The sequence below is a fragment of the Crinia signifera genome, chromosome 1 (genome assembly GCF_055691185.1).
Source record: "Crinia signifera chromosome 1, ASM5569118v1, whole genome shotgun sequence".
NCBI classification, from domain to species: domain Eukaryota; kingdom Metazoa; phylum Chordata; class Amphibia; order Anura; family Myobatrachidae; genus Crinia; species Crinia signifera.
Window position 1 is genome coordinate 93,762,062 of NC_139217.1, and position 288,358 is coordinate 94,050,419.

A 288,358-nucleotide genomic window follows, 5' to 3' on the forward strand; every position below is an offset into this window, starting at 1 on the left:
AAATTGATGCCGAAACCTCACTGTTCCTAAAAAAACTGTAATTTGGACTTTAGCAATGTTAGATTAAACAGATTGATATCAATTAAATTAGTTAAAATCCACAGAGCACAAACAGACTTTGTTAAAAACAGACACTCAGTGCATAATATACGCACTCTGATTGTGGCTATTACACAAACGCAAATGACAAAAACGCCTTAATCCTGAGTTGTGACGCGGACAAAGTGTTTGATAGAGTCTCCTGTGTCACGACCACCATCTCAGCTACCCTGGCTCCCTGTGCTGTCCCGGTCCTACAGACCTCTGACATGCTACCCTCTGTCTTGGCGCTCACCTCCGCTGCTGATGCCCATGCTGGCTGTCTGCGTTCCGACACTCTGTCACCACCAGGTGACAGCTGTGGTGTGCAGTCTCCTGCTGTGCGGGCTCTGAGTGGCGTGGGTCATGGGCCGCCATAATGGTGTCCGTATCATGTTAGGCCTCTGGCTAGGAAGCGCCGGCTGCAGCGCCTCCGCGTATATTCTCCGCCAGCTGGTTTCTGTCGCCGCATCTGGTGGCGGCCATCTTCTTGGTTGCTACAGCCTATGCTGCGTGGCTCCAAAGTGTGAGGTCACATGCGCAGCCAATCACCGCTCAGCTCTACCCTTAAAGTCTGAGTAGCCGGGCCAGACCAGCAGTCAGTACAATGATGTCTACCCACTAACATTATTGGTCACCCCTGGCTATTGCTGTAGTATCCACTACAGCTCTCCTTCGCATCCTGGTGAAAGTCTTCGCTGATCTCCCTGCTGATCGTCCACTGCTCCACCATATCATCACGGAACCCTCTCCCGCCTATTAGGATAGGACAAGGTTAACCCCCCCAAAGGGTGTCATCTTCTTCCTTCATTCCTGACGGTTATTATCCATGGTCGCATCCCTGATCCTGCAGCTATGATCTCACTCAGCACAGATTCAACTGGACTTCATCATCCAATCCTTCATCCAATCCTTCATCCAACCATCCAATTCTTCATCCAATCATCCAATCTTTTTTTCAATCATCCAATCCTGCAATCATTCAACTTCCCAATCATCTTCAAGCTCTCCAATAAGTATTGTTTATTATGGTCTTCTTTCAGTTTATCAATATCTACAGTTATTCTTTATGCCATCATTCCTATCTTGTACCGCAGTATCTTTATTAAAAAAGGTTTAATTTTATCCAATTGCTTCACTCCAATCTGTCGTTCATGCCCTACATTAAAGCACCCAGCCTCCGTTACACTCCAGCGTGTGCTTCACGAAACGTGACATCCTGGTCCCATCTAAACTGAATTTTTAATTATCAAAAATGTGGTTTTGAATTTACACACATATTTAATACGTTATACAAAGACCCCAAAGCATTTCTCACAATAAACTCACTCAACTTCCCACAATTTACATTAAATAGAGGAACGAGGCAGGGGTGCCCGCTTTCCCCACTTTTATTCAACCTAGCGTTGGACCCATACTATGCCACTTCAACACAATGGACTGGAATTAAATTAGGAGCGGCGGAAATTCAATTTTCAGCGTTTGCAGGCGAACTACTACTCTATATGTCAAACCCTAAGCAGGCTATCCTCCCCTTCTAACAGTACTAGACAGGTTAGAACATATAAGGGAAAAACAACCGTGCTAATGGTAAAAACATTATAACTAGGAAAATTATTGCTCTCCCATTTCACTGCAAACAGCAGAAGCTCCTTTTATTCAAACACAGGCAGAGGTAGACCATTAGATCTATTAGATTGACCCTATTTTAATACTACTGTATTCTTGCAGTCTCTCACTATATTTATTCACATTGCAAAGGCCCTTTGGCAGAATCCTGTCATCTCACTGTAGAATACTGTAGTTCCAGCAATATACCAGTCAATGTGGAGACCTTCCACTTCCTTGACTGATAAATGACCAGCAACATTGAAAAATCAGTGTGCGAACCATGGCAGCTGCACCTGCACGGTTGCACATTCTGCAAACAGGTTTCATTTGGAGATCAACTTTTTAGGGATGGATCCATGTGTAAAGCTGTGCACACACAGGGCGATTTTAAGCACATATACAGTAGCTGGCAATATGGTCACTGAGCGACCATATTGCCAGTGATTTGAATGCGCTGTGGGCGATAAATCGCTGGGTGCACGCTCCCGTGTTCAGCTGCTAATGGTCGCTGGTTCCCCGGCAGAGTCTCCTTTTCAGTGGCGGAACTCGTGAGTGGTTGGCCCAGGTGCAAAAATATCATTTAGGCCTCCCACCTACAGTCCAACTTAAGTTCACAATAAGCCTCACAGCAGTGGTTGGCAGCAGTGGGCCCCTTAGTCCTTATGGGCCCCGGTGCAATGCACCTGCTGCACCAATGGTAGTTCCGCCTCTGCTCCTTTTTATCAGCGTCAGCAGATCCCTGGTCACTGATGAAAACAGGACAGTGAGCATTATATTGCACCGTGTGTACACAGCTTACGTTTGTTTCCAGACAAAATTCACTGAATGATCCTGATTTGCTCACCAAGGAAAACCCTACACCAGTGGTTCCAAATCCCGGTCCTCAAGTACACCCAACAGTTCACGTTTTCCAGGTCACCTGTGGATTTTTAAAATGTGACAGTTGGTGCTCAGCCATTTTCCGGAGGGCCGGTCCAAATTCCCAACTGGCTGTGCCGCGGACCGTGCTATTAGGTCCGGTGCAGGCGTCATCCTATGCGTCTATGCTGTGACCGCATAGGATGACGTCACCCGACTCCTGCACCAGCGAGGACCTGGAGCTGCCTGGGACAAGGAGACCCTGCTGGGTGGCCATGGGGTGGTGGGACTCGGCATCGGTAAGTAGCGCGAGCACCCAACCCCCCCCCAGGCAGTAGCGCAAGCATCCGCAACCCCCCCCACGGATAGTAGTGTGAGCACCTGCACCAATGCCCCCCCCCCGGTTATCTTTACCAATCCGCCCCCCTGGCTTGAGATACAAACGAGACAGTGCTAAAAGCACTAGAACAGAGAGCGACCACCCCAGGTGGGAATGAGGAACTGCACTGGTTTCAAAAGGTGTTAATTCCTGTAAAGGTGAACTAGAATCCTGAGAGAGGTCAACACAATAAGATTCATTTGATTCAGATAAGCATTACAAATGTAACTTTTAGGTACACATAAATAATTTATTAATGTAACAATAATTGGGTGTTGAATTACGTCTCTATGAGCACTTCCCCTTTATGTTGTGTTTTTGGTTTTCTATTTAGATCCAATGCTGCCTAGGATTATTCAGGAGGCGCTGCTTTTTCTCCTATAATTTATTACAGGTTGAGTATCCCTTATCCAAATTATTCTGAAAACCATACATTTCAGGAAGTGAAAAAAATATATATTTTTTTGCTAAAATCACTACTGGGAACATGGTATGTAACTGGCACTAAATATGCGCAAGGACATGATTGCTTGGCATTTAAATTCAGTATCTGAGATAGTACATGTTTTGAAACCTTGTTTTATGTACAAATAAAATATATTTGTGTGTATTTCATATGTTTGTACAACATAAATGCAAGATACCACAAGATACATCATTGAAATATAAAAATATTCTGAAATACAGAATAATCAGTTATCCAAAATTCTTCTGGTCCCAAGCATTTTGGATAAGGGATACTCAACCTGTGTACTGTATTGGTAATACAGGTTGAGTATCCCGTATCCGTGCATCCCGTATCCGAATTATTCCAAAAACCGTGGTTTTTGGAATAATTCGGATTTTTTTTTATTTATTTTTTTTACCCCCCCTAACCCTCTTTTCATACTTACCAAGTCCCCGGGCGTCCACAGCAGGCCTCCGGCATCTTCTCCAGGCTCTCCAGCGGTCCCAGGAATGCATTGCGCGAGTGTGTGCGCGCGCCGGTGACGTCACCGGTGCGCGCGCACACTCGCGCAATGCATTCCTGGGACCGCTGGAGAGCCTGGAGAAGATGCCGGAGGCCTGCTGTGGACGCCCGGGGACTGCGTGGAGGCCGAAGGACCACCGGACACCATCAGGGGACAGGTAAGTATGCTAAAAAAAAAAATTATTCCAAAAACCGTAAAATTCCCCTATCCGAAATACTCGTGGTCCCGAGCATTTCGGATAGGGAATACTCAACCTGTAGCACATTGATGGTTTGTTGTTTTAATTTATCAATCACACACATACTGTATATAAACCAAGTACACTAATTAAGGTTGAATAGTATTACTCATGTTCAATAAAAGAGCCATAAACAGCAATTGTAGATTCCTTGTTGGAGTCTCTTTGAAGTGTGATTTGTTGAACAAGTTCTGCCTAGTTTTTCTGCACACACAGGTTTGTTTTTATTGATTTGTGGTACCTTCAGGCTCCCTTAATGTGGAAGGTGTGTCCCTTGGCACAGTGCTAGCCCCATTAGTTTATTATTATTACACTTTTTGGTCTCTGATTTCATGTCTAACAGCCACTGATTTAAGTCTTAAAGTAAATAAAGTATACGGATTGACAGACACTAGCCCCTGTCATCACCTATCACATTAGAGCCAACAGTTTGTCCTGGTCATCAAAGTGACACTTGAACAATAGGCATGTAGTAGTTCTAACCAGCCATTATATGCTGTAGTAACCTCAGTGAGAAGGTCATCAATCATTTTCAAACTGAAGAACATTTCCTCAATTGAGGTTTATAGCAGATGAGAGGAAATGACCATAGAAGCTGATGACTGACCAACCAACCAGTCTTTCTACTGTTTCATTACCTGTTTTTCTTTATTGGATAGTAACTTGTTGATCATGGCTATACTGCTAATTGATGGTACAGTAAATGTAGTAGTAATATTAGCACATGATGGTTCGGTAGGTTGGAAACACAATCATAATTAGTACAGATGTATTTTTTTTTTAATTTGTGTGTTGCTTGCCACATTACTAGAAAAAAATGATGCAGGAATTTATTAAATTTCCATAATATGCAATTATCTTTCATTACTCTAAAGCCTCATTCACACTAGCCGAGAAAGTAAAAGATATATTTTACCATCACGTCTAGTGTATACACACAACATAGTTACCGATGTGTGCTCCTGCACATCATTAACACCCCCTCCATCATCTGTACGTGTATGGATGAGTGAGGACCTTGTCAACGCAGCATGGCCCACACTACCCCCCCCCCCCCTTACCGGCTTCGGAAAGTTTGTATGAGCTTGCTGATACCGGCAACCTGCTACCACCGATATCAGTGGCGGGGTTTGGCTAGTGCAGGGCCTGACAATTTTTTTTTTTAAATCTAGGAGCCAGGATGAAAGTGTAGGAGAGACAAACTAATACCCTCCCCCCCCCAAAAAAACGTGAAAATTTGTAAAACAGGACAAGCATAAACAATCATGGCTATCACTGACCAACCTATTTGTGGTGTTTTGTCCATGCACATGGTGTGTTCCTTTGGAATTATAGTACCACCTCTCTACAGACACAGGATTGAACTCTTCAGTAGGTGGACCTTTCATGTGGATCATCATCAGCTCATCTAAACTTTCATCTTGCAGTGATGATATTAGCCTGCTTTTAATTACTGACAGAGGGCCAGATGCACCAAGCTTCCAAAGTGATAAAATGGAGAGTGATAAACAGCTAGCCAATCAGCTCCTATCTGTCATGTCACAGACTGTGTTTGAAAAAATGTCAGGCAAGAGCTGATTGGTTGGTTATTTATCACTCTCCATTTTATCAGTTTTGAATCTTAGTACATCTGGCCCTTAATCCTGTCTCACAGGACACCGGGGAAAATGGCAACACAGAGACAATGCACAACAACCTTCCCAGAATGGGAAATCTGTCTGCATATTTCAGTGATACCTGAAGAAGGTCACTCAGTTTTTTCCCTTTGCCAAGAACTTTGAATTCATAACACTCATTGGGTAGATTTGTTTCATAGAAACCACCTTTATCTGCTGACAGCAATTCTTTAAAATGAAGTGCTGATTTTGTAATTTCAAGAACATCATAACTTTCCCAGCTTCTTTCAGTTGGCCAAGTGAATGTATTGAAAGTTGTAGTGCACTTCTCAATGGTGAGAAATCAATGGTGAGAAATCTCTTACGTATTTAATTGCATTTTCAATTAATTTTTCTTTGTCTATTTGGACAGAAGGTGCTGCTGTAACAATTACACTGCAGCTGCACATCATGTCAAGAAGTGGTTTAACCAACAGGCATCATAAAAGATGATGGTAACCACGGCCGGTGCTAGGGGGTTCGGCGCCCTCCTGCAAACTATAAATTTGCACCCACCCAAGCTTTACAAAGGGACAGCGCACACCAAAAGAAAAATGTGTGATCTCTCAAGGAAGGGGAATGGCCACAAAATAGTACTCCCACTCCAAATTACACCACATAGTAGCACAATATTATTCATCTTACACAGCTGTAACTAGCCATTTTGGTACATGAGTTAAAAAAACAGGGAGAGTTTGCGCCGTAGGAGCGCGCAAAAATGTAGGAGCGTAGCTTTATGGGGAATGGGCGTCGTCACATAAAAGTACCAATTACACTGTAATCCACATAACACATTATGCTTCACACTGCAATGCCCATTACACATTATACCACACACAGTAATGCAAATTATACATTATGTCACACATCATGATGCCCCTTACACAATATGCAGCACACCATAATGCCCATTACACATTATGCCACACACCGTAATTCTCCTTACAAAATATGCCATGCACCATAATGCCCATATGATATTGACACACATTATGCTACACATAATGCTCCGAATACTCCTGGATATACCCACATTTGAAGGGCTGCTTATTCAGAACGCCCACACCAGTTGCCAAAAGTAGTTGCTCTGCTTATACGTAGTGCTCATACCAGTTGCCAACATTAGTAGCACTGTGTAACCATATGCCCACACCAGTTGCCGACATTAGTAGCACTGTAAGTAAGTAAGTAGAATTTATATAGCGCACTTTCTCCAACAGGACTCAAGGCGCTACTGTGTAATATATGCCCACACCAGTTGCCGACATTAGTAGCACTGTGTAACCATATACCCACACCAGTTGCCAACAGCAGTAGCACTGCCTATACATGTGCCCACACCAGTTGCCGACATCACTAGCTCTGTCTACACACATGCTCACACCAGTTGCCGACATTACTAGCGCTGACTATACACGTGCCCACACCAGTTGCTGACATTAGTAGCGCTGACTATACACGTGCCCACAGCAGTTGCTGACATTAGTAGCGCTAACTATACACTTGCCCACAGCAGTTACCGACATTAGTAGCACTGACTATACACGTGCCCACACCAGTTGCCGACATTAATAGCGCTGACTATACACGTGCCCACAGCAGTTGCCGACATTAGTAGCACTGACTATACACGTGCACACACCAGTTGCCGACATTAGTAGCACTGACTAAACATGTGCCCACAGCAGTTGTCGACATTAGTAGCACTGACTATACACATGTCCACACCAGTTGCTGACATTAGTAGCACTGTCTACACACATGCTCACACCAGTTGCTGACATTAGTAGCGCTGACTATACACATGCCCACACCAGTTGCTGACATTAGTAGCGCTGACTATACACATGCCTACATCAGTTGCCAACATTAGTAGCGATGTCTACACACATGCTCACACCAGTTGCCGACATTAGTAGCACTACCTATACACATGCCCACATCAGTTGCCGACATTAGTAGCACTACCTATACACATGCCCACATCAGTTGCCGACATTAGTAATGCTGCCTACACACATGCTCACATCAGTTGGCGACATTAGTAATGCTGCCTACACAAATGCTCACACCAGTTGCTGACATTAGTAATGCTGCCTGCCTATACACGTGCCCACACCAGTTGCCAACATTAGTACACACACTTTAGTCTGCTGTCCTGGTAGCTCAGGCTCAGCCTCTCCTGTGACTCTCTTCAGTCTTGCTCCATCATAGCCCCGCCCCTCCGTCCGTGTAGCCCCGCCCCTTTTAGTACGTACTGCTGCCCTGATGTATACTATAGGAGCCTGGAGGGAGCTCTGTGCCTCCGGTGCTGCTGCGTGCCCTGCAGTGTGATAGGCGCAGCAGCAGCCGGCAGCCTCAGAGACAGCAGGGGATGCAGAGCAGGGACAGTGGCGGCTCTCCTGCCCGGCACCTACCTGCTTTGCATCCTCTGCTGTGCGGGTAGCGCCGGCCCTGATGGTAACCATCAAGTTACTAGTATGTTGAAGGCTTTTCTTCCTAGACCATTATATCTGCCATATTGTATTATATTATTGGTGTTTAGAGGTACACAAGAAAACCTAAGATACCAGGCCTACCTAAAATTGGTTGATACATGCATATCATGATGAATTCAATTTCTCCTCAAAGTTTCATCAATCAATTGGTATAATTTTCGAAACTCTCAGTTTTTTTGCCATGGGAGTTAAAGCAATATGTTTTTCTTTTTATAAGCCAAACTATTCCAGGTTTTACCCGGCATATTTTACGACTTTGAATCCCTCAACAAAACAGTTAAAGACATTGAGAAGCTATCCCATGACTGGATCCAATTTTGCCTGTACTGTGTGTCAGATGTATTAAGCTTGCTGAAGTGATAATGGAGGTTTTTCTGGTTGATGCGTAACTTTCCGAATTCTTTCGGAGCGGACCGCACGCCACGCTGTGCGGACATTGTAAGAAGAAACACCCACAGGTCCTCCGCATTCGGACTCACTCTCTAAGAAGAGGGTGTGTTTACGGACAACATCCAAACCGTGCGTGTGCCGTGGCCACACAAAGATTCTGCACGGTCTTACAGCGTCAGAACGGACGGAAAGCTGTGACGGGAAGCGGGTATTAGTGATACCAAGTTCTGTCCATTGCTTGCAGTGTAAATGTGTCTAAAAAATGCAGCTGTGCTTTCAGCATATATTTGTGTGTTTTGTAATGGTCCATTTAGGCTGCAATGGTTCCAATTGAAGCAATGAAAAGAGTGTAATTAATGAGTAATGAGTAGAGGAGTGGATTGTGTTCAGCTGACAGTGGATCAGGTGCGGCCGTACTAATTGGGCGATCCGAATGCCTAGTGCATGACCGAGTGGTGTCCGCAAGGTAATACTTGCTTATGAAGACCGCATATTTCCTGGCTGTTGGTTCGTTTGCAGTCGGTGTTCTGTCCGAATGCACGCCTACCAGAGTTAGAGCACTCCCTCGTGTACGCCCATATTTACGCCCAGTTTAGCCCACTTTGAAACTACGCCCTTGTGTAGTTCCGAATGACGCCCATATTACGCCCATATTTCCCGAGTGAATGCGGTGCACATTTCTGTACGGTATTACTGAGAACGAGTATGGAAACCGTGCGTGGCACATGCGCATAGCGTTGCCTACGCATGCGCAGACGGCTAAAAAACACCATCCGAAAGAATTCGGAAAATTATGCATCGACCAGAATAAGGCCTAAAGTGTCTGTTTTTTTTTATCACCGGCCAATCAGCTCTTAAGTTACAGGCTTGGTTTGAAAAATGACAGGTAGGAGCGGATTGGTCGGTATCACTTCACCGAGCTTAATAAATCTACCCCAATTTCTCAAGGCATTACGGACTGGTTTCTTACCTAAGCTACAACATAAAACAGATGTATAGGAATGCCAGTCTCATTTATTCAGGAGAGGTTAGTGGGGACAAACTAACTTATTCAGAAGATTCCAAGAACATCAATGTATTATGTCAAGGGATCAATGTTTCGGTCAATACCTGATTTGACAAAGAATGAGAAGACAATGGTTGGCAGAAAACTTTATCCATGCATTCACGGAGGCATTAATTGTAACTATGAGGGCAGACTTACCAGCATTATGTACTTTCACCACAGTGCTAAGCAGTTGCCAGTAATTGTATTCAAATGGCATTTACTGTTCTGTTTCATCGCGATAAGCTGTGGGTGTGCCATACTGATCAGAATGTTTACACTAACGAAAAGCTTATCATGAAAAGAACTATAACAATTACTGCACAGACCACGGTAATCAGCCATTTTTATTAAGACATCAGAAACAGTAGTGTTAACTAGACTATAGATTAAATTAGCTACAATTTGTGACCATATTAGATATATGTAGAGGCAAGATCACAATGTTTATGTCACTCAGGAGTGGTGGACTGTTCAGTGTGGTGGACTGTTCAGTGTGGTGTTGCAGACACTATCGGGACTGGTGCAGTAGGTTTTGGTAAGGCTGGGGCTGTTCTCTATGGTACAGTAGGCTCTGGAAAGACTGGTGGGATGTTATTTATCATAACATGATTCTCCATTGTACAGTTCTGTAGTTCTGTTAAATCTATTTGGAAGCGTAACTTGACATTGTGATTTAGGCGTTCATTTCTCAATTGGCAGTTTTGTAGCCAGCCTTTTTTCTTTTTTTTTAAAGGCAATGAAGATAGTGAATTATAATAAAATAAAAGCCACATTAAATCCAGGTGTAAATCAGATGTGCTGGTAGGAGTCTTCTTCTTCCAAATGTATCTCTGTCCTAACAAATGAAACTCCCCATCAGTGTAGCACACACTTGTTTTGAAAATGAGCTAAATTGCACCTTCTTACTGTATTTAATTATATTTTTGAATAAGGCCCTAATAGCACTTTAATCATGCATCATTTTAAAGCCATTGATAAACAGGGTACTTGTGAGTTATCCGGGCGTCCGATTTTAAAATCGGGTCGGATCGGGACATCGCATCGCATCGCATGCAACCATCGGATGCGATGCGATGCGATGCGATGACCCGATTTTTCCATAGGAATCAATGTTAAAATGGACTGAGTCCATTTTAACATGGAATTCAATGGGAAAAAGGGGGCCTTTTCATACCCCTACTATCCAAGTGGGCATGGAGTTGGATATAAACCTGTGGCGAGCGTAGCGAGCCACCGAGCCCGAAGCGTGGCGAGCGTAGCGAGCCCCGCGAGGGGACACGGAATACCGTCCCCTCGCGGGGCTCGCTTCGCTCGCCACGCTTCGGGCTCGGTGGCTCGCTACGCTCGCCACAGGTTTATATCCAACTCCATGCCCACTTGGATAGTAGGGGTATGAAAAGGACCCCTTTTTCCCATTGAATTCCATGTTAAAATGGACTCAGTCCATTTTAACATTGATTCCTATGGAAAAATCGGGTCATCGCATCCGATGGTCGCATGCGATGCGATATCGTATCGCATCGCATCTGATTGTATGCCTTAACTTAAGGCATACAATCAAAAAATCGGACGCCCAGATAACTCACAAGTACCATAAACAGTATTAGATTACATACAGCAGGTATCTGATAGTGCCATCTGCTGCCAAGTATCGGTATTATTTAGGGGATATTTAACACATATTTATATTTTCTGGAGATGGAGTTTGCTTAAATAAAAAAATTGTTAAAATAAAGTTGTTTAAAAAAAAGAAAAGAAAAAAAAGATCTCTAGTCTTGTACAGGCCAAAATGTTAACAGGGGAGCCAGTATGTCCTAGACAGTAATGTTTGGCAGAGGTTAGTGTGGCTCTCCTATTCTAATTTGGACTGTGCTGCAACTGTCACTGGAAGAGATATTTTTGTAAAATTCTCCCCCAAGTACCCAATAGTGCATTATCATACAGACAGTATAGAAAATAATTTAGTATTAATACACAAGGATATACGGAGCTATTTATAAAAAAAAAATTATCATCAGTAGTTTTTATTGAATAGAAATTTTCAAGGGGATACAGAAAGTATAAAAAAAAGGTTTGCATAAAGAACCTGTCCCTTATGCAAACCTTTTTCTACTTTTTTTTTTTTTTTACAGATAAAGAAAAAGATAAAGGGTGAACATAAGACATCAAAATTCCATAAATAAAAATATAGTGACATAGTCAACACTCAACAACAGTTTAATAATTCAAATATATATATATATATATATATATATATATATATATATATATATATATATATATATATATAAAAAATAGCAAATATAGTACAAGGGAGAACTCCACAAAAACAGCAGAAATATACATCATATTAAAATGGAGGTGTCAAATAGTAAAATGAAAGATCATTCATTCAAGACTAGTGTAGTCAGATAGATTCTCACTTAAGCCGAGTTGAAGGGGTGTTACTTCAGAAAGACTTAAGGAAATATTGCACCCCTTCACCTTCTGTTAAGCATATGTGCATATATTCTGTTTCCGTGGAGAAATGAAAACTAGTAAATGTTTAATAAGGATTGGAGAGCCGCGCTGCTTTTGTGTTAAGGCAGCCCATCCTGCAATAACAATATGGTGAAAACATCTCTCATGCGTAGGAACGTAGGAGGCTTGGGTAGACGGTAAGAGACCAAAGACATTGGGGGAAATTTACTAAGAATACGAATACGATTTTTCGTATTCTTAATATGAATGAATATGAATGCATACTGCTGTTTTAGCCATATGCAAATTCGTATTCCGGAGGGGAATTTACAAAGCAGTCAAATATGACTGCTTTGTGATCCCCGATGTCGAATTTATTCGTATTAGTGGCAGTATATACAAATTTGTATAGGCAGCCTGCATGGATCAGTCAGATCTGTGCAGGCTGCAGTGTGTAAAATAAATAAATAAAAAAAACACAGCCATAACCAGCAACAGGCTCAAAGGGGATGCAGTTAATATCCCGGCGGTCGGGATCCCGGCGTTCAGAATCCCGACCGCCGAAATGCCGACACATTCTCCCTCCTGGGGTGTCCACGACACCCCTGGAGGGAGAATAAATTAGTGTGCCGAGCGTAGCGAGGCACCGGGCCCGCTGCGTGGCGAGCCCGCAAGGGGGGGCGATCCACGTCCCCCCCTTGTCGGCATTTCGGCTGTCGGGATTCCGGCGTCGGGATTCTGAACGCCGGGATCCCGACCGCCGGGATTCAATACTGAATCCGGCTCAAAGAGCTGGGCCTGGTTTTAAAAAATCAGAAAACCAATGAAATAGGGCTCCGCTGATTTTTTAATACCAGCCCCAGGCCTGGTTCCCAAAATACGGGGAACAAAATGAATAGGGGTCCCCTTGCATTTTAAGAACCAGTCCCAGGCCCAACCAGCCAGCAGGGTAATGTCACAGCCAGGGTTCACTTAATATATAAGGTCCCACGGGCAAAACATTAACCCTACCAACCAGTCAGCCTGGGCAGGGGTCCTGCGGAGTGGGGACCCCCACAATGTACTTGGTTTGTGTTTTTGCGGTTTATTTTTTTGCCATCGCAAACTGACGGATGAGACACAGGATGTTTGTTTATATCCTGCAGCTCCTCCTCCCAAATGCCGCTATTGGACCGCTTGCTGCCTAGCGGCTCCTGATTGGGCGCCAGGCGGCCAATAGCGGCATTCGAAGTGAGAAGTGCTGAATGTAAACATTCAGAGCTTCTCACTGTTCGCGATGGTTCGGGTGTTCGGTTTATTTTTTTGCCAAGTACGCTCAACTACTTTAGGAATGAAGAGGACAGATCTACGCTGGAGGAACCCCGTGAGTATAATTTCCTTCCACAGGTCCCCCTATGGATTTCTTCGGACACCGGACCCCAGGACAGGGACCTACCTACTGCTCAAGATAGGGGTATCCAAGTCCCAGTATGCGTTCCAGGCTTGCTGGGACTAATAGTTCCACAGCAAAACCCAATAGTTTTAGTATTTTTTACATTTGAATCAGCCTGGTACCCACAGCCCAGGGGTATCGGGGACAGCCCCAGGCTTCAGCCTGGGCAGGTAAGTTCTAGAGGGGGGGAGGCTGACTGGTCGGTAGGGTTAATGTTTTGGCCGCGGGACCTTATATAGGGCGGTATTCAATGTGAATACCGGTGAGGTGCAGCGAATCCTGTTTAGGATTCGCTGCACATTCGCCACTGGTCGCCTCGTTCCGGAGCCTCGCCGGCTCCGGTATTCAACGAGTCAGGGGCTCGCTGCCCCTGACCGGCGAATATGAGCTCCTGCGGCGAACGCCGCAGGGAGCCTGAGGACGGTGGCAGGCAGGGAGATGGAAGTCTCCCTGCCTGCCCCAGAACGTTTGTGGGGGGGGGGAGGTGGGCTCCCCGGGAGCCAGGCAGCACAGGCTGCCCCCCGGGGGTGCCAGCAGGGGACCGGGTATATTCACTACACCTGATCATGAATATGTAATGATCGGGTGAAGTGAATATATGAATATCTAATGAGCGGCTCCGGCCCCCTGCTGGCTGGTCTTTGTAAAAAAAAAATATATATATATTTTTTTAAATTAAATATATATTCATGTGCTTACAGCACATGAATAAAAATAGCATGCCCCTCCTTAGAATAAAATTCCAGATTTTTTTACACCAATTGTAAAAAACAAAACACTTTATTTTAAAAGTTCACCTTCCACTTCACCATAAAAAGATAGCGATTGCTACTTGGTGAATCATGGCGAAAAAAACCTTGAAATGTATTCGCCATCTGTTCATTGAATAGGGTGATTTACTGTTTTAGTCAGAAATTCGCCTTCCAGCACAAAATCGCCATAAAAACCTGGCGAATCAGCCTCATTGAATACCGCCCACTATAAGTGTCCCCTGGCTGTGACATTACCCTGATGGCTGGTTGGGCCTGGTTCTTAAAATACGGGGGGGCCCCCTATTCATTTTGTCCCCCATAGTTTGGGAATCAGGCCCGGCCCTGGGGCTGGTTTTAAAAATTCAGCGGAGCCCTACGAAAATAAGCCTGGTGCCACGCAGTTTTTTTTATTTATCTTTTTATTTTATTTTTTACACAGTGAAGCCTGCACGGATCGGACTAATCCATGCAGGCTAAAGCCAAATACGCCAGGAAAATGAAGTGTATTTTCCTGGTGTATCTGGCCGGCAATTATCGTCCCTTTACTGTCTTTTGAATGGTGATTCCTATTCGTATTCTACCGATGGCTTATCCATTCGTATTTGTATTTACAAATACGAATGTGCCATCAATACGAATTGCCGTATTTTCGGGATAGTAAATCCTGAAAATACGAATGTGTAAAAAAATAGGTTTATTTCTGGATACGAATAGACCTTTTTTTTTACGAATTTCTATTAGTAAATTTACCCAATTTGGTCTGAGATTTTTAGGTATTTTCTATATATATATCTGTTATAGGATACACTGGGCTAACAGATTTTTCAAGATCGACCCAGCATGTCACAATCTGGATTTGAGTAATATTTAAACTGAGCCAGCATACACTCTTCATGTTATAAGGTCAAGTCTGGTAGGCATAAACCACATCTGGTTCTTGGTAAAATCATCCTGGAACGAGCTAGTTTTGGTGGATGATTGGACCAAATATATTTAATATATACATTGGTGCGAGCAGGCAAGGTTTTTTTTTTGGTTTTTTTTTAAAGATATATGGGATTGTATGGAAGTTATAGATTAGTTTGTGTAGTAAGGGAATTTTAAATGAAGCCATACATCCCAGCCATGAGATGTCAAATGCAAGCCAAGATTTAGATATATTTGTTAATGGGGTGAGGAGACTAAATTTACTTCAAAGAATTTTGAAGTTTTAGCAGGGATATGCCTACCTAGGTATCGAATTGAGATTTTCTGCCAATTATATGGTTGTTTAGCTTGGAGAAGGGGTAATGAGGCAGATATGGTAATAGGGAGGGCATTTGTTTTTGAGGTGTTTATTTTGTAATAAGAGGCTGCACTGTAGACATCTAAGATTGAGTAAAGGTGGGGTAATGTGTAGATGGGATTCGAGACAAAAAGCAACATGTTGTCCACAAAAAATTTAGTTTGTGTTGGTTAGGACCAGCTTTTATTCCCAAAAAATTTATAAGCCAAATATTAAAGGAGACAGGGAGCACCTCTGTCTCGCTCCATTTGAGACAGGGAATAGGTTTGAAAGGAAACCATTGCTAAACACCCGGGATGTGAGGAAGCTGTAGAGTGCCATAATAGAGGTCATTATACAGTCTTTAAGGCTGAAACAACGTAAGACTTTGCGCATATATGTCCAATTCAATCTATGAAATGCCTTCTCTGCATCAAGGGTAGCAAGAGAAGGCCTTGGTTCATACTATAGGTAGAGAATCAATTAAATTGAATACCCTGATGGTATTATAAGATGTCTCTCGTCCTGGAACAAACCCCTCTTGGTCCAGGTGTATTAGCAGAGGTACAACTGACTTAAGACGTATGGCTACTCATTTTGCATATAATTTTATATCACAGTTATATAGAGCTATGGGGCGGTAGTTAGTACAATGTGCTGGATCCTTCCCAGGTTTGGGCTGTGTTATAATTCGTGCTTCTAGAAATTCCTTCAGGAGAGTACCAAGGGAGGAGACTGTGTAAAACAGTTCAGACAAGTGTGGAGTGTGAATTTCCTGGAATGTCATGTAAATCTCATTGATGAAACCATCTGGACCAAATAAAAAAATTGAACTGGTAGATAAAGCTGGTAATTGAATTTGATCTAGAAATGAAAAGATAGAGGATATAGTAAGTTGAGTAATATTAGAATAGAGAGAAAGATGATATAATTTTGAATAGTAATCGACAAATTGGTTCGTGATATCACAGGGGTTAAGTATCTTGTCTTTGGCAGGGGAAAACATACTTGATCCTATTAGCCTGTAGTGCTCTCAGTTTACGAGCGAGCATTTTGCCAGATTTGTTTCCAAGCAGATAACATTTTTGGCGGAGTCCATTTAATGCGGATTGTGTCTGAGCTATTTATTATTTTAAAATGAAGTCCATTACAATTAGACAACCACACCTTCCTTCCTTCTTTTTATTAGGGGCCATTAGTAATGAGATATTCTTTGAAGTACACAATAATTACAGTGATTTATAGCATCTTGGTAATGCATGTGTCCTTTCATAAAACCAGTTCTTCATCTCCCCCACGTACCAGTAAGACAACAAACAAGACAGTCAGTGAATCACAGATGGTTCTTTATTTACATCAAGATTTACAATGGACAAAATGAACAATTTAAACAAGTCCAATCCAAAGAGTAACATACAGTAAATCTGTAGTATAAATACTTACACAGAACACATTGGTGTAGTCCAGTGGCTCCCAAATGCTGTCCTCAAGCAGCGCTCACAGTGCATGTGTTCCAGGTCACTCAGCAGGTGCACTCTGTGTCACCAGCTGCCACATTATAAAAATATACAGGTGACTAGAAACCGTGAACTGTGAGTGGGGTATTTGAGGGCCTATTTTGGGAATCGCTGGTGTAGCCCATAAAAAAATGTGAGCAACTTCTATTTTGACAATGGCAGAATCTGAGTGGTTTCAAATGATTTTGTAAAGGTTCCCTAATGGGATCTGCCCCAAGACTGCTCTATAAACTCTCCAGGGAAACTAAATTCTTACTCCATCTTTAAAAATCTAGGAAGCTGTGTAATTAAGATCAGGATTACAAGCAAAATGCTATTTAACTTTAATGTGTTACAATAAATGACAATGCAATGTGTTAGATTTACATTGACATGGTGTATAATTATTAATGTAACATTGAAAATGGTTACGGGCAAAACGATGCAACATATTAAAATAATTACTTGTATTCCTATATAATTTTGGTTTAAAAACATAACCAACAAGCTTTCTTTTATCATTACTTTACAGTAAACTGAAACAGAGATCAGAGCTTTCCTGTAGTTCAAAGGTTCTCAAACATACCAGGACTCCTCACAGAAATCACAAGTGTAAGAATTAGATCCACCTGTGGATAGTTTAAAATAATGGGGCAGATGTATTAAGCCTTAACGAGATAAATGCAGGGGTGATAAAGAGATAAATGTCCAGCCAATCAGCTCCTTACTGACTTTTTTCAAACACACCCTGTGCCATGGCAGTAAGCAGGTGATTGGCTGGACGTTTATCTCTCTTTATCACCCTAGCATTTATCTCTTGTTAAGGCTTAATACATCTGCCACAATAAGTGCACCTGCCGGGTGACCTGAAAAACGTGAGGACCAAATTTGAGAATTCATGCTGTAGTTAAAAAGGTTTTACAGGCCCAACATTTCCTAGACGAAGACTACAATGTAAAAATACATGAACGTTAATATGCTACACCGTAGCAGCCTGTCGGCATATATCAAATGAACATTGCTGTAGTAAAGGCCGAGTAACCTACACGTGCACGTTGCACCATCTTTATTAAAATAAGGTAGACATTTTACCTTATATGTCCCATTTCTTAACAAAAGGCGTATTATATGTACATATCACTAGAAGGACTGTAGCTACAAATGGGATCCGGATGATAGGTCGACACAAAAAGGCAGATATACAGAAAATGAACATTGACAAAAAGGTCAACATGCACTTGGTTGACTATGACAAAATGCACACACAAACAAAAAGGTCAACACATGGAAAGGTCAACATGAGTTTTTTTTTTTTTTTTTTACGGTTCTTCATATTTTAACATCCATGAGGACTTGGGAACAGGAACGGTAAAGAGCGAGGCACCTGGCCCAAAGCATCATAAATAAATGTGCAACACTAATTGGGGGGCAACGTGCTCAGATGTTGACATTTACACACAAAAAAAAGTGAACCTTCAAAGTGTTGACCTTTTCATGTGTCGACCTTTGGCTCGTGTCAACCAAGACACTGTCTATCCCATGATCCACCCCGATATTCAGTATAGCAGCTTACCCATTTCCTGGAGAATTAAAGGGCCGTATCTCGGCCATATTGGCTAAGCCCACATAACTAATGCTTCTTATGACATTAAGTAATGGGTAGACTTGAATAACTTTTCACCTGCCTTTCAGTGGAAATAATTGTAATATTACAGTTATTTCTAAACTATCTGCTACAATAAAATGGTCAGATCGCCCTTATAAAGACAGATTTTCCATTTTGAAAACAGACTGGACTAAATGCGATCCTGTTCCCATTACAGTACTGTCCATTCCGGAGACCCCCAGCATATGCTGTATCTAGCAAAGCCCTGGCACTTGTGTATAGGTAGGATCACCATTGCCGCTGCTCAGCTGTCTCCACAGCAGAAGCCATGATTTAGTGCCTCCAATAGAAATATAGTACATGGCCTATAATACAGGGTTACTTTATAGCAGACATTAAAATAAAAGAACATACTGCAGGTCATAAAGTGATTACATGCACTCAAATGCTTTTGGTATTGCATGGGATCTTTACAGATGACTATGGTAAGTCTGAAACAAGCACCCACTCAGGGCAAGGTACAAGGTGAGATGTCTCTTAGTAAGTGACCATCATAGGCATATAAGCCATACCTTGCCCCTTCAGATGGTTTGGGGTGGGCCGAAACCAGCTAGATAAGAGATTGCTGTCCCAGGTGACCAGCACTGAAGCAGGTCTGGCAGTTATATACACAGAGCTATGGGTAGGCCTTCACGCAACACTGTACCTTGTAAAACGTGTGTATTTAGGAGGAATGCTTTACATACATGGCTACAATAGAACTACAGCGCCAGCTATCATACACCAAATATGCCTAAGCCTTGAGATATAAGCTACAGAAGCTCCTCACAGTCAAATATTCATTTATTTCAGTTCTTTGCAGAGATATTTAGGCAAACACGTCAGGCAATGGGAGCAGCGATGGACAACGTCACAGGGTTCTCCTTACGCAGCTTCAATAGAGTCTTCGTCCACATGACGTCCCTGTGGCTGAAACACACAGGAGTACGTTACTTATAAGGCAGTAATGAGAAGCCTTCACGCGCTATATACCCAGGAAAGCAAAGTGGGTTCAAAGTTTAGCATAGCCTCTTCCTGATCCCCCAACTATAGATTTCAGATAGGCATAATGGTGCCATAACACACCACAGTTTTCACCCTGCATTGGTTTATGTGAATTTTACACAACTTGTAGCTGCATTTGTTGAGGTGGGCCAGTGCATTTCCTGTGGGTATACTCAGCAGTACACAATACACATCTGTGTAATGCTGAGAATGTTAGATTGCGAAAGACTTACTGTATCTAGAGTATGGAAGCTATTATAAATCCTTTATTTACTTGTAACTTTAGGGAAGTACAAATGTTATTTGTTTTGCATACCAGTAACTTTCTCCATAAAAAGAAGCACGGTTCATGTTCAGTGCAGTAAGCAAGTCTACCATGCCCCATAGACATATGTCAGATCTGTATTTATTAGGTGCCTTTGTGCATTTCCCATAGGCCTGTGCAAGCATTTAAGTGAACAACCAGGCAGCTTGGGCCTGGTCCAGACATGCGCTGTAGGCACAGTAGCTGCATCTTTGGTTGCAGATGCAGTGTTAATATATGCCAATATGCCAGTCTAAAGTCAAAAGATGCACACTGCCAACGCAGCATCAGGTCATCATTGCAACCATCAGTTGCAGCATTGGCCATGTAAGTGAGCTTGAGGCTACACAGAAGTTGCCCAGCTCAACTCCAGGACTGAGGACATTAAATAGGTGTCGGAAGACGCAGAACACTGGCCTCTGCACGCCTCAAAATGGGGATAGCATGCTCTCATTTGTTAGAGTGCAGTCTGTGGCCACCTCACCTTCAGACTGCTGGACATATGCACTGTGGCTTTGGCACATACCCAGTTCAAAAGAAAAAAAGAAAAGAAAATGCAGATTACCTATCTCTGGATGCATCTATCTATCTACAAACACTGGTACTCATTCTAATAAAGCTCACAGATTCAAAGGTGCATATTGCAACATTTCGTGCCCCTTTATTAGGCCTGTCAGGCAGTACAGTATCTGTTATCTGATATGTTGCAATTTGCACCTTTGAATCTGTGAGCTTTATTGGAGTGAGTGCCAGTGTTCATCTATATATCTGCTTAATCCTTCCGGGCACCACCACGCTGTTGTGGAAAGCAAGTGCCGACTATTCACATTATATATCTATGTAGTGTCTAATTGTGTATCTCCGGAACACTGCCATCTGTTAACAGCGAGTGAAACTACATCTATTTCTCTATCACACATGCACAAACACAGAGGCATTCACAAGGAAGCAGACTAGCTTTTGAAGCATTTGCTTTGAATGGGCTTACTAGTCTATCACATTGTTACATAAAATGACTATAAATACACCAACAACAAGACAAGTGTACAAAACATTTCTGCATGCACACAATAAGTCTTCATCTTTAAAATCGAGTTGGCTTTTAACCAATGCTCACTTGTCATATAATATGAACTATATAATTATTTAAGAAAGATAATATGATAAAAACTAGACAGGCCTAATTACATTTGGGGGAAAGTGCTAATGAGTAATTGTTCACTAGTTCTGACACGTACTTCATGTTTTTTTGCTTTGTGTTTACCTGAACATATAAATCATTAATGTTCAACTCGCAGCACATATCATTTACAAGAGTGAGTCAGGATAATTCCTCGCACTGTAACCAATCTCCATGAGAGTTATGAGGTGGTGAAGAATAATGGGATATAAATTTTACAGCCATCACAGCCAGCATTATCCTATACAGCATGTAAGCACTGCAGGAGGACGTATACAATGACTTCCTGGTATGAGTGTCGCTTAAACTTGCCCCACATGTAAATGACTTCTACATTTACACAATGCTGAACTACATGCCACAGTGTTATATACAATGCCTTCAGGTAACCACGGCTGAAATGAACCACACTGTGCATCTTCACCAAACTCTGGCTACTTGGTTCGTTAACGAACAGAATACAGATTATAACAAAATCACATATTATTTTAATCCTATTCTGGTTTTGATGATGCGGTTTCTCAGCAGATTGGAAATGTACCTTCTTGTATTCTGCATTAATAACGGATTATTGGAACAAATCAAGATGTAAGTTATAAAGTGTAACATACAAGAAAACAGAGATAGGGTCCAAAGTACACTGGTTATAGCCAAGAGGCCCTCAGCACTGGGGTCTTGTGTTTCATTTACACCAGGGTCCTAACTATGTGGGGTGTGGGGTTTGTAGGTTCTCCCGGAGTACTGAAGTTCGGAGTTAGAAATATGATGCATGTCTGATTTATGAACACTGAGGGTCCTAGAACAGCAACTGACTGCACCTCAGGTGGTTATCTGACCCTCTGTAAAATATATAAAACGCCTTTAGATATATGATCTGAACTAGTAAACCAGAGGAAATCCTGTAGCGATATACAAATCTGTGCAATGTCAGCAGAGGAGAGTTGAGGCTGCATCCACTACCAAATACTGTACAAAAGACACACATTCTAACACCTCCAGCCAGTCAAATACTTTGTGCTGAACTGGACTAACACATAGGTGTCCTAAACATTATTGCTGCTTTTGCCCCAAAACATTGTGTTCAGCCACACAGAGGGAGCATCACCTGATCTACAGGCATCCCAGTGGTAAAATCGGACATGCCAGCATGAGGAGATATTCCTAGTGGTGAGGAAGCAATGAGAGCATGCAATTGGTTACTGGAGTAAGTGGACTCACCTTCACAAATATATACGTAGGTAAAAACCGTTTCAGCATGTTACTGGTGTAATTTGGGAACCTCAATACGTTAATGTTCAGAGACGGCAGCTGCTGGTATCCTGCCATTAGAGGATAGAAGTTGTACAGCATTTCCTGTTTAGTGCCCGGGAGGATTTGCAGCCGGATCTAGAAAAGAAAGACACTAGTCTATGAAAGGATTAAGAAATATTACGTAATATACTTGAATTAGGATTATCAAATGTACCTGTTTGAGGCCAGAAAACATAAATGCGTCACTTGGCTCCACCGTAATTTCTATGTCTTGAACCAAGTTGGTCTTATTCTGTAGGTGATACTTGACTGGCAGAGATTCCCTCACTCGTCCAAATGATGGCAGATCTACACATGGTAGGGCGATATTGGGGGGGGGGGGGGGGGGGGAGATAGGCTTAAACTGAGGAAGGGAAACGTCACATTTTAAAATGTACACTGACTGGTTATAATGAGTGGATAACTATAAGACTGTGATGTCAGCAGATTAATAAGAAATAATTTCTATCTTTTTCTCTAATGCACGTTTTACAATTTAGTGCAAATCGACTGTTTGTTGTGTGATGTGTAAGTAGAATTATTTTAGGATATTACTTTCAATATATCACCATATCGGAGCATTCTAGCTTCCACTTATTCCAAAGTTTCACCTCTGCTCTCCACTGCTCTTGCAGTACCTCTTACTCATAATTCGCTCTTCTTGAATGCATCTGTCAAGGTGATCCCACAAGAGTTCCATTGAGTTACAATCTGGGCTCTGGGTGGCCAAACCATGTTTTTCATCACATGTTGGCGTTCTTTGGACCCTACATAATTTTTGCAAAGACGTTAGGTATGTTTGGGGTCATTATATTGCTGTAGGGTGAACCCACGGCCGATAAGGCGCGTGCCAGAGTGAATGGCGTGATGCTTGAAGATGCTGTGATAGTGCTTCGATTATTGCTAACCATTATACAACCTCCTCCATGCTTCCCTGTAGGGCTCAATGCAGGCTGGGAGCATGCTCTTGCCTGGTAAAAGATGGACAAACTTGCACCTCTTTGACCCAAACAGATTGAACTTAGCTTCGTCCATGAAAAGAACCTTCTTCCATTGCTCAGACGACCTGTCCTTGAGCGTTTAGTCCAGAATAATGAGATTGAGATTCAGTGCATGTCCTCTTGTTCTGTTGCTCCTCTTCCTGTGAAGAATGTCTCCCACCTGTACCTTGTTAAAACCCTTGATATATTTGAAAGTTTCTATCATGTCCCCCCTTTCCCTTCTATCCTCTAAACCAGCGGTTCTCAAACTGTGGGTCCTGACCCCAAAGTGGGTCCCGACCTTCTCAGTATGGGGTCACGACTCCATGTTGCTGACCATCAGGCTGATGACTTTTCAAATCTCAGTCAGAGATTCAAGGAGTTTGATAAATCTGTTGAATTGCCTGTTATTTTAGACTCCTCCCATCATTTTGTGCCTCCACAATGCTGCCATGTATGTGCTGTCTGCTGACTACACATGTGACGCGATGACCATCTGTGGTAACTTGCTGGGGTCCTGTAATTATTTTTATCGTTTGTTGGGGTCCCAGAGCAAAATAGTTTGAGGACCCCTGCTCTAAACTATACATATTAAAATCTTTTAGTCTTTCCTGGTACATTTTTGTGATGTACATATGAGTGCCTCCTTCTTTTGGATTGTATATAGATAGATAGATAATATAGTTGATTGAAGCAGGCACTCACCATATGCATTGAAAAAGTTGAAGATAAGTTTTTATTTACACCATCAAGGCAGTTTGACTGCCTTGATGGTGTAAATAAAAACGTATCTTCAACTTTTTCAATGCCTATGGTGAGTGCCTGCTTCAATGAACTATGTTGTATTTGGGACCTTGGCGAGATTTAGTGAAATACGTGTTTTACAAATTGCGATTTTGTCCTAAATCGCCCTATATCGCACTTTTTAAAAATCACACTTTTGCTGTGAATTCGCATATTTAATGAGATGCGAATTTGCGACAAAAAAGTGCGGTAAAGTGCGATATAGTGCGTTTTTAGGCATGAAAATGTGCGATTTTCAGTCATGAAAATCGGCACATTTTCAGAAATGTGCGATTTTGTGTAAAAACCCCCGTCTAGAAAGGTTTCCTCGCCCTGTGCATAGTGGAGGTCACTCTTGAGTGAAACCCACTGGGCCTTTTACCCGGGAGGTCTCAACAGCCATCCTGTCAAAGCCAGGTGCCTCAAAGTCGAGAGAGAGAGGCGGACCCTGAGAGAACCGGCTTGTGCCCAGGGGTAAGCGAATAGGAGGGGCTACTGACAAGGACTGCTGATCCGAACACCCGATTCGTCTGGGCCAAGGTGGAGCAACCAGACTCATCGTGCCGCCCTCCGGCTTCAGTTTGCGATACATTCGCAAAAGGAGGAAAATCGGCGGAAAGGCGCCATCAGTGTGTACGGCCACAGAGCGCCAGGGCATCTACCAGGCAAGCCCCCCTCTAAACCCGCACAGTGGTGGTTTGAGGGTATGGCGAGAGGCCATCAAGGCCACCTCGGTTGGGCCCCACCATTGTTCCATCATCTGAAACACCTCCCGATGGAGGGTCAAATCATCGGCATCCAGGGTCTGACGGCCAAGGAAGACCGCCACCCAATTCAGGACTACCGAGATAAGGATTGCTGAAAGAGCAGGGATCATCTCTGAAAGATGCAGGATGCTTCTGCCATAGTGGGCTGACAACGAGTGCCACCCTGGTGGTTAACCTAAGCCACCCTTGTAGCAATGTCCGACTGGACCTGCACCGGGCAACCCCTAAGTTAGGGTTCCGCCAGGCAGACTGCCCGGAAGATTGTCTTCAGTTTGAGGACGATGATGAAGAGCTGGGCCACCAGAGTGGTCCAGATACCATGGAACAACCTCTGGGAAGTGACCACCCTCCAAACACGGAGGGCTAGCATGCGTGGCTATGAGTGTCTACTAGTGGATCCAGTAGTGAGGTCCCGTCCCGGCGCCACCAGGAAAGGGGGGGGGCCTGCTGGAGACCAGGCGAACTTCTGGGCCCAGATATTGTGATAGGGTCCCAACCCCCTGGAGAGTATCTTCCCCTGTACAGGGCGGGAATGGAACTGGGCCTATTCGGCCAATGCGAAGGCCGATACCACCAACCCCAGGGCCCCCCTGCAGGCATGCACAGACACCCACCAGGGGGAGAAGAGATGTCTGATCCTGGACTGTAGAGCCAGATGGCAATCCCCCAGAAGGTATATCCTCTGCCGAATAGAATCTAAACCGGCCCTCATATCTGTCTCTGGCCCAAATAAGAAGGAACCCTTAAAGGGACTTTGAGTTTGGGCCTTCCAAAAGCGCAGACATCGGTCTGTGTGTGCAGCTATGGCTGAAGGTGACCCTCTGGAGGTGAGTGGTGTAATTTCCAGAGCCGCCACCCCCAGGTAAAGTGTCACGTGATGCTCAATAGAGGCAGCAGGGTTTTCTCTGTCACCCCTTATGCAGCGTCCGCTGTGAAAGAAGTTGCTCACGCAACTAAGGCCTTAGCCACCCAAACAGATGCCTGGGGCAGGAGTGCGTCCACTTTAGGGACAGTCTCCCAGGGGACTATGTCCTCCTGTGGAACGGGGTAAAAGGAAGGAAAACTGCCGATGGCAAGCTAAACTTCCAGTTAGAAATCTCTAAACTAATGACCTTAGTCAAGTTCAATGATTTACGGAATAAACCCAGAATACACCTAGGGAGACTCCCAAAGGTATAGGCGGCTCAGCGGGGTCATTTAAGGTAAGGACCTAGTTGAGAGCCGAGACCAAGGTCGGCACTTCAAGACGAAGTGGGGGATTCACCTTATCACAGGCCCCCCATCTTCCATACCGTCGTCGGCGGTCCCCTCTAGAGAATACTAATCCCAGGTGTCCTCCTTTGTTGCTGATGGAGGAGTGTGGATGACGGGGGTATCCGCGTCTAGCTGCGGGTACGGAGCGGTTCCACTGTGCGGAGAGCTACACCAAGGTTGGGGACGGCTTTTCTGGGGACCTTGTCCGGAGGCAGATAAGCACTCACCCAAGGGATGATGCCAATCCAAAGCTGCAGGGGCAGTGCAGATAAGAACGTGTCTACTATCTGCACCGGCAACCCCAAGTAGTCTCCTGAGAGGAGGCTGTACCTGTGGGCATCGCCCACGCATTGTAGCAGCCTGTGCATAAGCCGTCCTGTACTAGTCTAATGCGGGCATAGGCCAGCATTACAGGATGTACAAGACATCAGCGCCAGAGCCCCAGTCACTGGGACTGGTGCCCCTGGAAGACGTTGCAGTATTATAGCACTGTGAACCGGCAGCTAAAGGCACAGACAATGTACTACAAGTATAGAAGGCATACAATGCCATAGAATAGGCGGGTAGCCTATATGGTACCACTACACAGTATTCTCTGACCAACAGAGATAGTGTTCAAGCTATACACAGGAAGCTGGTACTATGTACACCATGTGGTGGTGTAGACATTTAGCCCATATGTACGGCTAACACAGTTTCATACTTCTGTTTCATATTTTGGATTGTGGGAGTAAACCCACTCAAACACGGGGGGGACACACAAACTCCACACAGCTAGAGTCATATTTGGGAAATTACCATAGCGCTGTGAAGAAGCAATGCCATCGGTCTGTGTGTGCAGCTATCACACCATCCGTGCTGCCCCTACAGTACGCAGTAAGCTACTAGGCACATATAGCAATCATTGCGGTTCTCTGCCTGTGTGGGGCGAGCTCGCTGCGCCTCAGGCAGCCTTTCTGACAGGCAGTGATAGTGTTACACAGTGTACAGCCAGCCTGTGATATATGCAGTGATATAGACAGTGCAGTGATATACATACAATAGACAGCTGTAGTCTGCAGTCTGCATCTGACAGCCAGCTTGTATCTGACAGGCAGAAAACTGCACAGTTTGGGTCATGTTGGGAATCGAACCCATGACCTCTGCACTGTGATGCAGCAATGCTAACCATTACACCATCCGCTCTGTCCTTTATGCTTCCGACAGGCAGTGATGGTGTTAATTCACAGGATACAATGTTGCACTTGGCTCTGCTGTGCCCAGAGTTTGAACTCTGTCTGCTCTGTAACCTGACTCCTGGAAGAGATTATTACAGGGGAGCCCAGGCAGTGAAGGAGTGGAACCACAGACTGGCTTGATAAGCTCTCTGTGTCCCTCCACACATGTTAAGTCAGCATGACCTAACCAGCAATACATGGCCATATAGTACAGTGCAACACAGATTAAACTGACAGGCAGTTAAACTGTTAACAAACAATGCAGCATACAAGGGCAATGCAATTAATGGCACAAGGCTCCTCTCAGGGCACAGTACTGTACCGTGTCCCGAAGGAGGGGTACAGGGGGGACATGCCCAAATGACCTGGCAGTGAAGGAGTGGAACTCCGGGTGGCTATGAGCTCCTCCGTGTCCCTCCTCACATGTCGCAGGCAGGCAGGCAGGAAGGGATCTCAGTGGCGGGAACTCTCTGTGTGTTAAACACAGTTCCCTGCCTACTGTCCCCGGGTGGAGAGGCTGATGTGGGGGGAGCCTTCTCCCCCTGCTGACAAATGGCCCCCAGGGAGGTGTCCACATGCGGCGCTGGTAAAAATGGCAGGGGTCCGGCGCTACCGGGCGGCCCCGCATACCTGGCGCCGCTGCCCACAAACCGTTTCCCTGGTGGTCCAGCGGGAGCGGGTGGCGGACCAGCCGTCCGCTTGTCAGCGCAGTCGGCGGTCCCCCCCGCCGAACTGCTGCAGCCGCAATGCCCAGCAAGCGCAATCGCGCGCGCTCCCAGCGAGGAGCGCGTTACCTTTTGTCAGGTCCCCGGCGCCCGGTGGTGGCTGTGGCTCCCCAGTGCCCGGGGGCCGCTGCAGGTCCCCACCCTCGAGTGGCGATGCAGCTCCTGACCCGGGTGATGGAGCAGCAGCGCAGGTGTCTGTGCAGACCCCCAGTGCTGCTGCTCTGTCACCGACAGAAGTCAGTGTAAAAATAAAAAATAAAATATAAAAATCAAGTTAGGCTGCTAAATAGCAGCCCCTCTATTAGGTGCATCTGGCTCCTGCCAGCACCCGAAAAAACTGAGCTTCCTGGCCTGGAGGCGGGGTAGAGGAGGGGAGGAGCCCGGCTGCCTGGGAGGCAGTTCAAGTTTAACCTCTAGGGTGCTGGTGCTCTCCCATCTCCTTACTACCCACTGTAACGCTGTGGCCCCTGATGTCTCCCGAAGGAGAAAACCTCTTCTTTTTGTTAATGGGCCTCAGCAATGATTTACGGGCTGCTAGATACCCCTTTAACCCTGCAGCTTTGGGGCAGCGCTTAACAGTAGTGACAGACATGGTCTTCTCTTGTCTTCTCATGAGCGCTGTGCGGATCTGTTGGGCTGTCTGGAACCTTTCCTGTCTACTACTAACTCTAATATAGTTGTCCTCTTGTCCAGGTCTTGGACGTTTCGACATGTCTCATCAGGGCCCACTGCACCCCACCAAGGGAAATCTTCTGTTGCCAGGCTATTTCTCATAAACTAAAGCCTGCCTTTCTCAAAGCGATGATGGTAGATCGTTTTTCGATCGAAAACTCCTTCTTGGGAGCCATTATTCGTAACACATTGGTCGTACTCACAAATATATTCCATAACAACAGAAGAGTGGCAACGAAGTTTCTCAACTCTATTTCCGGTTCCGGATGAGCATCAGGCATGCACCTAATGTCAGTGTTCACAACTACATGACTTTGGCGTGAGTTTTGAACAGTTGTGGGGACTATATACTGTTCTGTAGTAAACCTCTTTATCTAGCAATATGAATATTGAGGATTTTACAACAACTATACGCTGATATGATATGAATGAGTGCAGACATCCATTACAATAGTAGTTTGAGCCATTTATGTGCGGCAACCATTAATTACTTTAGTATTTCCTTGAAAAAAAAAAAATATGGTGGTGTATTGAAATTAATGGCCGGTACTCATTGTATAAATAAAATTGTATCTTTGCTATTGTAAAATGTCTTAGTAATCTGAACTTAAACGTATAATTTATATCAGGGCTCGAGCCCTGATAAAACCTGGGGGCCAGGTCGCCATGGCGACCAAATTTGCCAGGAAGCAGATCACACCGGGAGAAGTGGTGGCTTGCAGTGGCAACAGCTGGGCAGAGTGCTGGACAACCAACCCGGCTCTAGCTGTATCAAGTTCGCAGCATGACTATTTCAAAACTCGAGGTGGCTCGTGAGCCAATTAGAGCTCGTGGTTCGGCAGCCAATCAGAAGCAGTCACTCAGGAGTGGCAGTGGTAGCTCCTGATTGTCTGCAGGACCGCCGGCTCCGATTTGCTCACGAGTCACCTTGAGTTTTTAAATAGCTGCACCACGGACCTAATCTGATACAGCTGGGTGACTTGTTCACCGCTGCCCGGTATCAAGCATGAAACCTGCATGTATTAAGCGGTACTTATATGGCATAATATGTAATAGGGATTACGGATTGTGGTTTTATATGTACTGGGCATTACAGTGTGTGGTATAATGTGTAATGGGCATTACAATGTTTAGTAGAAAGTATAACAGGCATTATGGCCTGTGGTATAATATGTAATAAGTATTACGGTGTGTGGCATAATGTGTAATGGGAATTATGGTGTGTGGCATAATGTGTAATGGGCATTAGAGCATGTGGTATAATAAGTAATGGGTGAGTGACATGTGTAAAATGCCTTACAGTATAAATTTTTGGCACATGCCTTTAGTGTGCACTGTCCCTATTTTTAAGTTTGTCTGGCTCCTACACTTTCATCCTGCCTCCTAAATTAAAAAAACAAAAAACAAACTTGGCAAGCCCTGGTTTATATGATACCTACACCCAGATAGCCTTTCAAGAAATTTTATCTGTTTGTTTCAAGTTATCTGAAAAAGGACTGGACGGATTTGATCAAATCTTCAGTATTCTATTTAACATACAGCAGGAAATAGGAGAGGCGACATATCATTGTACCTTTACCCAAGGCCGCATAATGGAGGAATATGCAGCTGGCAAGAAAATGTCGGCAGAAGAGACTTCAGTGCGGACACTACAGGGTGTGTGTGTGTGTGTATTATCATCACCAATTTACCTCCTCGGATATGCAGCGGAATACTTTCTACCATGACGTGAGGCAAAGTTATGACTGTGTTCACAGCAGGCACACTTTCCCTGGCTGAGCTCCTTTAAAAGAAAGACAGAAATCTTTTATTAATACCCATATGTACCATGTCCTTATTTAGAGGCAGATTCAAAACCTGAAAAAAAGTTGCAGTTAGCTCCCTTTCCTGCCTGTGTGATGGCCTGCCCCTGTGCATGGCTGCGCAGCCATGTGCAGAGGGGGAAATCCACTCCCCATCAAATGGTTTCCTCCCCCCATGGGCCTCGTAAGTCAATACTTACTCAGCGCTGCGATGGCCAAGGAGAGATCGGGGCCATTGATGACGCCCCTCCCTCCCAATGGCCGAGCTCCTCTGCGTTTCTGTGCGGCACTCCCAGAAAACACCAAAAAGGCTAGACAGCTATCAATCACCCAGCATACTTGCGATCACAGGCCATTGCTGTCTGTGGTCGCGTGGAGTGCTCGTGCATTCCCACTGTGGATCATGATCAAGCCTGGCCCTCCAATAATCTCCAGAGCTGAGAATTCACTGAATCAGCCCCTTACTCTGCTGTAAAACCAAATGCTATCCTTTACTGGCTGCTTATCTACCTTTCAGGACAACCAGCTATTAGCAGTTTGCATTATTGTCCAGCCCTAAGCGCGGATTGCCTGCCAGAGTTCCGCACCTGCAGGAAGAGCGCTTATAGCCCGTGACGATATCACATAAGTGTCAACATCAGACACAGCTCTGTGCAATAGTCTTGGCAACACATATAAAACTTGGCACCAGATATGGCTGTACACACGCCTTACCATTTACTTAACTTTGCTGTTTAAATAAATCACACTTTCTTTTATCTATTATCTTCAACAAATATGTATATAAAGATTTATTTTTTTAAATACATGGTACAATTATAAGGAACAGAAAACATCCATCATTAGTAATTGTTATAATCAACGTACTGGGTCATTATACAGGAGTTTCATTCAAAGGTCATTGTACTTACGAAGCATAACTGAAAAAAAGTCTGAAAACTAACTCTAAAAGAATGGGACCACTAGCTAGTAGTAGTATAGTATAATGCATAGGCTGAGGAGAGGAGTTGCCACAAGTGAGCTTCTACTTAGCAATGCTATACAGGTCTCCGACTTCTGCCGTCTGATTTCCCTATAAATCCTCGGTATACGGTCGTTAGGTCGACACATTAGCTCGACATGAATTGGGTCGACCACTGAATGTCAACATGGCTTAGGTAGACATGGGAAATACTGTAGGTCAATATGGCTAAGGTCGACAGGGTTGGAAGGTCGACAATGGCTAGGTTGACAGTCAAAAGACATGACATGAGTTTTTCACATTTATTGTGGAGCGGACATGTGCCGACAGGCAGCACTACATGACCTATCACCCACTGGGGCGTAGAGGGAGACTAGAATAGTGTGCCGAATGTAGTGAGGCCCGGTTCCCAAGGCATGGCGAGTGCAGTGAGGGGACGTGGTACACTTTGGCAGTGTCAATGTAGACATTCGGGACAAATAAAACACAAAAAACTCATGTCGACCTTTTGACTGTCAACCTAATGCTTGTGTTGACTTTCCAACCCCGTCCACCATCTGTGGTCGGCCCAATGGTTGACCCTATGGCCCATACCCAACTACTCAGCATATGATGGCATATTAACCGTACAGAGAACTTCCTTTCTACATATTGGTACTGACTATGTAAATGTGCTGCACACGGGGCTTACAGGATTGGCTCAGAGAATATCCAAGGAATACCCTGTAATTCCCAGTAAATGAATAGTCTGCATTCTCATGCAGGCATCCCATCACGCAGCACATAAAGTCTGTGCAGCCCGAGCTTTTTGAACTAGTTCCCGATCGCATCGCACGCCGAATCGCATGTGATTTGATTGCATGCGATGCAATCTAGTTCAAATGCACAGGAATATTGTACCGTGTATGGGCACCTTAAAGGTTAAATATGAATATAGTCTGCAAAGTACATTCCAACGGTTTCATAAAACATGTTAGAGCACTTGCACACCTTGCAGGGACTCCAATACAAAAGCCACTCTCATAAACTGGAGTAGAAACAGTATTTAATGAGAATATAAATCTCTATATCTTACTAGTAGTACGGGAGTAGGCTGACCCTTGGGAGTTCTGGATACAGTGACATGATGTACAATAATGCTATAAAACTCCAGACTGGTTACCTCTTCCAAGAAATGACATAGCTGCCGGTGGCCACTCCGCTCGGAGTGGATGGACACTGAAGACAGAAGCACTCACTGGCACTCTCCCCGGTCTGTAATACAACTGGAGGGCACATTAACACATTATAACAGAATCACGTCACAGATTATTAGGGCCTTATTCTAGTTCATTCTTTGTGACAAAATCAATCTTAGATGGACAAAACCATGTGCACTGCAGGTGAGGCAGATGTAACATGTGCAGAGAGTGTTAGATTTGGGTGAGTAATTTTGTTTCTGTGCAGGGTAAATACTGGCTGCTTTATTATTACACTGCAATATAGATCTCACTTTGAAGTAAAACTCCACTCAAATCTAATTCTTTCTGCACATGTTACATCTGCCCCACCTGCAGTGCACATGGTTTTGTCCATCTAAGAAGGATTTTGTCAGAAAGAGTGAACTAGAATAACCCCATTAGTCACATCTCCATAGAGTAACACATTGTAGAAGTTAGCCTGAACCTCACCACTGACACATCGCCTACAAGCAGGAATTGTGCTTTAGTAAATGAATGGATTCCCTATAGCTGTTTTTGCAGCTTTCATACAAGCAATATACACAGGCTTCCACAGTGTAAAGATACAGATATTCCAACGACCCGCGAGACTCTGCTAGTGTTAGGCATATGTGTCTATTTACCTAAAAACACATCTTAGTTGCAATAGCGTTGTGACAGGGATGCACCAGGAGACTGTGCTGGTTAGTATGATATGAAACATGTGGTAAATCTAAGTGTGACTATGTCGTATACGTAGTGCGACAATAACGTGTCCGCAACTTTTTTTGCACGCCAAGTTCCTTTGTGCTTCGTATACAGAATCAGTAGCAAAGAGCACCAGGAGACTGTGGGAATTCATTTACTATGCAAAACTTGTATATCTGTGCGACTAAGATAGATATTTGGGTAAAAAGACACAAAAATGAGGCCTTGTGGTTCACTCTTGCCAGGCTTCCCCCCACATTGAGATTAGTTCTATAAGGTCACATCTCTATAATGAGAATGGGAACAATACTGACAACACATACTGTAACATCATGGAGATTTAGGGGGGTATGCAATCTGCGATCACGGCTGTTGATCCCCGCGAACAGCCGTGATCCTGGTCCGTTTGCGGTCAGATCGACCACATAACGACAGACGGGATTCAATGTCCTGCCTGCCAATGGGCGCAAAGGGGGCGTGGCCTGGATAACGACAATCCATGTCCGTTATCGGCAGAACGGTCCCAACAGCTTGTGAAGTCGGTCCCGTTCTGCCGTGATCCCGCATTAATGCTGTCATTGAACAGGGAGCAGCCGCTATTTCCCACGTCGGAAATAGCGGCGATACATTGCATACCCCTCTTAAAGCCTTCAAATGAGGAATTTAGCCGTTAGGTAACAGGAATACCTTTGTTATGCTAACAATGGAAACAGGGGTGTGCTACTGAAGAGCAGTTACTCACCTTTCTCCACATGAGATTCCAGCTGGTCTACAGCGGTGACAGATGGGGAGAGTTGCAGCTGGCTAGATATAATAGTCAGTGCCCACGGAGAAGCGCTCAGAATATCAGTCATTAACAAGAAGGGTATGTCGGCGTAGACGCGGTCTAAGTGTTCAAACTGCAAAGGACAGGCATCAAACAAGAGCGAATATCGCTGACATATCGATTACATGAAGAGAATGATAAACTTTGAATGGATTCCATGATTCGCAGCTGCCACAGGATGAGTCTAAGGCACATGTTCTCAAAGTCGGTCCTCAGGACCCCATACAGTGCATGTTTTCCAGGTCTCCTCACAGAATCAAGTGAAATGATTAGCTCCACCTGTGGATCTTTTAAAATGTGTCATTTAGTAATGAGAGCACATGTTGGGTGACCTGGAAAACGTGAACTGTGTGGGGTTCTGAGGGGGGGTTTGAGAACCACTAGTCTAAGGCCTTATTCGGCTCTATGATACTGGGCTTAAGAGACAAGTAGCCAATTATCCCTGATGAATTTTAGGCTGATGACCAATGGTAATTATCATAGTAACCAATTAGAGGCCCATTTTATCAGCCGAAAATGGACCCGTGATGGCACAAAAACACATGGGATCAAGGATAACTTTCCGACATTGGGCCTAATTCAGAGTTTGTTGCAGTTTTGCTAAACTTCAACTGGCGGCACCAGGCTGCAGGTGGGCTGACCAGCACAGGGAAACGCCACCCACTCGCTGGTGTCCCGCCATGGGATGGGCCAGCAAAAAATTGCGGGTAGACTCTCAGTACCAGCTGCCCCCTGGCTGCACACCCTAGCTGATAGCCAAACACAGGCTGACCATGTTCCGGATTGCAGCAGGCCGGATCTCTTACACAAAATGCTGTGTCCTGCTGATGCAACGCCAGTCCATTGATGCCCTTGGTCTGCACTGAAACTGTGATCCTGTATGATTGCAGTTTCAGGGCTGGCACATAAATGCTGTCGCAAGCACACATGCGCAGATCTGGGAAAATCATTAATTTTCACAGATTTGTGAACAGGTCTGAATGAGGCCCACTATGCGTTATCGCAGGGCCAGTGGCCACTTACTGGGTAAAATGCTTCACATGACTATTATGGGCAAAGCATAATACCCAATAAGTGCATGTAATCAGGGCTAATAGTACAGCTCACGGTTTAAATTTGAAAATTTCAATGGAAATTCAAAGCTCATGCAAAGTTTAAGGGTACAATTAAAATGTACAGTAATATTTCATAATCAGTGTTTTTAGATACTGACCTTTATAGACACAAACTTTACAGCTACATCAAATGGATACACTGTCTCAATGGTTACGGTTTCATCCTGTATGAAGGCAATTTAAGTCATCTATTAATTGTAATCGATGCAAAATTGTATTATTTAAAATTAAACTGCATGTAAATATTTGCATATCAAAGACAGACGGAAGTTCACAGGAGACCATCAGTTGGGCAGCCAAGGTGTGAGAGGACACTCAGTAATATGGGAGTATCAGCTTACTCTGTGGCATCTGCAGACAATCTCTTTGTCCTCCACGGACGTATCTATCAGGTATGAAACATAAACCAGGAATACACGTGTGCCAACGGTGCCGCAGCGGATATACAAGGGCATCTCCAGCTGCAAAGAACACACAACAACAACAACGATTACATTATTATGGGTTCCATACAGCCAGACGGGGCCTAATCCCTGAAGATTTACTAGTAACAGATTACACAGGATAGAATGAGCAATGGTTGTGTACTGTATTTGGTAATGTTGACAGTTGCACTTAAAGTTTTGTTTCAGCATACATGAAATATGCAATTAGGAATTTATTTTACTTTCAAGAAATATTGTTAGATTAAAAACAATGACCGAGCTTTCTGCTTATATAACCTCGTGTAATTGTATAGCTACATTTAATAGGAATGCAGACTGCTATACGGATGATAACCGTGCCACTCAGTGGTCACATAATCAGGGAAAGAGATAGGTCTTCTAGAATTGTTACTAAGCACAAAACTTTCCAGAACAGGGCATGTGGACCAATCAAAACAGCCATCTGTGTTTATAATGTGCAGAGGTTTTGCTGTTTATTTGGAATTTGAAAATGAAAGTAGTTACCAACATACAAATATGAATTCTCTAACAATGTAAAATGACCTTACAGGAATAGAAGAGGACATACCAGCTTCTAGCAGCTGAAAACAGACTCATGCTGCTGTGATTGTTATATATCACACCCCCTAGTTTCAACCAAACTTGCATATTATTTCAGCTGACAGACTGAAGGCTGGACCGATGAATGGTCAACAAGCATGTAATCCCCCCTGGCAACAAGCATGTAATCCCCCCTGGCAACAAGCATGTAATACCCCCGGCAACGAGCATGTAATACCCACTATGGCAACGAGCATGCAATCCCCCCCTGGCAACAAGCATGTAACCCCCCGCAACAAGCATGTAACCCTCCCTGGCAACAAGCATGTAATACCCCCCTCCCCGGCAACGAGCATGTAATCCCCCCCCAGCAACGAGCATGTAATCCCCACTACGGCAAAGAGCATGTAACCCCCACTACGGCAACGAGCATGTAATCCCCCTTGAGAATGTAGGTAAGTGGCACTTATGTTCCTAATAATGCGATTAATTGCAGAAAACTCATGCGATTAAAATTTTTTATCGTTGCCCAGCACTAGTACATAAACTACAGAAACCAAATATTATGCTACAGAAAAAAGTGGTGTATACATGATCGTAACTAAAATCTTCAGCATATGTGAATAGCAACAGCACATTTTGTGTGTTATGTCCTTGCATCACTATATAAATATACTGCTGCTGGTTAACATAACTGTATAAAAGGTATGGGTAAGTCTTATTTACATTCCTGTAACAGAGCTGCATGGTTAGTGGTTTATTATTTCCCAGTGACAACACACACAGTGACTTGGCTGAGTGTATTAAAGGTCAGCGCAGCACCTTTTCTCCAGGCTGCAGGCTTCCTATGGGGACGTCTGTGAGTAGAGCCGGGCTTGAGTCATCGCACATTTCTGTTTCTTGAAGCGTAACGAGAGTCTTCTGTGTGAGGTTGGCATCCTGCCCTGTGAGAGACATTGTTATCCTGGGTTACTGCACAATGCATACCATGCTGCAAGGTCACCTCAGGTAATCCGAAGTTTTCTGGTTAACGCTGTGGCTGCCAACTTTAAGGAACCCAAACAGTACCAGGCATGCACACCAAACACTGGATGACAATGACTGTACTTCTACTGAAAGCATCAATCAAGCTTAAGCTAAGCCTTTTAAATAAGTACATTTGTAAATGACAACAGGAATTAGCCCAAAGTGTTATGAAAAACATATTATAAATGTTATGGATATTGTAGTTCAATTAATCTTCTACTTTAATCACTGATCTAGAAAAAAAAAAAAAAAGACACACAATGTTGTGTGACACAGGCGTACCAAGTGTCGATTAATTTACTATGCACCACTTGGATATATCTGCGTGACAGTCTATATATGGAACAGAACAGAACTTGGAGCAGCTTCGTAGCATTATGTATATAGAATTAGAGACTCAGTCGCACACACCGTTATACGCATTTTGGCAACAACATATTAAAAAGAAAAAAAAAAAGCGGGTGCCAGCAGAGTTTCACAAGACCTGGAACGCCAAGAGGGGCTGTTTGGCTCAACTGCAAAACATGGACACATCTGTATCTTCTCCATTTTACAACTTGCGCACCAATGACTATTTAACGCTGAAAGAGATACTGGTTTATGAACTGTGCCATCGGAACCTGAAATCAAGTGGCAACAGTGCAAATGAACTGTGTGACATCACACTGGGTCAGCTCACCAATTGATCATCTGCCTCAATCATCCCCTGTCCCAACTTTCCCCACCCATCAGACTTCACACTCGAAGACCAAATTAATCGAATCATTGCAAGACCAGCAGGCATTAAAGGCCACAGTTGCCACAATATGGTGTGGGTGAATGGAACCTTTTTAAGTGTTGATGAGTGGATGGAGGGTTGTGGGGATTGGTCATAAGGACCCATCAAAGCTAAAACAATGAGATTAGGACCTACTATATGATTGTACCCAAATAGATGTAAAACTGCATTTTTCCCTAGTTCACGGAACTGCTACTTATCACAAGTGAAGCTGCTGCCCAGGAAAGAAGAAAAATGCCGTTGCATAGTACTCCGGAATTGCGTACGCCTATGCATCAGAGATGCGATTATGAGGAATATTGACCTTTCCCTCTGCAGAATTGCCCTGTCAGTAGCGACACTGGTGTCATGCTTTGTGGTGTACATAACCAGCCATAACACTCCTGCATTTTTGCCACCACTCATACTTCACCAAATGGTCCATTCCTGTCAATCACTAAGATTATAAAATATTAGTGAATGAGATTGCAGACGAACCTTGGCAATTACACGATGCGATCACGACACATGTGCAGTCTGCCAATAATCGCACCACTGCAAGACATGGGCATTGTATACAAACTGTGGCTCAGCAGCTGGGATTGTGCGTTGAAGTAATAGAGACGAAGATGCTAGTGAGGTAGAAGATCGGGTGTAATCTGCAATATGGTGAACTCTGCGGTTTTGTCGCATTTATTTAATGCATTTTATTTGTCTTCATACAATGGTCATTCACCCACTATTTTCTTAGTTAACCCTTTCGAGTGGAAAGTTAATTTGCCAAAATAGGTGTAAAAATTGCCAAGCAAACCTTTTTATTCGTCAGAGAAGACCTGTGATGTTTACCTTATATAGGAGAGATCTATTTTTACACTGAACTTTTTATTTAAATTTATATAACAAATGTGAGCGACGCTGGCATTTTTAGTAGATGTTTTGCGCATCTCTCACAGAGCTGTTGGCATGCAAAGGGTTAAAGTATTCAACACATGATTAGGTACAGAGAAGGCCAGATGCGACACATAATGCTGATCTACTGTAAGACAAGTGATCATGCACTGCAAATGATTTACATAGAACCCTGTTTGGAAATTCTGATTCATTACGGTTACGACCAAACGGAGAAATCAAACCACACAGAAAAACGTGTTTACCTGGTTTAAGACCTGCAGTAAGTTTCACGTCCTTCATGACCAGGTCCTCCTGTGATTGGATGGTTATCATCAGGCAGTACATTTCATTATTCAAAGCTGGTGGCTCATGACGCAGTTGGACTGACACCTTAGGTACTCTAGAAATAATCCTTAAAAAAAATAAAAAGTACAAATAAATAAATAGAAAAACCAGCCAGAATGATACTGAGGTGAAATAAAGAGGTATTCTAGTCATTACTAACATGGTGCTGGCTTGGATTGTGATACTGTCCCAATGGACTTCGCTTTCAGGAAGTTTAGGCCTGCGCTTAAAAGAGCGTGCCGCCTGTACGGCTTCCTGAGCAGAGGCAGCGTCTCCTCCACCCCCTCGCCAGTTCAGGATCACACAGCGGCCTGCCTCACTGCCCAGGATTAGATCTACTGAGGTTATCTGAAAAATGAAAACATGTGTAAGTGCAACACCACCAGTAACATCATTTACATCTCCAATACAACATAATAAGTGGCTCTGTATTCAATGACCGGGCAGCTTCAGGGAATTCATATACTCTGCTATTGCTGACTGCTCAGTGACCGTGCTTATTTATATTTGCAGCTGGCTATGATCTCTTTTCACCATAAATGAATGAGATACCAATAATATTACAGTAACATGAGACTATGCAGTGTATGGCAGTAAACAGAGAACATACTGTATATTTATTACGTGATGGTGAGGGGATTATCATGTGGGCAGCTGTACAATGTTAACACATACTTCTGTATGTAGATAATGTACACTCGTTATACATAATTTAACCGGCGTGAGTCCGCGTTCGCCACAGGTGCAGGACAGGGTTTTTTTTTTTTTTTTAAAGTGGCAATTATATTTAAAGAATTCCAGAATTCAGAATTGGGCCAACATCCCTCACCCCAGCACACTCAAACTAAATTCATCCCATCAAACATCTTTGTGTTCACTTACCTCAACTTTTTTCCCAACATCTTCAGTTTTGGCAACAAATTTAAATGTAAATTTCCGTGTCTTCCCAGACACCAGACACATTGTCCCCTGTGCAGACTGCTCCAATATATCACTGGCTTGGTACTGTTCTTCCACCACACAGAACTGGTTATAATCCTGCCAATCAGAAGTTACAAAATTGTGAGCAGTTCATTGGTGTTGTACAATGTTTATAACAAGTGGTAAATGCAGTTTTCTGTAATACTTTATCATATAAATATTTATGGGCAAGTCAGGCCAGTCTCACAAATGCTATGTAAGCAGTAGCCCTGTACTGTGTGCTAACACTATGGGGCCTATTCACTTAGCCCTATTCTTGGTCCAATCTGACCCCGCACTTCTGGATTTTTTTCTTTTTAGCCCTATATGGCTGCAAACAAAAATGCACCAGTCCAGAGGTACCGGAAATGTGGGGCATATATACGCACATACTTGTGCCAGAAAGGGACATGTAGGGAACTGAACTGACCCCTAAGACACGACTTACACTCACATTAAGCCACTGAGAAATGAACTTCCATGCATGTTACCTGGTTGCTGAAGCCAACACAGAGCTTAGAGAAGCGAATTGGGTGCGGGCAGTCCGTTTTCAGATAAACATACAGCTCAACCGGAGTGTCTACATGAAAGCTTGGAGCCAGGAACTTAGCCTTGCATTGTACTAGAGTAGAAAATGACAAACCAAAATGAGTAAGATGGCGTATCTATAGCAGACACCACACAATGCACTATGTTAAACATTTCCTAAGTTGCAAACTAAATATTCATTAGATACATACCAAATGGAACAAAGTCCTGCACTTCAATGGTGAACAGGTTACTACCCGCCAAGGAAACTCGATCTGCCCACAAGCGCTGTGCCGCTTTCACCATGATGACATCACAGTCTGGCTCTGGCTCAGGACTCTCATTCTGCACAGCAGGAGATTCGGTTGTAACCAATATAGGGCCACAACAATAATTACTGCTCAGGACATCTGGGTTTAGTAACTCACCATCAACACATTAATCAGGTTCTTCTGAATCCTAGACTTCTGATCATCTTTCAGTGTGGATGCTGTTTGTACAATGAAATGTCATCAGCATACAGTAACTCCTTAGCAAGGTCCAGTCACATGCAGAGAAATGGGGTGTTTCACCAATGCAAACTTTGCACTTTTGTTTTTATTTTAAATATGTTTATTGGATTTTTTTTTATCATACAGTATAGAAAAATAGTACAGTACACATAAAAATAATTGTACAAGGGCAAACATGTGTTGGTGGTTTGAGGAAGTCGTAACAAAGAAAAAAATATATGGGCAAAACCTCACACTATCATGATGGGGAGTAGGCTCAGGGCATACAACATTTTTCTAAACAATAAAGTAAAGATTCACTCGGACACTCAGTTCGGGGGAATCGGATCTCCGTGAGGAGACGACAAGTGACGGATAATCTAAAAAAGGGTAGCACTACATTAGCTAGTATACTATTAGTGTTCATTCTAGCACCTGCTATATTTGAAAACCCATGCAGATCCTCTTCCCTGCCTGGGGTGTCGCTGTCTGCTGTAGAGGTTCTAGCACAGTGTGGTCTGTATATCAGCACTGATACACAAACCAGACCTGTGCTAGAAACACCACAGCAGACAGCGACACCTCAGGCAGGGAAGAGGAACTACATGGGTTTTCAAATATAGCAGGTGCTAGAATAAACACTGTACTGTATAGGTGATAAACCAACAACCATATGCAGTACTGAGTGCATCAAAACTATAAACGTTACTTGTTTAGTTTCACAGAGGGCGAAATATCGGATGCGATATCGGCCGATCCGATGCGATTTTTTACCTGTTCATAACCCCACTATCCACTATGCATGGAGTGGATTGTATATAGTGTGGCGAGCGCAGTAATCTGTGTCCGCTCGCCACACTATATAAAATCAACTCCATGCGTAGTGGATAGTAGGGTTATGAACAGGTAAAAAAAATCGCATCGGATCGGCCGATATCGCATCAGATATATCGGCCGCCGTGAAACATTTAAGCAAAGCAAAGTTTGCTGAGAGTAAATTACACTAGGTTTGAAGTGCAATTTCCCCAATAGCCCATCTACTGATGAGTCAATCATATTCCAAGCATTTTTTAATATTGGATTCCTATCATTTAGTCAACAGTCGTAATAACGATACCCCAATATGTATACATTGAACAACATTGAACATATCAGCATGTTCACAATGTCAACATACTGCATATACCAGAGGGACAGGCTGCAGTAGAGTAGGGTTAAGGTAAAAAGGGGGGGGGGGGGGGGAGGTTAGGCTGCTGCGGGTGAGGGTTTTGCTCTAGGAGGATCATAACTGTTAGGATGTGGAAGGGGAGGTTGTAGATACACACCCTCAGATCTGCTGCAGGATGATCCAGGAGTCACCACAATGTTACTGCTGGACCCAGAAGACAATGCCAGATCCGCCATAGCAGGTAAGTCACTGCTAGACCACTGGGAATGTTTTGCCATTATTCTAATCATGTTGTACTGATATTATGACTGCCGACATTATAGGTCTGATTCAGACAAAACCATGCTGCACTGCAGGTGGGGCAGATGTAACATGTGCAGAGTGTTAAGGTGCCAATACACTAGTAAAGCCGCCCATACACGGTCCGTTTAACGGATCCGTTTTGTACTTAAATAGTACACTTTGCATCGCATTGCATGCCTTGTGCATGCAATGCGATGTGATGTAAAGCAAGTACAAAAAGTATGTGCAGCACATACTTTTTGTACCGTACAATGAGATGCGCGGGAGCGCGAATCTCATAGTACAGAACGGACGGGCAGGAACGGACCATGTATGGGCGGCTTAAGATTGATCTTCAGATCTGGCTGGTTAGAACAAAAACATGGTTATGGATGAGTGACAGTTTGTCTGTTTTCCAGCATTTCCAAGCAAATGGTCAACTGTCATTTGCTCTCATCCATAACCATGTTTTTGTTCCAACAGCCAGATCTGAAGATAAATCTGCGTGTGTATGGCCACCTTTAGATTTGGGTGAGGTGTGTTCAAACTGAAATCTAAAGCAGCCAATGTTTTCCCTGCACAGAAACAATAACTCACCCAAATGTAACCCTCTCTGCACATGTTATGTCTGCCCCATCTGCAGTGCAGCATGGTTTTGTCCATCTGCAAAAATTGCAGCCTTGCGAACAGGTCTGAATAAGGTCCTAGGTCTACAATTAGCTGCATTAAATTGATTAAGTCCTGGTTAGCCAGAGAAGTATTTCTATAAACAAAATAAATGGTCTCAAAGAAATCTGACAAGTTTAAACCAACAAAACATTACATGGTCTGGATCAATCTGTTTTCTAATGAGACAGAAAGTAGCGCAGTCACTTTGAATGACATTGTTGGCTGTAGAATGTAAATCGTGACCTAGCGGACAATATCGCCCTCTATGGGAAGTGTACCTCTTCCTAGCAGCTCCAGGGAATAGGTGATATAGTCTTTCAGTTGGGCCATGAGGTAGGCACATTTCAGGGCTGTGGTTAATATGGATGTAAGCAGTGTCCACCATCTCTCACTGCGATAGTCACACATGACGTAGTCCAACAGCCTGTGCAAAACAAGACGTCACAGATTATAAAGTATACATGAGTACCTTCCGGATGCAGAGAGAGACTCAAGTAAATATTTAATATGTAGGTATGGATATACATGTTCAAGTATCAAATGTGAAGCACACCTTTTAGATTGCCAGCACACAGGTCATCTTTACATTTTGTTTCATGCCATTAATTTATTTGAGTTATGATTGAAACAATGGGCCTAATTACATGGCATCAAATTTGCAGGCTGGGCTATTATCGATAGACTGCAAATGTGTACAGTCAATTGTGCACATGCGCGATGCCACCCTGCGGTAAAATTCTGCTACTTTTTTTCCCATCGCTGGCCGTTCCCACGTTTTGAATTGGATTGCATTGCATCTAGTTCAAAACGCATGCGATGGTTTTTTTTATATAGCTGGCATCCCATGTACTGCAAAGGGTAGTACACCAAAGCACCAATTGCAGTGAACTCATCATTTGTGTATATGTGGGACCATAGAAAAAAAGGAGGTGACAATCTAACCAGTTTGAATACATACAAATGTTCACTGAAATGTTACGTCTTATCTAAATGAATGGCACTTGTGTAGTTTCACGGCGGCAGGCTACATTTTCAGCATAGGCGAATCTATGTAAGAAAGCGTAGCCCAACGGCTGCTTAGCGTAGTCAGTGTAGTGACTCCGCGGCAGCCCTGCATAGTCAGCGTAGTGTCCCCGTGTTGCTGCTAGTCACTGTACTGTTCCCGGGAGCTGCAGCTCTGTCTCCGGCGTCCCTGGCAAGCCTAGCGAGCGTCTCTCACACAGCGCCGGTAACTGCCAGATCCCCTGCGCTGGCAGACGCAGGGGATATTAGTTGATTTTCTAAAGTGCGGCGAGCGCACGCGGATTACTTGGTGTATTCCGCGTCCCCTTGCCACGCTTCGGGCTCGGTGGCTCGCCACACTTTATAAAATCAACTCCACACCGACGTGGATAGTGGGGGTATGAATAGGTTGGCAGAACGCGTACCGCATCCGCTCGCCACGCTTCGGGCTGGCGTGGATAGTGGGGGTGTTTCAGGAACACATTCACACCTGTCATGTCAGGCAGGTTAAAATGGTCAATGGTTCCCACACAATGTAATAAGCGCTGACTGACTACGCTAACTACGTAAGCTCCGGCTGGCCGCGAACGGGTGGGAACACGACGCTGATACTGAACGGGGCGCCTGACTGACTACGCTAACTATGTAAGCTCCAGCTAGCTGCGAACGGGCGGGAACACGGCTTTGATACTGACAGGGACGAGGACTACGCTGGACGCGGGAACACTACGCTGATTCTGACAAGTAACTGCCACAGTGAAACTACACAAGTACCAAATTAATTCCTGCAAAAGTAGTCATCCAGGCCAATGCAACATGAAAGGTTTAATGTTACATTCATTTACTTAGTTAAACTTTAGAACTTACTTCAGCGCTTTAGTATAGTCTTTACCATAGTAATATTCTTCTCCCATCTGTACCACTATAACGGCAAAAAAGAAAGACATCCTAATGAGTTAGAAAGATGGACAAGTACCAAGTGTGTCGGAATCAATAGAAATGAGCTCTATTCATCTGCTGCGTACATTTGATCAGCAGAAGCAGCTCACCTATATAGGGAATAATAAACACAGTAATGTCAAATGGAATCATGGCAGAAGCTGTATGGATCTACACTGTATACCCAGACTTAAGGTCCATACATTTCGGGTGACTATGCCCAGTGTGTATGGACAGCGATGATGACAATCACCGCTGCGGGGAAAGCAGCTCAGTGCATACACACTGAGCGGCTTTCCCCCAGCAGCTGAGCAGCTTATTTGGTTTGTGTGGAAATAAATTCCCATTTATTTGCTATTATCCCACTACTTCATCCTGTTCATCTGGGTAAGGCAGGGCTGGCCAGACTTTTTCAGTCAATGACCTCCTCTGAAAGTGGTTATTTCTGATCTGCTGGGTTAAACATTCGAATCCTGAACGAACACACTGCCCCGAAACAGGAGTAAAAAAAAATTGGTCCGACACAAGAAAAAAAAAAAAAAAAACCCGGCCCCCGCAAAAAAACAAACCACTATATTTAAATTGCCTCAGACCCCCCCCCCCCAGTAAGGCTAACAAGTCAGACAGGAGCCCCCAGTCCTTCCTTGTCCTCAGCCATGACAGGTCCAGTGGCAGAGTCTTGGATGGTAAGGCCTCCCTCCCAAACTGGCCATGTTCCCGTGCCACAGCTCAGTCTGGCTCACTCTCCGATAGCAGCATAGTGAGAACAGAGATCGTCACAGCCTGCTTCCTGTTGGCTATTGCCATCACAGTGGCAGCATACGGACACAGCCATGGTTACTTCAGCAATCCAACAAAAATCAGCCTGATTTTTCAAGCTGCTGCAAACTGTGTCCACTGCGATTTACTGGTCGCATGTCCACGGTCAATCAGTCCTTCTTTGGTAAGAGTTATTTCAGGTATTGGTTTTATTGAAGTACTTATTAGAACACACACAACTTTTTGAACTATGAGACCAATCACTAAAGGACATATATACACCAAATTCGTAAGGCTTTGTCTTCTTTAATATTTACACCTTTTTTCAAGATTTAAAATAGTACTTACTCAAGTGACTTTTCATTCGTGGGCACTTGTACTTCTTGAACTGTGCTACGGCATTGCTGAGCAGGCTGATGATAAGTTCCTAACCAAGACACAGGATAACAGGTAAGAATATATCCCAACACAAGGGTGAGAGGAGGGGAACACAACGCGCTGCTCACCGAGTGAATGACATCTCTCTCTTTATGCTGAAGAGCAAGAATTCCTGCCTTCTCCTTCTCAGGATCAGTAAGATCAAAACCTGCAATGTATACAGTATATTCATTCATCAAGTGTTACTAATATGTCCTACAAACCCCTGTGCAAGTTGGACCCTGCTGACCGAAGCATAGTCTCTAATCCGGAAATTCTCTTACATAATATCAATCACGGAATCCATTGTATAATATTTCATGTTAAACTGTATTGTGAGCAAGTGCAGCTATTTTATAAATAAATATTGTTCAATCCTCAAAAACCCCAAAACATTTTAGAGCTGTTTTTGGAAAAAATATTAGTCAGTTAAGTGGTTATAAAATACCCACAGATGTTAGTGCAATATGGGGAGCGGGACGTATGGCTTACTTAGTATTCCTTGCCTCCACGCTCTCTGTCCATAGAAATCTAACACTCCATTCGGTGTTTCCAGAGGGTCCGGACTAGGATAAGCCACAGAAGCCTAAATATATATAGTACACAAAATGACATTAAGCTAACAACAGGGAGTAAGCGTTCAAGAACAAAAAAAACGGATTAGACCCTAATAGTTTGTTTTGTTTCAAGCAACTTCATTCATAAAGGAGCTCTACAGATGAGAGTTTTATAGAAGATCTCGTGTTCCCTCTACACTTCTTTTGCAAGGTGCTGCACCCTTCCTTTGTTTTAAAACCTCAAAATGCACCCTGCCCTTTTTGTGTGTGGCACCGTGCGCCCTTACACTGCCCCCCACTGCGCTGACATGTCGCATAGAAATTTAGGTGTGTGCCATCATATGTAAATGGATATAATGGTGTGTGGTATAATGTGTAAGAAGCATTACAGTGTGTGCCATAATGTGTAATTGTCATTACAACCAAATACATAATGGACATAGCAGAGTATGACAAGGTTTACTGGGCATTATCCTAATGCAGTGTGCAATTTTTTTTATATGTTTTTATCTTTTGATTCGATTGTAAATTTCTAATATAGAATGTGCCCTCCCGATTGAAAAAGGTGCCCTGCTCGGTGATCCTAGAGTGAACACTAGAAGATCCAATTAAAAAGAAGGTGAAGTGATAGTGTGAACATTCACTACAGGATAATGTAACCGCCTTATAATACTGACAAAGAATAGGACCCATACACTAGTACAATTGGGCCCTTTTCTACCCGATTTGATGCATCCGCCAGATAACTCTTGTCAAAAGCGTAAAATAGTTTGTCATATACGGACTAATCTGATCCAACGCGCGGTCCTGTGCGTCAGATGCAGAGATCGTCACTGCTGCCACCAGGATACATCGTGTGGCGAATAAGATCGCATGCAATACATTGTATGCAAAATGACCACATGAGATCTAGCCTCTTGCAATACCTTGTGAGGCTGCATGAAATACCTCAGCCAAGTGTATGGGGGCCTCATGACTTTATGCCCATGACAGAGCAGCCATGAGACAATTGGCCTTATTCTGGTTCACGCCTTCTGGCAAATTCCTTCTTGGATGGACAAAACCATGTGCACTGCAGGATTTGGGTGAGTTACTATGTTTCTGTGCAGGGAAAATACTGACTGCTTTATTTTTACACTGCAATATAGATCTCACTATGAAGTAAAACCCCACCCAACTCTCTCTGCACAAGTAACATCTACCCCACCTGCAGTGCACATGGTTTTGTCCATCTAAGAAGGAATTTGCCAGAAGGAGTGAACCAGAATAATCCCCATATGCCATCACATAAAGCTTTCTTTTCATCAAAGAGATACAAGAGAACTAGCAGAGACTTACATCATGGCTACAGAGCTGTGCTGCCAGCTGCTTGCGCTCCTGTGCATAATATGCTGCCTGCTGGTAGTAGAAACCAGGATTCTGGGTTTGTATAGCAGTCAGTCCAAGCTTGATAGCCTCGTCAAACAAATCCCCAAAAGCTTGGAACCTTTAATGGAAGAACAAGAACTAATCACAACACGTGCTGTATAAATATAGTCTCCATGGATGTTGTATGTTTAGGAAGCATGCTGCTTAAGTATGAACACAAGAGAGAAATGAAACCGGCATCATGTGAATATGCAAATGATCCCCCATTGTATACCACACTATAAGCATGCATGTATACATCACTGTAAGCATCCAGAAGAGGCTAGATCAGGGCTGGGCAACACCGGCCCTCCAGATGTTAATGAACTACACATCCCAGGATGCTTTGCATTAGTTTTGCTATGTGGCCATGCTGAAACGGATGCAAGGCATGCTGGGATGTGTAGTTCATCAACATCTGGAGGGCCGGTGTTGCCCAGCCCTGGGCTAGATGGTAGAAATCATGTCTAGTAGAATTTGTTAATCTAGAGAAGTCCGTACTGTTTAGACATCCAGGCAGCATGTTCAAAGGAAAGCTCAGCGCTGCCTATCTTCTTCTTGCAGAGATCAATGTGTTTCCTGAACTGTGCGATTGCATCTAGAGGAGTGTTGTGCTGGAAACACAGACGGCAGATCTGTAGCAGAATAAAAAATATATAGCACAGGTCTCAGCAAACACCTCATTTGTTCAATTAAAGAAACACATAGGTGCCTGATTTTATTTATTAAAGTGTGCATTTTGCAATATATAATGCAAACAAAAACTTTGCATTACATTTATAAACAAACATATAGTCAGCCAACATCATTGTCACCCAAGTAAATCTTACAAGAGAACACTAGTGTTCCCGCTAGGCTGTTTTAGCGGGGCGCTGCGCCCTGCCCGATTTTTAAAGTGAAAAATGCGCCCTGCCCCTCTGGCAGCTCCCCGCTAAACCAGCCTGCCTTTGTCCCCGCTGTTTTGACCGGGACATAGCGATGCCCGGCACTTCCCCGGCAGTTTACAGCCTTCCGGGTGGCCGGGTCCGCCCCCTGTGCATGACGCCGCCGGTCGCGCCCACCCCTGTGCATGACGCCGCCGGCCGCGTCCACTCCTCTGCGTGATTCCGCCGGCCGGGCACGCCCCTTTTGTGACGTTGGCGGCCCGGGCACGCCCAAAATGGTGACGTCGCCGTGCCCGGTCCGTCCCCCCTGCCCGCCCTAGTTCCTAGAAGGAACACTATAGATAAGGTGGCTATATAGATAGATAAAAGTGGTCTATCAGGTTTCCATAGAAAACAACAAAAAGACACAAAGTGGTGAATTCACTAAAGATTCTAAACACCAGATCCTGTCTATTGTTTTTCAGGATGCAATAGAACAGTGGTTCTCAAACTGGGTCCTCAGGACCCCACACAGCTCACGTTTCCAGGTCACCCTACAGGTGCACTAATTTCTGAGTGACATTTTAAAAGATCCACAGATGGAGCTAATTATTTCACTTGCAATTCTGTGAGGGAAAACTGCAAAACATGCACTGCGTGGGCTCCTGGGGACCGACTCTGAGAACCCGTGCAATAAAGAAATGATAAAAAGAATCTCATTGGTTGCTATGGGCACTCTCATAGTGTTATGTCCTGGACCTGTGCCTCAGCTTGTACTTGTAGCAGGGTCCTGTATTCCCCTATAATAACATAGTGTGTAGAGAAGCAGAGTGGCTGACTGCCATGGCAGGAGAAGGAGACATCACAAGGGGAATGTCAGCATCTCCGATCAGTATCCTTGGGAAAGCCCCTTCACTGTTCTGCTAATTGAGGGGTGAAAGATTACCCTCAGATATATAGTATAGGTGGGTCTCATTTATGTAGTTTTTCAGTGTAGAGGTCACTCCTAAATCAGCTCACCTTATAATTTATAAAGCCAGCCATAGTCTTTATCTCCAGCATGTTGGTTTCGTGAGCCCTCAGTTCATGCACCAAGTTATACGCAGTCCTGTAATTTCTAAGCACAGACATATTCTATTCAAATGGTTGTTAGTGAATTGTGCATCAGTGCGATTTGATGTTGGATGCCACATCAGTACAGTTCCGAAACAAATGTCTCTTAACATATATCGGTATCTCATGTCTTATTCTTATAAACAGATATTCCACCAAATTGGAATTCACTGTGGTGTCCAAATTACTGGAGATATTATAAATAGCCAAGAAGAGGGGGATAGGTTTAGCCAGTAGAGGGAGGTAGGTAAAGGGTTATATACTAGGGGGTGAGGGTTGCCCTTAGGCATACTTAAAATGTGTTGGGATACTCCATGCCAGATCAAGGTCCATGTGGGCCTGGAGCTGAAATCTGTGAAGGGCCTACTGTGTGCCATTGCAGGGGGTGCGACTAGAACTATGGGCATGTGACTAGTAATGCTGTAGGTGTGACCAGTGTTGTGGGGGTGTGATATGCACAGAAAGTATAATAATAGTGTAGTGCCAGAGTCTGTGAGAACAAAGGGAAACACTTGTGTTTAACGTGACCATAATAGAACAATGCTGTGCGGCCAGTGCTATAGCAGCCCCAATGCCTGTAACTGCCGGCATGTGTGACATAAATAAAAACAATGAAGCTGCCTATATTTATGGTGACCAGCTTTCATGCCTCCTTGTTTAACCACCCTGACATCTTTGGTTATATCTATGCCATCATCAGGACAACCCATGATCAGCAACAGCCACAAAGATGGCCACTTAAAGTCAGTTATTCGGCAGGTCCTCTTAAATGGAGCAGAGCTCAGATTCTGCTTCTTTTGGGTGCGGTGGCGGGGCAGCACCTGTCTGAGGTCACGCACAACGGAGGATACAGAAGTGTAGCCTGCAGACATAGCATGCTGATCAAGCACATGATATGGTGCCCCTCTCCTCTCTCTAAAGAATGTCACCAATTGGTTGGGATCTTCAAGAGAATAGCACCCCCACCTCTGCCTGGAGCTTGTGCACACTAGGAGGAAGTGCCGGGCCAAGACACAATGCTGCATATGGAGGGCTAGTGAATGTGCCAGGGCAATATGTGAGTCCATGTCTCAGTATGCCTGGTGTTTGATCTACTGGCATCAAGCCAGAGGGGTTGTCACACAGCCCCTGTCAGAAACTACCTCCTTGCAGCCAAATCCAAGGGCCACTATTGTCTGCTCAACCGCTCTGCTGCCTTTCACACTGTGGACCACTCCCTCCTTCTGCAAATCCTTCACTCCCTTAAGCTGGCCATACATCAGGACGACCTGGTCGTTTGCAGGCCGTGGAGCAGTCGAACAAGCGATCATATGTGCTTAAAAGCACATACGATTGCTTGTTGGACCATAATGAGAGCCGATGGATGAGACATGCAGCATGTCTCATCTTGGGGCCGACCTCATGAACCACAGGAGTGCAATCATGTCCACATCCATCGCACGACCAGTCAAAATTGGACGGTTGGGTCCAATCTCATTCTGGTGTGTGGGGGCCTTTGTCTGCATGATACTGCCCACTTCAGGCTGTTCCCCTACCTCTCTGACAGTTTTTGTCTGTCTCCTTTAACAACTCCACATTCTCTACCTGTAGGTCTCTAAAAGGTTCCGTTCTAAGACTTCATATATTCTATCTTTATACATCCTCTTTATGGGCCAGATGTACTAAGCCTTGAAATGAGTGATAAAGTACCAGCCAATCAGCTCCTAACTGTCATTGTACAGACTGTTTGAAAACTGACAGTTATGGGGCTGATTGGCTGGTAGTTGGTCACTCAATTTGGTAATTTGGTACTTGTGGAGTATCACGGCTCCCACGACCTGCATCGTATGCAGATCGTATGCTAAAAGTCGCATCGCATGCGATCAAATCGCATGCGATGCGATCGCACCCGATTTTGCACTGAAATGCATCAGAATGCATTGAAATGTGTATTAAACTAGTGAAATGCCCCCAAATGCCATTTTTCATAGTGCACCACCCCCACTATCAACGTCAACCCGAAGCGTGGCGAGCGCAGCGAGCCCGCGAGGGGCGGCGGTACGCGTCCTACTACCTTTTCATACCCCCACTATCCACGTCGGCGTGGAGTTGAGAATAGAATAGTGTGGCGAGCGCAGCGAGCCTCCGAGCCCGAAGCGTGGCGAGCCCCGCGAGGGGACGCGGATACCTGTGAAGCCCGCGAGGGGACGAGTATAGCTGTGAAGGTATCCGCGTCCGCTCGCCACGCTTCGGGCTCGCTGCGCTTGCCACACTATTCTATTCTCAACTCCACGCCGACGTGGATAGTGGGGGTATGAAAAGGTCGTAGGACGCGTACCGCCGCCGCTCGCCACGCTTCGGGTTGACGTTGATAGTGGGGGTGGTGCACTATGAAAAATGGCATTTGGGGGCATTTCACTAGTTTAATACACATTTCAATGCAAAATCGGGTGCCATCGCATCGGATGCCATCGTATGGCATCCGATGCGATCGCATACGATTTTTGAGCATAAATGCTCAAAAATCTGTAAAAATCGTAATCGGGTGCCATCGCATCGCATGCCATCATATGGCATGCGATGCGATCGCATACGATTTTTGAGCAAAAATGCTCAAAAATCGGTAAAAATCGTATCGCATCGTATGCCACTACATATGGCATGCGATGGGAGCCGTGAAAGACGAAAGATCTAGCTACAGTTTATAGGCTCTTTTTGAAATATATCCAAATTAAGCTACATGCACAGTTGACGAACAATCTTGATGAACAACTGGCGAGTATGCGCATCATCATTCGTCGCAGTCACACTGAAGATATTTTGACCAATTTCATTCAGTATGGCCGAAATTAGTGAAAAAAAAAAAAATATTGGTCAAAAAAATTGTACAGTGTGTATGCACCTTTAATACATCTTGCCCTAGGTGAGCTAATTAGCATCTACGTCCTTCAATATTATCTCTATGCTGATGACACTCAGATCTACCTTCCCGCTCTCTCTTGGCTATTACTTCCAGGATGTCCTAACGCTTTCTGAAACTTAATATGTCTAAGCTGACTACTGTATCTTTGCTCCTGCTTCTCCATTTCTTTATCTATTGACCGTACCACCATCTACCCTAGCACAGAAGTGCACTGTCTTCACATTATTCTTGACTCATTCTCTATTTCAGTCCACACATTGAGTACCTTTCAAAGTCCTGTTAGATCCATCTCAGAAACAACTCCATAATCAGACGATCCTCTCTCACCCTGGAGGCAACAAGGACCTTTATCCACTCACTGGTTATCTCCCAGGTGGACTACGACAGTACCGGTTGACCTGTCTCCCACCTCTCTCCATCTCTAATCTGACTTCCATGCTGCTGGTGGGTGTGGTATAGGGTCCCGACAGTCGGGATCCTGACTGCCCGGACTCAGACAGCATGGTGAGCGCAACAAAGCCCCTTGCGGGCTCGCTGCGCTCGCCACCTATTCTATCTCTATGGGGGTCGTGGACCCCCACGAGGGAAAATAGCGGGTGGCCGTCGGGCACCCGTCTGTCGGAGTTTTGACAGTTGGGATCCCGACGTTGGGTAAATGACTGTCGGGATCCCGACTGTCGGGACCGCGTCTGGCACCTGCTGCTGCTCAACACAGGTTCCTCTCCAAATGCACCAAATCTGCCTCCCCTCTACTACAAACACAACACTAGCTCCCTTTCAGTAGCCAAATCAAACTTGTCATACTAACTTACAAAGCCCTCAACCAATCCTCTCCTATTCTCTGACCTCATGTCGCTTCACACTGCTGCCCACCAGCAGATACTCCCTCCCACCCCCCATCATAATGGCAGTTTGTATAATAACGCGTATGTGAAGAACTTTTATTCAGAATCACATGAGAAAAAGAAGAACCCGACTTCCTATTCCAGTTTACACCCAACACAATAGGAGAATATGCGGATCTTACTTCAAGGCATTCTGTGTATCTTGCTTCAGCTCACTGAAGAACGCAATCTTGAACTGATGCCTAACAAATAGCAGCTGTAATGGAAAATTATAAAACTTTAGAGGATGAATAACACAATAAGGGTCAGATGCACTAAGCTTCTAAAGTGATCAGGTACTGGCCCATCAGCCCCTAACTGCCATGTTACCAACTTTGGAAATTACAGTTAGGGGCTGGTTGGCTGTTAGTTTATCACTCAACAGTATGACTTTTTGAACCTTAGTACATCTGGTCCTATATAACATAAGTCATCAAAAGCTTTTTCCTATAATTCTTTATTTTGTGATTTTTAAATTATAACTCAATAGTTTTACGTAACCACACATGGATCAGAAACCTTAACATCATCGCAACACGGTAAAATAAAGTCTACAGCATTTAAAACCAAATGTATGGGAACAAATGTCAATCAATCATTTGCCCCCAAACACCGAAAACTAGACAAATTGGTTATATTAAACAGATTTAACCAACTAGTCTGAACAACCATTTTTGCAGATTTTCCAGTATTGGAAGCAAATGGTCGATTGTAAACTAGTTGGCTGGTTGAAGAGATCATCTTTAGCTGTATGGCCATCTTAAGGATACCACTGCTTTATGAATATATAAAGCTTTCAAATGGTCTATTTTACACAGATGGTTCCAGTTAATAGATCTGCAGTGTCTAGATAGGCAGTCAGTAGGTCTACCCCAAAAGGTCAACATACAAGTAGTCAACAGGGTCAAAAGGTCAACATGAGTTTTTCATGATTTTTAAAAATTTTAACCAGCAGATTCTTACTTCACCATTCTCGTTAGCACAGAGGGAGAATACAAAAACCGAGCCTGGAGCATGGCGAGGGTACGTGTTAAATTAATTGGGGGTTAACGTCTACAGTTTTCAGCATTGACACCATTTCACGTGTCTACCTTTTTCATGTCGACATTTTGACCCTGTCAACCTTTCCCATGTAGGCCTTTCCCACAACAACCTTTTGACCCTGTCAATCTATTGCATGTCGACGTTTTGGGGGTAGACCTATTCATTGTCTATCTATACAACTATCTAATAATGGGCAGTACGGATGGTGTAATGGTTAGCATTACTGCCTCACAGCACTGAGGTCATGGGTTCCATTCCCACCATGGCCATAACTGTGCAGAGTTTGTATATTCTCCCCGTGCTTGTGTGGGTTTACTCTGGGTACTCCGGTTTCTTCCCACAATCCAAAAATATACTGGTAATGTAGGTTTATTGGCTCCCAACCAAATGAACCCTAGAATGTCTGTGTGTACATGTACGTTTGGTAGGGAATATAGATTGTAAACTCCACTGGGGCAGGGACTGATGTGAATGTTGAAATATTCTCTGTAAAGCGATGCGTAATAGGTGTGCGCTATATAAGAAACTGCTTATAATAATAACAATAATAATCATCCACACCCAATGCAGGGCCACATTAAAGATGGACTAAATGGGGCTATACAGTAGCTCCAGGCCTACACATAACAATAGGCCCATCAATATTACATAAGCTGCCTATCTGGCCACCTGGTCGCCATAGTATTAAAATTTTATTTCAAGTTTTCTCAAAAAATTCTGCAGTTTTTCCATTTTTATGTACTTTGGGAGACAGTGGGTCTGACAGTGTAGGGGGGGTGTACACACCCACATGGCATTGACCACGCCCACACAGCACAGTAACAGCTCCTCCCCTTCTCAGTGTAGCCGTGTAAATCATATACAACCCATGTGGCACATCATCCAGGCCTGCACAGAAAGTAGACATGGAACATGTTGTTTTGCAGTGTTCGTGGTGTAACACATTTCTGGTTAAAGTATCACTGTACCTGATGAGTGGTTTTGTTCAAGAACTCCTTGTGGGCCTTTATCCTTCTTATTTCAGTGTAGTAATAGGTTTGCGCATGTTCATAAAAAGCATTTTCTAGCCTAATTAAGAAAGATAACGATGGGAAATAAGTGCAAGTTATTCCACCCCCATCCACAAAACAAAACAAAAAAAAGTTAACAAAATACAAACCAACCCAAATAAGAGAACGTTTGTTTCAGAATACTGTGGAAATACATCTGGTGTGGAGGCACCAGACCAAGGTATATCCTTCAATGGGATATATATATATATATATATATATATATCTCTATATCTATCTATATAAATGGCTATCAGACCGGCACTCAACCCGAAGACAAGCGATGACCTGGGTGCCCCCTGGAACTGTGATGTTGTATTTGGTCCTGGACAAACAGCTGCACTCCACAGGATTTTTCAAATAAACAATGTGTTTAATAAAACTATATATATATATATATATATATATATATATATATATATATATATATATATATATATATATATATATATATATATATACACACACACACACACACACACACACACATACATACATACACATATACACACACACACATATATATTTATATGCAATACAAAACATTACATTGCAGTGTATTAGTATTCTAGCAGTACACAGCAGAAAGGCCTCTATATATGTACACGTGTAATTGTCATAGTATGGTAGATTTTAAGTACTACATACCTGATTATGTAGCCGACCAGGTGATCAGTGTGTGGCAGCACAAACAAAGACTTTCCTGAGAGGTCACAGGCATTGCACAGGGCAGCCGCCCTCTCTGACGCAATCAGATCTTCACCTGGCCATGAACAATAAAGATAGAACTGTTATAGGATAGAATGGTTATAAACACAGGGATCAATACATTACTTACACATCAGGAACATAGAACCACAAGCATAAGTATGAGCTTTCATAAAGTACCCCAGGGTGCAACGGCACACAGTTTGGGAACCACTGACTTAATGAATGGTCATGTGTAGAAGACTGACTGTACTTGATCAACGCTATGAATATTTTCCTTGATTTATATGGATAATAAACAGTTTATGGGGCCAAGCATATTCTTGGCCGCCAAAGCTTCCCTGCCCTCCGCCACAGGGAGTAGACGTTATTTCTCCATATATAAATATCATATCTGGGAGTGACGATCGTGCTCTTTCCTTTAACAGAAATACAACAGACCAGTGGTGAAGTGGTCACAATAGAAAATAAGCTATTTTACCAAGCTATATATACTGAGCAAATGAACTGTTCATTATTAGGATACTCAATAAAATAAGCATCATTTTAGGCTAATGTTCTACAATAAACCGATTTTAGTACCTGGCGGCAATGGCGTTTTCTTCTGAATTAAAACAACAGCAACCTTAGTGTTTCTCCCTTGCAGGCTCTGTCTAAGTAGGAAACAGAATATTAATATGAAATTCTCACTGAAACATCACAACTTACATACAGTATATGTGAACAGAAATTATTACATATTATGTAACACATTAAACAACAGTAGTGTTCATTCTAGCACCCCCTCCTCACTGATTAGGTGCAGGGTGTTAGAATAACCCATGCAACAGCGTGGGCCCTTTCAACACCATTGTTCTTACAGTTTTAATAAGAACATGTGGGGGGCAGATTCAATTAGCTGTGGGGTTTAGAGAACAGCAATAACTTTAAGGATTCATTTAAAATTAAATGTTGTGCAGTTCCCTTTTAACAAAGCTCCCAGTACAAAGCTAGTTTACCCTTGTATGTATCTCACGGTATTAGAATTTGAAATAGACGGTTATGGGTGATTGGGCCGACCACACAAATGTCGACATCCACTAAATGTCGACACAGGAAACAGGTCAGAATGCTCAAGGTTGGAAGGTCGACACAGGCATTAGGTCGACAGTGAAAAGGTCAACATTGGTTTTTCACTTTTTTGTCCTAAAATGTTGACATGGACACTATAGGTGCACAGCGTCCCCTCGCCATCTATCAGACACACATATTCACAAGTGAAAAATCCGTGTCCACCTAATGCTTGTGTCAACCTGCCAACCATGACGGCCTGTGGCATGTCGACCTATTTCCTGTGTCGACCTTTAGCAGTGTGTGGACCCAACGACAGTATGCCTGCTTGATTTAGCATTCCTGTGGACTACAGTTGGAATTATTAATCATGCCTAAAGCAAGTGAGCGAAGTGAGCCCACTGGGGTACAGGCTTTTGCTGATGGTGGTCACATATTACCAAACATACAAGATTTGACCTAGAAAAAATGTCAAAAGTAGCGTTTGATCTTTTGTGTACTGTATGAACCTTTTGTACCAGTTGACTTATTGAATGTCGACCAAAACACTGTTCTTCTGTACCACACCCCTACCTCACAATCTCCACCCTTGTTGCACACTCTGACTGCTTCTCCTTCCACTGAGCTTCGTCCCAGTCAAGTTCATAAAACACCACAACAAGAGCAGGCACCAGATTGAGTTGTTTATTCATCCAGCCAGTCTTTAGGATCCCCTTGGGGATGTACCATTCATATGATGTTCTCTGAAGAAACAAGTTTGTTATCAATGTACAATGTAACTATTTCTTTATAAAGACCTTACATTTATTGAGCTGGTCTGAGCTTAGATGTGTGGAAACAAAACAAGATCAAAGCAAGTACAATGATTTACTACCTTTGTTCTACATTTGGGATATTCATGGTCACCAGGAAGAACCTTAAATGAGATTGGGACACGGTCTGCTCTTCTGTTCGCGCAAAACGCATCCCAGATGGCACGATGTACAGCGTTAAAGGTCACATCCAATCCAGTGAGGGTCACAAAGGCCATGGGTCGGCAGCATAATTCCACAGGAAAATCCCACTGAGTGGGGCTCATTTTCGCAAACTGACGTACTACCTAAAAAAAAATTGAAGTGGTTAACAATTTCACATATATATTATAAACTAGCAACCTGTGCCAACTTTGCATGGCAGCAATTTTGAATTGACACGTACTACACAACCTATATTCACTTTCCGTCTTGTCATAACGGTAATACAAGATTTATATTTTAATGAAAGAACTACTCCAAAAGAAGCATGTTGACGCCACAACAGACGCACTTACTATAGGCAAGCCCCCTGAACACTCTCACATGGCCGGCCATGCACGCACCTTTGATCGTCCCCACACACATTTTCTTTTACTTGCATCACTAAAATCAGCACTGATCAGCTCCCTTTTGTCATAGATTAGTCTCCATGCTATTTCTGTTCAGCAGCCACCAACCTTGGGGAAGGGGCAAAGAATCAGTAGAGAGGGTGGTCGAGGCAGCATTACAGATAGGGAGAGGTGGTCAAAGGAAAACATGGGGAAAAAGGGGTCAGAGGAGCATACGGAGAGTGGAGTCAGAGTAAAACATGAGGAGGAAGGCTAGAGATATACATGGTGAGAGGGATCAGAGGAACAATTAGGGTGGCAGTGGCCCGGGACACTCATGGGGATGAGGGCAGAAGTTCATATGGGAAGGGGAGATGATAGGTGCATCTAGAGAGGTAGGAGGCAGAGAAATTCTTGGAGAGGTGGGGTAGAGGCACACTTAGTCAGACAAGAGGCAGCTGGTACATATGGGAAGGGGAGATGATAGGTGCATCTAGAGAGGTAGGAGGCAGAGAAATTCTTGGAGAGGAGGGGTAGAGGCACACTTAGTCAGACAAGAGGCAGCTGGTACATATGGGAAGGGGAGATGATAGGTGCATCTAGAGAGGTAGGAGGCAGAGAAATTCTTGGAGAGGAGGGGTAGAGGCACACTTAGTCAGACAAGAGGCAGCTGGTACATATGGGAAGGGGAGATGATAGGAATATGGGGAAGGGGTCATGCAAGTGGCAGAGGTACATATGGGGAGGGGAGATGATAGGTGCATATCTGGAGGTAGGAGGCAAAGATACTCCTACTTATAGGGAGGTGGGTCAGAGGCATGCTTGGTGATGCAAGGGGCAGAGGTTCATATATTGGGAGTGGACATAATAGTTGCACCTAAAGAGGTAGGAGGCAGAGGCACTCATGGGGAAGCAGAGAGCAAAGGCAGTCATGGAAAGACTTGTCCATATTATCTACCTGGGCCTGTTGCCACCCTCCCTCACTGCAGAGACCGGGCAGTAGGAGTAGAGAGCAGAGGCTACCGCAGCAGCACAGCCTCTCTCCCCTGTGCTGAGCAGGGGAGAGAGGCAGCTGCAGCCTTTGTGCCGGCACACAGCCTGCACCCCCTGCAAATTTGTGGGGGCTTTTGTACAGGGGGTGTGGCCACATCCTCCAGTTGACCACGCCCCCTTTTAACCCGGGGCCATCAGCACTTTCAGCAGCCCTGGTTGTATTCAGAAAGTCACAAGCTTTCCAACAACATACAACAATACATGAAAACAACAACAGATATAGCATGGACCCTTTTGACAGCACCCTTAAGGGGTCATCTGATGAAACTCATCTTTGAACTCAAAGTACAGTAGTGTGCAAAGTTTGAAGACGATTAGTTAAAGCGTTCGAGAGAGTTATCATGGAACATCCATACACACACACACACACACACATCATTAAGTTATACTTATGTAGATGACTCATGGAAGCATGTGAAGGGGGAGCATTAAGTAGAGATGGGGACAGAGATATGTGAAGGATTAGTGGTGATGATTTATACCCCTTTTACGCCGAGCGTCGGTGTAAAAGGGGTAGCTGCGGTCGGCACTGTAACCAGAGCAAATCCTGGATTCGACATGTTCCAAATTACTGGTCGGATTTGGGATTTTGGTGTAAAAGAGGTATTACTGAAGTCTGAAACATTCTATGAGAGCACAGCTGCAGCAGTACCACTCTTAACCATTGTGTGCAGTGTATAAAACTACCATTCTTCTCTTACTCAAATTGTCACTGCCCAACTCCCTTTTATCATAATTCATACACCTAGACCTTCCTTGACAAATGCTCTAGAATATTATGAAATCTGCATCAAAATCCACCAGTTCTCGAGATTAGTTTAAACGACAAATGCTTTCCAGGGACATACGTACAGAAAAAGACATGTTGGCAACAGTGCTTCTCTTAATTATACACAACAGCCTATGGAGGATCTTAAAACCAAACCATAAATAGAGAGGTACAGACAAATTCCTGAGATTTACTACTGCATTATAATAACAATTATACAAAAGTGTACATCTAGCTATGTAATTGATTTTCCATCTATAATATCCCATTGTAATCCCAGAAGTGACCACAGTTCTAAGCAAAATGACTGTGTTAAATCTGGGTAGACAACTTGTAGCTCTACAGCTACTGTGATCTATACATCCCAGCATTCTCCAATAAGGCCTACACACATAGCGACTTTGATCTAACTAGATCACTTAGAAATGAGGCACACATCACTGTGTGTGTCCCATAGCGATAGTGCTGCGCAGCCCCACTCGTCACTATCGCCAGGAGATGGAGATACTGCATGCAGTATAAATCTAGTCAGATCACCAGTGTTCTTCTAATCGGAGAACACCGGCCCTGCCAGATCGAGCAGTGTAGTGCTGTATGCTGAGCAATTTAGAATTGCTCAGATCGCTGTCAGAATTGCTAAGTGTGTAGGCCCCATAAGAGTCAATCTGTGGCAGGGCATGCAAAGATGTGTAGTTCTACAGTCTTCCTGCCATATGTGGTTAGCCTGGGGGTTGGCACATGCACATGTTCACGCATGCGCAAACCTCCACCATTGGCTGGGGGAACGAATTTGGACCGCAGCGAACAGGTCCGAATCACCCCCATTGTTCAAACAGAAATGTATTATTTCTACAAGGTGATTTTTGGCGACGTACTTTTTCTCCCTTCATCTTTAACTAAAATCGATAAATGCGGTACCATTTTAAACCCTAAAGACTGCATTTATCAAATCAATATTTGCGGCTAAATCCCTCAAAACACCCGTTTTAGGGGATTAGCTGCAAATATTAAGTATCACCCAAATGTATCAGGAGGGACTGCAGTAGGAATCTCCGAACCCTGCTGTAATCCCTGCTGTAACCCCTCCTGCACCGCCACCGCCCGCCTCAACACTGCCCAATGTATCAACATCGGGCAGCAGCACTTCGCATCCATGAGCTACCGCCATTCTGAGATGGCGGTAGCCCATTGTAGCCTACGGGCAACAGATCGCAATGCTGCTGGGGTAGTGTGGTCTGCGGGGGTCATGGCAGACCCCCCGGCTTCCTGCTCAGCACATCGCAGGGACGGGCTCCTTTCGGAGCACTGTTCCTGCACCTGGGGGGGAGGGGAACAGAAGTTATAAATGTACTTTTTGGACCATTCACATGCAAGATCTTCACACAAGCCACCTAGAGTAACTTACTTCATAACATCAGTGTACATTGGTACCAAACACATCATTGTGCTCCTTCACCCTGTTTATCAATTATTTCTAAAACCTTTCTTGTCGTTGGTCTGTCAGTACTACTGTTTCCACATTTATTTACTTGAAGTGAAATGAAAGAAATCTGCAATTGAAGATTGACTATCTACGAGGCTTACACATTTTGGAAGGTTGGGAATGCATTCATAGTGTTCATTCTAGCAACCTGCTTTTTCCAAAACTCATAAAGTTTCTCTTACCAGCCTGGAGTGTCGCTGTCTGTTGTGGTGCTTCTAGCACAATGTGTTCAGTATTTCAGCACTGATATGAAGACCAGACTTGTGCTAGAAGCACCACAGCAGAGAGTGAAAGCCCAGGCAGGGAAGAGCAACTGCACAGGTTTTGAAAGATGCAGGTGCTAGAATGAACAACATATTCATACACCTGCTCACTGTAAAAGAACCAGGATAGCAGAGCATCTGCCAAAGCGATGGCTGAGGATCAAAATCTTGCTGGTACTATCAGCTCGCTAGTATTATAACTACAAGGTATTCGGAAAAGCAACTTTTTTGTTTCACTTTGGATAACTGGAAATATTTACAAGTAGTTTACATGGTGAGACATAGGGGAATATTCAACGCCAAACGGGGGAGCTATGATGGTGAGCAGTGCCCATTGCTCGCCATCATATTCTGCCCTCAGTATTCAACCCACCCCCTGCACTCACCGTTTCCACCTCGCTGTTTTTATAAAGCAAGTTGAAAATGGCGAGTGCAGCCGTCAAAACGGTGAGGCTCTCGGATATATGCCGTTCGAAGGAATCCTCGCCATCCTCTAGGGCAGGCATGTCCAACGTTGGCCCTCCAGATGTTTTGAAACTACACATCCCAGCATGCTTTGCCACAGTTTTGCTATTAGAGAATGCTAAAACTATTGCAAAGCATGCTGGGATGTGTAGTTTCAAAACATCTGGAGGGCCAACGTTGGACATGCCTGCTCTAGGGAGAGCAGCCGGCGAGGCGGTTATTCAATGCAGCCGGCGAGGATGGCTTATTTTCAGCAAGGATCACTGAAAACAAGCCATCGTTGCCATTTAACCCCCTTGATTCCATGTTCTAATGCAGCGATCCCGCTGCATATAGCCGCGAGTTTTGTTGGCCAATTTATAATATTCACACCCTGGATATTCTATGCACAGTATTTGAAAAAGGATGTTACAATGTACCTACTGTCTTTCAGTAAGTATTAGAAATGATGCCCCCCCCCTCCCCCCTTTCATGGGGCAGATGAAGCCTTTGAGAGCGATAAAGTGGAGCTAGAGATACAGTTCTGACCAGTTCCTGCCTTTTTCTTCTTTTTTTAACTCTGTAAGCCTGTCACATATATCAGTTAGGGATTGTTTGCCTGGTGCTATATTTCTCTCTCCAATTCATCACTCTCCAAGGCTTAGTTAGTACATCTCCCCCAATATGAGCAGCAATGCAGCAATACTGTACAATGCTTTGTACAGAAGCTTGATGATGATAATAGATATTGGGACACTCAGTAAGCAGCTGATGTAGCTATACAGGTTAGGGGACAGTAAATAAGCAGGTCATTATTACCAGATATGATGAGAGGAGCAGTCAGTGCATGTCGGTGACAGAGCCTGGGAGTGGGATATCCTTCTGAGTCTGCACTCTTCTCCAGCACCTCCCCCGGATCCACAACACCGAACACACTCACTTGTCACACTCCCTGCTCTGCTCAGTCAGCTGACACAAGCGCACAGCTTGCTGGAAGATTTCCTCCGCCGCCATATTTACATTGGGCAGTCAGCCCGGTTTGGGAAGTAAATACAGGTTGAAGTGTCAGGTGGCTAACGACGGCTACTTCACACAGTGGTTGCACTACAAAGACAAATGGCTTTATGCACACGTTATTATCTGCACAGTTGTAGCGGGCCTCGTCCTAGTAACATGGCGACGTTTACAAAGTACTCTCAAACAGTTCTCCCTTAACAAAAATGGACGCCAGATGCAACGAAGCTTTGCTCCAGCGTGATTACGTCATTCCGACGCTTGCTTGTTGGACGCCAGATGCAACGGGTGTTCTTTGCTCCAGCCCAACGTGATGACGTCATCCCGACGTTTGCGTGGTGTATGTGTGTGTGCGCGACTGTGCTTGCCAGTGGATGGGGGACATACACGACTATTTATCGTAGTACTGCAGTGCACAGTAAGCTGGTACCCTGCACACCTAGCTGCCACCATGGCTGCCAATGAGGACCAGGAGGTGAGTGTGTGTGCCCTGTGCAGTTCTAGCAGTAACACCCCAACTAGCCTACACTGAGCTGTAGCCACACTCATGGATTATTCCACACTACCCCTACACACTAGCAGTAATGACTTTATACCAGTGATGCATATACCTCCCAACTCTCAGTGGTGGTTTAGTGGGACATTTGCGGGCGCCCGAAATTTTGGGGGCGTGGCCTTACGATAAGGGGCGTGGTCTTCAAATAGCATCACTCTTACGAGGCCACGCCCGGTTTAGGTGCCTACATGTGTCAGTTACATTATTCAGAATGTATTGACAATTTGACATGTCCTCTAATATCCCTTTCACACAGAAAAGCAAATTAACCTAGTCAAACATGTCTACACGCTAATTTGTCATTCAACACATGTCCTTATTTTGTGTGAAAGGGTCAACCCGAGTCGAAATTCCCTGGTCTTCAACCCTGGTAGAACTGGGAACTTCGACCTGGGTGGAACCTTTTGCACAGAATGTACCCTTGTTTATCAGCAAATTACCAGGTAGAAATGCTTGACCCAGTAATTATCTTTTCTGTGTGAAAATGCTGCGATTGGCAAAGACCGGCCCACAAATGCTAAAAGATGTGATATGGGGCTATTCTGTTGGAAAGTGGTATTATTGTGTCGCCTGTAATTCCCCCAATCTCACACACACCATTCCGCTAGAGCTGTACTGGATCAGAATAACAAAGGGAGGACAGGGTTAATCGCACAGGAAGAGTATACGTAGAGTTAGTGTTAGGTGACCCCTCAAATGATAGTGTTATATACGTAAATATTTATGCTGAGGGTGTGCTATCACGGGACATAAGTTTGAAGCAAAAGACAAATTCTTGTAAAGCAAGAAAAGAAAAGGATGTCACTTTGTGATGCACCGAGAGAGAGAAAATTTAAAAGTAACCTTTATTTATAATTTTTTTAAAATTAAAACTAGTTTCATCCTCTTGGGTCTTTCTCAAGATGCCTTTAGACCCAAGACCCAAGAGGTTGAAACTAGTAGATGAGCAGCTGGAGATTGGAGCTCACAGAAAAGTAAAAAGCCGCCAGACACAAGGGAGCAGTACCGGGGTATATACAATCGCACCCCAAGAGGCTCACGTACATTCAAGTGAAGCCTGGGAGAGGTATCCAGATAACATCGGAGCCCCACAGCATACATTTAAAGATCAGCGTCCCCGGCGATAAGAGATTGTCCAGGATATATGGTTTTCTGAACTCATACACTCAGGATGAAGACTTGCAGGTCCTTATGGACAAGTGGGCCGTAGATATCCCGCAGGTGAATGGGATAGTTTGGGGGCGGGCTTTGGCAGCTCCAGCAAGAGCAACCACTTCAATCCGTATACAGCAAGTACAATTCAACATTCTTCATAGGAGCTACCTAACCCCGGTCAGGTTAAAAAAAATAGCAGGAACTCACTCAGATTGCTGCCCGAAATGCAGGGTGGAGGTAGGCTCTTTTTTGCACCTCTTATGGGATTGCCAGGTTATTAAGGAGTTTTGGGAAGCGGTGGCGGACAAGTTGGCATTGGTAGGTGTACCTCGAGGTCTCCTCACAACGCTCAGCTTGGTAATGGGGGTGTGGGAGCGGGATGAGCTGAACGGCGAATGGAAGGATCTGGTGATTAATGTGTCAGCAATAGCGAAAGTCATCATTGCTAGGCATTGGATGGCCTCCTTGGGCCCAAATATCACCGAATGGTTGAACCTAGTTAATACCACGTGCGAGCATGAGAGATATGTATACGCCTCCAGAGGGGCTCAGGCTAAATATGGGAAGATTTGGGATAAATGGAGACACTCAAGACTATTTAAAATTACAGCCAGGAATGATGTGAGGGATTGAGGGCAGGAGAGAAGCGAAGGGACAGGTTTAGCACTTTAAACAGCACTATAAGTCCACATAGGCCAGTAAATAAATTTATAATTAGGGCAAGGAGGGGCAGCCGAGGGGTATGAGGGTGGGTTGTAGGGAGGGAGAACGGAGGGGTCACACACTCTTAGGTTTTATAGAATTGGGGGAGTACCTCAATACACAATAAACAAGGTACATCCCTATTTAATAGGGTCTTAGACAGGTAACACTGATAGGTTTGAGATTTAATAACACTACACGGATTCAACAATAAGTAACACAGATAAATAATTGACTAAGCACGACATTAGTTAGAAAAAGGAGGGGGGGAGGGGGGCGCATTAGGGCTCACGGCCTCGATTAGGGGCAAAAAAGGGGCACACTAGTATAGTATTAAAGTACTCAATCAAACAAAACATGCCAAATAGAATGTTTTTTTTTTTTTTGTTTTTTTTGCACAACCACACAATACACGTGTGTAATGTCACGGTAATTAGATTCGGGTGTGTAGGTTTTTTTTTTTTTTTTTTTTTTTTTTTTTTTTTTTTTTTTCTTCTCTCTGTTTCCCCTCGCTCCTCTCATGTCACGGCTGGGCATTTTTTGAATAGTGCTAGAGCAAAAGTAGTCTGGGAATTTGGCTGTATGAAATTGGAAATATAGGATGGTGGAAAATGTACAATACGCATCAGACGAAGTATAAATTACAGTTGGTAAGGATGAATCCAGATAGAGCGCAATTACAAAGATTTCAGTAAGTTAGGCGAGAGAGGACAAGCTAGGCCAGGGGTATGTGTTGGGGGGGGATGGGGGAGGGCTGGGGGGATAAAATGCCATATTTGTTAAATCATGTGTACAAATATCAATGAAGATATGCCGTTGTTGGATAATGGTGAATAATTTGTGACCTTATGGCTATTGTTTTATTGTGTAAAAGGAAAAAAACTTTAAATAAAGACTCAATTAAAAAAAAAAAAAAAGATCAGCGTCCCTGTGACCCTGCCAGACTGCGAGCGCAGGCAGGTGCTGGCTGGTGAGCGGAACGCAGGCTGTGTGTTCTTTTTGCTCTAAGGATTACCTGTCCCTATCTCCTACACACGAGGGAATACTTTATCCAAACACAGGGAAAACCCGAAGGGTCACCACAGTGGCAGTGTGGTGCCTGAAGGGAAGAGTACCAGTGAGAAAGCAGCATTTCATCCTGCTAAAGAAATCCCACTGAGAAACATCTAAGTGGTAGGAGATTCTGCCTCCAAAAGGTTCGGTGAGCCTATTTTAAAACTTTTTTTCTGCAAGGAACGAGACTGTATACTGTGTTTTATATTTTGCAATTTTTTATTCATATTTTTGGGAAAAGTTTTTTTACTTATATCTTTGGCAAAAGTTTTTTTTGCATATATATTGGCTTCATAAATAAAAGTTTTTTTAAGTAAAAGAAGAAAAAACTTCAGGAATAATCTGTTATTTTTGAAAACCTGCGAACCCCATATAAAGAATTGCACATTAACCCAGCGCTGCAGATAATCCCTGTTTCTGCATAAAAAAATCAACATCTTAAACATTATAAATCACTAGATTTGAACTTGTTTGTTTTTCTTTTTTTTCTTTTTCCAGTTGGAGCTAGAAGCTCTTAGGTCTATTTATGAAGGAGATGATTGTTTTAAAGAGCTGGGGCCTTGCGTTTTCCAGTATCGGGTAAATAAATAACCCTTATTCTCTGTAATCAACATTGTTTAGACACCATGCCACAGAGATTGTCTTAATTAATAATTAAAAGTGTGAATAAAAGTAAATTTCTTCATTAAAACCAAGCGGTCTTAAGCTGTGTACACATGGTGCAATATCGCTGGCAATATGGTCGCTGAGCGAACATATTGCCAGCGATTTGTTTGTACTGCAGCGATAAATCGCTGGGTGCACACTCCCGTGTTCAGCCTCCTAATGGTCGCTGGAGCTCGCTCCTGTGATCAGCTGTTTCCCTCTGTGCTTCCCCTGCAAAGTCTCCTGTTCATCAGAGACCACCTCTGGTCTCTGATGAAAACGAGACGTTGAGCAATATATTGCACCGTGTGTACACAGCTTAAGAAGGCTGTACTTTCACCGTGCAAATGCCAGGTCGCCTACTGAACAGACTAGTGTCCAAATCTCCGGTGGGACCCCTCATTAAAAAGGGGTATTAATCTGTCTGAAATGCAGGCTTTAAAGTCTGCTAGCCACAGAATCTGTGTAATTTATTAGTGTCCGGATACTATGCTTAACCTACACATTAAGGCCCGTATCCAATGCGGCCGACGAGGGGGTTAAACAATGGGGATCTCTGTTTCTCCTCCTTTTTAACCCCCGCGCCGGCCGCTCACTTTATTCAATGTTTCAGGGGAATCCTCACTGTCAGAGGACAGCGAGGATTCCCCCAAAAAGCAAGGCAAGCGGCTAATGCAGGGAGCCCGCTCCATTTAGCCGCGAGTCTCGCTGTATCAGCGACTGCATACGTTGTTTCCCCCTCGCTCCAAAAATAGAGAAAAGGGGAAACGGCATATGCAGGAGGGGCATTGAATACTGACACTGCTCGCTGTCACAGCTCGCCCCCAGCATTGAATACACCCTATAGAATTGCTGCATCTTATAATGTATTATGTACAGTTATTTTTACATTGTTTTGCCCATTTTATAGCTATTTTGGAAATATTTTTTAAAATTTGACTTTCCCACCCAAATTCTCTCTTTCCTTTATACTAAGAGATATTGAATTATTACTCATGTTGTTAATATTTTGTACACATGCCTGTTTTATTTGCACTTTTATAAGATATTTTTCGGAAAACTTTAGTTCAAATAAAGTTATTTTCAACAAAATTATGGGTGCTAAATATGACCTATACTTTGTATCTGGGTTTTTTAGCCAAAAAGTTGAAGATTATAAACCTGTTTTGGTACTTATGTAATATCTGGGCTCCCATTTTTCTTATGAGACCGCATCCCCTTGCGGGGCTCGCTGCGCTCGCCACGATTCGGGCACGGTGGCTCGCTGCGCTCGCCACACTATATAAAATCAACTCCATGCGTAGTACGATAGTAGGGGTATGAAAAAATGGGGTGCATTTAACATGGGAGTCCAGATAATACATAAGTACCCCTGTTTTTAATGAATTGTCCTTTTTAATATTTTGTAGGTTGGTGATCTTTCGGACCCTAAGGCCTTTCTTATTGAAATAACGTGGCCGGAAACATACCCTGAAACTGCTCCACAGATCTCTATGGATGCATTTTTTAATAATCAGATGTAAGCAAATGTTTTGCTTTTCTCTAAAACAAAAAATCTATTACCCTACTTATGTGTTTTTTTTCTCTCACCCAGTTCCCCGGATGTCAAGCGTAGCACTATAAATAAGTTACAAGAGCAAGTGGAGGCCAATCTTGGTTCCGGAATGACTTACACCTTATTTGAGTATGCCAAAGACAGTAAGGAAGAGCTAATGGGAAATCACCAGCCATTAAACAACAGTATAGTAAGTATATAACACTTTTTTTATGTTGGCAAAATCCTGGATGAGCAGCAATTGTTCTACACAATGAACCTGTAACTGGACGGTTAAATATGAGACCATGTCCAGCAATGAAAACATTTTTCTTTTATCATTTTGTGGTCGTATTCTGTGGGTATATGGTCACTAGGTCGACAAGAGGAAGGTCATGCATTGGGTCAACCACTGAAGGCAATTTCCACAATATTAGAGTTTATTTTGAATTTATCCGGTTGTGTTCTTCCACCCCATAGAGGTAGTATTCGGAGATGAGCACATCTGAACCAGGAATAAGGGTCTATATATGCCCAATCTAATCCTGACTATAGCAAATAGGATCTCCTCCCTTGTGCGCTAAAGGCAGCCATGGTGCAAGAAACAATAAAGTGGTCCCTCCTTAGGTATCAAACCAACAATACTAAAATTCTAAAGTGACAATGCAGAAATGATATACTAAGACCATGCGTCCTTATTATGGGATCAACTCTCCTCTTCTCCGTCTCGCTGTGTGTGTGTGTATAGGAAACGTATTGCACCATTTATACGTAATTTCTTTATGCACGATTGTATCGAATCGAGCATCCTGTCTATGTTGCCGATAAGAACATATAGGAGAAGTTGTTGATTGGCTACACCATTACCCATGCACACAGTGAGGCAGAGAAGAGGATACTTGATCCCATAATAGGGACGCACGGTATCACTTCATAATTTCTGCATTGTCACTTCAGAATTTTAGTATTTTGGTTTGGCGCCAAAGGAGGGATCACTTTATTGTTTATTGCCCTAATCCTGACGATCCCTGTGAGCATTTGCTTATGTGAACACTAAATGGCTGTAGTAAATTCTATGAAGGAACATACCTTTCTGCCACTAAGCAGTCAGAGTTCTGTGAATTGCAACTAAAACTGTTTTTTTTTTGTTTTAGGCATTAATAGGAAATTACAGCACTTTAGACACATCACAAATAAACACCTCTGGTAAGAAGAAAGACAAGAAGGAGCAGTTGACAAAAGCACAAAAGAGGAAACTAACAAACAAAACAGGTGTGTAGTACTATAGGCTGCTGTATGTAACTTCAGTTTTATCCAATTCACAAGCACTTTTGGAATGATGGTAGGAATACTAACTGATGGAAAGCGGAGCAACCATACTTCATGCTATATGAAAAAAGAAATGTGCCAGCGCTGGCTGCATAATCCACAACACGGTTCACACTTACTAAATGATATTTAATAACCATAAATGAATAAATAATGAAAATATTACTCAAAATAACGGTTAAAAACAAAAGAATTACTGGATCACATTTGTGGCATAGTCTCTCTAGTGTGGTCTATATTGCAAGTTAAATTGATTTAAAATCATGTATCAGCTGGACAGGGGTAAAATTCATATTACCATCTTTTGTGTAACATGGATATCTGTGATGCAAAGTGGCTAAGAGAACTAAGAATGGTTTTGAGCCTAATTCAGACCTTTAAAAAGGACATAGTAGAGGGCATAATGAAATATATTTTTTTTATCCTATTGCGTTTTCTGTGATCAGCTTGTAATTGTTAGTTTCTTCTCCTGTGAGGTTAAATTGACAACTAATGATTTGTTTATGATATATTGAATGCAATGGAATGATCCGAATAGTTGAAACATTGGGGGAAATGTAATAGGATGAGAGATTCAGAAAGTGAGAGATTTGGTAAGAAATCTCCAGGTTTTTTAAAACGGCAATCATTTACACTGCAAAACCAGTTTGACTTTGAAGTGTAAATGATTGCCGCTTTAAAAAAACCTGGAGATTTCTTACCAAATCTCTCACTTTCTAAATCTCTCATCCTATTACATTTCACCAATAATTTCTTAGAAAAAGCAAAAATAATTATTTTGTCTTCTTTTCTAGATCACAAGGGTGAACTACCGCGTGGATGGAACTGGGTTGATGTTGTTAAGGTAAATCCTAGCATAGTGATTTTGTAAAAGTTGGTATATGTGTGTTTTTTTGCTTTGTTGACTCTTCTTTTTATATTTCTCAACATTGTTTCCTTTTTATGCTTGGTATCATTGGATTGATGGGCTCTGTGGCTGTTTACATTATTTTAGCATGTAAGTATTAAGTCATTTAGAAAACTTTTTGCAACTAGTAAAGTGTAAAACATGAATTTTATGATAGTGGACATAACAGGATGATTTAATGGGTACTTGTGTATTATCTGGGTGCCCGATTTTTTTCTTTGCATGCCACTACTTAAGGCATGCGATGCGATTTTTCATTGTAAAGACAAGATTTTTAATTGTATAGTCAACCATGGGTGATTTCATACCCCCACTATCCAACTACGCATGGAGTTGATTTTATATAGTGTGGCGAGCGTAGCGAGCCACCGAGCGGACACGGATTACTTTACATGTATTCTGCGTCCCCTTGCGGGGCTCGCTTTGCTCGCCACGCTTCGGACTTGGTGGCTGTAATATCAACTCCATGCGTCGTTGGATAGTGGGGGTATGAAATCACCCATGGGTGACTATACAATTAAAAATCAGGTCTTTACAATGAAAAATCGCATCGCATGAATTGTATGCCACTACATTGCATGTGATGTGATGCAATGAAAAAATCGGGCGCCCAGATATTACACAAGTACCATCTAATGTGCTAAAGTTTGAACAAGCCTCAATTAGTGATGATGTTTTACTAAGAACTTAAATATATATAAAGAGCTGAATTTGATAATGCCAGATTGTGCACCAATTCACTCTGTCTCCTTGTGTCTTCCAACACAAGTATCTGTTGGATTACACTATTTTTCTGAGCTTCCCCTATATAGCAATAAGGAAGTTCTTGCTTTATTGGGACAGATCATGAAAATGGTGTTTCTCCTTCATCCACTAGGTGTCACTGGAGTTACAGTGGGGAATAGAAGGGCGACTACAGGGAGCACGGGCACTTTAAAATTAAATGAGTGTGGCCAGCTCCTCCCCTTCTACTTCCCCTCCCAATTAGTCTTAGTTTGTGCCCTGCGGGAGCTGGTCACACTTGGGCTTGCTCCTTACGGCAATATAATTAGTTAGGAAAACTGCAAGATACAGCAATGAGGACATGATGCCTGCATTGATGGAGCTGCCGGACCTGGCTTCAGCTGCGTGTGGCTCGCGCCTGGGTCCCCGGATGCAGAGACCACCGTCTCTGGAGATGAAACGGACGCTGCCGCGTGCGTCGCAATCCTCCCCCATTCCCACCGGCCAGCTTGCGGCAGTTATGTGAGTATTCCCTGACCCCCCTACAGCTGTTGCAATTTGGTTTGTCATTTCTCACCGTTCTCCTCTAAATTAGTTTTGCGGAGTAACACTCGCTACAGCTTTTATAATAAATAGCTGATATGGCCTTGACACAACACATCCCCTTAGGGATGCAATGTCACTTTGGTACTCAAAGTTTTTACGCTTCAGCGACACATATACAATATTATATGAAGGTACATGTATACATATATTTATGTCTATATATGTATATGTGTTTTTAAAGCTATATTGCGGTGCGTGGCCAGCATTCTTGCTTCTGACATTCAAACAGCATTTCTATATAGTTTCCTGTTTGTTTATTTTCGTATGTATCTACATGTACATAAATTATGACCAAAACTATGGTTCCTTATGGTAACCACCGTGTTTTATACACGCAACAGTACATCTTGAGGCACGGGTAGACTGCCTGAGGCTATAACACACTACTGTCTTTTGCCATGTATTCCAGCTTGTACTGTTTATAATGAGTCTGCTCATAGTGTAATAGACTAATTCTCAGTGGCAGTAATGGTACACACCCAGACACAAGTTCAAAGCCTGTGCTGATCACAATACATACTGTACTGGACAGAGCTTTGCGAATGGCAAAGCGGAATATGATGCTAGGGCCTGGCAAATTGACAGCCTGACTACGGTGCTCAAGGGCACTGGTTTGAGTCCGTAGGCATCAGATTTGTCAATAGGCAGTTATACCAGTATGTGTGTTCTTCCTGTCCTTCCTGATAGACCTTCGAGTCTATTAATATTAGCGTTCTCTGCTTGGTAATGGGAATAAAGCTCCACCTGTGGGGGGGGGGGGGTGGATGGTGGTGGTGGTGGTGTCACGTTGAACCATCAGTTCCAGGGTCTTCCGACTTCACTTAAAGCCCTCCTGTTGATCTATGTGCTGGAACTCAAATTGGTGTGTTATACCTTCCTTTACTTCCTAAGTCAATGAGACGTACGTGAAGGAGAATGGTGTCTCCAGTCTCCCAATGCTTGGTGAGATGGTGGAGTCGCCCTCAAGTAGACCTGATCGCATCTCATCACAATCACCAGTTGCCCCTGTACTATGTATGGACGCTAGATCCGGCTGCAGTGTGGGTGAACGCCCTGTCGGCTCTCTAGCCTTACCAGTTTGTTTACCTCTTTTCCCCCTTCCCGTTGTCGCCTTGTGTGCTTAAATGGAGGGAGGAAGTCACGGTTCTCATGCTTGCTCTGGACTGGCCTTGCCGGTCTTGGTACACCAATCTGACGTCTCTGTTGATAGATGAGCCGTGGCCTCTGCCTCTTCAAGACGACCTTTCGTCTTTCCAGACTTAAGGCATCTTCATTTGAAGGCGTGGCGGCTTGGAGGTCCATCTTGAGGTGTGCGGGACTCTCCGCTGCGGTTATCCCTACTATGATGCGGGCAAGAAAAGCTGTTGCCCCAGACTACTACTGCATCTGGCATGCTTATGTGTCTTGGTTTGTGGTGATTCCACTACTCTTTTTAAGAAAGCACAAATTAATTTGTTTTTGCAAGCTGGTCTTGCTTCTGGGTTGCCCCTTGGATCTTTGAAGATTTAGGTCTCGGCGCTGTCCATTTTCTTTCAGAAGAAGTTGGCTCTGTTACCAGAGGTGCACACGTTTTTCCAGGGAGTTTTGTGGTTGCAACCCCCTTTCCGCCAGCTGATGGCCCAATGGGATTTGGTCTTTGAATTTTTTACAATTTCTCACGTTGTAAAATGTGCTCTTTTGGCCTTGGCATATCTCTGAGTTGGGAGCTCTGTCCTGTCCCTCTGTGGGACCCTCGTGGGTGGCTGGCCGAGGGGTTTCTATTCAGCAGCTCTGTAGGACTTCCACCTGGTCGGGTCGTCAATACCTTTGCGGCGCCAGCATCTCCGTTTGCCCTCTTGGTTTTAAGGGGTTCTCAGCACTGTCCGTCTGTGTTGGGAGCTCTGGGACGTCCCCACTGTAACTCCAGTGACACCTAGTGGTTGAAGGAGAAAACAGGGATTTTGTAATTACCGTAAATCCGTTCAGTGACACCTGTGGACTCGAAGAAAAGGATTTACTGTAAGTACAAAATCCATGTTTTTTTGAAGGTTGATTTCACATACACAGGAGAAATTATTTTGAGATGTAAATAGGTAACGGAACACACAGTTTCAATTTATTTGCACTCTGTGGACCCAGGGTATGGGAGTGTTTGATGTTAGTTTAAAGGCTGTATCTAAAAAGTTACAATTTGTGTTTTAGGCCACAGGATTTCAATGTTTATTTTATCTCTTGGGAGGAGTTGCCCAGTAATATTGCTTGGGTTAAGTTTAGGAATATGTATTTATTTTCTCTGCTGTAGTAAGATTGTCTCTCATTTGTATTGGTCATTTTTGTTTTAGCTGGCTAAAACTGGCTCCCACGAAGATGAATAGAGAGCAAGTGGAATCTTTTGTTACATCATACAATTGCAGGTCATCTCCGAGAATTTTTTCTTCTTCTTCTTTTACTGCAATTAATTTATCAAAGATGCCACATTTTTATGAGAAGCCATTTTTATGTAGGCTTCCTGTTTAATAAAGAAGTGCTGTGTTTATTGTAAATTGAATTTTGATTTGGTATATTTGCAATGGAATGTATTGCCTTTAATCTGAGACAGTGACCAAACATGGGCAATCTTATGACAACACACAATGACATACATTCTCGGTGCACATGGCCTGTAGTTCTCTCTCCTTCTGGATGCAGTATGGAATACAGCACCTGAATTTTTTTTAAAAAAAACTTGTAATTGTAGAATTTTACTGGAAGTAAAATGTTTTACTAAATCTAATGTAACACTATTTAAATTTTAGGCCATCATTTTTAATCCTATTCTGGAGAAAATTTTCTTCTTTGAGTATTGATACAGTAGTGGTCCCTCCTTCTCAACTGGTGCAGGTCATACCGAAGCAGTTTCTGATTCTATACTGACCCACCCAGTTAATGTGATCTGTAGATGAAGGACTTTTAGCAGTACCTAGAATTTCCCTTAATTCATCTGGGGTTCGAGCCTTTACCCAAGCGGCTCAGACTCTATTGAACCCGCACAGTTCGAGAGGCCCCCCACTCTAGAATCCTTTCCTGTTTACTCAAGCATTTCTAATTTCCTCAAGTATCTCCATGCTCTTTGTAGTTTATAAAAAGCTTTCCTGTACTTCATTGTTCCTCTACTGTATTATGTTCATTCTATCTGTTAAGCGCCTTGAGTCCTATTGGAGAAAAAGCGCTATATAAATAAAAGTATTATTATATAAGAAGCCTCAAAATGGTTGAAAGGGAAAAAAATACTAACTTATGGTTAGTGTAGAGCGCTTACCGTGAGTGGCTGTCCCAAAGCTGCTGCTTATGGGAGTAGTCAGCTCCCTAAAAGGTCAAAGTAAATAAAAATAGCAAAAAAGCAGCGCTAGTGTTACCAATTAAATCAATGAATTATTTATTACTGAATGTAAAATAAATTAAGAACATATAGGTTAACACCTAGTGCCTTCGGTTGAGTCCATTTCAACCCTGTCAGGATACCATCAAGTGGCTAATAAGGACTCCACTCTACTTTTTGGATCAGTGCAGGTCATAACATCCACCACCGGTGACTATAACCATTGGGTCCAATCAAACATTCATTTATTGTTTTTAATTATATGTTCTTAATTAATGTTACATTCAGTAATAAATAATTCATTGTTTTAATTGGTAACACTAGCGCTGCTTTTTTGCTATTTTTATTTATCAAAATGGTTGAAAGTCTAAAGTAATGATGAACAGTTCAACAAACATTGAATGAGATTTATTATTATTGCAGTTTGAATAATTTTCTGTAAAGTATATCGATGCAATTCTTACAATTTAAAGGGCTCGTAAGTACGCTAAGGTAGACTTCTCCTTCAAAGTATTTATTGTGCTTATTGTTTTCATTGTTTGTTTTCTCGCTGAACATTCTGACTTGCATAGTAGGTTAGTCCTATGTAAGGGCTGACCTACTTCTGTGTTTTTTCCTTTGTTTATATTGTAAGGTATTACTTTGTTATTATTTGGTATTTACGGTGTCAAAAGAGACCTCTGATAGTAACCTAATTGGCAAGCACTAAAATAAAACCTCTTATAACTTTTGTTAACAAAGGAGTTTAGGGATCTGCTTTATTTTATCTCTAGCAGCAGCCTAGTGAAGGACCTGTCTCATACAACCCTTTTAATTTAAACGCAAAATCCAAAAGGAAAACTAGATACGGTCAATGCTTCTCTCTGGTCACAACTTGCATAAACATGATTTTGCCCTGAAACACTTATACTTTGAAGCTGTAAGTACAGGTTATCCGAAATGCTCGGGTCCAAGAGCATTTTGGATAAGGGATTTTTGTAGATTTTGGAATTTATTTTTTATTTTTATTCATACTTACCTGGTGTCCTGATGGTTCCCTAACGTCCACGGCGGACTTCGGAAATTCTCTTCAGCGACATCTCCGGTCCAAGGGGTGCATTGCGCTGCTGACGCCACTAGCGCCTGCGCAGTGCATCCTTGGGATCGGGAATGCTGCTGAAGAGTATTTCGATGGCTGCCTTGGACACCGGGGGTCGAGGTAAGTATGAAAAGAGGCAAGGGGGGGGGACGGGGGGACAAAAAATACCCGAAATATTATGCAAAACCATGGTTTTCTGAATATTTTGGTTTTCGGAAAACATGAATAAGGTAGAGTAAAGATGTGCCGTTCGCAACTGAACCAGTTCTTTTGAAAGAGCGAGTGAGCTGTTTCTCACTAAAAGTGACCGGTAGTTCTTGTAATCTGCTCCCACCCGAGACCATTATTGAGAGCTAGCTGTTACACAGCGCATCCAGGACGGAAGTTCCATCCCGCCATATCAGTACTGTGATCTAAGCTGTCCCGCACCCAGCTGAGACACTAAATTATTGGGAGCCAGCCACTATACAGCACACCTAAGATGGAGGTCACATCCCACCGCCTTATGGGTACTGTAATTCGGGGGGATCTGCTCCCAGTTGAGACCATTATCGGGAGCTACCTGTTAAAAAGGTACTTTGTCAAATTCCTTTCATTATAAGGAATTTGTTTACAGCTTATATGTAAGTGGCTCCATTAATAATAATTTAACTGAGATAGGTGTACGGAGCGTTATGGGCATAGATTATCAATAAGAGTGTGTACCTGTAAGAAATTAAGGGTTAAAACAATGTTTACACTCCTTTGGAGTGGTGGAGTCCCCAGTTAATTTTCCTATTTCACCCTACCTTCCGGAAGCTTTATTGTCCAGCTCTGCGGATGAGTGTTAACTTTCTCCGCAGCTTCTGTCCGTGTGCAACGGTGGATGGCGGGAGGTGGAGTGCACCTTCTAGATGTGACTGGCATGACTCAGCAACTATGGTGCTTGTGTTAGCTGTGACTTCCTCCTTCAGAGGCGGGGGGCAGCCTGAGATGGAATGAAGTCTCTTCTTGCGGCTGCTGATAGTGGCGGGGGTCTTCTCCTTACTGCGTCAACCCGTTTCATTCCATTAGGCACTTTTTCAGGGATACAATGTGTTAAAAAAAACGCTCTTTTTATTTTATTTACTTCATGCCGGGAGGCCGGCGCATTGCATCTCATATTGTCCCCTGCCGCTGAAGGAGGAAGTTGTGGCTAACACGAACACCATAGTCGCTGAGTCACGCCAGTAACATCATGCTTTGTGTGGCTCTGGCTACAAGGGTACACGCACAACTGCAGTAGTATCACACCACTATTACACCAGTGGACCGTTAACAGCTGTGTGTAACATCATTGTCTTGTATCAAACGGTCCCCCCTGTCTGGCTTAATTTTACACACGTATTGTGTGTGGTGTTGAACACACTGAGGCTTGACTCCTGTGGAGGTAATCATTATAGCGGCTTTATCGGACAAGTGAGTCCGGCGGCATATCAGAATCATATGGGATCTTATTGGTGTTCAGCTGTACTGCTGACTGTTGGTTACTAGCTGAATTGATATATTAAACTTGCCAAAAGAACATATTTACTTTACATCAGCTTGATTATATAAAGCGGAATCAGCCTGTTCAATTATTATTATTAACGGCTTTATTGGTCCTCCGAACGATGGGAGAAATCTACTGATAACTAGGGGATAGATGTATGGAGAAATGATAAAGTGCCTGGTACTTTATCACCAGCCAATCCGCTCTTAACTGTCCCTTTTTAAACCCAGCCTGTAACTTAACAAAGTACCAGGCACTTTATCACTTCTCCCTTATCACTGCTTCATACATCTACCCCTAGATGCGAGCTGAATAACATTGCTCCTGGATGTACTAATTTGCGTTTATACAGAGGTCAAAAAATTTCGATTTCTCCAAAGGGGTGGTAGAGTGTCTGTTCCTTGTCTATTTCCTTGTCTGTTACAGGTCCAGAAAGTGAGCAAGCTTACTAGTTATATTTGGAATCATTTCGATAAGAATGAGAAGGACAAGAAAGGGATATGCAAGTATTGCAAGGCGTCTCTATCTATATCGTCAGGATCGTCGGCCAATTTGAAGAGACACCTGACGGCAAAGCACCCATTGATACCATTACGTAGTCGGGGAAATTCGCAGCGATCGCATTCGCCTTCATTGAATGACCCCGCAGAAATAACTTCTCATGAAAGTGATTCTACACCACTCCCAAGTCCAAGTAGTTCTCATGCCAGAGCCTCTTCATTTCCTCCTGAAGGGTGCTGTGTGGACGACACCATGTCTCCACCTTCACTGTTGTCGATGCCGCGGTCTGCTCAGTCATCGATGAATAGTTTCATTGATGTCATTCAACCACATTCAGTGACTAAGAAACAGTCTTTAGATATTCAGGTACTAAAAATGATGTGTAAAGAATATCATCCCTTCTCTCTTGTCGAGAATGAGGAATTTAAGAAATTGGTAACAATGTTAAATCCAGGTTACAAGTTGCCAAGTAAAAAAACACTGGCAAACAGTTTGCTTCCATCAGTGTATAATGATATTTTAGATAAAGTTAAAGTGGCTGTAAATGCTGCTCAAGCTGTTTGTGTTACTTGCGATGGCTGGACGAACATAAATAACGTATGTTATTATGGTCATACTGCGCATTATATAGACAGCCAGACTCGTCGTATGCAATCATGCCTGCTTGAATGTTCACCTGCTCCCAGTTGAGACCATTATCGGGAGCTACCTGTTTAAAAAGGTACTTTGTCAAATTCCTTTCATTATAAGGAATTTGTTTACCGCTTATATGTAAGCGGCTCCATTAATAATAATTTAACTGAGATAGGTGTACGGAGCGTTATGGGCATAGATTATCAATAAGAGTGTGTACCAGTAAGAAATTAAGGGTTAAAACAATGTTTACACTCCTTTGGAGTGGTGGAGTCCCCAGTTAATTTTCCTATTTCACCCTACCTTCCGGAGGCTTTATTGTCCAGCTCTGCGGATGAGTGTTAACTTTCTCCGCAGCTTCTGTCCGTGTGCAACGGTGGATGGCGGGAGGTGGAGTGCACCTTCTAGATGTGACTGGCATGACACAGCAACTATAGTGTTTGTGTTAGCTGTGACTTCTTCCTCCAGGGGCAGCCTGAGATGGAATGACGTCTCTTTTTGCGGCTGCTCTTTTTATTTTATTTACTTCATGCCGGGAGGCCGGCGCATTGCATCTCATATTGTCCCCTGCCGCTGAAGGAGGAAGTTGCGGTTAACACGAACACCATAGTTGCTGAGTCACGCCAGTAACATCATGCTGTGGCTCTGGCTACAAGGGTACACGCACAACTGCAGTAGTATCACACCACTATTACACCAGTGGACCGTTAACAGCTGTGTGTAACATCATTGTCTGGTATCAAATGGTCCCCCCTGTCTGGCTTAATTTTACACACGTATTGTGTGTGGTGTTAAACACACTGAGGCTTGACTCCTGTGGAGGTAATCATTTTAGCGGCTTTATTGGACAAGTGAGTCCGGCGGCATATCAGAATCATATGGGATCTTATTGGTGTTCAGCTGTACTGCTGACTGTTGGTTACTAGCTGAATTGATATATTAAACTTGCCAAAAGAACATATTGACTTTACATCAGCTTGATTATATAAAGCGGAATCAGCCTGTTCAATTATTATTATTATTATTATTATTAACAACGGCTTTATTGGTCCTCCGAACGAAATCTACTGATAACTAGGGGATAGATGTATGGAGAAATGATAAAGTGCCTGGTACTTTATCACCAGCCAATCCGCTCTTAACTGTCCCTTTTTAAACCCAGCCTGTAACTTAACAAAGTACCAGGCACTTTATCACTTCTCCCTTATCACTGCTTCATACATCTACCCCTAGATGCGAGCTGAATAACATTGCTCCTGGATGTACTAATTTGCGTTTATACAGAGGTCAAAAAATTTCGTTTTCTCCAAAGGGGTGGTAGAGTGTCTGTTCCTTGTCTATTTCCTTGTCTGTTACAGGTCCAGAAAGTGAGCAAGCTTAGAAGTTATATTTGGAATCATTTCGATAAGAAAGAGAAGGACAAGAAAGGGATATGCAAGTATTGCAAGGCGTCTCTATCTATATCGTCAGGATCGTCGGCCAATTTGAAGAGACACCTGACGGCAAAGCACCCATTGATACCATTACGTAGTCGGGGAAATTCGCAGCGATCGCATTCGCCTTCATTGAATGACCCCGCAGAAATAACTTCTCATGAAAGTGATTCTACACCACTCCCAAGTCCAAGTAGTTCTCATGCCAGAGCCTCTTCATTTCCTCCTGAAGGGTGCAGCGTGGACGACGCCATGTCTCCACCTTCACTGTTGTCGATGCCGCGGTCTGCTCAGTCATCGATGAATAGTTTCATTGATGTCATTCAACCACATTCAGTGTCTTTAGATATTCAGTTACTAAAAATGGTGTGTAAAGAATATCATCCCTTCTCTCTTGTCGAGAATGAGGAATTTAAGAAATTGTTAACAATGTTAAATCCAGGTTACAAGTTGCCAAGTAAAAAAACGCTGGCAAACAGTTTGCTTCCATCAGTGTATAATGATATTTTAGATAAAGTTAAAGTGGCTGTAACTGCTGCTCAAGCTGTTTGTGTTACTTGCGATGGTTGGACGAACATAAATAACGTATGTTATTATGGTCTTACTGCGCATTATATAGACAGCCAGACTCGTCGTATGCAATCATGCCTGCTTGAATGTTCAGAGTTTTCTGAAGGGCACACTAGTGCCAATATCGCTACGTGGATAGGCGAAGTACTAGAGAAATTTTCCATTCGGAACAAGGTGTGCGCTGTAGTTACAGACAACACCGCCAACATTAAGCGCGCAGTCACAGAGTTATATCTTAAACATATTCCTTGTTATGCTCATTCTTTAAATTTAGTCCTTCTAGGCGCTATTTCTGGATCAATTAACAATGTTGTGAGTTCAGCAAAGGAGCTTGTGCAGTTCTTTAAGAAAAGTAGTTCGGCTTTAGCTAAATTAAAAGAAATGCAGATTTCCTTACATAAAGAACAGCTAAAGCTGAAACAAGATGTTCCAACAAGGTGGAACTCAACCTATGATATGTTAGAGAGGGTAGTAAAAAATAAGGAGCCAATTGTGTCTACGCTTGCACTGTTAGAAAATACTCTAAATACTGATGTACCACGCAATTTTACTCCGCAAGAGTGGGACGTTATGACCTACGCTGTTAAATTGCTAGAGGTTTTTAATGACGTTACCAACGAAATATCAGCTGAAAGTAATGTCTCATTGTCAAAGACTACCGTGCTGTGTAGAATCCTGACAAGAAAAGTTCAAACGTATATGGAGAGCAACCCTGCTGCTCCTGAAAGCATTATTACGTTAAGAAAGCTTCTTTTAGATGGGTTAAGTACGTGGTTTAGCCACAGAGAATCGGTTGAGTTAATTTCACAAACTATTGTTTTAGATCCAAGGTTTAAAAGACAGGGATTTGAAGATGAAAAAAAGTACAAAGCTGCATGTAAGTCTCTTATCGGCAGGGTTAAAGCGGCAGCTCAAAACAGTGGCCCAGCACCGCAAGCTAGCACTTCTTCTACTTCTTCGATTTGGGATGAATTTGATGAGGCTCTTAGCCATTTGCAAGACCCCACAGCAGAAGCTACCTTAGAATTGGACAAATACCTAAATGAACCGTATTTGCCGCGCACAAATGACCCTTTGCAATGGTGGGAGACAAGGAAATTTGCTTACCCGAATGTGTATGCAGTGGCTATGGAACGATTGTTTATTCCCGCTACCAGCGTGCCCTGTGAGAGATTGTTTTCTAAAGCAGGGCAGATATGTACAGATAAGAGAAGTAGGCTTCTTAGCGAGAATATAAACCAAATTGTATTTGTAAACAGCAACTTGCATCTCATTTAGAACAAAGTTTTGTAAATGTGATTTTACTTTTTGTGTTTTTTTCTAATAAATGATTTTAAAACTAATTATGCTTCATTATTATCCTATTACCCTCTCAAGAATTCCCAGCAACCTGAACAGTATTGACTATTTGAAATACCCTTTTCTGCGTAAAAATAATCCAGTAGTTTTTGTTTGGTACTTGTTTCCTAGCACGGCACCCACGATTTTGATCTTATGCATCGCATGCCATATAGCCGCATGCGATACGATTTTTAATTGTATAAGCACCCTAATGGGTGCTAACAATGTTAAATGCACCCCCCACGCCACCCCCACTATCAACGCCAACCCGAAGCATGGCGAGAGCACAGCGGTACACGTCCTCTGACCTTTTCATACCCCCACTATCCACGTTGTCGTGGAGTTGATTTTAGATAGTGTGGTGAGCGCAGCGAACCACCGAGCCCAAAGCGTGCCGAGCGCACACGTATTACTTTACATTTATTCCGCTGGGCTCGCCACACTATCTAAAAATCAACTCCACGCCGACGTGGATAGTGGGGGTATGAAAAGTTCAGAGGATGCGTACTGTTGCCCCTTGCGGGCTCGCCACGCTTCAGGTTGGCGTTGATAGTGGGGGCCCTTTTAACATTGTAAGGACCCATCAGGGTGGTTGTACAATAAAAAATCGTATACCATCGCATTGTATGGCATACGAAGTCATATGATTTTTTATTGTACAATATCGCATACCATATTTAAGCTTATGGTATACGATGCGATGGGCGCGGTGCTAGGAAACAAGTACCTTTTTTTTAATAAAAAAAAAAAGTGACAGGATAAATAGAAAAGTAAATGAAAATAACGTGCAAAATTCACTTTACATTACGAAATCAGTCAAAATTGAAAATAAAATGAACAGATACTACACAACGGAAATCATCAATCTTTTTATCCAAAATTAACTAGTGAACTGTTTAAAATAACTAGTTATTTTCACTGAGTGATCAAATGAGCGCCGCTCATTTTAGGGGGTATTCAATCACCCACAGCCATATCCTGATGGGGGAGATGGCTGCGTGGGCCCTATTCAATGCTGTCTTCCCCGACAGCATTGAACAGGGTATCTCGGCAGAACGAGCCCGACTTCACAAGCAGTCGGGCTCGTTCTGCCGGGAAGTGACGAGCTGCCGGCTGCAGCTAGCCTCTTCCCGGCTGCAGTCCGTGGTCACGCCCCCTTCTCGTCCCACTGCAGGCGGGACATTGAATCCCGCCTGCTTTTACTCGGTCGAGCAGACAGTGAACAGGACAAGGTCACGGCTATCGAGCCAGTTCAACAGCCGTGACCCTACATTGAATACACCCATTAGTGATTCACTTTGCCCATCTCAGGGAGACTCAATCTGTATCAGAAACCTATCAAATGTATTGGCTAGGCCAGTGGTTCCCAACTGGGTGCCTAGGTACCCTGGGGTGCCTTAGGACACTTGCAGGGGTGCCTTGGGTTGGTGGACCAAGATTAATTCATATAATTTATGGTCAATGTACCAGGCAAAACCAGTGCTTGTGGCTGCCAATCATAACATATGTGGACAAACATAAGCAAATCCTGTCCCTCACCAGATAACTCTGACATATAAACACAATGTACTTAATTTAATTTTTCTGAATTTCACAATAAGAAGCATTTGGCCTATTATTATTTATTTATTTACAGTTTCTTATATAGCGCAGCAGATTCCGTTGCACTTTACAATAGTCTAGGGGGTGCCTTGAAAATATTTTGATGCTCTAGGGCAGTGGTTCCCAACCCTGGTCCTCAAGTACCCCCCCCCCCAGTGCACGTTTTGCAGGTCTCCACACGGAATCAGTGAAATAATTAGCTCCACCTGTGGATCTTTTCAAATGTGCCTGAATAATCTGTGCACCTGCTGGGTGACCTTGAAGACGTGCACTGTTGGGGGTACTTGAGGACCAGGGTTGGGAACCACTACTCTAGGGTGCCGTGATTCAAAAAAGTTTGGGAATCACTGGGCTAGGCAATAAAGTTTAGAATGACTTTCTTTATACAGCTGCCCTGCTGGATAGAATTAATTTACAAACTTGAGAAAATAAGGAATATCTACTTACGGGATACGGTCGTATTGTCGACCAGTGTCTAGGTCGACATGGGACAAGGTTGACATGGTTTTAGGTCGACATGGGTTAGGTCAACAGGGCGCGAGGTCGACATGTTTTTCACTGTTTTTTTTGTGCCGACAGGCGTTCTATCATGCCCTACTATCCACTAGGGCAGGGATGGGGAACTTTTGGCCCTCCAGCTGTTGTTGAACTACACATCCCAGCATGTCCTGCTACAGTTTTGCTATTTGGCCATACTCAAACTGTTGCAGGGCATGCTGGGATGTGTAGTTCAACAACAGCTGGAGGGCCAAAGGTTCCCCATCCCTGCACTAGGGCGTGGTTGGAGAATAAAATAGTGTGCCGAGCGAAGTGAGGGGCTGTGGTTGACTTCCAACTGGGTCAAAAAACAGTGAAAAAAACCCATGTCGACCTTGCCCCATGTCGACCTAGAACCCTGTCGACCTTGCTGCATGTTGACCTAATGACTGTCGACCTAAGTCGGGTCGACCATACGATCCACACCCCTACTTACTGAGGAGAGCTTTTCTGCTGCATGAATTCCTCTAATCTTTTTTGTCGGTACTTGTGTAGTTTCACGGCGCCACCGTGCGCACAGTCTGTGTTTGAAACTTGGCAGCTTGACAGACTCTGTGTTTACTGTGCGCGTGCCGCTCTAGCTGTTCGCAGCGCGTGGCTGCTTTCCATATGTAATCTACATTCTCAGCGTACCGCTGGCAGCAGCAGCAGCGCGCGCTGACAGGTCATTGTGGTACAGTGAAATAGACAGTCCTGCACACTGCTGACAACGGGGGCATGTAAACTGGAAACCCCGGCACACCGCTAATGTAAGGGGCTGATAAACTAGACACCCCGGCACACCGCTATCAAAGGGGGTGTCCCAAATGTAGATGCTAAAATTTAGGCAATTTAGCATCTAAATTCAGACTCCCTGCAAACCGCTAAGAAGGGGGCATCTAAATTTAGACGCTAAAGCGTCTGTATTTAGTTGGATCTAGGGGTACATAGGGGTGCACTGTGCAAAACACTCTTAAACCTGTTCACAATGACACTAGTCGACGTAACGGCTGTCGACCTTGGTAATTCCACTATCCACGCCACCCCAAAGTGTGGCAAGCGCAGTGTGCCCCGCGAGGGGCGGCGGCGGCGGTACGCGTCCTCCAACCTTTTCATACCTCCACTATCCACGTCGGCGTGGAGTTGATTTTATAAAGTGTGGCGAGCCGCTTCGGGGTGGCGTGGATAGTGGAATTAACCAGGTCGACAGCTGTTACGTCGACTTGTGTCATTGTGAACAGGTTTAAGAGTGTTTTGCACTATGTACCCCTATACGCAACTACATTTAGACGCTTTAGCGTCTAAATTTAGATGCCCCCTTCTTAGCTGTTTGCAGGGAGTCTGGATTTAGACGCTTTAGCATCTAAATTTAGGTGCACCCTACTTAGCGGTTTGCAGGGAGTGTACATTTAGACGCTAAAGCGTCTAAATTTTAGCGTCTACATTTGGGACACCCCCTTTGATATCGGTGTGCCCGGGTGTCTAGTTTAGAAGCCCTGTTCGTTAGCGGTGTGTCGGGGTGTCCACTGTGGAACTACAAGTACCACAATGACCTGTCAGCTCTGGGCAGCACGCGCTGCTGCTGCCAGCGCTACGCTGATAACGTAGATTACATATGGAAAGCAGCCACGCGCTGCGCTGAGAATAGCTAGAGCGGGACGCGCACAGTAAACACAGAGTCTGGCAAGCTGCCAAGTTTCAAACACAGACTGTGCGTGCGGTGGCCCCGTGAAACTACACAAGTACCTTTTTATCTGTAAAGGTAACACCGGTTCCTTTTTATTACAATATGTTACATTTACCATTGCTTTGGTGCACTATGCCATCTTCAGACAGTTGTCCTTTTTAAAATGATTTGAAATGTTTGAGTCCAGTAATTCCTGCGTCCATATGTTCTATAGCTTACCAGGTGCACCTCTTCAGCCACTTAAAAGCTCCAACTGGCTCCTTGAATGCACTTACTGGTCTATTAGTCCTTCAATATGTTACCCAACATACAGTATGGAAGGAATAATATGTTACTCAACACTGGCAAAGTAAGAGAATTAGGTTTTGATAACATAATAAGTATGTGTAGTACTTGTGGTGAGATATAGACTGTAAACTGAAGTAGATGGTTTATAACTGATTTAAACTTTATCCTAATGTGTCATTAAAAATAACAATATTAGCTATCATACATTAAAGATATATACTGCTTTCTTTACTAACACTTTCTCTCTATGTTGCCTAATCTTACATGTGTTTTTTTTTTATTTATTTAAAAAAAGCTTATACCGCTAATGGGGACTACACACAGGGCGATCTCACTAGATTGCTTAGAAAATGCGCATCGCTATCACCCGGCGATTAATATCCAGCATGCTGGATAAATGTATTAATCGCCGGTGTCAGGGACAGCATTCTCACCGGAGAACACTGGCCCTGACTCATCCCTCAGCACACACCGCTGACACATCACTGTGTGCTGAGCGATCTTTTTTGATCATTCTGAGCGATCTAGCAACGCTCAGAAACTCAGCATATTTCCCAGTGTGTAGGCCCTATTAATCTCCCTCCCATGACAAATTAATTGTTTAACCTGATCAATCCTGCTGATTTTACACTTGCTAAGTATGGGCAACAATGAGGAAATTTGCCTGTACCGCCAAAAATAAAGACAAACCATTATATTATAACAGTATAGAAGTCTATTATTGGCCATAAAAAAACTTATTTGTGGTTCTTAAATTGTGTCAAATAGCTGTTCATAAGCTTTTTTAGTAAAACCATGAACCCCCCCCACCAAACAAAAAAAAAATTGGTATGTCTTTATTGGCCAAATGAATATAATTAAATTATTCTAAGTGGCTAAATAACAACTAAGGAGGGCGTCCCAGTGGTTTTTGAATCAAATCCTGACAGTTTTACCTTTTTTAAAATAGGGATTTTCCCCTACTTTTCACATGCTCGGGTTGTGGCAAAAACACACGTTAATTCTTGTCGAGCATTATCTCCACCTGCAATTGAATTGGCTGATAACCAGTTTTTAATTTCTGGGAAAAAGTGGTTATCGCCTGCAATTCAATTCCCCCTAAAGCTTTAATAGAAGCTGAAAGGATTCTGTTATTTTTCTAGTGCTTTCCTTTTTTTTTTCACCAAACTTGCACTTTCAAAAATAAAAGTTGAGAGGATGTCAAAACAACTAATTCTGCCAAATATCTCAGATGTTATTTAGTTTATTAAATATACATTTTTGTATTTATTAAATTATTTACTAATCATGGCTTCTTTATCCAGTTTATTAGAAGTATCAGGTTAAATCACCACTCTGGGCCGTATTCAATGCAGCCGGTGAGGGGTTAAACAGCGGGGATCGCTTAAAACAAGCTATCCTCGCCATTTAACCCCAGCTGCTCAACGCGTCAGGGAAACCCTCGCTGTCAGAGGATGGCGATTATTCCCCTGAACAGCAACGTCTGCTGCATTTAGCCACGAGCCTCGCTGTTTTAGCAGCTGCACATGCTGTTTCCCCCTCGCTCCAAAAACGTTGTGAGGGGTAAATGGTGTGTGCAGGGGGTCAGTTGAATCCGGACCCTGCGAACTATGACAGCGAGCAAGCAGCACTGCTTGCTGTCACAGCGAGCAAAAAGCATTGAATAGAGCCCCATGTCTGTGTAATGGATGTGCCTACTATCCAAGGAAGTAGTGGAAGGCAGTATAAACGTTCTGCTGCCACTTTAACCCTTTGAGTGCCAGGTGAATTTGGCAAAATAGGTGTGAAAATTGGCACACAAACATTTTTATTCATCATAATGACATATAATGTTTACCTTTATACAGGTTGAGTATCTTTTATCCGAATATCCGCTATCCGAATTATTCCGAAAACCATACATTCCAGAAAGTGAAAAAAAATAATTATTTTTTTTTGCTAAAAATGGAAGGTGCGTACACACGGGGGGAGATATATTGCTAGCCATATATTGCTTGCAATATATTACTGAGCAATATATTGCTCAGTGTCTCCTTTTCATCAGCGACCAGAGATGGTCGCTGATGAAAAGGAACCTCTGCTGGGGCAGACGCAGAGGTAATTAGCTGGTCGCAGGAGCCAGTGATTACAATGGGACAGAAAACAGGAGCGCGCACCTGGCGATTTATCGCTGGGGCACACTTCCATCACTGGCAAACTGGTCACCAGCGACCATATTCCCAGCGATTATAGCCCCTATCGCCCCCGTCTGTACACAGCATTACTGGGGACATTTGTAACAGCACTACTGAGGATATGATATGTAACTGGCACTATATATGTGCAAGATAATGATTGCTTGGCATTTAAATTCAGTCATTCTGAGATAGGACACAAATTTTGTTTCATGTTTTGACACCTTGTTTTTTGAACAAATAAACATTTTTGTGTGTATTTCATGTGTTTATACAGCATTAATGCAAGATACTTCAAAATACATCATTGGAATATTAAAATATTTTGAAATACGGAATAATGTGTTATGCAAAATTCTCCTGGTCCCAAGCATTTTGGGTAAGGGATACTCAACCTGTATAGGAAATCTAATCTTTTTTTTTTTTTTTTTTTTATGCAACATTTTTTATTTGAATTTATATATCAAATGTGAGCGATTTTTACCAGATATTTGCAAATCACTCTCAGAGATGTTGGCACTCAAAGGGTTAATTTAAAGACCTTTACAACAGGTTCCTAATAAAGTGAGAATTACATTGTTGACTCAATTTCAGTTACGCATACCTTCCAACATGACCCTCTCCAGGAGGGACACATTGCTCTATTTCTGGACTTCAATAATAATGCATGATTGCCATCACCTGTTTTAAACAGGATGATTGCTAAGAAAGCTGCTTCAATACAGGTGAAGGTAATCATTATTTAAGAGTGAAGTCCAGAAACAGAGCAATGTGTCCCTCCTGGAGAGGGTCATGTTGGGAGGTATGGTTATGGACTCAAGTTATGCAATTGTTTTTAAATGTCATCACTGCTTAAATCATTAATTTAAACATGTATGTATGCGATACAATGGTAATTGAGTTTCATCTTTGATTATTATTTTTTTTGCGGTACTAATGAATGTACTGTTAACCTAGCATTTTTAATACTGTTCGAATAAAGTGCGTCTGTGCTGTAACATGGAACGAAAGTCAGATCAAATTAATTTGGTTTGGATTTGGGAGGAAAAGTTTTCTTTTATGCTGTGTACACACGGGGGCGATAGGGGCTATAATCGCTGGGAATATGGTCGCAGGCGACCATATTGCCAGTGATGGAAGTGTGCCCCAGCGCTAAATCGCCGGGTACGCGCTCCCGTTTTCTGCCCCATTGTAATCGCTGGTCGCAGGAGCTTGCTCCAGCGACCAGCTAATTACCTCTGCGGCTCCCCCAGCAGAGGTTCTTTTTCATCAGCGACCATCTCTGGTCGCTGATGAAAAGGAGACACTGAGCAATATATTGCTCAGCCATATATTGCAAGCAATATATGGCTAGCAATATATCTCCCCAGTGTGTACGCACCTTTAGAGGTACAAATTTTGTGGTGGTTCCCTAATAAACACCTGTCATACTTCAAATAAACTGGATAAAGAAGCCACGATTAGTAAATTATTAAATATTGATTTTTCAATTTATGAAATATAACTAAATGTCAGACAGAGATATTTGGCAGAAATAGTTATTTTGACATCCTCGCAACTAAAAAATGTATATAAAAATCTGAGACGGGTGGTGGATATCTAATTTTCGGGTGATCTGATGTGGAATAACCCAGAATTAATAGAAACAGGTTGTGTTTATTTGGGATTTTTTTTGCTTATTTTCTGCATCATGGGCCTGAATCAAAGTTTTACACAAATGCAGCTGTAAATGTGTACAATTATGCAAACATCTGGATTTTTTGTTTTGTTATTGAATAAAGGAAAATGTTACTGAATGATTGAATGACAATTAACACAAGGCTTATGTAGAGATCATTCAAAAAAGATACAAGACTCAGAGGCAGATTTATTAAGCTTGGTGAAGTGATAATGTGGCTGGTACTTTATCCACGACCAATCACCTCCTAACTCTGAAGTTACAGGCTTGGTTTGAAAAATGACATGTATGAGCTGATTGGCCGGTGATAAAAAACGGACACTTTATCACTTCACAGAGCTTAATAAATCTACCCCTCAATAACAAAAAAGTAAGGCAGTGGTTCCCAAACTTTTTGGAATCACGGCACCTTGGAGTATCAAAATTTTTCATGGCACCCCCTATGATAAAAGCTACTATTGACAAATGTAGAATTTTTTTAAATTATTTAAATTGTGTTAGGAGGAACAGGATTCACTTCTCTCAGTCCATCTATTATATGATGGGAAGCTATAAGCACTGGTTTTGGCAATTACAATGAACATAAATAATTTTAATAAGGTCCTGGACCACCAACCAGAGGCACCCCAGGGTGCCACAGTACACAGTTTGAGAACCACTGTTGTAAGGTATATCAACAGTTTATATATACAAAGAAAAGAAAGTAAGAATACTGGAAGTAAAGAGTGGTAAGTGGGGTGGCTGTTCAGAGAGGGGGGGATGGATGGATGTATGTACATAGTTGTTTTATTTATTTATTAAGTTTCTTATGTAGCGCAGCAAATTCCAATGTGCTTTACAATTGGAGACGGTGATACAACAAAAGATTTTCTCAAGAATTAGATTTGGGTGGGGTTTTACTTCAAAGTGAGATCTATATTGCAGTGTAAAAATAAAGTAATCAGTATTTTCCCTGCACAGAAACAAAATAATCTCCTCCAAATCTAACTCTCTGCACATGTTAAATCTGCCCCACCTGCAGTGCACAAGTTTTAATTCTTATTTTATTTACTGTTGTTAACAATTAATTTACAACTTTTAAACAAGGGAAGGGATCGAATTCCCATTTTTTCAGCTTTGTTTTTCAAATCAAGTCAAATACTGACCCCATGACATTGTTAATTTTATATTGCCAGAGTAAATCACTGTTAAATTTATATTGCCAGAGTAAATCACTGTCTAATTTATTACGGTAACTTTGCCAGGGCCCCATTTTCACTGAGCCAGTACCATCTGAACAGCAATGGATCCATCCTGACTAGTTTACAGTATTTGTGCAGATCACATTCCCTCTCGGCAAACTCTGATTGTGTTCTCTGTACGCTGGATGGAAACACGCAATGTTAATCATTGGGTGTTCTATGTCCATTTGAGATCTCTGCAGGTTTTACAAGATTCTTGCTTAGCCACCCATTGTTTAGGCCGTAACTTTCAGCACAGTCATAATGGAAAATTGATAACGAGCTGGTCTTTTTCTAATTCTAATTGTTTTTCAAGAGCCCTGAAGATGTATTGTGCTAGGAAAACCTGAAAATCTGGATTAGTAGAGAGATGGCAAAAGCTATCTAGCAAAAGTAAACATCTATACCATATGAATATATCAGTAATTTCTTTGTAAACATTTATAACTTCAGCATTCTCTGCTGATTTTGACAATTATGCACAAAAATAAGATGAACAAATGAGGTAAAGCAGACCCTGCTTAGTAGCAATATAGGGTAAGTAAGAGATGTGCAATACATTTCTGAATCAAAAAGTATTTTATTTACAAACTAACGTTACTTTTTTTTATTTAAAGTTTTGCGAGAGCAGCCTATGCACAGGTGCATGTGCTCAAACCATTTGGTGAAGTAGCTGAACCAGTCTCAAGCTGGTGTCTTGCACATGCTGGATAAGGCTGCAGCTACTGGTAACTCAAAATGGGATATGGTCACTAGATCGACACAAACATTAGTTTGACAGTCAAAATGTCGACATTTCACTTTTTTTAGCCGACATGCGATATTTCATGCCCTACCATCCACTAGGGCAGTGGTTCCCAACCCTGGTCCTCAAGTACCCCCAACAGTGCATGTTTTGCAGGTCTCCACAAAGAATCACAAGTGCTATAATTAGCTCCACCTGTGGATCTTTTCAAATGTGCCTGAATAATGAGTGCACCTGCCGGGTGACCTGGAAAACGTGCACTGTTGGGGGTACTTGAGGACCAGGGTTGGGAACCACTGCACTAGGGCATGGTGGAAGAATAAAATAGTGTGCCGAGCGCAGTGAGGCGCCGTGCCGGAAGCATAGTGAGCGCAGTGTACGTTTCAGTATCCATGTTGACTGTAGACATTTGGAACAAAAAAAAAGGGAAGAATCCCATGTCGACCTAATGCCTGTGTTGACCTAATGGACCATGTCTACCTAGTTGCTGTCTATCCTATGATCCACACCCCTCAAAATGAACCCCACGCATCTTACGATTTATTTCAGGAAACACGAAGAGGTCTCAGGGGCCAGGTCTGAACTGTATGGTGGATGAACAATATCCCAGGTGTGTCCATGGTCCACAAATGTTTTTTTTTTTTTCAAGCAATAGGAAAAGTGGGATTATATGATCCAGTCCCACCATAACCCTTCATCAATATTATTGCCAACATGCTACAACTACATCAGGAATTGTTTAATGTCCTCACAGTAAATCTGTCGAAATTCAAACGTTGCGGCCATTTGGCAACATCAGACTGCCCATTACTATCTGGTGGTGAAACTGGAGTACTGCAGCCACAAGGAACAATATTTTAAAGTTAGAAGACAACATGGCCAATAATGTAAGTATGGGGCTAAAAAGAATAAATTAAAAGTGGTACAAATAAAAAGCTCATAGAATCTATATTTGTTATTAAGCCAACACGAAAATACATAAAAAATGAGAGTTAAATGTGTTCTTACCCATTATCCCAGCCCATATTTTGTTTTGGTGGTATTGCCCCTATACCAAGTTCCAAAAGTGAGACTTCTCTGTAGAATGAATTTCATATCTGTAACGTGTAAATATACTTTTGTGCAATCTTCCACAGGTGTACTGTGCATCATTAGAAAAGGCAGTCTAGATCATAAGGTTGATAAGGGGTCATTATAAGCCAGCATCTGAGCACTCGTGTGGCAGGTTAAATGTTTTTGTGTAATGTCTAGACTTTGGTTTTGCACTCACTCTGTGACTCTGGGGGCTATTCTGATTCCCTCAGAAAGGCACAATCACTCCCTAATGGACAAAACCATATGTGCTGCAGGTGGGGCTGATGTAACGTGCCGAGAGAGTTAGATTTGGGTGGGGGGTGTACTTCAAACTGTTATCTATATTGCAGTGTAAAAATGAAGAAGCCAGTATTTACCCTGCACAGAAACAATAAATCACCCAAATCTTAAGCCCCGTACACACGGGGGAGAAATATTGCTCAGCAATATATTGCTAGCAATATATTGCCCAATGTCTCCTTTTCATCAGCGACCAGAGATGGTCGCTGATGAAAGGGAACCTCTGCCGGCGGTGCCGCAGAGTTAATTAGGTCCTGCGACCAGCGATTAGAAAGGGGCTGAAAACGGGAGCGCGCACCCTGCGATTTAACGCTGGGGCACACTCCCATCACTGGCAATATGGTCGCCAGCGACCATATTTCCAGAGATTTCAGCCCTTATCGCCCCGTGTGTACACAGCTTAACTCTTTCTGCACATGTTATATCAGCCCCACCTGCAGTGCAAATGGTTGTGTCCATTAGAGAGTGGAATCCCAGAGGACTGGAAAACAGCGAATGTAGTCCCACTGCAGAAAAGTGGAAGCAAGGAAGAGGTAAGCAACTATCGACCAGTGAGCCTTACATCAGTAGTAGGGAAATTGATGGTAACACTCTTAAAACAAAGAGTTGTAGAATATCTCAAAACCAGCAATTTACAAGATCCAAAACAGCATGGGTTTACTGGGGGAAGATCATGTCAAACAAATCTTATTGACTTTTTTGACTGGGTGACTAAAGTAATAGATCAAGGTGGGGCTGTAGATGTAGCTTATCTAGACTTTAGTAAAGCTTTTGACACTGTCCCACATCGCAGACTGTTAAATAAACTTGAAAGCTTGGGATTGGATTCTAAGATAGTTGAATGGATAAGAGCGTGGTTGCAGGACAGAAAACAGAGAGTTGTAGTAAACGGAGTACAGTCAAAGGAGGGAAAGGTTATAAGTGGAGTACCCCAGGGATCTGTACTTGGACCGGTGCTTTTTAATATCTTTATTGGTGATATTGCAAATGGAATTGAGGGTAAAATGTGCCTTTTTGCAGATGACACACAGGTATGCAACAGGGTAGACACACCAGGAGGGGTAAAACAAATGATTGAGGATCTAGGCAGATTAGAGAAATGGTCAAGAGAATGGCAACTACAGTTTAATGCCAAAAAATGCAAAATCATGCACTTGGGTCTCAGAAATCCAAAGACTCAATATAGTATAAATGGCACTATAATGGAAACTACTGAGGAAGAGAGGGATCTAGGTGTCACTATTTCAGGGGACTTAAAAGCAGGTAGGCAATGTAACAAAGCAATGAAGAAGTCAAGTCAGATGCTTGGTTGCATAGGGAGAGGTATCAGCAGTAGAAAGAAAGAAGTAATAATGCCACTGTATAGGTCATTGGTACGACCTCACCTAGAGTATTGTGTTCAGTTCTGGAGGCCATATCTCCAGAAGGATATAAATACATTAGAGACTGTACAAAGAAGAGCAACTAAAATGGTGCATGGCCTACATCACAAAACGTACCAGGAAAGACTAAAAGATCTTAATATGTATACTTTAGAGCAGAGAAGGGAAAGGGGGGACATGATAGAAACTTTCAAATATATCAAGGGCTTTAACAAGGTACAGGTGGGAGACATTCTTCACTGGAAGAGGAGCAACAGAACACGAGGACATGCACTGAAACTAGAGGGAGGAAGATTCAGGGGAAATGCGAGGAAGAATTTTTTCACAGAAAGAGTAGTAGATAAGTGGAATAGCCTCCCAACAGAGGTGGTAGACGCAAATACAGTAGTACAATTTAAACATGCTTGGGATAAGCATATTGATATCCTTACAAAAAAATAAGGATCAAATATGGTTTGAGGTAACATGTTTAAAAAAAGGGGCAGACTAGATGGGCCAAGTGGTTCTTATCTGCCGTCAAATTCTATGTTTCTATGAGTGATGGTGCCTTTCCGAGTGAATCAGAAAAAAACCCTGTGTGTATAACGCTGGGTGGAGTCATACACAGTCACAGAGTGAGCACATATAGTATAGCTGGAGCAGACCACTAGATAACGGTATATACAGATGGAGACGGCCTCTTCATTGCAGGGGCTGGTGATATCTTCGCCAGCCACCGGCTCCCGCGAGGGTGCGTGCGCACACAAGACACCTGCGTGCTCCGTGGCAACGGAGCTTGCCCCAGGTCGCCGCCGGTGCCGGTCCCCCTTGCTGCCCCAAACACACACCCCCCCACTTAAACCTGCCCGTCTCCCTGAAGCGAAGATGGGCAGGGACCTGCAGCACCGCCGTCGCATGCGCATCCCAGTTCAGTGTAGCACCTGTCCGCCGGCAGCACCTTGGTCGGGGCTCGCCAGACCCTCCCCTCTGGCGAGCGCTGGCGGACAGGGGCTACACTGAACTGGGACGCACGTGCATCTCACACGCAGGCGTGTCCCAGTCTCTCGACGGTGGCGCAGTGGATCCCTGCCCGCCTCTGCTTCATGGAGACGGGTAGGGTTAGACGATGATATGCCATCCACGTCGTCTGCCGATGCCGATGTCCAGTGTCAAAGTACAGGGCACGTAAAATCCAAAAAGCCAAAGTTGATTAAAAAGAGGACCCAAAAAAATAAATTCAAATCATTGGAGGAAAAACGTAAATCTGCCAATGTGCCATTTACAACACTGGGTGGCAAGGAACGGTTAAGCCCCTGGCCTGTATTCATGACTGGTGGTTCAACTACACATGACAATGCAAGCCCTCCTACTCCCCCCTTTAGAAATTTGAAGAGATTTTAGCTGTCATCAAAAACACAGCAAACATCTCTGCCTACTAAAGAAGATATGTTATCACAAACCCACAAGGAGAGTCCAAGGGTGTTGGTGGTTGCAATGCCTGACCTTTCCATCGCTGTATGGGAAGAGGTGGCTCCTTCCACCGTTTTTAGCACTCCCTCTGCATATGCTGGAAGGATCACCCACAGTGCAGTTCCTGATTTAGATAATGAAGGTGTCAATGTTGTAGACCGAGAGGAGGATATTGATGTAGCTGGCGCTGAGGAGGAAGTTGACGAGGAGGATGCTGAGGTGGTTTGCTTAAATAAGGCACCAGGGGGGGAAACCCTTGTTGTCAATGGGATGAAAAAGCCTGGGCAGAGGACCAATAAATACACCTCTAGTCTCAGTCTGAATTTTTTTTTTTTTACGAATCCGAACAACAAAGGTATTGCCATATGTAGCTTATGTAAAGCTCCAATAAGCAGGGGTAAGGATCTTGCCCGCCTAGGGACATCCTCCCTTATATGTCACCTGAAGACCCTTCATAAATCAGTGTTTGGGATGGCTTCAACATCGTTTACACCCACCCACCCCCACCATGACCACACACGCTGGGTCTCCCTCTAGAGAAGATGGCCTGTTAAGCCGTCCTGCTTCTGTGAGCAACAGGATCAAGATGGTGCCGCAAATGGCTGCCTAGGAACTGTGCACTCAGCCATATGCAAACCCCATGTCTCCCCTGTCTAGTACATTGCACAGCAATCTGTATCTGTACTGTCTCTGCATATCTGTTACCTACCTGGCTGTTGCAGTGACCAGTGGCGCCGCTGATGGCTGCCTAGGCGCTGTGCAACACGGTGGGAATGTGTTCCCTGAGTGATAACTGTACTGTCTGCTTGTATTGTTGCTTGCCGTGTTGTTGCGGCGACCAGTGGCAAAGCTGATGGCTGCCTAGGTACTGGGCAGCTCGGCGGGTATATGATCATGTATATGTTCCCTGTGTGATAAATGTACTGTCTCTGCTTGTACTGCTACCTACCTGGCTGTTGCGGCGACCAGTGGCGCTGCTGATGGCTGCCTAGGTGCTTTGTAACACGGTGGGTATGTGTTCCCTGAGTGATAACTGTACTGTCTGCTTGTATTGTTGCTTGCCGTGTTGTTGCGGCGACCAGTGGCACCGCTGATGGCTGCCTAGGTGCTGGGCAGCTCGGCGTGTATATGATCATGTATATGTTCCCTGTGTGATAACTGTACTGTCTCTGCTTGTACTGCTACCTACCTGGCTGTTGCGGCGACCAGTGGTGCCACTGATGGCTGCCTAGGCGCTGTGCAGCTCAGCGGGTATATGTTCCCTGCGTCTATAATTCCCAGGGTACATCTAGTGTATGCCTGTATGTGTTATGTATATCTGTACTATCACTGTCTAACTGTTACCTGGCTGCTGCACAGAAATCCAAATCAAATTCCTAGTATACGCGAGTATATGCATTCTGATTCTGATAGAAGCAAAAAATGAAATAAAAAGTACATTCCGGAAAGTACGGTTTTTGGAATAAATCAGATAACAGATATCTGGATAAGGGATACTAAACCTGTAGTTGAAAATAATAATTGCGGTACTTATGTAGTATCTGGGCTGCCGATTTCTAAATCGGGTACATCGCATCGCATCGCATGCGACCATCGGATGCGATGCGATGCGATGCCCCGATTTTTCCATAGGAATCAATGTTAAAATGGACTGAGTCCATTTTAACATGGAATTCAATGGTAAAAAGGGGTCCTTTTCATACCCCTACTATCCAAGTGGGCATGGAGTTGGATATAAACCTGTGGCGAGCGTAGCGAGCCACCGAGCCCGAAGCGTGGCGAGCGGACACAGAATACCGTCCCCTCGCGGGGCTCGCTTCGCTCGCCACGCTTCGGGCTCGGTGGCTCGCTACGCTCGCCACAGGTTTATATCCAACTCCATGCCCACTTGGATAGTAGGGGTATGAAAAGGACCCCTTTTTCCCATTGAATTCCATGTTAAAATGGACTCAGTCCATTTTAACATTGATTCCTATGGAAAAATCGGGTCATCGCATCCGATGGTCGCATGCGATGCGATGCGATATCGCATCGCATCTGATTGTATGCCTTAACTTAAGGCATACAATCAAAAAATCGGCAGCCCAGATACTACATAAGTACCATAATTGCTGATATAAAGTGATGGTGTAATGGTTAGCATTACTGCCTCACAGCACTGAGGTCATGGGTTCAATACCCACCATGGCCCTAACTGTGCGGAGTTTGTATATTCTCCCCGTACTTGCGTGGGTTTCCTCCGGGTACTCCGGTTTCCTCCCACAATCCAAAAATATACTGCTAGGCTAATTTGGCTCCTAACAAAATTAACCCTAGAATGTCTGTGTGTGCGTGTACATGTGGTAGGGAATATAGATTGTAAGCTCCACTGGGGCAGGGACTGATGTGAATTGTCAAAATATTCTCTGTAAAGCGCTGCGGAATCTGTGTGCGCTATATAAGAAACTGCTAATAAATAAATAAATAAATTCCAAACGATTTCTGCATAGCTTTGAGTATATCTTTTAAGGTAGGTTTATGTAGCTTTTCTACAGAAAGCATTTTGCGAGTCTCCAGCTAAGGAGCTGACCAGATGTCACACTGCACACTGTAGCCTGCAGATTGTACCAGACCTTTCACCCACATGGAGCAAAATGTAAATTGTGCGTTTGAAAGAGATGTTTACGGAGTCCGGCCTTTCCCCTCATCCTCTCCCTCCCATGTATTATGTGTGTTTCCATAGGAATGAATGAACTAAGCCTTCTCAGACTACTGTTGTTTATGCATCAGTCTGATACTGCACTTGGTGTATACAACAAGCTGCATCTTTCAGAGGCAGATAAGAATACATCTGTACAAATCAATAACCAAAGTTATCTGCCCATCCTGATGTCACATTTACAAAGTCCTGATCTTTACAGATAATTATTGATTAACAAATTCACTATCCACAAAAAGGAAGGTAAGTTGTATTTACATTAGATGTTTCTATTAGTCATTATTATTAGATAAGAAATATTAAACTGTGATGTGACAGGCATTTAGTATGGTCGGATTCACTATAATTGGGAATCTTGGGACATGTAGAAAGCAGTGTACAGTGGCCGTAATTGAACTTTATAGAGAGATTCATGTAACTGATATTAGTACATACTGTACCAACTTTTATGAATATTTCCATTAGTACATACCAACCTTAATGAATATTTGCAAAATGCATTGGCATTTAGTGGCGGTGGCGTTAACGATGGGGGTGCATATAACATACTAATCACCCATCAGTGTGCATGTACAATTAAATCATCGTTTTGATCGCATTGCATACCATTTTAATGGTTCGCGATGCGATGCGATCATAAAGATGTAACAAGATTAAAATCGTGGGCGCCGTGCTAGGAAACAAGTACCGAAAATAGTTTCATGCATGCACAATTACTAAAATGATTACTTTTATACAGCAATGACTTTGTTATGAAGTGTGATTAGCACAATTTTCCTTTTTCAATCAAATAAAAACTAGTGGCTATATACTGTATATGTACCAACTCTTATTCAAAACTATATATCATGCATCTATGCATGCAACAAAATATACACTAGGTGGCAGCTAGGTTACATATCATAGACCAATGGTAATCTTGGATTCTTGTGACTGACAGATTAGGATTTTAATTACCAGACTGAAATGGAGAATATTTATTATTACATTACTATCTATTATTACATTATCTATCTATCTAGTATTATTATTTCTATTATTATTATAATAATAATTTTATTTATAAGGTGCCACAAGTGTTTTGCAGTGCCACACAAAGGAACAGTACAGGGAGACAAAACTTAGGCCCTTATTCTGATCGGTGCGGCCGGATCCGATTATGCGGCCAGGGCCGTGCGTGCAAAACCCTGCCTTTCATACGGATCGCCAACTCCGTCCGTACGCGGTAAGAAGCTGGCCGAACGGACCGCACGTGTATTTTTCACGGAATACGCCTCCTCCATCTAAGGGACCCTCCCCCATCATTCGATGGTCGCAGACCATCGAATGCAGGACCGAGTGCTCCACCAGCTCCCGCAACCTCAGACCACACGGACATTTTTCCGTGCAAAAGCCGGGATCTGGGCGGGCAGCTGACATCCGGCGATGTCATATGTCCGCCCCCTACACGTGCGTCACGGCCGCATTACCATACGTACGCCCAGCGTTTGCATGGGAACGCCCATGAATTGCGGGGCGTATGCATATGGTAATGAGCCCAAATAGCCCTTTACGCCCCTCTCCACCCCCTGTTCGGAGTGTTCACATATCATGCGGGATTTGGCCGTACGCCCCGCTCGCACATGCGCAGAGACGCCTCTGCACATGCGCAGACACAAAACATCCGCGGGCCAAACGCACGCGGATATATCCGCACCGACCAGAATAAGGGCCTTAGTATTACATTGAATAAATAACAAAAATAGAGTACAGGTAAAGAGCACCACAGTTCAATGCACATTACAGCTTAAATATAAGTAGTGAGGACTCAATCAACATACTACTAGAGGCTTGTGGCCAATGATGGAGATGAGTATGTGGACAAAGATAGCTACTGAGTGTTTGAGTATGGAAGAGCTGTGAGTGAAATGTGAAGAGAAGAGGGCTATGACAACAGGAGGGAAGAGAGCCCTGCTCTGAGGAGTTTACCATCTATCCAGAGGCGGAGCCGGCGGAGCACCAGCTCCGGGCGCCGACATGTCACCTGGCGCCGGAGCTCTGCCGCCGGCTCCCCCGCCCTGCTCGCCCGTTCCCCTCTGTGCCGTGGGTCCCCGTTGTGCCTGTGTAGGGGGGCAGAACAAGGAGCCCACATTATCCATGAAGAGATGGAGAGATGTGCCTGGTCCCTGTAGAGGAAGAGGAAGCCTGGGGTCGGGGGTCAGCGCGACGAGGAGGAGGAGAAGGAGAGTGAAGCTCATGGCGATGGGGCAGGAGGAGGAAGAGCACCCAGCAGTGTGGCCAGCAGCGCGTGGTAGCAGAGCAGAGAGAGGAAGGAGCCGCATCACCGCACCAGTCCACGGCACCTGGCTGCCGGGTATCGGGCGCTGCTGTCGGGTGCCGGGGACTGGAGCTGTCAATCTCCGCTCCATCCTCTCTCTGCTCTGCTCCCATGCGCTGCTGGCCACGCTGCTGCTCTTCCTCCTCCTGCCCCTCACCATGCCACTCTCCTCCTCCTCGTCGCACTGACCCCGGGCTTCCTCTTCCTCTCTAGGGACCAGGCACTTCTCCTCTCCACAGCCAATGTGGCCTCCTTGACCAGCAAGTCCTGTTGGCCGCAAGTCCTGGTGGCCACAGGAGTGAAGTAGAGCCCAGGCCTCACACCCAGCACCTGGCCGCAGTACCCAGTGTCGCCTGAGCAACAGCCAGAGCGGCAGGGAGCCAGCGCCTACCTGGCCACAGCTACTGACCCCCCACAGCAGCACCCCACATCAGGCAGCGACCAGTGATGGCCCCCCCGCATCCAGTGGCACAGAATAGGAAGGTCTCAGACCACCCAGACACCAGCCCAGGGCACATGAGTTGGCCAGTGTGGCCCTATCTCCAAAGGTACCCAGAGGAACAGCATACCTCCCAACATGACCCTCTCCAGGAGGGACACATTGCTCTATTTCTGGACTTCTCCCTTAATTAATGATTGCCATTACCTTTGTTGAAGCACCTTTCTAATCAATTAACCTGTATGAAACAGGTGATGGCAATCATAAATGAAGAGGGAAGTGCAGAATCAGAGCAATGTGTCCCTCCTGGAGAGGGTCATGTTGGGAGGTATGGAACAGGCAGGACTAATCCTTAACTCCCATCAGTGCGTTTTACTAGCAGGGGGGGGCAAACATGCCCTTGCTCTGGGCACCGTGGAACCAAGCTACACCACTGCATCTGTCTAATCTATTTTATATTGTTCTATATATTCAACATTTTACAGATAATTACTTATAATATGTCACTAACTATTAATACATGAGGCTGAAGGGATAACTAGTTAGTACTTGGATGTATTGTATTTTATAAATATTTTTGTATTTTGCTATGTATCAGTAATGTTTAACATTGAATTCACTTGCGCTGGTTTAATGTAAAGGAAGAGCGAAGCAGCTCTAATTTATATTATTTAGGCAAAAGATTTTGGTACTTATGTAATATCTGGACTCCCGGTTTTCTTATGAGACCGTGTCCCCTCGTGGGGCTCGCCACGCTTCGGGCACGGTGGCTCGCTGCGCTCGCCACACTATATAAAATCAACTCCATGCGTAGTTGGATAGTAGGGGTATGAAAAAATGGGGTGCATTTAACATGGGAGTCCAGATAATACATAAGTACCAAGATTTTTTAGAGCACTGATTTTAAGGTTAATATAGGAAAGAAGTAAGAGAGAGAGAGAATTGGCGGTGCAGAAAAATATAAATAATGAATTAAAAAAATAAAATAAATAGAAATAATCAAAATAAAAATACATTTTATAACATATTTATTTTTATTTCTGATTTGATTATTTCTATTTATTTTATTCATTCATCCTTTATATTTTTTTGCACCACCAATTCTTTCTCTTCTTCTTCTCTATATTAACCTTAAAATCTTTTGTATCAGTAATATTAATATATTTTTTAAGGCTATTCTATTATAATCATTTTTAAACACATAACAATGCATACAGCTATCCGGCTACAGGAAACCAGCTGTTGGTCTGGTTTAGAGTTGCTCGCAGCTCTGAATATGGATGGCTAGAATCTTTTCCATACTACGCATCCATGCACAAGCAATTCTGAGTCTAGTGGATGTCTGCTATATCTTGTACAGCAGGCATGTCCAAACTATGGCCCTCCAGCTGTTGTGAATCTACAAGTCCCATCATGCCTTGCCACAGTTTTGCTATTAGGGAATGCTAAAACTATGGCAAGGCATGATGGGATGTGTAGTTTTACAACACCTGGCGGGCCACAGTTTGGACATGCCTGTTGTACAGGTTTCTTTATGGCAACTGGGTGTATATGGGTATGGGTCGGCCAAATTTACTACATTAATACTGCTTTTGTATCTGTCCCAGATAATTGATCCATAACCGCAGGTCTCTCCATCCAGGAATCATAGCAAAAGAATATGGATTATCTTCAGAGGAGTTGTACAGCTAATACAACACACAGGAAAGCAAATGAAGTCAAAGCAAAACTTTTTAGAGAACATACTGTCATTGGGATTCGGAGATGCTACACTTCCTCAGCTAGGTTGATGCAGGTATTTTATTTTTCGTGAACTTTCTTATGCCATTCTCATGTTTAAAAGGGTAAGTCACCCAATATATGAATTATTTACAAGATAAATGCTTTGGATTAGGGATTCCAATCCCGGGGCATTTTTTTAAATCTCGAGAATAGGGATAAAAAAATGCTAGATCCTGGTATTGGCATCCCTAAAAGAAAACCACCCCTGTCCCCCACATTGACCTACTTGGGAGAGCAGTGGAACTGGGCAAGCGGCAGGAAGGCGGCGTGTGTGACGCCAGAGACTCTTGTGTGCGGCCGGGAAAGGTTGCATGGTGGAGGGTTCTGGCAGGGGAGACGGTGCGGCATGCGCAGTGTGACTTGGTCATAGGTCATGCTGCACAGGCCGTACGCTGGGTTGGGAACAGCCGGGCAGCATCTGAGCAGGTGCGAGGGGTGGCGGTACGCATCTTCCGATCTTTTCATACCCCCACTATCCACGCCGCCGTGGAGTTGATTTTATATAGTGTGGTAAGCGCAGTGAGCCACCGAGCCCGAAGCGTGGCGAGCGGACACGGATTACTTTACATGTATTCATCGTCCCCTCACGGGGCTCGCTGCGCTCGCCACGCTTTGGACTCGTATTACGCTCGCCACACTATCTAAAATCGCCACACTATCTAAAATCAGCTCCACGCCGATGTGGATAGTGGGGGTATGAAAAGGTCGGAAGACGCGTACCGCCGCCCCTCACGGGCTCGCTGCGCTCGCCACGTTTCGGGTTGGCATTGATAGTAGGATTGGCGTTGACAATGGGGGTGCATTTAACATTGTAAGCACCCATCAGGGTGCTTGTACAATTAAAAATCGCATCGCTTGCCATTTGCTGCCATGCAATGCTATGCGATATTTCATTGTACAAGCACTCCTGTTAATTTAACATGAATATCGCATCGCACACCACTAAGTATGGTATGCGATGGGCGCCGTGCTAGGAAACAAGTACCTATTAATCTAAATGTAATCCTTCTACAATTAATTGCTGCCAGTGTTAAAGGGCTGGGTTGCAGGCTGTTTGTCATATGATGTGAGTGTCTTCAATTCCGAGGACAGCAGTAACTGTTTGTATAAGAATTAGAGATGTGCGGGCTCGGATTTCAGAGATCCGAGCCCCCACGGACGTCATCATTCCGAGCCCGATTGAGAGCAGCGCTCGGAGATTCCCGCCTGACTCGGTCCGTCCGCGTGACTAGAACGTCATCTCCCGGCGTCGGATTTCGCGAGGCTTTATAAGCAGCTGCCGCGCGCCCGCCATCTTCACTCCAGTCAAGTAGTGGGTTGGGAGAGGGTGTGTTGGTGCTGCTGCTGGGGCTTAAACTTGAGCTTGACCTTGAGCTTTTGCAATCGCTGGTGCTGTCTCTCAGTGCTGCTGTGTAGTAGTCTAACTGTGTACTTGTAGTACTACTGTCTCCTCTGTGCGGTCTACCTCTGGTGTGCTGTGCTGCCTGTAATTGATTATTTTATTTGCTGGGGCTGTCTCCCTCAGTGCTGCTGTGTACTCTGTTCTCAGCTTAGGACAACAGTCTAACTGTGTACTAGTAGTACTACTGTCTCCTCTGTGCGGTCTACCTCTGGTGAGCTGTGCTGTAATTAATTATTTTATTTGCTAGGGCTGTCTCCCTCAGTGCTGCTGTGTACTATGTTCTCCTCTGCTTAGGAGAACAGTCTAACTGTGTACCTGCCTGTAGTACTACTGTCTCCTCTGTGCTGGGGCATACCTCTGGTGCTGTGCTGTGCCATTTATTATATATATAATTATTAATTAATTATATTAAATATAAATATATATAGTCCACTGGTGCTGCACTGCTGCCTGCACTGAATCTGCCAGTCTGGCGGTCTGTGGTCTGGGGCTCACTGGCTAATAAATAATTAAATACTGCCTGCCTAATAAATAATTAAATACTGCCGTATATCTCTACCTTTGTGGTCTGGGGCTCACTGGCTATACTGCCGTATGTACCGTCTGGTCTTGGGCTCACTGGCTAATAAATAATTAAATACTGCCGTATATCTCTACCTTTGTGGTCTGGGGCTCACTGGCTATACTGCCGTATGTACCGTCTGGTCTGGGGCTCACTGGCTAATAAATAATTAAATACTGCCTGCCTAATAAATAATTAAATACTGCCGTATATCTCTACCTTTGTGGTCTGGGGCTCACTGGCTATACTGCCGTATGTACCGTCTGGTCTGGGGCTCACTGGCTAATAAATAATTAAATACTGCCATATATCTCTACCTTTGTGGTCTGGGGCTCACTGGCTATACTGCCGTATGTACCGTCTGGTCTGGGGCTCACTGGCTAATAAATAATTAAATACTGCCTGCCTAATAAATAATTAAATACTGCCTGCCTAATAAATAATTAAATACTGCCGTATATCTCTACCTTTGTGGTCTGGGGCTCACTGGCTATACTGCCGTATGTACCGTCTGGTCTGGGGCTCACTGGCTAATAAATAATTAAATACTGCCTGCCTAATAAATAATTAAATACTGCCGTATATCTCTACCTTTGTGGTCTGGGGCTCACTGGCTATACTGCCGTATTACCATCTGGTCTGGGGCTCTCTGCCTAATACTGCTGTACCTGTGTGGTCTGTGGCTCACTGCCCAATACTGCCGTATCTACCCTCTGGTCTGGGGCTCACTGCTTAAATACTGCCGTATATCATTATCTACCTGTCTGGTCTGGGGCTCTCTGCCTAATACTGCCGTACCTGTCTGGTGTGTGGCTCACTGCCTAATACTGCTGTATCTGTATAACTGCCTGCTGGTGCATACTCACTGACATATATAATTGCACTCCAGTGGCGCTGTTCTGTGACATAACTCCACAATAATAATGGAGATCCAAAATATGGAGGTTAACAAACAAAGGAAAGATGAAGATGCACTTCCTCATAGTTCTGAAGCTGCTGCCACTAGTCATGACATAGACGATGAAATGCCAACAAACGTCGTCTGCCACGGCCGATGCCCAGTGTGAAAGCAGAGGGCATGTACAATTGAAACCAAACTTCCGTAAAAGGAATAAAAATATGAAATGTAAATCGTTGGAAGAGAAACTTAAACTTGGCAATATGCCATTTACGACACGGAGTGGCAAGGAACGTCTAAGGCCATGGCCTAACTTCATGACTAGTGGTGCAGCTTCAGATGACGAGGAAAGTCCTCCTCCTCCTCTCTCCCCGCCCAATAGGAAATCAAAGAGAGTTAGGCTGACACCGACTCAAAAAAGTCTGACAAAATTTCAGAAAAAGAAACAGAAAAAAATTCAGAAAATAAATCTGGAAAAAACTCATCCTTCTAAAGACATATCCCAAATCCCCACGGAGAGTCCGAGGGTGGCGGTGGTTGTGATGCCGGACCTTCCCATCACTGTACGTGAAGAGGTGGCTCCTTCCACCATTTGCAGTACGCCCTCTGCATATGCTGGAAGGATCACCCACAGTCTAGTTCCAGATTTTATTAGTGAAGGTGATGTTGTACACCAGGAAGAGGATATTGATGTAGCTGGCACTGAGGAGGAAGTTGTCGAGGAGGATGGAGACTTGGTTTGCTTAAATGACGCACCAGGGGGGAATGAGGCACCTGTGGGGGAAAAAGTTGTTGTCCATGGGATGAAAAAGCCCATCGTCATGCCTGGACAAAGGACCAATAAATCCACCTCTGCGGTCTGGAATTTTTTTTATCCGCATCCGGACAACAAAAGTATTGCCATTTGTAGCTTATGTAAAACTCCAATAAGCAGGGGTAAGGATCTTGCCCACCTAGGGACAACCTCCCTTCAACGTCACCTAAAGACGCGTCATGGTTCAGTGTTTAGTCCAGAAAGTGCGGCTAGCAGTCCAGCGACACCTAAATCACTTGGTCCTCCTTTTGGAGCCAAATGCCTGAAAAGCACACCACCAACTCCCTCCTTGACAAATTCCTCCTCGATCCGGATAGGGGGGAGTCCTGCAGTCCATCTCACCTGCATGAATGACTCCATAGATTCCTCCGGAGGATCCTGCAGCACTACGCCTACTACTACTACTACTGCCGCTGCTGCTGCTGCTCCTGGAAGTCAGTCATCATCCCAGAGGGGAAGTCAGTCATCATCCCAGAGGGGAAGTCGTAAGACCGCTACGTCTTTCACTAAGCAATTGACCGTCCAACAGTCATTTCCCATGAGGATGAAATACGACAGCAGTCATCCTATGGCAAAGCGGATAACTGCGGCCTTGACAGCTATGTTGGTGTTAGACGTGCGTCCGGTGTCCGCCATCAATGGAGTGGGATTTAAACGGTTGGTGCAGGTATTGTGTCCCCGGTACCAAATCCCGTCTAGATTCCACTTCACTAGGCAGGCGATACCCGCGATGTACAGGGAGGTCAGAAAAAGTGTCCTCAGTGCCCTGAAAAATGCGGCTGTACCCACTGTACACTTAACTACAGACATGTGGACAAGTGGATCAGGGCAAACTAAGGACTATATAACTGTGACAGCCCACTGGGTAGATGCATCGCCTTCCGCAGCAGCAGCAGCAGCAGCAGCAGCATCTCCTGCATGCCAGCTCCTTCTTAGGCAGGCTACGCTGTGTATCACCGGTTTCAAGAAGAGGCACAACGCCGACAACCTCTTAGAGAAACTGAGGGAAATCATCTCCCTGTGGCTCACCCCCCTTAGACTCTCCTGGGGATTTGTGGTGTCGGACAACGCCAGTAACATTGTGCGGGCATTAAACATGGGCAATTTCCAGCACATGCCATGTTTTGCCCACACAATAAATTTGGTGGTGCAGCATTTCATAAAAAATGACAGGAGTGTGCAGGAGATGCTTGCGGTGGCACGCAAAATTTGCTGACACTTTCGGCATTCTGTCACAGCCTGCCGAAGGCTGGAGCGGGAGCAAAAACTCCGCAACCTGCCCTGCCATCAGCTGAAACAAGAGGTGGTGACGCGCTGGAACTCCACCCTCTATATGTTGCAGAGGATGGAGGAGCAGCAAAAGGCCATTCAAGCCTACACAGCCACCTATGACATAGGCAGAGGAGCAGGGCTGCACCTGACTCAAGCGCAGTGGAGGCTGATTTCCGTGTTGTGCAAGGTTCTCCAGCCGTTTGAAGTAGCCACACGTGAAGTCAGTTCCGACACTGCCTGCATTAGTCAGGTGATTCCCCTGATCAGGCTGTTACAAAAGCAGCTGGAGAAAGTGAAGGAGGAGCTAAAGCGGAGCAATTCCGCAAAGCATGTCGCTATTGTGGATGAAGCCCTCCATACGCTTTGCCAGGATACAAGGGTGGTCAGTCTGTTAAAGTCAGAGGAATACATTTTGGCCACAGTGCTCGATCCTCGGTTTAAAGCGTATGTTGTGTCTCTGTTTCCGGCGGACACAAGTCTACAAAGGTGCAAAGACCTGCTGGTCAGGAGATTGTCATCTGAAGGGGACCGTGACACGGCCCCAGCTCCTCCTTCATTTTCTCCCCCACCTGTGCCTGTGAGGAAACAGCTGCGATTTCCCACACAACCCGCTGGCGGGGATGCAGGGCAGGCAGGAGGGAGTTTGGACATCTGGTCCGGACTCAAGGACCTGCCAACGATTGCTGACATGTCTACTGTCGGTGCATTGGATGCTGTCAACATTGAAAAAATGGTGGATGATTACTTTGGTGACAGCATCCAAGTAGACATGTCAGACAGTCCTTACCTGTACTGGCAGGAAAAAAAGGCAGTTTGGAAACCCCTGTACAAACTGGCTCTATTTTACCTGAGTTGTCCCCCCTCCAGTGTGTACTCCGAAAGAGTATTCAGTGCAGCGGGGAACCTGGTCAGTGAGCGGCGAAGGAGGTTGCTCCCGAAAAATGTTGAGAAAATGATGTTTATAAAAATGAATTATCACTTATTCAATGAAGAGCAGGAATTGCCTCCAGAGATTATAACTGGACCTGTGATTGTGGAGTCCAGCGGGGACGAATTGATAATCTCTGAGAATGAGGAAGTACACACTGAAGGGGGCGAGGAATCAGAGGAGGAGGGGGAGGAGGAGGAGGATGATGATGAGTGACGATGACATCTTGTTGCTGTAGAGCCAGTTTATACAGGGAGATATTATGAATAGGTTTTTTTTGTGTGGGGGCCCAAACAAACCAATCATTTCAGCCACAGTTTTGTAGGCCCTGTCGCTGAAATGTTTGGTTTGTTAAAGTGTGCATGTCCTATTTTCGCAACATAAGGGTGGGTGGGAGGGCCCAAGGACAATTTCCATCTTGCATCACCATTCATTATTCCTACTGCTGAGAGTCATTCATATGTGGGACTTGTCTCTTTTCAATGCATTCCATCTCATTGCTGCACCTTCATGGGTGAGAATGTGATCTCCCTGACCTGGGGGAGTCAGGGCTGGGGCAGGAAGGCTCAATTACACTTCTTTTTGGGCGGCTACACTTTTTTTTACCTGTCTGGTCTGGTGCCCACTGCTGAGAGTCATTTTTAATGAGGGTATTGTCTTTCAAATGCATATAGCTGTTTGCATTCCACCTCATTGCTGCACCTTCATGGGTGAGAATGTGATCTTCCTGACCTGGAGGAGTCAGGGCTGTTGCAGGAAGGCTCAATTACACTTCTTTTTGGGCGGCTACACTTTTTTTTTACCTGTCTGGTCTGGTGCCCACTGCTGAGAGTCATTTTTAATGAGGGTATTGTCTTTCAAATGCATATAGCTGTTTGCATTCCACCTCATTGCTGCACCTTCATGGGTGAGAATGTGATCTCCCTTACCTGGGGGATTCAGGGCTGGGGCAGGAAGGCTCAATTACACTTCTTTTTGGGCGGCTACACTTTTTTTTACCTGTCTGGTCTGGTGCCCACTGCTGAGAGTCATTTTTAATGAGGGTATTGTCTTTCAAATGCATATAGCTGTTTGCATTCCACCTCATTGCTGCACCTTCATGGGTGAGAATGTGATCTCCCTGACCTGGAGGAGCCAGGGCTGTTGCAGGAAGGCTCAATTACATTTCTTTTTGGGCGGCTACACTTTTTTTACCTGTCTGGTCTGGTGCCCACTGCTGAGAGTCATTTTTAATGAGGGTATTGTCTTTCAAATGCATATAGCTGTTTGCATTCCACCTCATTGCTGCACCTTCATGGGTGAGAATGTGATCTCCCTGACCTGGGGGAGTCAGGGCTGGGGCAGGAAGGCTCAATTACACTTCTTTTTGGGCGGCTACACTTTTTTTTACCTGTCTGGTCTGGTGCCCACTGCTGAGAGTCATTTTTAATGAGGGTATTGTCTTTCAAATGCATATAGCTGTTTGCATTCCACCTCATTGCTGCACCTTCATGGGTGAGAATGTGATCTCCCTGACCTGGAGGAGTCAGGGCTGTTGCAGGAAGGCTCAATTACACTTCTTTTTGGGCGGCTACACTTTTTTTTACCTGTCTGGTCTGGTGCCCACTGCTGAGAGTCATTTTTAATGCACATCAGGGTCAGGATCAGGCACATCATAATTAATAATCAATCAATCATAATCATAATCAATCAATCATAATCAATCAATCTATCATAATCAATCAATCAATCATAATCAGAATCAAGCCTGGGCGGCTGCAATTAAAGTTCTTTGGGGGCGGCTAAAGTTTTTTTTAGTTTTCCAGTTTCTGCAGTTTTATACATAGCTTGGTTTTTGTAAGTTGAAGACTTGTCAGTGCAATTTTCTTTTACAATATCCTTTATCTTTGCATGTACTTTGTGTATTTGGTTAGCATTCTGAGGTGTACACTGACTGCCTTCACCTTGAGCACGATCAGTTTCTGAAGCGGCAAAAATCCTTTTGTTTTGAAGATAGTCACTTTCTTTGCCGTTAGTTGTACAGGCTGACCTACTAACAGACACAGTTGCTTCGGAACAAGTTGTTGGAAATTTTTTAGGAGATAAAGCTGTACAAACCTTCTGGCCCCCCTTTTTAATTTTTAATTGATTTGCAAACATTTTGTAGTATTTGTCATATGTGCATAGCCTTTTAGAGAGAACTGCTTTTTCCTCATCAGATAACCTTTGTAATGATTTGACCTTCGCATCTCTCTCCTTTTTATTTAACCCCTTCCCGACATTTGACGTACATTTACGTCATGGTCGGGAAGCACTTCCCGACACATGGCGTAAATGTACGTCATGGATTTAAACTGTCACCGCGTCTATAGACGCGGTGACAGTTTCAACATGTCTGCTGTCCCTGACAGCAGACATGTCCGTGCATGCCCAGGGGGGGCTGCGATGCCGCCCCCCCGTCGGCGATCGCTGTGATTGGCTGTTCAGTGTGAACAGCCAATTACAGCGTTTTCCTGTGTCACCGGCGAATAACGTTCGCCGGTGACACGGGATCGGAGGTGATTGGTGCTGTAAAGTACAGCACCAATCACCGTGGGGTGTAAGGGTGACACTGGTGTCACCCCACCTCACCCCTCCCGCCCCCAAAGGCCGTGATTGGTTCGTCGGACCGACGGACCAATCACAGCCATGGAGGGGGGTTTAAACTAACGGTGACTGCACTGCAGACGCCATTCCGGTCTGGAATAGCGTGCAGTGCGGTCACCGTGCCCACCTGCCGCCATATACTGACCAGAACCTTGCTCCATACTTACCTGATCACTGCTTCATCACTGCTTGATCACTGCTTGATCTGTGCCTAGTAGTGTGCTGGATGCTTCCTGGATCCTGTTGCTACTTGTGCCTTCCTGTGCTGTGAAATTGTGCTGCTGCAGTGTAATAGCTAGATAGAGAGATAGATAGAGAGAGATAGAGAGATAGAGAGAGATAGAGAGAGATAGAGAGAGAGATAGTGTCAGAGAGTGCTATATTTTGTGCTGCTGCAGTGTGATATAGTTATAGATAGAGAGAGAGAGATAGAGAGATAGAGAGAGAGAGATAGATAGAGATAGATAGAGAGGCCTAGTGACAGAGTGCTATATTTTGTGCTGCTGCAGTGTGATAGTTATAGAGAGATAGAGAGAGATAGAGAGAGAGAGATAGAGAGAGATAGTGACAGATTGTGCTATATATTTTTTATATAACTGACTGCTGCCCCCTCCTTTTGTGCTGATCAGTATAAATTAACTGATCAGCAACTTTTTGGGGGCGCAGGTTTTTTTTTATATATAGATATACCTGTCAGTGCTGCTGCTGTAGTGTCATAGAGTGATAGATAGTGATAGATAGTGATAGATAGTGATAGATAGTGAGAGATAGAGAGAGATAGTGACAGAGAGTGATAGAGAGTGTATATTTTGGGTCTGCTACCCCCCCTTTTTGGGGGTGCAGGTTTTTTAGTGTCCTAGAGTGATAGATAGTGAGAGATAGTGAGAGATAGTGAGAGATAGTGAGAGATAGTGACAGAGAGTGACAGAGAGTGATAGAGAGTGACAGAGAGTGCTAAATTTTGTGTCTGCTGCCCCCGCCTTTTGTGCTGATCACTATATCTGAGGTGATCAGCAACTTTTTTGGGGGTGCAGAGGTTTTTTTTTTTTTATATATACCTGTCAGTTGCACTGTCAGTTGCACCAAAGGTTGTGCACCTGCTGCACCTCACTGGTAATCAGTGTCGCATCACTGATCACCTTTTTTTTTTTTTGTGAGTGCTGTGGGGTCTTTTTTTAATTTTTTTTTTACACACACTGTGATTTTGTGGGTGTCCTGTGGCCACTGTGCGCTGATCAGTGACGTACATCACTGATCAGCTTTTTCGGCACAGGGTTGATCTATTTTATTTTTTTTTTTGATCAAATTCCTGTTGCCTTTGAGCGCTGTTCAGTGACAGACGTTACTGACCAACATCTGTGCTCAATTTTTGGCGCAGGACCTTTTTTTTTTTTTTTTTTTAACCCCTTCAATTTTTTATTTTTAACCCCTTCATTTTTTTATTTTTTTATTGGTATAAAGTATTTTTTTTTTTTCTGCACTACATACACACTACATATCCCCCGGGTTGAAATAAAGTTTGTACCCCCCCCTACACTATACACGTGTTGAAACATTTCACTACCAGTAACACAAAAATAAAAATGGCATCCCAAATGTCCTCCCAAATGTCCTCCCAAATGTCATCCCAGTCATCCAGAAGAATGTATTCAGCGGAGGAGGCATATGCCCTGCTTGCTTCTGACTCTGACACAGCCAGTGATGCAAGCGGGGAATTTGAAGGATTCGCCTTAAGCTCCTCTTCCTCCTCTGATGATGAGGGACCCCCTCAAAGACGCCCCCGTAGAGCAGCTGAGACCCCCCCCCCCAACAATTGATCTCGTATGGACCCCACCACCAGACAATTTTGAGCCCCAGGTTCCTGAGTTTTTGGCCATGCCAGGAATCCAATTTGATTCCACAGGTCTCAGAGAAATTGACTTTTTCAAATTATTTTTCTCTGATGATTTTGTAAATTTAATGGTGGACCAAACTAATTTATATGCCCAGCAGTTTATTGCTCAAAACCCCACGTCATCATTTGCTAGGTGGACCCCTGTAGATGCAGTAGAGATGATGACGTTTTGGGGTCTGGTGTTTCATATGGGCATAGTAAAAAAGCCAGAAATTAGGCAATATTGGAGTACAGATGTTCTGTACAGTACTCCATTTTACCGTATGGCCATGACCCGGACTCGATTTGAGACAATTCTTAAATTTATACATTACACCGATAATGCACAGTGCCCACCCAGAGATGATCCCACCTTTGACCGGCTATTCAAAGTCAGGCCGGTCATTGATCATTTCAGTGCCAAATTTGAAGAGGTGTACATCCCTGAAAAATTTATTTGTATCGACGAGTCCCTTATACATTTTAAAGGAAGGGTTAAATTCCGCCAGTACCTTCCCAGTAAGAGGGCAAGGTATGGCATAAAAATGTATAAACTGTGTGAAAGCACCTCAGGGTACACCCACAGGTTTAGGGTTTATGAAGGGAAGGATTCAAGAATTGAACCGCCAGAATGCCCCCCCTCCCTCGTAGGTGTTAGTGGGAAAATTGTCTGGGATTTAGTGCACCCCTTCCTGGATAAAGGTTATCACCTCTATGTGGATAACTTTTACACTAGCATCCCCCTGTTTAAGGCCCTTGGTTCAAGAGGTACAGCAGCTTGCGGTACTGTGCGCAAGAACCAAAGAGGCCTCCCAAAAACGCACATTGCCCAAGTAATGAGAAGGGGTGAAAGCAGGGGAATATGCAACGAAAATATGTTGTTGGTCAAATATAAGGACAAGAGGGATGTCCTTATACTGACAACAATTCACGGAGACAGTACCACCTCCGTCCCTGTACGAGGTACCAGTACCCACACCTCAAAACCTAACTGTATCCTGGATTACAATAGGTACATGGGCGGAGTGGATCTTTCAGATCAGGTACTGAAGCCGTACAGTGCCCTGCGGAAAACAAAAATCTGGTACAAGAAGGTGGCCGTGTATATCATCCAGATGGCACTGTATAACGCTTACGTGCTATTCCGTTCTACCGGCCAGAGGGGGACATTTATGCACTTTCAAGAGGAAGTCATAAAGGGCCTAATATTTGGGAACCAGCAGGCAGAGGGCCCCAGTACTTCTAGTACTGGCCCCCGTATTGTACCAGGGCAGCATTTTCCTGATGAAATCCCCTCCACTGGAAAAAAGGGCAGGACACAAAAAAGGTGCAAAGTTTGCTATAAAAAGGGAATAAGAAAGCAAACTATTTTCCAGTGTGACACTTGCCCCGACAAACCCGGCCTATGTATAAAGGAGTGTTTTAAAATATACCACACATCTATGGAATATTAGGTTCATAATTTCACCGTGCTTCGGGGGTCTTGCTAATGCCACATAGCACCCACCATTCATTCCACCAGAATCTGAGCCGCAAAATCCAAAAATCACTCCTTCCCTTCTGAGTCCTGCCATGCACCCAACTGGTATTTTTTGGTCACATGTGAGGCATTGCCGTACTTGGGAGATATTGGGGCACAGATTTTGGGGTGCTTTTTCTCCTTCATTCCTTGTGAAAATGAAAAATTTTGAGCCAGAACTGCATTTTTGTGTAAAAAAATGTAATTTTTCATGTTCACTGCCCAGTTTTATCAAAATTGGTGAAACCCCTGGGGGTTTGAAATGTACACTATACCCCTAGATGAATTCCCTGAGGGGTGTACTTTGCAAAATGGGGTCACTTGTGGGGGGGTTCCACTGTATTGGTGCTTTGGGGGTCTTGCTAATGCGACATAGCACCCACCATCATTCCACCAGAATTTGTGCTGCAAAATCCAAATATCACTCCTTCCCTTCTGAGTCCTGCCACTTTTTGGTCACACATGAGGCATTGCCGTACTCGGGAGAAATTGGGGCACAGATTTTGGGGTGCTTTGTCTCCTTCATTCCTTCTGAAAATGAAAAATTTTGAGCCAGAACTGCATTTTTGTGTAAAAAAATGTAATTTTTCATTTTCACTGCCCACTTGTATCAAAATTGGTGAAACCCCTGGGGGTTTGAAATGTACACTATACCCCTAGATGAATTCCCTGAGGGGTGTACTTCGCAAAATGGGGTGACTTGTGGGGGGGTTCCACTGTATTGGTGCAACATAGCACCCACCATTCATTCCACCAAAATCTGTGCTGCAAAATCCAAAAATCACTCCTTCCCTTCTGAGTCCTGCCATGCACCCAACTGGTATTTTTTGTTCACATGTGAGGCATTGCCGTACTCGGGAGAAATTGGGGCACAGATTTTGGGGTGCTTTTTCTCCTTCATACCTTCTGAAAATGAAAAATTTTGAGCCAGAACTGCATTTTTGTGTAAAAAAATGTAATTTTTCATGTTCACTGCCCACTTGTATCAAAATTGGTGAAACCCCTGGGGGTTTGAAATGTACACTATACCCCTAGATGAATTCCCTGAGGGGTGTAGTTTGCAAAATGGGGTCACTTGTGGGGGGGTTCCACTGTATTGGTGCTTGGGGGGTCTTGCTAATGCGACATAGCACCCACCAAAATTCCACCAGAATCTGAGCTGCAAAATCCAAAAATCACTCCTTCCCTTTTGAGTCCTGCCATGCACCCAACTGGTATTTTTTGGTCACATGTGAGGCATTGCCGTACTCGGGAGAAATTGGGGCACAGATTTTGGGGTGCTTTTTCTCCTTCATACCTTCTGAAAATGAAAAATTTTGAGCCAGAACTGCATTTTTGTGTAAAAAAATGTAATTTTTCATGTTCACTGCCCACTTGTATCAAAATTGGTGAAACCCCTGGGGGTTTGAAATGTACACTATACCCCTAGATGAATTCCCTGAGGGGTGTAGTTTGCAAAATGGGGTCACTTGTGGGGGGGTTCCACTGTATTGGTGCTTGGGGGGTCTTGCTAATGCGACATAGCACCCACCAAAATTCCACCAGAATCTGAGCTGCAAAATCCAAAAATCACTCCTTCCCTTTTGAGTCCTGCCATGCACCCAACTGGTATTTTTTGGTCACATGTGAGGCATTGCCGTACTCGGGAGAAATTGGGGCACAGATTTTGGGGTGCTTTTTCTCCTTCATACCTTCTGAAAATGAAAAATTTTGAGCCAGAACTGCATTTTTGTGTAAAAAAATGTAATTTTTCATGTTCACTGCCCACTTGTATCAAAATTGGTGAAACCCCTGGGGGTTTGAAATGTACACTATACCCCTAGATGAATTCCCTGAGGGGTGTACTTTGCAAAATGGGGTGACTTGTGGGGGGGTTCCACTGTATTGGTGCAACATAGCACCCACCATTCATTCCACCAAAATCTGTGCTGCAAAATCCAAAAATCACTCCTTCCCTTCTGAGTCCTGCCATGCACCCAACTGGTATTTTTTGTTCACATGTGAGGCATTGCCGTACTCGGGAGAAATTGGGGCACAGATTTTGGGGTGCTTTTTCTCCTTCATACCTTCTGAAAATGAAAAATTTTGAGCCAGAACTGCATTTTTGTGTAAAAAAATGTAATTTTTCATGTTCACTGCCCACTTGTATCAAAATTGGTGAAACCCCTGGGGGTTTGAAATGTACACTATACCCCTAGATGAATTCCCTGAGGGGTGTAGTTTGCAAAATGGGGTCACTTGTGGGGGGGTTCCACTGTATTGGTGCTTTGGGGGTCTTGCTAATGCGACATAGCACCCACCAAAATTCCACCAGAATCTGAGCTGCAAAATCCAAAAATCACTCCTTCCCTTCTGAGTCCTGCCATGCACCCAACTGGTATTTTTTGGTCACATGTGAGGCATTGCCGTACTCGGGAGAAATTGGGGCACAGATTTTGGGGTGCTTTTTCTCCTTCATACCTTCTGAAAATGAAAAATTTTGAGCCAGAACTGCATTTTTGTGTAAAAAAATGTAATTTTTCATGTTCACTGCCCACTTGTATCAAAATTGGTGAAACCCCTGGGGGTTTGAAATGTACACTATACCCCTAGATGAATTCCCTGAGGGGTGTAGTTTGCAAAATGGGGTCACTTGTGGGGGGGTTCCACTGTATTGGTGCTTTGGGGGTCTTGCTAATGCGACATAGCACCCACCAAAATTCCACCAGAATCTGAGCTGCAAAATCCAAAAATCACTCCTTCCCTTCTGAGTCCTGCCATGCACCCAACTGGTATTTTTTGGTCACATGTGAGGCATTGCCGTACTCGGGAGAAATTGGGGCACAGATTTTGGGGTGCTTTTTCTCCTTCATACCTTCTGAAAATGAAAAATTTTGAGCCAGAACTGCATTTTTGTGTAAAAAAATGTAATTTTTCATGTTCACTGCCCACTTGTATCAAAATTGGTGAAACCCCTGGGGGTTTGAAATGTACACTATACCCCTAGATGAATTCCCTGAGGGGTGTAGTTTGCAAAATGGGGTGACTTGTGGGGGGGTTCCACTGTATTGGTGCAACATAGCACCCACCATTCATTCCACCAAAATCTGTGCCGCAAAATCCAAAAATCACTCCTTCCCTTCTGAGTCCTGCCATGCACCCAACTGGTATTTTTTGGTCACATGTGAGGCATTGCCGTACTCGGGAGAAATTGGGGCACAGATTTTGGGGTGCTTTTTCTCCTTCATACCTTCTGAAAATGAAAAATTTTGAGCCAGAACTGCATTTTTGTGTAAAAAAATGTAATTTTTCATGTTCACTGCCCACTTGTATCAAAATTGGTGAAACCCCTGGGGGTTTGAAATGTACACTATACCCCTAGATGAATTCCCTGAGGGGTGTAGTTTGCAAAATGGGGTGACTTGTGGGGGGGTTCCACTGTATTGGTGCAACATAGCACCCACCATTCATTCCACCAAAATCTGTGCTGCAAAATCCAAAAATCACTCCTTCCCTTCTGAGTCCTGCCATGCACCCAACTGGTATTTTTTGTTCACATGTGAGGCATTGCCGTACTCGGGAGAAATTGGGTCACAGATTTTGGGGTGATTTTTCTCCTTCATACCTTCTGAAAATGAAAAATTTTGAGCCAGAACTGCATTTTTGTGTAAAAAAATGTAATTTTTCATGTTCACTGCCCACTTGTATCAAAATTGGTGAAACCCCTGGGGGTTTGAAATGTACACTATACCCCTAGATGAATTCCCTGAGGGGTGTAGTTTGCAAAATGGGGTCACTTGTGGGGGGGTTCCACTGTATTGGTGCTTGGGGGGTCTTGCTAATGCGACATAGCACCCACCAAAATTCCACCAGAATCTGAGCTGCAAAATCCAAAAATCACTCCTTCCCTTCTGAGTCCTGCCATGCACCCAACTGGTATTTTTTGGTCACATGTGAGGCATTGCCGTACTCGGGAGAAATTGGGGCACAGACTTTGGGGTGCTTTGTCTCCTTCATTCCTTGTGAAAATGAAAAATTTTGAGCCAGAACTGCATTTTTGTGTAAAAAATGTAATTTTTCATTTTCACTGCCCAGTTGTACCACAATTGGTGAAACCCCTGGGGGTTTGAAATGTACACTATACCCCTAGATGAATTCCCTGAGGGGTGTAGTTTGCAAAATGGGGTAACTTGTGGGGGGGTTCCTAAATTTTAGCATCTTATGGTGCCTAGAAACCTACATGGTGCCTAAAAAATAATCTCATAAAAAGGAGGCTCCAAAATCAAGTAGGTGCTCCTTCTATTATGAAGCCTGTGGTTTGGTCAACGTGCACACTAGGGCCACATATAGGATATTTTTGAAAACAAAAGAATTGGGGGAATCAATTTTTAGTCACATTTCTCTAGTAAAATGTACTGTGTTCCTTAGAAAAATGTATTAAAATTGCAAATCTGCAAAAAAAATGAAATTTTGAAATTTCACCTACACTTTGTTTTAATTCCTGTGAAACACCTAAAGGGTTAACAAACTTCCAAAATGCTGTTTTGAATACTGTGAGGGGTGCAGTTTTTGAAATGGCATCATTTATGGGGGTGTCTCACATACAAGTCCCTCAAAGTCACATCAGAACTGAACTGGTCCCTAAAAAAATCAGTGTTTGAAATTTTCTTGAAAATTTGAGAATTTGCTATTCATATTGTAAGCCTCCTAGTGTCCCAAAAAATTAAAAGGAAGTTGAAATAATGATGGAAACATAAAGTAGACATATGGTCTATGTTAGTTATTAACTATTTTGAGTGGTATGATTATTTGTCTCACAAGCAGAAAATTTAACATTTTGCAAATCGCTAAATTTTCCATTTTTTCACGACATTTTGGTATTTTTCACAAAAAAACACAGACTGTATCGACCCAAATTTACCACTAATTTGAAGTACAATGTGTCACGAAAAAACAATCTCAAAATCACTGGGATAAGTAAAAGCAAAAAAAAGTTATCCCCACTTAAGTGAGACATGTCAGATTTGAAAAAAATGGCTCTGTCAGGAACGCAAAAACTAGCTCTGTCAGGAAGGGGTTAATGACAAGAACGATGAATACTTCTTTAATTTCTTCATCAACTGTTCTTTATTCATGAAATGGTCCGATAAAGCCTTTCCTCAAAACTTAAGTAAAGTTATGTTTCCTTGATAATTCTTTCACAGCTCACAAAATTCTCATCACTGGCTTCCTTTTCTTTGCCACTTGATACCTTGTTTTCACAATAAAGATTGGTTTCTTTTTGATGACCAGTTGGGTACAATTACACTTCTTTTTGGGCGGCTAAACTGTTTTGTGGGCAGCTGCAATTACACTTCTTTTTGGGCGGCTAAACTTTTTTGTGGGCGGATGCAATTACACTTCTTTTTGTGCGGCTGCAATTACACTTCTTTGGGGGCGGCTGCAATTACACTTCTTTTTGGGCGGCTGCAATTACACTTCTTTTTGGGCGGCTGCAATTACACTTCTTTGGGGGCGGATGCAATTACACTTCTTTTTGGGCGGCTAAACTTTTTTGTGGGCGGCTGCAATTACACTTCTTTTTGGGCGGCTAAACTTTCTTGTGGGCGGATGCAATTACACATCTTTTTGGGCGGCTAAACTTTTTTGGGGGAGGCTGCATTTAAACTTCTTTGGGGGCGGCTGCAATTAAACTTCTTTGGGGGCACAGGGGCACTTGGGGTATCCTGTAGTGGGCTGCCACACATTTTTTTAAATATGGATCTTTCAGCACAGAGACCAACTGCACATCAGGGTCAGGATCAGCCAGGTTGTTAAACGGGGTTTCGACCATGAATCAATCACATCATAAAATTAATTAATAATCAATCAATCAATCAATCATAACCAGAATCAAGCCAGATAGGGGTCTTGTTAAATATTAAACTGACCAAAACAGATACACACACAACTAGTACTGCCTCATCTACCTGTCTGGTCTGGTGCCCACTGCTGAGAGACAATTAAACTTCTTTGGGGGCCGCTGCAATTACACTTCTTTGGGGGGCACAGGGGCACTCCAGGGGCACAGGGGGTATCCTGTAGTGGGCTGCCACACATTTTTTTAAATATGGCTATCCACAGATTGTTCAGCCTGCCATTTGAGATTGGGATCTTTTATCACAGAGACCAACTGCACATCAGGGTCAGGATCAGCCAGGTTGTAATAAATCTAATTTCGACCATGAATTAATCACATCAAAAAATTAATTAATAATCAATCAATCATAACCAGAATCAAGCCAGATAGGGGTCTTGTTAAATATTAAACTGACCAAAACAGATACACACACAACTAGTACTGCCTCATCTACCTGTCTGGTCTGGTGCCCACTGCTGAGAGTCATTCGTATGAGGGTCTTGTCTTTTAAATGCATACAACTGTTTGCATTCCACTTGATTGCTGCACCAATCGCCCACTGCTGGTTGCAGCTCTCACCCTGCATTAATTTGGGAGTCTGCCACTGCAGTCTTTTTTTTTGGAGCCTTGAAACTTTTAGGGATGCTGTACTAGCCAACACCTTTAGGTGGACTCTGGTCTGTCTTGTATCCAGCACAGTGGTCTCGTTTGCAAGAGATTGTTCTCTGTCCTCTTTTGGATTTGTGTCACCATCACCATCTTCATGGGTGAGAATGTGATCTCCCTGACCTGGGGAGTCAGGGCTGGGGCAGGAAGGCTGCAATTACACTTCTTTTTGGGCGGCTGCAATTACACTTCTTTTTGGGCGGCTGCAATTAAACTTCTTTGGGGGCGCCTGCAATTACACTTCTTTTTGGGCGGCTGCAATTACACTTCTTTTTGGGAGGCTACATTTTTTTTTATGGGGGGGGGGGATCTTAGAATGCACACCCGATTTACATGAGGTGCTATCATGCTGGGACTTGTAGTTCTGCAAAGAAAGACATGTGGTGCAGATGCACACTCCATATTATTAATCAAAAATCAATCAATAATAGAGGTTCTTGGTATATTCATTGGCCAAGAAATATTTGCCCACCAACCAGCTTCACGGTAACCTCATTTCTGGTGGGTCCCTAATACTAAGAATCTGGGGCGCGGAACCCCAAAAAGGCCAGCATAAGCCAGTCACCCCAGGGCAGCACACAAGTGAAAAACTAAGCTAGAAATGTGTGTTAATAAGAAAGAAGCAGGAGCTAGAGGTTAAAAAGTGCAGTGCTAGGAAGTATAATATTAGTGAAAATAAATAGTGCTAAATAAATGTTAGGGTGTGCCACCCTGAAAGCAACTCGGTTACACCAACCCAAGGGGAGCCGCGCCCCAAATCCATCTCCAAGACTAGCAAATAGTGTACATTTTTTAGGTCTTACCTTCATTGCGCCCTCAGTTTGCAGTCTGTGGCTACCAGGGACCAAACTGGTGAACTAATGTTCAGATCAGGTGGGCGGGGTGCTACTCTAAGTTGAAGGAGTAAATTTTTTTTTACCTGTCTGGTCTGGTGCCCACTGCTGAGAGTCATTTGTATGAGGGACTTGTCTTTGAAATGCATATAACTCTTTGCATTCCACTGATTGCTGCACCAATCGCCCACTGCTCCTCGGCTGCACTGTGTAAACAGTGCACAATCAAGCCAGATAGGGGTCTTGGTGCTTGTTTTGAGGTTGTAGCAGGGGAGTGCAGCTACGAGTCGTAACACCTTGAGAGAAGATCAGTACTTCTCTACCGGCAAAGGACATCCTCCTCGACAGAGCGCACAGCTTCACGAGGGACGCATGTGAAGCAGTGAGCAAAGGGAACACCCGCCTAGCGAGCCAGATCACCTGAATCCACCCTAGCGATCAATAGAGTTACAGAAGTCGCAGCCAGATAGAACTCTTCCAGCTGCCACCTAGTCATTGATTAGCCCCCTCCCCTCCACCCATTAGGCAATGATTGACGAGACGAATGGTAATAATAAATAATAAATGAATAATATTACTAATCACCAAATTAAAAATCAGATGAAATTAATTATAAATAATCATAATCACAATCAAGACAGATAGGGGTCTTATGAAATATTAAACTGACAAAAACAGATACACACTCTGCACCATCGAGCAGGTGATCACTGACATGCCAGGTGCAACGGTCTTTAGCACCCTGAATGCCAAGTGTGGGTTTTGGCAGATCCCTCTGGACAGAGCCTCTTCCATGCTTACTGCCTTCATGACCCCTATTGGGTGCTACGTCTTCCTACGCATGCCCTATGGCATCACCAGCGCTGCATGGAGCAACAGTTCGCTGGCTCTCCCTTTGACATCATCGCTGTCAGCATCCTCCTTATCTGCACAGCCGGGTCCATCAGTTACTCCCACTGCTGCAACCAGTGCTAGTGATGGTTACGCATGCCCTATGGCATCACCACGGGCAGCGAAGTTTTCCAGCGCTGCATGGAGCAACAGTTCGCTGGCTCTCCCTTTGACATCATCGCTGTCAGCATCCTACTTATCTGCACAGCCGGGTCCATCAGTTACTGCCACTGCTGCAACCAATGCTAGTGATGGTTTACATTACATTACATCTTCCATCTGCCACCTTAAAATTGATTAGCCCACTCCCCTACACCCATTAGGCAATGATTTAAGAGACGACTGGTAATAATAAATGAATAATAATCACAAAATTAAACAATCAGATTACATTATCACACAATCAAGCCAGATAGGGGTCTTGTTGGATGTTAAAGTGATCAAAACAGTTACACACTTGCAGACAAACTCTGTGCTGCACAAAATGCCCACCGCTCCTTGGCTGCACATGGTAAACAGTGCATGATCAAGCCAGATAGGTATCTTTTATGGGCCTATTTTTTTAAACTGCCATCATGTCTGCCGTTGCAGTGCCACTCTTACATGAGCCACGTGTTTGTGCCGCACACTTGTGTGGCTTAGCATAGTTATCCAGCTACCTCAGTGCAAACTTTGGCAATAAAAACAATATTGTGAGGTGTCAGGTGTTCAGAATACACTGGAAATGAGTGTAAATGAATGTTATTTAGGTCAATATAGCGTAGGAGCAAAAAAACACACCAAATTCTGCGATTTTAGCTGTTTTTATGCATTTTTAACAAAAAAATCAGAACCCAAAACCCAAAAAAATCCAAACACAAAACACTTAGGAGGTGTTTTGCCAAAACCCATTAGAACCCAAAACCTCAAGGTAATCAGAACCCAAAACCCGAAAAGTGGCCGGTGCACATCTCTAATATTGATCACGAATGTGGTTTGCAAGGAAAGAGGGACTGGTAAGAATGCAAAAGAATTCATGTTATCTTAAACAGCACCTTGAAAATGAAGAAATTAAATTAATCAAACACAACAAACTAGCATACCACTGTCCAGGCCGCATGTGGAAACATTAAATCAGAATAAACCATAGTGCACAAACTCTGAGATTAAAGGCCTATTTCGGTAATGGTTGTAGAATAGCGAAAATCTGCGATTTTCAATATGCTAGGCATGCGTGCATTTGCAGGGACTTAAAGTCTGGTCACATTTTGGAAAATGCAACTGCAGTCACAGTGGGGGGTGGTGGCATAGCTTTGGTGGGGCATTTGATGGATGCAAGATTGCTCAGAGGAGTGTCCTGTCACACAGCTGATGCAAGACAAGAACATGACAGCCAGTTAGACAAGGGTGTACCATTGAAATGAGAGCACATTGCTATTCTGCAAAGCGTTTGAATTTTTGCAATGCAATTACAAAATCTAGAAATCTCATTGTGGGGAATGAAATGGCATGGTGGGCGGTCTTGTCCTATGCTGGGCAGCCTTGCCCTTTGATGACTTTCTCACTAAACTACAACTGAAACTGAATGAGGCCCATGGTCAGCAACACATTCAGTGCAATGTTTGTAATCAGGAGGTGTGAATAGATGAGGAAGTATCCATAACGAGGGTCAGCTTTTGAGAGGTAATGACAGTACTTGTAGGATGATAATAGTGTAGACATTATATTGCTGCAGGCAATAGCAATAATGAGTGGAATATTTTGGTGGCTCAGTACAGGCTAAGTACTATTTATGACACCTGTCTAAATGGGGTACAGATAATAGTAAACTTGACGCCTTCCTGGCTGCTGTCTTTAAGAGGGGGCAGTGCAGTGGTTGATGTGTCACAAGGGACAAAGCATTATACAGATAGGGGTGTGCCCAGGATGTCACAATGCAGCAAGAATTAAGTCACCGGCTGCCCGGACTTCTCACATTACTTTCAAGATGGGCGTCTGGGTCTGGTTTGTGCAGAGATAATTGTGTAGAGACTTGCATACCCTTCTTAGGGTATTCTTTTTTTTAGGAGCCTCTTAGCCGATTTGGGAGAGTAAGCTAATATGGATAAAAGTCCCAACCACTCAACTTCTAACTATTATTTTACAGTTGTTTGAAAAATGAGAGTTAGGTGCAGATAAGCTGGTATCTCTCTTCAAGCTTTCATAAATATCCTATATTATTTGCTTGTAAGTAAGGAAATATATCAAACCTTGGAGAAGTTGCCTGTAGCAATCAATACGCTTTGAGGTAGCATTTATCTGGCGATGCCTCCTGCGGCGGTAACCCTGCGGGGGATGCTTACAGCATCCCAAAATGCGGTAAAAACCCTGATAACGGGTTTTTACCGCATTTTTAGCTTAGAGAATCGCCCCCTTTGTCTCTTACTTGTGCCCTCCTCCCAATGGGCATTGTAGTGACAATAAAGAATGTGTGTGCGTGGTGCGCAACCAAACAGCAGCTGACACGGGGTTGTCAGACCCCAATAGGTTAAAAAATTGGAAAAAAGGAGTGTCATCGCTGGCTATACCAATAATTGAATCAGACGGTTCTCAAAATATAACAAATTTAATAACATATAAAATACAATATAAATGAAAATAAATGTATTGGATAAAAGGTGTGAATCAATTGGCTGAATGTCCAATTATAAATCTTAAAAAGTATATCACCGGGATATTAGGGCTTGGTGGCATTTATAAACTGACAATCAATGTTACCATCCTGGGTGGTCTGGTCTTTAGATGTGTCCAGATTGGTGACTGGGAATGTCCTGGGTTGTCCTATGTTTTCAAGGACTCACGGTTCCCACTTGTGCAGAATTCCTCTTATTTTGCTGGAATAATTAGGGATCAAGCGGTTATCCCAAATACGATTGGTCCAGTTGAGTGGCGAGGGACATCTGTGGGTAGGTCGGACAAGTCACCGGTTCAGCAAGGATGGTGTCAGTATGCCAGGATTGTATTAGCTCAACGCGTATTAGCTCAACGCGTTTCCCCGGAAGGTTTGTGCATCCGGCTTCCTCAGGAGCAAGTGCTGATGTCAGCTGCCCGCCCCCTGCACCAGCATCATCAGGTATTTACCATGAGAATGCCCAGCGTTTTCATGGGAATGCCCATGAATCCCCCGAACCGCTGATCCGCACCCCGAGGCTGCACTGTTGTGTGCAAGTGCCTAGCCGCTCACACAAAGCAGCTGCACATGCATGACTATGTACATGTGCATTCGCTAAAAATCGTTCCCCTGCAGGGGAGCGATTAAACTAGAATAGTCACTGGTGTCAGTAGGGAATCAGCTCCTGTAGAGTCCTACCAGAGAGTGGCCACCAGGGGGTGTGAATTAGCTCACAGACAATGTCTAGGTAGACAGTCAATAGGTCGACACCAAAATGTTGACATGTATTAGGTCGACATTGCCCTCTCATGGCTCACTTTAGCTTTAGGAGCTGCTAGAATACATTTTGCCGTAAATGACATTCTCGATGGTTAAATGTGCAGGGAAACCCTGCATTTTGGATCAATGGGTTAGCCTGTGTAAACATAGGGGAAAGTTGGATTTACTTAACCCTCTGAGTGAATTTGTCAAAATTGGTGTGAAAATTGCAAAGCAAACATTTTTATTCACCATAATTTACCTTATATAGGAAATATAATCTTTTTAACGCAGCATTTTTTTATTTGAATTTATATCACAAATGTGAGCGATGCTGGTATGTTTAGTGGATATTTTGAGCATCTCTCACAGAGATTTTGGCATTCAAAGGGTTAATAGCTCTGAATGTGAAACCATGCCGTAAACCCAGCGGCTAACTGGAATATATACCTAGTTTGCCATATTGTAGTAATGTTTGCCCAAAAGTGCTCTAAGAACTTCAGTTATAGGGCCAGATGCACTGATCTTCTAAAGTGATAAACATCCAACCAACCAACCAGCTTCTGCCTGACATTTTTAAAAAACATGTCTGTGGGCAGGTAGGAGCTGATTGTCTGTTTATCACTCTTCATTTTATCACTTTTAAAGCTTAGTGCATCATTCCCATAGTCTGTTATTTTGAAAGTTTACTATATCTGTTTTGTCTGTGTTTTACCGGATTATTGTCTGCACCACCATCTGCTTTTCCCTGAATACCACTACCCAGAATCGGGTCCCCCTCCCGGCCCCCCGGAAAGGGGGGCAACCCTCCCGCATAATACCCCATCTCCTGCAAACCGCCCCTCGGGGTAAAATGACGCGATCACTGCATTTTAGCCCCGCCCCCCCTGCCGTGCAATGCCTGAAAAATTGCACGGTGGGGGGGGGGGCTAAAATAACGCAATCCATCTAGCCACGCCCATAAACAGAGCATCACTGATGTGGCTCCACCCCCACACCGGCCCTTTATACTCTCGGATTTGCCCCCCCCCCCCCCCCACCGCCATACTGAGCTGGCTATATACACAATAATTATTTCCATGAATTCTCTTCTTTTTAGTTATTTTTATTCTGCCTTTACATTATCTTCTGTTTTTGGCTGATGTGCGCATGACTGTAGACAGGTTCATTACCTGCCCCTTTGTCTTGGAATCAGTCAGTAGTATTCAAGTAATAAATATGACAACCAAACAATGGGGAGAATATGGCCACAGTCTTATTTAAATTCTTGCATGTATTGGGAGAGTTGTTTTTGGTAACCAAATGCTATAATAAGCCATGTATAGTTCAAGGTCATGTCTATAGTTATACTGGTTACTTGGTGCCCTCTCCTTGTGACAATGGAAAATTGGTATGTAGTAACCCAAAAACAACAGGATCTAGGACCCCTCCAGGACCAGTGCCCTGCCCTAAACTTCTTGTCCTTCACCTTTTCCCAGATGTTATCCATATCAGGCAGCGAGGTAACTCTCGGATACAGTAGAAGCGCTGGCTACCAGGCTCCAGCTGTCAGGGGGGCTCCAAGAAGGAAAGGCTGAGGGGGCTGCTGGACTAGGACAGATTTGCTACAGTCACTGCTGACTTTTGCTCTTGGTCACTAGCATCTTCTGTAGCCCACGTCAGCAGAATAAGGTAGAATGTGTGCTAGAAGCAGCAAAGTGGGCAATAAAATAAATGCCTAATTTATTATTTCTTAGCTATCACCCATCCTGATGTACTGTGGGGGGTAAAGTTCTTAAGGTGACTGCCAAATGGTTGTGCCGATGTAACTTACTGATGGAACATGACTTAATGCCAAAGTCTCCTTCACGCACCACAAGCATCAGATCCTACATGCAATTGTATAACCTTCATTACATGCACATGGGCAGTATGACTGGCAAGTCCCTGAGCGCTCATACACGTGTGTTTAGCAGCATTAAAAGGGGTGCTGCAGCTTAGGGCACCTTAAACCTTTAATTAGGCTCTGAGAGTGGGGTACCTCAAATTGTGTATATAGAGATAGATATACTAAGCTTGAAAAGTGATCAAATGGAAAGTGATAAAGTACCTGGCAATCGGCTCCTAACTGTCACTTTACAGTCTGTGTTTGAAAAATGACAATTACGAGATAATTGACTGGCGCTTTATCACTTTCCAAGCTTTGTACATCTCACTCATAGTAAGCTACAGCTCTGCTTTTGTGATGATGGTGAGTTGTGGTATATAAAGTAATCAGCTAATCCGCTCATGCCAAGATTTCAAGATTTAGCTGCTATAAGGAATCTTTTGCATCTTCACAATTTTTTGACCCTAAATTAGCGTGTAACAACTTCAAGTAGCAGCAAAGGTTTACTCTGACCTGCCGCGTAGTTGCTCACGTGTGAACTAAAATCTCACATTTGTGTCAATGCAGTTGTAGCACTTCCTGATCATCAAATTATTTATTTTTTTATTAAGAGTTTCTTGCATTCTGCAGGAGACTCCCTGAAATAGCAGCGATCTCCCTCTCTCCCTCATTAGTCTAGCAATCTTCCTCATTTTACCTAACCCACATTATGTAGCTGTTTCATTACTAGAAAAAAACTAGACACAGATATTTACATTGAATCATCAGCACCATTTCCCAGCACATTACCAAGTATAGTAGCTCTTACTAACTGCTTTAGGGCTCATCTACATTTGGATATAAGTCATTTATATTATTTAAAAGATTCCTCTCCGATGTAACAGTACACACCCACGCTTCTTTGTGCCACATTCACAATCTCTTTTCACAATCTCTCAATACATGGAACTAGACACACCCTTTGGGTGGAGCCCTCAATGGGGCTCTGTGCAAAAGTCTAATACCAACTATAATCTCCCTGAAACTAGTTTTCAAAAGAAGGCAAGTATGAATTCTGCAACCACAAGGAAAGGTGACCGACTGTATGCATCAGACATAGAATTAGTCCACAGTGTACATGTCACAGCAGAACATACACATAAGAATCACAGCATAAATGTAACTGACTCAATGACAATTGGGCATGTAGCAATACGTGTAATCATTAGGGATGTGCGGTTCACTTCTCTAAAAATTTGAATCCTTTTGAATTTTGTGGATCTGGATCAAAACAAGATCGCCGGAAGAGACCTGGTCTGAATCGAATCCCTGTTTGGATCTTCATGTGGTTTCGAATTTGTATTTTAAAACCAAATTCGGATTTTGTTTGCCAAAAAGTGCATAATTTTTTTTTTAAAACAATAACTAGTTACCAGCCAGTCAATATGAATGAATAATATAACATTAATGTCAGCGTCGGCGGATGTGTACAGTCGAATGAAGCAACATGCCTGCGGCAAGCACAATCCTTGTATCCCTCCCCTCGTAGAGGTGAGGAGCAGTGTTAGCCTTTATTATATATGATTATTATTATTTTTCATTGCTTTCAATCCAAACCAGAACATTTTAGGGTAAAGATGAGTGCTCAGATTTCAGAGGAACGTGCCTAGCTGAACTTCTAAATTCTGAGGATAAATATGCTGACCACTCACAGCTATCAGCCAAAAGATCCCTGATGCTGTATCCACCCAGAAAGTGCTGGTGTGCTGCTACACAATCCACCAGGCATGATAGGCACTACAGGAAAGGACAGAGCGCACAAAGCAGCAGTGGTCCCTTTTTGCAGTTGTGGACTCAATTAATGTGTGTTTCACTCATTAACTACATTGTGTGCTGTGTTTTGAATGTTTAAATGTTTAATATAATTTTGAAGTAAAGTTAACACAAATGCTGAACGTCATTTTCTAGTTATATATAAGTGACGCACAAAAATGAAAATTTCCTTCCAAAGTTGCACAGCCAAAATCTTTTGCCGCACACAGCCTTCGTAAAATTAGAGGGAACATTGCCTGCAAGGTATAGCACTGTTCAGGCCACTCCCTAGAGCCATCCCATCAGATAAATCTTATGGCACATCCAATTTGCGTCAGATAAATTGCGTGATTAATCACATGTGGTGAATCACATGTGATTTATCTGACGCAAATTGGATGTAAAAAATGGCACATCAAGTGTCAAATTGTATGTAGGCCTCCTGGGAAGTTGCCAGGGAGGTTCAGGGGAAATCAGATGCAATTTTACAGGTCAGATAAATCTCATAGTGTATGGGGGCCTTAAGGCCCCCATACACTAGGGCGACTTGTCCTTAGGACAAGTCGCCCCCGACTTCCCCCTGAGCTTCCCCGGCTGCTCCCCGGGGGAGCTTGATTAGATAGGCACTTGATGTGCCATTTTTTACATGTGATAAATCGTCTCGATTTATCACATGTAAAAAACCCGGGGAGCAGGGGGGGGGGGCTACAGAGGTGGGAGCTGGTGGGAGCAGGGGGGCTGGGGACGCTGCGGGGGACACGTCTGTGTCCCCCGCTGCTGGGGACGCTGCGGGGGACAGCGTCTGTGCGGCGAGGCGGTAGAGGGAGCAGGGGGGGCTGGGGACACAGGCGGCATAGAGCCGGGCAGGGGGAGCCGGCGGGAGCTGTCAGTGCTAGAAAAAAAAGCCTATACAATGAATGGGCAGCCTGTGATTGGCTGAGCGCTCTCTCAGCCAATTGCTGACTGGCTGAGAGAGCGCTCAGCCAATCACAGGCCGCCCATGCATTGTATGGGCTTTTTTTTTTTTATTCAATACTGACAGCTCCCGCCGGCTCCCCCTGCCCGGCTCTATGCCGCCTGTGTCCCCCGCAGCGTCCCCAGCCCCCCCTGCTCCCTCTACCGCCTCGCCGCCCCACTAGGTCCCAAGTCGGGTGGTCGGACGTGCAGCAGGTCCGACCACCCGACGCAGATCCGATGCGCACGGGATCGCGCATCGGATCTGAGGGGACATCAAAACTAGCCGATTTTGGTCCGATTTCGGCCAGATCCGACTGATCTGGCTGAAATCTGACCAAAATCGGCTAGTGTATGGGGGCCTTTAAGCCTTGAAAAGTGATAAAAGGGAGAGTAATAAACTACCAACAAATCAGCCACTAACTGTAATATTTCAGTATGTAGTGTAGCATTTAGGAGCTGGTTGTTTATCAGTCATTTTATTACTTTTCAAGCTTGCCCTGAGAGAGCGCTGTGTACACTGCAGCACTCAGACTATCATAATCCTCATCCTTACAGACACCACTGAGGGCATTTACCATCAGGAGGACCCTCCTACTCAAACAGTAACCCACTCGATTGTGAGATGTGAGGTGGACAAATTTCCCTGGAAATGTTAATTTATTGTAGAAACAAAAATGTTTGTTTAGCTGTTCTTATCAATTTTATTAAAAAAAAAAAAACTAAAAAAACTATCTAAAACCAAAAACCATGAGCACGGTTTTAGCAAAACATGAAGCAAATAAAGATCCACAAACATAATAAAAAAAAAACATGGGGGTTGCACACTTGGTGGAGGTTCTGCAAAACCAAAACATGCAGATAAATCCAGATCCCAAACCAAAACATGGGGGTCTGGAGACAACTCTAGTATCACACAAAGCAGTACGAGAAATACAAATATAGACAAAGACACATGATCTAGTCCAGCAGTTCTCAAACTGTGGGTCCTGACCACAAAGTGGGTCCCGACCTCCTCAGCATGGGGTCGCGACTCCATGTTGCTGACCATCGAGCTAATGACTTTTCTAATCTCAGTCAATAATACAAGAAGTCTGATAGATCTGTTGAATTGTCTGTTAGTTTAGACTCCTCCCATCAGATTGTGCCTCCACAATGCTGCCATGTATGTGCTGTCTGCTGACTACACATGTGATGTGATGACCTTCTGCAGTAACTTTCTGGGGTCTTGTAATTATTTTTATTGTCTGATGGGGTCCCAAAGCAAAATAGTTTGAGGACCCCTCATCTAGTCACTTCATACAGTAACTGGGAACCACAAGATAAAGCCACAATTGGATATACAGTACAGTACAACTCTCATGCCCAGTAGGTACCCAAATCTTAGACCACAAAAGTAGGACAAGTAGGTGGCAGGTGCATTGCAGGTGCAAAGACATTTATATCAATAAATGTTTTTGAAAGGCCATTATCGGGGAAGGAAGCATAACATGTTTTGGCAACCTCCGTAAATCATGGCGGATTTGTGGCACCTGTGGATTTGTGTACCTGTCCTATGAAATTACTTATCCGATTTTCTGATGAAACGATGGCAGGAACTGTTCAGAGAACAGTCAGTGCAGGAGGATGTGTTGCCAAGGGGTTGCAATGGTGAGGCTGCAGAGGTGAGGAAATGTGGTGCTACAGGGGAAAGGGGGACTGTGATGCTACCCAGCATAACCCCCAGGTTGTGGCGCATCCAGCTTTGCAGCATTGTATACTCTTCTGTCTCCATAGGGACATTTTAAAAATGCTGCAAGGCCTTTTCCACTAGTAAATTGTATGTGCTTGATATGTTTATGCATGGAAAGTTTTTTTCTAGTATTTGTCAATTATTTCTGACGCCTTCTGGTGAAAATATTGTAATAAACCTATTTTACACCAAATCTGGAAGTGTGAACCAATTTATACCAAGTATCTGGAAAAAAGAAAACGATGTTCCCCTTTTCCATATTCATTATAGCAGAACTTGGTAGGCGGCTGTCAAAGGCAAATACCGTTTATATTCTTAAGTGTCTATGGTATTTTATGTAGTGTGTGTTTCTTTATTTGGCAATACTGGGTATCTATTTCTAGATCAGTATGTCACTAGAGGTGAGTTACTGTCTTTGTATCTAGCAGACGTAACAACCCCAGTGCTTTATTGTGTCATGTAAGCTTGTGTTCTAAAGGCGAGTTAACTAGTGGGAATGCAGTGATACCACTTCCTCCATTGTGGTTTTACATGAGTGACAGCTCTGATGTTCTGTTAAATAAATGGAGGCAGGTGGGGGCTGGAGGTGTGTAATTAGCAGCAGAGCTGCGGTGCCCTCCAGGAGAGAACACAAACAGGTAAAGTGTGCGTTGCTAAGAGGAGATCAGTTTGGTTATGACTAAGGAACTTCCCTTGGAATCCATCCATTAAAGAGCTTCAGCGGGTGAAACTGACACTGATTTTCTTGCTGTGGGGATCCAGTGGGTCTCCGATGATTATCATCCAAGTGAGGTACTTCCTAAGAGCTTTTCCAAATACTTGCTTTGCAGAAAGAGCAACTAACCAGACAAAGCATAATAGTTACAGGATACATGCTGCACTTTTGTTTGGACCAACTAGATTATCAGTTGTGCTCCAACATGTGATTCTCCTGATTCCTGCTCCTGGCACAGACGCAGCCAATGTCAACTGAAATTGCAAAGGAATGACATAACAAAGTTGTATATGCATGACTGCTCACAAGGCACCGTTGAGCTGGACAAAGTGGAACGAACGTTGTCGATAAACCGATGTACAGTATGGGTTCTGAAGATTTGGAACAACTGATAATCCAATAGCAAATAGCTGATGTGCCACTTAATGCACATTGTGTTCTATGGAGTTTCTGCCAAATGTACTGTAGCTTAAGCATCTTATAATGTGCAGCTTGTAGCATTACTCTGCTCAGGTCTGTTTTCTCAACACTACATAACAAAACCAACACCACAGGAGCTACAATTGTCCTTTTATACTCAGAATATACAGGTCTGTTCTCCTGGAGTACGGCTGGTAGTATTTTTCACCTGAGAATCTTTCAGTGAATAATCGTAACTTACTGATGCGCTGACATTAACAGTGAAGAAGGATGTGGACGCTATATATGAAAGGGATCACCCCTCGGAAAAAAGTACAAAAAGTAAGTAACCAGAAAATACAGGGTTAAATACAAAACTGTGTGTGTGTGTGTGTGTGTGTGTATATATATATATATATATATATATATATATATATGTGTATATGTATATATAAATATATATATAGTGGTTAATGTCCGGCACTCCTCACTCCCATAGATTATCTTGCTGGGGTGCCATCCCGAGCTCCCTAACGGGATCCATATGTAGACGTGAAGCAGTGGCATTCCTCAGGCTGGTTTAGGTTTAGAATTCCTTTATTATCGCCCTAATAATAAAGGAATTTTAAACCTATACCAGCCTGAGGAATGCCACTGCTTCACGTCTATATATATATATATATATATATATATATATATATATATATATATATATATATATATATATATATAGCAAGTTGTGGCGAGCCGGCACTCCTTTTAAGGTCCTGGGGCCCCGGTGCCCGTTAGTAGAGGTGTAGATACTTGAAATGAGACAACGGCACTCGTAGGACTTTCAAAACATAACAGGTGTATTCACAAAATGATGACCAACGTTTCGGGGTGCTTTCACCCCTTTGTCAAGGTACAAACTGGTGAGAAAAATTTTTTTCTCACCAGTTTGTCCCTTGACAAAGGGGTGAAAGCACCCCGAAACGTTGGTCATCATTTTGTGAATACACCTGTTATGTTTTGAAAGTCCTACGCGTGCCGTTGTCTCAACTCGGGAAACTACCAGTAGTCGTGTTCTGAGGAAGGGGGTCAAACCCCGAAAGCTCATCAATACACGTTTGTGTGATACTTTATACTGCTGTTTCCCGAGTGCCTTCATTCTTTGGTGTTGGTATATATATATATATATATATATATATATATATATATATATACACACACACGGTGCATACATACACTTGCGCATAGTTTATTAGGTACACCTTCTCATTAATGCAAATATCCAGTTTGCCGATCACATGTTAGTGTGCTTAAAATAGATGATAGAGAGGTTCAGTTGTTGTTCAGACCAAATACCATAGTAGTGGTCTGATGTTATTGTTGGCATTATTATTATGGTACTTATATGTTAGTTGGGCGCCCACTAAGCTATTTGCTTAGTTTTGCGCGTCCCCTCGCGGGGCTCGCCACACTTCGGGCTCGGTGGCACGCTGTGCTCGCCACACTATATAAAGTCAACTCCACGCAGACATGGATAGTAGGGGTATGAGCGTACTAACTATAGTGGGCGCCCAACTAACATATAAGTACCCTTATTATTAATAATAATACATTTTATTAAAGCACACGCAATAGTGTGGTTTAATGCAGGCTATATAAAACATCAACATGTAAAATACAGAAGTATCTTCTGTAGGAGATTCTGTATCACTATACACATAAGTGTTTGTCACAATTAAAACATATATTTTGTTACAAGAGCGCCTGTTAGAGTTACTATGCTATATTGGCAAATATTAATAAAAATCCATATTACAGATTACTGAACAAAACTAACCCCATGTTGAGTGCTCTCATAATTGACACAAAATTCCAAGAGAATAACTAGATACAATCAGTAAGTGGTGACATTGCCAAGTATCATTTCTGCGAATGATATGTATGAAAACATTTACTTATTTTAATGATTGACTAATGTAATTCTCAGAGGGTTTCCTTCTTTTTCTGTGCTAAAGGATGGAGTTGTTCTGTATTCTCCAAAATGAATTTCAACACATTGGCCAGTATTCAATGCTCCCGATTCACCGTTCTTTTTTCCGGCGAATCGGGCTGTTTTCACTCCTTGCAGTGAATCTTTTTCACTGAAAATCTGATTCACCCTATTCAATGTTCACTGTTTGCCAAAAGCGAACAGTGAATGCCGGACAGTTCTCCATTTCATGCTCGCTTTCAATGGGGTTTTCACTGGGATTCTCTCTATACATGTTACATCTGCCCCACCTGCAGTGCACATGGTTTGCCCATTTTCCAAACAAATTTGTACTGAGCTCAGATCTGAATAAGGCCCATAATGTGGTAGGTATGCAGAGCGACTTTAGTACTAGGTTATACCCAGGGCTATTTTTGTGCAGGCTCCAGCAGGAACTGTGGCCCTTATTCTAGTTCACTCTTCCTGACAAATAATTTCTCAGATGGACAAAACCATGTGCACTGCAGGTGAGGCAGGTGTTACTTGTGCAGAGATAATTAGATTTGGGTGGGGTTTTACACCTGCCTCACCTGCAGTGCAAATGGTTTTGTCCATCTAATAAATATTTTGTCAGAAAGAGTGAACTAGAATAAGGGCCACAGTTCCTGCTGGAGCCTGCACAAAAATAGCCCTGGTTATACCACTCATGAAAGGTACCATTATGTTTAGTTCTATCAGTAAATACCAGGAAGAGAATTATCATTATATTCAAATGCTTTTGTTATTAAGAGGAAGATATGTGTGAAAGGGTTAAATAAAGTCATAAACCATTTTACCTATCAAACCTAAGGAGTGGAACTCATCCTTACCAGTGGAGGGGTTCAAAGGGGTAAGGGGTTGCTTACCCTAAAATTATAATTTTATATCGGTCATTGAGCAGAAACACTGTGATATAATTGAAGCTGGGTAGACATTACATGACTCTATAAAAGAAACAATGTCGCTGATGATTTACTTTTAACTCCGTAGAATTTCTGGTCACACTATATTGTGCGTACACCCTGAAGAGTTTACTAAATATATCATCAGTGGCTACATACAGGAGTATTCTGCAGTTGACATTATTCTTAGATTGAGGTGCATGTACAGACAAGCGTGGGGATCGCTAATCGGTGATTTACACTGGTGGAAGCTGATTGGTAGACTTGATGACTAGATAATGGCTCTGTAGTGAGCTGAAATGTTGACTGTACCTGGTGATGTTAACCCCTTCCTGACACAGCCAGTTTTTGCCTTCCTGACAGAGCCCTTTTTTTCAAATCTGACATGTATCACTTAAGTGGGGATAACTTTTTTTTGCTTTTACTTATCCCAGTGATTTTGAGATTGTTTTCTCGTGACACATTGTACTTCAAGTTAGTGGTAAATTTGGGTCGATACAGTCTGAGTTTTTTTGTGAAAAATACCAAAATGTCGTAAAAAAATGGAAAATTTAGCAATTTGCAAAATGTTAAATTTTCTGCTTGTGAGACAAATAATCATACCACTCAAAATAGTTAATAACTAACATAGACCATATGTCTACTTTATGTTTCCATCATTATTTCAACTTCCTTTTAATTTTTTTGGACACTAGGAGGCTTACAATATGAATAGCAAATTCTCAAATTTTCAAGAAAATTTCAAACACTGATTTTTTTAGGGACCAGTTCAGTTCTGATGTGACTTTGAGGGACTTGTATGTGAGACACCCCCATAAATGATGCCATTTCAAAAACTGCACCCCTCACAGTATTCAAAACAGCATTTTGGAAGTTTGTTAACCCTTTAGGTGTTTCACAGGAATTAAACCAAAGTGTAGGTGAAATTTCAAAATTTATTTATTTTTGCAGATTTGCAATTTTAATACATTTTTCTAAGGAACACAGTAGATTTTACTAGAGAAATGTGACTAAAAATTGATTCCCCCAATTCTTTTGTTTTCATAAATATCCTATATGTGGCCCTAGTGTGCACGTTGACCAAACCATAGGCTTCATAATAGAAGGAGCACCTACTTGATTTTGGAGCCTCCTTTTTATGAGATTAATTTTTAGGCACCATGTAGGATTCTAGGCACCATAAGATGCTAAAATTTAGGAACCCCCCCACAAGTGACCCCATTTTGCAAACTACACCCCTCAGGGAATTCATCTAGGGGTATAGTGTACATTTCAAACCCCCAGGGGTTTCACCAATTGTGGTACAACTGGGCAGTGAAAATGAAAAATTTAATTTTTTACACAAAAATGCAGTTCTGGCTCAAAATTTTTCATTTTCACAAGGAATGAAGGAGACAAAGCACCCCAAAATCTGTGCCCCAATTTCTTCCGAGTACGGCAATGCCTCACATGTGACCAAAAAATACCAGTTGGGTGCATGGCAGGACTCAGAAAGGAAGGAGTGATTTTTGGATTTTGCAGCTCAGATTCTGGTGGAATTTTGGTGGGTGCTATGTCGCATTAGCAAGACCCCCCAAGCACCAATACAGTGGAACCCCCCCAGAAGTGACCCCATTTTGCAAACTACACCCCTCAGGGAATTCATCTAGGGGTATAGTGTACATTTCAAACCCCCAGGGGTTTCACCAATTGTGGTACAACTGGGCAGTGAAAATGAAAAATTACATTTTTTACACAAAAATGCAGTTCTGGCTCAAAATTTTTCATTTTCACAAGGAATGAAGGAGACAAAGCACCCCAAAATCTGTGCCCCAATTTCTCCCGAGTACGGCAATGCCTCACATGTGACCAAAAAATACCAGTTGGGTGCATGGCAGGACTCAGAAAGGAAGGAGTGATTTTTGGATTTTGCAGCTCAGATTCTGGTGGAATGTTGGTGGGTGCTATGTCGCATTAGCAAGACCCCCCAAGCACCAATACAGTGGAACCCCCCCAGAAGTGACCCCATTTTGCAAACTACACCCCTCAGGGAATTCATCTAGGGGTATAGTGTACATTTCAAACCCCCAGGGGTTTCACCAATTGTGGTACAACTGGGCAGTGAAAATGAAAAATTACATTTTTTACACAAAAATGCAGTTCTGGCTCAAAATTTTTCATTTTCACAAGGAATGAAGGAGACAAAGCACCCCAAAATCTGTGCCCCAATTTCTCCCGAGTACGGCAATGCCTCACATGTGACCAAAAAATACCAGTTGGGTGCATGGCAGGACTCAGAAAGGAAGGAGTGATTTTTGGATTTTGCAGCTCAGATTCTGGTGGAATGTTGGTGGGTGCTATGTCGCATTAGCAAGACCCCCCAAGCACCAATACAGTGGAACCCCCCCACAAGTGACCCCATTTTGCAAACTACACCCCTCAGGGAATTCATCTAGGGGTATAGTGTACATTTCAAACCCCCAGGGGTTTCACCAATTTTGATACAACTGGGCTGTGCAAATGAAAAATTACATTTTTTACACAAAAATGCAGTTCTGGCTCAAAATTTTTCATTTTCACAAGGAATGAAGGAGACAAAGCACCCCAAAATCTGTGCCCCAATTTCTCCCCAGTACGGCAATGCCTCACATGTGACCAAAAAATACCATTTGGGTGCATGGCAGGACTCAGAAGGGAAGGAGTGATTTTTGGATTTTACAGCTCAGATTCTGGTGGAATGTTGGTGGGTGCTATGTCGCATTAGCAAGACCCCCCAAGCACCAATACAGTGGAACCCCCCCACAAGTGACCCCATTTTGCAAACTACACCCCTCAGGGAATTCATCTAGGGGTATAGTGTACATTTCAAACCCCCAGGGGTTTCACCAATTTTGATACAACTGGGCTGTGCAAATGAAAAATTACATTTTTTACACAAAAATGCAGTTCTGGCTCAAAATTTTTCATTTTCACAAGGAATGAAGGAGACAAAGCACCCCAAAATCTGTGCCCCAATTTCTCCCCAGTACGGCAATGCCTCACATGTGACCAAAAAATACCATTTGGGTGCATGGCAGGACTCAGAAGGGAAGGAGTGATTTTTGGATTTTGCAGCTCAGATTCTGGTGGAATGTTGGTGGGTGCTATGTCGCATTAGCAAGACCCCCAAAGCACCAATACAGTGGAACCCGCCCACAAGTGACCCCATTTTGCAAACTACACCTCTCAGGGAATTCATCTAGGGGTATAGTGTACATTTCAAACCCCCAGGGGTTTCACCAATTTTGATACAACTGGGCAGTGAAAATGAAAAATTACATTTTTTTACACAAAAATGCAGTTCTGGCTCAAAATTTTTCATTTTCAGAAGGTATGAAGGAGAAAAAGCACCCCAAAATCTGTGCCCCAATTTCTCCCGAGTACGGCAATGCCTCATGTGTGACCAAAAAGTGGCAGGACTCAGAAGGGAAGGAGTGATATTTGGATTTTGCAGCACAAATTCTGGTGGAATGTTGGTGGGTGCTATGTCGCATTAGCAAGACCCCCAAAGCACCAATACAGTGGAACCCCCCCACAAGTGACCCCATTTTGCAAACTACACCCCTCAGGGAATTCATCTAGGGGTATAGTGTACATTTCAAACCCCCAGGGGTTTCACCAATTTTGATACAACTGTGCAGTGAAAATGAAAAATTACATTTTTTTACACAAAAATGCAGTTCTGGCTCAAAATTTTTCATTTTCATAAGGTATGAAGGAGAAAAAGCACCCCAAAATCTGTGCCCCAATTTCTCCCGAGTACGGCAATGCCTCACATGTGACCAAAAAATACCAGTTGGGTGCATGGCAGGACTCAGAAGGGAAGGAGTGATTTTTGGATTTTGCGGCTCAGATTCTGGTGGAATGAATGGTGGGTGCTATGTGGCATTAGCAAGACCCCCGAAGCACGGTGAAATGATGAACCTAATAATCCATAGATGTGTGGTATATTTTAAAACACTCCTTTATACATAGGCCGGGTTTGTCGGGGCAAGTGTCACACTGGAAAATAGTTTGCTTTCTTATTCCCTTTTTATAGCAAACTTTGCACCTTTTTTGTGTCCTGCCCTTTTTTCCAGTGGAGGGGATTTCATCAGGAAAATGCTGCCCTGGTACAATACGGGGGCCAGTACTAGAAGTACTGGGGCCCTCTGCCTGCTGGTTCCCAAATATTAGGCCCTTTATGACTTCCTCTTGAAAGTGCATAAATGTCCCCCTCTGGCCGGTAGAACGGAATAGCACGTAAGCGTTATACAGTGCCATCTGGATGATATACACGGCCAGCTTCTTGTACCAGATTTTTGTTTTCCGCAGGGCACTGTACGGCTTCAGTACCTGATCTGAAAGATCCACTCCGCCCATGTACCTATTGTAATCCAGGATACAATTAGGTTTTGAGGTGTGGGTACTGGTACCTCGTACAGGGACGGAGGTGGTACTGTCTCCGTGAATTGTTGTCAGTATAAGGACATCCCTCTTGTCCTTATATTTGACCAACAACATATTTTCGGTGCATATTCCCCTGCTTTCACCCCTTCTCATTACTTGGGCAATGTGCGTTTTTGGGAGGCCTCTTTGGTTCTTGCGCACAGTACCGCAAGCTGCTGTACCTCTTGAACCAAGGGCCTTAAACAGGGGGGTGCTAGTGTAAAAGTTATCCACATAGAGGTGATAACCTTTATCCAGGAAGGGGTGCACTAAATCCCAGACAATTTTTCCACTAACACCTACGAGGGAGGGGGGGCATTCTGGCGGTTCAATTCTTGAATCCTTCCCTTCATATACCCTAAACATGTGGGTGTACCCTGAGGTGCTTTCACACAGCTTATACATTTTTATGCCATACCTTGCCCTCTTACTGGGAAGGTACTGGCGGAATTTAACCCTTCCTTTAAAATGTATAAGGGACTCGTCAATACAAATAAATTTTTCAGGGATGTACATCTCTGCAAATTTGGCACTGAAATGATCAATGACCGGCCTGACTTTGAATAGCCGGTCAAAGGTGGGATCATCTCTGGGTGGGCACTGTGCATTATCGTTGTAATGCAAAAATTTAAGGATCATCTCAAAACGAGCCCGAGTCATGGCCATACGGTAAAATGGGGTGCTGTACAGAACATCTGTACTCCAATATTGCCTAATTTCTGGCTTTTTTACTATGCCCATATGAAACACCAGACCCCAAAACGTCATCATCTCTACTGCATCTACAGGGGTCCACCTAGCAAATGATGACGTGGGGTTTTGAGCAATAAACTGCTGGGCATATAAATTAGTTTGGTCCACCATTAAATTTATAAAATCATCAGAGAAAAATAATTTGAAAAAGTCAATTTCTCTGAGACCTGTGGAATAAAATTGGATTCCTGGCATGGCCAAAAACTCAGGAACCTGGGGCTCAAAATTGTCTGGTGGTGGGGTCCATACGAGATCAATTATTGGGGGGGGGGTCTCAGCTGCTCTACGGGGGCGTCTTTGAGGGGGTCCCTCATCACTAGAGGAGGAAGAGGAGCTTAAGATGAATCCTTCAAATTCCCCGCTTGCCTCACTGGCTGTGTCAGAGTCAGAGGCAAGCATGGCATATGCCTCCTCCGCTGAATACATTCTTCTGGATGACTGGGATGACATTTGGGATGACATTTGGGATGCCATTTTTATTTTTGTGTTTCTGGTAGTGAAATGTTTAACACGTGTATAGTGTAGGGGGGGTACAAACTTTATTTCAACCAGGGGGGTATGTAGTGTGTAGTGTGTATGTAGTGCAGAAAAAAAAATACTTTATACAGGAATTTGATCCCAATAAAAAAAAAAAAAATTGATGGGGTTAAAAAAATAAATTGAAGGGGTTAAAAAAAAAAAAAAAAAAAAGGTCCTGCGCCAAAAATTGAGCACAGATGTTGGTCAGTAACGTCCGTCACTGAACAGCGCTCAAAGGCAACAGGAATTTGATCAAAAAAAATAAAAAAAATAGATCAACCCTGTGCCGAAAAAGCTGATCAGTGATGTACGTCACTGATCAGCGCACAGTGGCCACAGGACACCCACAAAATCACAGTGTGTGTAAAAAAAAAATTAAAAAAAGACCCCACAGCACCCTCAAAAAAAAAAAAAGGTGATCACTGATGCGACACTGATTACCACTGAGGGGCAGCAGGTGCACAACCTTTGGTGCAACTGACAGTGCAACTGGCAGCAACTGACAGGTATATATATATAAAAAAAAAACCTCTGCACCCCCAAAAAGTTGCTGATCACCTCAGATATAGTGATCAGCACAAAAGGCGGGGGCAGCAGACACAAAATATAGCACTCTCTATCACTCTCTGTCACTATCTCTCTCTATCTCTCTCTATCTCTCTATCTCTCACTATCTATCACTCTATGACACTGCAGCAGCAGCACTGACAGTTATATATATAAAAAATAACCCCTGCACCCCCAAAAAGTTGCTGGGGGTGCACAAAAGGGGGGCAGCAGACACAAATTATAGCACTCTCTATCACTCTCTGTCACTATCTCTCTCTATCTCTCTATCTCTCACTATCTATCACTCTATGACACTGCAGCAGCAGCACTGACAGGTATATATATTAAAAAAAAAAACCTGCGCCCCCAAAAAGTTGCTGATCAGTTAATTTATACTGATCAGCACAAAAGGGGGGGCAGCAGTCAGTTATATAAAAAATATATAGCACAATCTGTCACTATCTCTCTATCTCTCTCTATCTCTCTCTATCTCTCTCTATCTCTCTCTATCTCTCTATCTATAACTCTAACACACTGCAGCAGCACAAAATATAGCACTCTCTGTCACTATCTCTCTCTATCTCTCTCTATCTCTCTCTATCTCTCTCTATCTATAACGCTATCACACTGCAGCAGCACAACACAGGAAGTCACAAGTAGTAACAGGATCCAGGAAGCATCCAGCACGCTACAAGCAGTGATAAGTATTTGCAAGGATCAGGTCAGTATACTACGGCAGATAGGCACGGTGACCGCACTGCACGCAATTCCAGACCGGAATGGCGTCTGCAGTGCAGTCACCGTTAGTTTAAATCCCCCTCCATGGCTGTGATTAGTTCGTCGGTCCGACGAACCAATCACGGCCTTTGGGGGCGGGTGGGGTGAGGTGGGGTGACACCAGTGTCACCCTTACACCCCGTGGTGATTGGTGCTGTACTTTACAGCACCAATCACCTCCGATCCCTGTGTCACCGGCGAACGTTATTCGCCGGTGACACAGAAAACGCTGTTATTGGCTGTTCACACTGAACAGCCAATCACAGCGATCGCCGACGGGGGGGGCGGCATCGCAGCCCCCCCTGGGCATGCAGGGACATGTCTGCTGTCAGGGACAGCAGACATTTATTTATTTATTTGCAGTTTCTTATATAGCGCAGCAGATTCCGTTGCGCTTTACAATAGTAGACAGTGATAAAACAAACTGGGTAACAGACAGACTTGGTGGTTAGAGGGCCCTGCTGCAAGCTTACAATCTATTAGGTATATAGGGGGGAAACACAAGGACAGGCATCAGTAATAGCATAGCAGTCCCAACAAGTTACAAGTCCAGAAGGGAAGCTATATAATACATAAGTGCCTCAGAGGGTTATGCGTGTAGAACTTAAATATGATAGGCTTGCCTGAAGAGGTGAGTTTTCAGGGAACGCTTGAAAGTTTGGAGGCTAGCGGAGAGTCTAATTGTGCATGGAAGGGCATTCCATAGGATGGGAGCAGCCCGATGAAAGTCCTGTAATAGTGAATGGGAGCTAGTGATCCGCTCAGATGAGAGACGCAGACATGTTTAAACTGTCACCGCGTCTATAGACGCGGTGACAGTTTAAAGCCATGACGTACATTTACGCCATGTGTCGGGAAGTATTTCCCGACCATGACGTAAATGTACGTCAAATGTCGGGAAGGGGTTAATATGGATTAAAAAACCATTTGCAAGTAAAAATCCTGGAGAGTGCTCTCTTTGTACCCATGTATCTATATCTCTCTATCCATCTATCTATAGTAGGAAAAATCTGCACTGCATCAGCAAAAGAAGCAGGCGGCACTTGGAGTCTTCTTTATTTTCTACATTTCAGGGGTCTCCGCCCCTTTTGTCATAAAGAGGTTATCATGAAGACTCTGTGTGTCGCCTGCTTCTAAGGTGAAGTTTATACTGATCTATATTAAGTATTATTGAATGATGGTTGTGTGTGTATGAATGTTCCACAATAACACTCTGTTGTTTTCATGCATTGTGATATGTTGTTTGAAAGCTTATGACTGTATGAAACTATGAATACAACCATGCATGACTGCACTAACCAAATCTTTGAGTTTTAAAGTGCCATTATTTAAAGGCAAAACCTAGTTGATTGATTTACTGTTCGAAAAAATAGTTGATTAAAAACTCTAGGCTATATAGCCAAAATCTTGCCACTGTCCATAGTTTACAGGCTAATATATATGGCCCATAGTATAGCATGTGAACTCAAAAGCCTAAGATCCTGCAAGAAACTAATGTGTACATCACTCCAGGCATTACTAGCTCACCAGGCGACTGCGAGTTTAGGTTGGTGTGTGGTGCGCTATCAGCAGCTGCTGGCACTGGGTTTGTCAAGCCCAAATATAAAAAAGAAAAAAGGAAGATTGTGCCAGCGTTGGCTGTTTTAAGAAAAATACAATACACGGTTCTCAAAATATAACAATTTATTAATAACAACAATTAAAAGAAGTAATAAAAAGGTGAATCACTCTAGTGGTGTAGTTAATAGTACACAATTATGAGCTAGCTATCACGGGGATAATCAGATTAGGATTAAGCTTTCAGTTTAGGGTGAGTTCAATTGTGAATACAATATAAATAGGCTGTATATTACCATCCCATTGGGCCCAGTTTTTGTTTTGCCAGGTTCTGTGACACGGTGTCCTGTAGTTGTCCTATATTTTCAAGGACTCAAGGTTTCCCAGTATGAATGTCCTCTTGAGTGCATCTGGAACGATTAGGGATCATGCAGTTATCCCAAAAATAATTTGTAATCCAGGAAATATGAGGATCCTTCGTGGGATAGGTGGACAGGTCACTTGGCGGATGGGTGGGTGGTAAATGAAACAGCAGTATTTCGCAGGTGCTCATCAGGAGCAAGTATACTTGCTCCTGATGAAGCCGGTGACACCGGGGAAACACATTGAGCACCTGTGAAATACTGCTGTTTCATTTACCACCCACCCATCCGCCAAGTGACCTGTCCACCTATCCCACGAAGGATCCTCATATTTCCTGGATTACAAATTATTTTTGGGATAACTGCATGATCCCTAATCGTTCCAGATGCACTCAAGAGGGCCCAATGGGATGGTAATATACAGCCTATTTATATTGTATTCACAATTGAACTCACCCTAAAATGAAAGCTTAATCCTAATCTGATTATCCCCGTGATAGCTAGCTCATAATTGAATTTTGTTATATTTTGAGAACCGTGTATTGTATTTTTCTTAAAACAGCCAGCGCTGGCACAATCTTTCTTTTTACCAGGCGACTGCGCTGTATGCTTTAAATGCGGAGAATTAACTTGCTGAAAAGGTGACTCGTACTGATTTCCAGGCATACAGTAATGTGGGGTACACACCAGGACGATATGGCCCAAAAAGAGTCCATTTAGATACAATCTTGACCAATTTAATGTAAATTGGCCATGTTTTGGGCCATTTCGCTGTCCTTTTGATGCGATCCCGTTCCAATGCGCGGGTCGGTCGGTCTTTTCTGAGATCCTACCTGCTGCCGCTAGGATCTCAGAACCGACTATTGCAGTCGGTGGGGGTCGTGATCGGATCGCGATCACATCAGCTGCATTTTCACGGCGTGTCAGTGGCGTCGTCAGCTCGTGAGCGGGTCATACGTTCCTGTGACGACCCGCTCACGAGTACCATCGTCCTGGTGTGTACCGGGCATAACCTTTGTTATGTTGCCGTGCACTGCATTCATCGGGGAATGAAACAGCATGGTTGTTCCCCAAACTAGCACTCTAGTAATCATCGCTAGCACCACATTGTCATTGCTGATGAACCTAACATCAAACTCTGGACATAGCAAGACTAATTTTGGCCGGCCAGTCTGGCATGTGCTGGGAGCATAAGTACAGACTAGAATAGTGGTCTATCAGTCATTATTTTGTGGCCATGTCCACATGGCAGAGAATACAGAGCAACCTAGTATCGGAGGCTTTACAAGAGCTTGTTCAACTCGATTAAATGGATCATGCAATGGCCCTTATTCTGGTTGGTGCGGCCAGAGCCGCACACGGGGCTCCAGCCGCACAAACCAATCCCCGCCCACCCTACGGATCGCCACGGCCGTCCGTACACGGACGGCTGGCGATCCGCATAAAAATGGTGGAGGCGTACGCCTCCACCATGGTGGGAGCTGCCCCCTGCATTCGATGGTCGTCGACCATCGAAGGCAGGTCCGCACGCCGCGGCAGCTCCCGCAAGCTGAGAACACACGGACAATCGTCCGTGTGGTAGCTTGTATGGGGGCTGAAAGCTGACATCCGGCGACGTCAGCTTTCCGCCCCCATGAGTTGCGTCATGGCCTCATTACCATGCATACGCCCCGCGTTTGCATGGGAACGCCCATGAAACGCGGGGCGTACACATAGGGAAATGAGGGCATGATGCCTCTCACGCCCCTATACGCCCCCTTTGCGGCGGACGAAATACGTCTGCGGCGAAGGGGGCTGCACATGCGCAGATTGACCTCTGCGCATGTGCAGTGTAAAAACATCGGCGGTACGGCCGCACGCGGGCCGTACCGCACGAACAAGAATAAGGGCCAATGTCCTAATAAGACCTATCTGCTGCCCAGAATTCTGTTAGTCAATCATACATTTTCAAAATCAATAGTCAACTATCCCTATCTAGGAAACAGTCACATTATAAGTACACTGTCATGTTTGTATCTCTGTATGGACAATAGCATGGCAGTGCCCAAAATGTCATCTGCCTATGCCCCACTTCTCTGCAGCTGGTGAACCTTGGGAAGTATGATACATGAGAGAAGGGCAATGTCCATGTAAAATGTCAAAAATGTAAACTTGACGTTTCATTTTTGTCACATGTACTGTATATTTCCCATATAACATTATCCCCGAAAAGGGGGCGGGGCGTATGCAAATGAGGGCGCGGCTTATGCTAATTAGCCGCGACCTCATTTTCATACGAGAATAGACGCTGTGCGCATGCGCACACCGTCTATTCTACTAGATTGAGGGGTCTCCCAACTGCCACCCCCCGCAGCGGGACAATGCCTGCCGCGGGTGGGACAGCGGGACAGGACCCGAAAATCGGGACTGTCCCTCTAAAATCGTGACAGTTGGGAGGTATGTGCATTAAGTCGACAGGTACAAAAGGTCAACACATAATGTCGACACAGTCAAAATGTTGACATGATAGTGTTTTTTGGACACATATTGTATATTTCATGTTCTATATCGACCATTAGTTCAATAGCAGACCCTCATTGGCTTGCTCTGCTCGCCACGCTTCGTGCAAGTTGGATCACTTCCTTCACCACAGGTTACTATTCCTAAATGATGTCCACATGGATAGTAATATAAGCAAATGTTGGGAAAATGTGAAAAACCCCAAAATCCGTTGATCGTATGTGTCAACCTTTTGGACCTGTTGACCAAATGCATGTTTACCTAGACATTATAGATCAGTGATGGCTAACCTTGACACTCCAGATGTTGTTGAACTACACATCCCAGCATGCCCTGCTACAGTTTTACTATTTGGTTATGCTAAAACTGATGCAGGGCATGCTGGGATGTGTAGTTCAACATCAGCTGAAGTGTCAATGTTAGCCATCACTGTTATAGATCTATCATCTGCTGCCATGGCAACACACTATGGGCGGTATTCAATGAGCCTGATTCGCCATGTTTTTATGGCGAATTTGTGCTGTTTGGCGAATTTCTGACTAAAACGGTGAATCACCCTATTCAATGACCACATGGCGAATACATTTCAAGGTTTTTTTCACCATGATTCACCGAGTAGCAATCGCTATCTTTTTATGGTGAAGTGGAATGTGAACTTTTAAAATAAAGTGTTTTGTTTTTTACATTTGGTGTCAAAAAATCAGGAATTTTATTCTGAGGAGGGGCATGCTATTTTTGTTCATGTGCTGTAAGCACATGAATATATATTTAATTTAAAAAAAAAAATATTTTTTTTGTAATTTTTTTTTTACACAGCATCCAGCAGGGGGCGCCGGAGCCGAGCCGCTCATTACATATTCATATATTCACTGCACCCGATCGTTACGATCGTGTGTAGTGAATATACGCTCCCCTGTTGGCACCCCCGGGGGGCAGCCTGTGCTGCCTGGCACCCGGGGAGCCCACCTACCCCCCACAAAGTTCTGGGGCAGGCAGAGAGACTACCATCTCTCTGCCTGGCACCGTCCTCAGGCTCCCTGCGGCAATCGCCGCAGGAGCTCATATTCGCCAGTCAGGGGCAGCGAGCCCCTGACACGTTGAATACCGGAGCCCGCCGGCTCCGGAACGTGGCGAATGTGCAGCGAATCCTAAAAAGGATTCGCTGCACCTCGCAGGTATTCTCATTGAATACCGCCCTATATCACTGGTGCTGTCCAGGTGAGGCTACTTCTAGTTCCCAATCCAGCCTTGTGCGTTACTATAGAACAGTATAGCACACTATGATAACATTCCATTTGCTCACATAATATTCCTTTTATTATACACAATAATATAATATATCGTTATATTTATAGAATTATATTTGATAAAGTAATAACAATAACAATGAGACCACATGTAGTAGTTTATATATAGTATAAGGGCAGAGAATATGACAGATGACAACCAGCTCTCACCTAATCCTAATCACATGCCTATGTTTGCACATGTCAGAAATGTATTTACAATAGAAAAGATTTCAACATCCATTTATTCTAGACTCAATGAAAAAATGTATTGAGTATTAGGATCAGTGGCGCACACAGCGGGTTATTCTGGGTACTGAGAATTCACCCTGATGGACTGCTTGTTGTCTTTCTTATACAGAGCCTCTTGGCAGTTGTGTCTAGCAACTTGGGTGTCGCACTCAAAATGAGTAAAAACAAAGTGCTAGCTCTTCTGCAGAAACAGGAGCTGGGTGCTGCGGGACTATGTAAAAACCGGACCTGGACTAAACCCCGGACCGCCTGACCGGACATCAAAGTCTGCAGTCCGGAGCTTGTAGTGTCCGGTCCGGGGGGTGTCCCGTCTGGGGGGTTTCTTGTCCGGGGGGATGCCTGTGATAGCTATCATCAGGGACATGGGGAAGGGGAGATTACAGCCTCCCCATGTGGTCCGGACCGTCCGGTTATGCTACATGCCCGGACCATATAGGGAGGCTTTTATCCATACCCGGGTGCTGCAGTGTGACATCTCCGGGGATGCTGGACACTCACCCACAATTATTAAAATGGGGTCCCTTTGAGGCCACTCCCCCTTTTGCACAACCACAACTAAGGCAAAGGGTTGGGGGTGTTACTGCATAGTACCCACCAGTTATCAGTACACTTGGTGATGCCTCTGGTCTCTGGCCTCTGGGGGGGAGGTAATAGCCAGCAATTCCTTTGAGTCTATCTAAAGTGTTAATCATTAAAAAGGCAAAGCAATGATTGACACTGTCCTCGTTGGTGCACATGTGTAGTCATTACATGCTGACACATTTTAAAATATACAGAGGTGGTGCTAATTATTTCATTTGTAATACTGAGTAGGGGCCAGATTCTCTAAGCTTCAAAAGTGATAAAATGGAGAGTGATAAACAGCCAGCCAGCCAATCAGCTCCTAATCTGCCATGTCACAGACTCTGTTTGAAAAATGTCAGACAAGAGCTGATTGGCTGGCTGTTTATCACTCTCCATTTTTATACTTTTGAAGCTTAGAGAATCTGGCCCTAGATCTGTAAAATTTGCAGCTCTATCAAAATAACTGTACTATTGTTATTATGGTCATGGTTTGGGGGGAGTGGAAGGTTCCAGGCAACTGGAAACTCTCCCTGCATTCACCTCTGCAGTAACCAGGCTACACCAATGTCATTCTGTGGTCAGTTGCATCCCAATAAAACATGTACATTTTTATTTGTATTTAGTGAAATATTTCCCTTTGTATGTTTTTTTAGGAAAAGAAAGAGCCCATTGCTTTACCTCCTATTAGCAAAATGCCCACCACAGTCATTTCACACACAATAAGGGTAAGTATAGTACCTGATGTAAAAGTAATTTAATTTAAGCTTATTAGGTCTGATGCAGATATATTAGTAAAATAGCCTACTTCAGTAAGTAAAAGAAATTATAAAAATTTAATATTGTACTGCCACAGGGAGGCATCAGTACAGTTTCGTACAACTAATATTGTAATATAGGAGACGTGTAGGAAAAAGTCACCCTCTTTAAGTATTTATGATCATCACTGCATTTGAAGATGAAGCAGTGGATCACCATCGCGACCGAATCAGTCCTAATGGACACTATGGAAAAGGGGAATGTAACATTTTGCTAAGAGGAGCAATTTAAAAATAAAAGCATTCATTCTATTGCGCACTAAGGGCCTTATTCAGATCTGATCGCAGTACAAATTTGTTCTCAAAATGGGCAAAACCATGTTCACTGCAGGTGGGGCAGATGTAACATGTGCAGAGAAAGTTACATTTGGGTGGGGTGTGCTGAAACTTAAATCTAAATTGCAGTGTAAAAATAATGCAGACGGTATTTACCCTGCACGGAAACAAAATAACTCACCCAAATCTAAATCTAACTCTCTCTATACATGCCCCACTTGCAGTGCACATCGTTTTGCCCATTTTGAGAACAAATTTGTACTGCGATCAGACTTGAATGAGGCCCTAAAAGTACTTTTATTTCATGTATTGCATTTTCTTGCATACTTCAATTCGTATGACTTTTATATTATATGGTGTCTTTATATTATTAGGTCAATATTTATATTACTATATTATATTTATTACTACCAAATGTGTAAAAGAACTGTACTTTATTAGACGAAAAATAATATTTGAAATTTTTAATGTTGAAACTTTTTAAATTACTGTTTTATTTCAAGCATTCATGGCATTTTTGTCCTTTATAAATGATAGCTTCTTATTTATCTGATACAGAGCAGTGGTCGAAGTGGGGCGGTATACGGGGGTATGGCATACCCCCACTTTAATCTGAAGATAAGAAAAAAAAGTTTTTTTTCCCCCTCAGGATGCTCTCTGATCACTCAGCAGCACATATTGTGCTTTTGTAATACCCCTGTACAACGGGGCAGTCTGGCAGGGGACGTTGATGGACAGGGGGGTGTCCGAAGGTGCGCACTATATTCACTCTTTACTTTTCCATACCCCCACTTCAAAATTTCCATACCCCCACTTCAAAATTTCCACTTCGACCACTGATACAGAGAGTACAGAGATCCATGCACATTCATTGGTGTTTCTCTGTGGCAGCTGGGCACGGGAAGGGGGAACTGTTACGGATATGACGGTGTCAGTGACCCCACTGAAACTGGCGGCCATAGTGCATTATCTGCTGATGCTGCTAAAGATCTGCTGATTGTGTACATCTCCAGTGTTACACTCATCGGCTGCGGCAATTAATCTAAAGACTCCATAACAAATGGCAGCAAAAGTTGCAACCGCTAATCCAAGTGCATCCAACTCTGAATTACCCCCTGGGTTTTTCACTGGTATTTCACCACTTGTTATAGCAAAGCCACATTGTAAACTTCTTGATGTATTGTACATGGCCCAAAGTGAACAATCTGCCCACTTATTCCCACCCACCACAAATTTAATTCTACCCTTCGCAAAAATTGCCCATGGACGTACTTATTTATTTATTTAGCACATTCTAGATCACAGGTCTTCAACCTATGGCCCTCCAGATGTTGTGGAACTACATATCCCAGCATGCCCTAAGGGTTTTTAGCATGCGCTTATAGGAAAAAATGTAGCAATGCATGTTGGAACATGTAGTTTCACAACATCTGGAGGGCCACAGGTTGAAGACCCATGTTCTAGATTATAATAGATAGAACCGGATTGGTTGCTATGGGCAACATCCCATCTTCATTAGAACTTCCATCTTAGTAAACGTATCCCTAAATGTGACACACAAGATGGAAACGGTACAGCCAACAATGGTCGTTTGCTTAATTCTACATACATTGTAAAACCAGAAAATGTTGCAAACTCTTCTCTTCTGTATCTTGCAGCCGAACAGCTGGGCTGGCCAAGGAACGACATCTGTCCAGGACTTGTTTTTCTCTAATCAGATTTCTGACCCTCAGCGCTCACTCAACAGACCTAATAGCCTGAGAGACGTTAGTGTAAGTATGAATGAATATGGAGATGTCTCTTGTCTTTTTACGGAATTTTTTAAATTCTTGTAAGTTCCATGGAAACATAAATGTAGGGGATCTGCTTCACAGCTGTACACTAGGCGAGGGTTTTGTAGTTGAACGATTATGTTATGTGCAGCTGCCTAGGACGCCGGGATCTGTGGGGAAGCAGGGCGCCACTGAGTCAGATTATGACAGAATTAAGGATGTCTATAAGGAATACATCCATGTACTTAATGCAGGTGGCAGATGTGGACCTTCTGAGATGCCACCTTCATACCGAGGGGCTGGAAAATGGCTATTGCATACCTCCCAACTGTCACGATTACAGCGGGACAGTCCAGATTTTCGGGTCCTGTCCCGCTGTCCCACTCGCGGCAGGCATTGTCCCGCTGCGGGGGGTGGCAGTTGGGAGACCCCCCAATCTAATAGAATAGACGCTGTGCATAAGCCGCACCCTCATTTGCATACGCCAGCCCCCTTTTCGGGCTCATCAGCACAGAAGTTGGGAGGTATGCTATTGGTGGCAATGAGGGGTTGTGCAATAGATTAAAGCTTTGCCTAGGGTGACGAGAAGCCTTACACTGGCCCTGCCTGTGCTCTGTGAACTGGGTCCAAGCCAGGTTAAACCAGAGTAATTATGTCTGAAAGTGGTATTAGTGCAATAACAATACAGTTTGTAGACTACTATATGTTGTGTCCCCCTTGAATACACCATCTCCACATATCTAGTCCCTTGCACTGTCATGTAATTGTCTCCTTCTTTGCAACATTGGGTGTTACCAAAAATTAGCCAATTATTTCAGTATTTCCTGCATTTATTACTGGGAATGCCGTCTATCTGACCATTACCTTAAACCCATCTCTCAACTACAATCTGCCCTAAATGCTACAGTGAGACTGATATTCCTATTTTGTTTAGGAACATCTCCAGAATTACTACAAATCCCTACATTAGCTCCACATAACCTACAGAATCCACCTCATGCTACTCCCTCTCACATTCAAGCCTTGTCTTCATATTTTGACCTCATCTTCTGCACATCCAGTTAGATGTTGTAAAAGAGCTACAGTATGCCCCTTCTCTGATAACAACTCTCACTCCTGCATCCCCTATGCCTTCTCTTCTGCTCCCCACCTCATGGAATGATGTCCCTGACCTTACAAGACTCTCCCTTACCTTTTAATGCTTTCAAATGCTTTACTAGAATCTGCTCTTCACTACAGCCTACCCACACCTGATACAGCTCTGTTTGGGTATATTACCAATTCCACTCTGCCTGATAAACTCCAACTGCTAAGCTTTCTATTAAGACTTTAAGCTCCACCAAATCATAAGTAGGCTACACCAAAATCATATGTACTTGTGAATCAGTGACTTGTTTGCTATAGGATTTTTTGTGCTGTTTAGCCTAAGCTGAGGACTGTTGTGGCATCCTACAGATAAACCGCAATGTTCTACTGTTTATGGTAGACCCGGCCGGTTATGACCAAGATGCCACCAATAGCTCACGCTCATGCCGTGCACAAAATTACAGTGACTTGATATTTTTTTGGACCTCCAGAAATGTGAATAGAAATCAGTTAGATACCTCCTTGTGTCCCAAAGATGTTGCTTATTCGTTCTATGTAACACACAGGCAATAAATATAACTAAACGCATGGCATGAAATAGGAAAACACCACATATTGTACTTTAATGTACTTACCAATCTTGAATCTGTTCATTCCTTTAGCTGGAAGATTGCCACTGGAATGTTCCCTATAAGAAAATAAGTGGAGAAACCAGCATGCAGATCAGAGCCCATTTAAAGGTAACCAGCATCCAAGCCTCATACACTTCTTATGGCTCAGTCATGTAATACCTATATACAGGGCTTAAAGTGGTCATAAAGAAGTGGGGGAACTCATTTATCTATGCCACCTTATTACCCCCTCCCCCCATTAGGCAGAGACAGGGCAAGTGGTAGGGGTTTTGGATTCCCCTGCAAACTAGAATGCTTTTCTATGAGAATTACTATGCAGGGACAATGTGTAGGCTGAAATGTTACACCTCACCATTGGAGGTGGTGAAACTCCAAATTATTCCAAAAACAATAGTTTTCAGTAGTGCTAAAACAATAGTTTCCAGTAGTGCTAAAAGCACTACTGGGGACATATGTAACGGACACTACTGGGGACATGATATGTAACGGACACTACTGGGGACATGATCTGTAACTTGCACTACTGGGGACATGTGGCCAGATTCTCTAAGCTTGAAAAGTGATAAATTGGAGAGTGATAAACAGCCAGCCAATCAGCTCCTACCTGCCATGTCACAGACTGTCTTTGAAAAATCTCAGGCAGGAGCTGATTGGCTGGCTGTTTATCACTCTCCATTTTATCACTTTTGAAGCTTAGAGAATCTGTCCCATGATATGTAACGGACACTACTGGGGACATGATATGTAACTGGCACTACTGGGGACATGATATGTAACTGGCACTACTGGGGACATGATATGTAACTTTCACTACTGGGGACATGATATGTAACTGGCACTACTGGGGACATGATATGTAACGGATACTACTGGGGACATGATATGTATCTGGCACTACTGGGGACATGATATGTAACTGGCAATACTGTGGACATCTGTAATTGGCACTAATGGGGACATCTGTAACTGGCACTACTGGGGACATGATATGTAACTGGCACTAAATATGTGCAAGAAAATGAATGCTTGGCATTTAAATTCAATGCATGAGATAATACACAAACTTAGTTTCAATTTTTTTATGCATATATAAAATATATCTGTGTGTATTTCATGTGTTTGATGTGTTTATACAACATAAATGCAAGATACCTCATTGAAATAAAAAAAAAATATTCCAAAATAGGGACTAATCCATTATCAAAATTCTTCTGGTCCTGAGCATTTTGGATAAGGGATGCTCAACCTGTAATAGGTTACATTAAGGAGAGACCTTTTCAACTAGCAATTCTGTATACAATAAATGGCACTGATGTAAGTGCACATCACTGGAATTATACTATAGTTATCATAACAACAATTATTCACTTCTATATATATTATATGTGCAATATGCAGTGGCTTGCAATAGTATTCATTGTATACAGTAAACAGATTTGACAGTATTACAGGTGGCACTTGAACAGACTATTCTAGGCTGTTTTGTTATTTTTTGGGGATATTGCACAAATATGATTTAACACATAGGCCCATAAGCTGTGTAAGTGTTATTTGTAGTGCAGACAAACCTGATGACTTTAAGATGGGTTGAATAATTTTGCAAATTACTTATGTGTATATGGCTTCAATCCATAATTGCTGACTTTCAGGCAGCCAGGTCGCATTGCAGAGTGGTGTGTGCATACCCCTGTGTTGTCACACAGGGGTATGCAGGGCCATGATCGCATCATCGCCATGTGCGGGCAGGGGGGGAGCTGACCATTCGGGAGACTTGCCTGTTGGGAGCCTCCTGGTTGAACGCAGGGAGTATGCTTCAGTCACATACATACATTCCAATCCATTAATTTTCCCTGCAAATAATTGGAGCAAGGTTGTTCTGTGGAATGCAGTTCTATCAAAGAAATGGATTGTAATAACTAATCCCCATATTTTTATCAAACATCAATAAGCCCAAACAATAAATAGTTGAAGAGAAATGAAGAACTGTAATTTTGTATATCAATAAAGCTGCCAGACCTCGTCCAACATTTGTCTGTTAAATTGGCTTAAATGTCATTCTCCTTACTAGTCTAGGGCCCTTTTCCAAAATGTATGGGATTCTGATCATTATGCAGCTGCCCAGTGTCACTGGCGCATACATCACGTTGCCTCTGAAGAGAGGATTTGGACACCGATCAGTTAGGAACAAGTGCAATTAGAAACCATTTAAGGGTCTTGTCAAAGGTTGCGACCAGGGCTGCCATCAGAAATTACGGGGCCTGTAACTGTCAAAATAGGAAGGGCCCCAGGCAACCTGATCCTGATACCCCCCCGTGCTGTGTGAAAATCACCTTTCTCCTCTTGTAGCCAGCATCGCAGTTCTCTGCTCTTCTGGACGGCGGCTCCTCTGCAGGCTGCTGTACTGGCATGTCACAGAAGGCTCTCTCTGGCGACCATCGGTAGGAGAGAGGGTGCAATAGAACGGCCCGGTCCCTCCCCTCTCTGCCAGTGTGGTGGGGCCTGGGGCAGTTTTTCCCCTCAGCACCCCCCTGATGGCGGCTCTCGTTGCGACTTCATTCTTCTACATAGTTTCACTGGCTCCGGAGTCATAGTTCAGGCATTACCAGAAAGCCGATAAATAACTGATCTGTGTCTGATGGTGCTTCTTTGTATGCAGTCGCTTGGATTTTCAAAGCAGGTGGGTGATTCAATACAGATTCTGGCAACTATGACACTATGACACTTGTGTAGCTTTGCACAATGTCTGTGTACAAAGACGCAACAATGGCGTATTTGTCCATACACCTCAGAAATCAGGCCCCTAATCTGTGGATATGGCATTGTATTATTAATATTGCTTATATCTCAAGTATTATCTCATAGGCTGTGTAGAAAGAATGAGGACTGAGCAGGAAGTTCTGGGAGAGCAGTTATTTGTATGAATGGAGCCTGTTTGTACAATGCTTACACGTGTGCAGATTCTGTAGCAATAGGGGGAAAGTTACTGTTATCTCTCCAACAGTATCACCAACAATGGATGTTTGCTAAGTCAATATGCCTCAAGTAATACTTAGCAAGTAAACATTTACAATAAATCTATGTGGCATGAAATATAAATTGATCCTAGTATATGATTAATAGTTTATCCCTTTTATTGTATGTAATGTGCCAGTATTGTTTGTGCAAAGGGATTTTCACAGTGTTCTCCTTTCGTTATAATAAATAATCACATCACATGCAAACTATTTGCCAGCCACCTTTGCCACAGTAGGGACTTCTGACACTGCAAATGACAGGGCTGATTCTTGTTACATCTGCCCCACCTGCAGCGCACATGGTTTTGCCCATTTTGAGAACAAATTTGTACTGCGATCAGATCTGAATAAGGGCCAAAGTATAGCGGGGCTTCTATCTTATTAGTGAGGGAGGGTACAAACTAGCATTCATGTTTAAAATAGAAGATTATGGGTGAGATTTAATAGGATGAGAGATTTAGAAAGTGAGAGATTTGGTAAGAAATCTCCAGTTTTTTTTAAAGCAGCAAAATGTGTAGCAGTGTAAATTATTGCTGCTTTAAAAAAAGTGGAGATTTCTTACCAAATCTCTCACTTTCTGAATCTCTCATCCTATTAAATCTCACCCTTAACTGCAGATATTACTTTTTAAAGCTAAATTACAAAAGTTGACTAATAATTATAATTTGTCCAGTGAAGTTATGAAATATAAATAACATAAAGTTTATATTTAATCTCCACAGTTTTTACTTTGCAGTTCTTTTCATCATAATTTTGCACAGCTCATATATAAAATAATGTGAAACTCATGTACTGTGTGCTTGTTAAATAATTATTATAATTAACCGTTTTAATGTTGTATCAAAATATGTAGTTAAAAGCAGTGGCTGCAAAACTTTTATGTTCACAGCACCCTAAATTTTCATAAATTCTGTCATAGCCTGGGCCCTAAGCCAAAAGTACAGTATCTTATTGAGAAATTCCGCTACAAAATATTGAACTCGGTAAATTGTACTTCCATTCATCCTTAGGGTCAGTTATGTGATAGCGGTCAGGGTTGTGAATCTGTTACATATTTTATGCTTGCCAGCCGCCAGCACGGGTTTTGCCTATTGCATGCAAAAGAATTTGATTTAGTACTGGTCCCCCAACTTGATGCACCTGTCCGTGTGTTCTGTAGCTCCTCAGGGTGCCAACCCAACCACTTTGTTTACATATAGTAATGGCTCCATTTTGCGGGCTGGATTCATTTTCCTCAGAATGCAGAGCTCCAGTTCATAAAGGCACTGCTGTAGCTGTTGTGTACTTTCGACTCTTTCTTTCTAGGTTGGTAGAATTTTATGTTATTAATTTCCGTGTGTCTCATCCACACACACATTACCAGCTCCCATTCACGGTTGCAAGACTTTTTATGGGCTGCACCTATCTCCCATCCCCAAGACTTTGTTCTAGCCTTTACACCACCAAGCTTTCCATGAAAAAATGTCTTCAAACAAACTTATCAAGTTCCACAACCACTCTCATAAACTCAGTAGGCTATCCTACCCAGTTAGCTTCCCTTTATACAGCATACACATAGTTGTACATATGTTCTCACTGGATCCAGGAAAACATTGCTGTGTGACTATATCATGCAGCCCACCAAGAAACTCTGCAATCTGGCTGGACCAGTATGCAATAAATAAAGGCCCCCATGCACAGGTCCGACTTCAGGTCGGATCTGATTTCCCTCTAACCTGCCCGGCAGCTTCCCGTGGGGGGGATACATACAATTTTGCATGCGATTTATCACATGTAAAAAAAGCACATCAAGCAGCTGTGATGGGCCACAGATGGGTTTGACCCAATAGATCATATGTGCACAGGAACACACATCAGATCTGACCTGCTGTCAGACACCTCTGATTTGGATAGTTTTTATCCAATATTTTTGCCCGATCCATGAGAATCGGAGGAAAAAGTCCAAATCAAACCTGTGTATGGGCACCTTAACACCTGTCCTTGTGTATCAAGGCCAATTTCCAGATAGATTGTAAGCTTTCGAGCACTTATCCTCATATATTCAATTCCTATTTCACTATAGATTGTAAGCATGTGATTATGTCTGTCTGGTATTATCCAGCCTAGTCTTATTACTGTTCCTTTCCCAACTGTAAAGCACAATGGAATATGCTGGCGCTAACTGGTAATAAATAAAATGCTGTAAATGACCATATATTGATGTCATAGTGATCTGTGAATAGGCAGAATTGTGATTGTACCTGAGCATGCCAATTGGTAGGAAAAGACTAGTGAGCTTCCAGGTTAGTGCAACAGGTTAATATGCCAATGCCGCATGAATAACACAATGCTTCATCTTTCTTATTCTTTTTGTAGAACAACATGTATCATCGACGAGTGAAAAGAGAGAGCAATGAGCCTGGCACAGGAGATGACAATCAATATATCCTGGAGTGCACAGAGTCTTTTCTGTTAAAGGTAATGACATTGTTTTTTTCCGATGTACCTGTCATTAGGATTTACTCTTTGCTGTTTACTGCATATAGCAAACTAGTTTGTGGCGCCGCCTTAGTGGAGACAGTAATTATGGTTGCTAGAGAAGGCAGTATCAGTGGCCATTTTGGGAAGCACATAAGGTCATTTTTAATGAGGGCAGACAAGACAGACCCAGGTAGGTGTGGTCAGAGGAAGGAGCAGGGAAGGGGGGTGTTGGACATCGGATCGACTTTCCAGCAGGGACAGGATGGTATGGAAATGCACTTTTTTTTTTATAGTTAAGCCACTGCCTTGAGTCTAAACATAATCAGAGGAGCTTCTGCGATCCATGCTCAATGTACCTACATTTTTTTCTTACATTTTTTTCATTTTTTTCCGTGTAGCTTTTCAAGGCAATAATAAATTAAGTTTTGTCCAGATGTACCAAAACTCAGTCTAGTAGAACATAGGCTACTGTGCTACCTTGGGCAAATCTGGGCGCTGTGGCTGCTGTTGGAAATGGAGGCACCACAGAGATGAACATATGTGCTGCCGCCCCATCAAAAAATGTTCACACTGACATTAGACAGCCCGCATGAATTATTTACTAATGCTGCTCGGCACATTGCACTAATTGTTGTTTTGTCCCCACAGAGACCAGAACTACCACAGAACATCAGCTCTGCAAACCAGGAAGTTCCCTCTAGTTTGCTGGATGAATTGCACATTGCAAGTCCAGAACTGAATGGAAGGAATAACATAGAAGCATGGACTGTAACATGTGGTACTACACAACCAGCAACTACACCACAGGACGAGGCAGGGCTGACTGGAAATGCAGCGGTTCTGTTAGTTGGAAATGAAATACACGCACTTAATGAGTTTAGTATAACAGAGAAGCCGTCTGAAGGTTTCCGTCATCAATATATAGACAACAAGGAGGAAGATGAGTTTGAGAGGTTTTCTGACACAGAGCACAAAATTATACGCGGATATATAAATTTGCCTTACACGCCAAAGAGGAAGGTTTTCATGGTGTATATCTGTGGAGGATACCAAGGTACTGTGACAGTCTAGATCTAGACAGTGACTGATATAGTCATGACATCTAACAAACATAACATATTCATTTAATACATGACCAAAGCAGAAATGTCGATTGCTTTAACAGTTATGCATCTCATTATAGCATATCCGTACAATAAATTGTGTGATAACGATAATAAATCAAAATAGAGTAATGACATATGTAAAATGATTGATAGTCTGAGAAATTTGCATGAATTTGATGTATTCATTTCTATGTATGTTACTCAGGGGCGGATCCAGGATAAAATGACAGGGGGGGGGGCACCGTGATAAAAGAGGGTTTGGGTGGGGGAGGGGCGGTGTTAGTGGTGCCAGTGTTCATGCTAAGAGAGCAGCAGAGAGAGGGTGGGAATGGGATTAAAAATAGGCCCTGGCATTTAAAGTATGCAGGCCCACCATGGCGGCAAAAGTGAAGGATGTAGTTGTGCGCGCGCCAAAGGCGCGCTCCGGAAAAGGGGGTGTGGCCACTCAACAGGGAGCGTGTCCTTGAATGTAGTGTACCACACCATATACAACTTCTACACATTATGCAACAAAATACTAGACCCCATTATATTTGCCCCTTACACATGATGCCAAATGGAATGAGCCAAAATTCACATAATGCCACATGGATTGAGCCAAAATTCACAATGCGCTTCATAAACAGGGACATTGTCTGCCAAAGGCGCGCATTAAACATTTACACCATAATGTCCATTACACGTTAAGTTACACGCCATTATGTCCATTATGTATTATGCCAAACACTATAATGCCTATTAAAAATTATGCTACATAAGTGCTGCTTATCTACATGCTCATTGCCAAGGGTTCCATGCTCATTGCCAGAGGTTCCATGCTCGTTGCCATGTGGGATTACATGTTCATTGCCAAGGGGGAATACATACCGGTAAATGGGGGACAGCCGCCGCCAGGCAGAAGTGATAGCCTCTGACAGTGGCAGAGCCTGGCTGTATTCAGGTCCCGGGTATTTGAAATAATACTCCTTTCACACCAGAAAATGCATTCCCAGGTTGGCCCCTTTTACACCAGCCTAGTCCCTGCATTTTCTGGTGTGAGGGGGAGAGAAAACCACTCCTCCCCCCTTTAACCAGTTATCTAACTTAACCGTTTATATCTTCGGAACCAACTGACCCATTTACATGAGACAAGTATCATATTGAAGAACTTTTTGGGCTTTGAATGATTTTGGTACAGTGAAACTGGAACGTTTGGTTCCAGAGTAATCTGCCCTCAAAGAACATGAACAGCCATGAAATTACATTTCAAAAATAAAAAAATCGGTTTATCCGCAATATCTCTGGAACCGATTGACCGATATGGACCAGCCTGGAAACATATTGAAGGACCAGCGATTTGGAATTGAACGAGATCAACCACGAGCTTCTGTGATGCCAGGGGAGGAACTGGCAGCCGTCGGAACTGGGTGGAGGGTCGGAATTAACGGGTCCTATATTATCTATATTATCCTATGCCCCCCCCCCTGAATCCGCCAATGATGTTACTGTATAATGCCTTTTAACATGTCTTTTCCTAACCTGTACTACGTCTTCTTTGTTTTATATATACTGTTATAAAGGATAGGAAATAATATGGTAGGACATTGTTTATTTCACATTTCATTATTTCTCACCTTAGATTCTCAACCAGAAAGGAATGCGTTATTTACACACTGTTATCCGGATCTGTACATTTACTTCAAAGAAAGAGGAATTGAATTCCGTATGTTTGATTTGCGATGGGGCTTAAAGGATGGTTTCAGCAATGACCACGTCATGGCATCACTACACCTAAAGACTCTCCGGGAATGCCAGGGGGCAGGGCACACTGCCTTTTTTGTAAGCCTGCATCTTCATTTCGCAGCAGAGATATACAGCACATTGTGTACTTGGTAGGAGCATAATTTCCATAGATGCAGAAGACAAAGCACGTTACAGAACAATCCCGTCTTATCCACCTCTTAGACACATTCCATAACCTCTGTCATTGGACCAGAACTTTTTAAATGTAATAATAGCAATGCAATCTATAAATAATTGAACAGGCGAGTGGATGAAGGCGTTATGTTACAATTTATTTTTAAATAAAGGTATAATAACCTAGGGATCCTACTAACAATGGGCCTGATTCGGGACCCAACGCTATTGCTGCTGCAGATGCAAATTAGCAATGTTCAGTACTTTGCACATATGGAGGGCCCATACTGCGTATATGCAGTATGTGTCCTGTGTCATCATATGCAGTATGTGTCCTGTGTCATCATATGCAGAACAGCTGTAAATGTCAAGTGATTGGTGCCAAGGGTAGGGTCTTCATCTTTTTTGATGGAGGTTTTCTTGGAAGAAGCTGCAACAGCCGGCTTGCATGACCTCATGGGTAACTCAGACAGCTGATGGATGTAGCACTGGATCACTCATACATAATGAAGGCATCTATATATACCAGACGCCTCATGCTGCATTACCGGGGGGTTCAATTAGTCTACCGTAAATTGCCTCATCTATTTGAATTCTCGTCTAAATATCTCAGTTTTTTCTAAATGCAACATAACTCCTTTATCCAATCACCTCTTTAATCAATTGTTAGGTTTTCCTTAGCTTCAAGGTGTTTCTATTACCTCAGCGTTTTTGTTACCTCTAATAATTTATTAATATATCACACACGTTCTCAAAGTCGGTCCTCACCAGCCCACACACTGTATGTTTTGCAGGTCTCCTCACAGAATCACAAGTTAAATTATTATCTCCACCTGTGGATGTTTTATAATGCATCAGTGAGTAATGAGTGCACCTGTGCACCTGCCGGGTGACCTGGACAACGTGAACTGTGTGCGGTCCTGAGGACCAAGTTTGAGAACACCTAATATATCATATAAGATTGCCATTGCTATTTAAAGGGATTTATGTATGAGGTTTTCCCACAACCAGTCGAATGCTTTACAGATAAAGTAGGTTTTATAATTTGTCACACCTCAAGGAATCCCAGATATAGAGGTTAAAATAAATGTACAGCTGCTTATTTCCAGCACATAAAACCAGGGTAACTCACATTGACCGTCGTAGTCTGCGTTTACCGGTTACAATGACTTGTCAGTAATTGTTTTTTTACATCTAGTGTTTTTTAGGCCAGAAATTTGACAAGGTGACTGTTCCGGCTACATTGGCTAAAGAAACATTTGAAGGAATCAAAACCGTTATACAAACCATGAAAGCGGCAAAGCAATGGATTACCAGTACGGGTACAATGAAACCAAATGGAGTGGATGAAACAGTCTCCACTCTGAAGGATGGTGGCGCATCTAATGAGTCAGACTGCCAGCAAATTGCACCAGAAGAGAAGACAACGCTGGGGTTTACTGAATCAGAAGAGGCACCTACAGATCTGGATGAAAGGAACATGTTTGAGTCTGCTCCGAGTAAACTATCCCTGAAGTATGATAAGGATCTTGCCCTCCTAACTCAGTGGTTTAAACTAGATGAAAACCAAGTACCTAGCATATATAGACTTCAAACTGTGAGGTAAATATACCTGTAAATGTATGGTGAGGTTATGAAAAGTGCTGGGAAAATACGTTGGTGCATTTTCCTACTGACCTAGATGCAATAAATGGGAAGACACCAGCACATCCTTACAAAGGAACATGTAAGGCCTCATGTGTTAATAGCTGAATCCAGCATAAATGATTACTATTTATTATCAAGCGTTATTTATGTACTACATACATTTTCCTCAGTGCTTTGCAGAGAAAGACTGTAGAAGCCAGCTTGTCTGGCTGAAAACAGCATAAACTCACCTGGCTATTACATAGAAACATAGAAACATAGAATTTGACGGCAGATAAGAACCATTTGGCCCATCTAGTCTGCCCCTTTTTTACCCTTCAGGTAAACTCAACCCTTTTTAATCCTTATTTCTTTGTAAGGATATTCATATGCCTATCCCAAGCATGTTTAAATTGTTCTACTGTCTTAGCCTCTACCACCTCTGATGGGAGGCTATTCCACTTATCCACTACCCTTTCTGTGAAGTAATTCTTTCTAACATTTCCCCTGAACCTACCTCCCTCCAGTTTCAGTGCATGTCCTCGTGTTTTATTGGCAGGAATCCTTAGCTCACACACTTGATCTGGGCCCGGGGGTTCGGCTTATCTTGATTGACGGGTTGGCTGATTTGAATGACGGTTCAGGATAGGCTGGTTGAGGTCAGAGGTGGAGATTGATGGGGTGATGTTCTTGCTTCCAGAAGATTCTGCCTCTTTGCTTCAGGGAACGTTGGACTGTTGAGTACAGAACAATTTTAGCCTGTTTAGAGACACATATTCCTATAATTTTCTATTCCTATTCTTTCCTTTCCTACTCTATTTTACTTTGGTCTTACTAACACTCTTTAACTTCATCCTTCTACCTCTTTCTTTTAGAAGCTTTTCTCTTTTAAGGTGCTTTATAGATTCTGCAGCTATGTCCCCTAGGCCTAAGCGCACTGCGGGGGCTCCCGCTAGGTACGCAGCGCTAGGTGACAGTGCTGGGGGGTCTGTGAGGACTAGGGCCCGGCCGCCATGCAGGGGTGAGGAGCGGGGCCTGTCCCCCTCTCCTCAACGGAGGGCTGTCGGAGCGAGGGCACGAGCGCCCGCTCCGGTGGTCAGTGCGGTAATCCTTTCGCCTGGGAGATCAGGGCGGCGTGGCGGGGCTAAGGTGACTGATGCGCCCCTTCCTCCAAGCCGCTCACGGCAGTCGCGGGCGAGGGGGAGAGCGGCGGGGACACGGGCGTCAGAGCCGGCGCCTGTCCCAGCCGCGTCATCATGCAGACGCGTCACGCGGCGGAGCTCTGGCACTAGGCCTGAAGCGTCCGCCGCAAGTGTACAAGTGCAGGATGCAGGGGGTCGTACAAGACCCGCATCCACAGCAGTAGGGGTTAATAATAAAAAATCAAGGGCGCAACGCACCGGTCAAGGTACCGGAGCGGGCCCTATAGGCAGGCAGGGGGGTGCAGTGACTAAGAGCACTGCGGGGGGGGGGAGTAGGAGCCACAATGTGAACAATGCTGCGCGCGCAGAGGGTGTTCCAGGCACTCATAGATCTGGAGCGCCCTCTGCTGTTATAAGTAAAAAAGGCAGCAGGTCCCAAGTCAGTCAGAACAAAAGAAATGAATCAACAGCGCCATCTAGTGGGAGTTGGGCTAATAGCAACACCAAGGGAAAATTTATAGAGGACATGAGGCATAAACTTAATGAAGCTGAATTTGCCATGCTGAAATCAGCCGTAGCTATGTGGCACTCTAATAGTGAGGACTCCGGAGAATCCGGGTCGTCCAGCAGCGAGGCAAGTGAAGTTGATTCATTAAGCAGCGTAAACAACTACCAAGCGCAAGGGTCCTCAAACGGGTCGAATGACGGAGATGGGAGGAGTGATCAGGAACCTCAAGTCAACTCGCAGTCCGATTCGGTAGAGGGGGTCCAGAATTCGAACGCCCGAACTAGACGGGCAGCGAGGAGAAGGTTAGTCGCAGAGAGGGCTAAGGAGGTCGATAGGGTCCCACAAGGGGCCAAGCGGCAACCGGGTCGCTCATATGCTGACGCGGTTACTGGCAGGAACACAGATTGTAACACGGTGTCATTGGATGCATCGGCGCTTACATCTATATGCGCCGCAGTAGTGTCGGCAGTCGCTCCCCTGTTAAACACCGGGCCAGGTGGGCAGGGGAAAAATGCTTCATCGGCGACTGTGGAGTCAGTATCTGACATCATAGCCAAAGCTATAGCTCCGACTATTACTGCAGCGCGGGGGGGAAACGCCATTTCCCCAGCAGAAAGGATATCACCGAATGTTTCAACTGTGATGGGGGTTGTTAACGAACCTCTATTGACAGGTCAAGAATCCGCGGAGCAAGCCATGGAAGGACCATCGTCAAGTCGAGGAGGAGGTGAACGCGGAAGAAGGAGGGCAGCATCATCTGATACTGGTGAGTCCACGAATGATCCTGACTGGTCAAATGAGGATAATGCAGGGTCTAGTAGTGGCGGGTCAGAGGATTCCTCTGTAGAGAAGAAAGCTAAGCGAAAAAGATCTGCAAAGGCTCGGAAGAGACGGCGCAGAAATGAAACCTCGGATTCCTCATTGGCATCGACGTCTTCCGAAGATAAGTCATCTTCGGACGGCGTCGTGAGGAGACGAAGGCGGAAGAGGCGTAGGGAATATAGGTCCCATAGCTCCGGGTCCTCCAATGTATCGGTTGAGTCTGATGCAGTGCAGTGCGCGAACACCGCTGTTAAGCGGGGTTTGCGTCCTAGGGCTAGGGATAGGATCAGAAAAGGGCGCTATGTAGATATCTTTGCTTTAACAAGCAAAGATAGAAAGGCCCTTCTAGCCGCAAGGAAGAAAGGACCCGCTAGCGAGGATGCCTTTCGCACTTATAATAACTGGGTAAGAGGCATACTTATTTTTGCGGCCTGTTATTTAGAGACACACCCAGATGAATATGTGAACCTGGTGAGATACCAGTTCCTTATTCATAAACTCTACACCTCTTACGTCGGTCCCGGTTGGCGGGTCTATGACGAAGAGTTTCGGAGGAAGCAGCATGGCCGGGAGGTGTACGATTTTGGTAAGAAAGACGTAGAATTATACGGCGAAGTTGCCGAATCAGCTACACCTATTAGGGCTTCGGAGAATAAGGGGTGGGTAAGACAGTATGGGAGCAGGCCTTACAATAATATTAATAAGGGAAGTAATACGAAGCATGGCCATGGTAGGTGCTACTCATTTAATAATGGGCAATGCAGCCTGGGAAACAGGTGTCGTTTTCGGCACCTTTGTATCAGATGTGGAGGTCAACACGCAATCAAGGATTGCACAAAACCTCCAACTGGTGGGGGAGGTGGGGCTCAGTCCACGACAAAACAAAGCCGCGGTCCAGCGGCACCTGTCGTTGGATAGAGCCCCAACTCCAGTAGTATTGGTCAGGATGTTACCATGGCTGGAACGGTATCCGGACAGAGATGGAGCAAGATTTTTGCAGTCCGGATTTTCAGAAGGTTTTCAATTACCTGTTTCCGCTCCAATTAGTACGGGAACCAAGGGAAACTTACGCTCCGCCATGGAACACCCTGACATAATATCACAAAAAGTTGAAGCCGAGGTAAAACTAGGTCGCATGGCAGGCCCATTTTCAACACCACCAGTTGAGGGACTAATTTTGTCCCCTATTGGGGTGGTTCCCAAAAAAGTTAAAGGAAAGTTCAGGCTGATTCAGCATCTTTCTTGTCCTAGAGGGTCGTCTGTCAATGACGCCATCGATGACGATTTATGCACAGTTAATTATTGTTTGTTTGAGGATGCTATAGACATCATTCAAAAAATTGGTCCTGGCGCCCTCATGTGCAAATTGGATGTTGAATCAGCTTTTAGACTATTACCTTTGCATAAGAACGCATTTCAGTACATGGGATTTAAATTAAATGGGGGCTTTTACATAGATAAATGTTTGCCCATGGGTTGCTCCATTTCATGTGCTTATTTTGAGCGCTTCAGCACATTTTTGCAGTGGTGCCTGCAGGAAGTGTCGGGAGTCGACAGCATTACTCATTATTTGGATGACTTTCTTTTAGTGGGTCCTCCAAATTCTGACCTGTGCCTTAGTTTACTAGAAGCAGCGCTTGAGTTATTTAGGGATTTCGGGGTTCCCGTGGCAGGGGAAAAAACCGAGGGACCTACTACTGATTTGGTGTACCTCGGAATCGAAATTGATTCCGAGCTAGGTCTGTGTAAACTTCCACTAGATAAAGTACACCGGTTACATGACGAAATAACTTATGCCATCGCGGCTGCTAAGTTAACACTTAGACAGGCTCAATCCTTATTGGGCCTGTTTAATTTTGCATGTAGAGTTATACCCATGGGCAAAATATTTTGTAGAAAGCTGCAGCGAGCGACCGTCGGGATTCGCAAACCCCACCATTTTCTACGTCTATCTTCAGAAATGAAGAGGGATCTGAAAGTGTGGGAAATGTTTCTGGATAATTTCAACGGCATATGCATATGGCAAGCTCCAGCCGTTGCAAATGCGGAGTTGTAATTATATACAGATGCTGCAGGATCTTCCGGATTCGGCGCATTTTATGCGGGACGTTGGTGCGCAGAGGCTTGGCCCGAATCTTGGGCACGAGACGGCATGACCAAGAATATGCTATTATTGGAAATATTTCCAATAATGGTCGCCTTAGAGCTCTGGGGCGCAGAATTGGGAAACAGGGAGGTTGTCTTTTGGTGTGATAACTTAGGGGTGGTCCAATCCATTACACAACTAAGGTCAACCTCTCTCCCAGTTTTGCGTATTTTAGCACGGATAGTGATGATGTGCTTGGCGAACAACATTACGTTGCGAGCCAAGCACGTCCCAGGCGTACTTAATGAAGTAGCGGATGCATTGTCCCGTTTCGAATGGGTAAGATTCAGGCAACTTGTGCCGTTAGCCCAGAAGTATGGTGAACAATGTCCATCTTTTTTATGGCAGGTGCCTCTGGAGGGGTAGAGGAGCTGGCCCTGCGGTCGCTAGCGCCAGCTACACTTAGAGCTTATCTGGCCTCATGGGAGCGCTGGAGCGAGTTCATGCTTGAACAGGGTGGCACAGGTAAGAGCTCTAAGCGTCTTATTAATGCCTATGTATGGAACCTGTACACGGAGGGTAAGTCCAGAAGTTTTGTTGGACGCTCTCTGGCAGGCATATCATTCTTTTTGCGTCTTGGTGGGAAGAGAGACATCACCAAGTCTTTCTTGCTTTCCAGGATGCTAAAGGGATGGGCCAGAGCCAGGCCGGTTTTGCCCGACAGGCGACGGCCGATTGATGCCAGCCTGTTGCGTCGAATCTCGAGGTCCCTAAGAGTAATTTGCTCAAACGATTACGAGGTTCGACTTTTCAGGCTGGCCTTTGCCATGGCTTTCCATGGGGCGTTCAGAGTAGGCGAATTGGTGTCCGCAACCAGGGCATCTCCCTCGCCTATGCTGTTCGGCCACGTCGACGTGCACCACGACGGTTTATGGTGCAAGATTCAGCGCTCAAAGACCGATGTAGCGGGCAGGGGGCAGTGGGTCCATTTGGGTCGGAGTGGCGACCGCCGGATCTGTCCGGTGGCGGCGGCTCTGGCTTACGTGGAGTTGCGGCCTCAATTGCCCGGGGCCTGGCTGATGCACATCGACGGGTCCCAACTTACTAACTTCCAGTTCAGGTCGGTTTTCAGGCGCTGTATATTGCATCAGGGTCTTTCTCCAGACGACTTTGGGACACACTCTTTCCGTATCGGCGCCGCTTCGGCAGCCGCTGCGGCGGGTTGGTCTCAGGTCGACATACGAGCACTTGGAAGATGGCGGTCTGGTGCATTTAAGCGATACATCAGGCCGACATAATCCAGTGAGCCCATTTGAGGAGTAGCCGCTCGCCCAAACACGCTTTAGTGTTTGAGGGGCCTTGAGGAATTTTTTGTGTTATCACCAGTCTTAAATTAGGCTCTAGCCAACTGGTGGAAGATTTGTGTTTTTTGCCTCAAGTCAAATCGGGTGACCCACCCCCCCCCCCTCCCACCGTAGAATAAGGAACAACGGGTAGGGTTTATACATAATTCAAGTGGGTCAATAATCAAATTAGTCTTAAATAGATCACCTAAATCACATTCCTATTAGTTATCTACAATTTAATATAGAACTGCAAAAATCACCTTTAAGGGAATCTCCCGGGCCCCCCTTTAAAATTTTGCCAGATGTTTGCCATTATTTCAAATTTTCTAACGGTATATATCATTTCAACTTACAGGTCAACGCTTGGACACCAATATGATATGGATGGTGGGGCATTCATTTATTTATTGGTTGTCTTTGTCCCAGGTAACCACGGATACGGAACGTTTCCCTGAGGCGCGATTTATCCGTTGGCTGGGGCGTAGAGGTATGAGATGGTCCGCGTTGAGGGGTCTATTGGAGGAGTCAGTTAGGGCGTTTGGTTACCCAATTTTTGTCATCATCCACTTGGGGGGCAACGACCTCACGCATAATTCCGGTCTCAATATTCGATTTGAGATTAGGAATTTATTGCTGGACCTGATCAGAGAATGGAGATTTTGCCGTTTCTTCTGGTCAGAGATTATACCTAGGAGGGTTTGGAGAGATGCACTCAATCCGGGCGCCATTGAGTTGGTACGTAGGCGGATCAATTCCGTAGTCGGCAGGGCTATAGTAACGGAGGGCGGAGTGGTCGTCAGGCACGAGGCCATATCCTTTAGAAACGAGACCCTGTACAGGCCGGATGGGGTGCACCTCTCTTTAGTCGGGATGGATTTGTTTTTTCAGAATTTAATAGACGCATTGAGAAGTTTAGAGGTTTAGTTCAGGGAGTATTTGGAATTAGGTTGGTGGCGGGTCAGTTCTAGATGAACTGATATGGCGGAAAGAACGGTAGTTAAATTAGAGCTGTAATTACACTTAACTGGTGGTTGATGTCGAGATGTGGGCATCACCGATCCAGGTGGGCCCGCATCTGGACCTTAACGATCATCTACTTCGGATAGCGTAAATTCTTGCGGACATTTGTAGTTTAGGGCAGGTGGCCCAATTTTTTGATGACTCGGGCAGAGTGGTGAGCTCTGCCTTAGTGATATTTGCGAGGTCAGGGGCAGAAGCAGAAGCAGAAGGTCAACCCCCTGACCTTAAGGGCAATTGGCCCCTTTTTGAAAAGTCCGCTTCATAATTGAGCCGTTGTCTTGGACGCTGGCAGGTGGCCGGTCCTTGGCAATTAAGGGCAGGTGGCCCTTAGATCCGGAGTTTGTTATTTTTATTACTTTGTTATTTTCCAGCAATGTTATTTATTTTGCATGCCGTTCTTTGCCCGCCACCTTAGTTAGAGCAGGGACATAAATTTGAGTTAGATTCAAATAGGCCGCCCCTGCTCAAAATAAATAAGCCGTCCCCTTTAAGCCCATTCAGTTGTACGCGTCTTTATTTCTTAGATAAGTGGTGTGAGTGTGGATGAATGCCTATGTCTGTGTGGAGTTTAAGACTGTAGAAGCCAGCTTGTCTGGCTGAAAACAGCATAAACTCACCTGGCTATTGGCAGGAATCCTTAGCTCACACACTTGATCTGGGCCCGGGGGTTCGGCTTATCTTGATTGACGGGTTGGCTGATTTGAATGACGGTTCAGGATAGGCTGGTTGAGGTCAGAGGTGGAGATTGATGGGGTGATGTTCTTGCTTCCAGAAGATTCTGCCTCTTTGCTTCAGGGAACGTTGCCCTCCCGCCCGCCCCAATTGTTTAGTTAGAATTAGTCTATGAGAAGTCGTTTGCACTTATTCGTTTAGTTGTTGTCGGCTTATTTTGTCTTGGCGGAAAGAACGGTAGTTAAATTAGAGCTGTATTTACACTTAGCTGGTGGTTGATGTCGAGATGTGGGCATCACCGATCCAGGTGGGCCCGCATCTGGACCTTAACGATCATCTACTTCGGATAGCGTAAATTCTTGCGGACATTTGTAGTTTAGGGCAGGTGGCCCAATTTTTTGATGACTCGGGCAGAGTGGTGAGCTCTGCCTTAGTGATATTTGCGAGGTCAGGGGCAGAAGCAGAAGGTCAACCCCCTGACCTTAAGGGCAATTGGCCCCTTTTTGAAAAGTCCGCTTCATAATTGAGCCGTTGTCTTGGACGCTGGCAGGTGGCCGGTCCTTGGCAATTAAGGGCAGGTGGCCCTTAGATCCGGAGTTTGTTATTTTTATTACTTTGTTATTTTCCAGCAATGTTATTTATTTTGCATGCCGTTCTTTGCCCGCCACCTTAGTTAGAGCAGGGACATAAATTTGAGTTAGATTCAAATAGGCCGCCCCTGCTCAAAATAAATAAGCCGTCCCCTTTAAGCCCATTCAGTTGTACGCGTCTTTATTTCTTAGATAAGTGGTGTGAGTGTGGATGAATGCCTATGTCTGTGTGGAGTTTATAACTAGTGGTCATTTTTGTTGGTAGCCAATTAACCTAAAGTACTGTACCAGTATGTTTTTGGATTGTGGGAGCAATGCGGTACCCACAAGAAACCCACGCAAGCAGGGGGAATATACAAACGCCACACAGTTATGGAAATGGTGAATCTGAACACAAGGCCTCAGTGCTGCGAGGCAGTTATGTCAACCATTTACACAACACATGCATCCAAAAATGGAAGAATACAGACATATAAGACACAAAGGGGGTTATTCAGATCTGATTGCAAAGATGTTTTTTTTTCTCAAATGGACAAAACAGTGCTGTACTGCAGGTGGGGCAGATGTAGCATGTGCAGAGAGAGGTAGATTTGGGTAAATTATTAAGGTGCTAAATAAATAATAAGTAGAATCTGATTGGGTGGGGTGTGTTCAAACTGAAATTGCAGTGTAATAAAGCAAGGAAATGTAAGGAAATGTAATCCTTACAAAGAAAGTAATAATACATATTTCATACTTCTGTTCTTGTCACCTGAGCCTTGTAGGGGGACCGATGTAAAAGGACCTGTGCCCTTCGTTAGCTCTTTGCGTAGTTGGGAAGTGATTCAGGTTGGTTTGCAAAGCACGTTTGGTTTGCTAATGGACAAAACCATGTGCACTGCAGGTGGGGCTGATGTTACATGTGCAGAGAGAGTTATACCCCTTTCTCACTGCTAGGCCAATTCCCGGGTCAAGCACGTCAACCCGGTAATTTGCCTTTTAACACTGATTTTTTTTCAGTGTAAACGGTTCAACCCAGGTCGAAATTCACAGGTCTCCATCCAGCTTTTTACCCAGGTTGGAGACCTGGGTATGCCGACCATTCACACTGCAACAAAACCTGTGTTAAAAGGCAAATTACTGGGTAGAACTGCTTCACCCAGTAATTTGCCTAGCAGTAGGAACAGGGGTCCGGTGCTGCAGTCCCCGCGTAAATGCCAGGTAAAAGCTGGGTAGGTCACACTAGCAGTGTGAACATATATAAGATTTGGAGGGGGGTTGTAGTTCAAACTGAAATATATGGTGCAGTGTAAAAATAGCATCCAGTATTTATCCTGCACAGAAACAAAATAACTCACCTCAAATGAACTCTCTCTCTGTACGTTACATTTGTCACACCTGCACATGGTTTTGTCCATTAGCAAACCAATTGTGCTTTGCGAGCAAACCTGAATCACCCCGTTAGTGTGAATGTCTGAGGCTGGTTTACCTGCTTACATCAATCTTTGCTCCTTGGCTTCACATACAGTGATACGTAACACTGTAATACCTATAGGGCTATATCTGAGTGGGAAGAATGCCAAGATATGTGTATGTAGCTACTATCTGTAACATAAAAGCAAATATTGTTCTATTATTTACTCCATATCCAATTGCTGTATGTCATTAGGTTTAAATGTTTTAGCAAATGTTATTTGTCAACTTGCAGCACACATCATGGAGATATATTCAGCAGGGACCCGGGACGCCGTCAGCAAGCTAGAAGTAAATGGCTAGTTACCATGCAAAAGTTATATGACATTCTACAGGAATACAGCCCATTGGTGCTGGGCAAGGAGGCAGCGGGAAACCTCCTAAAAACAGGTACATACAAATAACCGCTACTACTATGTTGTATGTTTCTGGGACATAAATATTATTTATAGCAGAATTAAAATATTACATCTTAATAAAGATATAAATTAAAATGTAAAATTAAGATAGCAATAAAGATTGTTGTTATGAAGATGATGAATACAGTACTTGCATCCGACCTATTAACTAGGTGACTGGAGATCTGTAGGGAGTAATACACGGTACCGTTATATTCAGGGAGTCTTGGCTTGGCTAGGATTGCTGACTACACTTCTTCTTTCTAGATTTCAGCTGGCATTCAATGTTACATTTCCTATGGTGCTTCAGATAGTAAACTAAAGCAGTGCACAGCTATAGGGGGTTATTCTGGTTCACTTGGAAAGGCACAATCACTCTCTAATGGACAAAACCAGGGCCATTTTTCTGCAGGCTCCAGCAGGAACTGTGGCCCTTATTCTAGTTCACTCTTTCTGACAAAATATTTCTTAGATGGACAAAACCATGTGCACTGCAGGTGAGGCAGGTGTTACTTGTGCAGAGATAATTAGATTTGGGTGGGGTTTTACACCTGCCTCACCTGCAGTGCACATGGTTTTGTCCATCTAAGAAATATTTTGTCAGAAAGAGTGAACTAGAACAATGGCCATAGTTCCTGCTGGAGCCTGCAGAAAAATAGCCCTGGATAAAACCATGTGCACTGCAGGTGAGGCTGATGTAACATGTGCAGAGTTAGATTTGGGTGTGTGTGTGTGGGGGGGGGGGGGGGGGGGTGTTGTACTTCAAACTGATATCTATATTCAGGGAAGCCGAGAGGAATGCAGGGCCCCGGTCCCTTGTGGGAGGAATAAAAAAACTATTTGGTTATGCTTGCCATCGATAGAGGGTAAACATCTAATGAAAAAACCCACTTGAATTTGCGTATTTCAGTGGCTGTTACAGTAACATATATACACACATCTTCTAAGTCAAAAATCGCATCTCTGGCAAATATGTATCAGGCCCATAATCTGTAATAGGAGACAACTATATGTACATAAATGCAAATGATCTCTATTAGTTAGAGAACTCTGTGGCCACATATATTTTCCTAGAGGAACAGGGTGGTTCTATTAGTGAATAAAACATTACATTGATGTATTTTTCCCCCAATATTTGAAGTTACTCAGCAAGAAATAGACCAGGCTTTTGAAGCTGCTGGAAGACCTGAAGATCACTTTCATTGCTTTAAAAGAACCATCAGTGACCTTAAATATAACCTGTCCAGTAATCGTGCTGCTGAGTATATTGATATCCTTCCTCTCAAACTGGAAATCAACAAGACTCTGCATGATGCTCAACAGGCGCTTATCAGGGGAATCCACCAGCGAGTAAGTACTCCGTTTCCTTTCTGTGTTTTTTTCCTCGCGCTCCCAGAAAACGGCCAGGTGACACCCATAAACGCACACTTCCTCTCAATCCCCTTGCGTGTGGCTATCAATTAAAATAAAATATCAGTATTTTATTGCAGGATGGCCATGTGCATGCGCAGTCATGTCATTATCGCTGGCTCTAGTAATTCGCAGCCACGCAAACAGGTCTGAATACTCCCCATAGTTGCCTATATTTGCAGTGGGACTCAGAATTAGACACTGCTTTGTATAGTTAGTTATTTTAGGTTATATGTTTTATATTGTTACATTTTCAAATTTGTTGTATTGTTTCATGGGAACCTGCTGTCTTTCAGTTACGTCACACAAACATCTATGAGTATAGTATCAGTTGGGGACTGGATGGAATAAATCCCATTAGCAACAGATCCCATGCATATTATCTGGAACGCCTGTGTAATGACTTTCAAAGAAAGGTCATTGCGCATTTTAGCAGGTCAGTTCACAGTGCACTCACTGCATGATGTTGCACGAGTTCCTCTTTCTGAAATGTAGACTTTGCTTATGATCTAGAAGAAAGCTGATTTTATATGTCTTGTTGATTAGAACGTCTCATGTGCCCACTGTCCTGGAAGAGACTTGGAAGAGGAAGCAGTATTTCAGGAATCAGAGAAATGAAGAGATTTTGGAGCATGCCAAGCACTGCCATACACTGTGAGTTCTGCCAATCTCCAAGTGTCCAGATCTGCAAATGTGATCAAACTGTGTGTCGGTGACTCTGTCACACATAGGGATTAGGGATGGTATCAGGATCTCAGAGCTTGGGATGCCAGTGGTCAGTAGATTTACACCAGAATCTTGATGGTCAAGATCCTATCACCTTTTATGTACTTCTCCCAACCCTTCTTCCCTACCCCCGAAACCATCCTTACCTGCATCTCATGCCTTATCTCCCTCCCCCCCCTAGTTCATAGCCCAACTCTTCCTTCTTAGTGTCTAAACCCCCCACCCACAGCAGCCTAACCATTAACCCCCCCCACCAGCCTAACCCTAACCTTCCCTCTAGTGCATAAACCTAACCCTTCCTTTCCCCACAGCCTAAGACTTAAAGTGCCTACACGCTACAGCGATTTGGCATCTTTTCATCCAATTCTGGTGGATCGAGACAAGAAATCTGCTGAAGAGTGTAAAATCGCATGTGTTTTTTTGTATGATTTTGATCCAATGCACATTCCCGCACCCAATGGATCGGAGTCCGAGATCGGAATTGTCTGCACGTAAGATCCGACATTAGTGAATGGGGCCACATGTCACATATCTCATGCAAAAAGACTGCATGCAATATATCCCGCTTTCTGGACAGTTCAAGGAAATTCTTTGCAACTTCTCCTTCCGAGTAGTCACATAATTGTATGGGCACCTTAACCCTCCCTGGCCTACTTATGATCGGGATGCTAACAGTCAGGATTCGGGTGCTGGCATTGTCAGCAATGATAGGATCTCGACATCTATATTCAGACTTCTGCCATACCGACCACCTGCATGCATTGCTAACCGGATCCCATATACTTCAGGCAAAATCTGCAGATGCAAAGAAGATTTATTTTCAGGTTTATACTTGAAAAATTAAAATGTACAGTCAGTATTGGACTGTAATCTGTAACTGCAGTAATTCCACAATTTTACTCATAAGAAACACTTCCTGTTATATACCGTATATACTCGAGCATAAGTCGACCCAAATATAAGCCGAGGCACCTAATTTTACAACAAAAGACTGGGAAAACTTATCGACTCAAGCGGTACCCTCACTCGAGTATAAACCGAGGGGGGCTTCTTCAGCATAAAAAATGTTCTGAAAAAGTAGGCTTATACTCGAGTATATATGGTAAGTGGTGCAATTAAGAGGACATCATTTTGCATGTGTCACATTTTTTCTAGATTTTGTAATATAATGCTTCTGAATGCATTGTTCTGTACACAGTTCATATGCCCCCATTACCAGCCCAGCACCTCTGAGGATATTTAGAAATCAGAAGTAAAATACTTTTTCAGAGATAGGGAGGGATCTTGCTCTGGAATTGTATCTGAACTGAACATTCTGAACTTGTAACCAGTGAAAAAAAATATTTTACTAACTTGCTCCCATTTCTCTACCATCACAGTGATTTTAATGCTGGATAGTAGAACTAGAATAGAAATATACAATGTGTTAATGTTAGACCTTTACCAAAATAACTCCTTATATATGGTATCCCATATTTGACTTTGTGATAGTTTCACAATAGCAGTAAATAGTAAAAAAATGTATACAACATTTTACTAGGTGGCCCGTGTGAAACTTTCACAAAAGAATGGGACAAAAGTACATTTATAACTTTGATTTTTAAACAAACAATACAATGTGCAATTCTAAATTAACAATTTAATGTTTAACATGGTACCTCTTTTATTGGTTTTGGTTAAGTATGAAGGGAGAAACCTTGTCTCAAAAATCATCTTCTAGAAATATTATATATGATTAATACGATATATGATTAATACTGTATGCCTTAAATGATAAATGTATTTAACCCAATTTGCAATTATCTTGGATTTCGAAAAAAGATATTCCTGTTGAGGCGAAGTTAGAATGAAGATGCCACAGTTTCATGAGCTAATCCATACTGTGCATCATTTCAGGAGCATCAGAAATGAACCTTAAAAATTTTATTTTTTATAGAGAATACATATTGTAGAGTAACAGTTGTAGCTGTAGTTTTGGGCATTCATAAACTTTCCGCTCAAATTCCACTGTACAGTCCACACATTTCCTCACATATTTTCTCTTTCTTCACTTTCCCATCCTCCTGACACCGGGCTTACATTGTTGTGACCATATCATACAGCCCACCAAGAACCTTTGCAATCTGGTGGAGTACTATGCAATAGATAACACCTATCCTTGTGTATCAATCCCTATTTCCCTATAAACTGTAGGCTTGTGAGCAGGGTCCTCCTTCTATTACTGTCTGTTTGTTTTTATCCAGTTTTGTTTTATCACCATTATTTCCAATTGCAAAGGGCAACAGCATTTGCTGTGATGTATAACAATCTGTAAATAATTAAGATGATAAGAATATCGGAGAGGAGACTAAAGTGGTCTATTATCTTCTATTACTAGAAGTTATTGTTGTCGTATATAATATATATGGAGAAATTGAGAATGTACTAATATTTATTTATTTATTTATTTATTAACAGTTTCTTATATAGCGCACACAGATTCCGCAGCGCTTTACAAAGCATAGTTATAATCAAAAACACATAACAAATTACAGTACAAGACAGTTTAGGACAAGTACATGGTAAATATGGATAGTTGCATCAGGGGACAGGACACTGAAGCAACCATCAGGGTGGCAGAGGTTTATATATTCTAAGAAAGGCACATAAGGAGAGAGGGCCCTTCTCGTGAGAGCTTACATTCTAAAGGGGAGGGTTAGACAGACTGGGGTGACACAGAAGGCGAAGAAGTGAGCTTAAACAGGTTAGGTTGAGAGATTGTCAGGTTTATGCAGGAGGGTGGGAAGAGGTCAGCTTAGTCTTTAATATTTTAAGTCTGAAAAAGCGCTGGGTCATCCAAGAGTAGACAGCAGAGAGACAGTTGGAGATATGAGTGAGGATAGAGGGAGAGAGATCAGGAAAGGATCGGTAGATTTTAGTATTATCAGCATAGAGGTGATAGTGGAAGTTAAGTGAGCAAATAAGCTCACCCAGAGAGGACGTATAGAGATAGAGAAGAAGAGGGCCAATAATAAAATGATGGGGGACACCTACTATCAATGGAAGAGCAGGAGTGGTGAAGTCATTAGAGGTACAGCTGTACATTTTCAAAACAGACAGTGCATATGCAAGCAGAAAGAGTAATATTCAAAGTTTTAGCAGTTAAGAGTTGCACTTATGTTGATTGTAGTTTCTGTCCAGTTCAAGTCCAGGCTAAGTCTAGGCTGACAGTATGCGGTTGTATATTCCTACTTAGAATCTTCCTACTTTGAATTCTGACTAGATTTCTAAAGCCAGATTTCTATAGCCAGCCAAGGATTAGTCAGCCTCCTATACTCTAATAAGTAGGTCTGTAAAAGCTGTTTCTAACTTCCATATAAATGCTTAAGGACTTTGGAGCGAGTGGCATTATACAGACTGGAAGAAATAAATACTTGGTAATATAGGACGTGTATAAAGATTGATAACAATGATCCAAATGCTGTATAAATGTATCACGTGATCTTTTCTGCCATAGTGTACAAAGCTTCATGGGTCGGGAGTCTCTTCTGCTGGAGCTCCGAGACTGTATAACGTCTGCTGACAGACACCTGGTCATATTACATGGGGAGCCTGGCAGCGGCAAGAGTGCAGTTATAGCCAAAGTGGCTGTATCAGTGGCACAGTGGGTAACAGGGTAAGTTGTCTTGATACATAAACTAAAAAACTATAACATTGTTGCTTTGTACGTTCATTATGCAAAACCCTTTATTCTCTACTAGCTAATGTGTCCGTCCTAATCAGGGGGAGCAAGGTATAATCTTCTGGCATCATTTGTTTCTCTAACACTTAATATGTTTGTCCTTCAGAGACCCCAGAGTTATGACTCGATTCATTGGTGCTACTGGTGAAAGCCGAAACATTCGACTGCTACTACAGGGTCTTTGTTACCAGATAGCAGACATATACAGCCTGCAAATACAGTTCTCTGAGGTAACAGCCGTGCATTAGTAACTAACTTGTCTTATGGAAGATGTTGTTGTAGTTGCTTTCGTTTGATAAATATGGGGCTGATTAGTGTTGGATCATATAAGCGATCCAACTCGCAGTTCCTCCTATGGTGTGGTCCTGGGCTTGCATTTTAACTGCGAACACCTTAGCGGGGAGGGGTAGGGGTGGCCAGTGTTTCCAGTGTTACTCTGGTGTTTTTGTAGCTGTGCCCTTGGGGTACGTAACCTCATGGCTACAAAAGATTGTAGTTTTAGGAGAGTATTTTCAAATTAGCAGTTGGTTGCAAAACCTCTTTAGTCCCACAAAACAAATTCAAAGTCAAACATTCTCAGACATGCTTGAGCTCAGGTGGCGGCTAATTTAGTGCAACATCTGTCAGTCATCTATACACATTCTCAGTAACACAATGTTTGAGAGACTCTTTTGTTTGATATCAAGTGATTTTTTTTTATTTTTTATTTTTTTTAATAAGGATCTTAAAGGGTTAGTAAATGAGTTCTCAACAATGCTGGAGTTTGCTAATGAAAGACAGCCTTTGGTCATCACCTTGGATGGCATAGATGAGTTATCCGAAAATGAAGCAAAACTTTCCTGGATACCCACAGAACTGCCGCCACATGTCTACGTTATTGTGTCGGTCTCCAGTGTGTCAGAGTGCGCCTCCTTCACAAACTTACAGGTCACACAATCTATTTTTTCCCCTCAATATTTAATCATGCTATGTATTATAAAGATATTTATCTGGTGTATAAGCTGATAATCATTATCAATGCATGGGAGATTTAAATAAAAAAATATGCAAATAAAAGGTTGTTTTGATTCATTTAGGCTATGGTCAAACTTTAGATGTTTTGGTCCTTTCTTATGACTTGTGGTATCGGTGAGCTGGATTTAATCCAAATCTTCAAATATTATTTTACTTAACATTTATTAAAGCTTCACATTAGAAAACAGTAGGAAACAAAGCTATAAAAAGAGTAATCGCAATAATTTGTAATATGTTTGGAATATTTACAACTAGAATTGCAGATAAAGTTGGGTTTAGTTTAAGAGAAATCTAGGTATGATGATAGCTGGAATCACAAAAACTCAAAAGCGGCAGTCTGGCTTTGGTCAAGTTACATTTACAGGTACAACTATAATACAATGAAGAATGAACTAATATAGTGCAAAGCAAATAAAAATAATAAATGTAACACAAATTATGATATGAAGTTAGGGACCCACCAATGGAAACAGGCAGCAATCTCTTAAGAAGTGCTGTATCTTTAGATTATGATGTTCCTGAGGTAGTTTTGAAAATTATGACTTCTTTTCAAAATTTAAATGACCTAATAATATTAAAGATGTGCGCAATGTTTTTGTTCTAATTTCATTGCCATTTTTGGTGTCAGGTTTGCAAACCACCCTCTAGTGTTTTGGGTTTCTTGAAAATGGCTATAAACAGCTAAAGTCATGTAATTTTTGCAGTCCAACTCCTGAAATTTAAAATACAAATCCTGAATTGCAGAAAGATCTGAAATTGAACTCTGTTTGGTACAGATATGCAAAATAGATGACCACCAGTATTAGGTCAACAGTCAATTGGTGGACGCCCTTTGGTCAACATGCATTATTTTCACAGGTACAAAGGCCGACATGGTCAACAAGTTGATGTGATGATGGGTACCAAAGGTCAAAGTGACAATGGTCGACACAATGGTTGGCACAAGTTTTATAAGATTTTTTTATTTTTCCAACTTTTTAATCCTTTCCCATCCATGTGGACCATGACTGGGAATAGTAACCTTGCCTGAAGCATGGTGAGCAAAGTGATACATTAATTGGGGTTACATGTGATTTAATATTGAAAGTGACACCCAAAAAACTTGTGTTGACCTTTTTTTTGCGTCTTTAATGTCGACATTTTGACTCTGTCGACCTTTTGTATCAAACTATTCAAGTTTCTACCTTTTTACATGTTGACCTTTTGACCCTGTCGATCAGTTGCATGTCGACCATATGGGATAGACCTATTGACTGCCGACCTAATACTGGTTGACCCATTGACCCACAAAAAAGTGTGTAGGTCCAGATTTCTAAATAACCAAACTGCACATCTCTACATATTAGTATACAATTATGTTAGACACGGAGCAAGTTTATTTGAGACAAATGTCTTGAAGCAGTATGTGGTAAGAACATATCTTTGCACTGGGTTTTCCCCATGTATATACGTAGCTTAATTTAGAGTTGGAGTCCCTCTGTAGGTTTTATAAATCTGCTTTAATTTACAATTAAATCATCTAAATTAAACACAACTTCCACTTAAGTGCACACACAAACATTACTTACAGTAGGGAAATGCAGACTTCAGTGGAGCACCCTAACTGTAGATACATGCGGCCTATTTAGAGTATAAAAGAAACCTACTAGGAGTCATGTGACAGCACATCAATTCTAGCGACATCGCTAGCAACTGCAGGCACTTCACATTGCCAGTACACACTGAGTGATCAGGCCGATACTGTATGTTGGTCCGGTATCAACATTTCAGCCCATTATTGTGCCATTGTGTACCTTTCTTCAGTCTTGTGCCGAGAAACAGTGGTTGAGTTTTTTTACATTAATAGTGCTTGGAAAATTGTTATTTAAAGTTTATTCTCACTTGTAATAATCATTGTTTCTATGTGTTTGTATTGCAGAAATTGACATCTAAGCAAAATGTCATTCAGATACCACCACTAAGTTTAGCAGAAATAAATGCAATGACTGAATTTTGGCTGCATAGGGATCATCGTAAACTCACCGCTCACCAAAGAAAAGTATTGCTAGAGGCTTGTTCTGCATGTCCTCTTCCGCTGTATGTGCTGTGCTCATATACGGAATCACATCTATGGACATCCATCACTCCTGACAAGGAAATCCTTCTGCATCCTGATATCTATAAAATGTATTCTTGGATCCTATCAAGGCTGGAGAGGACTCATGGTGAGCAAGTGGTGAAAAAGGTGGCAACTTACATTTCATTATCCAGGAATGGTATAACGCGAGAAGAGCTCATGGACTTGTTGTCTCTAGACCAGGCTGTCATGGAGGAGATAAGGCAGTACCAGAGTGTTACCGTGCCAGTATTTCCAGAAGTACTCTGGATCAAGCTAAGTAATGACTTTGGTATCCATTTGGTGGAACAAAGGACAGATAATACATATGTCATTAACTGGACGCACAACCACCTCAGGTCTGTTTGTATAAGCAGATATGTGAAGTCTAAGGATTATCAGCTTTCAATCCACTCTGCATTTACTAATTACTACTTGGAAAGTTGCAGCCGTCACAGACTAAATAAAAATGACACACTCACACCAATGATGCCTTTGTCATGGGCGGTAAAGCATGAGAACAGGACCGTTATTGTGTTCAATCTGCGCAAACTTCTCGGAATATCATACCATTTGATCCAGTCTAACCAGATCCCACGACTGCTAACACAATGCATATTCAACTATGAGTATTTATTGCATAAAGCCTGGGCTGCCTCCATTGTGGAAATCTGGGAGGACATAAAGGCGGCCATTAATCCTGAACGGTAAAATATTAAATATGGGATAAACAGGAGTTGGTATTAATGTGATCTCTCACGGCAAGAGTCTCAAGGAGGGGGGAGGGACATTTTCTAGTAGGTTGTACTGCTGCATTAATGTGCTCAATTGCCTGTCTATATGTTTATTGTACATTATCTGTTTAATAGGCCTTCACTTGATTTGAATCTGTTGTCTGAAGCCCTTCAGCTTTCCTGTAAGGTTCTACTGCGAGACCCTTGTCAACTGGCTTCCCAGCTGATAGGACGCCTGCACCAGATTGACGCCTTAGATAAACCTGTGGCTCCTGGTAAAATAGGAATTATTATACAACCTAATCTTCTTTTGTCACTAGCAAAAATAAATGTGGTACAATTCTAATGCCAGAATTACAGTATAGTGCATGTAGGATGGTCATATAGCCGGGGCGATTGGCAGACTTGTGATTTAAGGTTTTTTTAAGGTTTTTCTCCTTTAGTATTTTGATAAAAGAATGATAATTTAAAATTTTATTCAAATTATTATAAGGAGACATGTATTTATTACACTTTACTCTGTACGGAGATGAGGATTTGGAGGGTATAAGCAAAATCAGCCTAGTTTATCGAAACACTTATATTTTGGCCCCAGGCTCTAAACCATTTGCATGTAATGAAGGGGCTCAATGGATGACTATAGTTTGTGAAACAATTATAAAAACAGTTACCACTGCAATGAACGTATGCAACACAAGGATAAATCTAAAACATCATATTCATGAATCCATTATATTGAAATGTGACTAAAACCTAGGAAAATGACATATTATGCAACATTAGGGAATAGTGCAAATAATACAATTATACCCCTTTCACATCGACCTAATTACCGGGTTAATGCCGATTTCTTGCTGGTTTGACCCTGTAAATGGTGCAATGTGAAATGGATTATCGGGTCCATCAAAACGGTAGCAACGCGGCATTTCGAACTGGTAAAAAAGAAGGGTTCTTACCGGTTTGTAGCCATGTTGCTTTGCAGTGTGAACGGGTTAATCGGGTCCAGCGACCCATTTCCTGTTCACACTAATTGAGGAGGCAGTGCTTGGAGCAGCTCTAGCTCTAAGCGCTGCCTCCTCCGCCGATGGTGCTCTGCCCTGCCCCCGCATGATGTCAGCAAACCGGCAATATTGCCAGTTCGCTGAGGGAATCTGAACAGACCGAAATACAGGGTCATGACCCTGCAGTTTGTGATGTGAAAGCAGCATTAAGGAGACCAATCTAGGGTAAATTTCTCAATCCTATAATTTGGGATTGAAAAACTCTCAATCCCGAGATCGGCCTCCGGATACCGCGCCTTGCCAGGAAATGCTGTGAAACAGTCCTTAAGGTGGTGGACATGACAGAGGGGGGTCGGCAGCAGCATGGTTGCCCAGCATCACCTCTAACATCACGCTGTGCAGCCGCAACTCCTGGTTGATGAGCAGCACCTGTGCCAAGCTCTGCTGGTGCTCAGCACTGCCTGGCAGAAAAAGGTCAACTGAACATACTTATTTTAATCATGAAATCCCAGATTGAGATTGAAATCCTGGCGATTTTTGCCCTAAATACCGGAATATCAGTGATCCCGATCTTGGGATTGGCATCCCTAAGTACAATGCAGTTTCATTGTGTACAAACATAGTCAATTTTAATAAGCGTTAAAAAAGGGTATTTTAGGTTTGTTCATTTTTCCAGCACAAAACAAAAAAGATCAATCAGTAATCAATCAGTAATTACCATATGAGAAGTGAACTAAATATGACACTACCACTGACTACCATAAAGTAATAGAATACAGCAAAATACATTGCACTGGTACATATACATACTGATAGCTGTAATAGACACCTAGAACTTCATATCTTGGCCATGGAGGTCATCTTATAGCAATTCTCCTACAGTAGTGGTTCCCAAACTTTTTTGAATCACGGCACCTTATACCACTTTCACACCGCACTTGTTAAACGGTATATTGACATTTTCTTCCCATTTCAAAACTTTTAAGGCTGCAGTGGGAAAGCACAAGAGTTAATTTACCGGTTAAAGATAACCGGTATTACAAAACTTTTAAAAAGCAGAGTCCTGCACGTTTCAGAGCCATTTTTTATGCAGTGAGAATGGCTCTGAAACGGTATTTAGTAAAAACAACAGATTACAGACCTGTAATAGGCTGTCCCCTGCGTTCTGCCTTGAAACGTGTTCAGGGAATTAAACGGGTTTACTGATGTGAATGGTACTTAAAACGGTAGTCTACTGCAATGTGAAGGCTCAGACCCGTTTTAAATACCGTTTAAAACACCGGTTTTTAAAAACGTTTTGGCAGTGTAAAAGCAGTATTAGAGTATCAGTATTTTCTCTACAGCACCCCAAGGCCATACATTTTTAATTAGGAAATTCATAAAAAAATTATGTAATTAAGTAAATTGTGTTCATATGTTAGCCTTACATTGTTATCTAGTGAGTTACAGGATTTGCATCTGTTTGTCCGCATATTTTATGATTGGCAGCCACAAGCACTGGTTTTAAATACATTTGACTATAAATAATTTGAATTGGTCTTGGACCACCAACTCATGCACACATACAAGTGCTCTGAGGCATTTAGCAAAGTACTATGGTTTATATACCGTATATGTGCATGCATTTGCAATCTTTTCAGCTCAAGATATTATGGACAATGCACAGACTCCGGCAGGTCCCGTTTGTAAGATTAGAATGTTTTGTTTTTTTTATTATTTAAAAAGTATACAAATTCACTAATTTAAGTAACCATATTTAATCTTTTGTCTCTGGATTAGGTGATCCGAGGAAATATCCTTTACTACCATCCTTGCTTTCTCAGTGCCAGCAGTCCTCTGTCGCTACCTTTGTGCCTTCTTTCACTTGTCTTTTGGCACCTTGGACAATTCTCTATGACACCTTAGCAGGTACTGTACATAATATCTCTTTATGTAACACCGTTCGATATAAAAAAAAATAAAAAAGGACAATATGACCAACCCTCCTAGGGTGTTTAGAACTGGGGGCGCTTAGTATAAGTGGCTTTTCCAGCAGCTGCTTTTAAAAAAACTGGGTAGTTACACAAAATGGATACCAATAGGAAAAGAGCAAGCAGCGCTAAAGAGTATTAAAAAATTCTAAAAATAAAATGATTGGATAGTCTTTACAAAATTTTATAGAATATAATATACAGCAATCATATATAAAACACCACGGTATGGTAATAAAAACAACACCCACAATAATAAGATAATTCAAATAGTCTGTAGAGTCCGTTCCTATAGATACCCAAGGAATGAATAACAGGTAAATACAGATGAATATTTACCGCCCCTATATATATATTGTGACAAGAAGTCCATATCCGCTTAAATGTGCATGTGGTCGGCCCAAAGCTGGTAATAGTTGTTTGAAAGTCTAATGGAAGTTATTTGGAAATAGCGTGGCACTTTAATCCTTACAACTCCAAGCAAGGAGTGTATAGCCTGAGGAGTGGTACTGGGCAATATGAATGTTGCCTCAAGTGAATATGCGGGCAAATAAAATGATTGGGACAAACTGATTGGTTGCTACGGATTCTCTTCTCCATTCTCTATACTGCTTGATACATTCCCTTCCCAAGAACCATTTGCAGAGCCATTCTACTATTCTAACCTATAACGTCATTTTATGGATTCGGCATGAAAAGCCGGCGGTCGGGATCCCGGCGTTCAAAATCCCGACGCCGGAATCCCGAACGCCGAAATCCCGACAAGGGGGGGACGTGGATCACCCCCCCTTGCAGGCTCGCTGCGCTCGCCACGCAGCGGGCACGTTGCCTCGCTACGCTCGGCACACTAATTTATTCTCCCTCCGAGGGTGTTGTGGACACCCACGGGGGGAGAAAGTGTCGGGATTCCGGCGTTCGGGATTCCGGCGTCGGGATTTTGAACGCCAGGATTTTAACTGCATCCCCATTTTATATTTACATAGTTAATGACCTATAAATTTACCATGAAATGCAATTATAACATACATGCGTTTTGTTTGAGTTTATATATGTGAGCATTGAAGCATTAATGTGATGCTAATGTATGATGCACTGTTATCTTGTACAGGCCACACAGACAGTATCACGGCAGTTGCAGAAGCTCAGAGTGTTCTACAAGCAGTGACCGCTTCCAGAGATGGCACACTGAAGGTTTGGGACTTGGCTGCTGGCAAACCTGTGTTCACGCTACATGGAGTTGGGAAGAACATTGACTCTATTACTGTCTGCATGCAGAATAAATTAATTGCCCTCACTGAGGACCATGGCTTCCAAATATGGGACCTTTCTCATAGGAAAATGGTTTATTCTACCAGTGACTGCTTGGATGCCCCTATTCTGACATCTGCTATGGACGGTCAACTCCTCTTGGCATTTTTTGATGGAAGTCATTTAGTAAAAGTAGGTTTGATTTTCTTCTGCCAGAATCATTTTACCAATGAATATATGCGGACAGCACAGTGGCGTAACTATAAATTTTGCCAAAAAGTTTGTGACGCCCCCCCCCCCCTCCAGGCTCTTCTCCAGCATGTTTTCCCAGCGTGTGACGTGATGACATCACACGCATAACGGAGAAGCTGAAGCAGGAGAGAGAAAGAGAAACCAGCAGACACTACTGCTTCCCTTGGCTCCGACGCATTCCAGGCCGCTCATCCACCTGCCCATCCGCCCTGCCCATCCTGTACACAGTAGCCAATAGCCGGCTCTGTGTACAGTCAATTGAATCAGTGGGGAGATTTGTGGTCTCTGCCATGGCCCCACCCACACTGCGGCTGACTCGCCTTCAGTGCTCAGTCAGTGGGCAGCGGCAGGCAGCATGTCAGTGCGTCAAGCGGGTGCCGGCGCCCACACAGACCCTGCTGCTGCTTGCTCTCCCAAGCGGCTACTGGGGCTGCCTTACAGTAATTACGCCACTGGGACAGCAGCAATACTCATAGCTTCTCCAAGAGCAGTATTCAGACTTCATATGAGTATAGTCAGTGCCTGATTAACCAATAGGCTGATTAGGTTGCAGCCTTAGAGCAGTATTAATGGCGAGTCTCTGAGAGCCCATACACGTGTGTTAGCAGCATTACAAGGGAAGTTACATGTGTATTAACCCCTTCCCGACATTTGACGTACATTTACGTCATGGCCGGGATGTACTTCCCGACACATGGCATAAATGTACGTCATGACTTTAAACTGTCACTGCGTCTAGAGACGCAGTGACAGAGGGACGATGTCTGCTGTCCCTGACAGCAGACATGTCCCTGCATGCCCAGGGGGGGCTGCGATGCCGCCCCCCCGTCGGCGATCGCTGTGATTGGCTGTTCAGTGTGAACAGCCATTCACAGCGTTTTCCTGTGTTACCAGCGAATCAGACGCTCGGTAACACAGGTGTCAATCACCGCCGGGCGTCAGGGGGCATGAGGGGGTCATCGGTGACGATGACACCTCACCCCACCCTCACCCCACCTGCCCCCAAGGCTGTGATTGGTCCGTGGGACCCACGGACCAATCACAGCCAAGGCGCGACATTTAAACTACCGGTGACTGCGCTGCAGACGCCATTCCGGTCTGGAATAGCGTGCAGAGCGGTCACTGTGCCTATCTGCCGTGATACTGACCTGATCCTTGCTAATACTTACCTGATCCTTGCAAATACCTTACCTGATCACCTGATCACTGCTTGTAGCGTGCTGGACGCTTCCTGGATCTGACTTCTTGGGACTTCCTGCTGCTGCTGCAGTGTGATAGAGAGATAGAGAGATAGAGAGAGAGATAGAGAGAGATAGATAGAGAGATAGTGACAGAGAGAGCTATATTTTGTGTCTGCTACCCCCCCCTTTTTGGGGGTGCAGGGGTTTTTTATATATAAATAACTGTCAGTGCTGCTGCTGCAGTGTCATAGAGTGATAGATAGTGATAGATAGTGATAGATAGTGATAGATAGTGATAGATAGTGAGAGATAGAGAGATTTGTGTCTGCTACCCCCCCTTTTTGGGGGTGCAGGTTTTTTTTTTATATATATAACTGTCAGTGCTGCTGCTGCAGTGTCATAGAGTGATAGATAGTGATAGATAGTGATAGATAGTGAGAGATAGAGAGATAGAGAGAGATAGTGACAGAGAGTGATAGAGAGTGTATATTTTGTGTCTGCTACCCCCCCTTTTTGGGGGTGCAGGTTTTTTTTATACATATAACTGTCAGTGCTGCTGCTGCAGTGTCCTAGAGTGATAGATAGTGATAGATAGTGAGAGATAGAGAGAGATAGTGACAGAGAGTGATAGAGAGTGTATATTTTGTGTCTGCTACCCCCCCTTTTGTGCTGATCAGTATATCTGTGCTGATCAGCAACTTTTTGGGGGCGCAGGGTTTGTGAGGGGCAAAGGTTGTGCACCTGCTGCCCCTCACTGGTAAGGCAACATCTGTGCTCAATTTTTGGCGCAGGACCTTTTTTTTTTTTTTTTTAACCCCTTCAATTTTTTTTTTTTTTATTGGGATCAAATTCCTGTATAAAGTATTTTTTTTTTTTCTGCACTACATACACACTACACACTACATACCCCCCGGGTTGAAATAAAGTTTGTACCCCCCCCTACACTATACACGTGTTGAAACATTTCACTACCAGTAACACAAAAATAAAAATGGCATCCCAAATGTTATCCCAAATGTCATCCCAGTCATCCAGAAGAATGTATTCAGCGGAGGAGGCATATGCCATGATTGCCTCTGACTCTGACACAGCCAGTGATGCAAGCGGGGAATTTGAAGGATTTGTCTTAAGCTCCTCTTCCTCCTCTGGTGATGAGGGACCCCCTCAAAGACGCCCCCGTAGAGCAGCTGAGACCCCCCCAATAATTGATCTCGTATGGACCCCACCACCAGACAATTTTGAGCCCCAGGTTCCTGAGTTTTTGGCCATGCCAGGAATCCAATTTGATTCCACAGGTCTCAGAGAAATTGACTTTTTCAAATTATTTTTCTCTGATGATTTTATAAATTTAATGGTGGACCAAACTAATTTATATGCCCAGCAGTTTATTGCTCAAAACCCCACGTCATCATTTGCTAGGTGGACCCCTGTAGATGCAGTAGAGATGATGACGTTTTGGGGTCTGGTGTTTCATATGGGCATAGTAAAAAAGCCAGAAATTAGGCAATATTGGAGTACAGATGTTCTGTACAGCACCCCACTTTACCGTATGGCCATGACCCGGACTCGTTTTGAGTTAATCCTTAAATTTTTGCATTACAACGATAATGCACAGTGCCCACCCAGAGATGATCCCACCTTTGACCGGCTATTCAAAGTCAGGCCGGTCATTGATCATTTCAGTGCCAAATTTGCAGAGATGTACATCCCTGAAAAATTTATTTGTATTGACGAGTCCCTTTAAAGGAAGGGTTAAATTCCGCCAGTACCTTCCCAGTAAGAGGGCAAGGTATGGCATAAAAATGTATAAGCTGTGTGAAAGCACCTCAGGGTACACCCACAGGTTTAGGGTATATGAAGGGAAGGATTCAAGAATTGAACCGCCAGAATGCCCCCCCTTCCTCGTAGGTGTTAGTGGAAAAATTGTCTGGGATTTAGTGCACCCCTTCCTGGATAAAGGTTATCACCTCTATGTGGATAACTTTTACACCAGCATCCCCCTGTTTAAGGCCCTTGGTTCAAGAGGTACAGCAGCTTGCGGTACTGTGCGCAAGAACCAAAGAGGCCTCCCAAAAACGCACATTGCCCAAGTAATGAGAAGGGGTGAAAGCAGGGGAATATGCACCGAAAATATGTTGTTGGTCAAATATAAGGACAAGAGGGATGTCCTTATACTGACAACAATTCACGGAGACAGTACCACCTCCGTCCCTGTACGAGGTACCAGTACCCACACCTCCAAACCTAATTGTATCCTGGATTACAATAAGTACATGGGCGGAGTGGATCTTTCAGATCAGGTACTGAAGCCGTACAGTGCCCTGCGGAAAACAAAAATCTGGTACAAGAAGCTGGCCGTGTATATCATCCAGATGGCACTGTATAACGCTTACGTGCTATTCCGTTCTACCGGCCAGAGGGGGACATTTATGAACTTTCAAGAGGAAGTCATAAAGGGCCTAGTATTTGGGAACCAGCAGGCAGAGGGCCCCAGTACTTCTAGTACTGGCCCCCGTATTGTACCAGGGCAGCATTTTCCTGATGAAATCCCCTCCACTGGAAAAAAGGGCAGGACACAAAAAAGGTGCAAAGTTTGCTATAAAAAGGGAATAAGAAAGCAAACTATTTTCCAGTGTGACACTTGCCCCGACAAACCCGGCCTATGTATAAAGGAGTGTTTTAAAATATACCACACATCTATGGATTATTAGTTCATAATTTCACCGTGCTTCGGGGGTCTTGCTAATGCCACATAGCACCCACCATTCATTCCACCAGAATCTGAGCCGCAAAATCCAAAAATCACTCCTTCCCTTCTGAGTCCTGCCATGCACCCAACTGGTATTTTTCGGTCACATGTGAGGCATTGCCGTACTCGAGAGAAATTGGGGCACAGATTTTGGGGTGCTTTTTCTCCTTCATACCTTCTGAAAATGAAAAATTTTGAGCCAGAACTGCATTTTTGTGTAAAAAAATGTAATTTTTCATTTTCACTGCCCAGTTGTATCAAAATTGGTGAAACCCCTGGGGGTTTGAAATGTACACTATACCCCTAGATGAATTCCCTGAGGGGTGTAGTTTGCAAAATGGGGTCACTTGTGGGGGGTTCCACTGTATTGGTGCTTTGGGGGTCTTGCTAATGCGACATAGCACCCACCAACATTCCACCAGAATTTGTGCTGCAAAATCCAAATATCACTCCTTCCCTTCTGAGTCCTGCCACTTTTTGGTCACACATGAGGCATTGCCGTACTCGGGAGAAATTGGGGCACAGATTTTGGGGTGCTTTTTCTCCTTCATACCTTCTGAAAATGAAAAATTTTGAGCCAGAACTGCATTTTTGTGTAAAAAATGTAATTTTTCATTTTCACTGCCCAGTTGTATCAAAATTGGTGAAACCCCTGGGGGTTTGAAATGTACACTATACCCCTAGATGAATTCCCTGAGGGGTGTATTTTGCAAAATGGGGTCACTTGTGGGGGGTTCCACTGTATTGGTGCTTTGGGGGTCTTGCTAATGCGACATAGCACCCACCAACATTCCACCAGAATTTGTGCTGCAAAATCCAAATATCACTCCTTCCCTTCTGAGTCCTGCCACTTTTTGGTCACACATGAGGCATTGCCGTACTCGGGAGAAATTGGGGCACAGATTTTGGGGTGCTTTTTCTCCTTCATACCTTCTGAAAATGAAAAATTTTGAGCCAGAACTGCATTTTTGTGTAAAAAAATGTAATTTTTCATTTTCACTGCCCAGTTGTATCAAAATTGGTGAAACCCCTGGGGGTTTGAAATGTACACTATACCCCTAGATGAATTCCCTGAGGGGTGTAGTTTGCAAAATGGGGTCACTTGTGGGGGGGTTCCACTGTATTGGTGCTTTGGGGGTCTTGCTAATGCGACATAGCACCCACCAACATTCCACCACCAAAAATCACTCCTTCCCTTCTGAGTCCTGCCATGCACCCAACTGGTATTTTTTGGTCACATATGAGGCATTGCCATACTCGGGAGAAATTGGGGCACAGATTTTGGGGTGCTTTTTCTCCTTCATACCTTCTGAAAATGAAAAATTTTGAGCCAGAACTGAATTTTTGTGTAAAAAAATGTAATTTTTCATTTTTACTGCCCAGTTGTATCAAAATTGGTGAAACCCCTGGGGGTTTGAAATGTACACTATACCCCTAGATGAATTCCCTGAGGGGTGTAGTTTGCAAAATGGGGTCACTTGTGGGGGGGTTCCACTGTATTGGTGCTTGGGGGGTCTTGCTAATGCAACATAGCACCCACCAACATTCCAACAGAATCTGAGCTGCAAAATCCAAAAATCACTCCTTCCTTTCTGAGTCCTGCCATGCACCCAAATGGTATTTTTTGGTCACATGTGAGGCATTGCCGTACTCGGGAGAAATTGGGGCACAGATTTTGGGGTGCTTTGTCTCCTTCATTCCTTGTGAAAATGAAAAATTTTGAGCCAGAACTGCATTTTTGTGTAAAAAATGTAATTTTGCATTTGCACAGCCCATTTGTATCAAAATTGGTGAAACCCCTGGGGGTTTGAAATGTACACTATACCCCTAGATGAATTCCCTGAGGGGTGTAGTTTGCAAAATGGGGTCACTTGTGGGGGGGTTCCACTGTATTGGTGCTTGGGGGGTCTTGCTAATGCGACATAGCACCCACCAAAATTCCACCAGAATCTGAGCTGCAAAATCCAAAAATCACTCCTTCCCTTCTGAGTCCTGCCATGCACCCAAATGGTATTTTTTGGTCACATGTGAGGCATTGCCGTACTCGGGAGAAATTGGGGCACAGATTTTGGGGTGCTTTTTCTCCTTCATACCTTATGAAAATGAAAAATTTTGAGCCAGAACTGCATTTTTGTGTAAAAAAATGTAATTTTTCATTTTCACTGCCCAGTTGTATCAAAATTGGTGAAACCCCTGGGGGTTTGAAATGTACACTATACCCCTAGATGAATTCCCTGAGGGGTGTAGTTTGCAAAATGGGGTCACTTGTGGGGGGGTTCCACTGTATTGGTGCTTTGGGGGTCTTGCTAATGCGACATAGCACCCACCAACATTCCACCACCAAAAATCACTCCTTCCCTTCTGAGTCCTGCCATGCACCCAACTGGTATTTTTTGGTCACATATGAGGCATTGCCGTACTCGGGAGAAATTGGGGCACAGATTTTGGGGTGCTTTTTCTCCTTCATACCTTATGAAAATGAAAAATTTTGAGCCAGAACTGCATTTTTGTGTAAAAAAATGTAATTTTTCATTTTCACTGCCCAGTTGTATCAAAATTGGTGAAACCCCTGGGGGTTTGAAATGTACACTATACCCCTAGATGAATTCCCTGAGGGGTGTAGTTTGCAAAATGGGGTCACTTGTGGGGGGGTTCCACTGTATTGGTGCTTGGGGGGTCTTGCTAATGCAACATAGCACCCACCAACATTCCACCAGAATCTGAGCTGCAAAATCCAAAAATCACTCCTTCCTTTCTGAGTCCTGCCATGCACCCAAATGGTATTTTTTGGTCACATGTGAGGCATTGCCGTACTCGGGAGAAATTGGGGCACAGATTTTGGGGTGCTTTGTCTCCTTCATTCCTTGTGAAAATGAAAAATTTTGAGCCAGAACTGCATTTTTGTGTAAAAAATGTAATTTTGCATTTGCACAGCCCAGTTGTATCAAAATTGGTGAAACCCCTGGGGGTTTGAAATGTACACTATACCCCTAGATGAATTCCCTGAGGGGTGTAGTTTGCAAAATGGGGTCACTTGTGGGGGGGTTCCACTGTATTGGTGCTTGGGGGGTCTTGCTAATGCAACATAGCACCCACCAACATTCCACCAGAATCTGAGCTGCAAAATCCAAAAATCACTCCTTCCTTTCTGAGTCCTGCCATGCACCCAAATGGTATTTTTTGGTCACATGTGAGGCATTGCCGTACTCGGGAGAAATTGGGGCACAGATTTTGGGGTGCTTTTTCTCCTTCATACCTTCTGAAAATGAAAAATTTTGAGCCAGAACTGCATTTTTGTGTAAAAAATTTAATTTTTCATTTTCACTGCCCAGTTGTACCACAATTGGTGAAACCCCTGGGGGTTTGAAATGTACACTATACCCCTAGATGAATTCCTTGAGGGGTGTAGTTTGCAAAATGGGGTCACTTGTGGGGGGGTTCCTAAAATTTAGCATCTTATGGTGCCTAGAAACCTACATGGTGCCTAAAAAATAATCTCATAAAAAGGAGGCTCCAAAATCAAGTAGGTGCTCCTTCTATTATGAAGCCTGTGGTTTGGTCAACGTGCACACTAGGGCCACATATAGGATATTTATGAAAACAAAAGAATTGGGGGAATCAATTTTTAGTCACATTTCTCTAGTAAAATGTACTGTGTTCCTTAGAAAAATGTATTAAAATTGCAAATCTGCAAAAAAAATGAAATTTTGAAATTTCACCTACACTTTGTTTTAATTCCTGTGAAACACCTAAAGGGTTAACAAACTTCCAAAATGCTGTTTTGAATACTGTGAGGGGTGCAGTTTTTGAAATGGTATCATTTATGGGGGTGTCTCACATACAAGTCCCTCAAAGTCACATCAGAACTGAACTGGTCCCTAAAAAAAATCAGTGTTTGAAATTTTCTTGAAAATTTGAGAATTTGCTATTCATATTGTAAGCCTCCTAGTGTCCAAAAAAATTAAAAGGAAGTTGAAATAATGATGGAAACATAAAGTAGACATATGGTCTATGTTAGTTATTAACTATTTTGAGTGGTATGATTATTTGTCTCACAAGCAGAAAATTTAACATTTTGCAAATTGCTAAATTTTCCATTTTTTTCTGACATTTTGGTATTTTTCACAAAAAAACACAGACTGTATCGACGAAAATTTACCACTAACTTGAAGTACAATGTGTCACGAAAAAACAATCTCAAAATCACTGGGATAAGTAAAAGCAAAAAAAAGTTATCCCCACTTAAGTGATACCTGTCAGATTTGAAAAAAAGGGCTCTGTCAGGAACGCAAAAACTGGCTCTGTCAGGAAGGGGTTAACCTTGGGCACCGAGAATCTTCAATCAGATCATGAGTACAGGGGGAGTTATCACTTAGCAACAGAAATCTGAAAATAAAAGTTTTTCCCATATTGGCAGCATTTAATATTTACTAGTGTTTTTTTATTGGTAATAAGTTCTTTATAATATTTTATTTCTTTCAGATATTTGACTTGGCAGACTCTTGCAGGCTTCTCTGTCAGGTAGACATTCCTGCCGATGAGACCCCAGTTCATAAAAATCACTCGATTCTGGTTTCTAAAAAGTCAGTGAAAGAGTACATTGTATTTGCATACAGGTAAACACGCTGCAAACTTGGTGATATAAAGATGTGGCCACATACATCTATCCTCCATGCGCTCCATGGGACTAGGTTATGTCGAGTGGCTTTGTGTGCCTCTTTTTCCATTTCAATGGTGTGCAAAGGACACACAAGCAGCTTAGCCATATTCTGTGTGCTTATACAGGTATATCTGCATAGGGAATGCTACATTATAGTGTTTTACCAGAAAGCACTATGGGATTTTATTATCAGATAGATCATCAGAAGCTTCTTGTGCGTCCTATTAGCAACGTTTTGTGAATAAGGCGCATTGTAATGGAAAATGTTACCGTGGCACAGCTAGAAGGCCTGTTTAAAGTGCAAGGAGGCTTTAATGTATGTGGACACATCTGTAAGTAAATGTTCGGTAATAAAGGCTTTGCATTATATTTGCAAATTGATAAACACTCTGTAAGCTTGGATGGCAAACACAGCTGCTTTATCAAAGAATAGACTTAAGTATAAATTCTAACAAAGGTATGGTTAGTTATAAAACATATTATTGTATGTAACGTGGGTCTTGTTTTCTATTTCTTTCTCTTTGTAAACTACATTTCTTTATATATTTTGACCAAATAGAGTACTGCTTTAATATACAACTGAACGCTGCATTCTTACCATTACAGAGATGTCCAGGTTTTTGAATGGTCACAACCTTCCGTTAATCAGGACAGAAAAATACATGTGATAAATATGATCACAGTAATACAAAGCAGCCTTTGTTCTCCTGTCCCTGTATGTTTCTGCCAGTGTCAGAGGCCAAGATGACTATAGGCTAGAAGTATGTGGAATGGAGAACTTATCTTTTGTGTTTCCTCAGGAGTGGGAAGGAAGCCATGGTACTAAATGCCAGACGTGGGGCTGTTGTTGCCAAACTTACCGCACAAGATCCAGTAGCTTCAGTTCAAGGTGTGGCTGTAACCAAGGAATACTTCCTAGTCATCTGCAGGTATATAATGTTTAATTGTAACAATGGTTCGATGACCATCTGTACCAGTCTTCCTGGGTCCACTCCAAATTAATTAATAAATCCAAAATACATCAACTATCCCGTCCAAACACCTCATCCAAATCTGCCTCTTGCACCCTGATCTTACACCACATCAAGTATCCTTACAAAGGTTGTATCCATGGTACAGTATACTCCCTGGCTTCTTGATTAAGATTTCTGAGGTACTCAGAACAATATTTTGGTTGAAGCCTATGCCACAATCGGAGTAATTGCGATGTTCTTGTTACTATCCAGCCCACACTTGCACTGATTTAGCAAACCCTGCTCTGGTAGCTAATGCTTTCCTTTTGGACAGAGTTCCATGTAACACCTCTGCCATTGGTTAAAATCCATGAATGGTTGAGTTATTGACTGTTGATTTTCTACATGCGCATATTACAGCCGTGCAATGAAGGTAAAACTAGTTATTATTGCCATAAGACCATCAATGCTTGCTAATCACTGATTCCCAGTTGCCAATTCTACCAGACAGCGGGAATCACTCGGTAAATCTCATTGTATGCTGTCACACCATGAAGTGGATAAGTTCCATGTGGACGGAGGCTAATAAGTTTGTGGTGACCCCTTTTGTTGTCTGCGGGTCTGCACACACAGGCACACACAGGCGCCCATGTCAGTTAAGCAGAGGCAGGAAGGAACAAGAGCAGTAGCTGGAGAGGCAGCTAAAACTCACATGAGGGTGTAGAGGATCAAAGCCGCAGAAGATCTCAAACCAGAAAGCTTTCAATAGTTGTTCTGGGCTTAAATTAAATATAAAAGAGAATCACAAGGGGCATCAGAGTGTATGTAATGGGTGCAGGGTGTGAAATGCACAGCAAGGAGTAAGTGTGGGTTTTAATGTAGAGATGTTAATAGGCAAACAATATACTGTTAAGGCGCTGAATAGGGTCAGCCAATACACTAAAGCCAGGTATTATCAGCCTGGTAACATATGATATACAATACAAAAAGGGGTTTTTAGTGTGGCGCCCCTCAAGTGGGAATGGTAGTTGTATTAATTCAAAAAGAGACCATACCGTCTCCTCGTGGTGAGTTCGTGTCCATCAGAGGCGGTGAAAAAAATGATACGGAAAATTCACAATGTTCAGTGGAAACCGGACCATGAAAAGAGAAGATACACAACAAACAGTGGTCTCAGTTTCTGGGATATCACACGTTTTCAAGATGATATTGGGAGATATATGGGGTCCTTTTATGCACCCGGGTGTCTTCTTTGATCGTTTTTTAAGGAACACCTCGTGTGGTCAAATGGAGGACACGCTCACATGTATGCTTACATATGCATATCGGGTGGTAAACCTATCAAGGTATCTTTTTGAAACACCATAAATTTTCCTGTAGGTTTTGAACGATTTGGCTCCCAATTTTCAGTCAAGGGTGTAGTTTATCACAATCATGAAAAAGAAATAATTTTTCAAGATGGTTTTAGTAAGGTGTTCATACCCACATATTTATTCCAGTTAAAAACCGGGGAAGTAAATAGAGTTTTTTCTAGAGCCCGGAGTGTTGTCTTTACTCAATTTAAGGGTCACCTCGTGCAGACAAAACGTCTCTGTGCTTACATGTATGCTTACATAGGCAAACAGGGGAAACACTTATCACGGTATCTTTTTATGATATCACATTCATTCTCATCAACCTCCAAGAAGTGTGCTTACGTGTATGCTCACTTTAATATAATTGTGGATCCTCTCATCAAGGTATCTTTCATATCTCAAACAGAGGAGATGTCCTTCCAATGTGTTATCCAACAAAAACAAATCCTTTTATTCTCAAAGCAATACACGACAGAAAAATATATAAAAGTTTGTAAAAGCTGATCTTTAAAATGCCTCCTTTTCTCCTCACTTTATCACTGGGAGTAAGATGGAAAAATCCATCTTACTCCCAGTGTTTCCCCTGTTTGCCTATGTAAGCATACATGTAAGCACAAAGACGTTTTGTCTGCACGAGGTGACCCTTAAATTGAGTCAAGACAACACTCCGGGCTCTAGAAAAGACTCTATTTACTTCCCCGGTTTTTAACTGGAATAAATATGTGGGTATGAACACCTTACTAAAACCATCTTGAAAAATTATTTCTTTTTCATGATTGTGATAAACTACACCCTTGACTGAAAATTGGGAGCCAAATCGTTCAAAACCTACAGGAAAATTTATGGTGTTTCAAAAAGATACCTTGATAGGTTTACCACCCGATATGCATATGTAAGCATACATGTGAGCGTGTCCTCCATTTGACCACACAAGGTGTTCCTTAAAAAACGATTAAAGAAGACACCCGGGTGCATAAAAGGACCCCATATATCTCCCAATATCATCTTGAAAACGTGTGATATCCCAGAAACTGAGACCACTGTTTGTTGTGTATCTTCTCTTTTCATGGTCCGGTTTCCACTGAACATTGTGAATTTTCCTTATCATTTTTTTCACCGCCTCTGATGGACACGAACTCACCACGAGGAGACGGTATGGTCTCTTTTTGAATTAATACAACTACCATTCCCACTTGAGGGGCGCCACACTAAAAACCCCTTTTTGTAATGTAGAGATGTTGCCCATAGAAATCAATCCGATTCTACTTATCATTTATCTAGAACCTTCTATAAGATAATAGCCAGAATCTGCACTTTAGTAAGCAGACCCCCAGGAGTATAATGAACGCTATGAAGCAACTAAAGTCTGCACTTGAAGTATGTTGCCAGTGACAGCACAGATGGTTTTCAGGAGCCGATTCTTCAACAATGAAATCTGAATAAATATAAATAATTCTTTTTTTATCATTTAGTTTTATTTTTAAATAATGAAACCGTTTTTGTCTGCACCACATCTGCCATACTCAGATGCAAATAACAGTAAAGGAAGTTGGCAGTACAAGGCCCGCTGCTGTCCCAGCAATACCCAGTGATGACCATATCTAATGTTTAATGGAGCGTGGGAAACAATGAACGTCTTACGCAAGGAAAGTAAGAGCATAAGAGGAAAGGGGACCCTGCTCTTGAAAATGTCCAGTCTATAGGAAGGGGCAGGCAGACATATTTGGCACAGGGGAGAATAGGATAAGAGCTGCTAGGCTTTAATAAAGAAATGGTTTTGAGAGTCCACTTTGGAGACAAGGATGGGAGAGGGATGATCATTTAATCATTTGGGATGGAAAGGTAACAGTTATTGGCAAAGTGGTTGATGGCTTTATAGCTGTGTGTTAGGAGTTTGATTTGGGACTGTAATGGGAGGTGAGCCAGTGTAGTGCCTGGTGGAGAAGGAAGGCAGAAGCAGATTGGTTGGTGACAAAGATGAGCTGAGCAGCACTGTTACAGTTGATAGGTCTACAGTATCTGGCAAGACAGTCAGTAGGACGACACCAAAAGGTCAACATAAAAAAGGTTGATGTGTTTTTCACAATTTTTTAAAAATGTTTGTACTTTTTCATACTTTACCATCCATGTCGACTACAATTGAGAATGATAAAGTGTGCCGAGGGAAGCCAGCCATGCAATGTTAGGTTTTACCCTAATTGGGGGTCCATGTGGACAGGTGTCAACATTGATGGGGTATTTAATGTATGCTGATATTTCCTAAAGTCGGAGATATCAGCCACGAATCTGCATCCGTTTTTAACAAAATACACGTCAATTGGCAAGTTTTTCGATGATCCACGTGTTTTCCAACTGTCTGACATTTCTGACAGGTCAGAAAAATACAGACGGTTGACTTGGCTGATATTTCCGACTTTTGAAACATTTCCGATAGTCGTAACAAAGATTGAATACCCCCATTGACACCAAAAATGGGAAAAACTTCTGTCGACCTGTTCCATGTTTGCCTATTGACTATCGACCTTCTGGTGTCGACCTATTGACTGTCTATCTTGGCACTGTCTAACTAATACAGTAGAAAACAAAAAGGGAAGTGGGAAGAACGTGATCAAGTGGTGCAAAACAATTATAATCAATACATGTGTACAAACTCAGAAGAAAAAAGGTGTGATACCTCCCTTTTTGACAAAATTGTGAGTCCTGTGTGAAGAATTGTTTGATCAATGTGGCGAAATATATCCAAATATATCCAAATGGAGGATTGATCCTTGTGTTCCAGTGAAGAGATAGTTGCTCAATACATGTGAAAAACAAAAATGAAGAAACTTGTAAAACTTCCAGTGTGAATAGTTAACATAAATTAAAAGTTAAAATAAATAAACCAACAGAGATTAAATGGGTGTTCTCTGTCAGCGTACCTCACTCACCTCTAGAGGAGGGACGGGGTAACACATAAAGGTTTCTTTTTAATAAGAATATGGTTGTAATGTAGAAGGAGACGTACCCCACTCACAATAGATGAGGTTGTAGCCCCACACATAATGGTTTCTTTACACCTGAATTGTTTGTTCATTTACCTCTACACAAGGGGTGAGAAAACATATAACAGTTTCTTTATTTAATTTTAATTATACAGGTGTGGAGGTGCAATGGATGTAGCGTACCTCACTCACAATAGGTGCAGTTGGGCCCCCACACGTAGCGTTTTCTTTACTTTATACATTTTCAACCTTTTGTGCTGAGCAAAAAGCAAATGTACAACTCAGGTGTTAAGGGCTGCGTACCATTACTCATACGGAGGTATAAAGCTTATTAAGGTTTCTTTAACTCCACTCTGAAGGTGTCATTTTTCCAAAACAAAGTCTATGCCGTCTCCAATTCAAGTAAAGAGTATTATTTAATGTACAAAAAAGACAACCAGGAGTATTCCTTAACAAGAACAAGTAAGTAAAATTGGACCATGTCCAGAGGGTCGACATCCAAAAACAGATATAAAATAATCCGAAATGGTAAAAGAAGTATGTACAAAAGTCCAAAATTAAGTCCAAAAAAATTATTAAAAATTTGCACAAAGATTTAAAAAGCCTTCATACATACCACCAGTGTATAGAAGGAAAGATTATGGCTGCTCACATGCTGGATCTGCCGATGCGTTTTGGTTTTTGAGCTTCCTCTAGTCTGTCTAGACTGTCTATCTAAAACCCACACCCGCTGAGGATGCAGTTTTGCTATCAGTGAGGAGGCAGATCTAGGTGTTATACTGTAGCATGGATATGGAAGATGACTGTATTATGTTCCAGCATTAAGTTCAGAGACTAGTTTTTTAATGATGCACCATCCATTTTTAGAATATGTATTTGTAGTTGGTCTTTTGCAAGTAATGGTACAAGCCTATAAAAAAGACTATCCTTATATCAGTATGTTTTATACACTCTATTGCAGGTATCCATCACTGAAGCTGCATGACATAGTGCATATTGAGCTATTCAGCGTGCACACGTTTGCATACATTCGCACTGTGAAAGGCTGCTGCAACGACTTCATTACCAAGTTTGATGTGAACCGCCAAGGATCACACGTGGTAGCATTTTCTCAGATCCCCAACACCAATACCACAGAGATAATAGTTTGGAATTTAGAAACTGAGGACCACAAGCACATGGTTACATTTTCATCTGTATGCACTGGAGGTTAGTTGTTTTTCTTTTACTGTGGACTGTACTCTTTAGGCTACTCGCAGGACAGTATCGTAAGATCCACTACAGGTATAAATACAAGTGGTACCTAATGTCTTGATTCATTTTCTGAACATGGGAAAGTGATGTCTCAAAACCATTGTACATATGTACTGTGTTGTATATTCCCAATATGCTACTTGTGTTCTTCTTGTAATACTGACATTTTTCTGGCACTTTATACCTACATATTAAGTTAGGCCAGTTGTATCTTAGGTTCAAGGATGGTTGTAAAAACAACCCAAATGGGCGCTGTGGTGGGTTGTGATGTGGAGCTGCTACCAACAAAGGGATTGCCGGCACTATTTGCTGTATCGTAACGTCAAATCATACATAGGACCTTATTCAAGTCCATTCGCATCCCCCATTCAGAATTGGGGCTGCAGCACAGTCCAAAATTCAAATAGAGGAGCAACACCAACTGTGAGTCAGTTTGACATGGCAGTTGGTGTGGCTCCGCTGTTTGAATTTTAAACTGCGCTGCTGACCCTCCTCTTGAGCCTCCCCTGGTGTTATGGTTATCAGTGATGTTTGCATTGTACACTTATATGTGCCCCAGACTGTTATGGGAGCCCAGTAACAAATATCCTGTCCTGTCTCCTTTCTTCACCACTTTGTCATCAATTTTACTATCAGTTTGTCTCCAATCCTGAAGCCACAGTGGCTGAGTTATTTACATACAGTAGGGATGGCGTATATACAAAGACGCCCGATAAATTTGAAGTTATTTCACCTTATATTGATGTGTTCTGCTTAAGACTTTAGCAACTATCCCTCCTTTATATGTGTGCCTGTGCCTTGTATATGTCGTTAGCCCAGGTTTGTGCCATGGGAAAGGTTGGCAGCCCTGATTAATATAATTCCTAAACATGTTTGTTTCAATACTATAGGAATATGCTTTGATCTTCGATACTGCTTGGCGTTTTGCGATGAAGAAAACACCTTACGGTCCTGGAATTTGGCTAACCATATAAATAACCAATCACTCAGTGTTAACATCAACAGGGCAAAGATAACTGACGGGATTCAGGAAATTGTTACAATGAAGAACTTTCCCAGGTAAGTTATTGTAACTGCAGAACATTTCTATCCTCCTCGGTGGATGGTACAGTAGTTCTCTCAACACTGGTTTAGCATGAGTTTTTGAAGATCAATGGGGCTAGGTGAGTTCAACCTAATTAAATCAAGTAGTATAAACCAATACAATGCAATGATTTAATGCACTGAAGCCACAGCTGTGTGCCAGTGAAACTGCTCAGTAAAACCCTTTCATGCATGATGAAATGAAAGATTTTTTTAAACAATGTTTTTCAATTATAAAATGACAAATTTCATAATCTATTAAAACAAAGATGTTAAAACTAAGCATGTGGACAACATGCTTCTGCGGCATAAAACAGTGCCCTATTTTCATGATGCAGTGTTTTAACCATGAATTGTGTTTTTTTTTTTTTCTTAAAGTAAGGAAAAGATTATATTTCCTATATAAGGTAATCCTTACAGGTCATTATGATGAATATAAATGTTTTCTTGGCAATTTTCACACCTATTTGACAAATTCCCTTGGCACTCAAAGGATTATGCATTTTTCTGTAGAGTTACCATGGCAAGTTCAACTTGTAAGAATTGCACATGCTGACTTTGTCCAAGTAAAATATTATCAAATGCCCATGCATTTTTGAAATAATCTGTAAAAGTAAGTTGATGATGATTGACGACCATGAATTTATGCTATAAATGGCTGGTACTTTTGTCTGGATAGATACGTGGTCTGCAGAAGTGTACGGCCAGGAGTGATCACTGTGTGGAATATTGTAAAGTCCAAGTGTAAAGGCAGCGCTGTGCGAGTGGAGCGTGGACTGGTGGAGAGCAATGATGTTGTGTTGGTCAGGGATATGAAGCTCTATGTCCTGACTGACAGGGGAATGGTCTCATTCACGGACACTCCGAGGCCCATATTTCAGGTGCAGTGAAATAACTATATGGAGAAGAGCATTGTCTTATACAGGCCATACCTTCCAAGTTACTAACTTACACTTATGTTTGTCTTTCCAGACTCTTCTTACATATGATCTGCAGAAGAAAAAATATGTCCGTAAACAGACCGGCCTCTATGTTATTCCATGTCCAAAGCATGAATACAGGATACTGGATGGAGGGTTACTCCTGGGACTCTCAGAGAATAGGTGAGGATGAGGAGTAATATGTACCCATGCTCTCTGCAATAGTTTTATGTCCTACGCAACATATAACATAGAAATTAAATGAAGGTCTGCCACCTCTTATCTTCTTCAGAAAATCAGTGAATGACCCTATAACCCGGGCCGTCGAGAGGAATGCTGGGCCCCGGTAAAGTTGGGGATGTGGCCTAATCACAGGAGATGTGGCCACCTTCCGGGATTAGGCCACACCCCCAAAAGTATTACGGGGACAGTGAAAAAACCCTCTAAACTCGAGCGGGGCAGCAGCACACACCTACAGCATGGGCTGTGCTGACAGCATGCTCAGCATGAGCGCTCACGATGTCATCTGACACTCATGCTGAGCCTGCTGTCATCACACCACATGCTATACGTGTGTGCTGCTGCAGCTGCCTGTGAGTGATGGAGGGGATTGGACCAGGTCCCCTGCCGGGCCCCTCCAGCAAGCCCAGGTAATTAGTAGCCCCCCTCTTGGCGGCCCTAACTATAACGAACAACCAGGTACTTTTGCAGGATTAAGGATTCATCTGTAAAGTGCAAAAACATCACTTGAAATGACTACTACCACTTGATCACCACCATGATTTGTTGCTACGTCTAATATTTTGGGTTCAAATATTGCTTGGTGCACAATCATATCTGTCCTAAAAAATTTTGGAAGTGAGGGGCCTGCAAGACTGTCTTTACTAGGAATGCGATTAACATCCCGGAAGTCTGGGTGCCGGCAGTCAGAAGACAGATGCCGGCAACCCGACTGTACCGATTAGGCTGTGGCAGGGGTGTGCTTGGTTTACGCACAAGAAGGGATTTAGGCTGAAATCCTGGCTTACCGGGGCTATCTAATTAGCCACAGGAAGCAGGAGCATGTCGCAGCTTATTCAGGAAATTTGTACATACTGATTAGTCTACAAAAGGAATTTTACCAATGATGCAAATGGCATCCACTGAAAGTCTGCAGGAGCCAAATCCTGAAACAACCAACAATACAAATGATGCAGGGTATACATGTTCTGTTCCCATCTAACAAAGTTTTGACATGGGGATGTGCTAAAAAGAAAATTACCGGAGCGATCTGTTAATGTGCTTTCATGTTTTTGCAGAGACCATTTTGTTATTTGGAATATGGATACAGGTTTTATAAAAGATCGGTTAAAGCCACAGTTTAAGGACAAGACCTCTGGTCTGGAGATACTGGCAGGACATGACCAATACAATGAACATATCTACAAACAAGTACAACAGCAGAAGAGGAGGAGAGGAAAAGAAACAGGTACAGATACAGTATACATAGTATAGTTCAGGGGTGGCCAAACCTGTCCTCAAGATCAGCTCATGTCAGTTATTATGGTACTATCATTAGGAGCAGGGCCGCCAAGAGAAATCCTGGGCCACGGTACAACAACTTCCTGGGGCCCCCATGGACGGAGCTCCCCGCACTCTTTTGACAGTTGTAAGTTCCACTTACCTAAATGCTCATTGCTATGGGCTTCATGCTTGATGCCAGGGGTTAACAACATGCTCTACCAGGGGTTAACATGCTCGTTGCCATGGGTTTACATGCTCTGCCTGGAGTTACATGCTCTGCCAGGGGTTAACGTTCTCTACCAGGGGTTAAAGTGCTCTTTGCCATGGGATTAACCTGCTCTGCCAGGGGTTACATGCTATGCCATGGGTTACATGCTCTGCCCGGAGTTAAATGCTCTGCATGGGGTTACATGGTCTGCCCAGATTTACATGCTCTGCCAGGGGTTAACATGCTCTGCCAGGAGTAAACTCCCAAATCACGTGGCAGGCTTTCAGCAGGCCCTGGAGTCGGAGAGCGGAAGGACCTCTGTGATGCTGCTGCCCCCATGCCGGCCCACGTCTGCTCTCAATGCCGCTGCTGAAATGTTGACTACGATGCACTCAGACCCAGCGCACTCGCCACCAAATAAAAAAAACCTGTGTGTCCAGACCTGGGCCCCCCTGACAGGCCTGGGCCCGGGTAAACTGTACCTGTTCCCCCCCCTCTCGGCACCCCTGATTGGGAGTACTGGACAGTCCTCCCTACAGCTCTGGCCAGGCACCGTGTGATTTCCATCTCTTTGGACCATTGAAGAAGCACATGGATGGAAGGCAATTTACAACTGATCGTGAAGTTCTGGCGCTTGACACTGATTTCTTCTATGTCTGGATAGATGCCTTGCTGTATCAGTGCAACACATTTTTATGTATGGGGAGTATGTAGAAAAATAAGCTGTACCAAGGCCATAATATGGATTATATGTATATTATATGTTAATAAATGTACACAATAAGAGATATTGTTACCTTATACCACTTTCACACTGCCTAAACGTTTAAAAAAATGGTATTTTAAAATGGTATTTTAAAACGGGTCTGAGCCTTGACATTGCAGTAGATTACCGTTTTAAATACCATTTAAATACCATTCACATCAGTCAACCCGTTTTAATCCTTTCAACACGTTTCAAGGCAGAATGCAGGGGACAGCCTATCACAGGTCTGTAATCTGTTGTTTTTTGCTAAATACCGTTTCAGAGCCATTCTCACTGCATAAAAAACGGCTCTGAAACGTGTAGGACTTTGCTTTTTAAACGTTTTAAAATACCGGTTATCTTTAACCGGTAAATCAACTCTGGCGCTTTCCCACTGCAGCCTTAAACGTGTTGAAATGTAAAAAAAATGGCAATATACCATTTTACAAGTGCAGTGTGAAAGGGGTATCATTTATTAAACCACCCTTAGAGAGCCTAGACATAAACATGTATCAGTGTCACATATCACTCCCACCTACCAGACTTCTTCTGTGCTGCTATCCACTTATGGACGCCTACAATGCCTAAGCCGACTCTCCCACAGCCTTAAACCTTCTATTTAGTGGATTTACCCTGCTCCTATCTATATACCCCAAGCAAGTCTGTCCCAATCTCCTTGATAAGCCATACTCACTCCTCTTGTCTCAGCTGTGCTAATTTTTCACAAAAATGTAAGCCATAAGCAGGGCCCTCCCTACGCTGTTTTCATTCCTGCTCTTATTTTGTGTACTTATGTACCTGTTTTATATCTGTACTTTTGTCCCCATGGTACAGCACTTGTGGTGCCTAATAAATAATCATTATTAATTATAGTAATAATAATAATTATTTCAGTTCTTTTGACTCCTTGGGAGAGACGCAATGAGACAAAAACAGCAAAGCGACGTAGGAAGGAGACAGAGGTGAAGCAAGAGATAGAAAGGATACAACAGTTGGCAAATGAAAAGAATAATGCCATTGACCAGTACCTGCTGAGTGACAATGAAAAGGTAATGTGCCATTTTAAAAAATGGGTAACAGAGCACAGGAGGGAGCAGGAGATAATGGATAAAAATAGATGGCATTGGCTCATACTGTACCTGTATTTTATACATTTCCTTTAACTCGTGATCGCAGGCCCCATTTCTAGATCAATGTCTAAAAATGTGTAAATATAATATTCTGATCTGGGCAATAGCACCAATAGGGGAGAAATGGGCTTGTTAGAGAGGTCGAACTCCACACCCATAAGTGCACCATACATCCTGGAAGATCTCGTAACCATGCCATCGTTAGTGCTGTAAATCTCCTTCAAAGGGAACCTTGCGGGATATGGACACTTCCCCCTCCCAGTATTGGGGCCCATCTTAACTCTCCGCAGCTCTGGTTCTGGGTAATGATGGTTTCCACTCATTTCCATTTTCATAAAACCTCACAGCTTAAAATATTGTTTTTAGGCCAAAAGGTTGCACAGAGGTAGCTGGATGACTAAGCTATGCGACACAAGTGGGGGCGGCACAAACACTAGACTGATATGGCACACTTAGCAGTACACCTGGACTGATACTGCACACTTGGCAGCACCCCTGGGCTGATAAGGCACACTTAGCAGCACACCTGGTATTAAATGGCACACATAGCAGTACCCCTGGACTGATACGGCACACTTAACAGCACACTTGCAGTAAAAAAATTTTTTTTCTTTTAATAAAAAATAAAGAGCAGCTGCTCTGGACTTTTACGGTACACATGGGGGCAACCCTGGACTGATACAGCAAACTTAACAGCACCTTTGCAGTTAAAGAAAAAACTTTTTCTTTTAATAAAAATAAAGGACAGCTGCCCTGGAATTATACAGCACCCCTGGAATTATTCGGCACACTCATTTCCAGTCTATTTCCAGCGTAGGCAGCGTAGTGTAGTGTTCCCGCCCGTTCGTTAGTGTAGTGTTCCCGCCCTAGCCGGAGCTTACGTAGTTAGCGTAGTCAGTCAGGCATCCCTGTTAGTATCAGCGTTGTGTTCCCACCCTTCTGCGGCCAGCCGGAGCTTACATAGTTAGCGAAGTCAGTCAGCATTACGCAGTTAGCGTAGTCAGTCAGTGCTTCTTACATTGTGTGGGAACCATTGACCATTCTAACCTGGCTGACATGACAGGTGTGAATGTGTTCCTGAAACACCCTACGCCAGCCGGAAGTGTGGCGAGCGGACGCGTTACGCGTCCTCCTGACCTTTTCATACCCCCACTATCCACGTCGGCGTGGAGTTGATTTTAGAAAGTGTGGTGAGCGGATGTGGAATACATGTAAAGTAATCCGCGTCCCTTTGCAGGGCTCGCTATGCTCGCCACACTTCAGGCTTGGTAGGCTCGCTGCGCTCGCCGCACTTTATAAAATCAACTCCATGCCAATGTGGATAGTGGAGGTATGAAAAGGTCCGGAGGACGCGTAACGCGTCCCCTCGCGGGGCTCACTGCGCTCGCCATGCTTCGGGCTGGCGTGGATAGTGGGGGTTTCAAATGGAGCCATTTGCCAGTATGTAACATTGAGCACTGGCAAATGCTTCATGTATTGTGCATGAGACGCACTTGCGGCAGCACTCCAACTTTGTGCAGGAGCTGCACGTGCCACCGGACCCCTAACCCTGTCGGCAGGGTTGCCGTACCCTGATGCAATACTTACTGAGATGCTCCGGTGTCTCAGACAGACAGAGCGCCTCTCCGCTGGCATCCGCCAGTGGAGAGGGGATCATGCGGGTGCCGGCGCTGTGTGAGAGGCGCTCACTAGGCTTGCCAGGGATGCCGGGGACAGGGCTGCAGCTCCCAGGGACAGTACGGTGACTAGCTGCCTGACGGGGACACTACGCTGACTACGCAGGGCTGCCGCAGAGTCACTACGCTGACTGCACTAGGCAGCCATGGGGCTACGCTGACAACATACCTTAGCTTACGCTGAAAACGTAGTGTAGCCGGGCGCCGTGATAATACACAAGTACCCTTTATTTTTTTAAATATAAAGTGGCCCCTTGGTAGTCCCTCACAGCAGCCCCTTAGTAGTCCCCAGTAGTAATCCTACACAGTATGTCCCCCATAGTAATCCCACTTAGTATTTCCCGATAGTAATCCCCCTTCCTATTTCCCCATAGTAAGTCCCCCATAGCAGGTCCCCCGTTGCCTTCCCCAGCCCTCTCCGAAGCAGACAGCACGGGGGGGGGGCAGACACCTAGGTTTGATACCAGATGATCGATGTTTGGTGATCTGCGCATGTGATGCGGTTTCAAAGTGACAATAGACACAGCTTGATTGACAAACTTATTTGGGGCAATCCTAAGGAGTATTGTAGAAACAGAGTAGTGCCTGTTGACGCCGCTTCTGCTGGCCTCGGCAGCTTGATTGTGGTGGACATTCTGAGCAACCTTAGGTGCTCAATTTTCTTTATGTTTCTCCAATATTGCATCTTCGGACACATGCAGCGGATGGAGAAGTGATAGTGGGAGCCTCATTACAAAAGACGTCACCTGCAGTATTAGCTTCTGAAGCCCTGCACACACTGTGTGATTCCAACCACCACCTATAATGTTAACTATATTGGCGGTGCCGGCTGGTAAAATATGTAGCGCATACACGCTGAATGGTATTGATTAATGCCCAGGGATAGCACCACACCAGCTTTGTATACAATGTATTTGCAGTAGTTCAGAGACAGTGTTGTTATATTTTGCAGGTGATTGTGTGTTCATATTATGCGCACCACCTCTGTGTCTTCAGCTTGGAAACTGTAAGCCACCTGCATACTCTGGAGGACAAGACATCAATGCTTTTCTTGCACAATGCTGCACTGACACACAATGGCAGCTTCCTGGCTCTCTCCAACTACTGTGATGCAAACAAAATCAGTTATGTAACTCTCTGGGATCTTCAAAATGGACTGGTAATGTACTGTGTCTTAACTTGTGTCCCTAACTAATGCCTGTAAGAACTACAACGTGTCCTGGATGGGCTGTCCAGCAGCCTTTAGAAAGTCTGCTCCCCAAATGTATATTTTTATAGCCCCTTAAAAACTTTTAGACAAACATATAAGAATTACAATTATTGTAAGATAGTTTAAGTTTCGGGGGGAAGCCCTTTGGTTCTAGCGATCTAGTCAAAATTCCAATTTATATTATAATTATATATCATAGAAGAGGTTGTTAGCATAAATCTGACCAAATATATTGGCTTGCCCACCATTACCAAGGTCACCTCTTTGCCAGGCAAGGTTTGAAGAATAGAGGAGTATGGATGAGAGATCGGGTTGGGAGATAATTTGAGACCAGTACAGAGATGTACATTGGTGTAGTTTGGTAAATGGCCTTGTGTGTGAGTAAAAGTATTTGATATTGAATATGGTAGCATACAGTTAACAAATGGAGGTACTAACAGAGCAGATCAGCAGATGATGGCCGTCTAACAAGGAAGATTAGCCTCACAGGTGCATTCAGAATGGATTGTGTTAATGAGAGTCTCATTAGAGAGATACTATTGCAATAATCAATGCAGGAGAAAATGACAACATGCATTAGAGTTTTTGCAATGTCTTGTGTAAGATATGGCCAAATTTGGAAATGTATTTTAGATGCATGTAACACATGGTTTTGAGACAGATTGAATGTGGAGGACAGTTCAGAGTCAAGAATCACACCTGGGCTGCAAGCTTGTAGTATAGGATTGATTGTCAAGTTCTCAACAGTGATGGAGATATAAGGTTGGTAACTAAACCTTATTTGGAAATATTAGGTTTGTGTGGCAAGATAACATACAAAATGAAATGGGAGAAAGGCATTAAGGCCCTTATTCTGATCGGTGCGGATTTTTCCGCATGCGGTCGGACCGCCGATGGTTTCCGACTGCGCATGTGCAGAGGTCACTCTGCGCATGTGCAGGCGGTTTCGCCGTACCTATTCTTTAGACGCCGCACAGGGGGCGGAGAGGGGCGTGAAGGGCTACTTAGCCTCATTACCCTATGCATACGCCCCGCGTTTCATGGGCGTTCCCATGCAAACGCAGGGCGTATGCATGGTAATGAAGCCGTGACGCATGTGTAGGGGGCGGGCATCTGACATCACCGGATGTCAGCTGCCCGCCCCCATACATGATTTCATACGGACAAGTGTCCGTGTGGTCTAGGGTGGCGGGCGCTGGTGGAGCGTGCGGCCCTGCATTCGATGTTCGGCGACCATCGAATGCAGGGGCTGCTCCCAAGATGGAGGAGGTGTATCCCCGTCCACTTTCATGCGGACCGCCACATATCCGCGTACGGACGGAGGTGGCGATCTGTATGGTAGGCGGGGATTCGCCTGCACGGTCCTGGCCGCATATTCTGATCTGGCCGCACAGATCAGAATAAGGGCCTAAGTGACATGGACCAATACAAATGGTGACAGGCCTGGGGATGATAGGCAGATTTGAATATCCTCCATGTACAGATGATTCTGAAATCCAAAAGAGCATTACAAAAGTAGAGGACCTAAGACTGAGCCTTGTGGTACTCCGACTGATGGAGTAGCGAAGAGAAAGTGGATTCAGAGAAGCGGACACTAAAAGAGAGATTAAATAAAAACCAAGAAAGGGCTGTGTCCTGAAGACCTAGGCATTGTAGTGTTTGTATGACAAGAGAGTGTTAACAGTGTCAAATGCATCAGAGAGATCTAGAATAATAAAAAGTGAGAGGGGCATGGAAGATGGGAAATGGGGCAGTAGTTTGAGGGTTAGGGTCTCAATTCTGTTTCTTCAGAATTTTGTTCCTTCATTCACTAGAACAGTGAAGGAAATATATCAGTTAAGTGACAGAGATTTCAGGTTTTGGTTAATGATCACAGGAAAAGCACAGGACCGAGCTCTATTTGCTTGTGAGGGTATAGGATCAAGAGGGATGCGGTCATTCGTCAGACTGCATTTAGGTCTACAGTCATTAGGTCGACCCCACTAGGTCGACTGGCAGGAAGGTCGACCTGACTTAAGGTCGACATGGGCCAAGGTCGACATGACTTAAGGTCGAATTTGCATAAAGGTCGACATGAGGAAGGTCGACTGGTCATAAGGTCGACATGGGTTTTTCACTGTTTTTTGAGCCGACATGTGCCGACAGGCGGTATTTCATGCCCTACCATCCACTAGGGCGTGGAGGGAGAATAAAATAGTGTGCCGAGCGCAGCGAGGCACCGTGCCCGAAGCATTGCGAGCGATGCGAGGGTCCGATTCTCATTGCCAACTGTGTCCATGTCGACTTTGTCGACATTCGGATCAAAAAACAGTGAAAAACCCATGTCGACCTTATGACCAGTCGACCTTCCTCATGTCGACCTTTATGCAAATTCGACCTTAAGTCATGTCGACCTTTGCCCATGTCGACCTTAAGTCAGGTCGACCTTCCTGCCAGTCGACCTAGTGGGGTCGACCTAATGACTGTAGACCTAAATGCAGTCTGACGAATGATCCCATTCCGATCAAGAGGAGGGGTAGTCGAGTAGGATTATAAGATGAGCCTTTATACTACATCTTCATTTGTGGTATCAAATAAAGAGCATGTGCCACGGGCCCAGGTAGGGAATTGAGCATGTCACCGACTGGAAATAGCATACCATTTCATCCCAAATCTTATCAATCATGTCCCTGAAGTAGGAAGCATTAATAGAGGCTGGTGGGTTGGGTAGAGATTTCTTAATTAAAAAGTCACTTGGGGCTTGAGCAGAGGTGACCGTTTTTAAATATGCTTGTTTGGCAGTGTCCAGGGCATTACAATAGGAGTGGTAAATAGTCCTACACTTGGAGCATGAGATTTACGCCACTGATGTTCAACTTTACTTTAGAGTGCCACAGATGACATCTCGGCCTATGTAGAGTGTGAGGGCAGCTGGGGTCACTTCGTCAAGGCTTATTTCCAGAGTCTGGTTAAGGTGTGATACAGCTGTCTCAGGGGAAGTGAATGCAGAAAAACACGAGTGCAGTTGTGGAAAGTTCTTGAAAACTAATAATATTAATATTTCTGTGGGTTTGTGAAGGATTGGAGGACTATTATGTAATTTTTATTAGTAATTCTTTACATTGATTTTCATACCCGCGTTATATCACATGATTTGTGACACTGTTATGTTAGTGATGTCCACCATCTTTCTGGTGACCTGGACAGAATCAAATTATTAGATATCTGTATCACATTATGTTCTCTCCAGTGACAGCATGGATTTTCGTTTTCCTTTATAGGTCAAAAAACGGCGAAAAAATGAACCAAATATTTGTTGTATGGCTATTACGGATGAAGCTGATAGGATTGTCTTTGGAGTGACCCCAGGAAACAAGTAAGGAGATTATTTCCTCAATGGTCCAGCTTTAAGCCTTGGAGGCCTTTTTAAAAAAAACATTTTAGTGTGAGGTATCGCTCCCAAAACACCTGTTATCGAGGAGTACCAACAAATATCATATATCCCCTGCATTTATGCACAGGGAACCACAGCAGATGAGAATATACAAACTCCACATAAATGGCCATGACTGGGAATTAAACTCACAACCTCCGTGTAGTTAGCCAGTAATGTTACTCACTACATCAATCAAGCTTCCACATGTGTCCGTTCTTAGTTGTTGACTCTCACTCTATATGCTACAGAACTCAGCACAGCTAAATGCAGGTGAAGACTCTGTACAAGGCTAATACCCCTTTCACATGGCAACTAATTACCGGGTACAAGCCAGTTTGACCCGGTAGTTAGTGCGATGTGAAAGGGGTTACCATGTCCCATAAACGGGTAGCAACACGGCAATAAAAACTGGTAAGAAAGCAGAGTTACCGGTTCGTTGCCATGTTGCTTGGCGGTGTGAACGGGTTAAACGGGTCAAGTGACCCATTTCCCTTTCACACTATGGAGGAGGCAGCGTTTGGAGCAGCGCAAGCTCTAAGTGCTGCCTCCTCCCCCGCCCCCGATGACGCGCCGACTCCCCGCCTCGCCCCAGGTTGACGTCAGCGAACTGGCAATAATGCTAATTCACTGTGGGGATGTGAACATCCCAAAATGCAGGTTCGCGCTGGGACAGAACCGTTTCAGTCCCGGACGATCTGCAAACTGTAGAAAGTTACAAAAAGAGAAGAAAAAAAGATTCCCAATTCTGGGCACTCATTCGGCTGATATATTGTGTAGTGGATCCCGTAGAGAGTGTCCACCGACAAATTTCAAAATAAAAATTTTACTTTTATTAGTATTCTCTAAAGTCGCTGAAAGCCAGTGAAGTATAGACAAACATATATAGGTGCTGCGAAATGGAAATAATGTGATTAAAATATATTGCTACTGCAGTACAAATTGCTAAGACTGTCCATTTTCTAACTTGTATTGCATGTACCATGTCTAATGTGGCAATCTTTATTAAAACACATAGTGAAAGAAAAGTGTTTGTGTTTTATTCTATTACGTCCTCCATAAATGTATATTATCACTGGAATTGTTGGCCAATTGATATAGTTTTGTCTGCCTTAAATATAGAGCGTCAATGGCTCACAATAAAATAAAAAATTATTCAAGCCAATCTTGTCTAGTTTGTTTTCCATCAGTCCGCTTCCAAAATTAAACAATGTTACTTTGTAGGTTCTATGTGTACACTAAAATACAATGTATCTGTAATTAGTTACCTTGAAATGAATTACTCCCTGTCTACTGCTGGATTATTTTTAGATGTAATTTCCTGCAGATTGATTACACTTTCATATGGTGTGCACTGCCTTCACTTACAGCAAAGGTTGGTTTCTTTATTTTAATTTAGTATAGTGTGCACCTCAGTGTATCACAGCCCAATCCCTGTTCTACTAGATGCGCACTGAAGTACTGACGGACGCCGGGGCACAAATCTTTTTAATATTGTTTGTGCTCATTTATATGAAACAGAGGCTGACATGTGTGCATCTGAATTGTATATTTTAGCCCACGCTTTATACTAGAGTACTGGCTATAATATTTAACTCTGAGGGGTGAATTTATGAAGCTTGGAGAAGTGTTATATATCCCCATAAAGAACGTTATGAGCAAGGTGATAATGGTTCAGCCAATCAGCTACAATATGTAAATTGACAGGTAAGAGCTGATTGGCTGAACCATTATCACCTTGCTCATAATGTTCTTTATGGGGATAGATAACACTTCTCCAAGCTTCATAAATTCACCCCTGATTCACATATACCAGCCTCTGGTTTTAGCTATAAAACTGACACCGGCTCACAAGTGCGGCAGCACGTCGCAGCGCGACTCCAGTGTTAAGGCGATAACCGGACCTCTAATGTCCCTATTACAGAGTGCTGGCTATAATATTTTATTCAGATTTACATATACCAGCCTCTGGTTTCAGCCAGAAAACTGACACCGGCTCACTAGTGAAGCAGCGCGCACTTCAATATTATTGTGACAGCCGGACTTCCAATGCATCTAGTATAAAGTGTGGGCTATAATATACAATTCAGATGCATAGATATCAGCCTCGGTTTCATATAAATGAGCACAAACAATACTAAAAAGATTTGTGCCCCGGCGTCCGTCAGTACTTCAGTGCGCATCTAGTAGAACAGGGATTGGGCTGTGATACACTGAGGTGCACACTATACTAAATTAAAATAAAGAAACCAACCTTTGCTATAAGTGAAGGCAGTGCACACCATATGAAAGTGTAATCAATCTGCAAGAAATTACATCTAAAAATAATCCAGCAGTAGACAGGAAGTAATTCATTTCACGGTATCTAATTACAGATACATTGTATTTTAGTGTACACATAGGGCAGTATTCAATGAGAAAAATTTGCCGTGTTTTATGGCGAGTTTGTGCATTTCTCGCGTTGGACGGAGACTTTTGCTCTCAAAAAGCGAGCAGCCCTATTCAATGTGCACTTTTCGCCGTCTTTCTAAGTGATTTTCGCTGTGTCTCTCCGTGTAGCAACTCTCCATCTTTTCATGGAGAAGTGGAATGTGAACTATTAAAATAAAAGTTTTTTTTGTTTTAATTTTGGTGTAAAAAAATCAGGAATTTTATTCTGTGAAGGGGCATGCTATTTTTATTCATGTGCTTATAGCACATGAATATATATTTTAAGAAAAAAAAATATATATATATTTTTTAAACAGAGCAGCCAGCAGGGGGCCGGGTGCCGAGCCGCTCATTAGATATTCATATATTCACTGCACCCGATCATTACATATGCATGATCGGGAGCAGTGAATATACCCGGTCCCCTGCTGGCTCTGGGGGGGGGGGGGGCAGCTTGTGCTGCCTGGTACCGGGGAGCCCCCCCCCCCCACCACATAATTTCTGGGGCAGGCAGGGAGACTTCAATCTCCCTGCCTGCCACCGTCCCACGGCTCCCTGCCGCGGACGCTCGTCTGCTGCCGGGGTTAAGATTCGCCGCGAGGGGCCGCACGCCCCTCCGACATTGAATACAGGGAGAGCGAGTGGCAGCCAGCCCTCCGGAACACAGCGAGTGTGCAGCGAATCCTAAACAGGATTCGCTGCACACGGCAATATTTTACACTGAATACTGCCCATAGAACCTACAAAGTAACATTGTTTAATATTGGAAGCTGCAATTTTTTATTTTATTGTGTGCCATTGACGCTCTATATTTAACCCCTTCACGACATTTGACGTATATATACGTCATGGCCGGGAAGTACTTCCCGACCGTTGACGTATATATACGTCATGGCTTAAAACTGTCACTGCGTCTCTAGACGCAGTGACAGAGGGACGATGTCTGCTGTCCCTGACAGCAGACATGTCCGTGCATGCCCAGGGGGGGCGGCGATGCCGCCCCCCCGTCGGCGATCGCTGTGATTGGCTGTTCATTGTGAACAGCCATTCACAGCGTTTTCTGTGTCACCGGCAAATAACGTTCGCCGGTGACACGGGATCGGAGGTGATTGGTGCTGTAAAGTACAGCACCAATCACCGCGGGGTGTAAGGGTGACACTGGTGTCACCCCACCTCACCCCTCCCGCCTCCAAAGGCCGTGATTGGTTCGTCGGACTGACGGACCAATCACAGCCATGGAGGGGGGTTTAAACTAACGGTGACTGCACTGCAGACGCCATTCCGGTCTGGAATAGCGTGCAGTGCGGTCACCGTGCCCAGCTGCCGCCTATACTGACCAGAACCCATCCAAAATACTTACCTGATCATTGATATTGCTTATGCTTGTGACATCTTGTGACATCCTGTGACATCTTGTGCTGCTGCGATTTATTAGATAGAGAGAGAGTTAGAGAGAGAGAGATAGAGAGAGATAGAGAGAGATAGAGAGGCCTAGTGCTATATTTTGTGCTGCTGCAGTGTGATAGAGCTATAGATAGAGAGATAGAGAGAGATAGAGAGAGATAGAGAGAGAGAGATAGAGAGAGAGATAGTGACAGATTGTGCTATATATTTTTTATATAACTGAAAGAGATAGAGAGAGATAGAGAGAGATAGAGAGGCCTAGTGCTATATTTTGTGCTGCTGCAGTGTGATAGAGCTATAGATAGATAGAGAGAGATAGAGAGAGATAGAGAGAGAGAGATAGAGAGATAGTGACAGATTGTGCTATATATTTTTTATATAACTGACTGCTGCCCCCCCTTTTGTGCTGATCAGTATAAATTAACTGATCAGCAACTTTTTGGGGGCGCAGGTTTTTTTTTATATATAGATATACCTGTCAGTGCTGCTGCTGCAGTGTCATAGAGTGATAGATAGTGAGAGATAGAGAGATAGAGAGAGATAGTGACAGAGAGTGATAGAGAGTGCTAAATTTTGTGTCTGCTGCCCCCGCCTTTTGTGCTGATCACTATATCTGAGGTGATCAGCAACTTTTTAGGGGTGCAGAGGTTTTTTTTTTTATATATACCTGTCAGTACCACCAAAGGTTGTGCACCTGCTGCCCCTCACTGGTAATCAGTGTCGCATCACTGATCACCTTTTTTTATTTTTTGTGAGTGCTGTGGGGTCTTTTTTACATTTTTTTTTTACACACACTGTGATTTTGTGTGTGTCCTGTGGCCACTGTGCGCTGATCAGTGACGTACATCACTGATCAGCTTTTTCGGCACAGGGTTGATCTATTTTTTTTTTTTTTGATCAAATTCCTGTTGCCTTTGAGCGCTGTTCAGTGACGGACGTTACTGACCAACATCTGTGCTCAATTTTTGGCGCAGGACCTTTTTTTTTTTTAACCCCTTCCATTTTTTTTTTTTTTAACCCCTTCCATTTTTTTTTTAACCCCTTCCATTTTTTTTTTAACCCCTTCCATTTTTTTTTTTTTTGAACCCTTCAATTTTTTTATTTTTGTATTTTTTTTTTTCTGCACTACATACATACACACTACACACTACATACCCCCCGGGTTGAAATAAAGTTTGTACCCCCCCCCTACACTATACACGTGTTGAAACATTTCACTACCAGTAACACAAAAATATAAATGGCATCCCAAATGTCATCCCAAATGTCGTCCCAGTCATCCAGGAGAATGTATTCGGTGGAGGAGGCATATGCCATGCTTGCCTCTGACTCTGACACAGCCAGTGAGGCAAGCGGGGAATTTGAAGGATTTGTCTTAAGCTCCTCTTCCTCCTCTGATGATGAGGGACCCCCTCAAAGACGCCCCCGTAGAGCAGCTGAGACCCCCCCCCCAATAATTGATCTCGTATGGACCCCACCACCAGACAATTTTGAGCCCCAGGTTCCTGAGTTTTTGGCCATCCCAGGAATCCAATTTGATTCAACAGGTCTCAGAGAAATTGACATTTTTAAATTATTTTTCTCTGATGATTTTATAAATTTAATGGTGGACCAAACTAATTTATATGCCCAGCAGTTTATTGCTCAAAACCCCACGTCATCATTTGCTAGGTGGACCCCTGTAGATGCAGTAGAGATGATGACGTTTTGGGGTCTGGTGTTACATATGGGCATAGTAAAAAAGCCACAAATTAGGCAATATTGGAGTACAGATGTTCTGTACAGCACCCCATTTCACCGTATGGCCATGCCCCGGGCTTGTTTTGAGGCAATCCATAAATGTATACATTACACCGATAATGCACAGTGCCCACCCAGAGATGATCCCACCTTTGACAGGCTATTCAAAGTCAGGCCGGTCATTGATCATTTCAGTGCCAAATTTGCAGAGCTATACATCCCTGATAAATGTATTAGTATCGACGAGTCCCTTATACATTTTAAAGGAAGGGTTAAATTCCGCCAGTACCTTCCCAGTAAGAGGGCAAGGTATGGGATAAAAATGTATAAGCTGTGTGAAAGCACCACAGGGTACACCCACAAGTTTAGGGTATATGAAGGGAAGGATTCAAGAATTGAACCACCAGAATGCCCCCCCTCCCTCGTAGGTGTTAGTGGAAAAATTGTCTGGGATTTAATGCACCCCTTCCTGGATAAGGGTTATCACCTCTATGTGGATAACTTTTACACCAGCATCCCCCTGTTTAAGGCCCTTGGTTCAAGAGGTACAGCAGCTTGCGGTACTGTGCGCAAGAACCAAAGAGGCCTCCCCAAAACGCACATTGCCCAAGTAATGAGAAGGGGTGAAAGCAGGGGAATATGCACCGAAAATTTGTTGTTGGTCAAATATAAGGACAAGAGGGATGTCCTTATACTGACAACAATTCATGGAGACAGTACCACCTCCATCCCTGTACGAGGTACCAGTACCCACACCTCAAAACCAAATTGTATCCTAGATTACAATAAGTACATGGGCGGAGTGGATCTTTCAGATCAGGTACTGAAGCCGTACAGTGCCCTGCGGAAAACAAATATCTGGTACAAGAAGCTGGCCGTGTATATCATCCAGATGGCACTGTATAACGCTTACGTGCTATTCCGTTCTACCGGCCAGAGGGGGACATTTATGCACTTTCAAGAGGAAGTCATAAAGAGCCTAACATTTGGGAATCAGCAGGCAGAGGGCCCCAGTACTTCTAGTACTGGCCCCCGTATTGTACCAGGGCAGCATTTTCCCAACGAAATCCCCTCCACTGCAAGAAAGGGCAGGACACAAAAAAGGTGCAAAGTTTGCTATAAAAAGGGAATAAGAAAGGAAACTATTTTCCACTGTGAAACTTGCCCCGACAAACCCGGCCTATGTATAAAGGAGTGTTTCAAAATATACCACACATCTATGGATTATTAGGTTCATCATTTCACCGTGCTTCGGGGGTCTTGCTAATGCCACATAGCACCCACCATTCATTCCACCAGAATCTGAGCTGCAAAAACCAAAAATCACTCCTTCCCTTCTGAGTCCTGCCATGCACCCAACTGGTATTTTTTGGTCACATGTGAGGCATTGCCGTACTCTGGAGAAATGGGGGCACAGATTTTGGGGTGCTTTGTCTCCTTCATTCCTTGTGAAAATGAAAAATTTTGAGCCAGAAGTACATTTTTGTGTAAAAAAATGTATTTTTTTCATTTTCACTGCCCAGTTGTACCAAAATTGATGAAACCCCTGGGGGTTTGAAATGTACACTATACCCCTAGATGAATTCCCTGAGGGGTGTAGTTTGCAAAATGGGGTCACTTGTGGGGAGGTTCCACTGTATTGGTAATGCAACATAGCACCCACCATTCATTCCACCAAAATCTGTGCTGCAAAATCCAAAAATCACTCCTTCCCTTCTGAGTCCTGCCATGCACCCAACTGGTATTTTTTGGTCACATGTGAGGCATTGCCGTACTCTGAAGAAATGGGGGCACAGATTTTGGGGTGCTTTGTCTCCTTCATTCCTTGTGAAAATGAAAAATTTTGAGCCAGAAGTACATTTTTGTGTAAAAAAATGTATTTTTTTCATTTTCACTGCCCAGTTGTACCAAAATTGATGAAACCCCTGGGGGTTTGAAATGTACACTATACCCCTAGATGAATTCCCTGAGGGGTGTAGTTTGCAAAATGGGGTCACTTGTGGGGGGGTTCCACTGTATTGGTAATGCAACATAGCACCCACCATTCATTCCACCAAAATCTGTGCTGCAAAATCCAAAAATCACTCCTTCCCTTCTGAGTCCTGCCATGCACCCAACTGGTATTTTTTGGTCACATGTGAGGCATTGCCGTACTCTGGAGAAATGGGGGCACAGATTTTGGGGTGCTTTGTCTCCTTCATTCCTTGTGAAAATGAAAAATTTTGAGCCAGAAGTACATTTTTGTGTAAAAAAATGTATTTTTTTCATTTTCACTGCCCAGTTGTACCAAAATTGATGAAACCCCTGGGGGTTTGAAATGTACACTATACCCCTAGATGAATTCCCTGAGGGGTGTAGTTTGCAAAATGGGGTCACTTGTGGGGGGGTTCCACTGTATTGGTAATGCAACATAGCACCCACCATTCATTCCACCAAAATCTGTGCTGCAAAATCCAAAAATCACTCCTTCCCTTCTGAGTCCTGCCATGCACCCAACTGGTATTTTTTGGTCACACGTGAGGCATTGCCGTACTCGGGAGAAATTGGGGCACAGATTTTGGGGTGCTTTGTCTCCTTCATTCCTTGTGAAAATGAAAAATTTTGAGCCAGAACTGCATGTTTGTGTAAAAAAATGTAATTTTCCATTTTCACATCCCAGTTGTACCAAAATTGGTGAAACCCCTGGGGGTTTGAAATGTACACTATACCCCTAGATGAATTCCCTGAGGGGTGTACTTTGCAAAATGGGGTGACTTGTGGGGGGTTCCACTGTATTGGTGCTTTGGGAGTCTTGCTAATGCAACATAGCACCCACCATTCATTCCACCAAAATCTTTGCTGCAAAATCCAAAAATCACTCCTTCCCTTCTGAGTCCTGCCATGCACCCAACTGGTATTTTTTGGTCACATGTGAGGCATTGCCGTACTCGGGAGAAATTGGGGCACAGATTTTGGGGTGCTTTGTCTCCTTCATTCCTTGTGAAAATGAAAAATTTTGAGCCAGAACTGCATGTTTGTGTAAAAAAATGTAATTTTCCATTTTCACATCCCAGTTGTACCAAAATTGGTGAAACCCCTGGGGGTTTGAAATGTACACTATACCCCTAGATGAATTCCCTGAGGGGTGTACTTTGCAAAATGGGGTGACTTGTGGGGGGGTTCCACTGTATTGGTGCTTTGGGAGTCTTGCTAATGCAACATAGCACCCACCATTCATTCCACCAAAATCTTTGCTGCAAAATCCAAAAATCACTCCTTCCCTTCTGAGTCCTGCCATGCACCCAACTGGTATTTTTTGGTCACATGTGAGGCATTGCCGTACTCGGGAGAAATTGGGGCACAGATTTTGGGGTGCTTTGTCTCCTTCATTCCTTGTGAAAATGAAAAATTTTGAGCCAGAACTGCATGTTTGTGTAAAAAAATGTAATTTTCCATTTTCACATCCCAGTTGTACCAAAATTGGTGAAACCCCTGGGGGTTTGAAATGTACACTATACCCCTAGATGAATTCCCTGAGGGGTGTACTTTGCAAAATGGGGTGACTTGTGGGGGGGTTCCACTGTATTGGTGCTTTGGGAGTCTTGCTAATGCAACATAGCACCCACCATTCATTCCACCAAAATCTTTGCTGCAAAATCCAAAAATCACTCCTTCCCTTCTAAGTCCTGCCATGCACCCAACTGGTATTTTTTGGTCACATGTGAGGCATTGCCGTACTCGGGAGAAATTGGGGCACAGATTTTGGGGTGCTTTGTCTCCTTCATTCCTTGTGAAAATGAAAAATTTTGAGCCAGAACTGCATGTTTGTGTAAAAAAATGTAATTTTCCATTTTCACATCCCAGTTGTACCAAAATTGGTGAAACCCCTGGGGGTTTGAAATGTACACTATACCCCTAGATGAATTCCCTGAGGGGTGTACTTTGCAAAATGGGGTGACTTGTGGGGGGGTTCCACTGTATTGGTGCTTTGGGAGTCTTGCTAATGCAACATAGCACCCACCATTCATTCCACCAAAATCTTTGCTGCAAAATCCAAAAATCACTCCTTCCCTTCTGAGTCCTGCCATGCACCCAACTGGTATTTTTTGGTCACATGTGAGGCATTGCCGTACTCGGGAGAAATTGGGGCACAGATTTTGGGGTGCTTTGTCTCCTTCATTCCTTGTGAAAATGAAAAATTTTGAGCCAGAACTGCATGTTTGTGTAAAAAAATGTAATTTTCCATTTTCACATCCCAGTTGTACCAAAATTGGTGAAACCCCTGGGGGTTTGAAATGTACACTATACCCCTAGATGAATTCCCTGAGGGGTGTACTTTGCAAAATGGGGTGACTTGTGGGGGGGTTCCACTGTATTGGTGCTTTGGGAGTCTTGCTAATGCAACATAGCACCCACCATTCATTCCACCAAAATCTTTGCTGCAAAATCCAAAAATCACTCCTTCCCTTCTAAGTCCTGCCATGCACCCAACTGGTATTTTTTGGTCACATGTGAGGCATTGCCGTACTCGGGAGAAATTGGGGCACAGATTTTGGGGTGCTTTGTCTCCTTCATTCCTTGTGAAAATGAAAAATTTTGAGCCAGAACTGCATGTTTGTGTAAAAAAATGTAATTTTCCATTTTCACATCCCAGTTGTACCAAAATTGGTGAAACCCCTGGGGGTTTGAAATGTACACTATACCCCTAGATGAATTCCCTGAGGGGTGTACTTTGCAAAATGGGGTGACTTGTGGGGGGGTTCCACTGTATTGGTGCTTTGGGAGTCTTGCTAATGCAACATAGCACCCACCATTCATTCCACCAAAATCTTTGCTGCAAAATCCAAAAATCACTCCTTCCCTTCTAAGTCCTGCCATGCACCCAACTGGTATTTTTTGGTCACATGTGAGGCATTGCCGTACTCGGGAGAAATTGGGGCACAGATTTTGGGGTGCTTTGTCTCCTTCATTCCTTGTGAAAATGAAAAATTTTGAGCCAGAACTGCATGTTTGTGTAAAAAAATGTAATTTTCCATTTTCACATCCCAGTTGTACCAAAATTGGTGAAACCCCTGGGGGTTTGAAATGTACACTATACCCCTAGATGAATTCCCTGAGGGGTGTAGATTGCAAAATGGGGTGACTTGTGGGGGAGGTTCCTAACTTTTAGCACTTATGGTGCCTAGAAACCTACATGGTGCCTAAAAAAAAATCTCATAAAAAGGAGGCTCCAAAATCAAGTAGGTGCTCCTTCTATTATGAAGCCTGTGGTTTGGTCAACGTGCACACTAGGGCCACATATAGGATATTTTTGAAAACAAAAGAATTGGGGGAATCAATTTTTAGTCACATGTCTCTAGTAAAATCTACTGTATTCGTTAGAAAAATGTATTAAAATTGAAACTCTGCAAAAAAAAAGAAATTTTGAAATTTCACCTACACTTTGTTTTAATTCCTGTGAAACACCTAAAGGGTTAACAAACTTCCAAAATGCTGTTTTGAATACTGTGAGGGGTGCAGTTTTTGAAATGGCATCATTTATGGGGGTGTCTCACATACAAGTCCCTCAAAGTCACATCAGAACTGAACTGGTCCCTAAAAAAATCAGTGTTTGAAATTTTCATGAAAATTTGAGAATTTGCTATTCATATTGTAAGCCTCCTAGTGTCCAAAAAAATTAAAAGGAAGTTGAAATAATGATGGAAACATAAAGTAGACATATGGTCTATGTTAGTTATTAACTATTTTGAGTGGTATGATTATTTGTCTCACAAGCAGAAAATTTAACATTTTGCAAATTGCTAAATTTTCCATTTTTTCACGATATTTTGGTATTTTTCACAAAAAAACACAGACTGTATCGACGAAAATTTACCACTAACTTGAAGTACAATGTGTCACGAGAAAACAATCTCAAAATCACTGGGATAAGTAAAAGCAAAAAAAAGTTATCCCCACTTAAGTGAGACATGTCAGATTTGAAAAAAAGGGCTCTGTCATGAAGGCACAAACTGGCTCTGTCATGAAGGGGTTAAGGCAGACAAAACTATATCAATTGGCCAACAATTCCAGTGATAATATACATTTATGGAGGACGTAATAGAATAAAACACAAACACAGTGCAATACATTTTAATCACATTATTTCCATTTCCCCGCACCTATATATGTTTGTCTATACTTCGCTGGCTTTCAGCAACTTTAGAGAATACAAATAAAAGTTAAATTTTAATTTTGACATTTGTCGGTGGACACTCTATACGGGATCCACTACACAATATATCAGCCGAATTGGGAATCTTTTTTTCTTCTCTTTTTGTACCAGTAACAATTATTCCTGGGAGCACCTCCAGAATGTAATAGCGAGTAGAATTTAGAAAATCTGGAAAAGACTGATCTAAAATAAGATAATCAAAGTCTTTGCGGATACCTACAACCTCTCCTAAATGACAGTAGACAGTTGCCAGGAGTGGGTTGCATGGTGCAGGAGGTGATGGGTACTACAATTCTATTATTTACTATCAATAAGCAGAGCACAGTATATTGTGGGACAAAAGTACAGAAGACATTTAGGATGAAATTTACTTAGATGTGAAATACACTTCACAGGTCATGTTGTTATGGGCAGGGCTATTTTTGTGCAGGCTCTAGCAGGAACTGTGGCCCTTATTCTAGTTCACTCTTTCTGACAAAATATTTCTTAGATGGACAAAACCATGAGCACTGCAGGTGAGGCAGGTGTAAAACCCCACCCAATTATCTCTGCACAAGTAACACCTGTCTCACCTGCAGTGCTCATGGTTTTGTCCATCTAAGAAATATTTTGTCAGAAAGAGTGAACTAGAATAAGGGCCACAGTTCCTGCTAGAGCCTGCACAAAAATAGCCCTGGCTATGGGCAACCAATCACATCCTGTCTACTATCTTCTAGAGGGTGGTAAATAAATAAGAAGTAGCTTCTAATTGGTTGCCCATAGCAGCATGACATGTGAAGTGTATTTCACATCTTAGTAAATTTCCCCCTTCATGTCATGTGTATTTTACATATTATACTGATGTTTAATTTCTTTTTTATGGACAGACTTAAAATCTGGGATCCTTTCAGACGCAAACACAAAATAATACCAGGATATGAAAACCTCAAGCTTACAGTTTACAGCAAAATACAAATAATTGAAGGAGGATCAAAGGCAATCTTATTGTCAGGTAGGTATGGTAATGTCCTGAGCAGGAGTCCATTCACTTGACTTAAATTAAGTTCTGCTCAGTACATGAAAATTCTGGTCCATTTATATTATAACAGGCATTGATGTCCTGGAGAAACACTCCTAAAAAAGACCGGTGTTATTTAAATGCTATACAATTTATACGTTTGAACTGTAGGAGGCTTACCCAGTACCTACTGATGTACAACAGTGGAGCAGTGAGAGCCCTATTTATGTCTCTTTAAATGAAAGACAATGGTGTGATTACTGGGTGTGGTATGGGTTTCGGACAGTCGGGATCCCGACAGTCATTAGTTCGACATCGGGATCCCGACTGCCCGGACTCAGACAGCATGGCGAGCGCAAAAAAGCCCCTTGCGGGCTCGCTGCGCTCGCCACACTGCGGGCACGGATGGGATGAAAATAGTGGGTGGCCGTCGGGCACCCAGCTGTTGGCGTTTTGACAGTTGGGATCCCAACTGTCGGGACCGTGTCAGGCACCCGTGATCACTCCTCTAGGAGTGTTGACAGGTCAATATTTAACACGAGGATGCCTGTTTACCAAAGATTTCAGTGGAACTATTACTTCCTTAATCATCCTTATGAGAATATCCTCATTCTAAGTTGGCCAGTCCTCAGCAGTTGGCTTCTCTTACTCCTTAAGAATGTTCATAAGATGTCTGTATTCATAACGTTTTGCAGAAGTAGACTGTAAATGTAGATATGTTTCTTCCTATAGGTGATGTTAGCTTCTGGAACCTGGATAATGGAACTGTGGTTTCTGTGTTCACGCCTGACAGCAAAGTCTGCTGCCTGTCTTTAGCTGCTGACAGGAAGACCATTCTGATCGGCATGAGTGATACATCGTCACTCATCAACCTGAAAATTGTCTCAAAAGATAAGGACAGTTCCTACTCCACAGGGACAGATTTATTTGGTGAGGAATCTACAAGTAGCGAAGATGAACCAGATGATAAAGACCCATCTTTAAATATCTAAATACCTAATTTGTAAATAATAAAGCTGCAATAAAATAAAATGTCTTTTTTTTTGGGATAAAATTATGTTTTACAAGAATTCCCACAGACTATTGCAACTATATGGGCCCCATACACTGGTGCAGGGCCGCTGACAGGGGGGTGCTGTGGGTACAGCTGTCTCGGGCCCCGGCCTCTGCAGGGACCCGGGCAGCTGCCCACAGTGGCACGGTGCCACCCCCTATTCCCCGCAGCCGCACACCACCTCCCCCACCCGGCGGCCCCCCAGCCAGGCATGCACAATACACAGTGCAACCGGCAGAGTGCTGATCCTAGGACAAACACGGGCTCTGCGCTCTGCAGGCTGCACTGTGCGCTCCCGAGGAGATGCGCCGCCGCAGCTAGGTAAGTATTTGTACTCGAGGGGGCGGCTGTAATGGTACTGGGGGGGGGCGTAATGGTACTGGGAGGGAGGGGGGGTGGGGGCTCAGTGGCACTGGGGGGGGGGGGTTGGCACAGACTGAAGGTCAGTCCTGGGCCCCGTGAATCCTAATGGCGGCCCCAGGGGCTGGCTGGCAACTTTTAGCCTGGGGGGCAAGTCCAGAGCACTGGCCCATAAGTAACAGCGCATCATCGATTCCCGGAGACCCCCCCCTTGAAATTTTTTTAATATTGCCGCAAATGGGTAGAGAATATTTCAGTAAGAGGGCGTAGCTACGATCGCGGCCCACGATCAGACAAAAAATGTACAATATTTGCTCCATCATAGATGGGGGCTGAGGGCTGGGAAAACCCCCTGTGCCCCCTGTATAATAATATATCAAAACGTTTTTTTTTAATTCTTATAATATTTCGAATAATACCATTTCTCCCATATAGCAAAAAATTTGTCAATTGAGTTCCTGGAGGCATGCACATACCGCTCATGTTTCATATTAATATTTACCAAGTTAATCCATTCATTATGGCATGGGGCCTTCTTAGCCATCCATTCCCGGGCGATAAGAACCTTAGCTATTGCACATAAGTTTATAAGAAGTTGCTTGAAGTCGGCCGGGAGATCACCAGGCCAAACTCCAAGCAATGCTCCCAGGGGGGAACAGTCCCGAATATTCAACCCAATATCTACCAGAACATCTCTTATTCCACACCAATATTTCTGTATTAATCTGCACTCCCAGAGCAGATGCCAAAAGTCGCAACCCTGCGCCTGACATTTTGGGCACTGGTTGCAGCCGCCCCGCGAAAAACCCTCAATCTTAGCCGGAGTTAGGTATGTTTGATAAAGTATGTTCAACTGAATTTGTTGAATTCTCAGGGAGTTGGTTGCTGTTTGCGGGATGCCCAAAGCCAATTTCCATTTTTCTTGGGTGAGTTCAGGAATTTTAGTCACCCACTTTTGCCAACGTCCCTCCGAGTCATCTATTTGAGTAGTTACCATAAGGTATTTATAACATTTTGAAAGACGTTTTTTTACAGGGAGTACTGTCAAGAGCTTTTTCAAAGGGGATTCTATTAAACAAATACAGCTCTCACTATTCTGTTGCGACAGGGCACTTCTAAGTTGTAGATATCGAAAAAAAAAAACCCTAGGAAGTGCAAATTCCACTTGGAGTTGGGTATACTGCTTCAACCTCCCGTTCTCCAGGATCTGCCCAATGGACGTAACTCCATAATGTCCCCAGATCCTACCGCCTTGACATCTGTTTAGGCCCTCAAGGCCAGGAAGAGAGAAGATATGTGTATCGGGATCGGTACCTTCATACCCCATCTTGGTGCTAACCCACTTCCAGACCAAACGAAGTTGCTTAATGAAAGGAGGTATCCTAGGTATTCCCCCATGTTTAAGAACAACCTGTAACGGTTTGTGACCGGGGAGCCAGTTACGAGTATATCCACTTAATTCCTCATAATATTCATCCTCCTGGATCCAGGTTGAGAGATGAACCATCTGGGCTGCAAAGTAATACATTTTAAAATTGGGCATAGCCATCCCCCCGGAGCAACGCTCCTTACACAATGTTGACATTTTAATACGCGGAGCCTTGTTCTTCCACACAAATGTTGAAAGTTGCTGGTTTATTTTACGGAATCTAGGCTCAGGAATAAAAATTGGGGAGTGCATGAAATTATACAACAGTTTGGGGAGTACAACCATTTTTATTAAGTTAACCCTTCCCAGTGTGGTTAGTGGGAGGCTCTGCCAGATCTTACAACGGGACTTAATTTCCTCCATAACTGGATCTAGGTTCCACTTTAAATATTCCGCCGAGTTACTTGAAACAACTATGCCCAGATATTTAAACCTCTCAACCTGGGGCAGGCCAAAACTCTCGCCCTCGCTGCCACTATGCGTCTTATTGGAGATTAACAGTTGGGATTTGTTATAATTTATCACCAGGCCAGAGTAGTCCCCAAACTCTCGCATAGTATCGATAACTTTCGGAAGATATTGTTGATATTCCGTCATCCCGACCAGTAAGTCATCCGCATACAGGGATACCAAGTTTTTAAGCTGCATGCGTGTCCCGCTTCCGATTTCCAAAACAGTTCTTAATTTACAGGCAATTGGTTCAATGGCCACAGCGAATAATAAGGGGGAAAGGGGACATCCTTGGCGTGTTCCCCTAAAAAGAGGAAACGCATCGGAAAGCAGGCCATTAACTAGAACTCTTGCCCTAGGAGATTGGTAAAGCAGAAAAACCCAATTAATGAACCGAGGTCCGAAACCAAAAACTTGCAATGCTCTTTTCAAGTACACCCATTCGACCGAATCGAATGCCTTATTGGCGTCGAATGATGCTACAGCTATATTAAGCCCATATACATCAGCTATTTGCATAAACATGGTTAATCTTTTAAGATTAATAGCCGTGGATTTCCCGCTCATGAAGCCAACCTGGTCTGGGTGAACAATTTTCCTGATCACGACGTTCAGCCTATTAACCAGGATTTTAGCGAGGATTTTGGCGTCGGTCGTGATCAGGGAAATTGGGCGGTACGAGTCCACCAGCTCCGGATTTTTTCCACTCTTCAGAATAACTGTAATTATGGCCTCGGTCACAGAGTTAGCAAGCCTACCCTCTTGTTCCATTTTCTCTAAGGATTGCAGGAGTCTTGGAGCAAGAATACTAGCGAACTGCTTATAAAATTCGCTAGGTAATCCGTCAACTCCTGGCACTTTACCCTGCGGGAGTGAGGTGATGGCCGCAACTACCTCCTCAACTGAAACCGAGGCCTCCAATGAACATCTATCCTCCTCTGAGAGGGTTGGAAGAGTAATGCCACTCAAGTACCTTTCGACATCCCCATCATTGTAGGTCAACTTAGAGTCATATACTTGAATAAAATGGGCACGAAAGGCATCGGCTATAGCTGAGGCAGAGGTAACAATAGCTCCTGTATCTAACTTTATTTTAGTGACAGCAGTAGATGGACGTTCTAGGTTTGAGAGGTATGCCATGTATTTACCGGCTCTATCTGCGTTCAAGTAATATTTGTGGGACTCAATTAGTACCTTATGGGTCATCATAACTTGCAGGTGTTCCACCCACAAACGCTGTGCTTGTAGCCATTCCCCTCTATTGGACTCGCTGTTATCACTTACATATTGCTGTTCTTTAGTTATCAGTTGATTTTCTAACTCCGATGCGGTATTGCGGAACCTTCTTTTGGCCTGCCCTATCTTTTTCAGGCAGATCCCCCTCATAAATGCCTTAGCACAGTCCCACACTACTGAGGGTTCAGCGGAGCCAATATTGGTATTGAAGAAGCCATCCATCAAAGTCTGGAATTCCTCACAATTATTTAACTGTGAAAGCCAGGATGGGTGGAGCTTCCATAATTTTACACCTAAATTCAAAGATGGCTCTAGTTGAACCCTAATTGGGGAATGATCTGAAATCCCACGGGGCAGGTACTCTATGCCCAATACTTTTACCAGCAAGTTTCTAGATACAAGAACCATATCAATTCGCGAGAACGTATTGTGCACCGGGGAATAATATGAATAGTGCTTAGCATTGGGATTTTTTTCCCTCCAAACATCCCACCAATCAATCTCAGAAGCAAATTGGGCCAGGTTGGTCTTAACATTTGAACCCTCTCCTCTATTCCCTGATCTATCCACTGCTGAATTCATCACGGCATTGAAATCTCCGAGGCAAATAACATGTGACTCTGGGCGGGCCGCAACAAAACCGACCGCCAATCTCAGGACCTCAAGTGTGAAAGGAGGGGGTATATAGACTGCCAGGATGCAAAACCTCTTTGATTCTATTAATCCATCAAGAAACACATATCGTCCCCTTGCATCTATTTCAGATGCAATAAGTTCAAATGCAACGTTTTTCTTGAATATAACAGACACGCCCCGAACGGCAGAGGAAAAGTGCGAGTGATAGGACTTTCCCATCCAAGATCGGCGAAGGGATGTCACTCTGTCCCCAGAAATATGCGTTTCCTGGAGACAGATGACATCCGCCGCCGATACCCGACACTGGTTAAGTACCAAGGCACGCTTGATTTTATCACCAAGTCCCCTCACATTCCAAGTTATAAATCCCACCATTGAACTCTTTGAACACAATTTCCCTCCTGAGCCCAAGCTGCCAAGATAGAACAAGACCTGCCCTCAACTGCAATATAAACACTAGATTTCCAACAATTATCAACATTATTTCCATTCCTGAAAAAGTAAGGACGTCGATTAACTGTGCTTGGTATATGTAAACATACAACACAAAACAACAACCCCACCCCCCCCCCTCCCTGTATCACCTATCCAGCTAGGCATACCTATTTGTGTGCCACCTCCCACCCTCCCTAAAGAGAACCCCCCCCAAAAAAAAAAAAAAAGCCTAATCCTCCTGCAGCGGGGCCTGACCCTGTCTAGGTACCCTCACAGGCGCGCTTGTCTCTCCGGCGCAACAACGTTAAGTTATGTACTCTTATGTTTGTTTCCCCAGCCCCAGCCAACCCCCAAATAATGAGAAAAGAAGAGAAAAAAAAAAAAACCCATAAAGGTAGAATTGCATAGCTCCCTATTGATATCTACTTAGTGAGAACAATAATCACTGCTCAGCAATAGGTAATCACATACATATGTCAAAGCAAAAAAAAAAAAAAAAAAACAATACAAAGAATGCCTGATGGTAACTATAAAAGTAAAATTGCACAACTCCCTATTAATAACTACTTAATGGGGGCGATATTCGCCGCTCAGCAATAGATAATCACAAAAATCAGAGAAAGAGAAAAAAAAAAAAAATAGTCTTCGTTGGATACATGGTTGCACAGATATGTCAAGTCACTCATATATCGGTTAACCTCATCGAGGAGGTCCACAACTGAGCAGCATCCAATGAAGAGTTGTGCAAATCAAGTCTCTCATATCCCAGTAAACCTCTTCCAAGACGCCAACCGCCTTCTGTCGAGTCAGACCCCGGTTTCCAAAAAATACATGGGGGTTACAGTAGGCACTTCCTCCAGGCGTGCGCCTTCAATTTTGACCGGAGAGGGAAAAGAAAAAGAAAAAAAAAAATAGCACCTCCATGTTACTTAAAAAATTACAGTGAGCGCATCCTCCAGGTGAACTCCGCTGATGGAGAGTAGCTCACTTTCAATTTACACCAGAGGAAGAAGGAGGAAAAAAGAGAGGAAAAAAAAAACTAATTCAAAATTCACTCCTGCGCAAGTTGAATTTTCCCAGGATGCACCTTGTCAAGCCAAGCCGCGACTTCATGCGGGGAGAAGAAAAATTTAGTCTCATCCTTATAGATGACACGAAGTTTGGTAGGGTAAATCATAGAGTAGCTGAGGTTCAGTTCTCTCAACCTTGCTTTTACGTCCCTATATCGGGCACGCTCTTTCTGAATCTCATAAGGGAGATCAGGAAATACTGATATTTTCTTGCCGTTATATTTTAAGTCTCCCATACTTCTAGCCATACGTAGGATGTTATCGCGATCTCTTGAAAGTAGGATTCTCGCGATGAACGTGCGGGGGGGACCTCCCGGAATTGAGGGGCGCGCAGGTATCCTGTGAGCCCGTTCTACTGCAAAGTGGGTGGAAAGGGCCTCCCCATCGAAGGTTTGCTTAAGCCATTTTTCAGTGAATTGTTCGGGGGCTCCGCCCTCCACTCCCTCCTCCAATCCAACAAACCGAATGTTGTTCCGACGAAGTCGACCTTCCATGTCAGACACCTTAGTGCGTAACTCAGACAGCTGAGTTGACATAGATTTAACCTGAGTTTGCACAGGAGTAATAGCATCTTCCAACCCAGAAATGCGAGCCTCTACCTCTGTCACTCTAGCGCGGGTTTTCTGTAAGTCATCTCGAATTAACATAATATCGGATTGCACTTTATTTATTTGTACCGACAACCGAGATTCGGATGAATTTACTGCTTCAAGTACTTGTGCTAGTGTAACCTCGCTTTGCTGAGGATTCGGGCTTGACTTGGTAGGGGTACTATGTGGAGTGGATTCACGGGATTGCAGTGGACCCTGGGTCTGGGTGCGTGCATACTTTTCCAGCCGGGCTGCTGCGGCACCTCAGTTTTAAAATCTTAGGGGCAGTATTATTTTGTATCTTCACCACACACACTTGTCTTGCAGTTGAGATATAATTATTGTCCAGCAGCAAGGTCTAACCTAGGCGTCTGTAATATGAAAGCAGTACCTTACAATCCAGCAGTGAACTTCATGCAGCGCCTGGAGCCCAGCAATTGCAGTGTGTATGGACCAGCACCATCCAAATCTGAGGTGTCTCCTATAATTCCTCCGAGTGGTAGGTAGGCTGGTACAGTGTACCCAATGAGAACAGGGTATCAGGGGAGTGCGCTGTCGTAGTGACCAGGGAGCAACCAGAGGTACCAGCACTGAATGAGTCTCCAAAGCTCCAGAATATTGTGTCCCCAGCGGCTCCAATGAAACAGCTATATGGCAGCAGCGCTTGCAAACTTGCACCAAGTCCCCACAACTCAGCCTGCACGTGTAGCAGCGTCCCCGCTCCAGTCAGATGGGAGACATTCGCTGGGACGCCGGGCACTGTGTCATATGACGCTACAGTGGCGTCAGACCGAATCACCGCAGGCTGCCCAGAGTTCACAGCTCCACCGCACGGCACCGCACGAGCGTCCTCCTCACCGCCTTCCTTCACACACACTCAACCCTTCCATCTGCTGCCGCAAGACACGCCGCGCTCAGGTAAGGGTGGCTGGGGAGAGTAAATCAAACACACCGGCTGGGACTAAGCGCCGGAGAGCGCCAGCTTCCTCCCTCACTCGCGCGCCGCCGTGGTCCCGCCCCTCTGCACCCCCCTGTATAATAATAATAACAGGACACCACAGGCTGCTCCTACTGTATAATAGGGCACCACACGCAGCTTCCCCTGTATAATAATAATAATAACAGGACACCACAGGCTGCCCCCCCTGTATAATAATATCAGGACACCAGAGGCTGCTCCGCCTACATAACAGGACACCACAGGCTGATCCCCCTGTTTAATAACAGGACTGAGAGGACACCACAGGCTGCTCCCCCTGTTTAATAACAGGACTGAGAGGACACCACAGGCTTCTCCCCCTGTTTAATAACAGGACTGAGAGGACACCACAGGCTGCTCTCCCTGTTTAATAACAGGACTGAGAGGACACCACAGGCTGCTCCCCCTGTTTAATAACAGGACTGAGAGGACACCACAGGCTGGCTTCTCCCCCTGAACAGATGAGCTGCAATTACCTGGGGCTGATCTCAACGATGACCACGCCACTGGGTGGACACCGGCGGGGCTGCAGCACTAGGGGAAGTACATAATGTGGAATGCAGTGCACCACACACACACAGGCTGGAACGGAAGTAGGGTGCCGTGTGACTCCGCACAGGCTGCGCTGCTTCTGGTCTTGGTGTCGGCTCTGGACCCTCTTCCCTCCTACATCCTGCCCACAGCCCCGCCCTCTGTAGCGGCTGCGGCCTCCTGTACTATATATGTCCTCAGTGCAGGAGGCCGGCAGCCATGTTCCTGAAGTCTGCCAACAGGAGGACACCACCAGGTGGCCCGCAGCACTAAATGATAAAGTGGTCCGGGGGGCACATGGCACCCGGCCCCCTGGCCCAGCCCGCCACTGGGCGGCCCGATTTTGACTGTTTTAGGCCGATTTCAACAGATCGGTTGAGAAATGGGATGAAAAGTGGCCAAGTAGCAGCTGTTTCACATCAGACTGGATCCGGTGAGTGTTTTGTATGCATCGGGTCTGAGTCAGAGGTCAGACCTGCAGAACATAGGATAACTTGGAACCGGCTGCACATCACAGGTGCTTTTTAGCATCCAATTTATGACATATAAAAAATGGAGCATTAAGGCCCTTATTCTAGTTGAATAGGACAGATGCGTATTTCGGACAGGAACCGAGTGTTCTTAGCCCCGCCTACCGTGTGGATTGCTCACACCGTCCGAATGCGGTAAGACACCGACCAAATGGACCCGCGAGTGGATGTTTCATGTGAACACCTCCTCCATCTGTGGGAACCTCCCCCATCTTCCGATGGTCGCCGACCATCAAATGATGGAACGAGTGGTCAGGCAGCACCGAGTGCTCCAGACCACTCAGACATTTTTCCGAAGGAAAGCAGATATGTGCGGCCAGCTGACATCCGGTTATGTCAGCTGTCCGCCCCCCACACGTGCGTCACGGCTGGGAACGCCCATGAAATGTGGAGCATACGCATATGTTAATGAACCCAAACAGCCCTTCACGCCCCTCTCCACCCCCTGCTCGGATGGTTCCGTACGATCATTTTCTGCACGGAACTCACGCCATGTTCGTACGTGTGAGGCGTTTGCACATGTGCAGATACGCCTCCGCACATGCGCAAACACCAACCGTCCGTCCACATTCGGAGCCATCCAACTCAATCAGAATAAGGGCCTAAGTGATAAATTGTATGGAAGCCCTCCCACGGGAGTTCAAGGGAAATCAGATGTGACTTGCCATTCAGACGTGTCGCTGCAGTGTATGGGGGCCTTAAGATATGTATGCAGTGATAATCCATGGATTAGTCACAAACCTTTTGGGAACCGGAGATACTGCCAGGCAAAGCTGGAACGTTTTCCCTGTAGGATAACATGGGACCCGCTAATTCTGACCCCCACCCAGTTCAACGGCTGCCAGTTCCCCCTTCAGCATCACTAAAGCTCGAGGTTGATCTAAGTCGAACCCAAATCGCTGGGCCCTCAATCTGATACCAGGCTGATTCCATATGGGTTAATTGGTTCCAGGGATATTGAGGTTAAACCGTTTTTTTTTTTCATTTCTTAAATGTAATTCAGGGTTGCCGACCCTCACGGATTTCCCGGGAGTCTCCCAAAAATCGGGTCCCCCTCCCGGCCCCCCGGAAGGGTGGGCAACCCTCCCGGAATTTGGGGGACCCCCTGAGCCCCCCGAATCGCGGCATGTAAATGCCGCAATCCGCGGGTCTCAGAGGAGGGGGCGGAGCTAAAATGGCACAATCGTGTCATTTTAGCCCCGCCCCCTCCATGGAGATCAGTCATTTCTCCTATTTCCCGTAATGGGGACGGGGCTTAATGACGTCACAGTCAAGCCCCGCCCCCCGATCGGGTAAGGAAAGCCTCCTCTCCGGGCTTCTCCCGGAGAGGAGCATTTAAAAGTCGGCAACCCTGATGTAATTTCATGACTGTTTATGTTCTTTGAGGGCAGATTTCTCTGGAACCAAACAGCCCAGTTTCACGGGACCAAAATCATTCGAAGCCAACTCAAAAGTTCTCCAATATGATACTGGTCTCATGTAAATGGGTCAGTTAGGGCCGGTGCAAGGCACCGGAGCGCCCCAGGCAAGTCGGGGTGGGGGCGCCCCGGTGCCGGGGGGGGGGGGGAGGGAAGGTTGGTACCTGTGTAAAAAAAGCTTCCGTCCCCGGCGTCCCTGCTGAGTACTGGTGCGTGCAGGGGTGTCTGTGCCGCCGGGGGAGCCTGCGGCGCTGTTATTGTGTATACGCTTGTCGCGCCTGGCGGGGTCCCTACAGTGAATAGAAAATAACTAGCGCTATGCGCGCGGCGTTATTTTCTATTCACTGTAGGGACCCCGCCGGGCGCGACAAGCTTATACACAATAACAGCGCCGCAGGCTCCCCCGGCGGCACGGACACCCCTGCACGCACCAGCACTCAGCAGGGACGCCGGGGACGGAAGTTTTTTTTACACAGGTACCACAGTGCTGGGGGTGAGGGGCGAACTGCCGCCCTCCAGGTGCCGGCGCCCTAGGCAAATGCCTAGAGCTGCCTAGTGGTGGTGCCGGCCCTGGGGTCAGTTGGTCCTGAAGATATAGCTGGATGGTTAAAGGGGGGTAGGGGACATGGGGCGTGGCCTGGCAGCCAACTTGACTGGTAGCGTGGTCCCGGAGCTCCGGTGAACTGAGCCAGGAATCTCCCCATAGCCCTAGCACTGGTCCTACTCGTGGGTGCCTACCTGCAGGGGATATCTTCAAGAGCCCACCGGGTGTGTTGCGGAGCCGGGGAGAGGACTCGTTCCCCTCCTGCGGGTTGCGACCCCGGGACTCTCCTCGCCGCGTCCGCCATCTTGGGGCCTCGTCCGGCGGTGAAGCGCCGCTTCTCGGACGCTGCCCGCCCATCTGCCAGGAGCTGACTGTCCTGCTGACCGAGGAGGAGGCCGGAGACAGCCGCTACGAGACGCCAGCTTCAGCCCTGTGAGTAGCGCAGGAGACTCTGCGGAGAGACGGAGACGCCAGGGCTGCTGCTGAGAAGTGAGTGAGATCCCTGCTAACGTGAGGCACTTCTCCCCCTCCTCTGTATACTGTGAACCCAGGATAGGTCCTTGATTGCATAGCTCCCCAGTGGCTGTGACGGGTGTGCCATTCTCTGCTACCCCCTGCTGCAAACCCCAGACCAGAGCTATAAGACCTGTAACTGTACACACGGAGACAGCTCCAGCCTGCTGTGACCCCTCACCGCACCTGCCCCCATACCACCAAGCTGCACTACAGACAACAGCCAAGCAGCTGCGGCGGCAGGCAGCACGGAGGGGACTGACGCCCAGAATACATCTCCTGAAGGAGAAGAGACCCTCTGGCGAAGGCACTACTTAGACATCCAGATACCCTGTGGAACCCACTTTTAGGCCACCAGCCACAGATCCCCCCTTAATCCTGATCCACCCCCATTGCCTCCCTAACGCTGCAGAAAAAAAGAAGAAAGGTTGTCAGTCTCTCTATACACCCCTGCAACACAGCAGAGACGGTAGCCATTTTTTAGGTTTGATTCCATCAGCAGTGTACTCCCCTTCCTATAAAAGCACCTAACTAACTGCTATCACAACCAAAACCCTATCCCCATTATATATATATATCTCCCTATATTACTGCCATATCCTGAAGAGTATTTGATATTGGAGAACTGAAAATAATACAGAATAGAGGCACTCTCCCTCACGCAGCCTCCCTGACCTACCACCTGCAAGCTACCAGGGGATCGATACTGAACAAACCTCGATTGATCTCTACACCTCTACTCCTCAATCTTAGAGGAGGAGAAAATCCCCCTAAAACACCGATCCACAAAAGGACTCCCCCCAGCATAACAGCCCCATCCCTGAGCTCGAGAGTATCAGGGACACAGAGCCCACCGCATAATAGCGTGCACCCCATAACCTTGACTGCCATCTTTGGGCCCCAAATGAGAATGTAATCTCCTCCTGTATCCCGAGTCCAGGGGAGCACCGCATATCTTGATGATTCTAAGTTCAATATAATTGACATCTCCTGCTACAGAGACCTACATCCCGCCTATCAACCGAATCTCAACCTTCCTATACAAATCCATATCTCAAGATGCCGAAGGGTAATAAAAAACCTGCAGACCCAGACCTCTCGCAAAGCCTCAAAAAATTTGCATTCTCTGCAAATAAATCTTCACAAGACCCCACCCCTTCACAACAAGAAAACTCTGATTCTGAAGATTCTGACAATGCTCCGCTCACCAGAAAAGACATACGCTCCCTTTTCCATGAGATACAGGAGACGAGACGATCAGTCCAGGCGATCCAATCTGAAGTACACAAAGCTGTCAACTCTCTGAGATCCGATCTCAATGACCTCGGAGACAGAACAGATCAGCTAGAGACAAAAATGGACGAAGTAATCTCCTCTCACAATGAGCAAGAGGAGGAGATCCACACCCTTAAACAAGAAGTCCAATCCCTCCTAGAGTATCAGGAAGATCAGGATAACAGAGCGAGACGTAATAACCTCCGCATTAGAGGCATTCCAGAAGAAGTGGAAATAACCCACCTAGACGACTACCTCAAAAAATTATTCTCGCACCTCTCCCCATCCACCCCGGAAGATCACCTCCTATTAGACAGAGCTCATCGAGCCCTCCGCCCCCGCTCACAAGAAACCTCTCAGCCCAGAGATGTCATTCTCAGATGCCATTACTTTACAGCAAAGGAAGATATCCTTCGTGAGGCCAGAAAACTTCCATCAGTCTCTTTTCAAGGCCACACCCTCCAAATATTCCAGGATGTCGCTCCTACCACTCTGCTCAAAAGAAAAGACTTCAGACCCGTCACATCTATACTGAGAGAGAACAAAATCCGTTACAGATGGGGCTTCCCCTTCCGCATATTAGTCTGGCACCAGAACCGCTTCCACACGGCGAAGAACCTAGAAGAAGCCCACCACCTCTTGGATATTATGGGCCTGAAAGCACCTCCACCACTGGACGATGTGAGCTCCAGACCCCAGGACTCCTCCAACCCAGACCAACTAACTACTCCAAGACGTACCCTGAACCGTGACTGGTCTAAGGTACACTCTGCTAGAAAAGCGAACCCAACCAGCCTTCCACCCTGAGGCCCCACTGAGGAACTGTCTTAAGAACTCCCTCGACACCCAGGTGATATGTGGACTTGCTTACATAACCAATGTTTTCTTCTTTCTGAGCATAGACATCCCCACTTATTATCACCACGATACACCCTTGTTCGGTTGAAACTGTATTGTGTACAGAATCTAGATACTTCCCCCCATGCTGGCCACGTACACCTATCTTCCTTCTCTAAGGACTGCCAGTATGCAATCTGTAACTCTTGAGCGCTTACCCCCCCGCCCCCACTAGCCGGGGGGCGCGGGGATACCCGCCACTGACCAAACCTACCGCTTTTTTCTAAAAAGAGGGAAGGAAGCTCTTACGGTACATATTAATCCTATGTAAGTTTGAATATTGTTATGTTGTTCTGTTTTCTGTTCTCTTACAAAACTAGCAGGAAATGTTATTCTCACCCCCAATACTTATCCACTCCCTACATGTAGAATTAGCTCCCCCCTGTGGACTGGGACTGTCTTATTGACACCACATGTCCGCCCTGCGCCCAGGCCGCGCTCCTATCCTCGGGTTTTATACCCAGATCCGGTCTTTGTCACTTAGTGACGTTTCCCAACCCTCCCCCGACCGGCGACTTCGACCAGACTCCCCATTCTCTGGTCTCCAACTCCCCTATCCTTTCACTCCCCTTCTACTCGTCCCTTTCCTACTCTTGTCTCTCCCCCACCCTCAAGGTCGTTGCCCAACAACTATAAATCAACCAAGCCCACACCACCTCCTACTGCCTGTTCCAAGCGGCAATCTTCCCAGGAGATCTCCTAGGAGACCCCCCGTAGCGCTTCTTCGCACTCTTCCCCATGGCCCTTAAAATATACTCCCAAAATGTGAAGGGATTGAACTCCCCTACAAAACGCACCAAACTTTACCTAACACTTAAGCAATCCAAGAGCGACTTAGTCTTTCTCCAAGAGACTCACTTTAAAAATCCCTCCCACCCTGAACTAAAATCCAAAGCCTACCCTCTCTCTTTCCATGCATGCGATTCTAAACAAAAAAAACGTGGCGTTGCCATATTACTAGCCTCACACCTAACATTCGACCTCTCAAACTCGCACATGGATAAGAGGGGGAGGTGGCTGATACTAGTAGGTAAACTCAATGGAGCGGAATGTACCTTAGTCAATGTATATGCCCCTAACCAACAGCAAGCCTCTTTTTTCAAGAAAATAGACTCCCTCCTCGCCACGATTGCCAAAGGATCAGTTATAGTAGCAGGGGATTTTAATGAAGTGATCGATAGAACGCTGGATCGCACCACCCCCCCCTCACCCACCAGCCAAAGAACCCCCTCTTCGGCAACCTTAGCTCTACACTCCCTCCTTAAACGCCATCTTCTATTTGACTCCTTCCGCATACTGAATCCCACAACTAAAGACTACACATTTTACTCATCCGTTCATAAAACCTACTCCCGTATCGACATGATTTTACTTAGTAGAGACCTGACGCCCAGAATTCAAAAAGCTCAAATCCACCCTATGATCTGGTCGGACCACTGCCCCATATCCACAACTATAACATCATTAACCCCCCGCCCCGCCTCATCAACCTGGAGGATAAACGACTCCCTCCTACATAATACCGAGCTCTCCACCCAAATCAAAGACAGCCTACTAGATTACTTTAAACTTAATGACCTCCCAGATACGTCCCCCCTAACATTATGGGAAGCCCATAAGGCAGTTCTGAGAGGTCACCTTATAAGTATAGCCTCCAGATATCAAAAATCAACAAGGTCCCGCCTTAATGGCCTAACTATTAAACTTCAAACTTTAGAGCACCGACACAAATTATCCCCTACTCAAGCCAATCTTGATCTCCTTTCTAAAGCTAGAGCCGATGTCTCACTTCTTCTCTCGGAACGTACGGCCAAAACACTCCAGAAGTTGAAACAAATGTTCTATGAGAAAGGAGATAAGGCGGACAAACTATTAGCTTCAAGACTCAGATCCCAACGCTCGCGAAATAACATCCTAGCCATCAAAACCAAAAATGGCACCTTATCCCACTCCCCCAACACCATCAATCAGGAATTCCAAGATTTTTACCACAACCTTTATAACCTACAAAACGATCCATCCAGCCCAACCCCTACTACAGAGGCAATATCCGAATTCCTCCAAAAAGCTAAACTCCCTAAGCTATCTGAACATGCCTCAGCACAACTGAATCAGGACATCACAGACGAGGAGATACTGAAGGCACTGGGAGAGCAAAAACCATCGAAGGCACCCGGCCCAGATGGCTTCTCGGCTGCCTATTACAAAAAATTCGCACATATATTGACCCCCCATATAAAGAAAGTATTTAACGCAGTTCTCCACGGGGCTCACTTCCCCAAAACGATGCTGGAGGCCAGGATCATAGTAATCCACAAAGAAGGAAAAGACCCTTCTGATTACGCCAGCTATAGGCCTATATCCTTATTAAATATAGATATTAAGATCTACGCTAGGATCCTTGCTTCTCGACTAAGCGCTGTTCTCCCTGGTCTGATACATTATGACCAAGTAGGCTTCATCCCAGGTCGCCAGGCCAGGGACAACACGAGGAGAGCAATAGACCTCGTCCAGATCCTAAATAACCGTCACACCCCCTCTCTTATCCTCTCCCTAGACGCCGAAAAGGCGTTTGATCGCATATCATGGCCTTTCCTATTTCAGACCCTACGAGCTTATGGATTATCCGCAGAATATCTCAGCGCGGTATCTGCGTTATACACAGCCCCGTCCGCCCGTATCCTTACCAACGGAACCCTCTCTGACCCCTTCTCGCTATCCAACGGCACCAGACAGGGGTGCCCTCTCTCGCCCCTAGTCTTCGCCATGGTGATTGAACCCCTGGCAGCAAGTATAAGACTCTCCGAGGGGGTAAGGGGGGTTGAGGTGGGCACCCGTCAATATAAAATATCACTATTTGCCGACGATGTACTACTATCCCTGACCCAGCCCCAGACCTCACTCCCAGCCCTTTACGACATTATCAACGAATATGGTTCCCTCTCGGGATATAAAATTAACTTTACCAAATCCGAAGCCATGCTCTTACATACCCCCTCCCATATAAAATCCTCCCTACTATCCTCCTACCGTTTTAAATGGCAAGCCGACAAGATTAAATACCTAGGAGTATATATCACCTCTAAATATGAACTCCTATATAAAGAAAACTTCCCCCCTCTCCTGAACAAGATAAAACAAGAACTCAAAACGTGGAAATCTTATATTATATCGTGGTTTGGGAGAATATCCGCTACCAAGATGACCATCTTACCACAACTCCTCTATCTTTTCCAAACCCTACCAATTAAAGTCCCCTCCCAAACCCTCAAAAATATCCAAACCTCAATATCCAAATTCATATGGAACAATAAGCCACCGAGAATAGCTTTTAGCTCCCTTAAATTGCCCAGATCGAAAGGCGGACGTGGCCTCCCTGATGTTAAATACTATTACCTGGCCTCACACCTGTCCCAAATTACCACCTCTTTTGCTCCATATGGCTCGATAGCCTGGATCGACCTAGAATCACAACTACTAGGCATCCGATCGCTAGCCTCCCTTTGGAACCTGCCGAAACCACACAGACCCCTCCCCATCGGCATCCTACCTTCACTTAAATTTCACCTCTCATTGTGGGACAATGCCACCAACAAATTCAAACTCTCCTCCTGCCCCTCCCCTCTTACACCACTCTGGGACAACCAGGCGTTCCCCCCTGGTACCCCCCCCTATCCTTCGCTCAATGGGCTAAATCTAATATACGCTTCGCATCGGACCTATCAAACCAAAACTCCTGGCTATCCTTAGACGAAATAAAGAACAAATTCCCCTCACTGTCGCCCCCTCTGTTTGAATACTTTCAAATTCGACACTACCTCTCATCACTCCCACAAACGGAGACGCTGCGGGACATGACCCCCTTTGAGAAGCTATGCGCATTGAACCCTCTCTCTAGGGGCATGATTTCTCAGATATATCACCTACTAATCGACATTACCGCCCCCACTCTCCTCCGCCACGAAGAAGAATGGGAAAGAGATCTGGGCACCCCGCCAGATGAGAAATGCTGGGAGGACATCCGCGAGAACATTGCAAAATGCTCAATATCCACCCGTATTAAGGAAACTACATATAAACTATACTATAGATGGTACCTCACTCCAGAAAAACTCTCTAAGATGTTCCCCACAGCCACACCAAACTGTTGGCGCAACTGCGGCCAAAGGGGCTCGCTCCCCCATATCTGGTGGACATGCCCAAAGATCGTCCCCTTCTGGGAGGAAGTCCGATCCCTTATGAAATCCCTATCAGGCCTTACTCTCCCTCTAGATCCATGGTCCTTCTTACTTGCACGCCCATTCCAAGACATTGACCCTCTCCTGAATAAGCTACTGTCACACATCCTAGCCGCAGCAAAACTAGTCATAGCCAAACATTGGAAATCCCCGATCGCACCCCCTCAAGCACTCCTAACCAACTACATATGGCATATAGCTCACATGGAGAAAATAACATGCTATCTCCACGACTGCCCCCACAAGTTTGACGCAGTGTGGAACCCATGGACAGACATGATGTCCCACCCTCCTGTACCCCCCTCAACAACTGGCAAATAGACCCCCCTCAAGCGAACCCCCACCCTCTTCCGATAACTAGAGACTTTGAGTCCCCCCCCCCCTCATCCCTAGGCCCACTCTCCCTCTTATCCACTCTGTTCTCCTCCACCCCCCACCCCACCCCCACCTTCGCCCTCCTTATCCCTCCCCCCCATCCCCCCCTCCCTATAACACAAACTAACCTGTTATATGTTTTATTTTTCTTCTTGAAATATGTAATTGAAAAAATATGTGAAGGCACCTTTAACCATTTTATTTACATGTACATCTATGCTTACCATGTACCTTCACTATGCTGAAAATAAAAAGTTTAAAAAAAAAAAAAAAGGGGGGTAGGGAGAGGGGAGTGGTTGTCTCTCTCCCTCACACCAGAAAATGCAGGGACTAGGCTGGTGTATAAGGGGTCAGCCTGGGAATGTCCCTGCATGATCCTGGGACCATATTCCCAGGTAAATCCCTGCATTTTCTGTTGTGAAAGGGATATTATTTCAAACAGCTGTGACCTGCAGTGCTCTGAATACAGCCGGGCAGCCCCCTGCTCTCTGCCCAGCTGTCAATGACTGTCACCCCTGCACCTCAGCCCGCCCCCCTTTAATCATGTGGTGCCGGCGCCCGGCGTGCTCCCCCGACGTCACGCACAACAACAGCGAGCACAATATTTCAAATGTCCACTCGGCTACAGGGGACACCAGGAGGGAAGTGGGAGCGTGCTCTACGCTGCGCTCTGCTCCTCTTCCCATTGAAGCAGCTGCACCGCTCTCCATCTCTCCCTGCAGCAGCAGCGAAGGCTCATATAAAAATTTACAGTAAGTGGCACTTTTGGGGGCATTGCTTAAGGGACGCTACAAGTGGCGGTATGTGGGGGCATTATGCATAATGTGTGGCTTAATGTGTAAGGGGCATTACGGTGTGCAGCATCATGTGTAAGGGGCATTATGTGTGCAGCATCATGTGCAAGGGACATTATGTGTGCAGCATCATGTGTAATGGGTACTATGGTGCGCAGCATCATGTGTAATGGGTACTATGGTGTGCGGCCTCATGTGTAATGGGTACTATGGTGAGCGGCATCATGTGTAATGGGTACTATGGTGTGCGGCATCATGTGTAATGGGTACTATGGTGCCATCAAGCAAGAACCCCCTAGCAATGAACACGTAGGTAAGCAGCTCTTATGTGGCAAATATGTAATGGGCATTACGGTTTGTTATATAGTATGTAATGGGCATCATGATGTGTGGCACAATGTGTAATGGGCATTATGGTGTGTGACCTTATGTGTAATTGGCATTACGTCGTGTGTAATGGGTATTACGGAGTTTGCTAAAATGTGTAATGGGCATTACTGTGTATGGTCTAAAGTGTAATACCACACCCCTTTTTGTGATGACACGCCTCCTTCCCATGAGGCCACGCCCCTTTTTGCTACGCCGCGCAAAGGTCCCCTTACTGTTATGTCTAGATCTGGGACCACCCATTACCATAATTCTAGATTCGCCTATGCACATGGGTCCTCAATCTATATTGGTCTGGAACCCCATCAAACAATAAAAATAATTACAGGACCCCAGCAAGATACTGCAGAAGGTCATCACGTCACATGAGCAGCCAGAGGGAGGTGTTTTGTGCACTGTGGATTTCTTTCTGGTCATTTCACTGTGTGTCAACCCATGCAATCATGTCCCTTTCCAGAGTGTGTTCGTTACAGGTCAGGCATTGTGGTGTCAGGTTGCGCAGGCACTAGGCCCCAGGTTGCGTGGGCGCTAGGCCATATTATTTCTTGATGCGGCGTTAGGCCGCAGGTTTCGCGGGCATTAGGCTGCAGGTGATTTTGCCTGTGTGTCTGTTGGCGTTGTGCGTGCTCCTTCCCCTCCCCTGGAGCGTCTCCCCACCCGGGTTACATCCACCGTGTTGCACAAGCGGGTGTAACCAGTCTGAGGCCAGTAGTGCCTGTGATGACTATCCCCTCCCTCCAATAGTAGGACTCTCTACCCCCGTTTCTTCTACAGGTAACGTTGCATCGGAGTCCAGAGGAGCAAGAGAGAAGTACCGGGACCATCATTCTCCTGAAGGTGAAAGATGGAGAACAGCGAGGTGAGTAAGCGCAATGAGTGTTGGCGCAGGCCCTGCCCCCATGCCTCTTGCACGGTGATGCACCGAATGACTCCCACACTACATGGTGTACCCCTGTGGGGGCGGCACTGCCTGCTGGCACCACCTTGCCCCTGAGACTTGCAGTCTGAATGAGGCTCATTGTGCGGGGTGAGGAGGAGATGTGACTGTATGCTCCCATTACCCTGCTGCTTCTCAAATAATGCACTTATGTATTATTATGTCTGTCCTATCCCCCTGTATGTGTAACTGTCTGTCAATTTGTAGGATGCAATAGAGAACTTATAGAACGCATTTGATTCGTTGCTATGGGGGGATGCGGTCAAAATCCAGACAGTGGAAATACCGACGCCGGAATCCCAACCGCCGCAATGCCGGCACTTTGTCCCTCTATGGGTACCCATGACACCCAAAGAGGGAGAATAAAATAGTGTGCAGTGCGTAGCGAGGCAATGGGCCCGCTGTGTGGTGAGCAGTGAGCCCGCAAGGGGGTGCGATCCACGGCCCCCCCTAGTCGGCATTGCGGTGGTCGGGATTCTGGCGACGGTATTTCGACCGCCAGGATTCCGACCGCCGGAATTTCATACTGATCCCGCTAAGGGCAACATCACCTCTTTTAATTTTTAGAAGCTTTAGTAAATTTACCCGTCAGAAGGGGCTGCTGCAGCAGCATTCTCCTTCTTTGCATCCCTTTTAAGAAACATTAGGGTGTCCTATGTCCAAACGTTTATACAGTAGGTCTTAATATGTATTTTAACTATTACTATTTGTATTTTACGGTACTTGTTTCCTAGCACGGCACCAACGATTTTAATTGTATCCATCGGGTCTGAAAAAAATCGCATCGATCGCATCGCATGCAACCAAATCGCATGTGATGCGATCGACCCGATTTTTACATTGGAACCAATGTAAAATGGTCCCTGAGACCCGATTTTACATTGGACCCAATGTTAATATATGTTATATAGTGTGGCGAGCGCAGTGGGGGTATGAAAAGGTCAGAGGACGCGTACCGCCGCCCCTCGCGGGCTGGCTACGCTCACCACGCTTCGGGTTGACATTCATTGTGGGGTGGCGTTAACAGTGGGGGGGGCATTTCACATACAAATTACCCATCAGGGTGGGTATACAATCAAAAATCGGGTATGGTGGGCCATTTAACATTGTTCCCTATGTAAAATCGGGTCCATCGCATTGGTCGCATTGTATGCCATTATAATGGCATACAATGGACCCGATTTTACATAGTAATTTAACATTGAGTACAATGCATACAATGTAAAATCGGGTCGGTCACATCGCATGCCATTATAATGGCATACGATGGACCCGATTTCACAATTGTTGGGAAAGGTGAAAAAAAGCCCAAAATCGCGTCGTCGGGTCCCATCGCATACCTTAACTTAAGGTATGCGATGGGAGCCAATGGGTGCCGTGCTAGGAAACAGGTACCTATTTTACTTATGTGTCTAAACTTTTTGTAAGCCTTATTGGGGTAAATTAATAGGGGCTGCAATTGTGGATGTGCAGGAGTTTGCTTGATAATTACCATTATTTTAAATCATTCGCAAGACAGAACCAACCTAGTTGTACCTTAAAAATGGTTGCAGTTGAAAAATATGACCATTCTCGACCCTTATTACATTTACCTAATTGTACTGATAAGATTACGCATTCCTATGCAATGTGGTAGACATAGACAAGATTTAAAAAAAATCTATACACATTATAGATTTAGCTTTTGTTTAAGATAAGCAATACATACAAGGTAAGTAATACATGTAGTGTTAATGGCATGTACAGTTCACATTAATTGGACCACTACTGCCATCTACTGTCCAAATTCACTTCAATCTCTTTGGCCAACAAAAAATAGCAAGCTCCAGTGTCAGGGATTGATGTGCTACTTACAGGTGCGTTGGTGTATTCTGCACGGCATATTGTCCAATGGGAAAGTCTGTGGCTATTGGTATATATCGCTCAGCGACCAATCGCTTTGTGTGTATGGGGCTATAGTGTACAGTTCCTGCTATTCTGTGCTGTAGCTGTGATTAAGTCATGGATTGCCACATCAGAGATAGGCCAGTCCATCTCACCCACTAGACCCCCACTTATCTTTCTTGCATGGTTCACATATAAAAGAATTGCCACATCCTCCCTCTGCATAGGGATGGCCATCGATGATTAGAAATAATAGTTTCAACATCGATGGGGGAGAACCAGATGGTTTCCCAACATCGACGTCAAGCTTAACTGAATAGTTTCATTTTTCTTTTTTCAGCAAGGGGCCCGGACACAGAGCATAGCTCCGCCCCAACACCCATGAAGCCCCGCCCCATATTTTGAATGGCCCACAGGCCAATCTTTCAAAGCAAATGGATGACCATCGATATGTAAAAACATTGGTGGTAATCCATTGCATACTGTACTTATAAACCATTGATGGCCAGTTGCACTTTGGCCATCGATGGCAACCATCGATGGCAAAGGCAACAATGGCCATCCGTACCTCTGCGACTGTGGCATGAACAACACGATAGGTGGGACCTCAATTAAGTATGAGCTGTAAGGGCTGTTCTCAATGCAGACATTGGTCAAGGAGTTAGCGCAGGTGTCTTTGAGCTGAATGGTGCCCTTTGCCCTGACTCAATCCATAATGCTCCTACTCAATAGTTCTTGTGCTGATGATGCTTCTATAGTTTGGAATTGAAGACCAGGAATTTTCTCTACTATGAACTTCGATGGTCCCACTGTGTGAGCTTGTGTGGCCTACCTCTTAACAGCTGAGTTGTTGCTATTCCTGGACATTTCCACTTCTCCATATCGGCACTTACAGCTGACTGGAGCAGCTCGAGGTCAGTCATTTTACAAAGTGACTAATTTGATATGTTGTGTCTTATGACCAGGGCCGGACTGGGACAGAAATCGGCCCTGGCATTTTGAGCACACAGGCCCACCGGAAGTGGGCGGGACCCTTGCGTGGCGAAGCCGCGCAGCAAAAAAGGAGGTGTGGCCTCATGAAAAGGAGGTGTGGCATCACAAAAAGGAAGCAATACACTGCCCATTACACATTATGGAACACACCATTATGCCCATTACACCACACACCCTACTGCCCATTACACATGATGCCACACACCGTGCGACCTACTACACATGACGCTACCCACCATAATGCCCAATTACACATCAACACAAATGCATGTATCTTGTGCGTAAGTTTATCTATAGGGGAGGCAGCTGGCTGGGAGTCTATCCTGTTAGGTTTTCCTGGAGGGGAGCAAGGTAGGGCCACACTAGCCAACTCACGTGCCCTTGTAGGGACCAGAAGTGTCCTGGGCCTCTGGGGATGCCGCTTTTCTATCGCTGGGGATGGGACCTTCTCACCGCCATCCACGAGGTACTGCTGCCGGATGCTGTGCAGTGCTGGAGCCGGGACCTCTTGCCGCCAGGTGCTGCAGCCGGAACCTCTTGCCGCCAGGTGCTGTGGCCGGGTGCCGTCAGGTGAGGCTGTGCGCCGGGACCTTGTCCCCGAGTCAATCCCAACATCAGCCCAGTGATTTTACAAGGAATTAAACGCAATTTGCAACAGAACTGTAGTGCTGACATTGCTTCCTTACTGTAGCTCATATAACGACCCCAATAAACCGGATTTGATTTTCCTATTATAAAATCACATTTCAGATACTTGTTATATCTTAGCGTTATACGCTATAGGCCTAATTCATGTAATCGCTGATGTATAGACAATTGCATTGCACATGTGCTTTTGTGATGGCACAGCTGCAAACATGCTTGTAGAGAAATATAGCACCAACATTGCTACAGCCTTGGCCAGTTTGCTATAGTATAGGGCTGGGATAGCCAACTCCAATCCTTGAGAGCTACCAACAGTGCGTATTTTCCAGGTTTCCTCTTAGGGGGTATTCAATCGCCGCCGAGCATCTCCCGTCGGGGAGAAGCTCTCAGCCGGTTCTCTCCTCCCACCTCGCTCCCTCCTCCAGCAGCTGCGGCCACACCATGAGGGGAAGCAGTGTTATGCCTGCATCCTGCTTCCCCACACAGCAACAGTAGCCCAGCGCAACCCCCTTCCCTCGGATGCCGGAGCGCTCAGCCCGGCTGCCTTCTCCCGCTCAGCAAAACCAGCACGCCTGACGCTTAGTGGACTCGCCACTCGAGATAGCGCCATCCTGAATGGCAATGGTGTGCCTGGATCAGCGGGCTCAACTCACTGACAGTCTGCAGGCTGAAGTTTACCCCACATATTGAGATTGGTAAGTGACAAGGGGGCCCTGTACTCACCTACCCCCCCAGTGTGTAACCTCCCTGGGTGCATGTGTGTAAAACTATCACCCCCTACCCTCTTCCACTCTGTCTGCCCCCACCACCCTAATCCCTGTTGTTACTCCATCTACCCCAGAATCCGTGTGTGTGTGAAACCTTACCCATCCCCTAAAACCTTCCTCTATGTGTGACCCCCTTAACCCTGTGTGTGTGTGCGTGACACACTGTACTCCTCCTCCCCCCCCCCCCCCCCCCTGTGTATTTTTGCAATACCTTAATACTTAATACTAGAGTTCTTGAAGAACTGGTAAGCCGTCTAGGGGTCCTAATGGTAACTAGATTACTGACTAGATAAGGTGGATCTGTCAGCTGCATGTGCAGGGTCTTGTCATCGCAAGACCCTCAGGGGTAGATTTATGAAGCAGTGATAAAAGAGAAGTGATAAAGTGCCTGGTACTGTATCACTCCTCCTCCCTTATCACTGCTTCATAAATCTACCCCTGACTACCTTCATACACATATACACTAAAATATATAAATATATGGGATGGAATGCAGTGTTAACATCCCAGCTGTCGGGCTGCCGGCAGTCAGGATACCAACGTCGGTATCCTGACCCATGGCCCAAAGACCAAGAATCCCAATTGTCAGGTTAAGCCAGGTGAGGTGAGGGTTAGACACTACTAGGGGACTTAGGTTTAGGCTGCAGGGCAGGAGAGTTAGGGTTAGGCTGCAGGGAGGGACAGAATTCCCTGTATCAGGATGCTGGCATCAGTATTCTGGCCGCCGGCATCCCATTTGCTGGTAGATTTGGGTATATATAGATTTTATTTATACTCGCCTGTGGCATCACCAGCATCCATCCTGAGAGGCATCCCCATTCCCTATGATTCTTTGCTTAGGTGACATCATCGGCGCACCTGTGCAATGCATCATTGGGATCAGGAATGCCTCTGAAGATGGATACCAGGTGAGTATGAAAAACGGGAGGGGGAGGGAGAGGGCGCGCATAATGCCGAATATTTGCCTAGGGTGCCAAGAAACCTAGAACCGGCCCTGTGCCTGCCAGGCCCTATTCAATACTGTCTTCCCCCGACAGCATTGAGCAGGGTATCTCGGCAGAATAAGCCAGACATCACACGCTGTCGGGCTCGTTCTGCCGAGAACAGCCGGGAAGTTATGAGCTGCAGCTCGCCTCTTCCCGGTCGCAACTCGCGACCATGCCCCCCTTCTCATCCCGCTGCAGGCGGGACATTGAATTGTACCTGCATGTCCTCAGTCGAAAACGGGACTGGGTCACGGCGGTCGAGCAAGCTCGACTGCCGTGACCCTCACATTGAATACCCCAATTAGAATCACAAATGAAGTAATTTGCTCCACCTGTAGATCTTTTAAAATGTGTCATTGAGTAATGAGTGCACCTGTGCACAAGCCAGGAGCTCACCTGTGCACAAGCCAGGAGCTCTGGAAAATGTGAACTGTTGGTAGCTCTCGTAGGCTAGGGTTGGCTACCACTGATCTATGGATATCCTTTCGGCAAGGGTGGGTTGTATGGCGAGGATGGCTTTTTTTCCCTCGCTGAAAACAAGCCATCCTTGCTGTCAAACACCCTCGCCGTATTAAATATATGTGACCCACAGTGATAGGATGGCAAGATTTGCCACAAATTTAGCGAGTCCGGTGCATTTAGTGGCGAGCCCCACCGTTTTAGTGGTCACACTCACCGTTTCCACCTCGTCTCAGGAAACAGGCGAGGTGAAAACAGCAAATTGAATACAATGATGGCAAGCTATCGGCACTTCTAGCCATCAGGGCATTAAATATACCCCTATGTGTACACAGTTGCAAATATGTTTGCCATGACTTATGAAGACAGCCATCATTTTTTTCCTACGCTGTAGATTCACTTTCTATGATTAGCAGTTCCAAAGCCTTAAAACAAATTGCAAATATGTATGATCATCAATTAGGCCTGAAACAGAAACCACAATGAATTCCCTGCTTTAAATTACACAAGCTATAGTCAGGGATCCCAACAGGCATTAACCAGACATCAGGATCCCGACTGTCAAAACACAGACAGCCGGATTCCCGACGGCCACCTGCTATCTTCCCTCATGGGAGTCCACGACCCCCATAGAGGGAGAATAGAATAGGTAGCTCGCGTAGTTGCGCTCACCATGCTGTCTGGGTCCGGCCAGTCAGGATCCCGACGTCAGGCTAATGACTGTCAGGATCCCGACTGTCGGACCTCTGGACCACACCCATAGTCAGTGCTGCAGAATTAATTTCCTTTCTGGATTGCCAACGGTAGTATAACCGCTTCTGGCAAATGTATTATGGAGGAGAACTAGAATCCAAGGCCACTGTAATATGCTGGACATTACAATGGCTAAAGTCAGTTTAATATACTGTATGTCAGCACTAATAATCTAACTTTAGCAAGGTGCATTATCACAAACTTTTTGTTCATTTCCAAGTGGTTTAACAATTCTGCTGTCTCGATAGATTACTTTTTCTCCATCAATCACAAGCAGAAACATTCAGCAGAACTAGTCCCGCCCAAGCTGGAGAGGTAAATAAGGTAATGTATACACTTATGCAGATTTGCGGGGAAAGGAAACTTCTATGACTACAAAACCATAATAAATTTACTTTTCAGAAGATATAAACATACATGATCTCTTTATACTGTATTTATGTGCTGTGTGCCCTCTTAGCAATCCACTCATTAATTCAAACATTGATGGAAATAGTCTCGCAGAAATTTGTGCTCTATTTCTCAAGATATCATAAAGCGCTATAAAAGCAGAGCATAACTAAGTGCAAGAATCCTACACTGCTAAACAGGGCTTACAGTCAGACAATGAAGATCCTATCGGCAGGTGACACATTATTTGTTATGCTGGTTCAGTCTAAAAATCAGTTGCTCTTGTTGGAAAAAACAAAGTAATCACAACGCAAACAACTTTTAATATTGCAATGCTATTTAAAAAGGAGTTATTACCTAAAATATAGCCCCCATATCCAAAAGGAAAAAAAGAAAAAAAATATATATACACTACACAGGAAACAATAAAAAAAAAAATATCCCTGCACTATCTCGATCTCCTATCCCTTTTTGTTTTTTCTGTATTTTTGTTCATTGTTTTTTCATTGTCTCCTCTGCAGTCAGGACAATACCACTTGCCCTTTGGTTTATACGTCAGTCCAACACAGGAGAAATGGAACCACTCTATGGCGCATTCCTCATTGTCACATCCTATCATTTCCCCATAGGAAACTTGATTACATAAGCAGTACGTTGGCTCGTTGGGATCGATTGCAAAGGGTATAGGAGACATCTCCCTATCTTGCTTGGTTTTGGTTCGTTTCTTCTTCTTTGAAGATTTTGCCTTCTTTTCTTTGGGTGGGTCATCACCATCATCTGTTCCATTGACCATGTGGCACAAGTCCCGACTCTCACTGTTGCGCTGCCGGCGAGGTCTCCGGGTCGACCGCTCTGCCGTGCTGGATTCCACTTTGGCCTTTTCTATGGGTTTCTCATTTTCCTCTGGTTCAAAGAAACCTCTGCATTGGGCATCGATCTGCTTGGACCTATTTTCTACCATCTCCAGCACCTGTGTGACTAGCTGGATTTTATCATCTCCAAGCTCCTGCGTGACTATCAGGGCCCTCTGAAGTTGCTGCAGCAGACGCTTCTTCTGGTGCGGGTCACTTTCATGTGAATGTTTCTCCGAAACCTCATCTATCTCCTTCAGAGCCTCTGCAAACATAAAGGCAAATCCATCAATACCAGATACCTTCCCAGCCCTCATACACAAAACATTAATATTATTTTGCAACAGATTAGTTTGCAGGTGTTACCTAATAAAGCTGGTCTTTGGAGTTTCAATTTGAATTTCAAATAGGAAAAAATGTCTTGTGAGAAACACACAATGTACTGCAAAAACATAATGCTACAAATCCTCTATTGGTAGACAAATCTACTTAATCTTGTAGATAGAAGTATCTGTAGAGTAACATACAGTGCAGAATTGGCATGCACCTAATACAGAAAAGTAGGTAGGACATGAGTATGTATCTACTATATAAAAGTGAAAAGATGTCTGTTTTTCTATATAAATCCACAGTTACGAGCAAAGATCCAGAAATTTGACATACGAGCATAATAAAAACATGGCCGAGGCAACCCAAAAAAAAAAGTTAAATTGAAATTTTAATTAAAAGCCACAATTTTTGTTTAACGCTCATTCCAATTACCAAGATCACACCCACTGATAAACCCATTCAAAAATATGCACAATGCAACACTGATTGCTGATAATCTCTAATATGGGCACAATTCAGGGTTGCATCTATTTATAGATCTATCTTCTAATATATATATATATATATATATATATATATATATATATATATATATATATATATATATATATATATATATATATATATATATATATATATATATAAAAACATTTTTCTGTCCTTCAGTCTTTCTATACAAATCCACACAGTTTACAAAAGAAGATCTTATTACGAGCGTTTTAAAAACATGGCTGATGCAACAAAAAATAATTACGGTTAATTTTTATTAAACACAATTTTTGCTGTATGCTCCTATGTATGTTCCAGCATAACTCTGGAATGACTGCAGCAATTGACACCAAACTTGGTAGACATACTACTTACAATCTGGGAACAAACACTGTCACACTGCGGGGTAACACACCCCTAGGTGTGTGACAACAGCACAGAGTATATCAGGAGACAGCATAACTCTGGAATGGCTGGAGCAATTTTCAACAAACTTCGTACACAAAATACTTCCTATCTATGAATAAACACTGTGGGGGTAACACACCCCTAAGGCAGCCCAGTTTTTCAGCATACAGCATAACTCTGAAATGACTGGAGCAATTTAAACCCAACTTGGTACACATCAATTACAATCTGTGAACAACGGTTACTGTGGGGGTAACAGACCCCTATTACCCCTAGGGGTGGGGCAGCAGCACAGACTAGATCAGACATGCATGATATGTCAGTGATGACAGGGACAGTGATAGGATGTGAGGAGGGAAATGGTGATAACAAAAACCCACACACAGTTATACAGGGGCAGTAGCAGGGTCCACCAACAGCACAGAGTATATCAGAAGATGCATAACATGCTTCGTGTGAATGTAAATTAACAAAACTGATGTTATTTATACTGTGTGAATAATAGTTAAATTGATTTTTGTAAACAAACATTCTTAAAACTCTTGGCAACGGGGCACTTCAGCTAGCGTGCGTGTATACACACACTGGGCAGTACATGAGAATTGCCATGAGATGAACTATAGCTAATGGGTAAGAGATATATAAAGAGACACACATACTGGAGCACGAGACAAGCAATAGACAATGGGTGGGACACACAGCATATACACACACATAGTGGGCAGCACACAGGCACAACCATGAGACGAGCTGTGGGTTAGATACACACAGTATCTATAGCAGGGAGGCTGTACAGGGAGGAGGGCTAGCATGTGTGGGGAATCATAGTGGGCACTACCCTGGCACTGTCATGATTTGGGCTATATATAATTGGGGACAACGCCAGAATACACACTCAGGAGAGTAAATAGAAGTAGAACATAGTGGTACACACTCGGATTTGCACAAGCAGAGTCAGACTACAGCAGTAGAATCCAACGTTTCGGAGTTTAATCCGTTTTCAATCCTTGAAAACGGATTAAACTCCGAAACTTTGGATTCTACTGCTGTAGTCTGACTGCTTGTGCAAATCCGAGTGTGTGCCACTATGTTCTATACATACACACACACACACACACACACACACACACACACACACACACACACAAGGCTGCACAGGGGCAGCAGCATGCGGTGGGCTATAGATAACGGGCACACATGACGTTATGGTGCTGGTATGCACCCTGCCCATAGTGGGCGGGGCAGGCAGGCCCCGGATGTGACGGTGCTGTACTCGGTCTCGGTGACAGACAGTGTATGTGTGTACAGCCAGCAGCCCTGTGCGCGGTGTACTGGGGGGATAATAACACAATGTATGTAACACACGGGAGCACCACCCCAGCCAATGTAACACACTACACGTATAATAATGTGGGCAGACGTCAACACCACCAACCCCCCCACCAGCAAGGGGCTAATACGTTACATCCCCGTCTCTGCCGGGCGGCTGTGTGGACAACAAGTCCCAGCCAGTCACACAGACAGGGGAACGGGCGTGCTCGTAGCCCCGCCATGGAGACAGCACCTGCGCTGGCATGCTGGGACTTGTGGTGTCTGAGTGCGGGCTAGGCGAGCGGCAGCGGTTCCAGCTTTCAAAATGGCTGAGAGGACGCGAAGGTGTCACCCGGCAAGGGGCGGCTGTCAGGCGGGTGATGTGCCCGGGGGGAGGGTACGGTGCTGCTGCCCGGGGAAGGGGACGGACGGGAGGTCGGGCTACAGACCCTTGTGTACGGCGCTGGTAACAGAACAAAGCGCGGTGTGCCCCGGCCCCGGTGTAGGGGGCTGCACGGCGGCGGTCCCGGTGAGAGGGTTCCCCGGCCACGTGTGGAGCACTCACCTCGGTACTTGGTGTCGATCTCCCGCAGCAGGGACACGGTCCTCTGGATCTCCAGCGGCAGCGACTCTATGCACTCCAGGTAGTCCTCCACGTAGCCGGCCAGCTGACCCTCCTCAGCTGCCCCGCCGCCGCTGCTCGCCCCTGGAGAGACGGAGAACGTCTGCGGCTGCTGTTGCCCGAGCATAGTCCCGGGATCAGAGCATTCAGCCAGGTTCCGTGAGTGAGGTGGATCCGGTCGGGGGTGACTTCCCTGGGGAGTAGTTACTGAGGCGGAGGGCGGAGCTCCGGGCGCCCCGCTCCTGGCACTGTCTCTGCTGCTACTACAGCCCCGCTCCGTAACCGCTGCTCTCCTCCGCTCTATTCCTGGGGCCTCGTTCCAATTTGGAACCCGGCGGCCGTAGCCGAGGCATTGCGCATGCGCGGTCATCCCCTCACATCGCAGCACGCCCCTTTTTCTCTCTATTTTATCGTGTTCGGATTTTCCCGCATTTGCCGGAGCTGGCGCTGATTGGGTACAGCCATCAAATGTAGGCGAGTCCAGCATGAGGGCGGGGCTTGGGACTGGCAGGCCGCGCCCACACATTTAACTCTTCTGCGAGTGCGTGCGCTCGAGTGAGTCGTTGCTAGAACTACTCGCTAGTCACAGACAGCCATTGCCTGTCACCGCGCTCCGAGTGTACAGTGTAGGCAGCTACCCCGGAGCATCCAGCCGGCGTTATATACCCCCACTTCAGCGGCAAGATATGTACCTAACAATAACATTGCTCATGCCAGTACCCATGATGCCGCGCACCCGGGACATGTCGGGTTATGACTACATGTTTATGTACAAAGCAGTTCCGACTTCCGTCTCACTCGACTCTCTCTCACAGGAACATCCTAATATAATAACTTCCTCCCATTAGGAACTCCCACAGGGATGGGCTTGCACAAAAATAGGAGGGTCCGACATATAACCAGATTATGGCTGGAGTTTTTATTTTACCCTGCCCCCAAGCCCGATTTTGTTTCTGTTTATCCATATTGTTCTTAATAAATTGTCGATTTACATTTACAGCCATGTAAGTGTAATACATAGCATACATACATATGTACATACGCTCATACTTGCGTGAGTACATACACACATAAGGGTTCATTTACTTAAATGGGAGTTCTATTAAAGATGGGATGTTGTCCCTAGCAACTAGTCAGATTCTACTTATTTAGCGCCTTCTAGAAGATAAAATATAGAATGTGATTGGTTGCTATGAGCAACATCTCATCTTCAAAAGAAACTCCCATCTTAGTAAATTTACCCTACAGACTCTGCTGCAGGTGCTTTGCCTGAGGCTAGCAATGGCCATCTGTGCAGTAGATATCGATGGTGGCTGGTTGATCAACTATCTGATGAACAACTATTGATAGTTTAGCTATCGATGGTCATCCATTTCCTTTGACCTGTATTGGCAATGGGCAAATCCGGATGTGGGGGCAGGGTTTTAAGGTTGTTGGGGGTGGAGTAATGCTCAATGTCCAGGCATCTTGAAAGTAGAAACATAATTTCTAATATGCCTTCTGGTTCTTCCCAATCGATTTCAAAAGTATTCAACATCGGCCATAAACCATTGATCATTTTCAATCATCGATGGTTGATAGCCATCCCTACCTCAGGCAGCATAACTACTACTGTGCTTTCACCTCCAACTTACAGCATTGTTGCCCGACCAATGACAGGTCTCTCACACCATGATATGTGTCACCAGTGATTTTTGTCATTTTTGCAGAACTGGATGGAGGCTTTCATTCCAATCTTTTAGCACCTATGATGCATGTACTTTTCGTGTGTTCTGTGGGTTTGTGTGTCCTGTACTGTTTTTGTGTGTTGTACTGTGTGTTATTTATGTGTGTATGTGTAAGTGTGTGAGATGCGCTATGTATATATGTGTGTGGTGTGCTGTGTGTGCCTATGTGGTGTACTGTGTGTGTCATATGTGTGTGTACAATGGACCTTATTCAGATCTGTTCGCTGCGGCCAATCATACGCACGGGGACCGATGTTGTGTTTCTGCGCATGTGCGTATGCAGGGTGTGTGCACCCACTGTGAATAGTCAGATTGATGGGACAGCGGGCAGGGGGAGGAGAGTGATGGCAGGTGAACATTAGCAGTATTAGCACATGTGAACACCCAGCGTTTTATGGGTGTTCCCCTGAGAATGCTGTTCTTTCTAATGCTAATTAGGCTGTGATGTGGGTGCCGGGTGCAGGCAGCTGACATCACCGGATGTCAGCTGACCGCCCACTTTCTTCTGAACGTGAACACATATGTAACGGTGCCTCAGAGCACCCTTACATATGAGTGTATGTTCCACATCATTCGATGGTCGCCAACCATAGAATAATGTGGGTGTTCCCCTGCACGCTGCAAATGGCTGTTTATGTAAAACATCCATTTGCAGCCAGTGCGAAGGAATGGGCCTTGCGAATGGTGGGCCCGGCCGGCGTACCACCATTCACAAGGCAGGGTTAGGTTGACTCGCAAGGATCCGAGCGAATCAACCAGAATAATCCCCAATATGTGTGTATGTGTGTGCGTGTGTGTGTGTGTGTGATATGGGGTATATGTATATCCCAAATTATTCCTAATTGTTTAAAGCCTCCACCATAATGTTAGAATGTGTCTCCATTCATACTCAATGACAGCAATGAAATTAGGGCCCTTATTCTGGTCCACATGCAATGCTGCAGTGCCAGCCGCCCCTTTCTATTGCACCCACGGTCCTCCCCCCCCCCCCCCGCACGGCTGCAAATGGATGAGTGCCTTAGGGCTATTTCACACGCTCCGGCCGGGTGGGTGAACCCTGCACGGCCAGGAAGCCGTGCCGCACACTGTAGTTAATAATGGACACAAATGTGTCCATTCACACGGGACGGCCACGGCTGTGGCCATCCCCACCATTGTAAACTGCTGTGTGCGGCACGGCTTTCTGGCCGCGCGGGGTTTCGCTGCCCGGCAGGAGCTGCAGCGTGTGAAATAGCCCTTAGGAGCTGGGGAGAAATCATTCGATGGTCGGCAACCATCAAATAATTTCTCCAGCATACGCAGATGAGAGATACCTCTGTGGTGTCTGATCTGTGAGTGCCCAGAGCGGGAAGCAGCCGGGCAGCTGACGTAAGCTGCCCACACCTGTGTCATTGCCGGATCCCTGGGAACACCCATGAAAATCCTGGGCGTTCCCATGGGCTGCTGCTGACCTATGCCCCCTGCCCGCACTGCTAGGTGCGAGCAGGACGGCGAACATGTAGTTTGCTGTGCCGTAGATATGGGTCTTTGCATGCGCAGATGCAAAACATCGGTCCCCTGTGCGTTTGCAAACAAACCAGAATAACCCCCCAGGTGTCTTTACATAAAGGAGAATTTTGTAGAAAGGAGTGAAATCTCCTGAATAATCTTGAGGGACACCTGTCCCTTCCTTAGCGGGTGCTTCTTTAGTTTTTATCTCCTTAGTCTTTTGTGGATCCTTGGAATCCTATTCCGATGTATGTGAAAACACCAACGGGTAAAATACCCCTAAAATGGTTGAAAGCTGGGAATCCTTCCCTGTATAATGACTTTCCAATAGGAGCCAGCAATGGAGGTAGAATCAGGTTTCTCCACTAATAGGCGTAACAGGGTTTCTCTCTTTGAGACCTCTTTCATCAACAGGGAAGGAAGGCAGCCATGCACAATGGTCGGGCTGTGCGCATGCATACATAGTGGCCAGGAATTTTGAGGCACGCCGCGCTGCCCTATGGAAAGCCATCCGCCCCCCACTGACAGCGCCGAGCAGGGGGAAAGCCACTCAGTGTGTATGCACTGAGCGGCTTTCCCCCCAGCGATGACGACGATCATCGCTGGCCATACACGCTGGGCAAAATTGCCCAGTGTGTATGGACCTTTACTCATCTGAAATACTGCCAGCACCTAATTAGAGGAATTTGTTGTTGCACAATGCTGGAATGAAGAGCTGTTCCCCACGGTAGGCTTTAGTAGTCTCAGGAATAAGATGTCTCCCAAATGCTCAATAAGTGTAGGGCACGCTATAATTACTGGGTGCTGTCATGTAGCTAGCATGGTCCTCTCAGACTCCCCTTCATCAGATGTTACACCAAACTACTGTCTAGTAAGTTATTAATTATACTATTAACCTGGACACTACTATGGATTATACCACAGGGTTGCCTACCCACCCGGAATGGCCGGGAGGGTCCCGAAAATCTTGTCCCCCTCCTGGCTCCCTGGAAAGGTGGGCAACCCTCCTGGAAACCGGCAGGCCCAGGGCTTTCCCCGGTGGCAGAGTTTTTAATTGCCGCGATTTGCAGCTTTCCGGTGTAGGGGTGGGGCTAAATATGCAAATCACACCCATTTAGTCCCTCCCCCTCCTCTGAGACCCGCAAATTGCGGGATTTGCATTATTGTGGGCAGAGACTAATGATGTCTCCATCAGCCCCGCCCCTAGAAGTGCTGCTGACAGTCTCCTCTCCAGGGTTCTCCCAGACAGAAGACTGTAAAAGTCGGCAACCCTGTTATACCAGCTGTTCTCCAACTGTAAGCCTGACCCCAAAGTGGGTCGCGACTAGTGGCTCCCTTATTTGAATTTTGAACTGTGCTGCCATTCCTGGAACCCCACTCCTCAAACCACCACTGGTCGAGGGTTGCCTACTTTCTGGCTGCCCTCTTTGGAAGGGTACAGCCAGTTCCTTGAGGCAGGGGGGCAGGGCCACTGAAGGAATGGTAAAGGGGAGGGACAGGGCGGAGCTATTGAGGAACATCATGTTTTGGGGGTGTAGCTAGTGCGATCATGCTGGTTATGCTCAGGAGGGGGTATCCCACGTGTTTTTTTTTAATGATCTGTGCATGGTTCTGTCAAATTCGCCTGGTAGGACCTGGTCTGTTTGTGTTGCGATTTTTGGTAATGTTTGTCCAAAATCACATCCTAATAAATTTGCGAGTTATATACTTTTTAATGGGATAACATCTGGATGCGAATTGAAGTGTGTTGAAAAAGCAACAGGTCAGAATGTGCGATTTTTACCGCAATTCACATCCTAATAAGTTGACGATTTTGGAAAATCTTGCAAATTCGGACATCTTTTGACTAAAAATCGCAAAAGTCGGGATATCTCATCCCATTAATGTCATCCAGAGTCTGAAAAATCAATTGAATTGTCTGTTATTTTAGACTCCTTTTGTGCCTCCACAATGCTGGCCATAGCTTCGACATAGCTCTTCGGTGGGCCAACATAAATCTAATGCCTGTTTTGTTTGCTGACATGTGGCCCTGCCCCTGCAGACAGCCCACCACGCTCATTACACTGGTATGTTCCCATTCAGTGCAATGGTTACCAGGTATCAGGGACCTAACCATTCTGATAAGGACAAAAAAAAAAAACACTCTTATAGGCTCCTGGTCAGGCCACCCCAGAGGGATAACTAAGGCAAGGGTATCCCATACCTCCCAACTTTCAAAGCAGCACAGGTGGGACCTTCAAATCACATCACTCACGTGAGGCCACACCCCCATTTTACCTCTGCTACCCCTCTGCCTGCGGTAATAGATGCTGTGTGCATGCGCACAGCGTCTATTCACTGCTGCCCAGCGGGTGGCAGCGGGGACTCCCAATTGCCCCCCCTCCCTCACCTCAAGACACTGCTGGCCCTGGGTGGGACATGGGAATGTCCCAAAAAAAGGACATTCCCACAGAAAGCGGGACAGTTGGGAGGTATAGTATCCCACCCCTCAATCTACCCCTACTCCCTGAGCTATAGGATAGACCTCATAAGTAGTTTCTGCAGCCACGCAGTAATGTAAGGGATGGGGTCTACATCTGCTGAAAGCCTTTGCATGTCAGGGACGTGCGGTCAGGGGAGGCAGTGCCTCCCCTGTCATTAATGATAAACATAATAAAATAATACAAAGAAAATACTTATGACACATATTATGTGTCCTAAGTATATGCTTTATATCATCCTATTCATTGTTACACCATCATTTTCTTTTTATTCAAATGTTTATTGAAACACCATTCAATTTAGTACAAACATCATGTAGTTATAGACAATTGAAATACAATGTACAATATTCGCTGTTTTAGATACAAATCATGTCAGATATTATGTCATACATTTCACTGATATAAGAAAAAAGTTAAATAAAACAGGAAATGAGGATAACATTCATTTTGTGGCAATTCACAGCTGATAAAGAGTTTAAACATATATGTTCACAGGAGGATCCTCTTAAATTACTCGAAGTGTATACCATTGAGTTTGTTTCATAGATTCATGTATTCTTTGTCTCAGTGATAAGGGTAAAGTAGAAATATAGCTCTCCCATACACTGAAGAATTTTGCTGAGCGTCTCTACCTCTGCAGCATGGATTCCACCCAATCCATGGTGAAGACATGGAGCAATTTTTCTCGGAAGAGTTGTAATGTTGGGGGTGTCGCGCCAATCCATGCCTGTAATATTGCCCTTCTAGCTGCTGCGCTGATTATTAAAAGCAATCTTTTACAGCCTCTTTCTACACGTTGCCCCTCTGGAATCATACCAAATATTGCTCAAGAGTCCCCAAATGGAATATAATTTACCAGATGCTCTAGTGCATATTTTCTGACCTTAAGCCAAAAGGCTCTTATCAAAGGGCAGCCACAGAAATAATGGTAAAGGTCAGTAACCTCCGAGTTACATCAAGGACAAGAGGCTGAATTTATCATTCCTGCTAAAAACAGTCGTCAAGGGGAAAAATATGCCTTGTGATATATGTTAAGAAACATTTCTTGATATTGTATTGCAGGCATTAATTTTCTAGACAATTGAAGGGAACGAATTATCTTGTTGCATGTTATCGTGGGCATTACCTTAACCTAGGAACCCATTCCCGTTTGTAATTCCTCATGTTTAAGGATTGGTTTTAGAAATAAATAATGAATAGAGATGGCCCTTTTCTCCACAGGAGTCGATGAAAGCACATTGTCCAGGACATTATACCAATCTGCATCAGAGAAATCTCTGAGGACTGAAGTGGCGTAATGTCTATCCTGCATGTACACAAAAGGGTAGCGACCAAATGTTGGGAATTTTTGAGTTGCTTGTTCATATATTAATGGTGATTTAGAGTCTAGATCCAAGAATGCCCCTATGTTCAACAAACCCTCGTCCCTTAATTGAAGAAATGGTTGAGCTGCCTTAACTCCCTGAAAGCAGGATTTTTTAAGAATGGTAAAAAGACTGAGTTATGGGCATTTAGATTAGTCTTTTGATGAAGTATATACCACAGTCATCTTGTAGACCACAATAAAGGGTTGTCACGAACCGTCTCCACTATTTCATTATAGGGCATATGCAAAAATCCAATTAAGCTACAGTCATTTAAGAATTCCCCCTCCACAGACACATTCGCATATAAATCAATGCCATAAATCCAGTCCCTTAGGAACCGTAGGATAGATGCGTGATTATAATAAAAAAGATTCAGAAAGTTAATACCTCCATTGAAATGGGGTTGCTGTAACTTAATGAGGCCAATTCGAGGACATTTGGATCCCTAGATAAATTTCCAGAAAAGTACGTTCAATACGCGCAGCTCTTTTTGTGTCAGGAGAAGGGGAAATGCTTGCAACAAGTATAGAAGTCTAGGAAAGGTCACCATCTTGATCAAGTTAGTTCTACTGACATAAGAAAGCTTTAAATACTTCCAACCATCTAGTTCCCTTTGCGTGTCTATTATTGCTATAGACAAATTTAGTTTGTACAACTCTGACAATTTTTTAGGGAGGTGAATGCCTAAGTATTGCAGGTTTAGACCACTGGACTGGGAGGTGTTGACTCCAATGTGGGGTCGTAGCTTGGGGGTGTAGGTATAGGCCCATGGATTTAGAAAGAATAACGGTATACCCTGAAATTTCCCAAAATTCTTTCAATTTATTTAATATTTTTCCCCAAAGCTACTTCCGGATTATTAATATAAAGCAGAACATCTTTGACGAATGCCGAAAACTTGATCTCAGTCCTGCCTACCATCATGCCCTTGAAGTCTGACCATGTCAGCAGGATGCAAAATAGAGGGACATTGCAAAAATTAAATAAGAGTGGTGAAAGGGGACACCCTTGACGAGTTCCTCTTTTCATAATTATTGGGGCGCTTTTTATACAGCACCCCAATACTCCCTGATGGCGGTGTAGAATACGCACAGCAGCTCCTGTGAGATGTTGAATTTCCAGGGTTGCCTCAGGAGGAACAGGCGCTGTTGGGCCTTTTTGATGTTTGTGGTTATGTTTTATCCCCATCTTAGGCCACTGGACATGGTTGTCCCTAGGAATTTGAAGAATTCAACCCGCGACACCACTGCGTTGGCTTTTGTTAGCGGGACTAGTGCATTTGTTTTTTTCCTGTAGTTGACCACTATCTCAACTGTTTTGGTGGGGTTTAGATTGAGTTTGTTGCTGCTGCACCACTGTGTCAGCTTCTCCACTGCATGCCTGTACGCGGTCTTGTCACCATCCTTGATTAGGCCGATGATAGTGGTGTCATCTGCGAATTTGATAATTTTCACTGACTGCTCAGCTGAGGTGCAGTCATTCGTGTAGAGAGAGAAGAGCAGAGGGGAGAGGACGCATCCTTGGGGGCTCCAGTACTGATTGTTCGTGTGCTGGATGAGAAGGCGCCAGCTTTGACCACCTGTTCCCTTGCCATTAGAAAGTCCACTATCCATGAGCATGTTGATCCTGGGACTCCTAAGGAGAGGAGTTTTGGCTGCAGGATGCTGGGTAACGATAGTGTTAAATGCTGAGCTGAAGTCCACGAATAGGACTCTCGCATAGGTGCCTTGGTGGTCGAGGTGTTGTAAAATATGGTGCAGCCCGAGGTTGACCGCATCCTCTACACTTCTGTTCGCCCGGTAGGCGAACTGCATGGGGACAAGGTGAGAGTTCGTCACTTCTCTCAGGTGCTTCAGTACTAATCTTTCGAATGCTTTCATGGCCACTGAGATTAGTACAATTGGCCTGAAGTCATTTAGGTCCTTCGCGGGTGTTTCCTTAAGGAGCGGGACGATGATAGAGTGTTTGAAGCATGTAGGAACCTTGCACAAGTCCAGTTGAATATCGTTGTGAAGATGGGGGCGAGCTGAGCTGCACAGGTCCTAAGGCTGGATGGCTACACACCATCCAGTCCTGCAGCCTTCTTATGTTTGATTCTTTTGAGTACTGCTTCTACCTCGCCTTGGTGCACGTGGAGGGCCTGGGTGTGGTGGTCTTTGTGATGGAGTGGGGTGGGGGGGTGGTTACGGCCTGCATGCCCTTCCATACTGCCGCAGGGTCCTTTTGCTGTGAAGTTGTGCATCAGCTTGTTTGTATATTCCCTTTTTGCGAGTTTGATACCCCAAGTCAAGGAGTTCCTGGCTTCTTTGTACTGTGCCCTGTTGTTGTTGAAGGATCGCATGTAATCCTCCCATGGCAAATATCATGAAATTCTGGCAAGGAACATGCAACGCCCTGGCAACAAGCATGAAGGACCTGGCAACAATCATGTAATCCCTTGGCAACAAACATGAAACCACTGGCAATGAGCATGTAACCACTAGCATCGAACAAGAAACCCCTGGCAACAAGCATGTAGGTAAGCAGCACAATAAGGCATAATATGTAATAGGCATTACAGTGTGTCGTATAATATGTAATAGGCATTACAGTGTGTAGTATAATAAGTAATGGCCATTACAGTGTGTTGTATAATATATAAAGGACTTTATGGTGTGTGACTTAATATGCAATAAGCATTACAGTGTGTGTTATAAAATGTAATAGGCATTATGTTATGTGGCATAATATGTAATGGGCATTACATATGCCCATTACATAGCACACCTGGAAACCCTTACCATAACAAACCTGCCACTTCTGCTATATAATGAGCTGTTACAGATTTTTATCTTTATTTAAAATTGGTGGTGGTGGTGGTGGTGGTGGTGGGGGGGGGGGGGGGGGGGGGGACAGAGGGTGGACACTTCTGTATCAGCCTAACATGGCTGAAAACCTTAATCAGGCTCTGACTGGAACCCACAATTTATAATGGCAACCTTCTATAAGATAATAGATACCGTGTTACACAGACACTTGCATATTTATGGGGGGGGGGGGGATCTTAGAATGCACACCTGATTTACATGAGGTGCTATCATGCTGGGACTTGTAGTTCTGCAAAGAAAGACACATGGTGCAGATGCACACTCCATATTATTAATCAAAATCAATCAATAATAGAGGTTCTTGGTATATTCATTGGCCAAGAAATATTTGCCCACCAACCAGCTTCACGGTAACCTCATTTCTGGTGGGTCCCTAATACTAAGAATCTGTGGCACGGAACCCCAAAAAGGCCAGCATAAGCCAGTCACCCCAGGGCAGCACACAAGTAAAAAACTAAGCTATAAATGTGTGTTAAAAAGAAAGAAGCAGGAGCTAGAGGTTAAAAAGTGTAGTGCTAGGAAGTATAATATTAGTGAAAATAAATAGTGCTAAATAAATGTTAGGGTGTGCCACCCTGAAAGCAGTTACACCAACCCAAGGGGAACCGTGCCCCAAATCTCCAAGACTAGCAATAAGTGTAAATTTTTAGGTCTTACCTTCATTGTGCCCTCAGTTTGCAGTCTGTGGCTACCAGGGACCAAACTGGTGAACTAATGTTCAGATCAGGTGGGCGGGGTGCTACTCTAAGTTGAAGGAGTCCCAACCTTCAGGTGTACAGGTGTACACAATGTTAGCTTATGGGGGGGGGGGGGATCTTAGAATGCACACCCGATTTACATGAGGTGCTATCATGCTGGGACTTGTAGTTCTGCAAAGAAAGACAAGTGGTGCAGATTCACACTCCATATTATTAACCAAAATCAATCAATAATAGAGGTTCTTGGTATATTCATTGGCCAAGAAATATTTGCCCACCAACCAGCTTCACGGTAACCTCATTTCTGGTGGGTCCCTAATACTAAGAATCTGGGGCGCGGAACCCCAAAAAGGCCAGCATAAGCCAGTCACCCCAGGGCAGCACACAAGGGTGACTGGCTTATGCTGGCCTTTTTGGGGTTCCGCGCCCCAGATTCTTAGTATTAGGGACCCACCAGAAATGAGGTTATCGTGAAGCTGGTTGGTGGGCAAATATTTTTTGGCCAATGAATATACCAAGAACCTCTATTATTGATTGATTTTGATTAATAATATGGAGTGTGCATCTGCACCACATGTCTTTCTTTGCAGAACTACAATTCCCACCATGATAGCACCTCATGTAAATCGGGTGTGCATTCTAAGATATCCCCCCCCCCATAAGCTAACATTGTGTACACCTGTACACCTGAAGGTTGGGACTCCTTCAACTTAGAGTAGCACCCCGCCCACCTGATCTGAACATTAGTTCACCAGTTTGGTCCCTGGTAGCCACAGACTGCAAACTGAGGGCACAATGAAGGTAAGACCTAAAAATTTACACTAATTGCTAGTCTTGGAGATTTGGGGCGCGGCTCCCCTTGGGTTGGTGTAACCGAGTTGCTTTCCGGGTGGCACACCCTAACATTTATTTAGCACTATTTATTTTCACTAATATTATACTTCCTAGCACTACACTTTTTAACCTCTAGCTCTTGCTTCTTTCTTATTACCACACATTTATAGCTTAGTTTTTTACTTGTGTGCTGCCCTGGGGTGACTGGCTTATGCTGGCCTTTTTGGGGTTCCGTACCACAGATTCTTAGTATTAGGGACCCACCAGAAATGAGGTTACCGTGAAGCTGGTTGGTGGGCAAATATTTCTTGGCCAATGAATATACCAAGAACCTCTATTATTGATTGATTTTGATTAATAATATGGAGTGTGCATCTGCACCACATGTCTTTCTTTGCAGAACTACAAGTCCCAGTATGATAGCACCTCATGTAAATCGGGTGTGCATTCTAAGATCCCCCCCCCCCCATAAGCTAACATTGTCTACATCTGTACACCGGAAGGTTGGGACTCCTTCAACTTAGAGTAGCACCCCGCCAACCTGATCTGAACATTAGTTCACCAGTTTGGTCCCTGGTAGCCACAGACTGCAAACTGAGGGCACAATGAAGGTAAGACCTAAAAATGTACACTAATTGCTAGTCTTGGAGATTTGGGGCGCGGCTCCCCTTGGGTTGGTGTAACCGAGTTGCTTTCCGGGTGGCACACCCTAACATTTATTTAGCACTATTTATTTTCACTAATATTATACTTCCTAGCACTACACTTTTTAACCTCTAGCTCTTGCTTCTTTCTTATTACCACACATTTATAGCTTAGTTTTTTACTTGTGTGCTGCCCTGGGATGACTGGCTTATGCTGGCCTTTTTGGGGTTCCGTGCCACAGATTCTTAGTATTAGGGACCCACCAGAAATGAGGTTACCGTGAAGCTGGTTGGTGGGCAAATATTTCTTGGCCAATGAATATACCAAGAACCTCTATTATTGATTGATTTTGATTAATAATATGGAGTGTGCATTTGCACCACATGTCTTTCTTTGCAGAACTACAAGTCCCAGTATGATAGCACCTCATGTAAATCGGGTGTGCATTCTAAGATCCCCCCCCATAAGCTAACATTGTGTACATCTGTACACCTGAAGGTTGGGACTCCTTCAACTTAGAGTAGCACCCCGCCCACCTGATCTGAACATTAGTTCACCAGTTTGGTCCCTGATAGCCACAGACTGCAAACTGAGGGCACAATGAAGGTAAGACCTAAAAATTTACACTAATTGCTAGTCTTGGAGATTTGGGGCGCGGCTCCCCTTGGGTTGGTGTAACCGAGTTGCTTTCCGGGTGGCACACCCTAACATTTATTTAGCACTATTTATTTTCACTAATATTATACTTCCTAGCACTACACTTTTTAACCTCTAGCTCTTGCTTCTTTCTTATTACCACACATTTATAGCTTAGTTTTTTACTTGTGTGCTGCCCTGGGGTGACTGGCTTATGCTGGCCTTTTTGGGGTTCCGTGCCACAGATTCTTAGTATTAGGGACCCACCAGAAATGAGGTTACCGTGAAGCTGGTTGGTGGGCAAATATTTCTTGGCCAATGAATATACCAAGAACCTCTATTATTGATTGATTTTGATTAATAATATGGAGTGTGCATCTGCACCACATGTCTTTCTTTGCAGAACTACAAGTCCCAGTATGATAGCACCTCATGTAAATCGGGTGTGCATTCTAAGATCCCCCCCCCATAAGCTAACATTGTGTACATCTGTACACCTGAAGGTTGGGACTCCTTCAACTTAGAGTAGCACCCCGCCCACCTGATCTGAACATTAGTTCACCAGTTTGGTCCCTGATAGCCACAGACTGCAAACTGAGGGCACAATGAAGGTAAGACCTAAAAATTTACACTAATTGCTAGTCTTGGAGATTTGGGGCGCGGCTCCCCTTGGGTTGGTGTAACCGAGTTGCTTTCCGGGTGGCACACCCTAACATTTATTTAGCACTATTTATTTTCACTAATATTATACTTCCTAGCACTACACTTTTTAACCTCTAGCTCTTGCTTCTTTCTTATTACCACACATTTATAGCTTAGTTTTTTACTTGTGTGCTGCCCTGGGGTGACTGGCTTATGCTGGCCTTTTTGGGGTTCCGTGCCACAGATTCTTAGTATTAGGGACCCACCAGAAATGAGGTTACCGTGAAGCTGGTTGGTGGGCAAATATTTCTTGGCCAATGAATATACCAAGAACCTCTATTATTGATTGATTTTGATTAATAATATGGAGTGTGCATCTGCACCACATGTCTTTCTTTGCAGAACTACAATTCCCACCATGATAGCACCTCATGTAAATCGGGTGTGCATTCTAAGATCCCCCCCCCCCCCCCCCATAAGCTAACATTGTGTACATCTGTACACCTGAAGGTTGGGACTCCTTCAACTTAGAGTAGCACCCCGCCCACCTGATCTGAACATTAGTTCACCAGTTTGGTCCCTGATAGCCACAGACTGCAAACTGAGGGCACAATGAAGGTAAGACCTAAAAATGTACACTAATTGCTAGTCTTGGAGATTTGGGGCGCGGCTTCCCTTGGGTTGGTGTAACCGAGTTGCTTTCCGGGTGGCACACCCTAACATTTATTTAGCACTATTTATTTTCACTAATATTATACTTCCTAGCACTACACTTTTTAACCTCTAGCTCTTGCTTCTTTCTTATTAACACACATTTATAGCTTAGTTTTTCACTTGTGTGCTGCCCTGGGGTGACTGGCTTATGCTGGCCTTTTTGGGGTTCCGCGCCCCAGATTCTTAGTATTAGGGACCCACCAGAAATGAGGTTACCGTGAAGCTGGTTGGTGGGCAAATATTTCTTGGCCAATGAATATACCAAAAACCTCTATTATTGATTGATTTTGATTAATAAAATGGAGTGTGCATCTGCACCACATGCAGTGGCGTAACTATAAATTTTGCTCCCCCCTGCCAAAAAGTTTGTGGTGCCCCCCACCCCCCCGGCTCCTCTCCAGCGTGTGATGTGATGACGTCACACGCATAATGGAGAAGCTGAAGCAGGAGAGAGGAAAAGAGACCAGCATACACTGCTGCTTGCCTTGGCTCCGACACATCCCAGGCCGCCCTAGCATGCCCATCCACCCGCCCATCCTGTACACAGTAGCCAATAACTGGCTCTGTGTACAGTCAATTGAATCAGTGGGGGGATTTGTCATCTCTGCCATGGCCGCACCCGCACTGTGGCTGACTCACCTCCAGTGCTCAGTCAGTGGGCAGCGGCAGGCAGCAGCATGTCGGTGCGTCGAGCTGGTGCCGGCGCCCACACAGATCCCACTGCTGCTTGCTCCCCCAAGCGGCTGCTGGGGCTGCCTTACAGTAGTTACGCCACTGACCACATGTCTTTCTTTGCAGACTTGCATATTTATCTCTGAGAGAGACGCTGACGCTGATTGCAGGTGGGGAAACACATTAGGGGTGAATTTACCAGCACCCAAGAGGTGAACTTTTTTTATAACACCAGACCAGCTATTCAGCGATTGGGACCCGTAGACTCTTGAGAAACAGTAGCTGTTACACGATTGCTCATAGGCAGCAGCAGCTGGGAGAACATGGACAGCTGACTTCATCATAAAGTTCTGTTTGATTTTTAAGCAGGTGCCTGCAAATTATCTGGCCAGACCCATTGGGGGAAATTTACTAAGGCTAATACGCCTAAAACGATTTACTATCCTGAAAATATGTAAATTTGTATTTATGGCACATAATACAAATACGAATGTATAAGCCATCGGAAAATATGAATAGGAAACACCATTTTTTTTGAATTTTGAAACCTAATTTACTAAGCGGCCGTATTAAAATACGGCCACTAATTAGCGGTAAACGGCTGCTAATTGCTGGCCAAATACGCCAGGAAAATATTTGGCAGAAGTGAATTTGGCAGAAGCGTATTTGGCAGAAGCCTGCACGGATTAGTCAGATCCGTGCAGGCTTCACTGTGTAAAAAAATAGAAAAATAAATAATAATAAAAAAAATGGCATGGCCCCTGGGTGGTGGGCATTGAGCTGATTAAATATGTAAAAATTAGAAAAACCATTGGGTTTTGCTGTGGAACTATGAGTCCCAGCAAGCCTGCAAAACATACTGGGACTTGGAGAACCACAAGTCCCAGCATGCGGCCCATTAATGGGCTTGCTGGGACTCTTAGTTCCACAGCAAAACCAATAGTTAAATAAAATCACACATAAAAATAAAGCTTTATTTCATACATAGCCCAAGCATACAGATACTTACCTATCCCGTAGGTAGGTCGCCGTCCATCCGTCCGGTCCTGTAGAAATCTATAGGGGGACCTGTGGAAGCAAACTATACTTACAGGGTTCTTCTGGCATAGATCAGTCCTCTTGGTTCCATGGGGGCAAAAAAAATAAACTGAACACCCAAGCTATGACGAACTGAGGTAGGAGCCGCATGCTCTCTTTGTTTACATTGACCTTTTATGGTTGGAATATATAACCCATAGAAGTTATTACCCAACATGTCTGCACCAACCCAGCAGTATGCTTAATGTGCTCTCTATGTTAAGTCCTTAATTCTCTCTGTTTTCCAACTTCATGCAATTCTAATGCCTTTGTTCAATGTACCATGTTTATGATGTATTTTAAGCGACTTTGAGGAGAAAGGCCTTTGGGAGAAAGGCGCTATATAAATAAAATTATTATTATTGTGTGGCTACTAGTTGGACAGAGTGTGTGTGTGTGTGTGTGGGGGGGGGCACCGCTGATGTATCCTGAGGGCAGAGATCCAATCTCCTAGCTCAGGAAGAGGGCCAAGGCTGGGCCTGCATGGAGGGGAGCCACTGCTGGTGTCTCCTTGGGCAGAGGCTGTCCCTCTCCTGGGAATGAGCCTGCGAGGGGGTGAGCCAGCGAGCCGGGGGCCTTGACCCGCCTATCTTCAGAGATTTCGGCGTGGGACCTCCGCTAGGCCAGACCACCGCTGCCCATGGGATCCCCGACCCTCTCTCCTCTCCTCCCTCCATTGCTATGGGCAACATGCCATCTTCAATACAACCATCCCATCTTTCTAAATGTACCCTATTTGTAATGCTTCATCAGGTTGGGTCATAAAAACTATATAATTAATCATAACTTAAACTGGCTGGTTACCAGGTCATTACATAACTTTAATAATGAAAACCAGATAATAAAAATGGCCCTTAATAATTTTCATTTATTGTTTACTTTTTTAATTTTATTTTTGTATTTTATACAATTTTTAGTGGCATGTTCATGTTTATTCAGTAAAGTTTTTGCATTTATATGACCTACTCTGCTTTTTATGGTTCTTTTATTGCATGGCAGCGCTGCTATTCTCTAATTTTCTTTTTGGTAATTCCTTGTAGGGATTGACTATCCCCTACCCCCTCGCAGCTGCTCATTGGGAATCAGTTCATATCACAGGCACCCAAATTTATTCTTAATTGAATAAAAACCCTTATTCTGGTTGCGAAGTGTTTGCACAGGGACCGATCGATGGTGGTGCTGTGCGCATTTCTGAGCATGTGCATACGCAGGGTGCGTGCACCCACAGTAAATCGACACCTGATAATGGTCAACATACCATAGAGAGAATTGAGAAAAGCATTGAGAGTAGGTCGACACAAGCTTAAGGTCAACATGTGCATGGCCGATATTCACACGGCCGACGTGAGCTTTTAAACTTTTTTTGGTGTAGACCAACTTGGTTCATACTTTATTATATAATGCCTGTCCAAAGCATGGCGAGGGTATCGAGCCATGCAAGGGACCACAGTACAATTATACTGTGTCCATGTCGACATAGGGCGACATAGACAACAAAAAATGTGAAAAAACTTGTGTCGACCTTGTCCATATCGACATGGTGTTGACCTGCCAATGTCGACCTATGGTATGTCGACCATTTTCAGGTGTCAACCATTAGTGGTTGACGTAGTGACTGTCAACCCAGTCATTGTCTTTCTCTTATACTGTAACCACTCAACAGCCATAATTTTCGTACTGTAAAGCCTCATGCAATTACAAAATAATTTTCTCTCTGTTTAGTGCATGATTCCTTCACTAGGTGGCAAACAAAACCTTATTTTACAGTAAAGTAAAGAGCAATGCTATTCCCTCTGTATCTTATGCAGAAGACCTAAATAGCCTAATGGGGCCTACACACGGGGCAATTTCAGGGTATTTTTTAAGCGATCTGACGTAATTTCACTAGATCGTTTAGAAAATGCCCCTACATAACTCAGTTTATAGGGGCGATAGTGATGCGTGTTCCTGCTCGTCTTTATAGCCTGATGATTACAATCCAGCTTGCTGGATAAATCTACTTATTCACTGGTCAGGGCCAGTGTTCTCATTGGAGAAGCACACACCGCTGGTATAGTGCTGTGTGCTGAGTGATCTTGCTGAGTCACCTAGCAAGGGGGGGCCAGATATTGACCACCTGGATGCCGCTGTCAATCTTCTAACCACCAGTATCCCAGCCGCAGGCCATCCATATGTATTCTGTTTCATTCCGATATCTCATCCTAACCCTATGTTCTATGCTCACTGTCCACCCTATTTGTGTCAGCACTGTCTGCCGGCTCCTCACATTTATGCATGTACCCCAGCATCAAGGGTTTCTCATTTTCTGTGAGTTCTATGTTCTATCCTATCATAAATTTAAACATTATAGAGTATACAGTATATATGTGTCTGCTTATTGCACGGAGATGTTGGGGTGGCCTCCAATCCTCCATATAGTGGAGATAGCTGCCATCATGGTTAGAGTGGTTAGAGTTTTGGGAAGAGTAACCCATCTGGGATGTGAATGTGCTATGTTCAGTAGACAGTTCTTATGTTGAACATGTGTAATAATGTGCCCCGGTGCCCAGACAGCTTCCATGCTCCGGAGCCCCAGTGGCAGGCAGAGGAGATGGAGCTGTGTCCCCAGCGGGACGCAGCTCCAGATAGCGCTGGGATCAAAGAACCGATCCCAGCTCTGACAGATCGGGCGGGGGTTTGTAATTGGCTCCTTTTTAGCCACCAATGAAAACCGCTACCCCGGCATTTAAACATTGGCACCATTCGGGAGCCAAGCACGGCTCCCAGATTGGCAGCCAATAGGAAACGGCTGCAGTGAGCCAATCAGCGCTCGCCGTGCCGTACTCCTCCCCACCCCCTGACGTCAGACGCTGCCGGGAGGCGAAGCAGGAGGAGGGTCCCACACCAGCGGACCGCTGGAGTGCCCGTGAAGAAGGAAGACGCCGGTGGAAGAAGAGGATGGCGGTGGTGAGGAGAACAGCTCCGGCGGCCACAGAAGAGGCCAGAAGACGCCGGAGTCAATCAAGAAGACCTCCGGCGCCTTCTGCAGGAATAAGAGAAGCGGCGCCGCCGCTGGCCAGGATAGGCCAGCGGCAGTAGAAAGAAGATGGTGGCCGGATCCGGAGAGGCCAGCGGGGGTGGGAAGAACTAGAGCTGACAAAGCTCCCCCCGTGGCCTCTCCCAACACCAGGTAGGCGCCCCCCGGCCACCTACCTCCTACCCTAGACCACTGGGTGTTCGAGCACTAGGCCTGTGGGTAAAGTCAGGCCTTTCCGGCCTGTGGGCGCATGAGTTGGGCTCTCTCGGCCCATAGGCAATTAAATGTTGGGCCCTCCTGGCCCTTTGAGCAATAATCTAGGCCCTCCAGGCCCCAGGTTCTCCCAGTTAGCTGGGCACTAGGCCCGTTGCACAGTAGCTGGACGTAAGGCCCAAGTAGCCGAGCACTAGGCCCGTGGGCTCCATTTGCCAAGCCCCAGGCCTGTGCCCCCATGAAGGCCCCAGGCTTGTGCCTCCACTCAGGCCTCTAGGCCTGTGGTCACCGACAGGCACTAGGCCTGAGCCTCAGTTAGGAGTGTTTGAATTGAAAGTCACTTTGGTGTAATTAATAGGCAAGCACTAGGCCTGCAAGTGATCCAAGGAGGGCATTAGGCCCAGTATAGCAGAGTGTTCCATGGGTGGTTAGGGTTCAGAGGTGGACGTGCTATGTGGCAGTTCCTTCGTGGGTCCCCAGATAGGGAACAGGAATATTTAGATTGTGCATATGCTGGCCAGCTCTAGGTAGGAAGTGTAATATCAAGGGTTAGGCAGAGGGTTGAAGGAATTGTTGGTGGTAAAGTCTTGTACTGTGTGTATGTTGTGTTTGTGCAGAGCAAAGTTGTTTAGGTTGTTATAGTTGTGTTGCACCACACACACTTAATCAGTTCTAGGGCGTTGTGTTGTAGTTATGTAGTCGTGCCACATTTAGGTTGTGTTAGGCTCTGCACGTGTTTGGTGTTTTTGTCTCCTTACAGGGACCTGTAAGGGCATTTGGGAGAAGGTACAAGAAAGGCGACGGTGAGTGTCATCTTGCCTGTTCATCCGTGTGTGTTTGTGTCTTCCTTCCTCAATCCAGGGCATACATGGACCTCGCATCTCCGTGCGAGGTCAAGGCCTCACCTAGGTGCGCGAGTGCCAATAGGTGACCGTGCTCTGAGGCAGTGTGCCGATGATGATGTTTCCCGGAGCTTCCTATTGTAGAGACGTCGTGGGAAGGAGGGTGATTCGATGTTCATCCAGGAAGAACAGCTCTCACCTACTCTCCTTCCTCCTAGGTGTTCGTGTCTGGGTGCCGGAGAATTCCAGGACCATGGTTTGTCACGCCTGAAGGTGAGAGGGTGCGGCGCCAGGTACGTGGTCTGGAGACACCTGCATGGCAGCAGACACCACATCACACCGCCCCTACACCCCTCTCACACATGCATGTCAAAAGCTGATATGAGAATGCTGACATGGTCAAAATGTCAACATGCAGCATGTCAGCATGCTTAGTATTTCAACAGTAACCATGTTGACATTTATCATATCTACATAGATGACATATCATAGAATGTTGACCTACTGCCCCTGGGGGCCAAGCAGTTACTTATTTGGTGTTTAGTGATATGACCAGCAGAGCGGTGACTCAGTGGCTTTCTGGTGAGTAATTTTCCCTTACCCCCCCCCCTCCCCCTTCTCTTGACTAAACCTAACCCCATACTGCAGCCTAACCCTACCGCCCCATGACAGCTTTACCCTAATCATCTTCCCCTCCCACCGCAGCTTAATCCTAACCACCTTCCCCTCCCACTGCAGCTTAATCCTAACCACCTTCCCCTCCCACTGCAGCTTAATCATAACAACCTTCCCCTCCCACCGCAGCTTAATCCTGACCTTCCCCTAGTGCCTAAGCCTATCTGTGGCTCCTAACAGTCTGCAATCTGAGAATATTGACATATCACATGGTGACATTGTGAATATGTCAACATTCTGAGGATGTTGACCAGGGGTGTAACTAGAACTTTGTGGGCCCATTATAGGGAAGAAGAAAGAGTGACAAAAAGGGTGTTGGAAAAGATACATAAAAAGAGAGTGGAAAGAGGGGTGGTCACGGGAGGGAGTGCTTCATGAAAAAAAAGGGAGGAGCACATGAGAGAGAAAAAGAGGGGGGAGAGACTGTGGAATGGGAGAGAAAAAGGGAAGATAGGGGTGGTGGAGAGAAAAAAAGGAGAGAGAGAGAGCAGAGGAGGGAGAGAGAGCAGTGGAGGGAGAGGAAACATGAGCTGGAGAAAAAAGGAGAGAGAGATTGGAAGGACGGGTGGAGAAAAAGTGAGGTGAGAGTTCGAGGGAGGGGGAGACAGGCATCTTGTACAGTACTTCCTAATTTAAGCCCCCTCCTTTAGTGTTGGGTCTCCTCACACGGAGATCCGCTCCCCCCATGTACAGGCAGCGTGTATAGACGCTGTGTGCATGTGCACAGCATCCTACCCCCACATATAGACTCTGTGTGCATGCGAACAGCTTCTATTCCTGCAGGCATAGCCAGCAGCTCACGGAGCTGCTGGGCATGCCCCTACAGTGGCGAAAACGCCCCCAAAATTTGGCTCACGCACTGTCCCTCCTTGAAGGGATGAAATGTTGGGAGGTATGTGATAGTTTGGATTCATCAAGAGTCTGAATATGGAGAAATAAACACTGGGTACTTCAAGGTGCTCCAATTTCCATCCAACACTGGAAGTTTCAAAGGGACTTGTGCCAATTAAATGTTATCTGTAAGCCTTGTGGAGTATGTACATTATATAATTAGTTGTTAAAAAATAACTTTAATTTAGGCTTAGGCCCTAGGGTATACCAGAGAATTAAAGTCTTGTATTCAACCCCTGCTGCACAGGTCAGAGTTAATGGAGATCTCTCTGAAGTGTTCCAGATATCAAACGGCACACGTCAGGGATGCCCCTTGTCCCCTGTGATTTTTGTTCTTTGTATGGAGGCACTGGCGAGGGCAATTAGGAAAAATACTGATATACAGGGACTCAATGTAGCAGGTACAGAATATAAACTGGCCTTATTCGCCGATGACTTATTGGCAATAATCTCAAACCCCTTAACCTCGATTCCCAACCTATTAGACGAAATTCGTCGTTATGGTGAGCTCTCTAATTTCAAAGTGAATTTATCCAAATCGGTTGCACTAAACCTAACACTAGATCAGGCGAATTTACAAACCTTGAAACAGGTGTCTCCATTTGCAAGGCATCCTACGCAGCTCAAATATCTAGGAGTAAACCAGAAATATCTCCGATATATATGCTAATAATTTCCCCCCTTTACTAAACAGGATACAGGCCAACCTCTCCTCCTGGGGAGCGAAAAAGATTTATTGGTTGGGACATATTAATGTAATCAAGATGAATATTCTGACCAGAATATTATATTTCCTTCAGGCACTTCCGGTCAGTATTCCTAACTCATGGTTTTTATCCCTACAACGTAAGCTAAGGGACTATATCTGGGCAGGTCGGAGACCGAGATTTAAACATGAGATCCTATTTAAGAGGAAACATGTGGGGGGTCTCCAACTTCCTCACTTCTTCTCATATTATAATGCAGTCTTACTGACCAGAATGTTGGAATGGACCTCTCAATCAGGTAAAAAACAAGCGGTAGATCTAGAATTAGCCACTATCCAATTGGCTCACCCCGACCTCCCCTGGTGTAAAAAGCCCCCCAATATCTCACACACATTGGCAACTCCCATGTTTGACTGTTGGAGTCGACTTCGCTCATTTCTCCTTCCTGGTCTCCTCTCATGCCTCTGTTTGGGAATCCGGAATTCCCTCTAGGTATGGCTGAAAATTCACTCTCCATGTGGCGGTCTAGAGGGATATCCCGAATAGATCACTTAATAACCACGGTGGGAATCTTGCCATTCCCTAAAATTCGGGGAAATAGGACTTGCCGGGCGGAGAAATATGGAGATACCTACAGATCAAACATTTTCTTCTAAGCCTGGGTCCTGCATCAAAAAATCTGAGGCCCAATACGCCATTTGAAAGTCTATGTATTGATGAAACCTATCCCCGACACCTTCTTTCAAACATTTACAAACTGATCATTGAGGAGATCTTTCCATCCAAGCCGAAAATTCATGGCTGACTGGGAAAGAGATCTTCAGGATCCAAAAGGAGATGATGATTGGCCAGAAATATTTAGGAACACTTTTTCCTCCTCACTAAATGTCTTGACAACGGAAACTCACCATAAAGTCCTTACTAGATGGTACTGTTGTCCGGTCCTTCTAGCAAATATATACCCTGGAGTCTCTAATTTATGCTGGAGGTGTGGGACACACCCAGGTACAATGTTGCATATTTGCTGGGACTGCCCGCTTATTCAGATATACTGGAAAAAGGTAATTGAAACTGCAAACATTGTCCTACAGGAGGATCTTCCCTTCTGCCCCAGCTTCTGGCTACTTAACCTTATACACAGACCCCAAACCAATTATAAAAAAACTCTACTGTTTGATCCCAGTATATTGGAAGTCCTCCACCATTCCCTCAATGTCAGAGTGGTGCAGCCGAATTGATCAATATATGGCAATGGACGACCTTGTTTCTTCTATAAACTCCAAAGACCAAACGTTTAACATTGTCTGGCTCCCCTGGTTAACATTCAAAGAATCAGGTCACTACAAAGCATTGTAGAGACATGCTTTATTTCCTTTAAATTTTTTCTTACTGAAAATATTTTCCAAAATATACAAGACATGAGAGTCGCATCGATATTTCTACTTTCTTCCCTTCACTTCTTCTTCCTTCCCCTATATAACCCCATTGTCTTCCTTCCTTCTCTCCATGAAAAAGAAACAAGGAGATGCATGTTGATATCTTTTTCTTACTACTTAATTAATATTATCAAAACTATTTACAATATCTTTGTTTCTTGTTTTGTCCTATATCAGAATATATAATGCATTTTGAATTGCTTATTATTTACATGTTCTGTTTCTGATTTGCTATGTTCCTGTTGAAAATCTCAATCAAATCTATTTGCAAAAAAAACCCCAAAAAAACCCTTTCATTTAAATATTTCAGAACTAAATTAAAAACACCATCCCTTGCCATATGGAACGCCATTTCTATTTAAGTGCTTCAACAACATGAGCTTCATCTAGTACACTGTAATACTAGAACTACATATTATTTTAGCTATAGCATTTGGTTCTCTTAAAGATATTAGGCTGTAATGATCTGATACAGGGAACAAAGTTCTGTGATAAGGACAGAATGAGGCAGATTGTAGTGTGACTCAAGGAAAATGAGTAGTACATAAACAGGGCACATATATTAGATTAGATATAAAGCAGAATGATTATTAAGAGTCAACAAAAGACCAGGTACAGTTCACAGATCATTAAGCAAATATTGTAGAACTACTAATGGATCATAGAGACACTATAATCCGACAGTGAAGTCACTGGGGAAGCTTAAAAAGGTCATTTACAAAAAGTGCAATGCAGCAGGCAGTTCCATAAATTAAAAGTGGGGGGAGAGGGGGTGGAGTTACCGCCTCGTGTGGGGGGGCGCAAGAGATATGGGGTGCTCCGCCAAGCTGCAGTGTGGGTAGGGGGTAGTCAACCTCCTATATAATGCAAAGAAGAAAAAGGGGGGTACACTGCGCTGAAATATTAGAATATAATAAACAATAAAATGTAATAAACAATGTGTGCCAATCAAATGTAAAAATATAGGTATTTATTTAAAAAAAAAAACATAAATAAAAACATGGGGTGTGACATAAAATAGTTTTATGAATTCACCAGATGGAATAAGTGGGGGGGTGTTAAAAAATAGTCCAGTAGATACGGTACCGTATTTTTGTAGCCACTAGTAGGTGTATCCGTTCCTATGTTGTCTCCTTGGGAGTGGTTTGGATGTATAGTGAACAAATGTCCAGAGCTACCCGCGGTAGGAGTACGTGTGGAGTGTTAAACTCCTCTTAGAATGGATGTCCTCCGTTCGGGTCTTTGTTCTGGATGGGTCCTTGGTAGGGTTCCCAATGGGTATCCGTGATGTTATAGGATATTTTCAAACCGGAGACTGGTCCGG

General features: G+C 44.1%; 4 protein-coding genes across 10 annotated transcripts; 2 read left to right on the forward strand and 2 right to left on the reverse strand.

The window, feature by feature from the left end:
* Positions 1 to 16,963: 16,963 nt before the first annotated feature.
* Positions 16,964 to 64,926, reverse strand: TRAPPC11 (trafficking protein particle complex subunit 11). The gene is made up of 30 exons (XM_083170565.1): positions 64,534 to 64,926; positions 59,235 to 59,459; positions 58,934 to 59,103; positions 57,893 to 57,963; positions 57,251 to 57,365; positions 56,522 to 56,621; positions 54,653 to 54,726; positions 50,631 to 50,727; positions 49,249 to 49,382; positions 48,679 to 48,826; positions 47,276 to 47,369; positions 46,873 to 46,952; positions 46,715 to 46,793; positions 45,536 to 45,590; positions 43,945 to 44,090; positions 41,485 to 41,546; positions 41,269 to 41,401; positions 41,020 to 41,150; positions 40,451 to 40,606; positions 39,729 to 39,916; positions 39,487 to 39,635; positions 37,372 to 37,493; positions 35,905 to 36,024; positions 35,662 to 35,727; positions 34,365 to 34,521; positions 32,878 to 32,980; positions 30,644 to 30,735; positions 22,730 to 22,863; positions 22,483 to 22,650; positions 16,964 to 19,705 (listed from the first exon to the last, which is right to left on the reverse strand). Exons 2-30 carry the CDS (start codon positions 59,436 to 59,438, stop codon positions 19,661 to 19,663), a joined length of 3,393 nt encoding a protein of 1,130 aa, XP_083026691.1. The 5' UTR covers positions 59,439 to 59,459; positions 64,534 to 64,926; the 3' UTR covers positions 16,964 to 19,660.
* A 96-nt stretch (positions 64,927 to 65,022) lies between these two features.
* On the forward strand, positions 65,023 to 84,343 carry RWDD4 (RWD domain containing 4). Of its 5 annotated transcripts, none has more exons than XM_083170579.1 (8): positions 65,024 to 65,203; positions 68,693 to 68,773; positions 70,249 to 70,358; positions 70,434 to 70,584; positions 71,528 to 71,645; positions 72,497 to 72,546; positions 80,290 to 80,730; positions 82,356 to 84,343. In XM_083170579.1, the coding sequence occupies exons 1-8, from the start codon at positions 65,042 to 65,044 to the stop codon at positions 84,276 to 84,278; spliced, it is 3,036 nt and encodes a 1,011-aa protein (XP_083026705.1). In that variant the 5' UTR covers positions 65,024 to 65,041; the 3' UTR covers positions 84,279 to 84,343. The 5 variants fall into 5 exon arrangements, with proteins under 5 accessions (XP_083026713.1, XP_083026705.1, XP_083026722.1 ...); XM_083170613.1 differs by lacking the exon at positions 82,356 to 84,343 and adding an exon at positions 76,260 to 76,331 and having other exon boundaries at positions 65,043 to 65,203; positions 80,290 to 80,409; XM_083170587.1 differs by lacking the exon at positions 68,693 to 68,773 and having other exon boundaries at positions 65,023 to 65,203.
* Positions 84,344 to 101,239: 16,896 nt separating this feature from the next.
* Positions 101,240 to 232,850, forward strand: LOC146058349 (uncharacterized). Of its 3 annotated transcripts, none has more exons than XM_083170635.1 (32): positions 101,240 to 101,397; positions 105,518 to 105,705; positions 153,818 to 153,889; positions 155,914 to 156,027; positions 157,776 to 157,853; positions 163,115 to 163,216; positions 163,868 to 164,273; positions 165,944 to 166,143; positions 167,420 to 167,823; positions 177,721 to 177,875; positions 179,025 to 179,233; positions 179,590 to 179,729; positions 179,840 to 179,947; positions 183,516 to 183,674; positions 183,847 to 183,970; positions 184,461 to 184,667; positions 186,673 to 187,556; positions 187,719 to 187,858; positions 190,364 to 190,492; positions 191,663 to 191,994; positions 200,467 to 200,600; positions 201,445 to 201,573; positions 206,895 to 207,142; positions 208,078 to 208,246; positions 208,950 to 209,151; positions 209,243 to 209,373; positions 210,489 to 210,658; positions 212,541 to 212,695; positions 215,405 to 215,611; positions 218,923 to 219,017; positions 231,708 to 231,832; positions 232,571 to 232,850. In XM_083170635.1, the coding sequence occupies exons 2-32, from the start codon at positions 105,571 to 105,573 to the stop codon at positions 232,828 to 232,830; spliced, it is 6,123 nt and encodes a 2,040-aa protein (XP_083026761.1). In that variant the 5' UTR covers positions 101,240 to 101,397; positions 105,518 to 105,570; the 3' UTR covers positions 232,831 to 232,850. The 3 variants fall into 3 exon arrangements, 2 of the variants coding, with proteins under 2 accessions (XP_083026761.1, XP_083026768.1); XM_083170642.1 differs by having other exon boundaries at positions 105,553 to 105,705; XR_014469856.1 differs by lacking the exon at positions 232,571 to 232,850 and having other exon boundaries at positions 215,405 to 215,576.
* Positions 232,851 to 259,376: 26,526 nt separating this feature from the next.
* Positions 259,377 to 263,924, reverse strand: ING2 (inhibitor of growth family member 2). Its single transcript, XM_083170654.1, has 2 exons — positions 263,348 to 263,924; positions 259,377 to 260,509 (listed from the first exon to the last, which is right to left on the reverse strand). The coding sequence occupies exons 1-2, from the start codon at positions 263,889 to 263,891 to the stop codon at positions 259,842 to 259,844; spliced, it is 1,212 nt and encodes a 403-aa protein (XP_083026780.1). The 5' UTR covers positions 263,892 to 263,924; the 3' UTR covers positions 259,377 to 259,841.
* Positions 263,925 to 288,358: the final 24,434 nt, after the last annotated feature.

Coding starts and splice junctions, on each gene's coding strand:
- LOC146058349 (XM_083170635.1), top strand. CDS start 105,571: ATGGATTATCTTCAGAGGAGTTGTACAGCTAATACAACACACAGGAAA. Junction 157,854..163,114: donor AGATCAGAGCCCATTTAAAG/GTAACCAGCATC, acceptor TTCTTTTTGTAG/AACAACATGTATCATCGACG. Junction 201,574..206,894: donor TACTTCCTAGTCATCTGCAG/GTATATAATGTT, acceptor ACTCTATTGCAG/GTATCCATCACTGAAGCTGC.
- TRAPPC11 (XM_083170565.1), bottom strand. CDS start 59,438: ATGAGCCCCACTCAGTGGGATTTTCCTGTGGAATTATGCTGCCGACCC. Junction 59,104..59,234: donor ATCCCAAATGTAGAACAAAG/GTAGTAAATCAT, acceptor TTGTTTCTTCAG/AGAACATCATATGAATGGTA. Junction 41,547..43,944: donor CCTGGAGCTGCTAGGAAGAG/GTACACTTCCCA, acceptor TTGTACAAACAG/CATCCACACTGAAAGATGAT.
- RWDD4 (XM_083170579.1), top strand. CDS start 65,042: ATGACGTCATCCCGACGTTTGCGTGGTGTATGTGTGTGTGCGCGACTG. Junction 70,585..71,527: donor AGCCATTAAACAACAGTATA/GTAAGTATATAA, acceptor TTTTTGTTTTAG/GCATTAATAGGAAATTACAG. Junction 72,547..80,289: donor ACTGGGTTGATGTTGTTAAG/GTAAATCCTAGC, acceptor TGTCTGTTACAG/GTCCAGAAAGTGAGCAAGCT.
- ING2 (XM_083170654.1), bottom strand. CDS start 263,891: ATGCTGGACTCGCCTACATTTGATGGCTGTACCCAATCAGCGCCAGCT. Junction 260,510..263,347: donor GATCGACACCAAGTACCGAG/GTGAGTGCTCCA, acceptor TTATGTTTGCAG/AGGCTCTGAAGGAGATAGAT.